General features: G+C 37.0%; 8 protein-coding genes, 2 long non-coding RNA genes and 1 pseudogene across 40 annotated transcripts; 7 read left to right on the top strand and 4 right to left on the bottom strand.

Moving 5' to 3' along the window:
* The first annotated feature begins 22,125 nt into the window (after positions 1-22,125).
* On the top strand, positions 22,126-24,700 carry LOC126919826 (uncharacterized). The gene is made up of 3 exons (XR_007711779.1): positions 22,126-22,529; positions 23,950-24,439; positions 24,517-24,700. It is a non-coding gene; the product is annotated as an uncharacterized LOC126919826 (long non-coding RNA).
* Positions 24,701-26,965: 2,265 nt separating this feature from the next.
* On the bottom strand, positions 26,966-34,159 carry LOC126919687 (BTB/POZ domain-containing protein KCTD16). Its single transcript, XM_050729178.1, has one exon. The coding sequence runs from the start codon at positions 33,631-33,633 to the stop codon at positions 32,881-32,883; it is 753 nt and encodes a 250-aa protein (XP_050585135.1). The 5' UTR covers positions 33,634-34,159; the 3' UTR covers positions 26,966-32,880.
* A 921-nt stretch (positions 34,160-35,080) lies between these two features.
* Positions 35,081-38,992, top strand: LOC126919684 (mucolipin-3-like). 2 transcript variants are annotated; one of them, XM_050729173.1, is made up of 4 exons: positions 35,081-35,229; positions 35,325-35,596; positions 36,181-36,466; positions 36,589-38,992. In XM_050729173.1, exons 2-4 carry the CDS (start codon positions 35,454-35,456, stop codon positions 38,053-38,055), a joined length of 1,896 nt encoding a protein of 631 aa, XP_050585130.1. In that variant the 5' UTR covers positions 35,081-35,229; positions 35,325-35,453; the 3' UTR covers positions 38,056-38,992. The 2 variants fall into 2 exon arrangements, with proteins under 2 accessions (XP_050585130.1, XP_050585131.1); XM_050729174.1 differs by lacking the exons at positions 35,081-35,229; positions 35,325-35,596 and adding an exon at positions 35,662-35,934.
* A 94-nt stretch (positions 38,993-39,086) lies between these two features.
* Positions 39,087-42,698, top strand: LOC126919685 (kelch-like protein 5). The gene is made up of 9 exons (XM_050729175.1): positions 39,087-39,958; positions 40,122-40,283; positions 40,368-40,681; positions 40,769-40,864; positions 40,937-41,126; positions 41,188-41,575; positions 41,648-41,860; positions 41,970-42,141; positions 42,223-42,698. Exons 1-9 carry the CDS (start codon positions 39,730-39,732, stop codon positions 42,298-42,300), a joined length of 1,842 nt encoding a protein of 613 aa, XP_050585132.1. The 5' UTR covers positions 39,087-39,729; the 3' UTR covers positions 42,301-42,698.
* Positions 42,582-45,107, bottom strand: LOC126919686 (protein phosphatase methylesterase 1). The gene is made up of 9 exons (XM_050729177.1): positions 44,947-45,107; positions 44,623-44,871; positions 44,267-44,459; positions 44,096-44,205; positions 43,783-44,016; positions 43,481-43,546; positions 43,077-43,399; positions 42,868-43,000; positions 42,582-42,780 (listed from the first exon to the last, which is right to left on the bottom strand). Exons 2-9 carry the CDS (start codon positions 44,694-44,696, stop codon positions 42,762-42,764), a joined length of 1,152 nt encoding a protein of 383 aa, XP_050585134.1. The 5' UTR covers positions 44,697-44,871; positions 44,947-45,107; the 3' UTR covers positions 42,582-42,761.
* A 4,149-nt stretch (positions 45,108-49,256) lies between these two features.
* Positions 49,257-66,131, top strand: LOC126919682 (protein quiver). Of its 8 annotated transcripts, none has more exons than XM_050729170.1 (9): positions 49,263-49,553; positions 52,760-52,997; positions 53,497-53,620; positions 53,704-53,789; positions 56,396-56,451; positions 57,152-57,301; positions 60,703-60,750; positions 61,144-61,290; positions 61,912-66,131. In XM_050729170.1, the coding sequence occupies exons 6-9, from the start codon at positions 57,277-57,279 to the stop codon at positions 62,166-62,168; spliced, it is 477 nt and encodes a 158-aa protein (XP_050585127.1). In that variant the 5' UTR covers positions 49,263-49,553; positions 52,760-52,997; positions 53,497-53,620; positions 53,704-53,789; positions 56,396-56,451; positions 57,152-57,276; the 3' UTR covers positions 62,169-66,131. The 8 variants fall into 8 exon arrangements, with proteins under 8 accessions (XP_050585129.1, XP_050585128.1, XP_050585127.1 ...); XM_050729167.1 differs by having other exon boundaries at positions 49,263-49,584; positions 53,704-53,782; XM_050729165.1 differs by having other exon boundaries at positions 49,263-49,584.
* Positions 66,132-69,007: 2,876 nt separating this feature from the next.
* LOC126919824 (histidine decarboxylase) lies at positions 69,008-81,767 on the bottom strand. 8 transcript variants are annotated; one of them, XM_050729439.1, is made up of 16 exons: positions 77,840-78,052; positions 77,260-77,330; positions 75,872-76,158; positions 74,898-75,155; positions 74,480-74,623; positions 73,752-73,818; positions 73,157-73,319; positions 72,382-72,452; positions 72,260-72,279; positions 72,070-72,168; positions 71,474-71,694; positions 71,180-71,289; positions 70,175-70,345; positions 70,039-70,115; positions 69,851-69,956; positions 69,008-69,357 (listed from the first exon to the last, which is right to left on the bottom strand). In XM_050729439.1, the coding sequence occupies exons 2-16, from the start codon at positions 77,285-77,287 to the stop codon at positions 69,017-69,019; spliced, it is 2,163 nt and encodes a 720-aa protein (XP_050585396.1). In that variant the 5' UTR covers positions 77,288-77,330; positions 77,840-78,052; the 3' UTR covers positions 69,008-69,016. The 8 variants fall into 8 exon arrangements, with proteins under 8 accessions (XP_050585396.1, XP_050585394.1, XP_050585393.1 ...); XM_050729437.1 differs by lacking the exon at positions 69,008-69,357 and having other exon boundaries at positions 69,495-69,956; positions 70,039-70,061; positions 70,175-70,336; positions 71,162-71,289; positions 77,840-78,053; XM_050729436.1 differs by lacking the exon at positions 69,008-69,357 and having other exon boundaries at positions 69,498-69,956.
* Positions 81,768-94,365: 12,598 nt separating this feature from the next.
* Positions 94,366-231,381, top strand: LOC126919626 (probable nuclear hormone receptor HR3). Of its 10 annotated transcripts, XM_050729091.1 has the most exons (10): positions 149,328-150,405; positions 159,294-160,516; positions 207,183-207,410; positions 214,566-214,731; positions 216,225-216,451; positions 219,059-219,436; positions 220,821-221,093; positions 222,372-222,596; positions 223,391-223,729; positions 226,737-231,381. In XM_050729091.1, the coding sequence occupies exons 2-9, from the start codon at positions 160,393-160,395 to the stop codon at positions 223,648-223,650; spliced, it is 1,881 nt and encodes a 626-aa protein (XP_050585048.1). In that variant the 5' UTR covers positions 149,328-150,405; positions 159,294-160,392; the 3' UTR covers positions 223,651-223,729; positions 226,737-231,381. The 10 variants fall into 10 exon arrangements, with proteins under 10 accessions (XP_050585049.1, XP_050585046.1, XP_050585045.1 ...); XM_050729092.1 differs by lacking the exons at positions 149,328-150,405; positions 159,294-160,516 and adding an exon at positions 94,366-95,668; XM_050729089.1 differs by lacking the exons at positions 149,328-150,405; positions 159,294-160,516 and adding an exon at positions 112,602-116,541.
* On the bottom strand, positions 104,899-112,359 carry LOC126919630 (uncharacterized). Of its 6 annotated transcripts, none has more exons than XR_007711732.1 (4): positions 112,226-112,359; positions 110,643-110,676; positions 109,974-110,119; positions 104,899-109,875 (listed from the first exon to the last, which is right to left on the bottom strand). It is a non-coding gene; the product is annotated as an uncharacterized LOC126919630 (long non-coding RNA). The 6 variants fall into 6 exon arrangements; XR_007711731.1 differs by lacking the exon at positions 112,226-112,359 and having other exon boundaries at positions 104,899-105,715; positions 106,355-109,875; positions 110,643-110,698; XR_007711735.1 differs by lacking the exon at positions 112,226-112,359 and having other exon boundaries at positions 104,899-106,578; positions 108,850-109,875; positions 110,643-110,698.
* On the top strand, positions 200,107-202,328 carry LOC126919628 (uncharacterized; annotated as a pseudogene).
* Positions 231,382-232,298: 917 nt separating the features above from the next.
* Positions 232,299-233,763, top strand: LOC126919629 (dynactin subunit 6). 2 transcript variants are annotated; one of them, XM_050729099.1, is made up of 5 exons: positions 232,299-232,425; positions 232,618-232,788; positions 232,865-232,992; positions 233,108-233,205; positions 233,280-233,763. In XM_050729099.1, the coding sequence occupies exons 1-5, from the start codon at positions 232,397-232,399 to the stop codon at positions 233,379-233,381; spliced, it is 528 nt and encodes a 175-aa protein (XP_050585056.1). In that variant the 5' UTR covers positions 232,299-232,396; the 3' UTR covers positions 233,382-233,763. The 2 variants fall into 2 exon arrangements, with proteins under 2 accessions (XP_050585056.1, XP_050585055.1); XM_050729098.1 differs by having other exon boundaries at positions 233,063-233,205.
* The last annotated feature ends 2,943 nt before the right edge of the window (positions 233,764-236,706 follow it).

Genomic DNA, 236,706 nt, shown 5'->3' with positions numbered 1-236,706 from the left:
TCGAGCAGTCGCTTAAAACGACATGTACAGTAATCTTATATCTTGTCGATAACTGGAATTTTATTTAAGTACATAAGATAGAAACAATGTCGTAAAAAAATTACTCCATGACGTGTGTTAGAAAAATACCATTATCTTGTAAATAATTCTTTTTTGAAGAATTCCTTTATATCTCTACTTTTCTATAATTTAGATGACTCGTCTAATAAACCAACATCTATATATTAATTTTTTATAAATTAAATCATAAATTGATTTGTAAATAAAAAAATATAATTTTCTTGTAAAAAAAAAAATAACATTTTATGTAGAATTCTTTCACATCCTTTATATTTTATATAGATTATATATATTTTATAAATTAGGTCATAAATGAATTCATAAATAAATATCTAAGAGTTTATCTATATGATTCCTAACATACACTCTTTATTTATATGAATTTATAAGTTTTCTCTCTAAATCTGCATTATAATCCCTTTCCTCGCGAGATTCGTTAACGCAAGATTCTGCTGTGTAATGCAAAATATTCTCCTTTTACTCTGTCGTGGTTTCACCTTATTACCAACAACACCACACAATTTGCATAACATGTATGTAGTAACTTAATGGGTCTTAAAGTAAGAACAAGTAATGATGTTTTAGTTTAACAAGCAATACTCAATACAACGAACTGATTACAATATCGTCGTACGTCTTATTATCAGACTCGGTTCTCAACTTCCCGATTCATACTCTCCGGCACCTGCACTCACTCTCTCTGACTTCTCAACTCACACTCTGTCTCTAGCATCCCCTTGTCTTTTTTCGCCCCACCACGCATGTGTTCCGCGAACACCCGTGGCCAGGGTCACGTAGGCCTTTTCTACGAAACTATTCACTTGAAAGGACCGACGACACATTGATGGACCCGACGACGCCTCGGCTCTCGCGACATCGTTTATGGTTCGACCGATATCTTAGGCCTTTTTGTCCACGATACTACATGTATTTCAAAAAATAATTAAACGAGAATCACATGATGTTCTTTTTGATACTGAGATTAAGATAAAACAATCATATACATGCAATTGTTATTAGAAATGGATTCATGGTAGAAATGGATTCACGGCACAATTACAACGAAATACAAACGTCAGAGTTGAGGTTAAAGAAACGAAGGAAACCGTCTGATTCACGTAGCAAGAATCAACATCGCGATGCCAGTATCTTGATGTAGCCGCAATTTTTAAGCTATTTTTCTCCTCCTATAAAAGATTCTATCGCCCCGTTTTAAAGTACGCCTAATTTATGAGTTGAAGTTCTCTCAAACAAAAATGCTTTCGAGAATGGAAACGAAGCGATACATAAAAATATTTAAAACTGATTATTTACTCCCTAACATAAAAAAAACTGTCCAGTATTACATGAAATTTAAATAGTATTCTTATAAAAAGTAGCCATTAAATTTAATATTCAGGTCTAAAATTCGGTGAAAATGAAATATTCCAGTTCAAACTCTTTAAATTCTTTATCGATAATAACTCAACAGATGCTTCATTCAGTTAACGAATGAAACGTGGATTTTCATTCAACATTAACAGAGGAAAAAAGGCGTGCTTTAAAGAAAAGTACGTCAATTGAATCTCACGAATAGAAAGTCCGACCATACTTCATTTCATCATAACCGCAGCGAGTGAGCTTCCAGCATCCACGGGAGTAATTCGATGCTTTCGACGAAGATATACTTTGCTCATGGTGCTCGCGAAATTACGACACTCGACTAGCTCGTAACGCGAGTAATATGCACAAACTCGACAGCACGTGTACCTACAAGGGAGCGCAATATGTAGTATCTCTGCATTACGTTTCAGCAGAGTAGTTTCAGTTAGTCTCGAAAATCCAACGGGACATATGTCTGTGGGAAACATGAAATTAAGTTCTTGCTGGAATTTCAGGCTATAGAACATTATTAAGAACCGTGATCTTTTCTCATCTTACAGACATTATTCTCGGGAAGACACGAGGAGCTTAGTGGAAAAATAGTATCTGTGCAATTTTCTGTATAAGGACATAAATATAGGGAATAATAGATAACATGTGTATTTATTTAGACATTTATTGAAATATCTTAGATTCTTTAAAAGATAGTATATAGAGGATACTTAGATTGCTTGCAACATAGTTTATATAAATTATATAAAATATGCGTTATCCTACTAGTCTTGAAAGGTTTAAATTTAGTTATTTTACACAAACAACATTAATGTAGCTTTCACAGAAAGTGCTACTAAGAAACGTATTGTTCGTTGTTTGTTATCGAAATTTTCTTCCAGTAATCACAGCCTTGAAAATGGAAAACACACTAGACCTCTCAATATTTTATAAAATCAGAATAAGAACATTTTTTAAAAATTGTATTGAGAATATTGCATTTCTCAATGATATAGTACCTAAATTAGTAAATGTATTCTGATAAAAACCGAAAACATATTCATTTCAATCGATAAGATCGGATTTCTCTATTAAATTTTCAAGACTTACCAGGAATTTTTTTAGACTAAAGATTGCGTCACTTTTTCCTCTAAATCTAACATATGTTTTCTCTCGAGTTATTAATAACTAATTTTCACCACTTTTTACTATTTTATTTATCAAACAAAAATGTCTGTCTATATTGCATTTGCGCTATTCGAAATTGAGAAACGAAGTGTGATTTCCCTCGGGGAAAAATAGAGAAAAGGGGGAAAAGAAGAAGAAACTGGCGCACATTAGACTTTTCGACTGGATCAACAAGGGAAATTAGAGACGGAAAAATGTATGAGCGAAAGTCTTTGATTTCTCACACAGTTGCTGTTTAATGAACTAATTGAAATAATACTATTTTTTAGTTTTTTAAAGAGATACTCCACGTGAAACATGCAAACGTTTGCTCGTTTGGTCGCAAGCACCTCTGGTAACAAGTTTAGATGCTAGAATTAGTTATTGAAAGTTCGCGAGAGAGCAATTTGAAGTTTTCCAAACACCACTTGTGTTCCATCGTCAATTCCCAATTTAATATACGACACATGGAACAAAGTTATTGTTTTATTACTACTGTGTAATTTTGGAACAAATAAATCATAATTTTATTGATGCATTCGTTTGAAAATTCAGATGTTAAATTTACTAGAGAAATAGAAATTCCAACTAAAATGTCCCTATTATTCGAACTTGCAGTACTTTTACAATTCTATTTTCATTAAAGACTGACACAGACGAATTCAGAATGTCGTTAAGGAAGTACATTTACGATTTCCATCGGTATCAAAGATACAAAAAGCTAGATGCTTGCGATCAAAGTCGGTCTGCTTTTTATTCCCTGTTGTTCGTTCCGTTTACAAATAAACAGAAGGACTGTTCAGAGCCTTTCATGGATCGCCACGTCTTTGAGCTAAAGAGATGTTGACGTCAGAGTCGCTAGAAGTGAGACTCGAGCCGTATAATCTAGAAACCAGATACGAAGAGATATTATTTCCTGAAGGCTTTTTAGTCATTAAAGAAATAAACTGCACTTCTTTCAGCGTTTCAAAATGCAACGTGACGAAGTTCAGTTGGTTACAAATCTCGGGATATCGCACAAGAAACTATTGTATTATAAATTCACAAAGACATAACGCAAAGAAGTGTTAATAAAACAAACTATATAACGAGCTATATCCTGAAAAATAAAAATATCTAAAAAATAAATTAAAAATAAACAATGTTAAATAAAATAAGTAAAGTAAAACGAACAAAACAATATACAACAATTATAAATCTTTTTCACAGTAATTTATAATCACTATAAATATCTTATCATAATTTCACCTGGAAATTGACGTATCTACTTCTCATGTCGCGCATTTAGAATTTCGTTTTCATAGTTTACTCATACCGTTTTCTTTCATTAAATATTTCGCTCATTTCCTTAGAAGTCCGGTGGCCTGTCCCATTTTCGTGTCATTTGTCGACCGAATCATGATTTTCGTCTCATTGTCCAGTTGCTGCTCATGACACGTGCAAACGAATGAAATAACGAGCATATTCTTGACATCCGTCCGAAATATTTTGCAAAGGGGAATGCGAGTGACCTCGGTCAGACTCCGCATGCATCCCAGAACGCTTTGTGCGGTCGCTTGACTATGTATGTGTTCAACGTGCATCGGTATGCTGGAAATCCTGCGGAATTAAAGCTACGCTGACGAGCTTGCATTATCGCGCTAGCTAGTATTCTCTTCGATGAATGGGCGTTCGCTACTGTCTGGCCATGTTCAAAGCATTGTCAAGCTCGCGTTTAATCGTCTTGGGTGCTTGGCCAATGTTCAGTCTACTTTTCCATTGCATTATTATGTCATTTCTTTACTTCTTCAAATGCATCCTCTGAATTACTATAATGCCGTATAATAGGATAATTATTCCAGTCGCAAATGGATTGTAGCTTTTTCTTACCTGCTCACTTATTCTCTGGATTCACTGTTTCGTTTCCAAATACGATTTTTGTCAATTTTATACCGCAACAGTTTTTAAGATTCAGTAAAGTATTAAATTCGTATAAAATATGCACGTACCAATTTGTTTTGTTATTTTTTTTAAATGGATTAAGTAACTTATTTATCTCGCCATTTTAAAGCTTTTGGCCTTTTATAAAAGAATGTTGATATGTTTATCTTTATTTAATAATTACACGTAAGAAAAGATTTTCAAGTATTGAAACAATATATTTCAGTAATTTCAAATATCGTATATCTGTTAATTATTTCTTATACTTTGGAGAAATTCAATGCGTATAATACTCAAAACATATACATATATACATAATAACTATATACATAATACATATAACGAGACTAGATTCTGTCAGAATCGGTTCGAAGAGGCATTAACCGTTTTTTATATCCATTTTACTATAGTTTATCGAAATTACTATAGGGAAAACTCGAGATTTTCCAAGGTAAGCAATTCGTTACTTTGTTATCTTGTCTACGTTAAAATCTACACCACCATTATGTGTACTTATAAAGTCTCCGGACAAAAAGCACTGAAAGAATCAAAGCCTCTACTCTGAGCTTCTTTTCATCATCTTCCCTCAAGTTTTGTTTCCCCTCATCTTTTTTTGCCATTTAAAATTCTCGTTTACGTGGGCTGCTTTCTTTCTTTCAGCATACGAAAGCTGTCGCTTCAGCGACGTGGCTAATGACAAAAGACGACGAAAAGTTCTCGTTAGTGACTAGAACCAAATCGATACATGCTTCAGTCGACATTTCGATGGGAACTTCTATCGCAACGTGCAGAGCTATAACGCGGGGAGCAAAAAAGACGTCAGGGACTATTCGAGAATTTCATTAAATACTGGTAATGGTGCCGGGAATGCCTTATTTCTTCCCGTTACCACTTCCCATTGATTTTCCGACTATTTCCAGTTCGCTTTTTCCTCGACGGGTGCATTTTCGCGTTGAAATATGCGCAGCCATTGACGGGAGACTAATTTAGAAATGGCCGATAGGAAAAGAGCTTCGAAATCTTTTGAATAATATTCGAAGCTCTTTTCACGTAACGCTATCGCCTCGATATAGACATATTGTGGTAGAACCGTCGAAGTGAATCGAATTACGTACAGACTCTAGTAAGTAAAATTAGATCTTGCAAACTAAAACAGGCAAAGTAAAGGAAGCTTTGCAAAATTGTATAGATTTAGTGAAATATAAACTAAACCTCTGTGGTTTCTCTTCTCATATGAGACTTTCGTGTGAGTTTGCAATATGCGATGAAAATTAGATAACATGGAAATAACATGAAAAATTTATTACAGATTTAAATGCTGCGTATTAACGTAAAAGTTCGAATAAAAGACTTGAAGAAAATTATACTTTATCGGAAACAGAAATGTATCGATTGTATTTTTAAAATAAAAAGTAGTAGCATGCGCAGTAAAAGACAAACTATGAAATATTTCCCAATCAACGTGTGCCAGACACGCACGATATTTAAAGCGAGATGTCCGATAAGCAGTCGATCTTTTCATCACCGCGACGGACGTACCAGTATTCGCGTTTAAAGCTGCAAATAAATGTTCAATACCTTTTATCTTTGCACAATGCTATTGGGATTGTTGCTCAATGTGATTGCAACTCTGTGAAATTACTTCGAGAACGAGCCCGCTGTATATTCTGCATTCTCACGCCTTTCACAATCACGTCGATACACGAACGTTCTGTGCAAATGTATACCGTTACGCGGCGACCATATGTCTAATTGATAATTGATAACTTTTATAACGCTATGGTAATGGTTTCCAATATAGGTTATCGCTATATCATAAGCGCTTTATATTAATTTAACGTTAAATTCATGATTGAATTAAGTTGTTTATTCGTTGTTGAATTAGCTGTTATATATCGTAATATAATATTTCATTCTAAAAGTTTTAGTTTTTTTCTGAAGTATCTCGCAACATGGAGGTAGTAAGAAATGTTTATATCTTTCTCTAACATGAGATTAATGAATTAATGGGCAAGCTTTTCTTATCTATATCTACGTCATAACAATTTATTCCTAGGAATTTAATTGAAGACAAAGAGCAAAATAATAAAAAACAAATGAGCAGAATAACAACAAATGTAATTTTTCTTTATAGCAAAACACATAAAAATTTTAAAAGAATTATGACTTTCATTAGTAATTTAAACTATTCAAAATTCTCATAAATGCAGATTACGATTCTCTAGGTAGCCTGTAATAAGCAGTTATCCGCAGACGTTTTAACCCTAAATCTCCCTTCAGCGAGGGTAGAAAGCTGTCAAACGAGGAGAACTCTCATAGCGTCCTGTCAGAGAGATGCTCCAGGGTTTACGACGCATATTTTCGAGCCTACTTTATGCTCTGGCACGAAGTGCAGTTAAAATCGTTCGCCAGCCTCGAAGTCGACGTTCGCTAAATAACATCCACAAAATTTTGGTCTACTATCATGACAAAACTTCCACAAAGGCTATAAAGTTAAAAAACTATTGGATAAACCTTTCTGCTTTATATAGGGAAAATTCTGGAAAAATATTACGGAAATTACGTGGATATTGTTATCGAGTACGAACCGAAAAAGAACTTACGTGTGGAGAGGTATCTAAAACAAGACGAGCTCGTTTCATCGATTGCGAGTTCCAGTAACTTATAAAGATATACCTACCTCCAGATATTTTCATTCAGTGAAAACTTCCAAGAAACGAAAAATTACGAACGAAAATACTGTGAAAATAAAACATAGCCGTGAGAACAACTCTAGTGTTATTGGAAAGACGATATCCATCGACATAGTTTAGTCCATTAAGAGCCAATGTTAAGTTAATGCAATATTTAATTTTCGATTCTGTTCCAGCCAATTTACTTTATTAAATTCTATATTTCAACATTAAGGTTATTGAAAAGAAATTCCAAAGATTTTCTTAATATGTTTTTCATCGGTATTTCTCCTTATATCTAAATCTTAGTTAATTTCATTTCATAGAAGTCGAGGAAATTAAGTTAATACTTTTTCTTAAAACGTGGATGGTCTTCTGGAAAGTATGTATTATTCGAATAGGTTCGTCATATAAGAATAAAAACTCGAAATAAACAAGATTACTACTAATACCTATGGCAATAATACTAAATGAATAACAGAATTAACGATAGGTTTAATGTTAACATACATAACCGAGTTGATAATCTCAAACTTTTAGTCAGTATATTTAAATTAATTGACTTATATGTTATTTAAGTCAATCTTTCACTGAACTCGTATTGTCTTAATTACTACTATTAAATTGAACCAGCACGAGAATCGATTCTAATTTCATTTAAACTTCCATCTTAGATCCAATTCCTACTTACCTACCAATTCTGTTCAAGAGAAATGGATGGATTAAAATTAAACACGAGGGAAGGAACCGAAATGACAGTGAATCACGAGAAGTGTCGTGCTAATGGCACCACAAGTATATCGCAAAAGGCAACTGAAGGGATAATTGACGAACGACTCAGCTAAAATTTCAAGACGAGAGTGTCGCCTTGCAAGCACGCCAGTAATCTTCGGACAAATTCGTCAAAAACGAAGCTTCATCATGGACGTTGGCGGATGATAATGGAATCTGAGAGAGAGGGGGGGGAGACACCCGAGAATCTGAGACGAACGCGGTAAAGGAGGACAGGGACGCCGGAAGCAACAGAATCGTTGCTATCGGGAACACGAGCATGATAGGGAATACACACGATGAAAGAAAAGAAGAAACGTGAAGAACGCGTGGAACTCGTCCTCGTAAGAACCCTCAAGTCTATGAGACCGTGAGCTTCGCATTTCTAGGTACATCGTACGTTTATATTCCTTAAAATACGTCACTTTGCCCCGGCAATTAGAGAGAAGCATGCAAATGGCCCTTGCTAAAGCTTTCTGAATGACGTGGGGCGGAAAGTTCAAGGATACGAGGTCGGCGTGATACGAGGGCGAGCTCATTGTTTAGAACTGAAGTGTAAGAGATAATCAGCGGGACTAGGGCAAACGAACACTGTGAAACGCGTTAATGTTCTAAAGTTGATAGTACGTCGATAACGGTAGCTTCCGGAGGATTTATTTAATGCCAGAGAGTACCAAAGATAGGAAGTGGATTAGACGTTAATTATTGATCTTCTGGAAAGAAGAATGTTTCTTCATTTGATGATTAATTGAATAATTAAGAGGGTCGTGTTACGTCTATTAAGCTGAGAAATAATTCCTATGGTGAAAGTTGGGATTAAGTGATCTAATCGCACGTAATACAAGAAGGCTCAGAAAGAGCCTTAAAATCTCTTGATTATTAGATATCATATTCTATATGCGATGCTACGACGATATGCATATTCAGAAGCGATATTTGGAAACTACACTGATATCTTGGCGATTTATGATTTCCCACAAACGTATAAGCATCTACACTCTAATAATTATAGAACACTGCCCCAGTTTTGAAAATAAAATTCGTACCACCAAATCATAAATCGAAATCTCTTACACGAGTTATAGTTTAAGCACAAATAGCAGCGTAATCAAATAACATGATTACCATAAAATCAAGAAACGAATGTAGCCAACGATATACGGTATCGCTAATAATTTTAATGAATTTATCTAATCGACACTACAATCGAATCCCTTGTTAACGTATTTTTTTCCTCGCTATTGCACGGCTCGTTAACTCATTCTCGATTCTATCGATCTGATAAAAATGGTCGTTCGTACTTTGTGACTCCTGTCACAACTAGTCATTTCTTAGCCTCTCGGGTGGCATGTGCGTCCAATGCAAGAGAGCGATGCCTGCAGGTGGTCGTGTTCATCCATGCAAAATGTAAAGAAAGCCGCCGTTTGCATTATTTCACGTAACACTTGCTCCCGGGTTCTATGCCACGGAAACCAGGTTTCTCTTCTCTCTCTCTCTCTCTCTCTCTCTCTCTCTCTCTCTCTCTCTCTCTCTCTCTCTCTCTCTCTCTCTCTCTCTCTCTCTCTCTCTCTTTCTCTATCTTTTCCCTTTTTCCTGGAGCAGTCGACTGGTTCCAAGGGTCGTATGGTATAGGGCTGAAATACTTATTGCACCGTGACTCTGTGGCCGAACAAGTCAACCACGTTCTTGTCCACACACTAAATTGTCCCAGTGTCTGCGAAACGGGCCGAGAAATTTCGTAGTTATTCAGTAAACACGAAACAGGACAAGGGCAAATAGAACCAGAGGACTACGAGCCGTCAAACGCTATATTGCTTGGCTATAACTTGCATACTGTACACTCTACGATATAGCGAAATTTTAAATTAAAGTGATAAATCAAGCAACAAGTCGTGAAGCACGACTTACATAGAATTGCGTGCAATATTTCATGTTTTTGAACAAAAACTAAATCAATGATGAAGTAGAGTTTATTTTCACAGTAGAATTCACGTAGATTTATGTCAATTCATTCGGCAACATGTAATAACAAGTCAAGATCCGAAAGTAATACAGAAGATACTGTTATACCTAATATATTTAGTTATCTACATTATTATATATATTTACATATCTACTTTATTAAAGCACTATTCCAAGTTACCACTAAACTGTATCAAAGTTTTCTGGTCCCAATATGCTCCTTAAGAAAGCATACTATAATATTATAAAAACAATAATTAATGCAATTTGTTATTGTTTCGAACAAACTATTAAAAAAATATCTAGTTTCCTTTAGAAATAATAACTATGAATAATCTGGTTAATATAATTGATAATAATGTTTGTAGATTTGTTCATAGACCGGAATAGTCAACTGGTCTACTCAGTGTTAAGCACTGTCTACCCTGAAGACTGGTTTCTCCCTGACTTCCTCACAATGGGTTCTAATTAATTCCTACACCTTCGATTCCTACGAGCATTGAGTTGCTTGGACCTACCCTATGCTATCAAACTACTCTTCGGTCGACCAGCTGCTATGAACGGCGTCCGCCCTGTGGTCAGTCAGTGGTCGCATTTGCCAAAACTGTTCCTCACAATTACTTTGTCTATAGTGGATGACTCTGAGTGTTTCCTTTCGGTTTCAAATACTTCCGTGCGCAATGGTCATCGCAAATCAATGGTGAGAAATAATCCATTAAACCTTAAGGTTCTCGTTGATTCTTGTGATACACTCTACCATGATGAAATTGAGTCTTAAAAGGATCTCCATATTCGAGGGCAATTTTACGAGAAGAATGATTGTAGCAGTAATACAACCAAGCTTGCAGGAAAGACTACAATTCTGACAATACCAAGAGAATTATTGCATAAAATAACAAAAGTTAAATTTTAACAATAAAAAAGAATATCAAAAATAATTTTGGTAATATATAGAGATATCAAAGAGAGAAACGCAACGATAAACAAGTATTGAGAGAAAAGAATTTTCAACAATATAACGGATTACTCTCTCTCTCTCTCTCTCTCTCTCTCTCTCTCTCTCTCTCTCTCTCTCTCTCTCTCTCTCTCTCTCTCTCTTTCTCTCTCTCTCTCTCTCTCTCTCTCTGCAATAGAGAAAAGGTTCAAAGAAAACAATTCAAGGAATATAAAAAGAAACAGCATGAAAGAAATTAGCAATATATAAGCTTAGAACTTCCGAATGACTTGTTAATTTAGAAGATATTTCTACGATAATATTGTAATATTTTCAATCAAACGTTATCTTTTCAGCGATTGACCTTTTCCTTATCTTTCACGTTCAAATTCAAACTATCGATCTATTACTAACCACAGTTATTACTTTCTTCCAAGGATATAGGACTTCACTACCATTAAGAATCTCCTGCTTTGATGTTACCGCTATAGTTAATGTCCATCCACGTTACAAATACAAGATGTTAGAAAGAAATTTTTCAAAAGTATCAAAGAATCTTTGAAAGATCTTTTCCTATTCTACTTGATATTTAATAATTATAATAATACTGTTTCACCGACTTTGCACGCAAAGATAAATTTCTCAAGTATATGTGATACAATATCATTTATGTAGTATCGTGGACAAAAGGCCTAAGATATCTGCCGAATCGTAGACAATGTCGCGAGAGCCGCGGCATCGTCGGGTACATCAAGGTGTCGTCGGTCCTTTTTAAGTTTCGTGGAAAGGGCCCGCGTGACCCTGGCCACGCGCGTTTCGGGACACGTGTCTCGAACGACGGGAAAAGACAAAAGAGACGTTAAAGTCAGTATTAGTTGAGAAGCCGGAGAGAACGGATGCAAAAGGTGTGCAGAGTGTGAATTGAGAAGCGAGAGCGAGCGAGTGTAGAAGCCGAAGAGTGTGAATCGGGAAGTCGAAAGCCGCGTCTGAAAATAAGACGTACGACAGCATTGTAATTATTTCGTTGCTTCGAATATTATTAATTAAATCAAAACATCATTACTTGTCCTTTCCTCTAAGACCCATTAAGATACTACATTTATATTATTGTGCCACGGAACCATCTACATCGGAAAATATTCACGATGTTCTACCCACAACAATATGTAATCGTTGAAACGTCGGATAGCACACAATTGGCTACCATAAATCTTAAGGAATTTATTGAATTGCCTAATCGAAACCCATTGCGTTCGATGTGATCATCATGACTTCTACGTGACCGATAGAAATTCGTCGAGATTCTGTATTATTCATTCGTTCGTCGCGCGTTTCGAATCCTGGAAATCTCACTTTAATATTGAAGCTTCGTTAATAGCGTTTCTTACGCGAATGTTGATTGTTCCGGTTTATGGTTGACATATCGAGCAATTCAAAGAAAGAATAAAATATACAGTTGATCTAATTCATAATTATTAAACGGCGGATAAAAGTGAAGAATGATATTAACGAAAAAAAACACAACTAAAATAGTAAAAACTGATAAAATAAAATAAATATATAATCGCGCGCGAGATAACACATGACATTAGATTACTAAAAAAAAAATGAGTCATTTTAATGATAGAAGAACTATAAAATCAAACGAAGGGAAAATAAGTTTTTATAACTTAAATTTTATCATTTCTATAATTTATAATATTATAATGAATTGAAATGATTGAAAAGGTAATAGATAACTAAAGCTAATAGATAACTAAAGGTAATTCGTTAACTAGCGACTAATCTGCATCGATTATTCGTCAAATTTTACTGATAAAAATTCGAAAGTTCTGAAAAATAGTTGTTAACGCGATACCTAATTTGCTATCCGGTAATTTCAAGAAATTTGTTTAATCAAATAGATTAATTTCATCTATTAGAGCGCGTGTTTGAATGGTCAAATCTGTGTGCTTGACAGTTGATATGAAAATCAGAGATTGATGGAATGATTGAAGATTAATTGTCGAAAATTATCTTTGCGCCTTTTGATACATACTTTTGTGAGCGAGATATTGGTTATGGACTAAACATACATGCCAATTGATTGAATTTTACATCAAATCCCATCAAGTAGAACCACGACCCAAATTGTACGAAATTTTACAAATTTCATCCACGCAAATTTCACTGACCGCATATGTATGAGGCTGCTACGTGTTATGCAGATTCGATTAATAATTCGGGTCCGGGAAATTAGACAAGCCAGCGAAACAGAATATATTAGAAATCAATAATAAACAATGCTTAACAATAATGCTAGAAAGCATTGAAATAAAAATCATTCTTTTAAGAATTTATACATACGTCTATTTAGTATCTTAATGTGTCTTAGAGGAAGGACAAGTAAGGATGTTTTATTTGTTATCAAGGTGATATAGTTTATGTATTTAATAACGATAAATATAATGATAAAGAGTAACAGATTATTCAGTGATAAACAATATCAACATGTTCGTTGGACTTAGCGGCTTTATTTACCCGACCTCTCGACGTGTACTCTTAGAATCTTCAAAAAGGACTCCCCTTCTTAGATCATTTCTTGATCTTCTCAAGGAGACGACCCCCACTACGCTCGGATCACGCCACCATTTGCGCCTATGATCATATATGCCGGATTCTTTTGAAACAAGCTGCCGAAATCGACGTTTCTGGAAGTCGCTGCTGGGATGCACTCGTCGATACATTGTATGTCCCTCGTCGGGCAGACAAGGCGATCCACCTGCGACATTGTAGAGCCGCGAGCGACGGCCAGAAACGCGACCCATACTAAAACCTCGCAGCATAACAACGCGTACACCTCCCTCTTTTTTGATACTACATCTATGCGTTTTTGAATAATAAAATGCACTCTTATTGTTAAAGAACATTAATTTTGTACTTAATTATTAACTTTTTCCGAAGCAATATCTGCATTCAATGATAATTGAAAATTGAATAAAAAGTGAAATAAAAAGTCAATGAACGGAAAAATTGTTAAACAAAACAAACGATGAATTCATTCATAAAAATTTTATAGATATAGTTCATTCATATATCAAAGTATTTATATTTTCGCGCAACTCTTTTTGCAATGATACGAAATTCATATCTTGAACGAAAATTATCTTGGTAATAACAAGAGTCGAATGAAATGGAAAATAAGAAACGAGAATAATTTCAGGCAAAACACAGAGTATGATTTTCCGCTACGCAATCATGATTGACTTAACTCAGGAATCCTTGGACAATCCTGAAATAGGGTACTTACATTATAATTCAACCCTATAAATCACACCGACATGCCGATATTTTCAGACCTCCACTAAAGTATTACCTACTATTTTCATATATCCATTTTCGTTTCAAGTGGGAAGTGAACGCGAGGTAACAATTTAGCGGTAAGCACGTATCATATAATGGCACGGAAAAATATTTCTATCAAGTAGAGAGTACAAATAAAATAAATTTCGGATTCAATGGAAATTGTAAATGATAGTTCTTTACCTCAGAAAATTCAATACGCTTTTGTAACGAAACCTTTTTAAATCTAAGCAAACTGTTTTAAAGCTATAAATATTTGAAAATTTAGTTATGTATATAGTAGTCCTCTTAGATTTTATATTGTTTGTTAAATACGATACAAAGAGCAATTTTAACAGTTCCAATGCGAGTTCCAATCCTTATGCGGCCAGCGTTATGCAAATTACCGTCTCTGATGTTTCAAAAAAAGGCGCATATACGAAACACACAACAATCGAGATAAGAGATGAAAAAATCTAGCCTCCCTTTAGTTAAGCATCGCAAGCAGTATAGCGATATCGAAGTCTGTAAACGAGCCAGGAAAAAAGGAACAAAAGTTAACGAGATCAGTGATTTATAAAAGGGCTGATTCTAGAATATCACGAAAGAACAAACCGGAGCGTGATCGATCTTCGTCTCGTCCATACCAGATCCAACGTACAGGTTCCTTTCGTCGAACGATAAATAATAACCAGACTCTGATAGGTGGAAAACAAACGAAAGTGGTTCCTCCGGAGGCAGGAATAATGGAAGCTAGAAATCCTGGCTGGAAATAATTCGTGGCTATTGAATCGTAATATCGAGTCGAAAAATAAATTGGTTTCAGCCAGCCAATCTGAAATGGCACTGATTACCGAAAGGCGATCAAGCGGCTGGAAAGAGAATATATTAAGTAGACAGAGCCAATATGAAGCATCGGCGATGAACGAACATTGGATCGAGCGAATTGAACGAAAGGGACGTCGATGAAACTGTGGCCCCATTACGAGATTGCCCCGCGCCTCGTCGCTGTTAGAGACAGCCCGATATTTCTGATATCTCCATGGATCCACTCGATCTCCGTTGATCGGAAATCGATGAGCATTCAATCTCTTCTGCCATCCACTTCAACTTCGTTCGACTCTACACGCATTCGGATACTTTCGCCGATGCGTTTCACAGGAAATTGGTTCGCAACGGGGAGGCTCGCCGTAGCTTCGTCGAAAGGAATTATGACGCATTATCGGAACCAGTAGATGGTCAGTATGGTAATCCATCATTGTACTACGTTTCCGAAATAGGCTCGAACAACTCTTCAGCGTCGACGAATTATTGCACCATGGTCGATTTATGGCAAACCTGCGTGGGGTTACACGAATTTTAAAGCGCTTTCTTACTCATCGTTGTTAACTCTTCTATGCAGGGAAGATAAAATTTATCTAACGAATTTTATGTCTGATATAACAGGTTTAAGTATAATACTATAAAACTCCTATAATAAACAACTTAAGGTTCGAATACCTACTCCACAATGTTTGTATGTAATGTGTTCATCAAATAAGTATGAAAGTATATAACTGCGTTTCTAGTTTAATACAAGTCAAAATTAATTTTGCTGAAAGTACCTGCGTGTCTTTAAATGTTCCTTATATCAACATAAAAATTAAGAAGAAAATGCATTGTTTTATCGAAATACCAGTAAATTAAATTCAGTGCAGTTAGGAGAACTTATTTCAAAATTATTTAGATTGTTTAAATATTTAATATGAAATTGGATTAATGAAAGACAAATGTCTTCTGAACGCTTGGCCCCAAAGTGAAAACGTTCCTCAACACGCAAAACTTCTAACGACACGTTTCGCCTTGCAAGCATGGCTATTTAACGATCCTGAATTACTCTCGATAATGAAACTCGAAGCCATCATTATTTGTTGAATGGTTGTACTTTGAGCACCGACAAGTTCTTTCTCAACGTGCAATTCACTTTAATAACCCTCCTTTTCGTTTAACGTGCACCGTTTCTCGCAGTTTACGTTTCCTCGCGAACGAGAACTCCAACCATACAACTAGCCTTTCTGTTTGAACTTTATCTGATCATCGGAGGCGCAATCTGTATTTTAATTACTAGGCACTACGACCAATTGAAACTGTTTTGGCGTAAATAATAACAAGAAGAACTGGTATTTGAGCGTAATATTAGAATTCCAGCTATTGTAACAGATCGACCATGACTAATTTGAAACCGACATCGATTTTGACTTTACTTGACTCACTGAACCATCTCTATCTGACGGTGTACTGTTACGTAACATTCTGATGTAGATTTTCGATGGTTTACCATCAACAGCTCAGACCCATTAATTCACGCAACAAGGCCTCAAAACGAAATACATCAAACGTGACATTTTTACGCTTGAATTTATTGGCACTTGACTTCGTCATAGATCATTTTATGTTGGTCAGAAAGAATACATAGAACGATTCCGAAGATACTACGGGCATTTACGATCGCTTTCGTATCAAGTAATGTAGGTCAGCAAGAACAAATTCTTAATGGTCATAAAGCCGTGCGTTGTTTCGGTTTTATATGTTTCAGTCATGCAATATGCAGAATAGGATATACATAAAAACCGTAAATAATCAACACTGGTATAGATATGTATAAAACCATCCCCGATTAAGCTTGTATTACCTTGTTTTCGCTTTCTCTTTTACCTTTTTTTCCTCCTACCTCTCTCCATCTGTCTATCTGTGTGTCTGTCTGTCTCTCTCTCTCTCTCTCTCTCTCTCTCTCTCCCTTTCTCATTCTCTTCTCTCTCATTTTTTCATTTTTTTTCATGTGCAACGAACAACAGAGGCCAACAACGAGGACACAAATAACGCAAGGTTAGTCAGTCCTCTACATACACATACATTTCAAGGATTCTGCTGTGCAAGTCTCTCGCGAGCTTAACACATGGTTTTGTAACGTCCGTTTAAAGTCGACGAACACAGAGACACGTTGAGAAGGATAAAAGTTTCGTCTTGTCAACGATGGCGACGACACTTTCTTATTCGTTTTAAAGGGAACTACTGTTTTTAGGACTTGATCGTAGTTGGTGTTGAAAATAACGGAGAAAATTTCGTCTCGCTTCCTTGAGAAAACCTAAGAAGAATATTCACTGAACTGAAGATATTCAGCAAGTCACTTAAAATACGATACCTATTCTTATGGAGATTTCATGTAGGATGAAAGTCATTTTTTCAAAACCTCAACGATATAAAAATAGAAACAATGATGCCTACTTAACATAAAACATAAAACAAAGGCTGTTTCATTCACGATTAAACTTGGTTAAAAAAAGATGCCTCTTGACCCTTTTTTTTATCGATCTCTGCGTCGTTAAATATAGGATGACATTCACCATGAGATTAACTTTATGCAACAATTGCAAGTCGTTTATTTAAAGTATTTGCCCGGTGGTGAGTCGACGAGAAAGAAGCCAGTGCTCGTCCCCATGCCCACTGCTTCACCACCAAGGCAAATGAATTAATTTTCTTGATTGTCTGGCTAAAATATACCGTGCAACGATGCAACCTCGATGCTGAGGAAGCTTATTCCTGGGTCACGCCACGTTAACTGACATCCAAATAATTAAACGGAAGCCACAATGTAGATAGCCAGGACTAATCATGCCATGCAATGCATCATTGAATTGTAATGAGCAGTAACTTGAAGCGAATGTTCGGCAATGTGTATAAATATAAAATATTGACAGATGATTTCAAGAAAATTAAATTTTGATAATATGGATCGTTTTGATAATAAAATATATTGCTGTCACGTCTTTTAATAGATACTTGAGATCTATAATTTACTGGCTCTGTAAAAAACTAGTAAATGATGCTCCTAATTATTAATTCATCATTCATACGATTTTATCAAATCCAAATAATGTTACTAAAAATCGACTAAAGCGACGAATACTTATGAAAGGTAGTGTATATATTCGACATGAATTATTATGAAATCTTTCTCCACAATTCCCTGATTTTTAGTCCACGTCCCCGTCAAATCGGTACTATACACATAACCAGAAGTACGTGCTAACTCGGATCTGAATCGCACGCAGTGAACGTGTTAATATTATATTAATGCAAATAGAACTTCAACCTTTGGTATCGTACTTCTAAAGGTTTAAGGGTGGGAATACCTGCGTTTGGAATAGTAATAAGGAACTCGTAGCGTGTTAATTTCATATGCACATCCTGTATTTATATTCTCCGAGGATACTGAAAAAAGTCATAAAAAAAGAGAAAATGTAGTTTACGCTGGGAATATACATTTTCATGACGTCGCGTAAAGCATGATAATAAGGAATTCTGTTCGAGTCAAGAATGTATTTCGAGTCAAGAATGTATTTCGCGTCAATTTCGCTCGGACGCTTCTTTATTCATATCCCCGAAGGCACTAGAGCATGCTATGAAAACGAAGAAAGTGGTTTACACTTTGAATGGTATAGAGATGCCGCTGGAAATACACGTAGAGCTTAGTAATATACAACAGAGAAATTAAAAATTTATTTTGTCCACACGCTCGATTTTTCGTTTTGAATTAATCTCACAGGAAGCAACAGAGAATGCTTTTTAGCGCTGAAAAGCTATGAAAATAAGGCTATGAAAATCGTGCAAAAGAAATGCTCGTACTTTAGTATGCTAAACATAGGAATGCAATTTACTCGCGAAATTACTTCGAAAATTACTTGTTCTTTCATCGATCCGCATTTACCTTGATCGACTCATTTAATCTTACTTTTTCCTACGTTTACTTCGATGAAGATAGAAAACGTGAACCGTTCATTAAGAAAGACTTCTTTCACTTTTGTTCGAAATCTTACCATTAATTACTAGCGACCATTAAGTATGACTTAAAGAACATGATTAAATCGTACTGCTAAAAAACCTGTTAAGGAGACGAGCTTTATTTTTGTGCAAAAATCATCCTTGCGTGAGTCATTAGACGAAAGATCGTATCGTAGGATTGTAAAAATGCGAATAAATAGCGAGGCTTTCTCTATGCCATTAAATGTAGTTCAAGGACCGGTTCTACGCGCAAATGGATAAAAAGGGCTCAGAATTTTAAGCGAAATGTCGAAGCACATTTAAATGGGATAACGGTGTGAAAATCGATCAAACGAAGTCACGAGGCTTGCTCATTCTACCCAAGCACTTTGCTCGATCTTTAGCTACACTGGAAACGTTTCTACGCTAAATGGTCTCGTCACGAAGATTTGTGTTGAACGATAGAACGTACTACGTTTATTATTCATTTAGAGGATCCTCCCATTTGCACGCCCACCACGTGCTTCGAGAGGTAAACCGAGCATCCAGTAACTTCCTCTGATCGAAGTGATTCAACGCGCTTCATTTAATCCAATACAAAATTCGGGACGCTGCAGCACGCTATGAGCTTGATTTGACCGGTTACAATTTACTACGTGCTAATCTGTAGATTGCATGATAAGATAACGATTGCTGTTACGCTGTTAACCGAGTTGCCTCTTAACCAGAAACTTTCGTTATCACAAAATTTGAAGTAAATTTAAATTCATTTTTAATACAATTTATATCTTTAGCACAAATAGAACCACATGTAAAAAAATATAAAGAAATTACGTTAAAGAGATTGGGAATCTCTGCGAAATTTACTTTTCCTCTTTGACAGGTCAATTACCATTTACTGGTGATTCCTGGTACTGATTGAAAAGCCAAACGTTATAAAGTGATTTGTGTTATTTCCTTCTTAAAAACCTGTAACGTGCACATCGAGAAACATGTTTTATCACAGAAGTCAGAAAAGTATTTACGTAAAACGTAACAAATGTAACTTTTCATGTATTCATATTATACACCGATGCACAGCTGAAATAAAATCTCTTTTGACGTTTCAAAAGCTTAATAAAAGGAACTACATTCGTATTAATGAATTCGATATTTAATATCGTTGGAGCATATAGCTCGCTCATGACCGAGCCAGAGTTTAAAAGCGGATGGTTTTTAACAACTGCTTCATTGTTTATCAAGGCAATTTATGCACTCTCAATAACAAACTAGAAACAGCCAATATATCAAAACTTATCTACCCCTTTAAACAGAAACTTAACGAATCAATCTTCCCTGGAGAGCGGAGAACGCGAACGAAAGAAAAACATGATACATAGTAAACGCCTGCAGCAGCAAAGGAAGTTCTATTCAACTTTCAACGAACGAAAATCCTTGTACAATGTCGCTGATTATTTTCTTTGCCGAGATCCCCTAATTTTCATCCGTACAAACGTCCTGTGCTAGATTATTCGTAGCGGCCATGTAACTTCCATGGCATAACGGGGGGGGGGGGGGGGGGGGTTGAGAAGTTTTAATAAAAGTTGGATATTCACGCGAGGCCGAAGGCTTTTTCCGGGTCAGAAAATCCCGTGGAATTCCGGTCCACGTGGCACGTGATCGAACGGGACACTCTTTTCCTTTCAATCCCGGGTCAACAGAGCGCAGGATTACAGAAAAAGTCAACACATTGAGAAAGAGTAAATAATATGAGATTGAGCCAAGTGGTCGAACACAGCGCTCGAAAGGGTCGACGCGTTTAAATCGCGTCGCCAAAAATACATTTTTATTCGTGGCCGGCGCAGCGCGAAGATGGATCGAGCGCATTTTGTTATTCCATTGTGTTAGCCGGTCATCGTTGTGTCGACATTATTCTGTATCACGATACAACCTTTTCCGACCGATCGTATCGTGCAAACCGCTATAAAACCGTTACGTAACCGCTATAAAATAAATTACTAACCATTGTAGCAGCACGCACCTTTTCCCTGCTACGAATCCGTGATAACTCCTTAAAATAAATTTTGTCGACGAGTAATTTAACTCTAACCGTGCCTCGACCAACGAGGAATTAATTAATCTCGGCCAACCTGCTCGAAAATGATTAAAGGGTTATCTACTTCGAATGACTTTATTGCGCGGTAGTCAAGATAGCCAATTTTATCGAGAGTTCATTGAAGGATGATTGAAAACCGTGGTCAATATTTTAATTTATATTCACCGTGTAATATCAATTTATATCCGTTTTCACTGTTAAACAGTTTATGTTATACACGACTATTTAAACACGTAAAATTTTCATGATCTGTTTTATACATAACTACATAGGCATATCGGTTTCGTATTTTCTTCTGCGATAACAGCTCTAGATGTGCAGCTTTAATGATTTTGAAATACACAGCTGGGAACGATGAAATATTTACAAGAGTCAGATGAACGAAAAATAGGACGTTGCAAAATTGAAATCCGCTAAGGCAACCGGCGACGTGCAAAATTGCAATCTTGCTGGAAGATTTGATGTTCTAAATACCATTACACCGAAACGAAATTTATCGCGTCCTCTGTGAAATAGACGAGTTCTAAAATTCTACGGTATGTAGTTTCTGTTACAAATTTCATGACTGACGAACACGCTGCAGCGGGTAATTTCATTAATGTACTGTGATAAAAAGATGGAGATGAAGAGGAAGAAACAAAAGAGGAAAAACTCTCGCGTTAACCCTACAGGTAACAAATGGACGGAACTTGAAAGTATTTTCAGTGATAAATTAAGTTCCAGAAGGTCACTAAGCAAACTTAAAAGCCTCGAATATTTTTCTCTCGAATTTTCACGACTTGAATTTCGAGTAATAAAGGAAACGTCTTGCACGTCGTTAAAAGAAATGAAAATATGTAGAACGATCTCCTCGCCAATGGAAAACAAAAACTACGATAGAATTCATTGTAGAAATTAATGAAAACCCTGGTCGATATTACTAAATATAATGTTGTGACAAAGTTGTTAACTACACGAATCTAAACAAGAAAAAACGAAGTGGATATAGAAACGAAGTGTTCGCATCGCGATAAAACAAACGATTTCTTCCGTGCAATTGGGTCGACCAGAAAGAAAGATAAACTAAAAGGGGAAACAACAAAGAAATAGCGGAAGAAAGCGAGTCAAAGATAAAAGGTACACTCTAATTGATCACGTGATATTAACGAAATTAAGCAACCTTTTCTTACATAGCCGTGGCAAAAAAACTCCGTGGTAGATTCACACGGTCCTCTTTTTCCCTTCTACCTCGAACATCATCACTGTACATCATCCCTCGCGATCCACCCTCTTTTTTATCGTCTATCCATTCCTGATCAGACATATATACAGGGGCAAGGACTCGCAGGCTTTCATGTACTAGCCAACGAGGACGCCTGCGCGCTACTTTTATTGATCAAACTGAACGAACATTCAGTCTGATTCGAACCATCGAACCAGACGGATCCAGCAAACCGAAACACAATTACCTCTACAACAATACGCGTCAACCACTGTACGCCGTTCTTTTCTGTAGATTCGTGCACGCTTCATTCCCTACGACCTTCGTTTCCCAACGATCACCTTTGTCCTGTTTTTACGTGTCAAACGACGCTAATACCTGAGACGATTTCTCTTTGACCAAAAAAGATAAATAAATAACGCTATCAGCCTCCTACGAGAAAACGCAGTGTCAGTCGTAATTTTTTAGTTGCACCCGTTAACGAAGCGTCGGCATAGAGTATAATTATTGTAAAAGTAATTTACCATCGGTCACTCATACTGATCAATATTCAATTTCCCTGCCATATCATTCACAAATACTTGACTTGTGGAGCAAATAAAGCATTAACAAGGAAAAACGAGGGTGATATTAATTCGTTTTCGGCTGTAATACATCAAAGATGACTATCATGACGCTTAACTTGTTGAATCATAGCCCTGTTTTTAAGATAAAGATATTCATTTAATAGGAATTCGTAGGATTTCAAAAATTTTATTGTCTACTGATATTAAAAAAGTATTCAATTGATTTTTTATTAAAAAATAAATTCTGATGGAAATTCACCCATTTCTCTTAACTGAATATTAAACGTAAAGGGAGACGTGATGAGTTTTTCAAGTTGACAAAGGTACAGATCTCTTTAATTAAATAAAGCAAAAAATTGATAAATATGCCCTGTTTAGAAGTATGGGCACATTTGTTTGATTATAACGAATGAAGAAAAGTTATGTTTTACTAAATTTTATACATTTTATATTTGTGTATTAGATAGATAACCATTAAATATTTTACATAAAGGCATGAAATATTATGTAACTATAATTTTCTTTTATCTATACATATTCGTCTATGTATATCAAATATTTTATCTATACGTCCACTTCTATCATACATCGTGCTTTTATCATTGTATTGTATTACGTTTACAATCTTTGGACATCCCGCATATTAATTTATTTATAGTACCAAGTGTAATATTTGTCCATTGCCTTCTTAAAATTTTCCATAAATTTTTGTGAATTTGCAACACATGTATTTTAAACTTGACAATTTAGTCGATGCCAAAGCTTTTTTGCAGGATTTAAATAATAATTTCATTATTTCGATAAAAAGAACTCTTTCATGATTGTAATATGTAATTTCCACAGAATTTGCAGTGTGCTTTAATATTCGTAATTTCCTATCCAGAGCGAAATGTGATCGAGAATGTAAATGATCTACCTTTGCACGAGAATGTACCCATATCCTGAATTCACTTATGAACGATCAAAACTACATACATGTGAACAACACGTGTTGCGAGATAATAATTAACGCTGTTGAATTGATTACCCGATTCAAATACGTTGGCGTTATTTTACGCACGTACACTAAGTTGAAGGACGATGGTCATCGATATGATTATACGTAACCACGTCTATTTGGTGTGCAGCTGTATCGACGACATGGAAATTCTCACTTGTGTAATCGTCGTTGGAACCGCAGCGAGTAACCACGCCGTTATAATTATCGGATTCGATCGATGCACAGCTGGAGAAACAGCGTAGGATGGCATTGGAGATGCCAGGAGGATAATATAGAGTTGACCAAGGAAATTCGAGGTAATGAATCGGGGGATACCCGCAGAAATGGAATTTCAAATATTTCACTTCCAGCTGAGGTCGAGTATTCCACGATTTGTATAGAAGCGAAGGTAGGTCTTTCAGTGTGTGCCCTCAATGCAGATCCTCGATAAAATATTACTTAATTGACAGTTAGTAAAAAATTAATCGACCACACAATCAATGCATCAGTAAATACTATATCCACTTCGATTATATAACATTTTCAGGACCTTTGATGATCATACCGTTCAAGCTCCTGTAGGGAACTTCAGTCCCCTTCTATAACGATTTATTTATTTTCTATGTTATTCGTATAATGTACGGTAATGCTACTTTTCACGAAATTGGTAATTTGGGCTATATGCTATATCGATATAAAATCTTGTTTGTTATAGGCATCGAAGATATTGCACCTATAAATTTTATGGATCCGTTGTCGCCGGTGATTGCATGCCTGCTCCTATGTATACAATTTCCTGTGAATACATCGAATATACATAACTTAAATATTTGTCTTTCTTTATGACAAACTAGTTTGTATAAATTTTAGCGAATCACGATATAAAATCAATTCCTTTATCCGTTTTTTATTTAATTTATATCAATTTAATTTCACAAATTAAATTGATTTAAATTTTAATCACAAATTAAATTAATTTCACAATTTAATTTCACAAATAATCTTCCATACAATTTATTTATTCGCTGGCAACATTCATTATTTCACTCATCAAATGGCTTTATTCGATTACGAGTAAACAGAAAACCGAGCGAAAAGAAACAAAGGAATGAACTGGAAAACAATTTGTTGAATCATCCGTAAAGAACAGCGCGAACCTTATTAACCAGTTTAACACACGTGCCAGAATGAATTGCTTTTGTTTAACGCAACTGGTTGCAATCTCGAGTTGCAACGAGCTTGATTGCAAAACGGAAATATTCCGGAGTCAATTCGAGCAAATACAATACGACGCTAATGACCGTTGTAAAGGATCCTGGCTTCCGTGTCATTTATGTCGATGATATTTATTCCTGTACAACCGGTACAAGACTCATGAATGGAAACTAAGCAACAGATTGCTTTTCCCGTAGTTTGGAGCAACGGTTTCAGAAAGTCTATCCGTGGCTGTCGCGTTTCATTCAGACGTGCCAATCGAGTTTACATCCGACACCTTCAGGTGATGTTCGTTAACGTGCAATCTGCTCTTTCACAACGAACTCGTCCTCGCCACGCGAAGTATTTCACCCTCGCAACCCCTTGGAGAATGTTAGGATACGTGTCACCATTAACACCGTAGTGTCCGTTTTTACCAAGACAAACTATCACCACAGGGTATCTCTTCGTGGCAAAACTACCGATTGATGGAAAATGTATCGATTCCAGAAAAGCTCAAACTGGTTTGTACGTTTAACGCTCGTATTGTCGATATACAAACTTATTTTTATGATATTTCATCATCGATTTTTGCTTAATTTCGATAAATTGAAATCAGGCACTTGAAGCTTACGTAACAATTCATTAAAATATTCGCTACATACGTTACGTTCAATTGAGAGATAATTTACAATATGTGATCTCATATGTGCAACTATGGCATGGAATTACGAATATTCAATTCAGTAACGAAAATCATTTTAAAAAATTTGTATATGAAATTATATTTATATTCAAAAATAAATTCAATATTGTAATAAAGAGTTACGAAAGTTATCAAGCAGAGACAGAATGATTTATCGAAGCAAAGTTTAGATATTAGTAATTTAATGTACAGGCTAATAACGAAAGATTAGGATAATAGAGGAATCAGATAACATGGAGAAAGTTCTGAGATACACTCGAAACCCGGAGGCACTCTCGCGATTCAAGAATTTGCAATTATAATAGAAGCTTTTAAATGGAGACTGCGTCCTTTTAGAAATTAATTTTACCTTCCCTTGCATTGAAATTATCTTCGTTAAAGATAGTAGAAACTGAATAGTATCAGCTTTATTGTTATTTAGTTAGATTATTTCATTATAATGTTTCTGAGAAGATACTGATCATTTAACGCTTACGTAATTACACAATTCAGTAGTGTGTGTTACTACCGAAATTGAAACGCGACTCTTTTTTTAATTCTTGTTAATATAATACATGACAGAAACGATGTTCGATATTGTTCTAATCGAGAGTTCAATTAATCGTAGTCAGGATAACATTTTACTAGATCGAAAAACGATTAATTATATATTTCAATGGATTTGGACACGAATCTGCGCACGATCTGCATATCTGCATAAGATTGTTATCAAATGATAAATGATCTCAATTTCATTAAAGAAGATATACACAATGACGCACAAAGCTTGCTGAAAACTTCTAGCAACCTCTCATAAATTAATGAAATTTAAAAAAGCTGTATAATGCGCATAAAAGCTTTCTACGATGTTTAAGTACTTTAATGAATTATTGTATAGATTTATTCAATTTAAATTTATCATATTTATTTAATTTGTTATATTAATAGATCATATATTACTCACATTTTAACTTGAATTTCATGAAGTATTATTCTAATGATAGATTTGTAAATCAAAATTAAAATTAAGGTGGTAAATTAAAAAATCATTGAAATGAAAATAAATTCCAATAAATCACTGACAGTCCCTATCCTTCATTCCTACCCCATAATTCCCTACCAAATTGCTTCATGGTATACATATATGGAAGTAGTACAAACACCCCAGTGTTATCATCATCCACCTTATTCCGCAACCCGGCTTACATTAAATCCTCGAGAAACAAAAAAGGAAAACAAATGAAAGGAAGGGAGAGAAATCTCTAGGAAAAGTAATTCCACTCGGTCATCGTATTGTTCTTTTATTTTTTCTCTCTCGATTTATGTATATACATGTACAATGATTCAGTATCGCCACAGCGTAGCAATCGTCTTACATGCTACCTAAAACCTTTAAAAGGTCACATTTATGTTCGACGAACAAACGCGCAGTGAAAGTGAATTCTCGCGTAGGCGAACACATAGGCGGAAATAAGGAAAAAGCACGAGTATTTAACTTTCTACGCTGTTAAATCTGAAAACCACGTATAAAGTTCTCTAATACATCTCATGTAAATACGTCGATAAGATGGAACAAGAAGATCAATGAAGGACTTGATGGAAATGTATAAGGGCATTTTCCCATTTTGGAACTTTTAACCTTCCCAATATTCCCCCAAAACCGCCGTTTTTATTTGATAAGCCATAAATCTACACGTTCCATTTATAATACGATGTAGTGATTGAAGATTCTCGACTCGAAATACCTCGCGAGAAAAAAGTTTGACCGGTGGATCCCTCCGAAAGAAAATTCACGCGAATGATGTGATTTAGTTCACCACAGTGGAAGGATTCGAGGGATTTTGGCCACGTGCCCGTCAACAGCTTTCGCGTTTTAACGCGTTTGTTCGTCAAAGATGCACGCAACTCTCGTTCTGTATTTGCTGAATTCATTTCGATCAGAAAGGAAAGAGACCCTCGAACGAGACGCTCGAGTAAACACGCGCTAGAAATCGTGCCTGCCGCGGTGACTATTAAATCAATTATTCGTTCGATCGGTTTCTAAATTTGCTCGTCCGAGGCTCATTTCCTTTCACGGCAAACAGAATCGCGGTACGCCGCTTCTAATCTACGAATTAGGGCCCTCCTATCTCGTGGACTTTTTGATCGTTTCGAAGATCATGCTACGATATCCTCGATCGTCCATTCCTCGATCACAACGACTTCTATCTCTAGAATTGAAGCGGTTCGAACGAGATATCCAAAGTAACCGATACTGACGAGACACTTTAAGAACCAAAAATTTCAAACCTATCTCGACACGAAACGCCAGGTACATCAGAATTGGGAATGTGGCCTATTGGATTTGCGTGATTCGTGGAATTCTCTGCATAGTATCTGACCACTGACCTATTTCGAGTTCAACTTCGTACTTTTTTAGATTCTACATATCGATCACACATTCCTTTAAATGTAGGTGAATCTTTTACAGATTTCTGATAGGAACAGAATATTACGATAGACAATTAACCCTTTCACACTCGATGTCGCGTACAAACAACATTGCATTATAAAATTTTATCGTAGAATAAATGTGTTCATTTTTAGTGAAAAACGGTCCTACTTTTAATACACTATTTTTCTTAGAAAAAGATCGGAAATATATGTTTCTATTATCAATAATTGACAAACAGAAACATTTCTCTACGATCCAAAATCGGTCCTGAAAGGGTTAATTTATTGCAATGTATAGTTGTACAATAAAGTATCTCAAAAAAGTATCGCTAAGATATCTCTAATTAAACTACTATGCCTATTATCACTAACTCTAATAATAAATCGGATAGGAAGTCGATAATGATATGTCAAATTTTGAACATAGTTTCTACTTGATCCAACGCCACATTCGACTTCATCGATGCACCTGAATGTATATTATCTAACGCGCGAACGTTCCTCGTCGAATGAAATTAAAATACAAAAGGCGATCCTAGGAAGACGAACCCCATGATATCTAAAACCACGTTCGATGCATGCGTACCATTTCATCGATCACCATAGACATCCACGGTGGCTTTATGGCGTGCAACTGACATTTTACATTCGTACAGAGTGACGTGGCAAGCTTCATATTTTCACTTTCGCGATATAGCGAAGCTTGCTTTACACTTTACATCATCAGTTGTTTGTCAAATTCTAGCAATTCTCAACTCGATCATCCATGGCTTTGTGTCCTTTGACACGTCGACCATGTTATCAATGAACTGTGCAATCGTCAGAGCACAAAATATCGACTTTGCTCTTGCCGAATTTCAATGTTCCGGATGAAATACTCGCGTCTGGAACCAACCGGCTCGCGTCCCTGTTTTATGCATGCAACCGGACTTGCGGTATCAAGAACACCGAACAAAGTCGACGAAAGACGAGAAAAAAGAATGTCTTTACAAATCGAACGACTGAAGGTGCTATAAATACGCCGCGGAAATAGAAATCCGTTGGAATAAATACTTTCATTTCGATGGAGTAATCCATTATAAATAGATGATTATACAAATTCTTAAAACGATTTATGAGTAAAGAAAAAGAACAAAAAACAAATTTGTCTCATCCTCTAAATATTGTAACATATATTTTACTTCGAACTTTTTGTATGTTTTTAAATTTAAATCCGCAGTTTAAGGAGAAATCACGAATACAACTAAAGAAATGCAATTCAAATAGAGATTTGTCTTATCTTTTAAATATTACAACCAGTATTTTGATTTGGATATTTTTACATACTTCAATCATAAATGCACAAATTCACAGTCTAATGATAAATTAGGAATACAACTAGAGAAATGGGACTTAAATAGAGATTCTACTATGGATGTTTTTGGATGCTTAAATTCATAAATGTATAAACCTGCAGCCTAATCATAAATTGAGAACATTAAATTAAAGAAATGGGACTTAAATAGAGATTTGTTTTATCCTTTAAATATTACAACGAGCATTTTACTTTGGATATTTTTGCACAATTAAATACATAAATGCGTAACTCCACAACTTAATGATAAATTAAAAATCCAAGTAAAAAATAGAACTTCAACCAATATTTCTTTCACTACTTAAATGTTATAGGTAACAAATATCTCGTAAATTTTTTATACTTTTGCATATTAATGCATTCTATACATTTTTGCACGTTCAAATTTCCCATAAATGTATAGAAACATCTACAGTTTAATAATAATTTGAAACACGATTCTCATCGATTTCTATATTCTTTCCTTTTATACTGACGATGTTTAACTTGACAGCGAGATATTCAAATTCGCAATATCACGCTGCACCGTTACGTTCTACGTTATGCACTACTATTTTGCAAATCTATTCGCGTCGTCTGTGCGAATGTCCGCCGATATTCGCATCCGTGGTCGCGATCAGTAGATTTCAAGCAAACGCGATACGATGTCGTAAATAATTCTATTCCGAATCTAATAAAAACTAGTGTGCCGGCAGAAAGGAATCTTCGTTCGCGTGAGTTGAAGATAAGATTGTCTCGCTAAGGGAAAAACGGTCGCGCGGAAACCATATCAATTCGACTTGGACGCGTTCAGTTTGAAATAGAAAATAACGAAATACGTGAAATAGTCGGATCGAAAGAATTCTTACGGATCCACGCTGAATCTGAATATTTAAATTTTTTCAGGCGGAACCATTATGTTTAAACTTGATCACTGAGGAGCTAGAAGAATTTCAAAAAACAACTCTCTTATTCGATGAATCTATTTAGTCTTTCTAATCCTGCTACTGTTGTCACATTTATATGTCCTATATTCATACATATTCCATGGAAGAAACGATTTTTAATCTGTTTAGAGACAAAGTTAGAAACAGAAAAAAGATAATTATTTCTTAATTTTGCCAAAACGATAGTGTAATGTTAAATATGTAGTCATTGAGCATTCGTGAAAGAATTTCATATATAATAATGTTTATTACATCTTTTAAACTATGTACTCCAAGAAAATCTTTAGTATAAAATTGAAACAAGAAATCACATACATCAATAACGATTCTTTTATAGCTTTCTCAAACTTAAGAAACGTTTTAACCAGAGAAAAACACTATTGGGTCAAAAATGACGTAAAGAATATAACAGGGTTAAATCGTGTTTCGTTTAACAGAGATAGATATCTTTCAAAGTATTAACAAAATATCGTCAGCTTTTAAATAAAGCTCATTTACACAAAGGAGCAAGGAAAACTTATCTAAAAATCCAAGTCTCCTTTGTCCGCCGCGTTGCATTGTCGTCGACGGCAATTGCGTTTCGTTCGTTTTCCCGCTGGTAAATACGCAAAAGCCGGTTCGTTCCCTTCGAAAACTTTATCGTTCCCAAGTGTACGCGCTGCGAATTAATCGAATCATTTAAAATATCGAGCAACTCCCAATTAAGACGAGAAGAAATCGACCGAACTTCTGCACGGTCAGAAAATATCTACGTATCTTACTGCATTAAGTAAAATTACAACTATTTCCACCTAACGTGTCGTAAGAAATACGCCGAGCATACTACACGCAACACGACCAACGTCGAAAGCGAGTGTACTCCTGTGTTACTTGTCCTGCACAATTTCATGCACGCGAAAACGAAGACCAGTCGCATATAATCTTTAATTAGAGTCTAACGAAGAATCGTTTAAGAGAGGCGTTCGATATACACGCTATTCAAATCGCTCGACATGTGTTTAACAACGTGGTTGCCTTGTACGTAAGTACACACAATTTACGTTACACGATACGTACACACGAGGCTCGATCCAGTAACACAAGCAAACTGTCCAATATCAAGTCCAACCTCGAACAGTTGACCAGCATTGTTTGAAGCTAAATTTTGAATCCATCCTTCCCCGTTTCCTTTCAGCTCGTCGAGATTATAATAGTGCGAATTGATAGAGATGATTTCGTTATCGTATCATTTAGAAGAGAATCATTGGGCGTTACACCCTGTTAATCCTTGAATCCTAGATTCTTCGACAGCTTCGATAACCGTTTTAGAATAATTTCAATGTCGGGTTATTGATCGGTTTACGCTACTTGGTCTCATTAAATATTTCCTTTGGAGATCCTTCTCTTGTTGTGCATTGATGAAAAGATTGGGAGAAACACGTCGAATTCGTTGCACCTCGTTATGTTCTTCGAAACGTTCCGACGGACCTTCTCGAGTGATATAGAAAAGCGGAGAATATTTTCAACGAGTTTCTGATTATCAATACCAAACTTTGAATCATATTTTTCGAGGTAAAACTTTTTCGATTCAAACTGGAATAATATAGTATTCAACGAGTAAACGGTTAAGTGCGAAGAATGAACTGCAGATATGTGGCGAATACATTTGAATCTTGAAAAAGAAACGGAAAAAAGGATGAAGGGACTTCGCCTAAACTTTCTCCAGATCTGACGATCAAATATTGATTTTCCTCATCGTCCAACATCGTTCGTATCTCTCATTATAACGAAAGCTTTTTGTTTCGTAGGTTAATAAAATTTTCAAATTCTTCCTCAACAAGTAAAATGCTGAAACAAACTTCTAAAAACTTGATGATCCAATGTTACTCTCTACCCCCCCCTCTCTCTCTCTCTTTCTCTCTCTCTTTCTCTCCTTCCGTCATCTTCCAAGTCTCGTTGGTCTTTGTACTACCACCAATTACCGCAGAATTAAGCAAAGTGAATTCGGCTTTGTTTCACTTCCGAGGTACTTCGACCGACGTTCAACACCATGGTAAAGAACACGTGTTAGAAACAAGTTTGATAATTTCGACAAAGATCTCCACACCATTTGCAGGCGAATTTCACCCAAACATTGACAACGTTACGGCATCTCTTTCATCAATATTCTTTTCAAATTTGTTCGTGGAAGAAACAAGCGAAGAATATTTGAAAGAGGAATTCGTGACATTATCGTTCTAATATAGCTCGATGAATTTGAATAGTACATGCACAACGGTCGTATAACGACGAAAAAGTTCATCTACTCTTTACCCTACCGGTTGTTATCTCAGTTCGAAAAGGAAAATCTTCAAGAAGCCGATTGCTCTGTGCTTTTGTCGACGAAAAAATATTGGAGAATTCCACTTCGATGCTGGAACTGGATCTTCGTCGATCGCGTCACACCGACTATTCCCAACAGCACGCTCGTTTAGCTAATTCTGACCAAGGAAGAACAAAGTATGCTATTTACTCGCGGATGAAGACAAACTCGTTGTAATGATTCCAACGATTTTCCTCGGAATCCACTCCAGGCTTGAGCTGTTCCGAATTGCTGCCAGCTGTACCGGAACCGCAGCTACCGGCCAACTTAAAACCTTGCTCTTGAAGCATGTCGAAAGCTTGCTCAATGGAGCTGTGCTTCAGGAAGAACCTGGAGGTGTAACGATCCGTGGTACCGTGATCCGGATCACGGCTCTCGTTTAAAGTTTCTCCAAATACATCCCTGCAAAGAGTCACGCGGCCGCATACAAGGATCCTCGACAACTTCCGAAACTTCACATCCGCCAGACCTTCGCGACCGAACGCGAAACTTCCGCGATAACCGACGGTTATGTATCCGGATGCTTTCTTCCCGGAAGAGGTCAGAGAACCGGAAGACCTACCGTTCTCCAGAATGGCACGTTCCAAGCCGGGCAGACCATAAAAATTCGCTTCCTGTTTCAATCTTTCCTTCTCTCGAAACCCTTCTGGCAGGACTAATGCCTGATTGCGCAGGAAATCGAGGACATAACGGAACAGGACCCCATCGCGATCCAGGAAATACTTTCCCTTGGCATCTTTTTCTATCAGCGTTCTTCCCGAAAACAGAGTAGCCAAATAAGAATCGCTCTCTCGAGTGAGGGTGGTGAGAGCGGTGGTGTAAAATACACCACCCACGTTCAACTCCACCACGCTTGGCACGGCTTCCTGTTGCTGATCCGTTTGCTGTTGATCCCCCATGCTTCTGGACGCTTCTCTGATAGACTCGTCTCGCGTACAGTCGCACGGTGCGACTCGAGTCAGCAGCGAACGTATGCGTGAGAGCAACGAAGTGCAACGGGTGGTGGGATGTATAACGAGATGGCAATGACCAATAGGAAAAAAGAGAAACGATGTATATGCACTCGGAATCTCTGTGTTTATTCTCGATTGTGCAACGATACTGACTGCAACCCGTAAAACAAACACTTCTCGAAAGAGACCACACTGCACACAGCACCGTGAGAGATAGCGTGAACAGCAAGAACGGGCCGATATATCGGGTCAGTGACCGAGGACAGCTAAGGGTTGTGACGAGGTGGGCACACTCCAAGATAGATCTGACTCCGAAAGCGTGCTCCCCCGAAGCTGAGAACGAGAAAGACTGACGATGAGAGACTGCGCCTACGGTCGGTGGAGGAAAGTCAAGCTTAACTCGGCTCTGTCGCTGCGCTTCCTCTCCTAGGCACTTGGCGCGCGCGGCAGGACGCACCACTCGTATGTGTTGCGAAGCTTGATACGCTGGCGCAGAAGGTGCACCTACAACGCGCGCCGATCCTCGAACAGTGAAACGCGCGCACCACCCCCTTGTCATTCGATCACCGCACGCGGACCATCCACCGCGTGTTATCCTCCTAATGAAATCCTCTTTTTCCACTCGTGTCTCGATACCTGATTACATTAAAGTCTGTCGGCCTATCACGCTTTGAGATACCACTTCGTTGGCTACGAATTTCACTCACCAACGTATCATACTTCATTTTACTCATGAACAGTCAGCAACGTGAAATAGGAAATAAATACCGTTATCCACTTACCTTTACATATCACCTGTGGTTCTTCTCTACGTGCAACTGTACTCCAGTTTCCTCGGTTGGTTGGTAATTGATTGTATCATTTACATCGTACGTTGCTTTTTGTCACTCCTGCACTTGTCGCTGCACCGTTCCGAGGCTCCGCCATTCTTATTAACTAACCGAACAAATACGCGGGAAAATGCCTGTTCAATATCACCATTTTGTGGATCTAAATTTGATAAAATATAATCAATTGTAATTAATTTACTATGCGAACACGGGTTTTGCTATTATGTTTACATATGTAAATATTCATGACACAATTCTCGCATTCAATTACTCAGGTGGTTCATGAATAGATGCATAGTACATACTTACATAGAGCACGATAGGCCAAGACGGCTAAGCTATATAAATTTCAACTCTCGATATAGCTAAAAGGAGTTATCAGTAAACATTTGAAAATCTTGAAAACATTCTGCCGGCGTAGTTTTTATTCCTTCCACATAGCTGCACTTTGACATATTATAAAATCAGTGCATTCACACAGATAAATTTGAAAAAATGCGACGCTAAATATTTGTGATGAACACTTATTTTATCGTTGAACCATTAGCGCTCTCCCTACCACTTATCCCTACTTTCTGGTCAGCTGGTTTCATAAATGGCCGAAGTAGCGCGCTGATCAGTCAAACTCGATGCGTGATTTGGATGGCCTGCGATGGCCGCTGTTAGCGACGTGAAATTGTTACAATCGCCTTTCAGTGAGAATTATAAATCAGTATGTTACGAAGGCTATTTGTCCTATATTACGTTGAATAAGGTTCGACAAAAGAAACTATTGTCGCGTAATAATTCACTCGTGTTGCTGCATAGGTTAACGTATGTGAACAACTCGCTCTTCCATCGTCCGTCGGAAACTGGGACGACAATTCCGCGGGATAAATAACTTTTGGATCGAAAATTTGAGTTTAATCGTTGTGCCATATAACGATCCAAAAAAAAATGTCGGAGGGAAGAAAAAGGAACGTGAGAGAAGATTCCAGGGGTAATATTCTGAAGGACCATTCATGGAGTAACGGACCTGATAGCGAAGATGAGCAAGCTGGCGAAAATAAATTACTCAATGAAAACACAGTCAGTCCAAGGTTCGTAAATTTATCTCACTATTATCTCACTGTTAGATACGTCCTTGATGGTAATGATTATTCTGTTTCGTCCATCACCTCTCGTACGACACATCCTTCTTTGTTGTTTTTTGTTTTGTTCTTTGTTAACTGGTATATACAGTATACTATTTGTTAGCAATTATGCCCGATATCGTATCTTACAAATGCGTTATTGCACGACGTGTCATCATAGAAATATCTTTTGGAAAATTGTATTCAACGTACTAAACTTAGAAAATATAATAATATATAATATAAATATATAATAAGGACAAGATAAAAAGTATTCATTAAAAATGCTTCAGATAAGACAAGTTGTAAGTAGTTATAAACACTATTTGCTTTTAAATAATCTATTAATTAAATTCTTGGAATGATAAGTCAACAAATGTATTCTTTTATATTTTTTATGCATAAATAAAAATTATTGCTATTATCAATAACATAATCTAAAGACATCAGTTGCATTAAAACTATGGAATATAGAAGTGCCATTAAAATTACATTATAAATTATAAAATAGCTTACCTGTAATATTTGTTGGAAACATTTTTTGTTTATAGTCATCATCATTCACCTACAACGGATCCATTTACCTGTAAGACGACAATGTTTACTGAGGAAAAGATGCGTCGAAAATTGAAATTCTTCTTTATGAATCCTATCGAAAAATGGCAAGCAAAGCGTCGTTTCCCATATAAATTTATTGTGCAAGTTATTAAAATTCTGCTGGTCACAATACAATTATGTCTATTTGCACATAACAACTACATACATGTAAATTATACTTGGGATAATCGAGTAGCTTTCTCGCACCTATTTCTCAGAGGATGGGATACTTCTTTAGAGGTAACATATACTCAAAATGTAACTAACAAGTTGTTTCAGATATAGCATATACAACTAGTTACTGTCAATATATATTGAAAATATAAAAATTAATTATATTATTTCATTATTTTTATTTTCAGGTACCAGTTTATCCACCAGTGACAGGTCCTTTAGCAATTTATAAGCGAGATGATTTCTACAGTACAATTGATTACGCTTTAGATGGCTACTATAATCTTAGTAACGCAATTGGATCTTATTCATATACCGAAGAAGATAATTCGTTTAGTCCAGTTACTCTATGCTTATATCAATACAAAGAAGGTATTATATTTGGTTTTAATGAAAGTTATGTTTTTGATAAAGAAGTTATAGAAACTTGCATAAATATAACCCATCAGGTACATAATGAATTTAATATGTCAAAGCTCTTACTTGCTAAACAAAACATTAATGTCAATTTTTCAGCTCTTGTTAGAGCTTATTTAAAGTTTGCTTTAAAAACAGTTAATTTGAAGGCTGCTGGTCCAATGACACCACCTGATTGTTATCAATTTAATATTAAAATTGATTTTGATAATCGTGATTTCGATGGACAAATGTTACTTTCATTAGATGCTGAACCAAAGCGATTACAATGTAAAGGTGATACGCGTTATATAACGGATAATCGTATTGAATCAGCGCTAAGGACATTATTAAATTTACTTGTAATTTTAATTTGTACTGTATCTCTTGTGTTATGCTCAAGAGCTATATACAGAGCACAATTGTTAAAATTTGAAACTATGAATTTTTTCAAAAAAGCATATGGCAAATCGTTGAGTCTTGATGGAAGATTAGAATTTTTAAATTTGTGGTATGTCATGATTATTGTGAATGATCTTTTAATTATTATGGGTTCAGCTATAAAAGAGCAAATCGAACGAAAACAGTTTGGCAGTGATCATTGGAATATATGCAGCATATTTCTTGGTACAGGAAATTTACTTGTTTGGTTCGGTGTATTAAGATATCTCGGTTTCTTTAAAACATATAACGTTGTTATTTTAACATTGAAAAAAGCTGCTCCTAAGGTAGCACGATTTTTAATATGCGCAATCCTTATTTATGCTGGTTTCACTTTTTGTGGCTGGTTAATTTTAGGCCCGTACCATTTGAAATTCAGATCACTTGCTACAACTTCCGAATGTCTTTTCGCTCTCATTAACGGAGATGATATGTTTGCCACATTTTCTGCCACTTCATTTACCAAATCTCCGATTTTATGGTGGTATTCTAGAATGTATCTATACACGTTTATTTCGTTGTATATATATGTGGTTTTAAGTTTATTTATTTCTGTGATAATGGATGCTTATGACACGATCAAAATTTATTATCGCGATGGCTTTCCGAAAAATGATTTACAAACTTTTATTGCGGCGTGTACAGATGAAGCATCTAGTGGCCTTTATAGAGATGATTCTGAAAGTAGTGATTTATCGGAGCTTTTAGATCGCTTTTGTTGTTGTCGGAAAAGACCCTTTTACGGGTCATTCTCAGGATCAAGTACGGAATTCTCAACGAAATCGGAACAAACGTGTGGAGGAGCAATCTGTATATAGTGCATTAAAGCATAATAATGTCTTAGATAAATATTATGGCTCCATGGAAGATACTCGGTACTATAGTGACAATTTCATCATATAAAGTAATTTTTGTAAAATTACCGTGTCGTATTTTTTATTTTTGTTTTTTTGGACGCCGCAATAAAGTGCTACTAGTTTTATACTTTAGAAAGATATAAATGCTAATATTGATAATTAATGCTAGATATTAATAATGAGAAATGAATAATTCATTTTATCCCCATTTTTATTTATTTAAAATATTTTACTAAATGCATCTCAGTATTTAAAAATGAGATGTTGTTAATAGTAACAGCAATGATCTTTATCATTTATGTATACAAAGTATTAATGGACCAGAAATAACTGTAAAATATTGTTTTTATTGAGAGCTTTTGTAGTATATATAAATGTAATCCACCTCTTATTAAGGAGCATTTAAATATACAAACAAAACTGTAATATACTGAAGTCAGTTAAGTATGTAATGCACAATTTTATATATACGTGAATTTATAATTATTGTTTTCTAAAATAAACGGTTGAATGAAATTAATTCAAAATATAAATAATTATAAATAAGAACATGTTATCTATATTAATATTGTGATAGATTGTAGAATTGTGATAAAAACAGAATAACTAGCATATTGTTAAGTATTAATATGATGAGCCATTAAATTTGTAATTTACACATGTACATTACATGTACTTACACAATTTCAAGTGTTGTATCATTTTATACAACATGCGTTGTACATGATATCTTGGTATCTTTATATGATCTACATTGTAAATTTTACAAAATGAAATGTGTTTTTCTTAAGATGAATGTATAATAAATGTATAATGAATTCATAATGATATATTCAATATATAAATATATTTAAATTATACTACAAAATACAATAAAATTATAATTTTTTGAACACTCTATATCTTTCTTTATTTTCTCCTATGTTATGTTAACTAGGATTGAATAATATGAAATTATTCACATTTTCAATGAGTCATACAAATGCAATGTGTACTTTCAAATATTGTGCACACAGTAAAATATCGAAACTATATAACCTAGAATTGATGCATAACATTCATCTGAATCATTCACCTTATCAGAAACATTATTAGTGGCATGAAATACATATCAATTCATTAGTGTCAAGAAATTCAAAAGTTGATAAATTTGAATTTATAAATTAATACGTTAACATATTTTCTCAATATATGTTTTATTACAAAAAGAATGCTGTTGCTTCTAGCTTTCACGATAGTTTGTTCTCTAAAATATGAAATATGGTTTTAGTCATCCACAAATACGTAAATGTATAGTTTTATTGGAACTTTCACCATAAATAGCTCATTTATTGCAGTTTCAAAGAGTCATTGATTTTTTTGTCTCAATTCATCCTATATTGAACTCTGGTAAATGGAGTGCACTGACCCAAGAAACGAACAGAGCTGGTCACTGACCGTACCTAAACCGATTCACTGTTTACATCCAGTTTTAAATTTCGAACTGTCAAGGTGAAGCGTGGTGATCTGTTATTGTCAAGCTTGAGTGCATAAGAAGCATCGATCGCATGAAAATTAAAGAAATTCCACGAAATAAGTGCCTTGAGGAAATCAAACGTGCTCGTACAAAAGTAATTAAAATCATTTTCCACAAAAATGTCAAGAATAAGCCATACCGGAGCGGGATCGAACAAAGTCGAGCTTGAATTCCTGTTCTCAAACAAAGAAGGATCTGCTAGTGAACATAGTATCTCAAGCATGGTATCTAGTATTTCTGTATCACAAGATGAAAATTTTCGCGTGTCAAAGCACGCAGAAAATAGTTTTAAAGTTATGGAAAAATATTTACATGAACAACAATTGACAGATGTCATATTAATTGCAGGTAAGATTCCTTTGTCTTTAAATAATGTTTGTCTCTCAGCAATGAGTCATTTGATTCTGAATTGATACAAAGGATTTGTAATTATTTATTTGTGATTATAATATTATATATATATATATATAATATTATTATATATTATTATGCAGTATTATTCTTAATTCAGGAAAAAAACGTTTCCCTGCACATCGTTTAGTACTTAGTGCAAGTTCAGAATATTTTGCTGCCATGTTTACTAGTTCTCTGAGAGAATCTACACAAAATGAAGTTGAACTAACAGGTGTTGATGGGGATGCATTATGGACTTTAGTTTGTTATTGTTACACAGGTATAATAATTTGTATAAAAGGTTTTAAATAAATGTGAATAACTGTGAATATCGGAAAATTTAATTTTATGTTTTTGAACACAGGTTGCATAGAATTAAGAGAAGATAGTATAGAGACTCTTTTAGCAACAGCGTGTTTGCTACAATTGAATCCAGTTGTTAAGGCCTGTTGTCAATTTCTCAGGAAACAACTTCATCCAAGTAATTGCTTAGGGATAAGGATGTTTGCTGATACACAGGGTTGTTTAGATTTATTAGATCATGCCAATGCATATACAACTAAACATTTTATGGAAGTTACAAAAAATCAAGAATTTTTATTATTATCTGCCATTGAAGTTGCCAAACTTTTAGAATCTGAAGATCTGAATGTTCCTTCAGAAGAAATTATTTTTCATGTAAGATTTTATAATATCTATATATAGAAAGAATATTAAGAAATTTAATTTAATTTTCAATGATTATTTTTAATACTAATACTTTAGGCACTTATGACATGGTTAGAATATGATTCAGAAAGTAGACGAAAGGATGCAAGCAAGTTATTAAGCCTCGTGAAGTTGCCCCTATTGTCTCCTGCAGTAAGTTAAACACTTTTCCATATTTAAATAAATATTACAATATTAGTGTAAACTTAATATGTATTCATACAGTTTATAGCAGACAATATTGAAAGCAATGAAATGTTCAAAGATCAAAGATTGGCACAGGAATTAGTTATGGAAGCATTGAAATATCATCTTTTACCTGAACGTAGACCATTACTTCAGTCAGGACGTACAAAACCCAGGAAAGCCACAGTGGGTCATATGTTAGCTGTTGGAGGAATGGATGCTAATAAGGGTAAATGAATTGGCAAAATTGCAAAATGGATATTTAATTAGTTTACCATTATTTCTGTTAGGTGCTACTTCTATAGACGCATTTTCTTTACGTGATAATGCTTGGAAATCGATTGCTGCAATGAGTGGTAGAAGACTTCAATTTGGTGCTGTTGTCGTTGATAAAAAATTAATAGTTGCTGGTGGAAGGGATGGATTGAAAACATTAAATACAGTGGAATGTTTTGATTTTTCAACATCTACTTGGAGTACATTATCACCTATGAATATGCATAGGCATGGATTGGGGGTAGCTGTGTTAGGTGGACCTTTATATGCAGTTGGTGGTCATGATGGCTGGAGTTTCCTTGATACTGTAGAAAGATGGGATCCAGCTACACGCCAATGGAGTTCAGTTTCTGCTATGTCTATACAAAGATCTACAGTTGGTGTTGCTGTATTAAATGATAAGTGAGTTTCTAAATAATCTGGTATGTATTTGATCATATCGTTATATTATATACCCTACATGAATATGTTCAGATTATATGCTGTAGGTGGAAGGGATATCAGTTCATGTTTAAATACTGTAGAATGTTATGATCCCCACACAAATAAATGGACACCATGTGCACCAATGTCAAAACGACGAGGTGGTGTGGGTGTTGGTGTTGTAAACGGATGTCTTTATGCGTTAGGTGGTCATGATGCACCTTCTAGTAATCCTAATGCTAGCAGATTTGATTGTGTTGAAAGGTATATATATATATATATATGTATAAGGAATATAAAGAATTTAATATAATATAAAAAATAATGTACTTATAAGTATTAGTGATTAATACATAAATGTTATGATTATTAGATATGATCCTAAAACAGATACATGGACTATGGTAGCGCCAATGAGTGTGCCCAGAGATGCAGTTGGTGTTTGTGTGCTTGGTGATAGACTTATGGCTGTAGGGGGTTATGATGGTCAACAATATCTTACGCTTGTTGAAGCATATGACCCACATCTTAATGAATGGGAACCAGTGAGTATATGTTGAATATTATTCATCCGTAGAATGTTTAGGCATATCTCATAAATATTTATATTACTAAAATATTTTAAGGTTGCTCCCTTAAATGCTGGTCGTGCAGGAGTTCCGTGTGTTGTTATAAAAAACTTAACTAGTTTCGGATTTGATTAATAGTAAAATACTGCATGTGCACAACTACGAAATATTGAAAGCACATTGAAGTATTTTAATTGAAAATTTTAAATCGAAGGATGAATTTGTAAATGTTACTACATTATAAAAGTAGCATTATTTTGTCTATAAATGCATGTTCAACAGCATGGTATTTCAAAACAGATAATGTAACGTTTGTACTGTATTTGATACGTTTCGTGTACTATCGTCAATTTTTATATATTTATACCTACGTCTTTTGTATAAATATATTCAAATTTATTTTTAACAAATATATCTTTTATGTCGAACAAATTAATTTTTCTTGTCGAGAAAATGTTTTTATTTACACATGTATTCATATATATTTTGTGAACATATCTTTTTTAAATAAATAAAATGCTCATTTTAACTAATTCATTGAATTTTTTTCCACCATATTACTTGACAAAGGGTCCATTGTATCATTTCATACAATCCTAACAAGCAGGAAATGTTCTGGAACAAATACAAAATATAATAAATCCATATGAAAATGCATATTATAATATTACGTTTTGCTAATTGTTTATAAATTAAATTTACCGTGGGAAATCTGATACTGATTCAGCAAATTTATGTCTAACCATAAAAGTAGCAATTGCTTCTGCTACTTTATCTGGAACATCTTCATGTACCGCGTGTCCACAAGCTGGTAATACTTGCATTTGAAATTTACCTTATATATCAAGAAAATTTAGTTTTAATACATTTCATAAATATTCGATACAAATTTCAACGTTAATAAATTATACCTTGCATTTGACCAACAGTAAGTTCTCTGTCTAATCTATCAACGCCAGCTAGCAATAGTACCTTTGGAACTGGTACATTTAAGAATGCTGTTGATAAACCCTTAAACCATCCAAACCAATGTTGTTCAGTTCGGGATAGATCTATCCTCCAAACATATTTTTTAGTAGCAGTAGTACTAGTTGGAGCAGGTGGTGGTGGCATATTTACTGGTTCTTCTTCTTGAATAATATCCTCTCGCGAAATCGTAGGCTCTGAATTACACTCGCACGACGATTGTGATAATGAATCAATATCATGGGTGGCTAACTTATTAGTTTCAGTGCTATATCAATACAAATTGTAACATGAGAAACCAGTAAAAACACAACTGTGATACCTGAATATATTATGTATAGGTACTAACTTTGTTATTTGTCCAGGAACTGAAACCTTAGCTGATTGTATGTTACGGATTTGGCCACTTCGTACACTAAAATGTGGATAATTAGACATTCTTCTATAATCTCGTTTTTTATTATACAACACAAATATGTAATATACATTAAAGAAGTAAATAACATTTTAGTTTGTACAGGATCAGCCAAAAATGTACCTTCCTTCTGAAAAATTTGCTTAGAATAGCAAGTTTTGATAATTAATAAAAACTACATGAAAGACACACAAAGATTTAATCATTTTATGTTTATGAAGTTTAAAAATACTAACCACCATTCTATGGCTTGAGAAATAGAACCAAAACTGGATGGTCGAGATCTTAAAAAGCTTTGCATAGATGTTAATGCATCCATAGCTGTTCCCTCAACAACATCGATAACTCCTAATCCACACAAATTTGATATTAATGATGCAGCTCTAACAGCTACTGCACCACCCATACTATGGCCCACTAGGATTACAGGATCATTTTCTGTTGTTGCTTTCACAATTGCTGCAACATCCCTAGTAGACAGAAAAACCAATCAAAATGTAGATATATATATATAATTTATATTCGTAATTGACTAAAAATTTTACTCACTCTGCTAAAGTATCAGAAGATAAATCTTCTTCATTTGATGTTTGAGTATCTCCATGACCTCTGAGGTCAACTGCCATAACTTTGCATACTACCATAGTCATAAGTGATTTCTGAAACATATACAATATCCAAATTATTCTGTATTTTATACATTTAATAATTAATACCTACAGTGAATTCTGCCCATGTTAACGCACTGTAACCACCTCCATGTAACAATACTAATGTCGGACCCTCTGTACCCTTAGTATATATATGAAATGTGTCATTTCCTATTTTTACATCCTGAGAATGATCAAAATATGGGATCCATTGAACTGGGTCGTAATCTCTCTTACGTTGAAACCCTTTTGATTTGCTAACCCTGTTGATAATGAAAATTAAAATACACAAACTACAGTAACAATGAAATTTAAGATTTTCTATTAAATGCATGTTAGAAACTATTTTAAAGTGCTATTATGAGGAAATTAATTTTGATAAGATTTCATTTAACATCTCAAATTTACGTCAGTCAACAATCTAACCTAGAGCCAATTCCAAAATTGACACTTGATGGTGGTAATTTCGATTTCAGAATCGACTTTTGGAGGGAAGACATATTAATATTCAGTATATTCTAGCCCAGTATAATTCCTTTGTTTCTGTAGTAATACTGTTTGTAATCACAATTATGTTCAGTAGTTTTGTAGATACATCACAAACTGTATTATCGTTATTTTATTCACGATTAACGGAATGCTAAAACCCCTCTGACAGCTTTAGGTTGTTACTACCTGAAATCAGTATTTCTACATAGAGAGAGTGCCTCGATGAATTTATTGCTATCATACCGTCTCTTTCTTTCTTACCGATATTCTTGGGCAAAGTTATCTTGTGTCGATATACGTGTGTGTATGTACAGACGAAGTAAAGTCACAAACGAGGTAATATCATGGACTAAGAATAGAATAGACGTGACACGCAATGCTTTTTTGTGTACTACGTTTTGGGGGTCACCTGACCCCTTTACCATTTATGTGTCATACGACGTTATCGATTCAGCATAGTACTGGTTTCAATTAAAACTGCAGTCTTGTACGAAATTATAAATAAAATATAGAACAGGATATCCTATAACCACAACGAAGTATAGAACTCTATTCTCCTACAATATTTCAGAAAGCATTACACGCTATCAAAATAACAAATAATTTTACAATGATAGTTAAATGATTCAGATTGATAGTGTGTTTAATTAATTTCAAGTGAAATCGCAATTTAATATATCTGAAGCATAGAAATGAATTTTTTAATCTCTTCTATCTTCATCTTTGTATTCTCCGATTAATTATATATTATCAAGTAGTTTGACTTACAATCAGAAACTTGCAAGACAATTTATTGATAACTCAGGCAGACAAATTACGCTCAATGGAACAAGCAAAAGCCCAACGAAAAGAGCAAAAGTTCACAAAAATCTTACTTCCATGGATAAATATATAATATATCAATCAAGTATTCTGTTTTCGCAAATACATATACCAAAACTAAGGCTTAAAACAAACGACGCGACTTAAAATTAAAACTAAACAATAATGTTTAAAACTAACGATACAAACTAAAATTAAGACTTAGGTCTAAAACTAGACTAGGCTCTAAAACTAACAATAAGACTTAAAGCAAAGAATAAGTCGTTCATCTCACCATCCTTCGCCGTCCTTAGTCATCCAGTAATGAGGATTGAAATTAACTTAATCTAAATCTTAGAATTAAAACCTACTTAAATTAAAGTACACTAGATCGCAGCTCTATTGGCAGCCTTTCGTATCAAAGAGCGAAATTTAAAAAATGAAATTATAAATACTCTATTAAATTAATTGTTCTATTTAATAATATAATATTTAAAAGAATGGGGTAAAGGAGCTTTTAGCTTTTTGCTCTAAGTTAGACAACGTATTTTTGTAGAATAAGTGCGTACAGTGGACTTAGTCTAGATACATATGTTTATTTTAAAATTAATTAAAACAAAACACACACTGCCACGTCCTGCGCCACGCGCGATCCGTAGCTCGAAAGTAAAATTGATAATTTCTTTCAAATCGAGGTAATTTAAAACGTTTATTTGAAACCGTGTTTACAGTATTTGAAGTGAAAGGCAGTTAAAGCCGCTAAAGGCTATATCTTGCAAAAACTTATCTATGTTTTTATATTTATCTAATTATGTTTTTATAACGATATTAAGACAATTTAAGTTGTAAACAAAGTCGACAGTTGAACAAACGTTGGGGATCTTCCCAGACACCTTTAAAAGAAAGACCCCGACCTTTTTTCATCTCCGACAGATATAAACAAATGTAGCGACTCAGAGAAGTCAGTATATTAATTACCGTTTGTCTATCGAATATTATTAATTAAATACCGTTCGTCAAACGAATAATTATCATTGTCTATCGAAGAGTCAACATTTTGTTAACCGAAGAATCATCATTTTGTCAACCGAAGAATTTTATATCCGTCAGTCTGTCAGTCAATTGTTAATATCGAAATCGAGTAAGATTTGAATAAATCATTACATATTGTTAATTTACTTTCGAACAACTTTAATTCTTTCCCGTGCCAGTATTCCGCACATAGCAGATTAGCCGAAAGTGGAGCTTATTGCCAGTTGCATTAAACGTCAGTTAACGATATCGAACGCGGCAACTAAATAGAACGTAACACACACATCACACGATATTCTTGCGATATCCCACGGCGTCTTATGGCGGTGTTTATAATTTTCTAATTGTAAGGTATATTTAACTAAGCGTCCGCATACCACGGCATCTCACGATGAATTATTAGTCCAATCTAGATCATCAAAAGACTCTGAAAAGAATTTTGGATAATCTAGACTAAATTATAGGTTGCGTAGTTTGGTATCGTTTTTCAAAGATGAATTGATTGTCATAAAAATAATGTAAAAATTAATCTTTGGAAAACAGTATCAATTACCAGGTCTCATCACGAGGAGGTGATTAAATATATTTGTCAATAATTTGTACAACATTACACATAAATCTCAACATTCAAGCCGTTAACAAGGATATTGAATTCTGACTCTATTCCATGAGTCTGCCTAAAAAGATAGATATTTCGTAGTTCAAAATGCGCAACATTCATCTCTCAGGCAGCGCTTACATAAATCTTTATAAATTAGAAGGAAAGCACGCACCACAACATTTGTCTTCCACACAATGATCGTTACAAACATCATACAATAACTCGTAACCCTGATAGCATTCAGTATCAAAGATATATTTATCTAATCTGGAACTAATATCGAAAATTATTACTTATTGAAGAGTATACGGGTGTGATAGAACTCATGAGAGTTAAGCTAGTATGTTAATTCAAATAATTTTATAACTTATCACCGAAGGAACTAAACCATGTGACATACTAATTATAGCACGCATGAATGTATAACGAGATCCCGTTGCCTTCGATTTGATTACATTTGCTACCTCAAATCCATGAACACGTTTTGATTTTTTGACTTTTTTGGCACAAACACTCAATAGTTACACTTTGCATTGGTGTTGACTTTAAATGAAGTAGTTAAATGAAAAATTAATATTGCACTGAAATTTACAAAATAAAATTAAGTAGAAATAAAATACCATTTCAAAAATTTCGAAGATTTAATTAATATTAGAGTTAAAAATAAAATAAAGGTAAAATAAATCATTAATTTAATTGTTACGAATAAATAGTATTGTTTTAGATTAATAGTACAATTATTTTCAATTAACAGTATAATTGCTATAAATTAAGAGCATAATTATTTTTAATTGATGGTAAGATATAAATATAAAAAGATAAATGAAGATAGATGTATAAAGATATCAAGGACATAATTTATAAATTTTTTAATAAAAATAACAGATTTTATGTTCAGATAAATAAACTCAATGCCAAGAGGTTTATTTAATTAAGCACTACCTAAAGTTTTGCTTGAATGAATGGAGCGCATTTAAACCTATGGTTCAAACAGACTTTCAATCATCGCGTCGCGATATTTATAACGACGTTATAAATTGTAGCGGCGTAAGAGATACTCTGATTCTTTTCGAGATTGATATTCCAGAACGTAAGACAGAGCTCCATTTTTAATGTTACGTCTATTTTTTCCTTGGCCAATGAAGTAATTTTCTATCAGCCGGTAATTGATCATATAATTCCCTATTTTATTTATATATTAATACCGACAAGGTACAGAATAGATGTAACATTCATCGCTTTTTCGAAATTCACATTTTGACGATCACCTGACTCCGCCTACCATTTTCGTTTCGCATGTGACGTTATCGATTCAGTATAATAGTGATTTGAATTGAAACTAAATTTTTTCTATGAAATTAGAGATAAAGTATAGAAAAGAATATCTTGCAAATGAGGCATAGAATGTATTTCTTCAACTGTATTATGATATAATTAATTGGTATGATGATCTCGCACAGAACCTATTATATATTACATACTTAATGTTCTCCAACTGTAATGCATCCCGACTGCATAAACAACTGTTCATTTCTTAAACTATTAATTTAATATATGATTCTCTGATAATGATTCTCTCTAATGATTCTCATTACCTGAATATTAAAAATCAATTTTTACTTTGTGAATAATCCTTGTGATAATTAAGCTACAAAAATCGAAAATGATTTGACAAACATTTTCTCAACAATAAATTCTATGCTGATGATAAGTTCTATACTGATCAGTATAACGAATCGATAAATAATCTTCCTCGTTTGAGTAAACTAAAACTTTCAACAATGTATACATTCTTATTCAAATCAATTGAACAGAAATGTTTCACAAAACGAATATTTATATCACTAAAATACACATTTACGCAAATCAATCTATACAATTTATTTCTATTAATATTTGACTCAAAGCACTATAGCAAAGAACAAAACTCTATCTCTCGTTTAATGGAAGGATTCATATCCAAAGGATCCGAAAGTTCCTCATGACAATACGCATGCACGTGTTTGACGGAGATGAAACGCACGAAGCTTAGATTCTACGGCGCAAACGTGGCGTTCCCTCTCTGTTTTACAGTGTGGTTGCCGCAACACGAGCACGAGGCAACGACTGCTGACCCGTCTTATTGATCGACCTGGATCCGCACTTCGCTTCTATCCGATTGCGCGACTTGGGTGGCGCTTCGCGGACCGTGCCACGATGCTTCCCGACGCTCAAACGCGCTAGCGTAGTCGCAATCACTGCACCTGCTTACATCGCATCGTCCATCCCGTACGTGGAATCGTCCACCGCCATGCTGGTGATGCAGTGATCGTATAAATCACCGAGAAACACCGATTAATCGACAATAGTGACGGTGACCAAGCAACTCTTGGAAACTGGTGATCTCCGATTCCTAATCTTCTGTTCTTCGACGAGTTTCCGGTTTCGTTGTACGGTTGAGTATTCCAGATCTTCTTATGAGTTGTGTACGTATTGACGAGGGTATAAAACGTACAGTTTTAAGATTACTATCGAGAAATGTTCCTTCATGTTTGGCTTATTTGCGATTGCCTGTAAGGACAATTGATTCTCGTCAAAATACATAAAAATTCTTTATGTGAACGATTGAAATTTTTGTAGTGTCCGTAATGTATTACGTTAAGTTTGTGTAGAACCAGGAATACTGAAATTATGCACACGTTGTTTTGTTAGTCCATAGCTAGTGTTCTATTTCTTTATGCGATTTTAAATTAACATCAATTTGCGCGGCTTTAAGCTGTGCCTTTGCCCTCCACTCCGTTGCTCCCTCCTCCCTCTCCTCGACGTAATTGATTCGTTACTTTTTATTTGGACTCTTTGTTATCTAAAAGACGCTACTGAGATAATTGTTGCATCTCATAACGTTGAATTTAACGAAAACACGTCGCACTTCGTTTTTTACACACTTTCTTAGTCATATTTCTTTTTTGTTAAAATAAAACGCGTTTTCTTTCGTCCGTCAGTCGCCCAACACTTGACCGCGAGGGTAAGCGTTTGATCATTGCACGCGTTGTCTATTTAAATTGTCATTAATGAAAAAGATTCACAATGTTGCACTTCATGTTTTATGTACTGTTTAAATAACTGGATCAGCATGGCGGATTGTTATTATATATTTATATAAGGAAAATGTCACTTCGTTTTATATTATGAATTACAATTCAACCTTAATGCGGTGGTACTTTTACGCAGCAGACGTTGAAGCCTCTGAAAGTGATTGAAACCTATGAAAATCCAAGTTTACGGTTACGGTATGAAAACTACCAGGAAATATTGCGATGTTTACTTTCTCACTTCATGATCTAGACAACTTATCGCATTGTTTTGCTAATTGTTAGCTTTTTATTTCGAAAAACTATGAAAATCTTCTTTCGATTTTTGCAAATTGATCTCGATTTACATCGAAGAAAATACATCGTGACAAATTTTTACTAATTTCTAATTACTAATACCTTAAATATTGTATTATAAATATATCCTTAATATTAATTATTTAGCAAAACATCAAAATCAGTTTTTAGAGTTTGCTTTAAAGATTGATAAATTTCGTACAATTTAGAGCAATAAATGCTTAAAATTTAATCGTTGTCGATACAGTTGGGTCCAAGAGAAAGTTTATTGCTTCATTGTTTATTCATTTGATTGATTGTTTACTTGATTTTTTTAATACCAACACGTCAAGATTGTTAACATTGCACGTAATGAATTTATAGAAAGATTGGAAGATTCGATTCGTTCCATCATTGTTTTTTTTTTACGTAAAATATTTGCTGCGCACTATACTATGTGCATTGCATATTTTTTCATGAACATTTCCATTATGCATTCCATACATCAAACGGCCATTTCATTTGTTTTCATGCAAACATTATATGTGTGTAATATCAAGCCGTTTAACCGATCGCCGTATACATATATCGTTTGCTGATCAATTGCTTTGTCGCACACAGAGATTCGAAGCATTATATGAAATTCTATACCACTAGTGCGTTTAAGTTATGCAAATTTATACAGACGCAAAGCTTATTGATATACGAATACAAGCTACTTATCTTATTTCGCGTTTTAAATTACGTAAAAGCACGAGTATTTTTTCAAATAATCAATAACAATCTTTTTACGCAGATCTTTTCTATCAGACTATGAAATAAAATAGTAGTATTAATAAATAATAAATGGAATAAAAAAGGTATACAGTGTAATAATATTATTCTTTATTTAATTTCTTCAGAAACGAATCTCTTCAGGCAGTTATTAAAGGAAAAAATAATGAACTTTTATTTTTCTGAAAAAAATGATGTACATCGCTCCTTGTTAAATTAAAAAAATTGAAAATGACAAGAACGTTAACGGATCCTTTTTAAGAACCTTGCTCTTTTTACTAATAAAAACAAAATAGTATGTAGGAATACAAAATAGTATGCAATAGTATACATGAGTCATGTAACATGCTCACATCAAATAACTCGTAGACTATTTGTTGTATGAAAAAATGTTTTAAATAAAGCTTGTCCTGTTTCGAGTGGAACACTGGATTTGTTTAGGTGAAGGCATTTTCGAAATCTCAAGATGACCTCTACTTTTTTTTTATATTTTTTTTTATATTTAAATACATAAACGTAAAAATACTGTTTTATTGTTCTTTCCTTGTCTCCCTTACATTAAATTTGAAAAATTAAAGTGAAAATATCTTTTAAACTAATTATTTTTCGATCAAAGTACTCTAACACTTCTTTGTAGATAATTAAAAAACGCATCGAACGGTATATACAGAAATGTGTAGCTTCCTACAAGAAAACAAGGAGATTTCGGAAACAGCTGCACCTAAACAAATCTAATGGTCATCACATTTCGAAACAGAACAAAAACACTTTTTTACGCAGTAAACAACTTACTATTTATTTGAAGTGAGCATGTTACGTGACCTACGTTTGCATTGTTTGTATAATTACGTGTAACTTTATATGCAATGCCGCGATAAGATACGTGTATTTTTATCACACAATAATTTTCGTCGTATTTGTTAGAATCAACCTTCAATTAAAGAAACCTATTTTCATTTTCTCTACATTTGCCAGTATTTTTTAAGAAATGAATTAAAATAAGGTGTGCAAATAAGCAACCACTTGAATTGTAAAATCTTAGTGTCTAATAAAAGCGGTTTTCAACCATCTTATATATGTTTTATACTGCATTAATTTCGTCACACCATTGTAGTAACGATGGTAATAATAAATACTTTATAACTATTGACATTTGTTCAAATTATGTATTTCTTTTAATCTTGGTGCGCCGGTTACTGGTGGCCCCCACAGAAACACCAACAGGTTGAGTGCCGGTCACCGGTGAACCCTGTGGCATTTAACGTGTTAAATTTTACGTTCGTGCAACATTTTGAATATCTCGTTTAATCAAGATTACAGTTTTCCTTTTTATTTCGACGATTTACGCGTCGCGATATGCGCGCTTACAAATCTCCGATTTTCATCGTCCCTCGTTAAGCATTGACGATCGTTCGTTCTCAGACGATTCATTGGAAACGTCGAAACTTTTCGCTTGAAATTATTTCAGGATCGTTGGCCTATGATGATCAAGTACAGTGACGTAAGAAGAAGGTTGTAGTATTGTTCGATGTACGGACAAGAAGTATGGCAGGAAGATGAAACGACAACACCATGGCAGAAGATACGATGTATGCTGTGACAATTGTTTATCCTTGAGGCAGCGCGTCAAATTCATACATACGAAACTATAAAACGTCACGCATTCGTTTAGCGTGTGACAGTTTATAGTTGTCCTCCGAAAATTATTTTTTTGTACGTCACAAACGGCCAAAAATTTTCGTCAATATATCACAGAGGTAAAGCATATTGCTGGCTTATGAAATTTAAGTTGTATACCTTGTGGAGTTTTCCTAGTTTAACTGTTCTTAAATAGGTTTATATTTCTAGTGTCTGTTATAATTTCGTTTTGTAATATTTCGTGTTGTAATTTCGTTTTATAATATAATTCTGCCTTCCTTAGTTAAAAATTCTTACATTTACGATTTCAAAATCGATGAAAATTGAAGTTTAACTGCTTTCTTTGTACCATCTCTCACATTCTTTTTCATTATATTCAAACATTTAAATATTATTTCGCGACAGTTTCTATAGCATATAACAAATATCTCAATATTTTGAAAAATAAAAAAATATTAGATATAGAATATTTATAATAAAATATAGGATATTTTAGCTAAGAAGGGCAGAATTGTAGTATTTTAATTTTCATGTTTGCGTCCTAGAATATATAGAATTATTAGAAGCTTGCATAGAAAGTTGGGGAGACGCGAAACTTTGATGATAAATTGCTTACAGGATAATCAAGCTCGTTAAGCTTGCTATTTATTCATTCTGATATGGCTGGACTTGTTACAGCAAAACTCCAAAAAGCACTTGATTCCGTCACGTAATTTATCTTATTCTGCGTATCTTAGAGCAGGTACGAAGATTTGTCTTGTTTTCTAGGAATTTCTTTCTTGCTCTCTGATATAATAATATCTTCCTTATTGAACTGTGTTACAGACTGGGTGCATAATTCAATTAAAAGCAAGTCTCAAACAACATAGTCAATGCGGGAATAATAAAATCATGTTATGCAATAGTAATATGTAATGTGATATGATATTATTTGAGAGTAATTTATAATAATTTTTGTTTTATCAATCCGTGATTTTTAAAAATCCTGCATCGCCTGTTTTAGTTTCGTGCGATATTAACACTAAACCTACTAACACTTCACGTAAACCTATTTCTACCGTGTGCGGTCAAAATGACTGGTGATTAAAGAAGTAATAGTTTTTATGATTTAACTTATATAATGGTTAATTTATAACTAAATGTATATAAAATGATGAACTTTCATAAAGTTTCGTCCAAATTTACTTCTGTTTAATTTCAATTACAGATTTAAATAAAAAATTACACTTTTATTTATATAGAGATATATCTTATTCAACTTCGCTACATTTTTTACAAATTATTAACTGTACATTTGCCGCATACATATTTCCCGCATCTTAAACAAATTTTCGTAATTTTGTAACCTTTACAATTTCTTACTTGATAAGATTTTTGTAGTAATGAATCTAAACTTGTTGATAGTTTTATTGCATGGTTTTTTCATCGTTTATATCAATTTTGTGAATTCTCTATAAGTCGGCCCCATACTGTAGATAGCATTGCAAATTTATTAGTTCGTAAACGTTGGCTTCTTTCGCTCTTCTTATCAAATCGTATAAACCTCATAATTTCAGCAAAGTCATTCCTGCTCATTGTTTTCGGAAAAAATGCAAGTCTCCAAATTTTATTCCATAAATATGAAACATCTAAATTCTTTGCCTGATATGTATCTCGGGCATATAGCAGAGGAATAAATGCATCTAGTTTTGTTGCATCTAATTTCCTCTTAGTCCCCAATACTCTAAATGCTTCTTCCATACATGTAGTAACTTAATGGGTCTTTAGAGTAAGGATAAGTAATGATGTTTTAGTTTAACAAGCAATACTCAATACAACGAACTGATTACAATATCGTCGTACGTCTTATTGTCATACTCGGCTCTCAACTTCCCGATTCATACTCTTCGGCTCCTCCACTCACACTCTCTCCGGCTTCTGCACTCACTCTCTCTGACTTCTCAACTCACACTGTACGACTTCTAACTAACTAATACCCCATGGGCTAGCATCCCTTTGTCTTTTCTTAGCCGCACCACGCATGTGTTCCGCGAAGACCCGCGAAAGGCCTTCACGTAGGCCTTTTTTACGAAACTATTCATTTGAAGGACCGACGACACATTGATGGACCCGACGACGCCTCGGCTCTCGCGACATTGTTTATGGTTCGACCGATATCTTAGGCCTTTTATCCACGATACTACATACATTTTATTATATGATCCCTTACATGGTCTATTTGTCCTTTCATTATATGCCATTTAGCATATCCCTAAAAATATTATAAATTGATGTCCTGCCAGGTTTGGGACTTGCATCTATTTCTTTCCAAACTGTCCCATCCAGCCCAGTTTCGATACGTTGGTTCTCTACATCAGTCTCACTCTTTGCTGTCAACGATAATTTCTTTCCTTTTTGCTCTAGACGTGAACACTTATTTATAAATAATATTCAACTTTGATTCGGTTGTAAATAGCTTTTCATGTGTTTCCATGCCGTTTTCAGTTGCTGAAGTTTCTTGTTCATCGCATACTGAACAGTCTTCTTCTATGTCCGTTATTTCTTTTTTATAATTTTTTTTTTAAAGTCGTGACATTTTAGGGTAAATATTTATCACAGAATAATATCATGTACTTAGTACAAAATTATTGTCAAATTTGATATGCTTTACTTTTGCTTTTATAACAATTTTACACAAAACGCTCTGAGATGCTTCCTGTCTGAGTTTTAGAGATAACAAGGTTAAATGTCGGTTGATTGACTAATAAACTGAGATGTATTCTGGTCGAAAGGTCGAAAGATGTAATCTGGACGATAGCAAGTAAGAATATGCTCTGTGACGATGATATTTATAAGAAAATATTGATGAGTATTGGCCATTCTCCACCAACGATACTCGAGTGTGGAGTTGGGAAAAACCCGCTTTTCCCGTGTTTTATCGCAATGAATGATATAGTGATATAGCAATAAGTGATATCCTATGAAACTTCTCGACTTTCAAAATTTTTGTAACAATGGACTGTAGGGTTAGGATTATTATAGGCTTGAATTCATGTCTTGACAGCTGGTGGTCATCTTGATCGAAGGATGGATTATGATTTATGATAAAGTTACGAGCGTAACAGTTGTTATTATTTGTTATTACTGATTTTGTTTGTCATTTGACTTTGAAATAGCCTTTTCTTTGTACTGATTGCATTTATTTTAAGAGTAATTAAAATATTTTATCGGCCGGTCTAATTGACCGCCCGCGATAAGCAAGGTAGAATTTCCTCTTAGAAAAGAAAAGAGCAAACTAAAAGTAAATACCGAAAAATATATTGTATGCATGTTTTAGGAAAAGTTAGAAATTGTGAAGCGATATGATAACGTTTAAATATGGTTAAATTTGTGTAGAAGTTTGAAAGCGGTCAATTTGACCAGCACTGGTAGGTTTAGTGTTAAAAGTATTGTGCATGAGTACTCGGCTATGTTACTATGGAAGCTATTTATAATTATAAGTTAGATAAGGAAGATTTATTTATTTATTTTTTTATAGGTTAGCGGACTCAATTATTCTACTATCTGCTATTTTTCGCATGACATTACGCGAAGGTAAACACATACATAAATTCCCCATACGCATAACGTACTTACAAGCATACGAAAGATATCTGATAAAATATTAAGTAGCCAAGGTTACGAATTCGTAAAACGAGAATATGCAGTGCTTTCTTGGCTCAGTTACATACCGCATTGCTGCAAGATTGCAAGAAAAGCAGAATATATTGACCCAAATACTACTTACTTCTAATTACTAACATATGTCAGAGAATATTTTGATCCATATCTATTTGAAATATATATGTATATATATGTATGTATGTTTATTCTCAGGCTTATTATAAAACAACGGAATTAGTACATCAGTAATTGAGCTTATAATTCTTATTACTCTAGTATAATGAAATTGGATTAGTCACTATTTGCATATTAAAATTTTTATTCGAGATACATTTTCGTATGCACCAACTTAATAACTTGGCTTCTTTTTTTAGAACATCGTTTTCTATATCTTCTTGACACGGTTCACGTTTCATATTTCGAGGCCAAGCGACGTAATTATTAACTTAAAGTTTCCGTAATTTCACAACGCTGTGGAATCCATAGATCCATTCGAGATATCGATTTTCTAAATGCGGCGATTCTATTTCAGCTGTATTATGCTTTGTCCCTCGATTATTAGCGGCCACTAGTTAATGGTAAATAAGACTAATACCTGTCGAGATTTTGAAATTTGTCCCTTCTGTTCCAGTAAATTGTTTGACGGACGAATGCAATTCCGTGAATCGCGTCTGACCTGCATTCCTACTGTAGAAGTAAGCTTGTGACACGGTATGAAGCTGGATCGGAAGTAAGAAGAAACCATCGCCAAAAAACATGTCGCCGAATCACTTGATAGTGGGTGAGTTTTGCGAAAAAAATGTCTTGTTCTTTTTATTGTATAACCCCTTTTACCAGACGAAAGAAAGCTGAGATTATTTATGTTTTTAACCACGTTCTTCATTTATGGTATTTTTGTAAAAAAAATCCCAGACACGTTATGTAAACATACATACAAATTTAGAAACACGAAAACTTAGGCGCGGACTTAAGCGAAGATTTATTACGACTTGTTACATCATTTTCGTATAACTGTGTTGTTAAAGTTGTTTCAAATCTACATTTACTGTAATAACTGAATTCCCTGTTATAGTTATATCTCCTACAAATTGATTGTCTTTTTCGATTTTCTAAAGAGAATACTTTCTGTTCCACCTGTTGGTTGTACATTAACATTTGAAACGAACATGACATTCTAAATAACAGCATTTTGTAATTGCATAGTTGTTATATCGTAATGGAGATTGTATATTAATTGCACTGATTGCGATGCTAGTAAGTGTATCCTCGTTTAATTTATACAGCCTACAGCAAGAATAGTAGGTAGGTTATATTTCGTCTATAAATATAGTAATTGTGAAAATAACATTTATTGTTAATAAATTAACATTAATGTATATATAAACAATATTTTTCCTGATATTGGCTTCCTAAAAAATTTCATATTTTGTTTAATCATATCGAGGGCATGGATAAATTAAGGATAAATTAAATCGTAAAGAAACAAATATTAAAAAAGATGTATAAGCAGAACTATTTTAGCGCTTTAATACAATTCACTATTCTCCATCGCGGATTGTATTTATAATCTGATGAGTTCTTAGAACTCGGATCGAAGAAAGAAATAAAGGACAAACAAGAGAAAATTCGCAACCTATTCTTATACTGTGTTATTCATCGCTTTACACCGTTCGAAACTGCTAGAGCCTTTACTCCCTCGAAACGGTAACTGTGCCTGAATAGTTAAATACGAATGGAACGTGCTTTATCGATTGTTTTGGAGACAATCAAGCGCACTGCTCGGGGTGAGTGTGCAGACGACGAAAAGCAGAGGGAAAAGTAGCAACAGAAGCTTGTGATTAGTGTTGATAAAGGTGGACATACACGAATCCTAGTCGTCGATAAAAGTATCTTCCTTCTCAATTTCTTCCACTCCGATGAAGCACATGTCTATTTTCGTTACTATGATAAGATGTTCTCTGTTTCATTTAGTTCGAGAACGTCTCGTGGACGAAAATTGTCACATATATATGTCGGGTTCTCATTAGAGTTAGGGGCGTATAACGAATCTTCACGTGAATTGGCCGTTGTTGTTATGTACTATAGATGGTATTTACTGATACAAATGTGATTATTACAGAGTTTAACGAGTAATGGCGGCGATTGTATAATCGAGATGTCGATGACAATGAATTTAGGTTCGATAACGAATCCACGGTCAATGGGATGACGAATGCGATTTGATCCGCGATTCTGCTGTGACTTAACGTACTTGTCCACAGTACAAGTAGAACTTATCTGACTGAATGTTAGTCCAAGTGGAACTGCCCTTATATACTTCTCTCCGTACCTCTCTATACCCCGCGGGTCAATCTTTATTTTTAAGGAGAGCTATATAATTACTTCATACCTCTATTAGATACACGTCCCTCCCTTGACCGTGGCTACGTTCAGCGACCCGTTATGTCACTTCGAGCCCAAGCCCACTGTCACAAATCTCGGGCACCCATACTCGGATTAAATCACCAAAACAACTATTTCTCAGTTTTATTATTTAAGTACAGCTATAATAAAAAGTCGGGACTAAAGTATTGAGAACCTTCCAAACATTCCAAAAGAAAGGCCCCGATGTCCTTTCATCTCCGACATATATATATACATACATCTGTACATAAGAATTTATATTTTATCTCTGTGTAAGCAAATATATTCACTTCGTAAAAGTGAAGTATAAGTTTATACAGTAAAAGTTCAAACGAAGCATACTTCGTAGGCGAACTGGGTCATTCATGTTCAAGTGTAATTTCTTTTATGTTCTAAGGTTTTGAAAATATCTAAAAATAAAATATGTACTTGTTATTTGCTAATTGGGTCAAATAAAACTTTGAAGCTTTTTTCAATAAAAATACAAATTCAAATGAGAAGGATTTAAGTATCCGGTTTGTTTATGGAAAGTTAATAACAATCTTGCAATTCCTACATAAATTGGATATTATGAAATTTGAAAAATCCCATATAAACGTTTTATACATTTTATTAGGCATTACTAAATATGAAACTATTGTTTAAATAAGACATTGAGGAGTACTTTTATCGTCAACAATATATAGTGATTATGTTATTTCGTTTCATGTTTTTGTTTTCGTAGATATATGTATTGTACATAGGTTTATGTAAAAACGATATTCTAGAATTAATTAAACTAGTATTCACGCGTACGATCGCTGCCCCTGTGCACGAGGTACGTACCTGTTAATTCATAAGTTGGTAAAAAGCGATAAAAGTTTCGATGAATGGTCGTTACCGTTAATCACATATTTCCCATACATGCTACAACAAAGTCACCCTGCATAGTGGAAGGTATGGAACTAGAATGAAAAATACATTTCATCATTTGTATATTTTAACATTATTATAAAAAAACAATTTTCGAGTGACTTTTTTAAACTTAAACTCAAAAACAGAGAATACAATACGTGAGAGAACGTGTTCCTATCGTTGTTATTTTATAACACGAAGCGCCAAGAAAGTACTATAAGTATGTCGTAAACTATTAACCTATTCTATTTCTATGAGTATGGGTTGAGTTTAGCATTTCTAAACCAATGACCATATATTTCACATCGAAACCTATCTTGTAGTTATAATATTTGACAGGGAACAACATTAATCCAAAGAGCAGCATTGAAAAATTCATATCATGAATAGTACTTTACATCAACTATTAAAATTCTTATACTACCTCAATTGAAATTTCGTCTATCGAGATATCTAGATATTTTAATCATGTTTAAAATTACGTAACTGGGATCAAAATTTCATTAAGCAATTATCATCTAGTAGACGAACGATAGAAAACAAAAAGAAAGGACTAACAACCGAAAAATGTGAAATATCGCAAACGATATTATCAATTGTAAGAAAATTTAACTATTTGATATCGTTAATCGCGCAAATAATAAAATATTTAGATATCAAGATATTCTAATGTACTCGTAGTCACGAGTGAAATTAGAATGCAATCATGACGATATGTGTCGTTACAAATAGCGAAGGTAGTAGTAGTAGTAAGAACAATATAGTGGGTAGACCTAGCAGTGTGCACCCTTTTGTTACTGTTGTTCATGATTATCATTTCGTAGATACCCACAGTTAGTATTATCCTTTTCATTTTCTAAAGCAATGGCCAATGTTTCGTTTCAGCGGCAATTGTACTCGCGGTTGCCACCGTCTGTCGCGCGGAGTGCCAGAGTGAGTGATCAAACTAGCTTCACTTCAGTGTCCTTTTTGCCATCGTTATCTGTCAACGTTATTCCGCAAGGCTTCTTCTCTGAAGATTCATTCTCCCCACTATTTTTATTTCCTTCTTTTCTTTTTTCTTTAGAATTTAGTTGCATAAGATTGATATATAAATTAATTGTACGCTGTCCCTGCTCATCATTTGATTTCTGTTTAGTACATTTAGTTTGCGATTTTAACGTAATTTTTTCTTTACGGCTTCCTTTACAGTACTACTTCAAGGAAGTTGATTTTGTTAAATGTAATGATACCTATGCCGCTTAATATTTTACTATATTCATCTACATTCATTTCGAAGTTTGGAGATCAATGAATGGCGCGCTTTATTACAGTTATATTTTACAGCTCGTTCTATTTATTGCTACGAATGCGATTCATGGACGGATCTCAGATGCAAGGATCCTTTTAATTACACCGCACTTCCAAAGGATCAACCACCTCTCATGACTTGCCATGGCTGTTGCGTGAAAATGGTTCGCAACGCCAAGTCACGTAAGTATTTTCTTTTCACTTCTCCACTCTTTCCACTCTTTCCACTTTTGCGATAATTTTCTTTGTGTTTTTTATATTTTTCTCTATTTCATTTCTTTAAATGTTTTTTTCATATATCTTTTGTGAAAACAATTAAACCTTCTTCTCAATAAGAAAAGTAAAACAAATAGGAAGAAAAATTTCAAAATATTTGCAAAATAATTATCCAAGATTCCCTGTAAATACTAATAATCATTTCCCATGAAGCTTTAATAAGCAATATTGACATTATTATGTCTACGAGCCCGATATTTTTAACTAAAGGCGTTGGTTTGGAACAAGCAAGAGTTTCAAATAATCTATTTCGTAATTATACAACTCTAAGAAAATCTAAGCTTCTACACGCTTACACACGCTTCTATGATTCTCTTCTTTAAGCTTTCTTATTTTACGATATTATTTCCAATTATTCTAAAATCCTCCCAGGATAATTAATATATAATTTATAGATGTATATAATTATTTTTATATCAAAATAACATTTATTTCACAATTTAAAATTTGTAAATCACATTATATTTTGTTCGCATGTACAATTTCTAAATATATAATAATTATTCGTATTTTTTCGTCTGTTCGTAGCATATGAGAGCGTGAGGCGGACCTGCACCTCGCAACTACAAATAAATTTATTCATGGTGGACCACGTGTGCATGATGGAAAGTACCGGCACTGGTCACATGTGCTTCTGTGAGGAGGATATGTGCAATCATGTGTCCCCGACCTCGTGTTCGAATCCTACACTCCTGCTGATCCTCTTGACGATCCTTGTACTACGCTCGGTCATCTTAGGGGCCCCAGCTTGCTTTGTAGAACGTTGCAATCGTCACGACGTATAACACTGATTTATTCGATTCACCTGCCAGTGATTCCGATTATATCCTTCGTAGAATTAATTTTTAGTCAGCGACTTGAACTCTCGCCGAGACGAGCGGTTCTCACCAGTCACGTACCGGTTGGATAACACAGAACACGTTGTGTTTCTTTTCACGTTCGTACCAAACCAGAAAGGTAAGACACGAGCTGCGTGTTCCTTGAAAGAGAAGGGAATCGGTCGATCGTCGATTAATCGTGTCAGACCGTTTTAACCGTACATTTTAATTTTTGTGAATCAATTCATGAATCGAAAATCGACGATCCATATCTTCTCTTCAAAGAATTTTGCTCTCTCGCTCGTCCTGGTCCTTTCTTCGGCATAAGTCGTAACGAAATATCTCGATCGTGTTCTCTGTAGATAAATCATCCGATTCTCTGTCACTCTCGATTTTGCCACGCGCTCTTCCTCTTGATTCACAGCCCCTCTAAAATGTTTTCTGTACCTTTGCAATGGTATTTTTAACGACAATTTTAATTCGTTTCGAAGTGAAATTTATCTTATTGGAAGATAGTACGTGTTTTAAAAAAAATATGGATCTTTTCCAATTGATATAAACGGACAATTTATTATAAATTTTTTAGTTTGTTCGTATTATAAGTTTTAAGTAAATTAAACGGAGAATGATAAATCAAATTCGAGCTATCAGAAAATTGAGCCTGAAGCGAGTAAAAATTTAGACGCGTTCTTTAATTCAATGTATGTTCGGGTGATGTTTCTATTTGATCAATGAGATGGGAATCCTTTTCTGACGAAGTTTTGTTGCATGGAATCCAGAATTGATTGAGACCATCCCATTCTTGCAACTGTCAATCAGTTCTTTCGTTTTTTCTTCCAGTATTGATGTATCTTACAATTAGAACTTTTTGCTAGTTTTTTCCTGGTCATTGATCGTTACAAAGTCTTAAGCATCAAGTTTTCTAGCTCTCAAAGCATCTTAATGACCGAATCGAGCTGCTCCCGATACGTAAGAAATAGTATTCGTCATTATGTCGTGGTATTTTGGAATGTTTTTTCATTTTTAAAGTTTCCATTGGCTTGCCGTTTATCAATGTTCCATACCAAGTTCATCGTATATCTAAGCGAATGTGGATCACGAAACTTCAAAACTTTGAAACGTAGGTATACTGTCGTTGTTGTGTACAACGTTGTTCGATCATTGCAAGATCTTGGAGCTAATGTGTGTTCTAATTGTATTACCTTAAATACACATTTACCGCTTTCCCAAAGAAAATCTCCAAGTAACAGAGGATAATCGAGACACAGAGAGAAAGAGAAACACGATATACATTCATTATTTTAGCTCATAGAGGTCGACTGATGGACAATTTTCGTATTAACTCGTTACATGCTTTAACACCATATCAATGTTGAAAAGTAACTTTATAAATGATCATTGATTACGAGAACATTACCAAGATCATAATATATTGAAGATCCTTGGCACTTTCAGAAGATTTTGATCATAGATAATCAAATTTGAGATGTATAACTAGTTTCTCTTTGAACACTTTCGATCGCTATTCATCAATATCTATACACACACCTTTGACTCTTATCCAGTCGAACAAATCGTTTTTGTATATCACGTACGAACCATCAGCACCCTCAATCACTCTCTGTTTCTTGTTATACATTGTCGTAACGATTGTCGTACTTTTCCCCCGCTGTTCTACGTCTCTAACGACTTTTATACGTTTGCCTATTTGCCATTCTTTACAAGACACCGGTGTTTCGCGCATCATGCACCATAGGACAGTGGAACGAGAATGACCCATGGTACACGGAACTTAAAGTAGAGCAACGTTCAGGCCGCATGGTTTCGGCATGTCCATCTGTCAGCAACGTCATGAGAAAGCAACGACTACAGCCGGCAAGCATCGACAGCAGAATTTTCCAGTTCTACGTTTTCCGACTTGCTTGAGTCACGGGCGTGTGCTTTTTCAATTTCCAAACAAATTATTCTCTTTTACTTTTTCAATTATGCGTAACATAATAGAATATTACCAAAGGCTTTAACGTTATTTGATTAGGTTTCATTATAGAATGGATGGGGTCGGGATCGATTCATTAAAAATTTGATTGGAACTCGATTGAAATTTGCTATAGGATTAACAATGAATCATGTATAAGATTGATCGTTAAAAGGCACGCGCGCGTGGAATGTACCACAGTAGTACTAGTGAGTTCGACAATCACGTATTTAGCAGAAGTGTGTTCCACACGTAGAAAAGTGTGAATTCGAGTGCATGGATTGTAGCACTTTCATTAACAGTGAAAAGGCAAAGGAAACTTTACGGACGGCTTCTGGATGAAAGCTTTGCAGCCCGATTAAAATTGCGTATTACCATTCACGTTACGATCTCATCCCCTTTCCTCCGTCCCGCGATTATCGTATCGCCGTGCAGTAGCACCTTGCATGATACTTGCATGAATCTGTTGTTGTTAGAAATTTTTGCGAAAGACTAAAAATCCCGTAGTCGATGCTTCAACAGGTAACAGACTTTAAAATAAATGAAACAAATATATTCGTATACGTAGAATAAATTTTGTTCGAACTGTTTCAAAATTTTCCAACAACTATTATTTCAAATTATTCTACGTATTTATTATATATTATTTCAATTATTGCAATATTAAATACAGCATATTTTTACAATATCTGGGAAATAATAGAAGAAACAATTCAAGTACGAAAATTTCAAGTTAAAATTCTTATTCTAATCAATACGAAAGTCTGTTTCCAAAATGAGGCTCGGCTCAGTAACCCGAACACAGAACCTTCCATTCCGACGAATGCAACGCGAGGCTGATCGAATTAATTAAAAAGCACAACGTGCGCCTTCAGCTTCGATCGTGCCACGCCAATTACGCGCATCAGCGGCGTCTCGAGCGCTTTCAGGCTTTCGGAACTAATGTTCGATCGCGATCGATCGATTAGGCGACACGCAACGAGGAACTCGATCGACGAAAGCGACGTTGAACTCGCTCGAGAATACTCGTGAATCGAGCAGCTTTACGATCACGCAGTTTGTAAATCTTTTTCAGGGTATGGCTGGCACGGCCAAGTTGAACGCGCATGTCCTCACAGAGAGGCTCCCGGTGTGGAGCCTCTTGCCAAACAAGCTTCGGTGCTTGCGAGTGAAAGCGAGCTAACCGGTGTTTCTCTGGCAAGCCATGCGGCTCGTGTCGCGTCATTTGTTCATTGTCGCACGCGCGGCTGCGAGGCTATTTCTTCGAATCTTCTTTTTGTTCTTGCGTTTTTCTTCTGTCTGCCCCCTTTTTTTCAGTTTGTCATTGCGCGACCGATCCGATCAGCGTTTGCTGATTGCACCGCAACTCACCGAAGATCGAAGAGTAATTCGATTAATTTTATCAAGATTATTGTCAAGAACTAATGTACCTCTATATTTTTGGTAAGAAAAGTTTGAGATATCGAATTTTTTTGTATGTAGTTTTTTTTCATAGATCGATTTCATCGAAGATTTTATATGTAAAGAATGCGAGAGTATGTTTGATAAATGCAGCAGACAGGAGATTGGAGCTGCAATGACAACACTGACATCAGCATGTAACACGAAGCGAATCTACATTTTTAAGTTTGGCCTCGCAGCTGGAAAGAATCCACATAACGTTACCGATACAAATAATCATGCGAAGTAATGGCGGATGCGCTCAGGCGAATCTTAAACAGCTCGATCGAATACGAAGTGGATCCGACGTATTATATTTCGATCGAATCAATGGAATCTTTAACCGACTTATTTTGTCAAGTATTAAATGATGATATTAGATAAACTTCTAATGCAAATTTTAACGATGTTTCAGAACTTCGGACGTCAGAGATTCTTGTTCGTCTTGATCGAGGCTGTTTCTGTTTCGAAATAGAAAAACAAAAAAAAAAAAAAAAAATGAAAGAGAAAAGAAAGACACAGGATCGATAATTTCTTTGCTCGCCTGTTTACACGAAAGCTCATGTCTAAGTGCTTGCATAAGAATCGAGGAGATTATTATCGATGTACACTTTTGTCTCTGTTAAAGATAGATGTTTACGATTGCGCCGAGATGTCAACCTATGTATCGATATCCTCTAACACTTTTGTCTCGATGTTGATAAACATTGGGCATAAACTGAATGATGTATGATGATTATATATTTTACGATGCAAGTATCGAGAACCCTCCTCTGTTTCTATATGTATCGATGTGTATCGATTTGAATGATCGTTGCCCCGAGATGTTCATTTATTCTGACCTCTTGATTCTTCGTTGGTGTCAGTTACGTTGATTTTAAAACGATTGATAGAGTATATACGATGGCATGAGGCGATGTTTCGATAGCAAAGTAGCGTTCTCAATTATACTTTAGCACGTGATTTCGTTGTTCCCCGTTTAGCTCCATGAGGACATTATTTTCTTTCAACTTCATCGATCGTTGTCTTAGCGTCATATATTTCATGTGATTTCACGGTATTGTTAATTTGGACGACGTGTTCAAAGTGAAGAGATAAATATCTAGCTCGTAAGAAAATAAAATAGAGTATCAGGTGCTTTGTAGCTTTGTTTAATTATCGTATCGAATTTGCGTTATGAAACTATAATTGATATTAATTAGTTAATATTATTAACAGACGTTAACGAACAATGTTTTACGTAGATATATAGTTAATGATTAACCATTGCCTTGTATGCTTTCTTATCAGAGAATCTAACATTTATGCATTCTAAAGATTCGCTATATTATTTATTATATATTATCGGTATAGACCTTTACGAAAAGTGAAAGTAAAAATCGCTGGTGATAGAGTGAAATAATTTTTCTTCATGCACATATCGTTGCCTCCGTAGAATAATCACGTCTCGATAATGATGAAAAATTATCGTGTGCTGACTTTGAATAGTTGAACGCTGTTTAACGCTGTTTAACGTTCAACGTGATAGTAAAATGTCCAACGATACGTAATATTTAGCCGGTAAGTTCAGCGTGTCTTGTCAAAAGAGAGAAAAAGAGAGAGAGAGAGAGAGAGAGAACAGTTAACGAAGAATTATTTGCTCTAGAGTTTATTAACTTTGTTAATTTTTTACCAGACTAGTACGATAGTGGCATCGAACCGCGAAATAGCATTAAGCTAGTGCTTAGCTATAATCGAAACATATGACTATAGAAAACGCGGTCAGTATTTTAAAATCATGTAGTGTTAAGAAACGCATACTTTCGTACAAATAGCATGAATAAACGGATGTCGCGAAATATAAAATTTATGGGGGAAGAAAAGGAAAAGTTGAAGAAAAAATTGAAAATATTGCTAAAGAATTCGACCGTTATCGATTCTTCTTAATTGAAATACATCCTGACCAATATGGGATCTGTGGTATTAAATCTCGATGTAATCCAACGCATGAAGAGATCATAGAGAGACGTATAACATAGATATTTTCATGAATCTTTCATATAAATCCGGACACATAATGTTATTTATCAATGCGAACTCTTGAAAGGTTGAAAGAGGTATTTAAAAAAATGGTACGGTATATAAGATTGTTCCAGTTGTAGTTAAAGATGAGACGGTATATGATTGTTATAAACCAGAGTTATTGGACAAAAATTGTACAGAATTGAAGACAAGCAAAACCATGACAGATGGTTGTAAGGGCATATTGTAATTTAATGATTGTTAAAACGATTAGAGATGGTGTGTTGAAACACAGATTCTACGAGTACGTTATGCCCTCGAGATTTAATTGTTAGCACGATATGTAACAGAGTATCAGGTGCAAATGAACGATACTTTCTTGACATATCTCAATGAAAATATACATTTATGTGTACATATACTCTTCCTCTTCTCTTTATGTCGTTTGAAAAAAAAAAAAAAGGGAAACCGTGTTAATATATAATATCGAAGCGATATTTTCGTCATCTAAATCATTATTAACGATGAGAGAATTATAAAGTACGGAACTGTTAAAAAGAATTATGATTCACAATAGGCCGAATTGTGTTTGAGATATGTTTTTCCAGAGATTGGAAAACAAAACATAACCGTGGCCTAGATTGGTCAGATCTGTCATCGTTGTATTCAAATTCGCAATAAAATTTTTATGTCATTGGATTTGGTTTTTTAAATGTTTTCTTAGATCCTATTCCCTGCTCTTTTTTCGGATCAGGAACATTGGATCAGAATCGTTATGCTAGAATTTACAATAAAATTTATGCTGTTAAATTTTCTTTTCGCGTTGTTTCCTCGTTCCTTTTTCGAATTGCTTATTGCAATATACAGTACACGATATTTGCTTCAATTTTGCGTTTCAATGTTTAGCAGAAATTCATGGTAAATAATGATCTTCCAATCCCATCGAACATAATATATCATACATAACACAGAATATATCCACTGTTAAAAATACTACGAACGATCCCAAGAATTTAATAAATATTCACACATCCGTTTCTTTGATTTAAAATACACTCTTGACTTGCTCAAGACAAGAATTCTATCATTCTTGCAACTCTGTCGAGAGAAAATAAACCATAGTATTATAATATCCTTAAAATAACCCTAGTATAATATTCTAAATACACGATAAGAGTACATGTATAATATTCTTAAAAGAAACGGGGTAGGGAAGTTAATTAAATAGAGGGTAATTTTTAGACGGTAAATTCAGATTTAATATCGTAGCTGATTATGTACTTTCTCTTCAACAATTTGTCGCGAGGCCTGCGAGGCACCACGCTTAAATCTGAACAACATAGAATCCATCGACGACATCGAAGGAGTACACACAGTCGGGAACTGTCACAATATAACTCTATTCCTTCTTCATGTAATGGCCACATTTTCTGCATACAGCTGCGTCCCCCACGCTGCCTTCGTTTCCTTCATCAGGATTCTCATTGTGGCTCTGCATCGATGACAAATCGCCGCTATATGGACGATGACCGATCGCAGCTATTGTTTCACTTCTCGGCAGATTACTTTCGGCAGACATTATGGACGTTAGAGTATTCGAGCAGTCTTGAGAACCGATCTTTACCGAGCCATTCACGACGTAATTTGGGCGAGTATTAGAAATTTGTCTTCTTAACGATTTGTCTAAGTTTCCGGAAACTTCCGCCTCTTGTTGGTTGGTTGAACATTCACCAGGATTATCTGGTTATATAAAATAGGAAAATAGATTACCATTTGTTAGTGATGTATAAAGTTTGAATCTTCAAAGCTTTAAAGTTCGATCGATCTTGAAGGCAGCTTTTTTTAGAATTCATATCATATAAAACCCTAGCTATCGAAACTTTAAGTTTCAGTCCTCTTTGGATTCAGTAAGGGAATTAACAATAATTTTATGCTGTATTTTATTTACCTTCTGCAAAGAAGAACTGTAAATTTAAAATCATTGATTGATTCAACTCATTCATTTCTTTTCGTAATTAAGTTACCAACTTTTAAAAATGATTTTAGCTTATTTAGGACATTTCGAAACTATATGTCCATTTATCTTTTTGGTTTGTACTCGATATTCCGCATGTTCTTCAGATAACGAATATTAAAATATTCTTGGAATATCTTGGAATCATTCGTTATATGCAATTAAGAATTCTAATTCGAGTTTAATATTATTGTTGTTATTACTAATATTACTTGCCACTTTTGGATTGATTAGTGTTAGAGATTTCACTAGTTCCAAAATCTTCGTCCTCTTGCAATGGCAATTCCGACGCCATTTCTCTAGCTGGACGACAGCTAACGTATCCCTAAAATATGTAGCAATGCAAATATAAAAATATGCATCGATAATTTTAAAACACTGTAAAAGGTAAATTATATTACGCCTACCTGTACGAGATCCATGCGGGAATCTAAAGAGAATTGTTTTCCTGACATCAGTATTCCTCGAATTCGGCGCCGCATAGCTTAAAATTAAGGTATACTTTGCTTTTTCCTACTTTATTCGTTGTAATTTTTTATTTACCTGGACTATCTCTAGCTTCGAGTCGTAGTTGACCAAACGCTTTCGTGCATTCTTCGAATACATCCGCAGTATCGTATATTGCAGCGAAGCTGCCATTCACAATTTTTGGTGACATTGGAGAATTAGCCAACAACAAACTTGAACCGAAATTTTCATTCTTCTCTCGAGTATCTGAAAATTAAAAGTCTCGTTTATTGTTTACTCCAATTATCCCAGTAATTTTGATATTAATTTTAATATCTTTAAAGGATAAAAGCAGAATAAAAAATATAAAATCACAAGTATTGGTAACTCGTCTTACCTGAGCTTTCTGCATTCCAAAAATTATAGACATGCATTCGTATAAAAAAACGGGGGGAAAGAAAATCAAAACCAAGTGATTAGAAATAAAACTGTTTCTTATTATTTGGTGTAATTAAAAATACAAATTATTTGGTGTAATTTTGAGCAAAAAAGTATTGGCATATAAACAATGAAAATAAAACTCTAATAACGCTACACAAATAACATTCGCTACATAAATAATTAAAAAAAAAAGGTCACAAGAAAAGAATCATCTTGAATCTTTACAAATGAACAATCCTGTTGTATATGTATATTTATCTATAATATGATATACTGTTTAATATTCACTACTAACTGTATACGTTAATAATGTTAATCATATACTTCAGTAATAATCCCATACACCACCCGTTCCATAAACGTTCAATGGACTAGTAAAAATTAATTCTAGTAATACTTTTTTATTTAGTATACCTAAGATCTCTTTCTGTATAAAACTGGAATGATTTGGATTTTTACGAACAGAAAGAAAAAAAGAAAGCACGAAACTCCATCTATTTAGAAAATCTGAAACAGAATGTTTAATAAAGAACAAGCTTACGCTCGATGAGTGCTTGAGCGGCATACAAAATTTGCAAGCAATGTTTACCTCAATACTTTAAAAATTGCACGAAATTGTTTGTATAAAGTCAGTCGATCTACCGTTCGTTTCTGCGTTACCTGCAAGTGGAACTTTCGCTCGTACAGGAGAAGTTGTTGTATCTCCTAGAATTTCGTTCGCTGTATTTCGTATCTCGGCCCAGTCTCTTAAGATATCTTCATTGGTGGTGCTAAAATTATAATCAAAGCTCAACAAATCTTAACTCAGAATTATTTTTTCAAAAACAACGTTCTCTAACATTTTATTGTCATTTCGATAATTTGTTGATTCGCAGAATTTTTTACGAAACTCATTTTCTAAAAATCATTACCTGCCACAAACAAACAATGAATTTCTAATAAATGTTGACTTACTTAGTCGAAGTGACCGTAAAACGAATCACGTATTTCCCATGCAAAGCAGCTGGTACGCAATGAACACGGCCCCTCGAATTCATCTTTTTCAATAAACGTTCTGTTAAATTATTTTCTCCACGAAGACGAAACACTACAAGTCCCAGATGCCTTGTTGCTGGAATTTCGAAGCGCGCGTCTGCTAAAACGAGCGCTTCAAATTTTTGTGCCAATCTGACGCCCTGAAATTCGTATTAGAGCAAAATTATAGAGAAATAAATTTAACTTTAAACATTGCCTACGTAACAGAACGCATTTGTAATAAAATCCTGCTATGCAACTTCGTTGACCAATATTATTAAAGAACATAACATTAGTTAATATCTATAATCAATTTAAGTTAGAACATTGTCTTTTAGAGATAATAATGATCTGTGACTAGTTATATAAGAAATATAAAATATATTTTTTATATAAATATTAATAACGATACTGAATAATTTTCTTACGCAAAATCACAATTATCTAAGGATTTATGCGAAGAAAGGTCGCAGAAACATTTTTGTATATTGTACACGCAGCTTTTTAACACATAAGAAGTATGATGTAATAGAAACCTCGCGAATATGCTTCTGAAGACCGGTGATTCCGTAATTTCTAATGACGAACCACAATTTCAGCGCCCTAAATCTCTTTGACAATGGGATTTGCCAGTGCTAAAATTATAAACAAAGAATAACGCATGAATGTCGTGAATTAATTTCATCGGTAAAACTAACGCACTTATAGAATATATTGATTACTTGCCATGTAATCGATGGCAAGCCCTGCAAATAAATAAGATATTTTATTTAATCGAATATTTTAATCGACTGAATTCAAGAGGTTGTATTAAATGTGATAAAAAAGTTGTGTAGCTACATCGTTACCTGAGTTTTCATGCTTCAAATACAACGGATCCACGTTAAAGGTTCTGTGCAATGCTTGGCTACTTTTCACCCTAAAAGAATTATTTCCAATTAATTTTTTCAACCAATACACATCTTTGATTTATAGTTCCTTTACGAATTATATATTTTCTCAGAATTTTATTTATTTCAATTGTTCGCGATACAGCATATAAACATCACTTATTATATCGCAATTCATTTGATCGGTTCGGATTACTAATATTTAATCGGGTAGATTTACATATTTGTCGTTATTGAATTATAATTGAATGTACTTACTATCGAATATAACTATAATAGAAGAAACTTTACAAGAAATATTCCGGCGAAAGAATTGTTTCAATTGTGAAATATACATTGAAATGTACATTCAACCACGAGCAAGTTTTATAAAGCATTAAATTCTTGGCAGCAATTTTTCCTCGCGCTATCAACTTTAACAGGCTTTCAAATATCAATCTTAAAGATTGTGAATTATGTCGGGTTAGTCGAACGAGTCGACGGAAATTGCAGGAAGAATGAAAAAATCCATTCTGCATCCGCTGTTCAATCTATAAGCCATGAGAAAAGAGACAAAAGCCAATAATCATTCGGGGTTATGAATTTATCGGATCTATAATGATTTGCAGATTTACAAATTTCCTTTCTTATGTGCTTCTTTAAATTTGATATTCATTTTGTTTTTATTTCTATTAAGAACATGGAACGAATAATTGTCATCGAAGTAAAATTCAGATGTTTGTATATAACTCACCACATAGCAGTGCAATCAAAATGCACCATGAGCCATTTACTAGGATTAAATGCAATGGAATCGGCATATTCTATTCCTTGAAGCCAGCCGCGAAATTCAGGGCACACGAATGCACTGCCTGCGTAAGCTGCATCCACGTGCAACCAGAGTCCATTCTGTTCACCTACAATAAACCTAAATGTTGATGATGCGAATCGAACAGTGTTTAACTTCTTCTTGTACTTTAGCGAGTCTGACTCGATAAAGTACGGGAAGGGGTTAAATCACAAATGAAAATTAATTCACGAATTTACAGTTTCGGAACGTTTAATTTATGAATCAAACTGATCGAGATTATATTATAATAATAATTAACCTACTTTCGTAGGTGAACGTTTAGTTTATATATTTGAAGACTATAGAAAAAAATATCGTGAATCATATTGTTATTATCTTTTATAGAGAATCATTTTAAAATTCAATACGTTCTCAACCAATCTCGTATTACCAGAATTATCTGTCTATTTAATTTTGAAACAAAACACTATGTATCTTTTTAATGCGTATTGCACGAACGTTTAGTAACTTCATTTTCAACTCGATTTAGTTTACTTACACACAAGACCAACTTCTTTGAGATTATCGAAAGCACAGGCACCCGTTGTACCCAAAGTAGCGCAAACCTTGATAATGAAAAAAATATGTTAAACAAATTTGACTTTTAAATCGATTTATAATGTAGTATAGATTTTTATTTTATGTAGTTCTAAAAATCAGTTTGTCGATGAAACTTATTACGAATTTTAGTATCTTCTGAAATTTCCTGTTTGAATAGCTACAGCGCCGTAATAGAATCTACTTTCCCGTACATTGGGTTTACTGTATTGAAAAATGAAAGACTGTTTTGTGTCGATGTCCTTAGGGACCAACTAGGAGAGATACAATCCGCCTTGCTACGTCATGTCCACCTCATTCTCCAACTACTAACAAATCTGGGAAGCTTAATTGACGTCTCGATTATTTTCTACTGCAGTATCATTATTCACCTTCATAATGTTAATTGGAAACAAAGAGAACAAATATTTTCTCGTGAATCGCTTCTTAGTTTAATACGATATTATATAATATCCGTAGGTTTTTCCCAATGAGTTATTTATTGTATATATATATATATATGTTTTCTTAAAGAATATCACGTTGATCTACTCAGATTGAAGGAATCCCTAATTAAAATTATGTTCAAGTTGCTTGAGATAGATGTGTCAAAGATAGATATTAATTTTGAACCAAATTTTTATTTTTACCACCGAAATACTTTTCGTAAACATGAGCAACGATACTTACAAAAAAGGGAAGTAATCCCGCAGCTCTGTCGTGCGTTATTGCTTCGAGCAAAGCCTCTCCTCTCATACTCAGTTCATTGTCAGATTCGATGTACTTCATTCGAACTAATCCTATCAATCCAGCTTTTTCTACACTGGAATGAGCCTATATGACATTTACATCACAGAAAGTAAGATTTCTTTTACATCACGTCTTCAAATATTTAAAAGGCGATGATGACAGAATAACGTACAATGAAGGTAGAATGATGTTCAGTGATTAAAAAAAGAAAATAATGAGGCATAGATAAATACGTAATAATTATGAAATGGAAACCATTTGAGTTATAAGAATAAATTCACAAGAGAGTAAAGATGTTCAAAGTACTCTTAGGAAAATAAGTTCGTGTTAGGAAAAGATTTAAAACGAAAGTACGTACCTGGTCGGAGCAATACGCGACAAGACGCGAATTAATCTCAGCGGGCAAACGATCCGGTTCATTTTGTTGCACGTCTCTAATTGCTCGGGTTCTCGCTGCGAGTAAGCAAACGAGAGTGGCTTCGGATGCGGTTGTTTGTATCACGCCACCACCTCCGGATCCTCCAGGACAATGTAAGAATTTATCTGGCAGGCCAATCATTTTCCCGAGCCAATTCATTACGATTGTCTCGAGTTCTGTACACGCAGGACTCGAAGCCTTTTACGGTAGACGAACATAAAATACATTTTACAAAATACACTTTTTAAAGTATGCGAATAAATTTCACGATTAGAAAAATGGAAATATTGTACCTTGTATAGTTATATCATAATATATTGGAGTATGTTTATAATAATATATTCAGTTAAATTTCCAAATTTCTCGTATCGAAAGTTTTCAATTTGACATTTAAATTATTTGTAATTATTATTTATAGGAAGTTTAATAAACGTATAGACGACTAAAATATGTCATGCCCCAATAATTATACAATATGATATCCTTCAATGTGCTCAATTATTTTTTTAATACACACGTGGGATTCTGAAGAACACTGCATTCATAGACAACGTCAAGTTTCACAGGTACGAAACTAAATACAAGATCTTTTAGCAAGAACTGACAATGGGAGCTCATATTATCAGTACCAGACAAAACGTCGAATTTCAATACGGTAACTTCCGAACTTGGATTATGAGAAAGTTACTAATCCGAAACGAAGTTCATTATATACAGCCATCATGGAAGATCTTAATATAATCAATTTCAATGCTCTCTTTCCAGTACTTAACTCGTACTATTGAAAAGTGTTTCTAATATAATATCGTTAAATACATCACACATGACAGAAGTTTTAAGCCGAACAAGAGAAAGCATAATAAACTAAACCATTTCACTCTACACGTGTGCGATATTCACATTATTGTTCTTACCCAAGTAAATCCAAGACAATTGATTGCGTCGGCCAGCATATCGGCTAGCAGACTTGCAGGTGAATTAAGGGCTGGAAAATAGGCGTGCATATGTGGACTCTGCCAATGCGTTACTCCTGGCATGATGCACCTTTCGATGTCCGCGAATATATCCTCCCAAGGTTCGCCATTCACAGGTGCGGATGTAGGCAAAACGTTCCTCAGGTAACCGGGAGAAACCGCCGGGTAAACGCGTCGAGATCGAATATTCTCCAAATAATCGGCAATGTAATCCACCACTTCCTTTCCTAACAATTCAAAATCGCAACGAAGTCGATATAAAAATTGCTTTTTCAATATAAATTCATGGATTCAATGAAGTATCATTCGCGCGATATAGTTTGATATTCTTTCCTGCTTTTTTGGATTTAGATTAAATTTAAAGATTACATTCCTAAGATTTTTAGTTACTTGTTCGATGGATTTTAAACTTTATTACATTTCAAAGCGTTTTGTTACATTGCGAAAGTTCGATGACGACTACCTCTTGGGAAAATCAATTATTAAGCCCCGGAGGAAATCTCTAAACCGATTATCTTTAGTTTTCTTTATTTAGGGGACTCGATCTTAAGTATATTGGGAAAATACTTGTACAGACAAACCGGTTGTTCCGAATAACAGCTCTGTTTCTTTCCCAATTCGCTTCTCTGATGTACATTACGCTTCACGATAAAATTCGATTCGTGTTATTTAACGGTTTCTAAAAGTCGCAGGTCAATCAAGCTCCGACATACAAGCCTTAGCACTTCTTAAATGTTAAACGATTTATATATCGTGTAACTCTCTTCACAAGAAAAATCGGAAACGCCTTAAATTTGTAGAAAATTTAGAATCAAGTTGTGATATAGATTGCTATAAAAGTCAGTTGGCCTTTGAAACAATCAATAGATAACAAGAGAGACGAAGACAGCGAGATCGATTTTTCGTACGAAATTGGATTTAAGGAAAAGGGAAATCTCATACGGATGCCTTGCCTAGGATTCAGAGATTCAGATTGTAAAGGCGGAACCTAGCGTATTGGAAACAGTATCGAATCCATAAAGATCCCATAGACTTACTCTCCCCTACGGTGATTCCTCTTTATTGGTATCGTTTTAATGCTTAGAATCTTATTCGATCGTTCGTTGTAAGTTTCTCGTTTCACGCGTGAGTATTTGATCGTGTGATAAGAGTACGACGTGTGCAAATATTCCCAAGAACCATAAAATCTACATATAACGGTATATAACGGGCTATTATTTTATTACTATTACGTATACGCCACGAAGATTAAAATGAATTACTCGGTAAATACTTGGATATTTACTATTTTACGCGCATTAGAATGAAAGTAAATGTTTTTTACTCACCATGCTTGCGGTACTCCTCTAGATTCATATTATCTGCAACCAAATGAATCGACACACTATAATACACAACCCTGTAAAAGTAATGAATACAATAGAATCTTGATTATCCAAATTAATACTAACATACACATTCGAATAATCAAATTTCTCAGGTAATTCGAATAACTTTGTTTTCAAATAAGAGAAGATAATTTATTTTTTTAATTATCTTCTAAATACTCATATCGAACACGCAAGAATATTTTTCAATCAAACTGTAACCATTTCTCTCAATTTCAATTCTTGTTTGCTAATCTTTCTCACACAAAACCATCTCCAAATTTTTTATCGATCAATGTTCCGATAATTGATCATTAATCGGTGTTCTGATAAACGAGGATGTAATATATAATAGTACGTGAACGAAAGCAAAAGAAAATCACAATACATTTTTCTTTTGTTTTACATGGAATAAGCTATCGAACTATCATCACTATCAAGAATGGAATAACACTCGAATGGAAACAACACTCAAAGAGCACTAACGATTTTCACATAAAATATTTTATTGAGAAAGTAGTAAGAGGATCAACTCGCTCACCGTTGATTCTCACAACAGCCAAATCTCAAAATTTCGATGGCACCGTAACAGGCGCATGTGTCGACGTTTATAATTAATTGTTCACCCTGTTGGATAGCAATATCAAGGAACTTGCCACGCGTTTCGCGGAAGCTTAGCGCAACGGCGCAGCGGATTTGAACGAACGTGCCGACTAGATACGCTTAGTTGCCCTATGCGTGTTGACCTAGCATCGAATTTTAACGCTACGATAGGTACTCGCGAATGATTTGTACGGATTCATCATCGATCGCTTGTCACATGGGCCCAGAGCTTATTAGGCTAGTGTCACAAGGCTCCTCACGGCCTAGAACTAGATCGTATGCTTTCCTGGATTAAACTATCCGATGACTGACCTTCTCTTCGTATCTTCTCGATCGTGCAATCGTTCTCTTTTTCTTTTGAAACGAAATTTCGACTAATTCGCATATTTAATCGAATATTTTTCTTCTGATTACAGTAGTGTTGTGTAGTAATTCAATTAACACTACCAGAAGCACTAAATAGATCAAAATGATCAATTCGTAATTTTTTTAGATTTATAGAAAAGATTTTACAGGTTTAGATAAAAAAATGATTTAGTAGTTTGAAAATTTCATCGAATTTTTGTAAAATATATGAATGAAAACTTGTTTTTCTTCTTGCATGTTTCACATTTCACGCGTTTTTTCGTACAAGTATATTTTTCGTGCCAATTTGTTTGGTACACTCCTCGCTAAAAAGATAGCCCAGGTGTGCTATCTTTAATTTTTCAATGGCACGTATAAAGTTTTTCGTCTGTAACGTATAATATCAAAACATTATGAGCTCAGAATATGGGGTTCGTTGAAAATAATTAAAGATATTATTATGAGGTTTAGTGTGTAACACAAAAAAATTGTTTTATTTTAAAAACGAAATGATAGCACACTCTGTTAATATGTTTAGAAATTTCTCAGTAGTTCATGATCTATCAACGAGTAAAGATTACAGTACAATATTATATAAATTTGTAAGTATGGGGTGTGGAAAAAAATTAAACGCGTCTGAAAAAAAGCAAATTCTTGAACTAAAACAGCAAATAAGAAGAAGTCGTAAAGTAATACACAATTTCTTAAAAAATGTTGAAGATTATGGCAAGAAGAAATGTACTGGTCGGCCGTCATCGTTATCCGATCGTGATAAGTGATCAATTTTGCGTGTAGTTTCCAACCTGCAGTTAACACAAACAAAATTATTAACAAAAATATTAAGAGGCCAAAATTGAAAAAGAAACCTTCGTCAACAATGGAACATAAAGTATAACGTTTACACTTTGCAAAAGAAAGAGTGCATTGGAAAAAGAAATGGAGAAGGGTACTATTTGCAAACGAAAAAGGATTCAACTTGGACGGTGCTGATGGGTTCCAATATTATTTTCATAACATAAGAAAAGAGACAATTTCAGCAATTCGACTACAAATGGGAGGAGGTAGCGTGATAGTTTGAGCCGGCATCGGTTATTTATCGGCAAGACAAGTATCAAGTTCATCAATGGGAGAATGTATAGTGTCCGATACATAAATTTAATCAAAGAACAAATAAATAATCATGCAGAACACATTTCTGGACCTGATTACATCCTTCACCAAGATAATGCATCTGTACACACATCAAGATCGGTCCAATCATATTTTAATGAAAATAATATATCTATTTTACCGTGGCCTGCACGCTCTCTGGACCTTAATATTATTGAAAGTTGCTGGGCAGAACTTGTTCACGGCGTATACGCGAATGGAAAGCAGTATCAACACGTAGAAGAATTAATAAATGCAATTGTATGTGAATGGGACACGTTAAATCATAATTAGATCCAGAAACTATATAAATTGATCCCAAATCGTACAATAGAAGTAATAGAAAATAAAGGGGGATGTACCCATTATTAAATAAGTATATATGTTTGATAAATAATTGTACATGTACTATCATTTCGTTCTTAAAATAAAACAATTTTTTTGTTACACATTAAACCTCATAATATTTTTAATTATTTTCAACGAACCGCATATTCTAAGCTCATAATATTTTGATATTATACGTTACAGACGAAAAACTCTACACGCGTCATTGAGAAATTAAAGATAGCACACCTGGGCCAGGAGTGGCTTTTGGCAAGGAGTGTACAAGTTCTATATTTTTGTCGTTGGTATGGTTTTAATTTAATTCATAAAATCATGTCGCGCGAACAGACATTAAGGTGTTTCGAGTGAGTTTAAGTCAAGTGGACATATATTACTTAATCTTGTTTTGAGTAACAGGAGATTCCGCTCACGAATATCATGGAAATCCAGTGCTGTTTGTGTTTTCTAAGACGTAGACCGAGAAGTTTGGATGGCAGATTTGGCCGACTGGTCAAGTTAGCCAAATTTGCGTGCTTTAAACTTCACATTCATAAACTGTACAGTACCCGACAACAATTTGAACTGATAATGTGTATTCATATAAATTTTTCTAAATATTTAAATTAGTTCTTTTGTTTTCACTTCACCTAGACATTGACTCGAATATAATGAAATAATTCAAAAAATTAAGCTCGGCTCTGAATGACAAATATCTTTTAATTTTTCTCCTTAATAAGCAACCGATCGATAGCGCGTCTTTGCGATATTCTTTATTCAGACAGTCGACAATAGCATCACAGTTTTATGAGGATTTAGAGGAAGGAACGATCAAGGCGTTATCACCCACCGATTACAAACAAGAAAATAAAAGATCTCGGCCCATCCGGGTGCAAAATGGAAAATCGAACATCGGTAGTCACAAGGATCTCGAGCTTGAGCCAGAATGACGTTCGACGATATTAAAAGCTCGTCCCTCCACCGTTTCCGTTTCCGACTTTTGTAATTTCCCGTAGCTTTCAGTATTCGTGCGCGATTCGAAGGATTTATCAGTGATGCCGACTGCTTACGTATGATGCGAGCCACCGGTACTTGATACCGATTCGGAGTTTTTATCACGAACGAAGAATTAATCTGATGAAAACGAGTCCTGACCCTATCGATAACCAACTTGACCAACGAAAACCGTTTCATTAATACCGTTTCATTCATACACCTATCTGATACATTGAATTTATTAAAAACAATTTTAATATTGCGCCCTCAATACAATTATTTGAATCACTTAATCACTGAAATGTAATTGACGCAATTAAAGAGTGGATTCGTTGAAACATCGATTTAAAAGATAACAATTTATTCTTAATCATATTTAATATTTATTATCCCTGATTATTTAAGAGATAGAGTTGTTAAAAGTTGTTAATGTCAATAGAAATTATGAAAAATTATGAGTCAATACTTGAACGAATCACGTGTTATACAATGCAATCTTCAAACTTCAGAATTCTTTCAAATGATCTTCATCTTTCATATGCGAGAAAAGCACTGGAATAATTTTCGTAGAATGTACAAACTGGAATATGTCATGTTCTTGCACGAATACATACTTTGACATCTATGTAAGATATCTAATCAATTATTCGCTAAATTTCCTTTGAAATTTTTAAAATGTCGGGGGAATATTAGAACTCGAACCAAAATTCGAGTTTGCTTCGAAACTTCTTTTACCTATGAACTGCAATAGCTTACTAAAATTATTTCTGAAAGTTATCAAAAACTTCTTCAACGCAATGAACATATACAAAATCGAAACTTTAACATTATCACCTAATTTATATAAAAATCCTACCTTTTCTTCGAAGCTTCGACCACGGCGAGTAGGAGCAGCAAGATTCAGCACGATCGGAAGAGTTGCGAAAAGATGAACTTTTTGAACTTTGCTAGATAGCAATCACTTTGCAGACGACACGAAAAATGATTTTCCGTACCCCGAAAAACAGATATATTCACGGTTGAGGAGAATCGGTGGAATGCAAGTCGTTCAACAAGTGGCCGCTTTTATACAGAGACGCGCTAAGTATCAGTTGCTTTAGCGCAAGCGTAACCGAAGATCAAGACAGAACGAGGAACAATTTCTGTGACTAAGCTTTGCAACCTTAAGGGACTACCGATGAACGATTTTACGTTTCCACGCACAATCTCGATTAATTCTCTTGAATGCTCTTCATTTTCTTCCATTGTAACTTCTCTTCTTTCGTTGCATTTTTTTTGTGTTTCTAACATCTAGAAAATCTTACTGCTGTTTAATCATAATTACATTTGCGTTGGAATGCCGAGTTTTTAATTATTTTAGTTTATTTAAAATTTCTTGTTTATATTTTTAGCTTTTTAAGTTTTAAGTTCAAGTTTTAGTTATAAACGTATATAAAATCGTATCGAGAGTGTCATAACTTAGTATAGGGATGGTTTTAAAGACAGACGTGAATTAATGAACTGAATGAAAATATTAGAATCCTTTTACGTAAGTTCCATATCTTATCATGTCAATTTGACATTTTCATATGACGATCTCGCAAAAATGCAACTCGTGCAAACCTGTGTTTCCTGAAATTGTATTTTTTGAATTACATCATTATTAAAGCAGCGATATTATATAAAGTTTACAATATAGAAATAGGTTCGCTATAAAAGTTCATTGGCAGCATACAACATTATAGTTAATGAAAATCCAATTATGTAATAAAGAACGTATTATGATACGACAGAAAGAATAGAGAAATTGAAAAGTCTTCTGAAAAAGATCTTTCTTACTATTACGATGTAGTAAGTATTTCACAAGATCGTGAATACTCGTGATGAAATTATGTCTTTTAATACATTTGCTTACGTATTTGAACATTAGATTTATTAGAACATAAATTCATTTATTTATTTCGTAAAACCATCTGTTATCATAGTTTTGTATACGTGTATTACCCTTCTCGGAAGTATAAATAGAAAGCAGAACCATAAAAGATTACCAACTCGCTTAATCTTGGGACAACATGTTTAAAAATTTGAGCTAATTAATCGTGATTGCTTGATTGTGAAATTGTACCTTCATCTATCATAAGATGTAATTAACGCACATGTTATCAAAGTGCGAATTTGATAACATGATCGTTCAAATTTTCTAATTAATTTAAATAATATAAGCTTGGTTCACATACAATTGGTAAGTGATGGTTTGAATTTAGAGCAACGCAGATGTTGCATTTCTAAGTTATCAGCAGCTGATCAGGTAGGTTCTGCTTCTTATGAACTGCATTACCTTGCACTGTACACTTCCAGCACTGTTTGTTCATGTTTAAATTCTGTTTGTTGCCTACTGACGGCACCAAGCTCCACAAAATCTTTCAAATATCTATCACAAGATACTCTTCTAACAGCAAGGTTTATATCTCGACGTACTTTTCGAATTTGAATAATTTGAATTCAAATACAAATTCAAATTTTTATTTAAAATTAAATTTTCAATTTCAAATTCAAATTCAAATATCTAAACCTTTAAGCATTTAAATCTTAACAAACAAAAATTTCGGATTAAAATGATAAAATTCGAAATTGAATTCAATTTAATAAAGTCACTTCTATACTTTTTGCAAAAGTTTACTATTTTATTTACTAACTGTCCGAATGATTCAACGAAGAGAACATCTTTAAAAAAGCCCGAGCAAACAAATTGTTGTCGTGGCTGCGAAAACAACATGGACGAGCTAAAAAAATTCCTTAGAATAAATAAAAACGAATGGTACGCGTATTAAACCATATAGTGTATGAAAACATATATACTCGAGTATAGAACGTGTACGTATAGCTATATCTTTAGCCGAATTCTCCTGAGTGTGATCGTACTATGCGTGCAGGTGGGAGCATTAATCCTAAAATCACAGCGATTTTCCACGATCGCAGATAATACGCCAGTAATAACAGGTGTACACGCGTATCAAGCAGTACCCAAGCACCGTATCGAAACCCACAGTAATTACAAGATCGAAAACACCAATTAATCGTACATAGTGAATGCGTTGTTATACATCTTGGTTATACTAATTTGCACCGATTCATTGAAACTCCTTCGTTAAACGTATTAACATGTCTCGTCGTAATTTATTTGTACTTAGGGCTTCTGATTAATCTGTATCATAAGCATACAACTGAATCCAACCGCGATACTTGTTTAGTACATGTTGAATTGAACGTCAATCAAGCTTAAAGTACAAAGAAACAAGTGTTTTTCGGCGGCTATCGATATTAACGTCGAACATTTAAAATTTCGAGACGAGATACGGATTTATTTGAAATTAGTATTGGTATGTATTGCTAAATAGATAAATTAATATATTTGAAATTCATACAGAAAATGAATGGTTTTTAACGAATACGTATAAAGTTTAATCTGAAACGTATTGTTCTTCCAAATATAATAAAACAATTTGAAAATGTACTTTGTATTTTATGTACCACAAAGCCATGGGAAAATAACTTACAAAATTCGACTTTTTTTTACCTATTGCAGAAAAGGGTTACCGTAATATCTTGAGGCCCTTTTTATGGTTGTCACAATTTGATCGTGTTTTATTTGACGTTTACGTAAAATGCAAATTCTCTAACGTGTTCCTGCGCGTGTTCGTCGCATGAAAATAATGCGAATAACTGGACAAGCAATCAAATATTTCTTGGCTGTTCGATCGGTGCGAGTGAATTTTCGAACGCTGCCGCATACACTTTGATTGCCGAACTCCGGCTTGTTTATACGTAAACCTGTTATTTAACGTATATTGTTATACGTACTTACGCAGTGCAGGGCATTACCAGCAAGTGCAATGTACCGTTGATTGCCGTGGGCGTCGCAATTTCTCCTCGCCCCGTCTAGTAACACCGTATCCCGCACTGTTGGGATATTATTCCTGATCGATTCGAAGAATCGAACTCATCAATAACATCGGTCCATGTCCGAAATTATACGTTGCAACATTCTTCGCTGTGGTTTCCTCTTGATCGTTCTCGCATAGTTCGCTTTCTACACAGAATGCCTCGCTCCATCGAAATTTCCTCGATTTCCATTGACCTTTGCCACAAAGAGGGTGGTAGCTCGATATATTTCGAGTTTGAAAAAGCAACTCTGTGTATCGATTCGTTATTTGAGAAACTCGGTACATTTTTTCCCGACTGTACATTTTTTCTGAAGACAAGATAAATATGGGGAACGAATCGCTTCAAACGATATGTAACATTTGTGTTTATTTAAAGAATTCTACTATGAATTTTTAAATATGAGCATGTACAGCGACAGTGAATAACAGCTAAAAGCGGCACGATGCGATTCCTTGTGGAACGATGAGAAAAAATGTAGAATAAAATTTTTTGTTCCGGCTTGATTTTCGAGAAAATTGAGTTTGAAAAATTATTAAATATACTTGAACATGATTAATTCTGTACTGGTCAGGACTAAATAAGTGTGAAAATATGTCAAAAATGTAGAATAGCATTTTTCCATTTAAGGCTTCATTTTCAAGAAAATAGAGTTTGATAAATTTTGTAATTTATTTTTTTCGTAAACAGAGCGTCTTGTGAAAAAATGTTATTCTATATTTTTCTCTCATTCTTCCACGAGGAATCATGTCGTGTCTCCTTGCACATGATATTCGGCCGGATCCTGTATAGTAATGTTTTTAATATCTCAAAGTGTACAGATTTCTTTATTAAAGTGTAGCTTTGATCAGAGTTGTGTTAAATTAAAGACATTGACACTTTTACCACACTTCTTCTAAATTTATGAATTACGCAAATAATCTCGCCTGAATGAACTGTAATTTTATTCTCTTATTTTTAACACTGGTGTATAATGTGTGTGCATATTGATTTTTTATCCTCGTATAAATTTACACCAAAGGATAAAATAAGTTACAAAATAAGAGATAAACGAGGTTTAATAATTTATGATTACTACCTGCAATGAAATTGTAAAAAACGTTTTTTCAGGTTTAGTTGTTTACAGAATTCATATTTTTCATTTGACCTATATGTTTTGTATCGTTATTGGATGGAAATAAAAATTTCGCGAATAAATACTTTCCATTCTATCGATAAAAGTTTTGTGCGCATATACCGACTATCCGTGAAACTTAAACGATTTTCCAATCGTTGAATGCGTTTTACAGCTCCATTTACGCGAGGACGGATATAAATCAGAGATAGTAAGAGGAAACAAATAATCGTTCCGAGAGCCATTTAATACATAGCATCCTTACCATAAAATACCGGTTCTCCAGCTATTGGTCACGATGCATTACAGAAAGCAAAAAAAAAAAAAAGGAAAGAAAGAAGAAAAAAGATTTTGTTTCTTACGATCTTCGTGGACGAAATTATTCATTGCGTGCTGTTTGACAGCACGATTTATCAAAGTAGAGAGATATGTATGTCGTAAATAGATTTTTTATCTAACATTGTATATAAATATTTTAATGTTTATAACCGTAGTAAAACGATAAAAGATGTAATGGTGTCATAAAATGTCCAAAACAAATCTAAATATTCTAATGTTCAAGTTATACAATAAAACGTTATCAAAACCAATCGATGTTCTCGCAATTTACTAGATTTCATTAATTAAAATAAAAAATTGCAACCGATTATGCACAATTTTTTTTTCTAATAAGTAACAAAAACTCTGGGTACACATATATATACAGTAGTATTAACGACGAATTCATCATTTTACTTGGAATCGTCAACTTGCAAACTATGGAGGGATGCAACTCAATTCCGTGATCTCAAGGAGGGTTCGATGCGTCGTCGTCGTACTGATCTTCCTACGCTTGGATGTGTCTCGAGAAAAACGCGTGATTCATCGCGATCAAAGACCACGACGCACGACTCCGTGTCGCTAATAGAACAAAACATGTCCTCGATGTATTGACTGCTTTAATAGATAAGATTACTGGCCGTGAATACCGGTTCTTCGGAGTAGAGGCTATTGCTCGATAATACCAGTCGCCCGGTGTTTCATAGAAATTCAAAAGGAACGAGACGAGACACGAAAGAAAGGTAAAGAAAGGAAAATAAAAGGAAAAGAAAACGATTGCGCGCAGCTCTCTGTACGCGGGGATAGCCACGAATTACGACTGCCCGTGAACCTCGGTGAGGATGATTTTACGAACGGTGGGGATGCTGTACCGCTATGTGGCAGTGTTACATCGTCGATTTCCCCTACTACACACAACCATTGGAGTCCTCCTGTCCCTCTCTCTTACATCATCGGGATCCCTCTCCAACCCGCTCTCACAACGACAGCCTCTCTCGCAGTCGGGGGCACAACGGTTACGTTTTACCGTTGCAAGCCGTTCGTTTGCTTGCTCGCGCGCTATTCGTATAACCCGCGTCCGGTACCTCTATTCTATCGTACGCCCACACGCGTGATCGACCGCATACACTACTTGAATCCGAGAACCTTGATGCACAGATAGGGTAGCCACTAAAATAACCCCCATATTGCTCACTCCATTTGCCACATCTTTTACTTTTGTCCTTCTTCACTTTTGAGTTTTGTTTTACACGATTCTTATAATAGCAATATTTCATAAGTAGTCTGTGGATGTAAGTCAAATTGCTTGTAATTTAAATAATTTTCATGTGGACACGTGTCTTCTAAATTATTTTTAATATTCTTTCGTTTTCTCTTAAAATTTACATTCATTTTATAAATCTTATCGTAGGTTTCATATTTCTTAATTTTCATGTTTCGCCCTACATATTTCTTACAATAATTGATTAGTGGTTTTCTCTCTGCTTACAATCTTAAATAATTCCCAATTTATTTCAAGATAAATGTTATTCATTACTTTAACTTTTCCGATATAATTTCCAACAATTTTCAAGCTTTTATTCCCTACCATCGAATCCTCAATTTCCTTCTTTAATTGGAACTTCGAATTTCGTCGAGGAACGAGCGTTTCAATGCCGTTGGTTTTCTCAACTTTGCCAAAGTTCTTTCCATCGATGCATCACGGTTTGCTGGCTGTGAACTGCAACCGGTACTTTCATTCTGTTGCACGCCCACGTGCATCATCGATCGTAAACATGTAGGTACATAGAAGTGAGTTTAATGGAGTGGTCTCAGAGACCGTGGAGCTTTGAACGTATTAAAATTGGATTATAAACAATTGCGGGCCACGAACAGAGGCGCTTCCAGCGTAGGAAATCCTCATTTACGTTTTGATTTATCCGGTGGATTTGCATTTTACGGGATGGAAAAACCTGATAACTGTTGAACAGAAGGAAAAATTTGTATCCCGGTTCTTGTTGGGAAATAAGCTTGATAGAGCCACGGCTTCATTAACAATAATTCTTTCTGCTTTATTTATGAACTTTTATCGACTGGATAGCGAGAACGATAAAGGGAATCAGATGCGATCTCGATTATTCAAACGGGACTAATTGGAGTAACGGTGGTGCCACGAGTTATCATAACAAATGTACGATGCATTTCGAGGATGGTAATTAAATAGAATTATCGGTAATGAATTCAATTACGCACTTATCGTGTCAGTCAATTTCCATGTGCGACTCGAGCTCGCGTTAACGATTCCGTTCGCGTACGTGTGTCATCGAGGCGATGCTGATTGATTAATCCATTAATGAACACGTAATAAATATCACTGTAACTTCGCGTTTCTCAATGGCAATACCTGGACAAGGTAGTAGGAACAAAGAAACACGATTGCCTAAGATTGCGTTAACGTTGGAAGAATGGAAGTTTCGTTATTCTCAGGTAAATATATGTAGATGTATGTAAAAAGTAAATGGCGAGTATTTTTGTCCACATAGGGCTCTCTAACTCATCGATCATCAATCAGTGAAATTAAGCATTGTGGAGAGCATAAAGAGGACAATAGGTGAAGTACAACAATCGGCTGTGTTCACGGTATAACGCGGCAGAAACTCGAGATCGGAGTAAGATATCAAAAATATCTGTATGCGTTTAACAAACAATAGAGTGCTTATTTGAGCGACTCCTACGCCTCTGTACGACGACTTGTATACACGTATGTTAACGCACCTGGACACAACGGAGGTTAGATTTATTCGAGGAAAGATGAAGCCACGGGGGACTAGGACCACCGTTTCGTAGAAGCGAAGTCTCAGGGTCTTCGATACAGAATTTGCAAGATCAAGGACTAGTCTACACGGCAGCAGTTTTGAATAACGTCGATGATGCAATTCTTGAGCTACCAAGATCATGGCAAAACATTTCTCACGGGATGGGTATTTTGAAATTGAATGAATTCTTGTGAAGTCATTGTCTTGCTGATGCAAAATTATATTCTTGTTCGTAAGAAATCCTTATTTATAATTTATTACCATTGCGATTAAACCATTTATAACAGGTGAAATGTAAATTTTGTAAAGTCATTAGACTATAAAGAACCAATATACATACATTTAAATAATTCTAATAAGAATCTCATCAGTTACGTGTAATCAAGTTAAATGCTTTGCTCGTATATTGTGCATGAGATTACATTGATTAGACTTTTGCTGGATCGTTCGAAATTTTTTATCTAATTCAAATTCGTTCAATACGAATTAAATCAGGAAATTATAGTTGTTTATTATCTACCTCTATGCAAATCGCTTGTATAAACTTTTGTTACATGTTATGGATCGTTATCTCGCTGAAATTTAAGATATTTATTGATTAATTGCTTATCGTTGACTGAAAATCTCGATGAATTATCACTTTCAGTGTAAGGCCAGCAGATAGCTCAATATTTATGCAGAAGAATGAATAAGTTTCTCCCGTTTACAATCATGCTTACGAGGATATATTGCGCTCTAATGGAATACTTACGATATCCTCGTATATCGTGAATGAATCTTCGACCGTGTTACAGAATGTATTTACAACGAAATTATAGTGCAAATAACTAAAACTATGATATATCACGGCTGTAGTAATAGCAAGAGAATTAAAGCGCTAAAAGTATCATTTATCTTGCAGCTTGTTTCCTTCGTCTTGCGCGTTAAATCCCTCTTATTCCCATTTTACAATGGAACAATTACTGTGCATCTAAAACATCGTGAATCACTTCTTGGACACGCTCGACTTCATCTACACATTTCGATGATCAGGAAGCGTTTCTAATGATACGGTTCTGGATATTTGAAATGTGTCATACATTATACTTGATTTTCTACTCAACAAAATCAATTCCATCGCAATCCTAATCTGAAAGAAAACGGGCATTAACGCTAGAATTACTGGAAATTAGAATTATATTGCTTGAAAATTTTTCAATCGTTTACACGTCGATATTTTTTAGCATCTTTTTCCTTTACGCTATGTATCTTTTTCGCATACATATTTTTCATTTTAATACTACATTCAAAACTTCTTTGATAGAAATTTTATATTATAATAATCCTCGTTAGTTCTAATATTAATAAAATGAATAAATTTGCAATGAAAGGAAGTAGTACAGCCGAGTAACTTAATGCAAGATCTTCATATGTGAAATATTTGAAAAAGTACGTTCATGGGAATAAAGAAGGGATAAGAAGAAAGGAATGATTTTTCTTATTTTTAGCAGTGAAGGGGGTACGAAAATGGAAAAGAGCGTTGGTCAAAATCATATCCTTGTGATTATAACGCGGAAGATATTATTTACAGCGGGTGAATTATTCTCGTTTAAGTAGGCGAGCAAGAGGATCAAGCGACAAGAAGTCTGACCGAATTACAAACTGGAAGGATGAACACAAGAAACTATGTTTTTCACGGTGACCAAAATTCTGTTTCCAAGAAAATGATTCAACGGAAAGTTTCTCGGAACGAAGTGCGATCAAATTGCATTATCCTTGCCGGAGAACAAAAGCTAAAAGCTGAGAAAATTGGAAAATCGACAACGCAGCAGGGAACAATGGCTTTCGAAGGATTTCTTCGACATTTACGCAATTCTTTAAACCTAAGAGCGCGGTAAGAATAGGAAAGTAGCAATTACGTTGTGCTAGAACTTAGCTAGAATGTCTTTAAGCGGCAGGAAGTGAAACACGTCTCGTAGCACCGTTGAATAGAACGAAAATTTTACTTATTTACGCTAACGAGGAAGAGGAGAGACATGTAGAATATTTCGTGAATTTTTCAATCTGAATTGAAAGGAGTTTCGAAATAAGGATTGAAAAAGAATGTGATGGACCAATTCTCTGATAGAATATGGCGTATGTAAGATTGCAAGGAGTGATGATTTCTATATCAAAAAAAAAAAAGAAAGAACTAGGAATGATAAAATCATTCCTAGAGAAGAACGAGCCAATAGCTCGACGCCAGGTCGTCGTGATGAAGTTGTGCGTGGTTAAAATTGATCGTGGTTTCCGGCTTGTTTCCGGTAATATCTTCGATAGTAGCTAGTTCATCGTAGTGAAGATTGAAGATCGTTGACCGTATCTGAAGTTGACCATTGGCGTGTATCTTCCTATCTAACGACGATCAAAGTCAAAATTTTGTGACTAAAATTTCGACACATGCTATGAAAGGTTTTAAATCTATAAAGGCCAAAACTGGAAGTCTATTGGTGTCGTGATTATAGAGTAGAAACACCTCCGGATACATGTCAAAAAAAGAGATACAAATCTACAAATTACCGAAAAGAGTACGAAAAAAAAGTTCAGAAAACACGATTTCACCCACGTATTTTAAAATAATTTTTTACAAAATTACCATGAATGACAATAACTGGTGAATACATTCAGTTTCGAATTATCCGTTTCCACCGCGCCCGATAAATTTCAGCGAATACCTAACGGTGCTGCCTGTTTTAGAATCGTACTTCCATTCGGAACAGGGTATGTTGTACGATGTGATCAATCGTGTCCAATTGATTTTCTCGCGATATCTTTCTCGCGTAAAAGAGTTGCGCACGAACAACGAAAGAGGCGCAGCAAAGTCTTTTGCCCGATAATCGACGCGCGATTAGTGTTCGATTTTATTGGCCGACGATTTTGCCGAAAATCGCTGAGCACAACGTTCTATAACTAAATACTTGTAGCTCCCACTTTACGAGAGGCAGGCTAGCCTTGGGTTCGGCGCCAAAGACCGGCCCGAGGTCAATGACCAATGGAATATTCACGTTCGGCCGGCAGGTAGTCAGGCTTAGCCTCAGCGATTCCTCGACTCTTCAGATTATTGCAAATCTGCGGATTTGTTAAATATCTTTCCACGTGGCTGTCGATTCGATCGAATTCAGCTTTTAACAATGCAACGTACCAGACTTTGATGTGTATCGATATTAATACGAACTTCCGGGATATACTCGCTTCCGGGATATCGGTATACCCTTTTCGACCATTCAGACGTCTTAGTATCGATGGTTCAATTGAATAGATATTAAGATTGAATCGATAGATGGGTTAGAGAAATATTATTTTAGATGTAATTTCTGGAGAAGTGAATTGTTTCCATAGGCTATAGCACATTCACTGCTGATCGAAATATTCGTGGTCTTCATAGTATTAGTAGTAATAAATAATTCTCGTATAAAATATATTACTACTTTATAACAGTAGAGCTATCGGAATCGTTAGAACCCACAATACATAATTTGTCTTTGATACAAGTTTTGTATCATGGTCGTTGATAGCTTTGATGCTAAAAATTCTTTAAAAAATTCGTGATATTAAATTGCATGTATTTACTAAAATACTGTAAAACTATATTCCGATTTGAACTCACGACGTACGCAATGGGATTAATTATATTTTTTTACTTTTAGAAATTTAGGTAATATTAGAAAAGTTTTGTAATCCTATGAGAATTTATTATAAACATTATGAATATCTTTAGAGATTTCTTAAATCTTAACCGCTTCAAGTTGAAAATTTCCACTGATTAAGACTTTAAAATCCGGCTAAAGAAATCGCTTCCAGGCTTAATACGAAATTAATAAGTAGGCATGAATATCGTTAAAAACAAAGCCGTGAATTAGTGGGAGCAACGATGAGGCAAAATAATAAAGCAGAAAAAACAACGAGTACGGTTTATATAGGTGTATGTATATGGCGGCGGAGTAACGTACGGCTTATTTAGATTAAAATCTGCGTGTCTCGTTCCATCTTTTTTCGCAGTGCATGATTTTGATACCGCTAAGATTCTTCACGCGGCTAATTGGCATTACGCGAACAATTCATTAGAGGGAGCGATGCACGCTCGGAATTAGTCGGTAATCAGCGTGGCCTTCTTTAGAATCGGATAGTTGTTTTGCAATAACTGTACTGCCGAGGCGTTGACTCGAAAAATCCATCGCGGTTAGGCCTTTGAATTTTAATTCCACCGCGGAATCATTAACTCTGCTCGAAGCTTAATTAACTGGCCAGCAGCGGAATTGATAGTACACTGTAAAACGAAAGAGGCTCCAAACTGAAAACAGACTTCGCAATGGCTAAACGAGCAGAGGTAATACCATTTCTATACTGACCAACTATGGAAAAAGGTAGTAAACGCGAAAAAGTATTGAACAAGTTTTCTTGTAGCTATGAACAGTTGGAAAAATTTCATGATCTTATTTACTATAACAAAACCAATAAAATGTAATCTTTCGTTAAAAAGAATCAGTAATATATTTACTATCTTTAGACACAAACTCGTAGTAAGTAAAGTAAATTGTAAAAGCTTATCTTAATCTGTTACAACATAATTGTTTTATAATTGAATAACACAGTAACATTTGCTATCATCCATGAAAAGGAAAATTTTTATCTACACAAAGCATACGTAATATTTATTTAAATTTTACTTCTAAGATTAATTTTGTATCATTTTATTCCAGTAAAAATAGCCACAGCACACACATATATATATAGAAAGAGAGAGATAGAGAGAGACTTTCGTAACTGTTCATCGCCCGATTTAAAATTTAATGTTTTATCGATTCGAATTCGGAAGCACGCGATCCTAATGCCAGCGATCTAAGAATGATCCCCCATGGTGCTGATGACGCTACTGAAAAACCGCTTCACCGATATCGCCGGCGACGTCGACGCGTTCCCTTTTCAAAGAGCGACATTCGCGGTCGGTGCGAGCAAACCATCAAGAAACGAGGGTTACGGTGCAGAGAGTCGCGGATAAAACGGGCAACCCGACGACGCCAGAGGGGGGGGGGGGAGAAAGGGAGGAATGCGAAGAGGGTGCCGTACGAGGCGAATAACGGTGAACGGTGCAGCCGAGTGACGAGCCCATCGCGGAAGAAAGCTGTGTGTATCGTGAAGAAACACACAGAGCATCGAGGAGCTCGGTGATAAATAAAAACCGGACGAAAGAGACACAGAAGGAAGACGACGTCGTGGCACAAGAAGAAGGAGAAGAAGAAGAAGAACAAAAAGTAGTAGCCGAAGAAGAAACTGACTGTGACTCTCTCGAAGAGGGGATGAAGAGAGACGACGATACCACTATGCGAAGAGGTTCCGTCGCGGTATAGCTCTTGGTAGGGGTACGAGAGAAGGTGGTGGAGGCGGAAGAGTCGACTACGGAACGGTGGAGGGGAGGGGGTTGGTGGTAGTGGTAAGGGTACGAGGCACCGTGCGAGCACCTGTGGATCTCCGCGCCACGGTAGAGTCACTCACCGGCTACCACCACCGGACCACCGCCGAACCTTGGTTCACAGATAGAGGACAAAACGGAACACGGCCACTCGTGGCTCGCGAACTCGGAGAAACCGTCGAATATTACCATTGGGAAGGAAAAAATCTTTCAGTACCGATTACGTCATACAGTTTGACCATCTTGGATCTCGTTCTATCATTGCATCTGACGGAAAAGGATCATACCTTAGATTTTTGGAAGAAGATATATACAAGAACATATAAGAGTACATCTGAGAAAGGAACAAAGTAATATAGAGCGTGTTTCCTGTTAATGAAGCGGTGTCTGGGGATTTCTTGGTATGTGGAGCTACTGTCAACTATCCTGGTTGATTTTTCACGACCATTGTTCCGGTTGATAACAACGGCAATCCTGCTGTAATCTTCGTTGTCTGGATAATAGTCTGTCTTACCTGGATTCGCTACGCGTCGTTGACAGCACCAGCTACCATTTACCGTTCAACACAGATCGTAATTCTGTGGTCAACTCATAGCAAGTTTTTGGTACCATTGTCGAAGCCGCCGCCGCCATTGTTGTTGGTGACCAGTTGCATCCGCGAAGGGCGACGACGACCACGACAACGGTTACCGACGGTTTCCTTTGTTCCTGATTAAGGAGATGAAGGACGAGAAATCTTCGAATCCTGTTATTTGAAAGGTTTCGTTATCTGGATATTTGTATCTCTATCAAGGTGGTTTGTTCGATACATCAGTGCAAAAGTTTTGAATCGAAGTGTACGATTGAAGATTAAAACCCATCTTGTCAAACTGTTGGATCTTCTACAACATCTTTCGCGGTTCAAACTTATCTTCTCGTAACTTGCAGGAAGATCGAGCAGTGTGAAGTAATCTCATTAAAATTCGTATCGTATGAAGCAGAGAGAGAAAACGTGGTACAAATAAATTTGGACGTATGAATATAAAAAGAAACGTTGAGATCGCCGATCGATGGACAAGGATTTGTGGTGAGCGTGTTTGACACTTGCAATAGCCACGGATGTGTGAAAATAACAGCGATTGGCGTCGTAATGCGTTGGAAGCTCATCGTCTGACATTAAGTAACGCAAGGTGAATGAAGACGCATCGCGGTGAGGGTGTAAGGGTGCTATTTGATTCAGTGTCGAAAACAGAGAAACACGAGGTTTGGTTGATTAGATTGTGATTGATCAATTTAGTGCAAAATAGTGGGCAAAACGGATCGATCTGTGAATCGGAGATATATCGTTTTGGATATCAGGATATGTGAACTCGGACAAGATGCCTAGCACCATAAGAGGTGAGTCAACGAACAAAATTTGGCACCCTGCTTTTCAGAAATGTCAATTTTCTTTTTCTTCTTCTGTGACTTTATTTTTCTTCGCTTCTAGTAGCAGTAGTTAATTATCATTACAATCGAATTGCATTTATTGGGACGAAATTTTGATTAAATTGAAATTTTAACTAAACTCCTAAATCTACTTATCTGAAGTTAAGTTCTGATTATTTGAAAAATCATAGATAATGGGAAGAATTACCGAACTCCTATCATACGACCGAACCAGTTATGTGAACTGTTGGTTCCCCTACTATAATATTTTAGATAAATAGAATCCCACCATATTATTATACATATCGTGCACATAATCACACACGAGCCAGACGCGTTTTCTCTGATTTTTTTTCTTTGACACAAATTGATACAACACCTTCGATTTAATTCCGATTACTCCGATACTCGATTTCGTCAGTGTGTCTAAAAAAAGAACGATCGATCTTTATTCCGTACGGTTTAGATCGAAATGTTCGTCACGCGGCACGAGTAGCAAATGCATTTGCACGGGGTAACAGTACGCGGTGTTGTGGCCACGATGGCAGGGTCACTCGAGGTCAGTAACACACTGACGATTAGACGTGAATCCAACTTGCCTACCTGTACTTTCGAATAAATCTACTTACCTATGATCAATTACACATTCAATTATCTAATATCATTCTCTAACTATAGATATTTTTAAACAAATTGTTCAAACTTACAAACAAATCAATTTCCTACTATTTTTTAATTCATAAAGTATATCGTTTATTAGCTGACTACACAGAAACTGAATAAAATGAAATTGTTCACATCAATATATTCACATCAATTTATCAAAAATATGGAAGAAGTTTGATCGAAATTGCAAATGAATGTGACGTTTTAAGGAAGAGCAAAGCTGCAGCTTAGGCGGAGTATTGACCGAAGAAATAAATATATTTGTGGAAGCTAACAGTACGCGGAGTTACGGTCGTGATAGCAGGGTCACTCGAGGTCAGTAACACACTGACAACGAACACAGGTCAGTCAGCGAGGTACTTCTGGTTCCTAGACGTGTAGTTATCATCTCATATTCCTTTCCTATATCTTCTACCTTCATCGCCTTCTGCTTTTGAAGATTCTCTTTGATTTCAAGATTCTTATCATCGCTGTAATTTTCTTATCAATCTCAATTCGTCGATAACCCAACGACAACGTCGTTACACGCAATACATAGCATGGTGCATTTCAAGAACGATTTGCATTTCCTAGCCTCGATCACTGTCTCAAAGCTATAAAAAGAAAAGGGAGCCAAGGGAAATTGAAAGTTGGCAGAATTTTCTGAAATCAATTACCACGCGATTACCTTGAAAGTTAGGAGCAAACTCGCAAGTTTCCTCGAAGGATAAGCAGCGAGGACACAGCGAAGTTGAAAAATTAAATCGCCAGGATCGACGTAGACGGCTGTACGAATTATTCAACGACCTTCGTGAACGCGTAACCGCGAGATCATCGACCTTTCCGATCGATCGGAGCAAACCAAGGAAGTATACAGCGAGTGCCAAGTGTGACCACGAATTTTTAAAACCCAGCGCATCTCGCGAAATCCCTATTATCGTGAAATCTATCTGGCAAAATAGAAGAAATGAGACAGAGTGTCTCTAGAGGGAAATAGAGAGAAAGAGACAGCTGTAAAGTACATAGTAGGGGATAAAGAATAAGAAAAAGAGAGGCACAGAGATAGAAAGAGAAAGAGGAACTGTGGCGAATGGAACGAGGGAAGGGGGAAAAGCAGGTAGGAAAGCGAGATACTCTTCCTGTGACAGGTGGCAAAGACCTTGGTAAACGTAAGGGCATTGCGATCGATTACCTAACCGGACGGTCGGCAGTGGATTTTAGTTTGTGACGCGAGCTTCGGACCTCAGGAGCCGGCGCCCACTGTCGTTTTTCGAACTAAGCGTCGACGGGGCTTGCCACTTGGGACACGAACAAAAGCTAAGGTCGTTGAACCTGGCGTATACACGCACGGCATAACACACGGGCCCGGTTCACGCACACCGGCCTTCTGTATGCTTCCTCTACATACACGCATTCGTTGGCTCTCTCACGGGCCACCAGGTACTTTCGTGGTACCCGCGATGGTACGGCCGGTCAAGTCCGGATTCCGGTGACTAAAGTGCCTTTGCCTGCCGCATCATTTACATAAACGCGGACCTGACGAACTGCTGGTACCTCGATAACGTTGCTCGCCTTCGTGTGATTCTCGTTTCCGTATTACACGAAAATTTTTCGTGGTCTAAGTTACGAGATAAGAGGTGGTTGTACCTATCGTTTAATAGGCGATGCTTGTTAAGTGGAAGTTCACCTTTATACACATTCGTTGTTCTTCATGCATATGTTACGTCTTAGGTTCTAAATGATGAAAAAAGTATAGGTGAAAGAAGTAGTCATTTTAAAGTACACGCAGAGTATAGATGCTCATAGTATAAATGCTAGATATACTGATCAGTTTTATAAATTACAATATAGAGAATGATGATGATACCGCAAACATTAGCAACTAATTGGTATTTTATATAGTTCTCGCAATTTTATGCTTGCCGTGATGGCCATAGCAAATCGTATGTAGTAATCATTAATGTCCGGAAAATTCATTACTGAAAGGGTTAACGACAGAAGTTTCCCCAGTTATTTAAGATGCGAAGATAAACTTGCACATGTTGGGTGCTATTATTTCTTCTTTGCCGGCGGAATGGGTCACGTAGAAACTCTGTTACGTGGGATACGGCTTTATGAATTCTCGTAAGACATTACGCAAGATACGTGAGTGAGCCTACCGTGGTTCTTGACTTTGGGACCATCAATGGTATTCACGTACGCTGGTTACACATGTCGATAGCTAGGCGGTTACCTCGAACGTGAACGAACTCATTTACGTAGACGTGAGTTACATCGGTTGTGGCGTGTTTCACTAGTAGGTAGGTCGTCTGGAGTGCAACAATCTGAATTCCGAATCCCGTAGGAGCCCTGTCACAGCCGCCTTTTTCTTGCAATTTTAACCTTTTCAGTGGACAGCAATTTTTGAAAATTAAGCTTTTAGTGTGATGAGAACTTTTCTTTGTACATATGTATTTGATTAGGTGATTTATATGCAATAATATTACTAAATTATTTTAAGTAACAGTAACTATTTATTTACTAATGGATTTGCAAAATACCATTTTTTCTCAAAAGTATAAGAAAAATACTATAATGTAATGCCTCCAAGAAACAGTAATAACAATTAAATGTATAATAGATGATCGTATATCTACAAGCATCTCTGTTTGTACTGCATTTTGCTTGAATAGGTTCAACTGTACATTTGTGTATGTCTATATTGTGCATCCAGTTGAAACGTTTAATTTTATCGAGTGAAGCTCACTAAATCTACCACCATCGGTCAATTTGACCGTCTTATGACTTTTGTACAACTTTTACATATTTAAACATTATCTCATCGGCATCAAACTATACAGCTTTCCTTAAAATACGCATAATATATATTTTTCAGTATTTACTTCTCGTTTTACTTTTTTTCAAGAAATATATGTAACCTGTTTTTTTATAGTATTTATTGGCCAGAATTTGTGTATTACATATGTGTATTTTCCATAATAAACGATGAATTCGGTTGTGAGGTAGTTCAGGCAAAAGTACCGATACATGATGGTACGACATAGTCATGCAATATTACATTTTTTTAGGTTTACACTTGTAACTTAAATTTAAGTCGCTGTAGAGCGGTGCTTGTGTACGATATTGTTTTTTTTCTTTCCATCTCTGTCCTGAAAACCTGATCGCAAAAACAGAACAGTTATATGTAACCTGCCCCATCTGTTATATACAATCAGTATAAAAGAAAAGCTATCTCAATGTGGCATGACCAACTCAAAAGAAATAACCAAATGGTAAGAAAATACGGTATCAAGTCGAAATCTTGTAAGTGGCCCTTCCAGGTGTTTTTCAATATTCTAGACCTAGCAAAAATAAATGCCTGGGTTTTGTATAAAGCTACACCAGGGAAAAAATGTCAAGGCAGGAATTTTTATTCCAGTTAGTTAGAGAAGAAAATGTACCAAAAATATCAACAAATACAAGTTTGGACTCATATATATGAAAATGTATATAATTGTCAAGTAATATATTGATCGACCACGGTAGGAATAGGTATACAATAAGTATCGGTAGGTTTAGTGAAAATAATTTCTTTGTTTATATTCTTTTCCTTTGCTTTTAAATAAATTCGCGTTTACAGTTTATGTTTTGTCTTCGTAATGTACATGCTTGAAACAAGTGTAAAGATTACAAAGCTATATGTGGTTCAATTATTTGTTGCTTAAACGGTCTGCATCTCCAAATCGCATCGATTATAAATTTAACCAGTTGTCGTTCTTATGCAAATACAAGTTTGTAAAAATAAGCCTGGTTTGACGTGACCGCCTTGGACAAAAAAGTATTTGAAAGAAATCAATTGTGTCGATGAACAAACAGGAAGGCAGATAGTAGGCAATGAACCAAAGTTGGTATAAGTCGATGGGTGGCTCTACCCAAATTACGTTTCAAGGTACCGTTATGACAGAGCCATGATCGAAGCGACCGTTCGTAAATGTCTTACATCGAATTTTAACTGTCCCCACCCTCTCTTGATCATGCATACAATGGTGTTATCGACGTCGATGACGAAATCATCACGATACTTTCAATCAACATTTTCTTAACTTCCACCCAGCTAAAATTAAAATTACTGTTCCTCAAAATAAATATCACGGAAAGACGTGTAACTGTAATTTTTCGATAAAACTTTTCTCACTGGTAGAGTTCGAAGAAGCTGAAACTATTGATATCTTGTCTTGGAGATCGATACTTGATAGTTTATTTAAATGTTCATTTAGAATTATCTTCTCAGTCTTATACTTGTATTTTGAGATGAGACATTAGATTATACCTTTCCTCCTCAATACAAATATCGTTAAAAAAATTTTTCCGAGACATTCTATTTAAACGATTTTTCACATTTTCTGAAATACACACAGCAATCTTTCCATATCTTCTTTGTAACTAATTTACAGATCTATATTATCCTCAGGAGTTCTTGATAGTAATATTATCTGGATCCTTTGTATTTTAATCCCACAGAGTCCAAGTTCGTAATTCTAATTCCTCATAGTAACAGCGCTCAACTGTCTCAAGAATATCGTATGTATTCGTTCAGCCCGAGCAACGGTTGAAAAAGTCGAGTTCGAGAGAGGGCTAATATCTCGATATACAATCTTACTGTGGAAACAAAGACATCTGACTTCTCGCGCGAGGGCATTCCACGGTGAGGAGACAAAGATCTGAAGCTTGCTGACGCGAGCTCGTTCCATGGCTCGATGCAAAATGCCGCGCGCGAACGCGAGCTCGATCATCTTGCGCAGCCAACGGTAATTTCGGTTCCGTGTCAGCGTAAAACGATCCACGCGATGAGCCCAATCAGGAAAATCGTGAGTCATAGCGGATTCCGAAACTCGGAATTGCATTCGGGGATGTTGCTTCAATCTATACGTTACACATATACCTATACTGTTTAGTATATAGGTATATGTTTAATTGATATGTACTTATATACTGTTACTTATAAATATTCAAATATTTTATATTTATAATATAATATTTTATATATTTAAATATTCATATATTTTGATATATTTTATATATATCATATATTTTGATAGATTCGTAGAAATAGTGTTTGATTCTTCAAATGTGCAATCTTCCTTATTATATATTTTGGAACTTAAATCAGTAGAGTTTTTCAAACAACAAGATGTTTATAAATCTTTAACGATTATAAATGCCAATTTTATTATCATATATTATCTCCTAGAGATCAATTTCATTGTGTCATAATTTTCTACTACACATAGTTATAATGATCATCAAGAATAAAATTATTATAGATTCTTTCATTCGTTAATTAAAATATATTGTATCAAACACAGACAATTGTCCAAATAGAGATTTTTAATCAATAAATATATTGCAATCGCTTTGGGAGGCAAAGTTAAGAAAAGTTAAGACAAGTTGACGTTCCTGTCAAGCGTTTAAATGTTAACTTATTTTTCGAGGAGTTTGTTCATTATAACGATTACCATAATTCTTCCTACACATCCTTTAATTCCACGAAAAAATATTACGTCCAACAATCAATCAATCCCTAATCAATGACAAATATACGTTTATATATCCATACACATGATACATCGAGACGATCGTTTTTAACACGCATACAACCGCATCCGCGTGCGTCTACGCAAGTAAACGTGACTCTCCGTTTGCCTACCTATCTACCTACCTACCTACCTACCTACCTATCTCGAAACTCGGTTTGCTCCTTCGTTCTCCAGTCATTGAACTCGAGGCTCGTTCAACCCACCAGCTGTTTCTTATTACTCCCCCTCTGTTCTCTTCCTACTCCCCCTACAGATACTCCCCACTGTTCTCTTCCTGGCCGTGGACCATGCCTCTTCCGACACCTCTAAGTCTTAGAAGTCTCTCTATACTACTCTCGATACCGGGCTGGCCGAGTGAAGGTAATGTAGTAGGGTCTTTTCAAGGTTCTCCTTGAATATCGATTCGGTTAAGCGAGAGCGGAAAGAAAGGTCGAGTTTAGGTTCAACGATCTAGCCGAGCTTGATCGATGCTAAACGTTCGTTTCCTTAATCTGAAGATCCTTTCTTCCAGGCTTAAAACAGAAATTCAATTAGGAGTTTAGTTCATTTAGTCTATGTTTGTTTTTATTTTTTGTTTATGTTATCAGATTGTGTTTTTTTTTTCATTGTATCATTTTTTTCATTCTATCATTCACGTTATCGTCGGTGTACATTAAATTTTTGTTTAATTGTAGCATAAGATCAAAACGTCCACGAGGATTCGTACTGTAGCGTCGAAACGTTGTTCAGAATCTGGTTCATTTAATTTATTATTGACATAGAAAAATCTGGGTTATTGGTTGGAAATTTTCACATGGTAAATAAAATTTTTAATGAATATTGGCATATGTGCGTATGTTTAATTTTTGTTTAATTCAATGGCGCATACACAAAATACAAAAATACGATGGTTGGTTACTTTAATATAATAAATGTTATTTTAAAAACATCGAAATTGAAAAATATTTTCAAATATTCTCTGTCGTATCCCATACTGATAAATATATTTTAAATAAACGAAACAGAAAGGTAAAAAGGCAATTATCTTTTTTTGGTCATAATTAAATTTGTCTTAAAAGGATGGATAAAATACTTCAAAGGGCAGTTTATTGTAGCACGTTTGAAATATGAACATAAAAGAGTGGATGACGAATATTTCACATTCCTTCGTTTTTCTCTTTTAATACAAGGATTGCGTTTTGTCATGCGATAGTCATACTTCGGTCGTGATTCACCTGACAAAAATAATCCGCTTACTCGAAGATTAACGCGGGTTTTTGAACTTGAGAGCAAGGGAAAGGTTTAACACAGGTTCAACGATCTAAACATGTGATGGTCGTCGACTAGTTGAAGGACTGAGATCACCATGTAAGATCGCTACGTAAAATGCTAAAGATTATTCTTACGAAGCTCGTTGTTACGAACAAATACAATTGTCGCCTCAATTATCCCCGGCTTGTTTAACTATTTTAACTGTGAAATAAGTCATCCGTTGCTTTCTGCCGTTGGCAGTTTAGAGAACTCTTCCGCTCTAGCCTATTCCTCTATGGCTTTAAATCATCCCGGTTTTAACTATGCGGGACACACTATTATATGCATTTAATCTTGATCGTAGCTCACTTACGACGAGTCGACGCGTTTTCAAGGTTTTCGTTTGGTATTAATTCAACTTCTTGAATCTCTCCGAGGAGAGAAGATCGTGTGGGAGTTCGTTGAACCGAACCGTGTGTATACACTGTATACGTGTATGTTGGCAACAGTCGGGTGAAGTTTCCAGAATTTATTTCCTATCCTAGGGTAAACATTCCGTAACAAAATTATTGGCAGGGCGATGAAGTAAGATTTTTTTCGATGCAAATATGATTCGCAGTCAGAATGCCGGAAGATGGGATTGACAATTTTCCAGGCGAAAATCTTGGCCAGGACTTGTTCGTAAATTCAAGTCCACTCGTGTCAGCTTGCCAAGCGCGTTGAAAACTCTCGACAGTTTTAAGAAGTTTCATCAAATACCTGTTTAAATCTTCGTCTTTCACGCAGATTCTGCATCATTGAATTTCATACCACGAGGTTCGTAGGTGATGAAAAATTCTCATTTTTCCACTGTCGTTCCTCTTTTCCTGTAAAAGCACGCATGTGTGTGTCTTTGAAATATCACTTGAACAGGAATCAGCAGACGCTGGAACGTTTTCTAATTCAAAATTGATGCAACTTAATTGCGCATCAACGAGGTAACGCGCGTAATCGAGAACAAGTCCGATTTCACCGGATCTGTTTACGCGTTAACGCACAAGATTCTTCGGTGTGTTCCAAACCATCGCAAACCTTTAATCAACATATCTGAACTAGTCCAGTTGGTTAAAATAAATTACTCCATTTTTTGCCGAAATAATCACATTTCATTAATAACAACGCGCATATGTTTTTCCCTTTGAGAATAATTATACAAGTACTTCGAAGATTTTAATTACACATTAAATACACTTCTTTGATAATCTTGATAGATGGAAATGTATTATAATATGTCTATTTTGATAAAAGTCGAGTTGCCTCGAAAAATTTCTTTGCCATTTTTATCATTTTATGCAATAAGTCCTGCCATAACAGTTTGTTCAAGCAAATTATACGTTATATCCTATTATTCGATTAAGATTTAAGACCACGGCAGAGAAATATGAGATAAATCGAGCTTTCTGTGTTTTATAGGAGAACAATTTTAAAACTAAACAGGATACTACCAACTAATCCCGTCTTGTAATTAGTTTTTGAGATGAACTACTGCTACGTTTCTTCAACTTCTTGAATATTTCAAAAAGATGTTTAAAACATTCGATTGTCATAATATAAGTATTAATTATATAATAGGTCTACACAACACGTCGTGGATTTGTGCCTTCCTAATCATGTTCCTATTTGAATAAATGGCAGAACTAATTTTATCAAAAGCATCTTTCCATTAATTGCATTTTTCCAATAATTGTAGCAGGTTCGATAATTCCAGTGTTACAAAGTTTATATATATATTTATTATTAATATATAAAATTTACATATATATTCCAGTGTTACATAACAAGTCGCTTCCGCCTTTCAAGTATATTGTACTGAAATACTTCGTTGCAACGACGAAGTAACATAAAAATCAGGAAGTAGACAAAAACGAACTTATCGCGTTTATCCCGTGTGGTCTTCAATCGATCTGCACGATCGTTTCGCGAACTTCAATATGTGTGTATGCTTTTTTCTCCAATTTAATCGACTTCACGAGCGAAGTATTGAACGGGCCACCAAAAGAGTGAGGCGATCGCGAGCGAGCAAACGAGCGGATCGTCGCTTCGTGTCGGCAGGTATTCGATAGCACCGCAAGGGTCGTCGACCGCAGGTGCTACACGCTCGTTCGCTCGCTCGTTCGGCTTGTTCGTCCTCGCCAGGGCCGAAACTCACAGCCCGCTGCCCTCTCTATCTCTCACGTTCGTAAAAAAATTTACAGTCACGTTGGCTTTTTCTACGCGCGTTGTTCCACTATCCGTAGCTTGCCGATAATGCCCGCCGTAATTGGATAGGAATTCGGCGTTTAGTTCTTGGAATTCCCGCTACGAAAGCAAGAGTTAACTCTTCGTTAGAATTTGGAAGCGGTTACGATTAGCTTATCTCACGGTTCAGTGAGAAAAAAGTGCTTCGTAGATTTTTCTTTTAATTCCATATCACAAACGTGATAGATATTCGTTGAAATAGGGATTCTTCAAAGATAGTACTGTGAACGATTGAAGTTGAATATCGTCGTGTGTGTAGGTTCTTCCTTCATTTTACTGCGCAGACTCTCTGGAAAAATTATGTTTTTAACGTTATTTACATTATTGAGAGAAAAAATGACTATACATATATATATGAACAGTTAGTTACAAAAGGTGTTTGTAAAACATCAAACTTCTTTTCAAATTTACTGTATTCTATATATATATAAGAAGATTAATTAAGAGCTACTTTAAGGACAATATAACGTACAACTTGAAATAACAAGGCTAAAAAGATACAATCTTTTCTCCTTACGTGTTACATATTTTGCCGGGGAAAATATTACTGTTACGTGAGTAACAGTAAATAAATATTTCATATACACATCATTTATACACTGTACGAAAACTTTGAAGAATGATTGTATATATCTGATCATAGAGGTGTATAAACGATTTCTTCCGCGAATGAAAGAGTCAAATGTTAGTTAACAACAAATCGATATATTCGAGATTAAAATGAATGTCTTCGGTATCGGTAAGCAACTTCTTCAGTAACGTGAAACAGAAAGACAGGAGTTGAATCTGCGCTTTGTCCATCGAAACCGGTCGCGTTTCATGAAATACGTTTATAAATGGCAATGTAAACGAACAAAAGCGAGTGTCCACGGACTGTAGTCTAGCATTGAAAGACCGCCGAAAGGAGCGGGAACTTTTGAACAAGTACCTGGTTCTCAAGCCGATTCACCTCGACGAAGCTCGACCGCAGGACAATGACCTTTGAGCCACCACGTGGCGAGTGATGTCTCTTCCCCGTCAAACCACCTTACCTGCCTGATTTAAAGCAACCACCCGGCCGTGAACCTTTGAGTCTTCCTAGGGCCTCCACCTTTTCCCTTCGTCTTATTTACCATCCACGCTCTTCCTGGTCTTACCGGTATTTGTGCTTACCTGCGAGTAGACAAGACTGATCGACACGCTCGACTTGCGAACGTCGTAGTAGTACACGTAAGAATAGAATTGTTGCGTTTAGGATAGACAGGGTAAGCGTGAAAAAAGGGGACTGGGTTAAGAGGGCGATGACATAAGTAGGTTATCTGTCATTGGACTTCAAGTTACAGAATTCTTGTATTTCCCTAAAGATGCGAAAAATAGGTTAATGAAAATATAGACTGCTATTTTATTATTAGGTTATATATGAAGTGTTCAATCTTTGACGATTTATGCTTCATAAGAATTTATATTAAATTCTATAAATTAAATTCTACAGTGGTTATAAAAAACGTTCTCGCATCATTTATTATAGCGTTTACATATTAATTAGGTTCAAGCATATTAAATTTAGGTATCATTTAGTATTTTCATTTCACATTACCAGAATTTGTTACTATGAAAATGAAGTGTGTAAAATCTGATAAAAAAGAAGGATACTTGCAAATGCTTTTTGTATCCATTGTATATGAAAAAGAAAATTCTTAATATTCAAATGATATGCGATAACCATCAGTGATGTATGTACAAAGATACAAATATTCGCCGATAAAAATAGAAGTTTTAGAAGATGGATGGAAAATAGAATACGTCATATGCTATAATCTAACATAATTTGGATTCAAGTGGAGTATATTTTCTTAGAGTTCAATGGCCTTTCTCGAAATAAAATAGATCCAGAATTTTTTCGTGGAAAATATAAACACGACTCCAGAAATATGAGGTAATATTTTTAAAGACGAAAGGTCAGCGTTCCTTTTATAAGAATGACGAAGGAGGAGGTGCAAGTTCAGCGACTTCATCTGCACTTTGCACTTCCGTATTGTGTACCAAGCTAAACGTTCCATTAACACGTGTCATCGACACGAAAATCCAATGAACATTTGCATCGGCGCGATATCAAACCGGATGGATGATGAACGATCCATGCTCACGTACATCCTTCTGTCTCCAATTGCATTGTTGCAGACGTTTATTTTATATCGCTTATTTCGTGCGTAAGCATTTTTTATATTTGAGCTTACGTTTTGTTGGGATACGTGAGATACATATCGAAAATTGTATCTCATCGAACTTCAGATTAGTAATGTTACAATCTAAAGATTTTCAATAAAAATTAGAAAAATTCAAACTAAATAAAAATCAGCTTCTTAAAAAGCATACGCAATATCGTCCATCGTTTCGAAAAATATTGTTTGATTCATGTATTTATGAACTTTTAATTAGATATGTATATCACACCTGTTCTTCATATAAATGGTTTTCTGCAATAAAATAGTTAATCATTCTTTACCGGTAGTAGAAAGAAAGAAACGAAAAAGCAAAAAGAAGAAATTCGAACATTAAGAGGTTAATTATATTCTCTGAAATTATCTAATGGCGCTACATATTTCGGAAGCGAGGTAGCTTGTAATTATCAAATTAATAGGAAATTATGTAACACGCTCATGGAAGAAAGCTTAGTTTGATTAATCACTCTGTCAGACACGGTTAGACACCCTGAAGAAGGTCCATGGGCTTTGAGTATCAACCTCTTGATCCCGTCTATTCCCTATCGTTTTCTCCATCTCCATCGGCAAGGTTGACGATCCTTGGGAGAAAAGATTATTAAGCACGGTCGCGTTACGTGGACCTTCGGTAAATGGCCGTGGTTCGTGCAGCAAGGTGCACTGACCGCAGATAGAAACACGTGGACGCAGACCGTGTCGGTGACGGAGGTTCCGTGGAAGAGAAGGAAAACGAGGGAGGGGAGTTTCGAAGGGCTGATGATTTCACGTGAAGACTCAGCAGTCATCGTAAGTACTTACGTGACGAAATAAACGTCGGCTCTTACGAAATCTCCGACGAATACGTGACGCATCTTTTACCAGTTTCGTCGAAAGAAATGAAACTTCTTTTGGAGATGTTTTCATCAGCTTTTCGTTACATCGTGAAAATTCTATTTATTTACATCGATAAATAGAGATATGATAAAGTAAATATTTCACAATATCAACGTATAGAAGGTATCAGGTAAAAGAATGTTTGTTAAAAATACTACAGAATTACAAGAAATGAGAGTAAAATTAAAGTTTGCAAGTATGAGAGTTCGTATAAAAGTGACATATTGTCTCGTTTAGCATGGCTAGATTTGTTTGACCGAAGAGATCAACTGAAGATCATTTAGCCCATTTCGCACATAAAAATTTATAAGCAATTTCTACAGACACGTAATTATAACTTCACACATACGTCTCTTATTTTAGAAACATTTCAGCGTGGAACAGCTGCATAATCACTTTCGATTCCCGCATGCTACCTCCCAAACTGCCTGGAACCACCGTTCTGTTGTAATTTTGTTAATTGAGACTATTTTGCAGCCATTAAAAAACTCCGATTCCACTTGGTCTGGCAATATAGGATTATTTTTTAAGCCTGAAAAACTCAACAAATCTAGAAAACTGCATCTCGAAAAACAGAGAATCTCGCATTTATTTCAAAATTATTAAAAGGATCTATTCAAAGTTACTACTTAATTCTTCCATTCTCAATCCATTTAACGATCATAAATTGTAATTTTTCAAGTAAATTATTTATTCCATTTCGGTTATTAACCATTTTAACGTTTAGAAACGTGGAGAAACTGTTTACAAATGATATAAGGTTGATCTATAATTCTATAATTAATTTAATAATATTCTACTTCATAATTAAGGACCTCAAAATATACAAATAAAACAATAAATAAAAAACATGAGAGTCTTTGAATAGAGTACAATTCGGAGAAATTTATATTCCCAGTAACTCGTCTTATGGTTAATAGGTTAAAAGCAACAAAAAAGTAAAAAGAAAAAAGAAAAAAGAACGATTTGAAGGGCTAAGGAAACATTGCACCGACGAATTTCCAAGAACAGGCGGCACTCAGTGTGCGCATCCCGAGGACAGAGTTTCCGTTTCCTTCTCTCCCTTCTAGTCGGTATCCTTTTTCTCCTAATCATGCGGCTTCTAGTGACGTAACAGCAAGGTCTTACGGTATCTCCGGCAACGGGCCTACATTACGTGAGTATCCCTACACGCGATCCGCACGTACGTACTTACGTGTATACCCGCGTAGAAGATCCGCTACACGTTGTTTGACTCGAGCCAGCCGAGAACTTCTCCCCCTTTCATCGTATGTCCTCTCTCTTCTTCTTTTTTTTTCGTTCTTTTTTTTCTCCACTCCTTCGACGTTTCTCTCTGGTCCGTGTTTCGCTTCGTGTAGCTCATTGAAGCGGGATTCTAAAAACGATTAACGGTTCAAACCGTTCTCTCTTGATTTTCGATCGTTATTTCAATGCATGCCCGATTGTTCCTTAATTGTATGCAACGTTTTCTACCTTGTTTCAAAGCTGACTCTTCGCGTCTCATTCAACGAAGGATCGTTGAACGATGACTAACCGTTTCCTCCGTGATTGCCCATCGTGTACGAATAAATTAGTACCGGGTCGACGTAATGAGAAAATCTTGGTCGCACAAAGGATTCCTAAAAGGATGTTCCGACTGTACAGAGAATATATTTATCGACTAGCTACGGTTTAGATTTTCTGAATCAGGCCTCGGAAAATTCAATTCGCTTTAACTAGAACGTATAACGTACCGCGCAAAATAACGAGAAGAAGAAGGAGAATGTTGGGAAATAGAGTTCATTGTGCCCCGTAAATAACTAAGTCTTTTACACCAGATCGCGTAGTCTTCAAAACAATATCGCATTTTATGTTATGTATCATTAGATACGAACATAAGGATCGTGTTTCTATATCAAATTACTTACGTAGGACTTAAAGAAAGAGAGAGAGAGAGAGTGGAAAATGTAGTTCATCGTACTTCGCGAAAGTCAAAATTCTTTAGTTAATAATAGGGATAGGCACAATAATTAGGGGGCAAATGATATTAAGAAATTACGAGGTACTCTGTATTCCATAAACGGTTCTTAAAATTCTCTAAAATTCATTAAATATGATATTTATGACGCATAAAATTGATTTTTGGAAATTTAATTTACTCACACTGCTAGCTTGTAACTTGTGATTTATCAAATTTCTCCAACAACTGCTAGCTTGTAACTTGTAATTTATCAAATTTCTCCAACAACGAGGTTCCAATCGTTGAATCGCACATGCAAAAAAGATAAGATGGTTTTCAAAAACATTATCAAATTCGTGACGTCATAAGATATGAATTTAGTACTAGGTCTACCAAAGTATAGTTTATTATTTTTCACGGAAATTTCGCATATTTATAACAATGCAAGCTTTGGAGATTTGAATAATACTTTTATAGAAAAACATGGATAAAACTTTATCTTCTTCGTAAAATTTCAATTTCAATTTCTTTGATACAAACTTTACACTTTAGTTGTCAATGATCCAGGTGTTAAGAATTGTGTTCCAATATCTATACGATGTATGAAGGGAACGTGTGAATTAAAGATTCGCTCGGTTCCCTCGAATTCCATGCGAGCCGATGGATAAGTTCTACTCAAAGAATTCGTCATCTCGTCTAGGGTCATCGACGCGGTTGTTTTCCCTTGTTCTCCGATCGGTATGCGCGGGTGCTTGGTCGCGATGCCGACAGGTGAGTAGAAACAGACGTATATACACATGTACATGTATACGTATGTAAGATACAGTTAGGAGTACCGTTCTGAAAATGCAGCGGCTCGTGTCGAGCCCGAAGAGAGCGAGGAGAGTGTTCGGTGTAGTCTTCGCTTGTACTCGGTTCGAGCGGCGCTTTAACTCAAACGGACACGACGAGAGGCGGGGATCCAGTCGAAAGGTGTATAACGGTAGCGATAAATTCAATGGCACGGAGACGATGAAACACGGAATATGAGCGTCGTTGCACGCGCGTTACGTGCAAATAATTGTAACCGATAATAAAACTGCCGTCGACACGAATTTCAGTTACGACGTTACGATCGATGGCTTCCGATGGAAATTACTTTCAAGAAATTCCATCGTGAAAGAAAAAACGAATGCAATGCTTTCTATTAAGAATTTACAGTGGCTAATATTTTATCATTTTTAGGATTTGAAGTAACATTTTTATTATTGTTACGCGTTATTCTCGCTCTAATGAACGAATGACATTGATTAATAGTCTCGTTAGGTTCCTAAATTAATTTTCTGTCGTGATCATAGTAATCAAGGCGTGACATTGACTAATACTTTTTTTTAGGATTTGAAGCAAGCTTCTGTCACTGTCATACTGATCGTGGTACGACTCTGATGGAACATTTTTAAAAATTTGAAGTAGTTTCTCTATTGTTTCACCCATCGTTACGTTGATCGAGATATGACATTAGCCAGAACTGTCGTTAGGATTAGAAGTAGGTTCTCTATCGTCGTCGCGCGTATTTTTCCATTCGTTTAGCGAAACGTGCGAACTGAGCAACCTGTAACACCACCACCAGAACATCGAATCAATCCGAATGGAACGAAAAAACACACACGAGGCCAGGACAAATATATTATCGTAGAGGCAATCTCACCTTAAAGGGACACGACCCTTCGTATCGACAGACAACCCGTTTCTTTTCAACTCTCTCGTCGAATTTCGTTTTATACCCGTAAAATTACTAGAAACCAACCTCGCCACTCGAAGAACGAAGAATATCGAACAGAATTCCTCAAAATTAACTTAGATTATCTTCATAAATGGAAGGAACGATACGAGATACGAGTGTAACTTTATCGCCTCGAAGACGGAAGAGTCTATCTGACCGAAGAATACAAGCTGGTAACGGATCGAACGAATACTAGCCAGAGCGCGCAGTGGTGGCGCGTGCGCGTCTCATCCCTGAATCGTGTTGAACCAATGAAACTCTCCCTCTTACACAGGCCTCGGAGATAGAACATTTCGATATATTTCGGGTAATTTCTATCAGCGATGTGACCCCATAGAAATCGTCGCGAAACACGGGAAGAAAGTGTGAGACGTTGGTACATTAGAGCGGTGGCCGGATCAGTTGACGAGGGATGTTGACAAGAGGGATAATCAGTTACGAGGGAAATGGATATATGAATCAGTGTTATCCGGGCGGGGTGGTAGTGAACGGTGGCTCAACACTGGCTGCCATCTGCTGACGGTCGCTTTAAGCTCGAGCCACTGGTTCCCCGTGAAGTGCATAGCCGAAACGAGACGTTCAGCTCTGAAACGACATCACCACGAGCTTTTTTTCGAAACATCCGAGGGTGATTCCGTTCGTGACGCGATCTACGCGCGACAGCTGCGACGTGGGTTCTCTTACAAGTGTTGTTTTCGTGGTACCGTGTTGTGTTCCTGCCAGAATCGAGGGGACGAACGGTCACGTACCAGCGAGCCAGGATGACGGAGACGACAATGACGTAAAGCCCACGAGGCCAAGTGGATCCGACTGGCGGTCTGACTCGTTCTCTGTGTACGAGTGTCGTGATCCTTGGCCAAAATTCATCTCGGAGCAGAGCTTGACACTAAATCTATCGTGTGATATTAAAAATTATGGAAATTAGGTGGATCGTAAGTCGTGGTACCTTCATCGAGATTCGAGAGATTGGACAATGATTAAAGAAACATCGCTCAAGCATGCGATGATCCTTCGCAGTGCTCCCTCGTGTGAATACTTGAAGCTTGCAAAACGTCGTCTAGTCGATGACTGAACTTTCGTCGCATTTTACAGCTGAGACTGATATCGTCTATCGTGTTATCGTGTTCCTCAAAGAACTATTGAAATTACGTGATATTATAGTACTTGTTGAAATAACGATAATTGGTGGTTTGCTCCGTGGGACGTTAGTCCGATGAAGGAAATCGATCGAAGAGTGGACGATCGGGACGAGGCGAAATGTGAAGGAACAGGAAACGCGAACGCGGGTATCAAATTGTTTCGCTACGTTGCACGACGTCATGTTGAACGACGAAGCTGGTTGTTAACGGAATATCGACCGAAGACCGTAGCTACCGAATTAGTCGTGGCGAAGGTCGCACATAAACGCGTGCACCTCGTTCCTTGAGATTTGGATCAGCAACCCCAAAAAAGTGTTAAGGGCGCCTCCAAACTTCAACCTTTGTCAAACATACAGACAATTATCAACCGACACAGCCCTCAACAAGCCATTAGTTCTGTAAGTTACGAGAAAACAGACCTGACAGTCGTTCGTGCAAAGTGCTTTTTTTATTCGGGAAAAATTCGTGAGTCAACGTCGTTAATTGTGTCTTATCCCTGCCAGTGACGCGTATATATCTTTAAGAAGATTAGAAAACTCATGACGCACGGGTCTGCAATTAGTGCGTCCAGATTAACGAGCAGAAACATTGAAACCGAAAGTGCGAACTGGATGAAACTCCCTCGAAGAACAGTTCTCTGAACGAGACCTACTGACCTATCGACTCGTTGCCCCACCTTGTTTCTGCCGCCACATTTCTTTTTCCTTTTTTTTACTGTTGCTGTTACTACTAGATATCGAATCGACTAGGTAAATTGACGCATCAGAGGACACCGACCGGTGGAGGAAGTGGGCATTAGAAGACAGGAGGGCGACGTAGCTGCGCGTACGAACGCGCGGGTGAATCGAAGAGAGTCGTTCTTTGAACGAGACCCACTGACCTATCGACTCGCCGTTCCACTCCTACTACCCTAGCCGTCTTTCTTTCCTCGCCACCCTATTTCAGCTTTTCTCCCCTGCGTTTGTTGGCGTGCCGCGTCGGGGTATTCGTAATTCCATTTCGTGTTTCCCCTGACAGGGGTAACGTTCGAGGATACGAAAGGGTCGATATCAACACGGTACACATACATATGTACACAACGCAAATACGTAAATACACGTACATAACGTATATAAGGACAAACGAGTGCCTAAGTATTTTCAATCGGTACTTCTGACTGATCGTTCTAGGTGTAAAAATTTCCAGACTCTCTATTCCCTTTGCCTTTTTCTATCTTTCCTGTATTCGTTACTCCGCTTTGGAGATTTTTTACTTCTTTTTTTTTAACATTTATCGCCGACGTTACCGTGTTCAGGGTATATTATTATTAATCTCGATCGTTTTTCGCGGTTCTTTAGTTTCATTGGATCGTCTAGTAGATCGAGTCAAGTAACTGAATTAAGATATCGTTGATACAAGGTGAAGAGTGCCTAAATTTTATGCCTTTCTCGATTGACTGATTATTGATACGTGGATCGTGGACACGTAACGCAATCGTTGTTACAATCCTTGTGTCTTGTTCTCAAATTTATCTCGCGTACCTTAATTGTTTCAACTTCCTTTCCCTTCGTCTTTATCGTGAAAGAAGATCGACGTCGATCTCTTTCATTACAAAGTAACGAAGGTCGACAACGTTTTGCGATCGATACGATAAACAGTGCCTCGAGATTATTCTCTTCTCTCGACTGATCGACGAAGAAACATATACATTGTTGTATCTTATAAGCTTTCTTGATTTTTCGCGATTTTTCGCTTGTTACTCCCTTGGGTGTGCCCGAAATTCCTAGTTTTTCACCTTGTTCCCTTTCATTTTCAAAAGGGGACTGAAGATATAGCTCGAAGACGAAACTTTATCTAAGTGACTGACAAAAATCGACGACTGATCGAAGAGAAAAAAAAGAAACTCTTTCAACGGCGAACGATATTCGTACATACTTTCGACTCGAATTTCATCGTCTTTCTCGAAATTTTTATGAAGTTTTATTTATCGTGATTAAAAGACTCCCCTTCTTACTCATCTCATCGTCCAGGGAACGAATCGTGATCAACAAGCACAGAATGATAATGATCGACTATACACGAGAAAAGTACACGAAGGTCGGTAAAAATTGATCGTATACCGATTATCTTTCCATGTCTTGCATCCTCGATACACCATCGATCTCGTTAACGTATCAGCCGCCATTGATTCGATCGCACGAATGCGACCACGGGAAGAATTAACGCATACCGTTGACTAGCTTGCCAAACTAATCGAATCGTCGAACTTTTGCCGGGTCGACAGTACGATCGATCGAACGGTACACAGGGGCAGTCCTTGACAGTGCATCTTTAATCTCGTTCGCGGAAGAGATGGCATCTGAATCGCGATTCGAAGCCGTCGTAATGTCCTCTGATGTCAAACGGGATTGCGTGGCAACCGTCGAGGAATTTTCTCCTTATAAGAGCGTAATGTGCTGGTTCAGGCCGTTGACAACGATAGCCTGATCGTAAAACGAGGGAGGCAAGACTGAAAGAGAGGGAAAGTCTATCAGCAATAAACCAGGATAAGAGAGGAGAAGGTACCAGAGGCAGCACACGAACGGACGCGTTGTTAAAAGGTCTATCGAGATAACATGAATAAAAGATATATGTAAAAAAAAAGTACTATCTTGTAACGTGTAAAGAGAAAACTACAAAAAACGATATATGTATATATATACATCTATGATCGAAAAGTGTGAAGAAATTCGTTAATCGAGCAGAAGCGGCGAGCTGTGCGCAGGTACGAGTCAGGGTAACAATTTTCCACCTGCGGAGCGAGATAGAAACGTGCCTGATCCAATACGTTCAGCATCTACTCGCCTCGTCGCATCGAATCGCCGAGCTTCGGAGCGAAAACGGGAACAGTGTGACAGTCGATCACGTTCGAATCACGTTTTTCTCTTCTCGAACGCCAGAAAAATGTCGCGACTGTCGTTAATGGAAGTTTAAAGAGCAACTGTATGCGAAAAAGAGGGAAAAAAGTCGCAACGCGAATCGAAGAAAGGAGGAACGTAAGGAAAAAAAAAGAAAAAGATAAAATGGCGGAAAGCGCGGCAAGTCCGGGTTCCGTGCAGGTAGCTGCGAATAGTCCGCAGCAACAACAGCAACAGTCGCAACCACAGCAACAAACTCAACAAAATCAACAACCACCGGATATAAGCAGCTCGCAGTTGGCGTCTCCACCGATCACGGGCACAGGTACGAATAGGAAACGATCGAGATCTTCCGGTAGGGTTATATTTAAGATCTATAGGCATCTCAATTTAAATTGCTTTTATTCGATTAGAGGCATTAGGGATACTTTTAACGCCTGCTTCGTGTGATTGTCATCTCTCTAGAATCTTTTTCGTAAAGAAAGCAGGATGTAATATTGATGTAATATTAACACCGAGCGTTGAATGTTACTTTACGTCTGTTTTAATTAAATTTTTTATTAACGAATTGTTAAGAAGGATAATGATCCTCGTCAATGGACGAGGGAGTAGATAGAAACTTGGCGATCATTTGCAAGTTGAATGGGTTCAGCGAGTCAAATACATACTACTTTGTGTCTTGATCGTCTCTGTTTTCTTAAAGTCAAACTGATGCCATGTGGAGGTTTCTCTAAGTGAAGAAGCTTGCAGGTTTCTTGATATCGTGTATTGATTAAATGAATCGATTAAATGGCAACTATAAAGCATTGATTACAAAATATAGGTGAAAGTTTCAGATATTCGAGAATGCTCCGACTGTAACGCGATAATATCTACGTAGAAGGTCCCTTACATGGCGCATCGCCAAACTAAACCGGATCAATGTCGAACACGTAATGTTTCCTGGGGAATGCTTTGAACTCCTGCGTCGCATTTTAATTAACGAAATTAATTTTGGCTCGGTTAAATGATCGTGAAGTAATTACTGAATCAATTGATTCAGATGTACGAAGAGGCTCGAGACAGTTTCTCGATCATATTACGTAAATTTTCATAAAAGAAATTCAATTTGGCAAATTTGTAATTAAAAGTATGCTCGGGAATTACGTAACTCTGCGTCCTTGCTTATTCGATCAGTCGGCTTTTGTTGCTAAACTGTAACGCACGAAGTTGTCGTATCTTTAAATTAAAATAAAACCAGATAATATTCACTTCAAAGAATTTGTACTATTGAGATGGTTTCAGCTGTAGACAGAAGTTACACAATTTGTCACATTAAAAAGTTCGTGCATAGTAAAAATGTTACTTCTACATGGATATTTTATCCTTTATTATCTTCACTGATATTTATTCAGTGTCTTGAATATAATTAGTATGTACATTGTATTGTATCATTCACGCATATATTTTTTACAAGTATAAAATAATCACTATAAGAGATATCTATAAATAAATGTTCTTCTATTTGAAGATTCTCTTATATAAAACTATCAGATTCCTCTATTAGTTCAGATACTGAATCAGCTTCGTTATAATTATTTCTTTAGATATATTCAGCAACTATCAGGTGCTAAATATACACATTAGAAAGATTTGTGCTTGGACCTACTCCGCTTCCTGACATAAATCACAACTGCGTCATTTTTCTATTAACGAAATCATCGATCCATCTTCGACCCAATCAGATGATAAACATCTCAGGCAAACAGTCCGTCTGTCTGTACACGGAAACGTAACACAAAAATGTAACCTGTCTGGCAAATATCCATATCGGTGATGCCATCACAAGGTGAACATTTTGCGATAACTAATAACGAACTACGCCAGTCTGAATCGTTCTTTAGTTCGCATAGCCGAATGCTGTTCACGCAGCCAAAGCCACTCCTCACGGGATCAGGAACGTTCAGAATCCGCTATTACCATATCGAATGGCCAAGTCAGCGTCGAAACTTCTATCAAACCATTAGATTTCATCTACGATCAACGGTATATTGGCTTACGGGCCAAAATTAAACTATCGAATAATGGCAGCCACTCAAAGAAAGATGGATGGTGTTCATTGATAAAATTTATAATTTAAAGAAATATTTTAATACTGAAATTTTTATAACAAGAAGATGAATCGCAAATATTAATTCCCTCTATTTAGGAAGAGAGAAAAATTCTGATACAAATATTTGTTGCCATATTTTGCAAAAGGAATTCTTCCGTTTTTAAATTCTTGTTTTTTATGAACACAGTTAAAAAATGCAGTCTGAACAGGCATTTGTCCCTTGAATATTATAACGAATACATTACATTGCCTTGTATATGCCTTGTATAAATATCCGTGCACATTTAAATTCTCCATAAATGCTTCAATATCCATAATTGCGACTTCGCCATATCCTGGCCCCATCGTATTATACAAGTACCTCAATTGAACATGTTAAACTTCCATATCTTCCTCAATGTAATAACGTCCAAATTCCAAGCACCAAAGTAAAAGAAGAAAGCGTCCGTTAATACAAAAAGACTGTTGATACGAGAGGGGCAAGGTCCACGTGGCAGTGGGTATAAATCAAAGTTGAGTTAGCTACAGAGAGGAAAGAGATGGTCGAGGTCGGTTGTTCGCTTTGGCCGCGTAATGAAGGGCCATTACTCGTCGCGGGTTGTACAGCGAGACGGAGCGGCCCGATATGCCGGCGCTTTTCGTGCACGCTTCTCATCCCATGGCGGGGAGAGAAAGGGGCAGAGAATGGCTAGCGGCGGGAAGGAGAGAGCGCGAGTCGCGTTAGCGGATCTGTCGGTCGAGTAACGGAACGCTTTCGAGTACCGCTAGCACCGGCTCTGACGCGGTTACCGGACACCGTTACTTCGGTGATCCGCGAGTACCCACCACGTGCTGTCTCACCGTTCTCTTTGAAACACGCGGCTCGTTCGAGTAGAAGGAAAACGTTTGCCCCGGGACGAAGCGGCGCGAATTCGTCGAACCGTGGAAAAATTGCGATCCCTCTGCCGGCAGGATTTGCTACTGATTTACAATTGATATACGGTTGCTCCTTTTTCTTTATATCTTAGCAGACGTTGTCGCCGGCATCGACTTCTTCTCCCGCGAACCAGCCAGTTCCGTCTACATTAGCTTGATTCATTGTTACGGCTTATGGGTAACCGCTGTTGCCGCGGTGCAGTATCGCGCACGATATCGCCGTTTGTTTTTACGCTTTACGTTTCCATCGAGCATCGCTGGAACTTTACAACGGTGAATCGAGGGGTCGCGGAAAGTCTGGAGGAAGAATTAGTGGAATTATATTGAAAGTTAGATACAGTGAGGGATGATTTTGAAACTTAAGGCGTATTGCAATATATTTTTACTTATTTAGTCACTTGCGTGTCTCTTTTTCATGCTAGTCTTGTTTATGTAGTTTGTTATTTTTTTATGTAAATGTAACTTTTGAATCTAGTAATAATATACAGAAATGTTAACATATCTTATATCAATTTGCATTATATACCTTAATTAACAAGTATCGGTAATCAATGAGCATTATCGTGCGAAGGAAAAGATAAAAATCACCCCTCCAAAATTACATGAGGTAATCCAAACAGTTATGAGTCATCTAATCGTCATTGCACTAAATAGGAGTTAAAACATATGAATTGTATTTGGAACCAAAACTGTGATATGAAGTAATGAAAGGAACCTTAGGCAACGCTCCAGAACTTGCTCAACATATATGTAGCTCAGTTATATTGTTCTTATTGGTTTACTAAACTACTGTGGAAGCGAGCAGGTTAATTTGAAAAGGACATTCCACAGTAATAAAAATAAAACAGTCTTTTATCAATGTCAACGTGCAAGCGAAGCATATTAACACTCCAAAAATACCAACCAATCAGGAATATATTCGTACAATCATAAATTATTGTCCATTGTCTTCCTGCCAGTCAACCCAATCGCTGACACGAAATATTACTTAACAGTACTGTGGTAGCGCGTCGACGGATCTGTTATCGTAACACGCCGGTCGTTCAATGGCGAATACATTGAGACTCGGTTCGGCAAGATAATGGAACCGGTTGTGGCGAAGGTGCGCGGAGGTAGCCGCAAGCGGGTGCTAGAATCACAGTTAACCGGGCAATTTTTTAACCGCCTTATTATTACGATATTACGATGACTGCTGCGCGCAGACGAAGCTTTCGCGCGTTAAAAGCGCCGTTTTAATCGCCTTCGTCCCGGACCGCGGCGAAGCGCGCGGCGTCATGCACGCGTATTACGCATAACGGAAAAAGGAAGACTTCGAATGAATCGATGCTCACGCGAACAGCCATTTCTCAAGGTACATCTCGCGCCGGGTCTAGAGGTTAGGAGGCCAGGCACTTTGCCGTTTGTAGCTCATGTCCGGTACCATGGGAAACTTTACGAGGCAATATTTGTTGTAATATTCCCTGTTCATTAACCATTCATAGGCGTTTAGAGGCGTATTCTTCGTCGATTATAATATTTGCCTTACGCCGAATCCACGCGAGCACGCCTTGTTAGCGGTATGTACCGTTGCATTAACGACCCATCGCTCATTTATTTTTACACTCGCACATTCCATCCTTGCGTTCACTCTGGCTTCCGAAGGTTTCATCCTCGATTTAATACGAATTTTGTAGGTCCTCCTGACTTTTATTATTGTTGTTTGATGAAAAACAAAGTGTATTTTTTCATCCCTTTGTGATTCTCCGGAAAACCGGAGACGTTTCCGTGGAGAATATTTTTTCTACGACAATTCGTTTCTAGAATTATTTTTACCGTTATTCTGACGGAAGTCAAATAGCGATATTCAACGTTATTCATTTTCCAGAATCGAAAACATCTATTTTTCGATCGGAGAGGTATTCGCAAATGTTACTAGGTCAACGATTTTGTTGCTTACTGCTGATACTCACCAATCGTGCTCGAATATCGTTTAACAAGGTAATTAATCCTCGTCCGCGATCACGAATAATTATCTAACATGTGTCGCGTTTAATTGTCACGGCTCGATTATTGTCGTTATGTAAAGCGTGCGACTTTGTTTCACTTAACTTGTCATTTAACTTGTCTTGCCGTAGGTTAAGGTCTTTCTGCGTTTTTGCAGAGTTTATCTTTATTGTTAAGCGTTCTTACGTTGGGCTACCTGTTCATGTATCATGCTGAAATAACGAGGCACATCTCTAGGATCTACAGGTTACGAGGTCAGGCACTTTGCTATTTACCGCACGTGTTCCGTACATACCATCGATATACGATAATCGGCCGGCTTGATGTTTTGTGCTTTGCACGTTTTTCTAAGCGTTCTGCTTAGGAATTATGCCTGGACTGTTTTGAACATACTTTATATCGATTCCTTATTTCATTACTTAACTATGTTATTTTAGTAATGAAATTTTGTAATCAAAGTATGAATCATTTTTATTGATATATCTTTCTTGATCGTGATTTCGCTAAATTTATCGATTCATGCTCTTGCCATTTCGATGACAGTTTCGACAAATTTATATTTGTATAAAAAAATTTATATTGCGCCTTAAAAATGTAAAACGTTGTTGCTTTAAACATCATTGAAGGATTGATAGAAGAGTGTTTTTTTAATAAAACTATGCATAAACGAAAATCGTTATTGAATGTTGCAAAATTGTAAAATGCAACCTAATATATTCATTTATCAAAATCGATCGAAATATCGTGTGTTTTAAACATTCTTTATAGCGAAAGAAAGGGAATACCGGTGTCTGTTGTTCTCAAATTTTAAAATCTCATCGTTCCAAAGGTCGAATTAACATCAATTTGTGTGGTTTAGCGTCATTATCGCTGGGTCGATAAACGCCTCCGCGAGATGGCTTTCAAATTGGAAGGATGAAAGGAGATTCCACGGATATTCCCAAACATCTTGTACTTTTTACACCGTAAAAAGTAATTTCTGCAAGGCAAAAACACAGTGCAAATAAAATGCAACCAAAGAAAAAGAATATTTCTCTTCATTAACCCCTTCGCAAAGAACGAAGTAAACATCGGAACAGTTATTTTCGTGTTTTCATGAATCACGCGAAAATAATCATCGTCGCTTCTATAAATACGATCTAACAACGTGAACAAATTTAGATCTTGCACATTAAGTTTCCTTTTCATCTGGAATCTTGCGATACGATTAATAATTGCGAGACAAAGATTCTGTTCGTCGAGCGAAAAGGTTGAGGACGATGAACGAAATTGTTGCTGTGAACTGTTTAATGTCGCCCGTTATTACGTTACGATCACATCATACACGTGTACCTAGTGCACCGGTTTTACGGAAAAGGGAAACTTCGAAGTAACGCGTTCAGGTATTAATCACACTTGTATATATCTGTTAGGTCTGAGGGTTACGGGGTCAGGCAGTTTGCCATTAACCGTTCGTGTCGGCCACACACTAAGCAAATGTACGTTATATATTCCGCCGATGTTTGTCCGTTTATCAATTTCTAGCATCTATTACACACAGTGTTAAAGGGTATAATAGAATTAATACACACAGTCGTCGCATTCATCGTGTGAATTTTTGGTAGGATTCCCCTAAATATTCTCTTTTTCGACCACTGTTGGACGATGCGGTCAATTTCAGAGAGATTTTAAATGGCCGATATTTGTTTCGTAAAGAAGAAATCCCTGATTGTACGGAATTATTTGTTGAAACGAAGCAATTAGTATTTTTAGAGGTAACTGTGCTATGGAAGTTGAACGATCAATAAAAGTCTAGTGGATGATATCGAATATGCAATACATTTTAATCCAGGAAACTTTATCTTTAGAATTTTTTATGGCTCGGTTACTGAGCGACGCATTGAATTATTTGTATGGTGTATTTATTTTTCAAAGTTTGTGCTATTGATAATCAAAATTAAATTAACGAATGAGACTGTTATGTATAATTCAACGAAATTTCGTTTATTGTATTTATTGAAGAAAATTACGCGGATCAAAGAAATTCGATTTTCCCGAAGTTTGAACTACAAAAACGTTGCTGAACCGAAGTTCGACGACAAGGAGATATTTCCAAGTTATACTTTATATCAAGGGTTAGTTCATAATGTCTCGCGATTTCCTTCGGGACACATCAAACGAGCGGGCAAGTAGTACGTCGAGCAATTCAAGCCTAGTTTGGTAAATAGACGTAAACAGATGGAAGCCGCCAAGGGGAAAGGAAATTCTGGCAAAGTAGAGTGCACTTTCGTGTATCAGACCTGTTTACAGTTCAGTTACATTCAATCGAGCGGTCTACTCTGAAAGAGCTTCTTTGCATATAAATTTCTTTTTTCTTTTCGCTACATTTATCTCATGCAGGAATTCGTAATCATACCCAGTCTCAATTTTCGTTATAGTTGTAAAATTGAAAGAAATAGTTATAAAATTATGACACGCGAGGAAACAGTTTTAAATTTAGAATTTTTAATGGAGAAAAAGTAATTAAAAACCTGGTACCGTGTTGTTCACGAGCGCAATAAACGACGTAACACGACAGAATATTCCATTAAGCGTTGAACTCTCATCAGCATCGAAAATACATGGTGTGTAAATGAATCGTGCCTCGAATGGCTCTTCAGAGAAAATATATGAAGACCGCAGGGAAGCAATATGATAAAGTCCATTTTTGTTAATTTTCCGATTTTCACATCATTTTTGGCTAAACATAATTTTTTAACGAAATTGGAAAAGAGGAACAATTTATAACTCTGCAGAGGTTTATAATCTCTCAAAAAATAATACCTATTTTTTAAGTTTTCACAGTGTATTGAATTTTAAAATTTCTTTCTAGTAAAAAAAAAAGAGAGACAGAAAAACAAAAAGAGCAAAAAACAGATACATCACGCTTTTTCCGTATTTTCTTTTGCAACTACCAACAACATTCCACAAAAAGGACACTAATAAAAACGAGACTACAAACATGGCAAAAACGAGCACCCAGTTTTTATTGTAAACGTGTCCACACAAAAATTACGGTCATTAAATTCCCATTGTTGCATGAATCACGTCACTCGCATAAACACAGAACCATACAACCGCTAAACCGCTCACCCTAGTAAAGGAAGCTTGTGTGAAACAGTGAAATGCGTAACATTTAAAAAAAGCGAAAGGATAAAGATTTCTGTTGAAGGAGAGACGAGGGAGTAATTCACACCCTTAACAATCTAATTCCCTTCTTACGGCCGTCAGGTTTGCGCACGAGACTCGTCTCGTTAACGAGCTTACAGAACGATGTAGGGTAAAAGTGCGTCCGACAGCGAAGCCCCGCTTCGAAACGCGACCGTGGCACGGTTTGGCCTCCTGTGGCGCGCTTAAAACCGACTGATACCTTGCATTCTAGTTATATGATGAAATTCCTTGTGCCGACGTCACCACTTCCTCCCCTTTTTCCCGAGCATACCGTGCTGCTTCCCCATTTATAAAACGAACCGCCTCTCACCAACTGAAAGCTTTTTTATACGCGCGTCGCAGGAATGCCGGGACGTTGAATGGCTCAGGAATATTGCGAACGACGAATAACCGCGGCAAAGGGCACTTTGCGTTTCGTGCATTTGGGCTTCGCCATTATGGTACCGGTGCAATTCTCTGCTACCTCGCTGGTGGGCTTTTGCTCGTTGTCGATTATCGCTGGAACCGTTTTATTTGTTTTCCGGCCATCGTAATTTGGAGAGTGGTGTTTGCATAATACGGATTTGGGTTAGGTTTGGTTAGAGGGTTGGTTAGATAGGGTGCTAGATTTTAGTTAGTATTGGTAATGAAACTGTAACTTGGCATCGTCGCTCTTGAAGGTTTGGTTGATAGTTACAAATACAGATTCTACTTACGTATTCGTTTATACATAATACATAAATAACAATGTATTCGTTAAATGTACTATAATTTCTTCATTTTACTATACTTGTTGTCGTAGTACTTTATAGTATTTGTATAAAACATGACATAAGTAAAAAGTAGGCGAATTATTATCACTAATGAAAAAGAAAAGGGAGTAGCAAGAAAATTCTTTTAGATAGAAGATCAAGCTAAGCCAGGTGTAATAAATTGTCAATAATCAGCAGATATTAAAACAAACTTCCTTTCAAAGAAACCTTCCTTAGTATAACAAACATTTATTTAAAGTCGTTCGTATATTTACATTCAAATATTTTCCTAGTACCAACTGCCGTTTCAATTACCGTTTATTACTGCACAGTTTCGTTCAAGGCGACGCTTTACCTTCAACCTAGCCACAATATTGGAACCCTTCCAAATTATTCTAGCAATTTGCAATTTTTTGATTTCGTTTGAAGCACCATTTAATTGCATCTCTGATCCTATCCCGTGAAATGAAATTTCGGAAACTCATACTGGACAGCTTGTCTGAAGTGGTCGCACACCTTGATCGTACAGCACTGGCCTCGCCCACCACTCTTTCAGATTTTCAGAGTTAGAGACCGCTCCCACCGAGAATCGCTCGTCCTTTTTCCCTCTTGCATGCCGGTTATCCTCGTTCTCGCGCATCATGTACACGTATTACGTAGCGCGGCAGTAGGCCAAGAGTTCGATGGCCTGCAGCCTTGCAAGGCCGGTCGCCGCAATGGTACTGAATACCACGTCAGATGACGCTGCTGACGCCACGATCATCGTGGACCAATCTTACGAAGCCAACTGGCACTTAGAGAACGGTCGTTGTATCGACCGGGACCGCTGATAACTGTGAGGGAGTTATCGTCGATGTTCAACTTTACCGACTAAGCTGGCTCCAAGTGCGGCGCCATAGTCAGCCACCTTGTTCGAATATTTCATTGGTGGATATGGGAATCACCGATTCGGATACCATGTTTCAAATTCGCGCTTTTTCCATAATAAGAATGTACTTAGCGATTTTCGTTTAATTTCCTTCATTTTTAAGATTTTTATGAATTGGAAATATACTCGTGATCGAATAAGGAATTTCAAGTTAAGTTTGTATTATTGAATTGTGTAAATTTGCAGGTGTCAAGTTCGTTTCTGTAGAAATGTATCTCATATTTTCTTTCCAATGTTTTATGTTTGCATTTCAATAAAGAGAGATATTCGTTAATTGAAAGATATTCAAATTGAAGAGATTCCGGGAGGAATGGTTAATGGTTCGTTGGAACAAGTTGAACGCCTATGGTTGGAAGACAGTTACGCCTTTGGTGTATCGTAAACTAAGTATTGTGACTTTCCCTCGATCGTTTACTCGGAGTATAAAACGCCTTATACGCTCAAGGACTCCCGAGTGGTTAACGATCCGAGACCTATTTTCCATTGGCTTATAAATCAGGGCAAAGTCCGATTAAACTCGTATCGAGCACGCCTATTTTGAGTTTAACGATTTTTATTAGAAGCGTAACGGACTGTCCGCATTTAGCTCCTTTTCAATTCCATTTTCCTGAATGATAAATTTCCTTGGGCTCAACGCTGATGCGGGTTGCCGTGACTGCACAGAACATTCAATCGATCCAATGATTATTCAATAAATTAAAGATCCTATGCAACTGCGAATTAAAAATTCATTCACTCGATATTATCGAGTATATGCAATCTATCCCCATGTTTTCGCTTGTATCTTTCTTGCCACTTATATCGGTGGTTTTTCCGCTTAAAATATGAAATAAAAATTAAACTGAAATTTTCTAAAATCGATGACAAAAGGAAGCATAGACAAACATTTTTAACGTTTATTTAAACTTACGCTAATTGACGTGTATTTGTTCCCATACGATTATACATACACACACTTCTACGTGCAATTATATTAACAAAGGGTGCTAAAATATCCGAATGGTCCAGTTATGAGAGTAATCATCCACCAAATCACTTGTCTTCGAATCTCAGCCAAGCAATCAACCTTCTACGTTTTCCCCTCCCTAAAAAGAGAAAAATAAAAAGAAAGAAATTCTCGGGATGAACCTGGAGAGATGTTCATCGAAATGGTCTCTCTCCGTCCGATTCCGGTGAATCGTTGGAGCGGGATTGTTGGCTCTCGCCGGCGTACCGAAGCGAAACGGCCGAGCGACGGTTGCAAGACGAAACTTCCGATTGCGACAGGCCTATTGCCGACAACAATCGCTCCTTACGTTAGGAGCGTGCACGGTCTCTCGGCCAGCCGAACAAACGCAAAGAAACGAGAAGGCCTCGCGATGCACGTTGATAGTTGCATGACGGTGCCTTTTAAAAAACTTCGTTTCACATCAACCGAGACGGGAACGGCTCACGGCACCGCGGCTCTCGGCTCACGACGGTGCGCTGCCTTTTTCTTGTAAAAGACCGAGCTTCCGTTTTGTTCTTTGCTCAAGGTACGGGGCTAAGGGGGTTGTAAATGAGCGCGTAATAATAGCTCGAAGCTGTATTTGCGACGTGCGACCAAGTCTTTTCTTCGCACGAACGGGAACAGCAATGAAAGGAACGTTTCGACGGGAAAACGATGTTCGATGGGAATGATCGGTCCGCGAATACGCGCGCCTACTGAGCTTCGATTTTTCACTCGAAGGGTGGGCGAAGGATGCGCGTGAACTCACGTTGACGAGCTCGTTTGATCGAGATTGAAATCTACTGGATTGAATGTCTACTATATTTTATGTTGCGTGGGTTGCTGTGATCTAGCATGGATTTTTCGTTTGAGTCGTTCGATATTTTGAGTACAAAAAGGAATAAAAAATTATGAAAAATTGTTGACATTTGTTGGTACATGATTATGATGTATTTCGCAGTATTCTTTTATGTTACGAATTTTTCTTTATAATAATAATTTTTGTAATTTTGTAACCATTATGGAACAGAATTTATTTGATAAATGTGATGAATATACTGTCGAGGTGGACAATGTGGACATATTACATTCAATGTGACACGGAGTAGAGTTTGTTTATGGTATTACGTCATTCATAACTATTATAGTTATCATATCATTATGGAATTATGATATCATATTATCAGAGGTTGTTACTGTATTATATGAAGTTTAAATTGCAAAATTCGAGACGTAAAGTTCCAAAATAGAATTTGAAACAATTTTCGTTACATTTGTTCAAAATTTGTCCATATATCTCTCTATTTAAATACAAAAAGTTGAAAACTTCTTATCGTTGAATTATAATAAGCAACTGATAATTTTAATAAATGACTGAGAGAAGTAATTAGCATTGTTGAAGTAAGAAAATGCTGTTTACCTTGAAAAATAGATAAATTTTCTTCATTTAAGGCTCGCTGGCTCGTTCACTTGTAAGCTACGAACTCTCGAACCACCCTTTCCTTGCATATATCACAGTGAAAGCGTAAAATTTAGTAAAGGTATATGCTGACGTTTCAATGTATGCATTTACGTGACAGTTTAGCGAAAGTGTCGAGAAGAATATAAGTGTCTACTATTTTTAGTAAATGTATTCATTTAGTAGACAATGAAATTGGTATGTGCATACATTAACTAGTAAGTAATTGACTATATATTTACCGAATTAATATCCCTTAATTGCTACGATAAAATATAAGTTTTGCAGCATTCCAATAAAGAAATTAAGAATAAAAGTCATCATAAAATAAATACAAGAATTTCTATTTCAAATTAGACATATCAAAATAAATATACATATTTAGGAATTGTATGTAATAATTGCACAAAAAATGTTTCCCTCGCTGGATTAATATAAAAATTGAATCGGTTAATTATGTTATTCTAAAAAATTGCCTTAGCCTCAAATTTGTATATGATTCTTATTACCGTTATTATCTTATGTTTCAGTATATAAAAATTTAAAAACGTTGACAAGATTCTGTTATATTCTCAGACTACATTTGATTTGTAAACCCATCCCCAAACCAAGACTATCTTTAGCATTATGTATGTAATTAGAAAATGAGAAGGCCGCACCCCATTGAAGATTAGTATCGCATGTTATTCGCGAACGAACATTGTAACAATACTTACATAGATATCATTTAATATCATTTAGGGTACTCTACGATCATATCGTAGCAGTTAAAAGATATAAACGCCTATTCACTATGATGTACATGTATCAAATTCGAATCGCAACTAACTAATCTAAATCTCACTGTGTCATTACCCATAATTGTAGCAGCGATTCAATTTAAAAAAAACGTCATAATACTAATCGTTATCATTTTTTATTTTTCAGGTAAGTTTCTTGTCCCTGTTTCACGTGCTTACATGAGAGTTTTCGAGAACCGTTTGGTGAGTACCTTCACGGAATTAACGAAATAGCACCGATACATCTCGTTAAAGTTTCCCGTAAGGCCGCGTGGTGTCATCGATGCTTTGCGTTGTAGCCCACACAGAGAAAAATGTATAATTCAGCGGAGCGGATAAACACGGTGTTACCTGTGATCGGAGTCACCTGGTAGTCCGGTCACGAATTTATTTCACAACTACATAACTTTCCTAACGCTTGGAACAGAGTAGCAAAACGAGGATTGCGATCTCGGGATTTGTTTGGAGTCCAAACATGCATACAATAGCGGTTGCTTCGTTAACGTCCGACAAAACGAAGTAATACATTTTTCTCGCTGTGAAAATCTCGTTCTATTCGTGACAATGAATCCACGTGAATTACCAGTGCGCCCTGTTGCTGATATTATAACCCAGATTCTATGTGAAAAAATAAGTTGAAAGTTTTTCTTCTTGTATGCTAATATTTGTACCTACGTTTGTGCTTATAATATTGGACAACGGAGAACTTGTAGTAAAGCTGGGTACCGATGTATCATCAATTTTATTATTTTTGAAATTGTTGAGAATTTTTATCATTACCCAATACATATATATAAACATAATTAACGCGGTTAATTGTACTTAATATTTAAAGTCAGCTCTTCGTAAAAAAGAACTTTGTATAAAACTTTTTTATGTTTTTGATTTATATATGTAGAATCACCTTTTTTACCTCTTTACGAAATACTCTGTATAGTCGATATAAATAATTTCGACCTTTGACCCTTATGAAATGAAAATTAATAACCATACATAATATGCCATAAAACTTAACACCGATATCAGCGGATATATTAGCTGTAAAAAAAAAACTGAAAAAAGTACCGCCCAGCTACCTTCAGTATCAGCTTCAATAAAAAGCAAGAAGGTACGTGATGTAAACGTATCTTGCAAGTTACGAAATCCAAGTACAAAGTCCACAGTACTGCTACGCGAGCCAAGAAAGAAAGACGAAAAGAACATAGATCTCGCCAACAAGAAAACACAATACAACGACTTACTACGTGACTAAAAACTATAGAGCAAAAAAGAAGAAACTAGAAGGTGAAAGAGTTAGAAACAGAATGGTTTCGCGATGTTTAACAACTGCGAAGAGGAAAATTTGAAATTTTGCATGAAGTCGCGTTCGACGACGCGTATTGCATGAGAGCGCACGCACACGTGCAACCAATGCGCCGCGCGGTATACTCTCACTGTCCTCGGGGACGTTGCTCGAGGACGAGGATAAATTTTCCTCTTCGCGCCGATATCAATGATTTCCCCTCCTCGCGGTGCAACGAGCGACCAGCAAGAAGCGGCGGTCTTTGCGTTCGCGAGCGTTACAGGTTCGTGTTCGCGAATCGTTAAACTGTTATATAATGCTCTCTCAAATTGTTCACTGGAACGCTGTGTATTTTCTGCAAGTAGCGTTTGAGCCGCCGCGCCGCCACATTGAGGACGATTTAGGTGTGCAAATTTTTTTGTTAAAAGAAGTGTTTACTGATTTCTTTTTAATTCTTTTTGTAGTAAGAACGTAACACGTATTTCTAAATCTTTTTAGAATTTTAGTAAATGATTATGAATATAGGGCGTGGGTTGAGTATAATGTTGGAAGCTGGAGATATGAATCTCATTTTTTTTTTTTTTTTTTTGCGTACAATGGACTTTCCTATGACAGCTCTAGGGTAACAGGCCTAATCCTGATCCTAATCCTAACAGTAATAGAATCATTTTTGTTTTTAATTAGTTATTTGGATAACTCTGACCAAAGTTAATAACATTTATTATAACGTGTACTTCCTTTTTTATGATATCTTTGTTTATAATTCTTTTCTGAAATACTCTGTTTTATTCTGCAGTTCTTTTTCTTATTTTAATTCAAGTATTATAAAGAAGAATTTGTTTCTCGATAAACTTCTTAATTAGTGTCAACATCAATTATCAAGTAAATTAGTTACTTTATCAGATAGACGATGTGATAACAACCTTTATTAGATAAATTTATGTACTTAATAATAGTTATAAAACTCATATCGTCGAAAAAGAAACGATCTTTTAATATAATAAAATTAATTGTTACGCGTATGACGCTCGTTATTATATCACGTATTAAGCGTGAACGAGGCGGTTTGACCGATCAGTAACGAATATTCATTCGAATTCGTTCAACTTAATTCCTTTTACGGCCGTTGAAATGTCGCGTGTAGCGCGTTCGCGCGTTCTGCGAATAATTCCCTCTTGGTTCTCACGCTGAACGGTTGTTTGTATTCGGAAATTGAAACTGACGAATGAAAACGGTTTTTCTGTTTCGATTACTTATTTGTTTATTTAATGGAGCTTTTCAATTTTTGTTTCGTATTTTCTGAAATAATAAGTAATATTACAGAATGCATAACAATGTAAATGTTCATCTTTTTCTTAACAGAAATATTAATAAAAATTTCTTCTATTTCTCTAAAAGTTCAAGAAAAATCTTTTAAACTACACACGAACCACAATAGGAAAAAAATTGTTTGACGAAGAAATTGATTAAATCGTTTAATTGTTTCATTAGTTTTAAACACTCTTAGTTAATATCCATGCATTTATGAAACCTTTAAGCCTCCTTTCAATACGATATAAATTTGTTGCAATGAAATAAGTCTTCACATTATGTTCCGCTATCAAAATTACAAAAACTCTATAACATTGTTCAAGTAAGTTATAATTAAGATACATTTTTTTATACGCGTTTGCTACGACTTCATTCCATTACCGATTAATACCAACGCATTTTTTATGCGAAGTATGACACTGCGCGATTTGTCAATCTTTCTACAAAATTTATATTACTTATTGCAAAGTTCAGCCTTCCTCTATATAAATGCACAATTCATAGACACATTTTATACAACTGAAAGGACGATAGACAAAACGATTCGGATGAACGTCGAATGATTAATAGATGTAATCGAATTTAACGAGGTGTAAAATATCGTGATATCGGAACGAAATTAATCCCGTTAGCACGGCACTTGGTATCATTGAACGTCTTGCGAAAATCCCCTCTGTATTCGTGCGCGATAAATCATCGTAATTTCGTGTTTTACGGCGGGCCGTTTCGCGTCGCCGCATTACGACGACTGGAGGCTGCGCGCGCAAATCAAAAGACATTACGTTGTCAATTGTAACTTATGTTAAATTATAAGCATCGCACGACGACGGTTTACACGCACTGGAGGCTTTGCCTGCGGGCGTAAAGGCAACACGCGGAGAAAGATCAAGGAACGATAAAATGCAAGTACGCTGTATTAAAGATTTGCGCAACGATCACTGATCGTGCCATATAAGGTCGGCAAAAAATCTCGAGACTGTGTGTTAGATCGTAAAAAAACGAAATTTACAACGTGTAACGTTGAACGTACCGTTTGTTTGTTTATTACTTTTCTTTCATATCGTGAGAATTTTTATTGTACTCCGTCCGAAAAGAGAAAAGCGGGAGCTGTAAGCTGAATAAAACCATAATTATATAACGAATCATTTTATGAATGCTATATCATTTATTATAGAAATGTACCTAATTAATAATAACACAAGAAACATATGGAAATTAATTCTTAAACAAAGTTCGTTCTACACTCTGCATACATGTATTTCATAACATTTTATCGCGGACTACTACTTACTAAAGTACTTTTAAAACATTTACGAATTAGAAGAAGTGACAAACAAATACAATAAAAAGTATATATAAAGATACGATCCTACGTAACGCTACATGGAAATATTGCCTGAAAATATGATTCATTGGCATTGTGACATCACTATCGTAGAATATCTAAAATTTTTGCACAATACCCAACCAAAATACATTCACATTCTAATTTCATAATCACTCAATATTTTTACGCATTCCTGACATTAAAAACTCTTAATTAATCATCCATAATAAACAGATAGACTAAACTTTCATCTCTACAGTATTTCAGATCGTAAAACATCGAATAATGTTGTTGAATAGAAGCGAAAAGAGAAGCGAAAAGCGAAGTTCGCAGAATTTCGTGTCTATTTATGGAACATGTACACTATAATGACTAACGCGTAGACGCGTGCAGTTACGAATAGCTCAATTAGATCGTTCTACATTGTACAGCCGGGCGTAGTAGAGGAATCGCGTACGCACTGTGAACGTTATACACAGTGTACGTGAACACGAGGCGTAGCCCGAGGTCTGCAACGGGTCTTTCGCGGGGCAAAAAATTCCTGGAAAAAATAAGGTGCAATCGCTCCGTGTGGCGAGCTAAATATTTTACGCAACGAGGGCACGGATAACTGTGATCAGCATAATTAGTTTCACGGGTTGCGTTGGCTACGCGGCGCGTTGCCTCGTTGCATGCTTGTAAAAAGTCAATCCGAGAAAGGAACATTATCATAAATCGCTATCGGGATACGTTAGGTTGTGAAACAAGCACGGAAGGGGCAAGTTCACCGAGTCGTTAGACGATGTAAAAATAGAATAATATCAGGACCTCTTCAGTAAACAGAAGGGGAAAGAAAGAAAACGATGTTCGCGTATATTCCATTCGTAGTTCCCTTCCATCAAGCGCAGATGGACTTGGTTGTCAAAGGAATATCGATTTGTTCGAGTTTAACGGTAAACAGAGTTCTAATGCTCGTATTTGGTGTATCAAGGAATGCAGGAGAGTTCCAAGTCCGATGTTGGCCGGCGAAATCGACACACTCGAATTCGGTAACAAACCCCCGTATGTTTGAATTCGATATCGAGCAGAATCGATTCATTCAAATTCGAAGGCAAACAAATTCGCTAGAGAGCGAGACGGATGCACTTAAAGCTCGGCATGAAAAAAAAATCGATGGGGTCGAATCGAGGAACAAACGAGACAACCCATTTGTTCGATTCGCGCGAATCCGATTAAACTATATTTTTCGAGTAATTTTCAAAAGACTCGAAGATTTAAAATACGTGATTGCGTTTATTTAGAATATGTCTATTATATACACATAGATACTTTCACAAATACAGGCGAATAATGTGACATTGAATGTAATTAATATCACTTTTGTGCGACAGCATTGAATAAAATATTCGCCTTCTCCATTAACTCATCAAAATAAATGGTTCTGGATTCTTTGCACCTACAATTACTAAAAATATTCAAGAGCTTCTGAAAACGTTAATACCGAGTTTTATTGAAATGAGAGCTGGGAACACGTATTATACGTACCTGTATACTTTCGTCGTTTTGCTTTAATTAAAATTAGTTAGGTGTGATATGTTTATGTATGAATTATAGATTATTAACTCTAGTGTTAATATTCGACATTGACTTTCACGCCTGCAATATACACTTATGTTCACAGCCTGTCCTTTAGTAGTCGGTATTTCCTGGTTAAAAGTTTCAAAAGTGTCTTTTTGAAAAATGAGTTATACATGTTATTGGCTTCCTAATAATCTTCACCATAATCTTGATCAATGCGAGATTCAACGATATATATAGTTATAACAATACATCGCAACTTATTTTTACCGCTGTTACAATCTGGCAAATATCTCGTATGCGCCTTCTAAATATCTCAATGTCCCGTTTAATGTATCGAAATTACTGAATGTCCAAGATCAAATTATATCTCGAAGATCTGAAGTAAATGATGTCAATTACATTCTGAACATCTCTAATAATAATTTTATTGATGCCAATTTAAGAACGTTTAGAACCTTAGAAGATAAGATCTATTAATATAATAGATCATCCTACAGGAAAGACAGAGATAATATTCAAAATAAAAATATTTAATGAAAAGTACTACAAGAAAATGAGGTGTTATCTCATATTATAGGTGCTGCTCTACAATCTGAAAGATTTATGTTATGTTATGAATTTATAAGCATTTATGAATATAAACTATATCGCACATATCTTAATATTTGAAAGCACGAATATTTTTCTATTAAAATTCAACGTTGCTCATACAGTTGTCAGACGAAATATGTTATCACTTGTATCGTGCGCCTTTAAACTCTTTTTGATTATTTTTATCTTACATATCATGAATATGCGACGTATAAATCTTTAAAAACGATATCATAATAGCTATACGCGTTAACATTATGTTAACCATGAAGCATCTTACAAGCGTAAAGACTTGAAATAGAAAGTCGTAGGTCAAATCAGCCAAATTTCAAAATAGCCGAAAACCCATTTCAAAACTGGCTATTGTGTACAATCTATCTCGTGTGTACAAGTATTAGCCGTCGAATAAATTACAACGCACCGAATAAGAATGGAGTAATCGATTCGCAGAGGATACTCACTCGCGGGTTCGCCGATGGCGGTCATAGCGGCGGTTGTAACGACGCGACGCAACGGTGGAGAACGGAGAAGGCGCGAGAATGCGAAGGGAGAAAACCATCTGTCAAGTTAGTAGTCGCTTTCCCCGCCTGGGGCAGCCAAATCGTTTCCGGGCCCGGACCCGGGCCTACAGCCTCGTCGCCTCTTTTCTTCTTCGTCTTCTTCCTTCTTTTTTCTCCCCACTTCTTTTCTTCATCGGTGTAGTTTCTGTTCGTTTCACGTTACTCTCGCTTTGGCCGTATGCCGAACCTGGTCGATGCGAGTTCATTGGTTGCGCAACTCGCCAAAACCAGCATCTCGCCCCACGTGCTCGCTTCGCTTGAGTTTGATACTTTCGCATGGCAGTGGAGTCTTGTTCTGTTGTATGGAGAACCGGTACTGTGTTCCATGATGAAGTTAACACTGGAAATACGGATCTTTGAGGTATACTTAAATGTTAAAGTATCATAATGGAAATAAATGTATAATAATAGACAATAGACAATAAACAACGAGAGAAATAGATAGATCATAAATAATAATAAATAAAAAATAATAAATTTCTACCTCTATTAAGGTCTATATTATTTTTCCCTAAGGTTTCTGTATCTATTTAGTAATTGTACAATAGGAAGAAAATTGTCATCATCAAACATTTAAAACTGCACAATATTAATCCTTTTTTGCCATGTTTTAGTTTTATATTATTAAATAATGTGCTAAATGTAATATAAAGTATTTGAACAATTTTGTTTTTTAATAAGTATGAGATAGATATATAAAATTCGTTCGACGCTTAACATCCTAATGAGAATAAAGACAATAAAATATCAGAGAGGTAAAATCCTAGATAATACAATAGATTCTGGTTTCAATTTTTTGCTATAAGAATCGTAGCTATTTTCTTTCCTTCTTCTACTACACAATGTAGTAGTCAAGATTTGATTTCGTATATTTAGAATAAAATAGAGATGTTATTTTTGCACGAGAAAATATTATTCACAATGCTGTATTTTACACTTCCATCGTATCTCATAAATTGGTATTACCTACAATTACTGAAAACATTTCTGGGAACTATTGAATTAAACAAGAAAACGAAGGGTTGATCTTATTGTGCTTGTCTTTCTCGAGACAAACCGAGTCCAAGAAAGAGAGCCACGTTACGTGAGGAAGATTACATAATTGTTAATATCTTTTATTCGCAGGTACGAACGTACAACAACCGATTATATGATAATTGCATGTTGTCCAATTGGACGTCAATAAGGAGTTGCGTCGCAATTACGCGAAATAATATCTTGCTCGTGAGACTAAATTTTGCCGCGATGAGTTTCGAGCTCACGCGATCTTTAACAGCTTGCGAATGAAATCGATTTTATACAGAAGTAAACAAAATTAACCGTGCACCTGCTGCGTATGATCCTCAACTCTGACCATTCGAGTTAAAACTAATCAAATCTACATCGTCTCTTGAACCAATTTATCATTCTTTATTCAACGTATATCATCATCCAGTTAACAAAATAGCATCGAAAACCCAGGAAGAAAAGGTCCTCTTTAGAAACCAACGAAATTAAAAAAACCTCTTTTTAGCTTTGTATCTTCTCTCGGTGCATCTGCGTGTCCCGAAACCAGCGGCCACCCTTAAATGGAACGAGCCGCGTGCTTTTCACTTTGTAACCGCCTTCATCACGGCGGAAATCTGCGTTTCAGCGAGGCCCAAAAGCGCATGAAACAGAAGAACCTGGACGAGGGAAGGGCAACAGTCGAATTCTCGTCTCTGGTGCAGGTCGCGATGCATATATCGAGTGGACGACGTTTTAGCATCGACGACGATCTCCGAGTGAGACCAGCAGCAGAAGCGGCGACGGTAAAAGAGAAAGAGAAAGAGAAAAGGGTGGATAAGAGAGGGATGGCTAGAAGGTGGGAGGAAAAGGGAAAGAAAGAGAGAGACCCAGATTTCATTTTCGTTGATGAGCTTGGCATCGGTCCAACTCGACTAAATATATACTCCCTTTCTCTTCCTCTCTTTCTCTCTCTCGCGCTCCTACCCCTCTTCCCACCACTTCCATCCCGGCCCGTACCCTTTTCTTTTTCATTTTCGTCGGGTTCTATGCAACCAGAAACTCGGTAGATCCGCGAGCGAATTTCTGCGACTTGAACCGTGCAAAATTATCTGTAATATTAATCCGATAATATTAAAATCATGATGTTTGTATATCCGTGAGACATAACCGGACATAATCTGTCAAAGAATTAAGTGGTTCGGTTACATGTTTAGGTATTAGAAAATGATAGAAAATGATCAAAATCTGTGTAGATCTACCTAAATATTAGTAAGGTATCATTCTATAAATACCAGGAAATTGTAGAAATATAATTACTCATAAAATAAAAATTGGAAAGGATTTATATTAGATGAAATTAAGTGTAAAGTTAAAAATGAATACATGGGATGGAGAAATTCAAGCGGAAATAGGATATTCTATGCAGAAGATAAAAGTCGCTATTGATATAATATTAATATCCAGAAGTCTGTTAACAATAACAATTTTCACTAGTAGAAAACGTAAATTGAGAATAATATTATGATTAAAGTGACTAATTTTACTTTTACGTATGACTACGTAAATGCGTTTATGTGATTAATATTTCATCATCGAACCCTTAAATTTATTGTTATTCACATCTGAAACGTACAAATTCTCGTAACACGTTCGCAGAAAACTAAAATTCCCGAAATTCCCAAATCGTGTAACAGAATAGATGCGAGGTCGGAGAAATCGTTCGACGTCCGAAGATTAGACACCATAAACCAAATCACCAAAACGAGAAAGCTAAAGGAAGGTAGAACACTCAGACAACAACTAAAGAAAAAATAGTCAAAAAAAAAAAGAAAATACACAATGGATAGCCCAAAGACGGGTTGATTCTGTTGACGAGCGTGAATTGAACAGGCCTCGAGAAAAACGACAGTCAATGCGTGCGATCGAACCCGCGTTCGTCGCAATTTAATTTATGACTGTGCTCGTTGTAAATTTCACCTCGCATCTTGTTACAGTGCCGAAACCGTGCAATGAACCCGCCTGTTCCAACGAGAAAGCTGCCTACGACAATGTCTCGATTCATTTCGCTGCGAGCAGGTACCGCTGTCTGCAAATGGCAATGAATTTCAAAGCGGCGCGGCGGGGAATAGCGGGCGGAGACTTTCGTTTATGGTCCCCTATAGAGGGGAAAATCTCGTCAACCGCCCTACTTAATTAAAGAAACAGGTAAATCCAGCATCGGTAAATGGCAACCGATACGACCGCAACGTTGTTGCTATATGTATGTTGCTGGTAAAGGAATTTGGAAATGGTTTTTCTTTATTAGGGTGATCTACCACGTTTTCTTTAACTTTGAAATTCACAGATAGTTTCTTTAAAACCCACAATGATTATATACAATAATTTCCAAGTGTTCCGGTGCGTGTTCTTAACGACCCATTAGGTTCATTATTCGAGATTTATAAAAATTATAATTTATGTTATTGTACCACAGTTATAATCTTATAAGCATATTACAAATATTTCTCCGCATTATATCAGTTTCCATTGTAACGGTCGGTGCACATATTACGACAATCAAGCAGGTGAGGACTATATTGGTGAAATTTTCAGATTCCCAAAAAAATCGCGATGAAGTCATCGAGTTTGGTGATACGTCGCTTTCACGAGCAAGCCGATTACGCGATCGCGCCGTGTCCCTGCCGCGAAAACAATCCGGATCTTTGTGAGTGGAACGTCGATTGAAATCGTATAAAATATTTTTTCTCTCTTAATTGGACATTGTACGATGGCATTGTTGCGCGATCGTGACCTCTAAAGAACGCGTTAATTGTCTCTCTTTCTCTAGCTCCACTCCGAACGAAACCTCCAAAGATAATACATTAAAACCATCCTTGAAGTAATATATAAAATTCTACTCCAAAAGAAACAACTTTCAGGATCCATAAAAGTTTCACGAAAGTTTCATAAAGCTGATGCATACAGTTTCTCGTGGAGAAAGTAATTCCTGCGAAGACGCAGCTGCTTGAAAAAATTCGATTGTCGCGTACGCGGATCGATTGTCATTCGACGAAGGCTTCAGCCGCGGGAAACGTAATAAAATTTTCGAGAAAACTCTGGTTCGAATGTCGTTTTGGTGAAAACGTCGCGCGAACGACGGGGAGCGATTGCGCGATCTTTCGCCGGCAATTCTACGAGCGGAGCTGCTCGTTTTCGGGTGACGACGGGAATTTCAATGGGCAGAGTTATATATCGGCGGGTGACGCGGCTAACGGTACATCCCTGCACGCTTTCAATGGTCTACCAACCTACCTACCTATCTACCTACGTACCTATATATCGCTCATAGCGCCTAGGCCCGCATCGATCGCGCCTATATGCATAACGCGTACATACATACATACCTATCGATCGCTTCGTTTCGTCGCTCTCGTCATCTCTCTCGTAGCAACCCCTCTCTCGCTGTCTCTTCGTCTTCTTCTGCTCTTCACCGGTAGTGCCATGCCGTCAGGCTTGTTTTCTCGAACGAGAGAAGGCGGAAAGTACGCTCTCCGGCTCTCTTTTTCTCCGCCTCCAACCTAGTCCAAGCCTTTGGCAACGCGAGACTTCTTTACCTCTCGATCATACTTTCGGCTCCTTTTTTCCCTTTCCGTTAATTTTTCGTCATTTTTCTTCTCCTCCTCCACCTCTTCTTCCTCGTCTTACTCTCTTTCGTTTCGTTTTCTTTTCTCCTCGCAGCCTAGCTTTGACTAAACCCTTGACTGGTTACCGAGTAAACCACGAGAGACGAAGAACGAGAAAGGAGCTTCTCCGTTTGTCGAAATTGGGAAATCCTCCACAGCCGCTTCGAAAGAGCTCTAATTGTTCCGTCGGATTTTTTCGAAGTCGATCATATCGAGACTTTCGACTATATTTCAGTTGATTGAAAGGGGCGTTACTCTTTGTGCGAGCTGAGAGTCGTTCCCTCGCGATCCTCGTGACAGCTTGCTGCCTCCTTTGTCGACCGTGTCTTTTTGTATTCCGATTGTATCCGTAGCTTGTATCGTATTCGACGATTATGGATATGTTTCTAAGATTTCTCTTTTTAACGTTCTCAACTTGCTTCTTTCCTTTTCTTCCCAATTTTCATATTTCTCGAGGGAGTCTGTGAAACGAAGTTCCCTATGAAAATTTCTGGTCTTCCATTTGCTTAATTGATTCACGACGAGTGTACAGATCCATTAGCCGGCTGATAGCTTTTCCGTGGACAGTCAGGAACGTTGAAGATACGGGTCATTGACAGTGACTGCGTGTGAATAACTGTAATCCGCCGTTTCACCGTACACGGTAGAACCGGTAAACAGAATACACATGCCAGCGTCTCCAACCAAATTCGTTATCCACGGGAGCACTAGACGACGAGAGTAGGAGGAGGAATTAAGCAAGCACGACGGGAGATGGAACTTTCTAACCATTTTATATAGACCGAATCGACGTTATCGTTGCTGATAATCGTCACCTTCTGACAGACTGATCAACGCCGGATTTCGGATGTTTACCTACCCCTTTGATATCTCTGGTCTATGCTCTTGTATTGCTTTCATATCATCTCATAAATTTCGGATTATCTCTCAATAAAAGATAATAAACTGTTTTATAAGGATATTAGTTTTTTCACTGAACCATCGAGAATATTGATCTTCACGCTTTATGATTTTGCCGACGACATAACACTTTCAATATCTGATAATTTGAACGACTATTTGATCGTTCCGTATCTTCTTGAATATGACTGCCTGTTTAACAAGTAAGCTGTATTTATCGATTGCTAGTGTAGTAAAGTTTCAGTCAAACGAAACATATTGTTCCCACTGCAAATTTCACTGGTCGTTCCTTTATAATAAACCCGCCATGCTCTTGTTAACAAACAATTAATAGGAAACGGTCAGAATTATACGGTTACGTTGTATTATAATATATATGCATAGATAGTATATAAATCACCCATTCGTTAACCATATCCAACATTAAATTAATGTAGCAGGAATTTAGATAGAGCAAACTAAACCATTTTTAGATAATAATTAATATATCCGCGATCTCGTTACTTTTTACACAAGCTTGAAAATCAATTTAACTTCGTCATGTTTTTGATTAAATAATGAAAGAAATATTTAATGGTATTAGAAATGAAGCAACTCTTATCGTATTTCAATTATTAGCGACAGTTTTATAATTACATCACCCCAGAACTTAGAATTCTCAAATAATTCCGAAGAATAAAATCCCGCTATTCCATTACACCGTACCTAAATACATACAGGATATAGATATATTCTTTCTTTTCGAACGGTAAACCCAGCTCTCGAATAGCATACACGCTATAGATTATAAAGACAAGTGGTTCAGGAGTACAATAAACGCATCTCCTCTTCCGTTTCCCGCGTGGCGGCCGCTGCAGCGGAAACCTTCTCTTGTTATTGAAAAATCATACGAAAAGCGATACGTCGTTCCGTGCGGGTGCGATGACTCGATTAGAGGATATTCCTTTATTTTTTTTTTTTTTTTTTTATAATACTTTCCTCCCTTCACCGAGTTCTCATTCATTCACGACGAGCACCTTTGCCTACGATGTCGATCGTGTAGGTAACCTTGTTAGTTCACTGAGTCTCTTTGCCTTCGCTGTACATAATAATAGGAGTCCTTTTCTGGTTCGGTATTCGATCGCTATAGATCAATCGATCTTCCCACGTACCTGTACGGAAATCTCTGTATAATGTGCAAAACGACAATGAGATCGACAGGAGGGTGGACGACCTAACGGTACGATATCGTGTGTCGGTCCGTTCGCGGTGATCGAACAATTTGTACGATTTCAATTTTTATAGTATACTGGGCTGATTGTGTTACACTCCGCATGTGATGGACAGACCAATTTTTTATACACTTTATTTTATTGAGTTTTCTACACGGTACAGTTTTTAACATTGTGGCTATGGAATTTCATGTAGGTATTTATTTTTTATAATATTATTTTCTCTTCCATCTAGATCTTCCAATTTTATGACATTCAGAGAACTTGAAGTATTTTTACTACTATTTTATTTTTTTTATTTTTTTATTTCAGCACAAACTTCAATGGAATAATATTTAGTTAGCTTTAAAATGAAAATATAAAATCTTTTAAGAAGATTTAATTTATCCAAAATTCATGCAAAGCTAGTTTCTTAATTGTTAGATCGCAATTAACTTTCCACTAGACGAATATCAAGTCGAGAATAAGGTAAAAAAGAAATATATGTATACAAATTAATGGAAAGAAAATTTCGCGGATACGTGTATGTTCTACAAGCATGACGAGAAATAAAGAAGTGAAATATGCTTTTAAAGCGCGGTCGGGGGACAGAGAGTGGAGTCAAAGCAAGAGAGTCGAGGAGTAAAACGTAAAACGCGAAGAATAAGAGCTAGAGGTAAAAGACTTAAAAGAGCTAAAGAGTTCATAAGAAATAAAGTGCAAGAAGAGAATATAGACTCGGGAGTTTCGGTCGTGTCGCGATATACCTCGAGTATAGTTTTAAATTGGACACTTTTATTAAGAAAATTCTGTAGGAAAATAAAAAATACAATTCACGAGTTCATAAGACATCTTGGATTCAATATTTAACCCTTAACTTCGGCTCCGAGTGTACTTTACTTAATTGTATGATAAATTTCGTTTCCTTGAATCTTCCGGTATGATTTAACGTGTTTAAATAACATCTTTTATCGCTTAAGAAGTTACAACGTTCGTGCAACAGCGGCATATAATGTTGTAATAGAATCTCGTCCATATCTTGGAGGAAAATTAAACGCGTTCGAATGATCTATTACGGCGATAATGTTCGTGGGACAATGAAGAATGTAATATCTACAAGCTGCTTGCTGTCACGGTTACTTTCCATTATTATGAAGTTCCACTGGAGTGATGGACACTATGCAATATCTCGAGCTCCACGCCCTTGCACGTTTTCCGCTACAGATGTCACATGATACGGGACATCAGGTCCGAAATAACACTGAATTTATAGCGGTACTGTCCATCATCGTGTGCCGCTGTTTGGAGCTTGTTTATTGCACACGAAGTGCATTTATGCTTTTAATAAAAACATTTTCATAGCGAAAAACCATGTCGGAAATTCAAGAGCTGTGGCTGTGCTACATTTATATTGTTATCGGTTTTGTACACTTGCCACTAGTATACTGTTATTAAAAGTTGTGCTTGGAGCAGAGAATGTCACAGAAAAAAAGATGATTTTCGCGGAAAATCCAATAAAATGTTTGTAGAATAAATAAGATAGATGAAAAGTAAAATACAACAATCTGAATATTCGTTTGTGCGTTGCAAAAAAAGAAAAATATTATACTATGATCAAACAAATTTATCAATTTCGACGATTAAAACGGTAAATCCTTGTTCAGATTAGCCAAGTTGCTTTTTTTTAAGCTACCTGTGTCAAGTAATTTCAATTTAAGCTTGCGTATATATAAGTCAAGTTATCTGTATCTTGAGGCAAAACAAGAAAACTAACTTCAACGAACGGATATCTAAAGTGACGCCAAAGAAGCTGATACTTTGTTGGAATAATAAATGTAGTTTATTTTAAATGAACACGTACTTTCATTAGTTTGTAACTCGGATTGTACACAATTCACAATAAATTCAAATTGTGCTTCGTGTTCCAAGAAATAGTTGAAAGGACGTCAACTTCACTCGAAAACTGGTAAAATTCAAATCTAGTAAACGACAGTAACGAGCAGTTTGAGTTCAAGCAACTTTCACTACGAAAATATTTGATATCATTTAACCACTTTCTACTCTTAGTGTTAACAAGTGCAAAAAATAAATCGAATAAAAGATCCGAGAACGTGAGATCTGTTAAAACCCTAAAACTTCAACTTTCCCTAGATCACCGTATATCTTCCGCTTCACCTGCCTCGATGTAACGATATTTGACACTTGCCGTTCAATGGCTGGCACACCTGGAACGAAACAAAGAAGAAACCCAACAAACGCAATCGGGCAAAGAGCCGAAGATTTAAGAAAACGAAAGAAAAAAACCGAGAAAGAACCGCGAAGATCCTGTTTTACTTGCTTCCTTTTATTCGAAGGCTTCAGTATTCACGCAGTGCCACGTGAATCTTTCATCGTTGAACATACGAAGAAACAGGTACCGTTCCGCGTAATGTTCCACGGGCGTAAAAGAACGACTGGTTCACCGCTCCTTTGCATTCTCGTCGGTGTGGTTGCACGCCCGGTTCCGCGTTCGCGAGTTAATTCAGATCGTGCGGCCGAACAACAGCCGGGCTTCTTTGTATTCGACGCAGCCTCTGGACTCCTGATTAGGGTTAACGGTGGTAGCCAGTCGATGGGTGTACCTTCCTTGTCGTGTATACATAACGCCTATAGGCGTCATCCCTACCGATCGATCCCTCGTGAGATCGATCGTCTCGTGGCAAGTGCGTGCGCCGCTCGTGGAACATGCCTCTCGTTCGTCACAGGAAAATCGGAGAACTTTCCGCGAAAGCCCTCAAAAATTTAAATGAATACCTTATCAAGAGGGTAAAAAGATGAAAGTAGGAAGTTGGGATGGGAGTTGTCGCTTGGCAATCACCTGCTTGGTATTTCGGATCAACGTCCGCTGTGGGAGGATGAAAATGAAATGTCAATGGGGATGGTTCTCGACTGAGGATGATTATGGTAATTAAATTCGTTATTGTATACATTTGAATCTAAACGAGTAATTTTTTGGTTGATCAAGCCTGTCTATAACGATGGAATGATGGAGTGATGAAAGAACGTTCGTTCGAGGTAAGTTTGATCCTAGGCTAATGTCTGTCTACGAACGACTGAAAAAACGTTGTAATTATGTCAGCAAATGATGTGGAAAGAAGCTGAAACGCGGTATACTCTTCTATGGTTATATTTACTGCGAGCCGTAGGACATTTGCATTTGTGGCTGAATACCCTGGGCTCTTCCACTTTCTACCGTCATTTTTCAGCTTTCTTTCTTTCGTATTAAAGAGCCAACGTCTCCATAAAAAAGGGGCGAGAAGAGGCAAGCACAAGAAAGAAAGAGAGGAAGATGATGCAAAAAAAGAATACGTCGGGAGCGTTTACATTCGTCCGAAGTTAACTTCATGCTAAATTATAATTCTGAAAAAGTACGGCCGAGGTATGTCCTCGTTGCATGCTACGCCAAGCAATTTTATTCGTTTCCTTTTTTTTCGCTCCTTCTTCCACTACTCTCCGCTCAACCTCCTATCTGCCTTTTTTTAGAGGGACGAACTTGTATAATATTCAAGCTGAACTTTCCTATTTATCGTACATTCGTCCATCATAATTGAGCCACTGCCTTCCCTTTTCGTTTTTCTCGGAGTTAACGGGGAGCAACTTCTTGCATCGCCGCCGGTAATTTGCGGAATCGGAAAGAAATTTCATTCTTTCATGGCCCTTCGATGTCAATAGAAACTTTATGAAAATTCAATTTTCCTCCGATCTTGCGATTCTTCTTTGTTAGAATAAAAAGGATAGATCCGTTAAAAGTCTTTAAATATTATTTCTTTAAGAAGATCCCTTAAAGACACGATATCAATCAATCTGATTTAAGTTGCAAAGTTTTATCGGCTCGATGCAAAACGAATAATGAGAATACGAGGAGGGTGCGAGTCCCCTTTGTTATAAGAAACAGGATAGATCCATTGAGACAAATTCAACGTCTTTCTTAAAGACACGATATTTAGAATGCAATTAAGAAGATGTTATTTAAAGAAAGGTACGCTTCATATTTTAATTATAAGGAGTACTTTGCTTCGAATAGTTTGTACATTTTTGTACATTTAAATTTATAATATATATAAATATATAAATATTCGCAACCTAATGCCAATTATCAATTATCAAATCTGTTTTGTTTAAGTTAGAAAGTTTTATCTATTCGATGCAAAACAAATAATGGTAACCTAAAGTAGATATAATTATTCTCTATTCTTAAAAAGGTTTAATGTACCGGTTAAAGAGTTAATGCCAGTCAATCTGATTTAAACCGAAAAGTTTTATCGGTTCGTTGCAAAATAAATAGTGGTAACCTAAAGAGGGTGAGTGACCTACCCGAACGTGACCCTGTTTCCCTGAGTTTCTCTCCTTTCCACTTCTTTTTTCTCTATACGCTATAGCACGATCTCGTGGAGGCTCTTTAGTTTCCTGTTCCTTTCCTCCCTTTTTAACGGTTTCTTCCTTTTACATGCGAGTTACCCTTCCCCTAGTCTATTCGTTTCCTGCGGAACGGGCCATTTTGTTTCGTTTTCCGTTTTGTCTGGAATTTCGCGAGCCCTCAGCCGCCTCTCTGCTCCCTTGAAAATTTGGTTTTCTTCTTTTATTAATATCAATGTTTCAGTATGCAAAAGCGAATCTTTCTTCTACCACTTTGGGGATGAGATTTTCCTCCTCGCCCCCGTAAAGTGGCGCGTTCCTTCCCAATGAATGGTTGATTCTGTGTGACGAGTAAGTTTCGCGAGCGAAAACCAGAGGGAGAACTTTTTTACTTTGACCAGGACGAGTGGCGACGCTTTCAGTGGAGATTCAATGACGTGGTAAAACGAGGATGCTTTTCAACTGTATAAAATTTCACATGAACGTAAATATTTCACCTTCAACGCAGAAATGGAGTGCAGAAATGCTACGCGTAATAAAGTTTATTGTTAAATAGTAATAGTTGATTTTAAAACGTTTGATGTATCAAGATAATAAGAATGGAAGCACGAAATAGTTCAATGTGAATTTATTCAACGTATTATATTTCATAACATACAAAATGTTAATTATTTAGTATGGGTTGTTCATACATTTATACTAATATATGATGTATAAAATATAATTCATTCTATGCAATGTAATGTATAATACATTTCAGTTAGATAATAACATACAATGTTACACTTTCATAATTCTCCTTGCTTTTTGTAAGTGCCTGGTGTTTGATTCTTAAGTTATTCACTGTTCTCTCCTTATTTTTCACTCTTCGATATGCGCTTCTCCTATTGTACAAGTTTCCGCACTCGTATATTCTTCTCGATCTGCTTACGACGTTACTCCACTTGTTTCCCTTTAAACGTGCCACCTCTTTCTAAAGCTTCTTCCGTGTTGGATCTATTCCGGAAGAATTTTTTATAGGATAAGCTGCGATATTCTTCAGCGTCAGTAATCCGTCCCTTCTTATTTTATTAACGCCTACGAAAGAAGTAAAGAAATTTTTCTTTATATTTTTTCAGTATTGCGACTTCCACCGTGAGCTTCTCCCGTTGCATTCCTCTCTAAGACTTCGCAATGTTCAAGGGTAATAAATTAAACGCTCTCCGTAAGAGCAAATTAATTTCCTTCCGGAAATCCCTAGGAACGAGAGAAGTTCCGGCTCTGCAGCGACGACAGCTTCCTAGCTCGTGACATCACCCTGATGATGAAAACGTAATGAGCGCGAACTATTGTCAGAAAAAAAAGACGAAGAAATAAGAGAGACCAGCCTATCTCAACCTGCTTCTCCCCTTTGAGAATCTTCCCTTTCTTTTGTGACCGCATGGTACTTTATATTTACGGGCACGACGAAATGCATCTCGTTTCTTCGTACACTCTGTCGATGCTCCCCTCGTTCACCCCCTTCTTTTGAAGCTCTTTTGAACTCCTAAGTATCCACACTTCCATTGTACCTCTGTCCCTATTCCACTCTCTCCGTTTTCACTTTCTCTTCCTCCGCCCTCAAACCCGAAAAAACAAAAAAAGAGAAAGATTCTTAAAACCGCCTGCATTAGACGAAAAAGTTCATTTCAAATGGAGTTGGCGAAACCGCATCTTCAACCCCCGGATGTGGTGACGCGCGGCGATTTTCACAAAGGACGGCTGCGCTATCACGCTTTCTCTTCTCTCGCGCTACGCAGACCTCGAAAACTCCGGCGATCACATGGAGGAAAAAGCAGGCCAGGGGGACGACCTACGCCAACCCTTTCCTGTTTACAACAATCACTCGACTCACGAGTGTTGTGTCCGCGACCGGTCAGGAACCACCCTCCACGCCTCTACCGTGTATTTTTTTCCACCGTTTCAACCCCCTCGGTCTGTCTTAAGGACAGATAGCCGCATACACACAGAGTTCCTCAGTTAGTTCGCCCCTCCGGCACTCTGCTGGATCTGCTCGCCTTGCTAACTCTCTCTTTTCTCGTCTCTCTTTCTCTCACCCTCCTCGTCCCTTTCGATTCTCCCTCCTCCCTCCACGTAATCTCCCTATCGCGTCCCACCACCCCACTCCCGTACCCTCTCTGTCGTGCCCTCCTCACTGCCTCGCTGCGCTCACGCTTTCCCTCTCTTTCTCTCTCGCTCCCTTCGTAGTCAGTCGGAGGGAGAGACACACTAGGACCGAGCGAGAGGGCGATAGTGTCACGGTGGGGCTGGCTCTCTCCGGTCTTGCGCGGCGCGCACCAGTCAACCCGGAGCCACGGTAGCGCAAGTACTGTGTTCGTCACGTTCAAGGGACAGTTACATCAGAAACGGCACGGCTCTTTTACCGGTCTTTAAATAACGTTCGTGTGCAAAGTGTGAGTTTCGCGTTGCGACCGATGTAACGACACGCGGCTAGATCGTCCCGATCGTTGGAGAACGTGTAACGGGCAGTTTTTTTTACATATGCAGTAATATTGTACGATCGAATCGAGTGCTTTAAATCATCGTGCCTACGCATGTATACACATGCATACATAGATATAGTAGAGATTATTGGATTGGAAAAAAATAAAGAATCTTATATATACATATAAATGTATATGTATATATAAAAATAATCTAACACAAAGGGAAAAAGGGTAAGGGGGTTGAAGATCCGCGAGTGGTGAGTGACAGGGGATATACGTACGTTGGACGACAGTAAGGGGGTTCAAGCGGAAATCGGCCGCGGATCGTGGAGAACCGATGGCACGCGAGACTACGGAGTCATCCCCTTTATCGGCTCGGTTCGATCGCGCTCTCAGCGATCCTCGTGCGTGGAAAGTCGCAGGGATGGGGTCGTGACTGTCCGTGAGTGTCAGTCGACGCCCCGGTCGCAACACGACGACCGTCGACAGTCGGTCAGAGGGAAGAAAGATCGTTGGCGGATCCTCTTTGAAAGCATAACGAACGATTTAGCCCCGTTATCGGACACACTGGGATTCGCCGCGAGTGGCGGCTGGCAAGAGGGGGAAAAAAAAGATATCGACGTTTCTCGACGCGGAGAGTGCTCTCACCCTCTCGCGTGGCGAACGTTCCTCAGCGAGAAGCGTGTGCAGCTACAGCCGTGTGTGCACCGTGGTCCCCGGTATCCATGGCCGGTTCACCAGTGAAAGTGAACGATGCGTCGAGACCACCGGCCTCGACACACACGCAGCTATTGTGACAGGGTTACATTTCTGTGATAAGGGAGGATCGCTATCGCTAACCTGGTGATTTTTGGATCGACCAAAGGTATCGTGCACTCCCTGGTTGACGTCTCGGAGGGCAACTTACGTAGAAGTGGTGGGTTTCACGATTTTACGTGTTTATTGTATATCAACTCGTCGTTTCGCTCGGTTCTGATATAATCGTGATAGGCGGACTCATATTATTTTGTACCTTGTCGTATTAAATCTGATTTTCCCGACCTAGTATATAGGATAAACGTAAGGGGAGGTTCGTGTTTCGTTCGGAAATTTTTCGTGGTATTTGGGGCACGGCGATCGAGATGCAAGTGACGTTTTCGATCGTATTTTTAGCATCGATTACATTCACCAGCTAACGATCGGAGAAGCTCTCGATAGTCGTGCTTGCGTGTCGACATTGCAAGATCTCTACCGTTTCCACTTGTTTACCGTGCCATTTGTCAGCTTCTACTGATTGAGTTCCTCCGTTTCGAAAGAAACCACGATTTAAATTGAAAACTCTCCCTTTTTTAGCATTTTCCATTCGACCTTTCCTTCCTCATTCCTTTTCTCAATTCTTTTCCTTTTCTCTTTTTATACCTCATTTAATACGAATTTTATTTATTTTCTCCCGAACGCTCGACGCTCCTTTCATGCGACTGTGAATGTTCCCCTGTTTTCTCGTCCTATCTTTCTCTGGCTCGCGATGTGCCTCCTCGTTCGCAAGTGTTTCGCTCTTTCTCGCTCTTCGCCGCTGTCTTTCCCTTCCCCCGTCCCGCCTACACTCCCATTTACCTCCCGGTTATGGATATTATTAAGTAATACCTACGTTGCGCGCGCGGCGATACGCTTGCGGCCGATCGGCTGTGTGCGTGCGTGCATGCGTGCGCGCGACGCCGCTGCGTGCAGTGTACTTACTTACTCGCGCGTATGCATGCGCGTTAGCATCGCACGCAGGCGAACGGGAAAGCGCGGGTTCTCATCTCGATTTTCGTCACTGACACGCACCAAGTTGCGCGCAATACACGCTACCTTTCCTTTTGTTTTGCGCGCCCCGAATAAGATCTTTGGGGACGGAAGTACCGTTAACAGAAGTCGAAACAGCTGCACTATGAATTTTCCTCTCTGGACTAGTTTCCAGGACCAGTTTTCAGAAACTGAGGACTTTAGGATTTTTCGAAAACCCGTCAGTGTATTTGATAATGATACTCCTAAATATTATGGTTAAGATGATTCATTGATTATTTCGTATTGATTTATGCTGGTTTTTAGGGATTTTTGGGAGTGACAGGTTTTAAAGGTTTTGGAAGACTCGTCAGGGTGTTTTGAGATAATATCCTTGAATATTGTCATTACGATAATCTATTGATTATGTAAAGAAATTGAGAACATTTGAAAGAATTTAAATATTAAATATAATAATATTTATATTATAAATATTAAATATTTCAAAATATGTTATTGGATATAAAGTATTTTGGTTTCCTTCTTTAGTTCACGTTTCATCGTTGTCTAACTTGTCTGTTTTTAACTGTTGTTAACTGGAATCGTTTTTCTATAACTACGAAATTAGAAACAAATAAAGATATATAATAATAAGATTTTATTTTATTAAGTATGTTAATTTTACTCTTTGCAAATGTAAATGCGATGTAATTTATTCGTAACAGAAATGACATGACACGTTGAAAAATACTGTGTCTCTAAATAGAGAAATCATTATGTCCGAATGATTAGGTATTTGAGTTAACTCGTCTTTCCATGTAAAAGATCTTCTAATGTAAGTTACAACAAATTATGTTCGTATAATTGAGCGTAAAGCATAGTGATTTTCTTCTATCTTTCTGCGATTCTTAAAGAATTTTGTTGCGTGAATTATAAAAAATAAAGTATAATAAAAAATAATTATGGTAGAATGACTCAAAGTTGCGAATTTATTCGCAAATGTCTGAAGATAATTGAGCGTAAAACATTGTGGTTCTCTTTCTCTGGTCTCTATCAGTGTTTTTAAGTGGCATTTGGTGGTTTCTTAAACGTCTCTATTGTATGTTTTACAAGAAATTACGTCCGTTTAGATATTGTTAAAATAGAATGATCTAAAATTAGAAAACTGTGCAAGTAATTGAAGATCTACAATTCAACACAGTTAAAAATAATCGCAGTTTTTTCCTTGTATTACATTTCGTCAATGTTCAATCTAACGATTTTTAAAAAAATGTATAATATAAGTCGTTAAAAAATTATTAATCTCGAATGACAAAAAATATCTATGAATATAAAAATGGTTAAAAATCGGGAATAACAAATATGAAGAAACAAGATGATAAATAATAATAGATTCTAATGACACAGATTATGCATTAGGAATAATTTTTAAAAACTGGGTTTAACATTTATAGATAATATCGTATAAGTGGCACTGATTATTCTTAATTACATTTCGTAACGTTAAAATACTGGATGTGTAACATTCTTGCCTATCAACTGGCCGAGTAGAAAATTAAATCGCAATCATAATCAAAATAGTTTCCTAAGGTGTTTTTAATTGGATTATTGGACGTCAGCCGCTTTCTCGTTTCTAATAAATATTGGTGGCACACTTGTTACGCAGGTTGATGTCGTTGACTTCTGAATGAAAGTCCTCGATAAAATGCCACGTGCATCGGAGTAATTAAGAAAGCATAATTCTCGAGCACATTAGAGTCGTGGATACTCGTAATTTCTTATCTCTAACGATGTCCCCATGATGCAAGCGGAAATACCTATGTGCCGCAATATGAAACGGGAAAAGTTGTTTGCGACTGTAGCACAATCGAAACTCTCGTTAATGTATGCCTTTCGTGATCATCGGCTCGAAATAATCTCAATTGGACTGTCACTTTCGAATAAAACTTAACAGTTACATCTGTCGTTATTCATCTTCAATGAGATTTATTGAATTAATGAAGAATTCGCTAAAATTTCTTCCTCGTGACAGGAACTATTCTGTTTACATTAGTAAGTTCTACTCATGTGAAAGCGTTTGCTATAAAATAAGGTATAATTAGGTGTATTAAAATTCTACGATTATAATAATTTATATATTTTCTACTAAAAAAGGAAGAAAGAAACAATCTTAAGAAGATTGCGGAGGTACACTGCTATTTCCAACCACTTCTTCCAAATTGCCTGTAATTATCTTCCAATACGAGCAATTAAAGTATTAAACTTTTGAAAGCAGTATTCGAGTTAGAGTTCGAGTGCGTAGCAACTTTTATGTCAGTTCTGATTCTTCGAAACGTAATCATAAATCTGCGGATCATTATCTGTGTTTAATTTTGCATAAGTATAACAATCAGAAAGTCGTCAGTGATATGTAACGTGTTCAGATATTCAGAGATTGATTTGTTAACTCGGTTTTGATTATCGTGATTAAATGAAAAATTTATCAATCAGATTGTTGCCTGCATTTATTGCCTTGACGGCAATAAAATTCCCTTCAGGTGTTCGGCAAACTACATGGGATCATAAATCACTAGTCAGATTGTCGAGTCTACTATTCATCCGAATGAGTACGTACTACTACCTGCACCCCCGTTCATTAGTATTAGGACACCTACTAATCTCGTAATAATTGACCTAAATTACTAAGAAAAGGATTAATCGATTTTAAAAATTCTGTATTGATGCTAGATGATGATTGAAGGGATCTAGTAAAAATATGTACAAATTACTTGCAGCTGTGAGTTATGAACAGATAATGAATTAAAAATTATTCTGTTGGTCCTTATATGATACTGATCTTTAATAACTTTCCAGATTTAGTTCATCTTTCGTAAGAGTCCTAACATCTACGAATATCTATGAATCGACAGTATGTCATTTTTTCCAGTATAGAAGTATATAAATTTCATTTAAGATTTATTTATCAACATATAACGTAGGCAATAGAACTTTCATTTGCGTAATTTCGTTCGTATATTCATCAAGTTTTCTAACAAACAACGCTTCAGTCAATCAACTAATATCTCATACATACCACATACTCGTATCACCTGTTCAGCGATCTCAATTGAAGTATCACCTTGGAAAGTCGTTATCCATCTTAGCTGGTGAAACGCAATGACAAAACTCGTGCGTTTGTACACGGTGCAGTGTGTATAAGCGAATCACCTGCGTCCCTCGGTGTGTCGGACAGAACAGCAGCAGCAGCAGCAGTGGCAGCGATGCCGTAATAACGCCGGCACGCTCGTGCCAGAACCAAAGTATACGCTCGGTGTACACGACCTAAATAAGATGCGATGCCCCCCGGGGCGAAAGTAATTCACAGACACACGCGTGCACCGGGGATACAGACGTATAGCGGCCGGGCTCGGGCTATAGTTTACGAAGTGCCGCAGGAACGCGTCGACCGCTTTAGCATAGCTTCGACCCGCGTTTTTCAATTTCTGCACGCGGTGCGTCGCGGATCCTCGTGTCACGTGGAACGCGTAAAATTGACAAGAGAAAGACTTCGGATATCAGCCTATACGTTTGTTTCAGTCGTGATGATGCTTGGTGTAGACGAGAAACATGATTTTATTACGATTTCGCCCTATTTGATTTGATACGTCAATATTCTTAATAGCGAGACTGCATGATTTTATGTATTATACAGAATAACTAAAGCGTATGAGAGATACCAAAATGGGAAAATATATAATGCAGGAGAAAAACAAACTTTTATCTATATATTTTACAAAGACAGATAATTAAAGTTCTAAAAATTCAATTAGAGATTTATAAAATTTTTAGAGAAGTTACGAGTTGGTTATTTTGATCACTCTGGAAGTCTTAAAATTAAAAATATAAAGATGACGATTTGCATAGTCATCAATGCTAAATCACGACACCGTATGGGTAATTTATACTGGAATTTAGAAGTAGGAAGCTAATTTTCGTCTTGCTAACCCAAACCTGACCTAAATCTCAGCCAAATTTAACTCAAACCTAATAGCAGGTTTCACGATCGTGTGCATTAATTAAAAATATATCAATTTATCGAATAGTCCAGTGAAACGACGACGTATCGTTGCCTTAGGTCCTCCATTCGATCATTTTAATGTTTTCACGTTGTCTCTTTTCGATGTTTCTAACGTTTTCACGTTATCGGTTCCATCATTCTCGTAACGTGTTATTTGTAAAGTTTTGAGCAGCAATGTTTATTCATCTGTCCAAGAAGCAGCGCACAGGAATGTAGAAAAAAATTTCGATGCTGCGCAATTTTACAATTTCATACGTTTAGTGATACAATGCGCACAAATCCGGCTATTGGAAATATAATACAACTATGGAAAATATAAAGTACTCGAATTGCATAGTATTACTGCCGTAGAATCAGAACATCGCATCATTCGTCTGCATCAGAGCTAACGAAGATCGACCAGGAGTTTACACATTGTCACGCGGCAAGCGTGCTAACCGCGCAATAATGGATGCATAGATGAATTGGAGGATCGTTAACCGGCGATGGACGTCGAGATGGCGTTATCGCCGGTATGGCGAGTACACCCGTGTTCGATGTTTCGTTGGTTATGTCGCTTTAATTTGGATTTGGAGGATGTTTCGGAATAGAATAATAGTTACACTTTCGATATGCTTTAAGAAAGAATTTTGCATTGTAGAAAGATTGAACTTGCTCTATATTCATTATTTCCTGGATAACTATATATTGTTTTACAAAGTTTCATTACAGATTATTTGTATTACATATTAAGTCGTGTATTAATCGTATTACGAATTAACGTGTGAATACGTTTTTGATTTCTTTATAAAAATGTTGAATGAATTTACAGACGTTAGAAATACATCTACTAAATTGTATAGGAAATTCAATATTTATCAAGAAAATGAAGGCTTTATATTGCCGTCTATCAATCGTTATAAGTATATTTAAAAAAAAAAGGTTTTTTAAAGGAAACCAACTCTCATAAGTCGAAAAATGTATTATCTCTAAAGAATTCCATGCTACATGACCATGTAGTGCACACCGAAAAAAAACGAAAACGTCGGATGTCCGATAGCTGGTGTAGAGATATATTCATAAAAAAAAAACCGCGAACCGGCGCGCATCGAGTCGCGAAAGGGGTTAACGGTTCATTATCACCCCATTTCATCGGTAGAGGCGCAGCACACCGGCACGGAACTCGAGCCACACCGGTGGAAAGACCGTATACAGGAGGGATAGAGTGGTGTATAGATGTATATCAGCGTGTGTAGAGTTACGTATATATACCGTATAAACGTGCATGTTCGACGGGACGCGTGGCGAACGAGGAGGCCCGCTAGCCGCGGAGAATAGAGCGAGAAAAGAGGGAAGAAGACCGTGTGTAGAGGAGAGGGAAAGAAGGAACGAGGAGTGCATCGAGGCAACGAGTCAGTGGGCTAGTGGGGCCGACAGAATGTAGCCCGTACTACGGTACACCATCTCCCTCTTTATCTCTCCCTCGTTCCTTCCGCTCTTCCTTTCTTCCTTCTTTCCCATCGTGTGCCTACTCTCTTTCTCTATAGGCCTATCTCTTTCTGTTCCGCGTACCAGGCTATACACCGTCTCATCTTTTTCTCCTCTCTACTCGTTCTCCGCTGCAAACCATATATAATAGCGGGTTCGCTATTCGTCTCGGTGTGTAGGTCGTGGTTGCAACCATGCAACGGGGTTCTCTGCGCCCGTATGTCTATGTATGAGTATTCACACTTATACACATGAAAACACTTGCAGAACAGTGCACGGACGAAATTACTATAGCAACGTCGATCGTGGTACATACAGATACATATATGGTGTTTTTTGCGCGATTATACAATGATAGGAGTGCGTGCAGTATCTACGGATTAGCGTAGCGACGTGTTTACCGGTGCACTAAATATAGCAGCGATACGGTTCATTAGAGTACTCCGGTGTGCACTCCGGACCGCCGTATATTTACGTATACATATGTAGGCGCGTATATAAGGGAGTCGCGATTTTTTCGCGCGCGCTTTCGTCGCAGTTATTGCGTAACACCGTTGGCGTGTACACCGGCCGCCACGTCACACACGTGCACATCCCTGTTGGACTACAAATCACGGTGACACAGTTCATTACACGGGTGCAGTGTGTCGTCGTCTATGTACATGCATGTAGTTATGTATACATACTAACCTTACCGAGCGCAACGTAAATGACGAACACCTTGCATGTACACGATTCTCTTCTCCCTTCTCCTGATGTACATGCTCTCTTCATACAGGTGTACACAAAAAACCACACGTACATATACAGATACACGTTCCTCTCTCTGGCATACACCTTGTGCACATTTATTCTCGTCACATGCACGTGTTATACGTGCACGCAGGGACATACGCAGGGACATACTTACACGAAGAGGTACGTATGTAGCGAGTAGAGTCGCGAATGTAGGCACATCGCATCGCCGCGACGATGCTTCCTTCCACGGTGAATCTCAACCTGCCCTAGAGAGGCACTGTAAAGCGGCATGAAAGCACGGAATAGGCCGCTGGTGGATGTGCTCCCGTCCGCGTCATTGTGTGTATATCTATACGCGCTTGTGGATAGGTATATAGGCGGGTGGGTGGGTAGGCAAGGCAAGGCAGGCTCGGCTGGTGGTCGCTTGGTTGCGAGGTTCGCTCGATAGCAAAGTGCGGTTCCCCTCGACACGGGCTCTAGTACTTGCAACGCGGCAGGATTAAAGGGGAACAGCCCGTGTACGGAAATGCACGATCGATGTGCACATGTCTGAATTTTCGTGTCAAGTCGTGACCGATCGACCACGTTCTGAGGTTACGCGACGCCCTGCTTCATCCCCCGATGACGAGCAATTCTATTCTTTAGTTCTCACTACGAACTTTCGACAAGTTTTGTTCTTCTCTCTGAAGGAATTTGGTGATCTGGTGATGAGTTCTCTATTCTTTTGCCGTGGAAATCTTGTAAGGAATTCTTCGTTCTTCTTCTAGGATACATATTTGGTTGTTTCTCGATGATGTGGAATTTCGTGCTTCTTTCCAGAATTTTGATGAAACTCTCGACCGAAGCATTGGAATTTGTTATGTAATATGAGAGATATAAATATGTACGATAGCTGCAAATGTTCATTTCAAGTCAATTCTTCTTTCGACATTTTCTAAGAAATTTTCTTTTTCTGGGCGTTAGGCTGTTTTCGATGAAGAAGAATTTTGATTAACTTCTCGATTGAGGCGTCAGGCTAATTTAAAGTATACGAGCAGCGGTTTTGTTGCTTTCTTTTCTTGCTTTCACTGTACGCCGAGCATGTTTTGTCGTAACGGGATGCAACGTGTTAATTAAATTCGCGATTTAACGGTGTCGGGCAATCGTGTGACAAGTGCACGGAGCATATGTGTGTAGACGAATACGTCAACGTACCGAACACGATACCCGTCTCGAAACACGTGCGTGTCGCTTCTGGTTTATCCGATCCTCTTACACCTCTCACTTCTCTTCTTGCGTGACTCTCTTTTTACATCTTGTACACGTGGCTCGTGTAATTGTTGTCTTTCCTTATGTTCTATATCACAATTACTCTTTCGTTTAATCTCTTTGTTATGCTTTCGTTGCGTGCGCAGAATACTTCGTAGACGAGATAAGTCGTCGGTGGAGCAAGTCGTTTTACTTAAAACAAATGAAATATAATTTCATCCATTTCCGTTACACGCGTCCCTAAATAAAAATGCGATATAAACCCTAAATGGATCTGTAGATCCAAAACATCAATTACTATCTTTATTCGAAAGTTTAATTCGTAACTTCTCTGTATCCAGCTGAATCCGAAGTATCTTCACCTTGCTAACCTTCTCACAACCCTAATACTCAAACCTTTCATCTCCTTCTTTAATCCTCGAATTTCCTTAAAAAAAACCTCGCATCCTTGATAAAACTTGCATATTCTCGAATTCCCCAAAAAATGTCGAACAGTACCGAGCGAAACGATAATCAATGAGGGGCAAAGATGCTGACGAAACTGTTTGCAGATCAACGATCTACGAACGTGAGACGCCCGTGGCGCCATGTCACTCGAGGTACTGGCAACGAAAGCGACGACGAAAGCAAGGGACACGATCGTAACGTCGACGATCACGACCAGTCGGCTCGGTGTGCTTCAACTTCGCGGCGATTAAGGCTGGTCGGCAAGTCGGCGGGACGTTCATTAGCCAAGGTGCTGACGATACTAATAACAGTAGAAAGGTGATACGCGGTAAACCGTGTCACGCAGTGGTGTAGGGCGAGTCGGGGTGGCGTGGAGGAGGCGGAAGAGGAGGTGGAGACGGAAGTGGACGATGACGATGGACGCGGTGTTAACGCAATACCGGTGAAAAAGAGGGAGAGGACGCGTCGCCGTTCGTACGCTTAAAATCGGTTCACGGTACCGGCAGTGATACATCTATATATATCTATATATATATATATATATCTATATATATACATATATATACATATACATATAATAACAGTGTATCGATAAGGGAGAAAAAATAAAGGAGAGAAAAAGGGAGAAAAGAAACGGGTTTCAGTGCCGTTTGTAAACTGCGTAAATAAAATCGAGCTTAGTAAATAATCGGTAAGGAAGTAGAAAAAAAAAGAGAAGAGAAGTGTTACCAAGAGATAGTTTTGTTAACGATCATCGATTCGACAATATTTAACGTGAAGCAATCGAGGAACCGGTAAAATATTGTAAAAATAACATTTAATTGTATAGAATCGAAAAGTCGCAAACGAAACGAAGGTACAACCGTACGAAGTGAAATTCGTATTAAAGTTCTGAGTAACGATCCTTAGCTGTAACGATAAACGTGGTGGTGCATAGTACAACGTTACCATAATATAGAATAATCAAGGAACGATAGTTAACTACAATATAGAGAAGATATTCGAGTGACACGTGGGCCACGAGATACATAGTATTCTGTGCGTACACCTCGAAAGATATCCGTCTCGCTCGACGAAGACGTCCTTTCGGGTGGCGTCGCGGAGTGCCGCAGCGGATGTTACGCCGGGCTTGTAAAGGGCGCCGGGTGATCTACGGGAGTAGCAGCCTGGAAGTGACTAAAGGCCATCACCACGGCGTTCAACATGTTCGAGATGTGGAGCGCGGTGAGTTCCAAGTTGGAACACTCCGCGACCTCCTCGGGCTCGCCGTTACCTCTGACCTCGCACGCACCGCAGACGCCTCATACCTCGTCCGGGAGCATAAAAGGTAACGAAAAAGCTCCGTTACGATCTACCTCTGTGTGTGTGTGTGTGTGTGTATGTGCGTGTATAAGCGTGTATGCGTGTATGTTTTATAGAAACGTACCGTTCCCACGTCGATTGTATACGATCTTAAGGAAAAAGAATCACGCGTACGTACGGGCCGGTTCGTGATGGCCTAACGTGAATTTTCTAATTCCACTCGTGTCGGAGAACCGTTGTACGGGGTCCACGGAATTGTCGAGTTTACATAACGTCCTTTTGAGAATAATGCGCTTCGTGCCTACTAGTACTTCAGTTGCTTGCCACTGTGTACAGGACAGTAGGTGTGTGTGCTTTTTTTGTTTCTATGCGAGAACAGTTACTTCGTGGAATCAAGGAGTACATTGCTCGTGGTACTGTTTCATATGACTCGAGATAAGGCAACGAGTAAATATTTCTTTTCTTTTTGACGTTTGAATGATATATGGTTGGCGTGGAATTTTATAGGAAATTCTACGTACTAAAATTCTAGTTTAACTTGAGTAAATCGAAAATTTATGAGTTTGTATGTAATTCGAATGTAAGCGTTTAACTTCTAATAAGCGTAGGAATATTTCGATACATTGTCCAACTTTAGCTCCTTGAAAATACATGGTAAACTCGACTTATGTAATGCACTTATCACACGCTCAAAGTTCGCGTACCTACAGAATTTGCAGTTACGCGAGTGGGAGGGTTTCGTTGATTCGGCGCGCGTCTGACCGTTCACTTCGCACGTGGGTTTCGTTCGCAGTACATTAGGCGGTTCGTCGTCAGACGCGCGCGCCCGAAAATCCGTACTTGGCCGGAACGAGGAGACGCCGCGTTAACGATAGCATCAACTCGATGGGTGAATTTTACTCGCTAACATAAACGTTTTAAAACAAGAAAAATATAGAAGAGAAGAGAGAAAAGGATTGTACAAGAGAGAAAAAAGGATAGAATATTCTTAATTCGTATTCCGTGGTGGATGTCGTCGTTTGCATCGCGTGAATCCCATTCAGGGCACTTTCATAATTTCAATACGAACGCAGCGCGAAAGTTCTACGGTGAAATTTCCAATGTGGCTCCAACGGTGAAACATTGAAACGTCGTTTTACATTATTTACACGGTGCTTTTGTAGCGAATTAATTTCATTACGCGACTCGCATTCGTTCAACGAAGTTACGTCACCGGGGAACCATTCGTAAAATTTTGGTTTCGAATTTCGCGCGGCGGCAAACGCAGAACAGTGCACCACCGCGGAACATTTCGACTTTAATAGCTGATAAACGGCTACTAAATTGTCTCGTAAACGCGGTACACGTTCGTCACCGTCGATTATTCGATCCCGTTATCGCGCAAGATTGCTGGAATTGATCTCAAACATTGGCTACGTGATTGATGTAGCTTCCGAAATGATCGGCCAACTAGATAACGTCGATACGTCTGCGTAAATATGTATCGATTCACGGGCGTGTGCTCACGGCAAACGATCGTTAGCCAAAGGTTTGCGGTGAACGACGATTTTGGTGAATAACGTGCAACCGTCAAACATATCGGTTCCAATGATCTTAGGAGTAATTGAGTTTCGGTTAGAGTACAGAATAAAATGGGTCAATGAGTTTGTTACGTACATTTCATTCGGTAAATTATCTTTATTCATTAATTTTTAAAAAATGGGAATTGAAATTATAATTGAAGTGTAATAATGAAAAAAAAAAGAACAAGTGCACTTTGCTAACCTCTGTTAGTACTTATCGGTAGATTATAGATATTTATGTATTCATAGAAAATTTATATATATATATATATAAATTTAGTATATAGAATACACTTAGAATAGTATATAGTATATAGAAGTATATAGAATACACTTAATTAACAAGATTGTAAGAAAAATTTAAAATAAAATACACGTTACTTCTTCGTTGAAATATGAGTTGGCATAAACATCCGCATGCAAACTAGCAATTCCACGTTTCAGATATTGTGATAGATTAGTGTAGGTTAAGAAATGTATTTTTAAAATAGAATAACTAGCTTGGATTTTTCGGGAATTGGGTTTATTTAAATACCTTCTCTGAGAACAGCTTGAGTGTAACGGGGTTGTCATAAAATGTTCTGAAATTTTTTTACATTAAGCTTCATTGGTGAAAATACCCCAGACAGAGAAAGAAAGAAAAGGAAATCGTTTAGAAACCGGCAGCAAGGATACCTCGAAAGGTTTCAAAACTGCTTTTACGATGTGAACCGCGCGCCGTACCGAATACAAATACCCGCTGGAAAGCACAGATTCGCCAAGCGTGTCACACTGTAATACACGAGTTCCTTTTTAAAAATCATTCCTAAAAATGGTTTCAAATTATGATCTATCTCCCTTCTCGTTTTTATGTCCCCATTGAAACGAAAAAAGTCAAATATTCTCTCAACTTTGAATCGTATAAAATTTTCAAAATTTCTAGAAACTCAAATGATTGTAATAGATTTCTAAAAAATTCCTGCTTGTATTTGACACTAGAACTATTTACTACCGAAGTATAAAAGTCATATCAAAAAGGAAGAATAAAAGAATAGAAATGTAAAGGGAAAAATTTTTATCCGTGTACTTTCTTAAAAATAATTCAAACTGTCAAAAATGTACCGTTACAAAATTTCTGTGGGATATTCAAACAATAGAATTCTATAAAATTTCTATGAGATATTAAAGAAGCAGGATTTTAGAAAATATGGAAATATACGAATTCCATAAAATCTCTGTAAGAATTAAGAAAAAGAGAATTTTACAAAATATCGAAATAAAAAAATTCTGAAAACATTGTTAAAAAGTAAAATAAAAGAATTTTACACAATCTCTAAAATAAACTGATAAATCGATCGGATTGATCGTTCTGATATTTCTGCTATTAACGACGACTTTTACTCGACCAATCATGCTCAAGTTACAAACATTGCAACACGCGGAGAAGTATTTCCGCGTTGGCCATGGAGCGCGAACTCGTAGCGCCGTGATCGATAATCAAACTTCGAGGCGTGAACGATCAAAGCTCATAGCTCGAGCCTTGTGTTCGAACTACGGAACTTCATCAATTCGAGGACGTTGAAGACACTGAACAGTGAGAGGGAAAGAGAAAGATAGAAGAGAGTACGTGTATCTTGGCTACAAGTTTCACAGAAATCGTTTCACAGGAGTATGACGGCGCATTTTCCACGAAGTCCGGGGAAAACGCACGTTCGGTTCGAAATAGCCAAAGGACGGGGACGGTTTCAAAAGCAACTGGACGATGTCGCGAGAGTCATAGCTGTCCCGAATACGAATACACGATCGAAACGCGGCGAGTAAATTATGCAAAGCGAAAGTACCCACGTAAGAGCGGGTTGCGCAAAAGCTTCGTAAGAAGAACGACCGTAACGTCGGCTGGTAATGTCGTCCTGCCTTCGCGTTGTCGAGAAAACAAATTTCGCGGCGACAGCCACCGCTGCTCCTTCTACATTCGCCGATTACGCCGCCCCGAGTTTTGAACTTCGCCTGTTATCTTGATTCGTCTACGTCTATTCACGTTCTTGACGTGACGTACGTGAGTGATGGTTCACTTGAGCAGTGGATGAATCTACGTGAAAAAATAAGTTGAGAATATGCAATAACATTTTCTCATATGATGTTTCACTTTTGAGAAAATTGACTTTGAGAATTTGTCGCATACGCGTGAAATCAACTAATTGAGCTGATAACTGTCTAATTAAATAGGAATCGACATTTTTTAATTTTAAGAAATAAGTCGAGACTGTAAAATAAAATCGTGTGATGTAAAACCTCTTTTTTGGAAAAATTTAATTTGAAAATTTGTCGGATATTTATGCACTTGGCTAATTCTCGGTTAAACGTGTTCAAACCTTATTTTCTTAAATGAAACTTTAGACAAAATATATCGAGTTCTATATTCTTTACTTTTCTTCGCATGTAGATTAACTCCTTATTAATTCATTGTTATTCGGCTTAAAATTCTCCAACTTCACAGTAAAGTGGTCAAAAAAGTACTAGTACATACCCTTATCTTGCAATGAAACGTTTTTCAATCAGTCTCTATATACATTTCATTTTCACTGTATCAAATTTTTGCAATCATATAAAAGTACTATTAAGTGATATGAAATTTAATATATCTAAATCTAATTAATTTATATGTAAATGCTATAATAAATACAATGACACACCAATACTTTTTCTAATCATAAATATCATACTGTGTCGATTAACAACCAGCTCGTACAAAAAGATTGTACTCCGTATCTCTGATATATTTTTTCATATAGAGTTATTCCCCATGTTCGACTGTACCAATGTTGGGATTCCTTGTATTTCCCTTCGATAAAATTTGCTCCACCTGCTGGCTGATCTTGTTATCCTGGAAGAAGTTCCTTACAAGATGAATGTAAGACATGTGGCAGATAAAGAAGGATATTATTGGCAAACATAAACAGAGATGTAGTGTACCCGTACACGCATGGTATTTCGGGTCAAAGCGTTTACAGATATTTAAAAGTAAACTAAGTTCAATAAAATTTCACGATATTGGAGTAATAATAGTGCGCTGGATGAAAATTGCTGTTATAAATTTTAATCTCGGCAATGTAACCGTGTTACAAAGCGTTTAACGTTTAAAATATACCATTTTTGAAATAATTATACTGCGTTCTTTTAATAATCGAAGAAGGTATCTCGTGTATTTAACGTGTAATTTATATAATACGTATATAAAGGCTTTTATGATATAGGATAACTTGATAAGTGAAAAACTTCATAAACTCGAACGATATATTTTTTATAATAATAGTTAATGTCATCTGCAATCTCGTTCTTGAAACTTGGTCCATTTTTCCGAGTTTCTCAGAAACGTGAAACTGTTTTTAATGGTATTGATCATGATTTTAACTTCAAACAAAAGGTTAAAGGAAAATTGGAACGCTGATTTATAAAGATAACTTCTTAAAAATTTACGACGAAAATTTTGATCTAAAATAACGATGTCCTACTAAAGCTTATTATACACGAATTTACCTTATATAAATATTTACGACGTTAATTATGTAGCTACAAATTATCCACAGCTTGAAATTATTGGGGACACTTGATGTCCTCTAGCATTCAAAATTTATGAGGTCGTTGGTAGATCGAAACACGTTATGGACAAATTTCAAATATTGTAAATCCAATTTTGATATTTTCGACGTACCAGCATCAGAGAGTAGGTAATCAATCTCTTATTTGATCAACGACAAAATTTGGATTCTAATTGACAATTGCCCATTTCGCGTTTTTATTTTATATAAACTAGATGAAATAATCTTTGTCAAAAATTTTAGATAGCTGTTACTATCGAATAATATTGTATGTAAATCGAGAAACGATCACGCCGAAAGGACAGACGAACAATTGTGCATCGATTTCGCAACAGGGCAACCTTTGACCCGAGCAATAATTTCATGGTATTAGTCAGATCTTTGACGGTTAATAAAATCAAATAATTGCGCACTTTCTGCGTGTCGTTCGATTCGCGAGCTACAACCGATAACGATAGCCACGATGATTTCAGCCTCTTCTCTCATTGCGAAGGAGACGTCTAATAACGATGGCTTATTAACGAAACGTAGTGAACGTTTCGGGAACGATGTTCAGGAAATTAAGTAATTTCGTTCGACGAAGAAATAAATTGCGTTGTTTCGCAAGCGGCTCTTCGCAGAGATACCATTATATATCGTCGCTATTACTTGTGACAGTAATTGTCTATCTTGCATCGCCTATCGATTGTGTTCATGGAACAAAGATGTATAAAATTTTAAACAGTTTTTTTTTTACTAGAAAGATAAATAAAATTAGAAAACAATGACCCTAATCGTTAAATTTCCTAATTCAATTAATCGTTTGATGCTAAATTAACACGATGGTAAAAGGTTCAATGTAATGAAAAAATAAATAGTGTAATAAAATAGATAAATTGGCAAATATTTTTATTGAAATTTACAAGATAGAATTTATATACAGACACATACTTAAATAACATGATGAATGAGGATCGACGATTTGAATAAAAGTACAATATTTTTCGATCATTCTAAGCTATACACAGCAAATATAACGTCGACGCAAAGAGAAAGAATATTCAGGAGGACACTTTAACCTAATTTAGGAAAATCCATAGACAACTCGAGCGGAATAATGATTCAAAGCATCGAACTATTAAAATCTTGTTGTAGGACAAAGAAAAGGTCGAGTTCAAAAACCAAATGTTACGTATTTTTAATATCAGACGAAATGATCAACCCTTCCTTTTGTAATATTAAGAAAAAATTAAGAACAAAATTTAATTCTTTAGAGAATTATTCTTTCAACATTCTTGAATGAACAAATACGTTGTCGACTTTGTCATCTACGAGTTTCCTTGTATATTTTTCGCGAGTGAAAGCCAAAGCAGCCACGTGAGTTTGTCAGTGAACGGTGTTGAATCAGGGCAATCCTTCGTCCTCTCTTGGTCGCCGTATTTTCAAAGCCGTCGAACGGGTTCGAAGGTTGTCGTTACGAAATCGATCCACATCTATCGTTTTGTCGTGATCGCTACCCGATTCATACTTATCGCGCTGTTATGATCGCGTGGTTACCGTCCGGTTACTGTCGAACTTTCTACCAAACTAGCTAACGGAGCAAGTTTCGACCTAAATGACGATGATTACAAGGATTTTGGATCGTTCTACTATGGCTATGAGAGTCTTAATTCTAGATTATTACACTATATCTAAGCACGCAATCATTTTATTTCTCTAGTGTTTGAGATTTATTAAATACCAAATATTTACAGTTTATTTATTGAAATGATGCCATATCGTAATTTAACATTATGCAATTATTTCTTCGTAAGATTAAGTTTCATTTTTTTCATTTTAGTAATTCAATAATTTCAATTTAGTAGTTCATTAGAATCATATATTTGGAGAGATTTCGTATTTTTCCACTAGAAATATATCGCATTTAACTCCTACAAATAAATGAAAGTTATCATTTTTGTTCGCTTTAATTCGACTGTATAGAACTGTAGGATTAAATACAATTTATGCAGCTTCAATGATATAGGTCCAATCGCATTAGTCACGGATGGTCTTATTAACGAGCGTCTGCTTTCGACTTTGAGTCATACTCGTCTAATATTTGTCTCGATGATTCTGAAATAATTGCCATGTAATCATTCACGTGGTCAAGAAAGTCGATATGCAGTGCCCCTTGTCGGTGCACGTATGCCACTAGTCATTCAAAGATCATCGACCTTATAGACGTCGTGATACGATAAGATTATAGTAATAGGTACGACTACTGTAAGTAGGTAAACGTTCCAGTCTTTACACGATAGAGACTCTATTGCGGGGCTATTTTCAGAAAAATATGATACGTTACGATAGCTTGAAACATGTTAGATGAACTAGGTCTGAACAAATTCTATTTAAAATAAATTTTATTTTGAAAAAGTAAGTACAATTCGAAGCAGTGAATCATTATTATTTCAGAAATATATATAGTTCACGATAAATTACTTCCAAATAATTTTCTATTTCTTTTGTCAAATAATTATAGATTTTAAATATTGTATTTTGGATACGTTCGAGTCATAAATAATATAGCTGAATTGTAATAGTATACTTGTGACTATTGTGTAACGTAAAAACATTTGCTCTCAGAATTATCTTAATTTCAATCGCACTTGACTAGTAGATATTAGGACTTGTCTATATGTGTTTACATTGGCGAAATTAATCATTCTGACGCCATTAATAATAATGACATAATAAAATTAAAAAAATTACGTCGATGATGTTTATTCAAATGTGAAATGTCAAATAAAATAAAAGATTATTTGATTCGATGAACAAATTCGGTACGATAAGAACAAAGAGTATACGAAAATAAATAAATCTATAAATTCAAAGCAGGATAAATGTTGCGAAAAAATTATTTATTTTAGTTTTGATTACGAGCAAAAATGGTTGTTAACTCTCATCAACGGAGTTGTTTGAAATATTATATCACATTAAATTACAAATCCACAATTAATGGGGATTATATTATTACGTTCACTTGCACGGAGCACGCTTCAAGAACGACGATTTAGGTCAATTTTGCGTGTAATAAAGTTCCAAAATAATTTCTCTTGATGGTACGTAATATCATGCAATGGACTCGCGTTGAAACCCGGGCATCCCGTTTGCAATTAAAACGTAACACAGAAAAGTGGCACAAGAAAGCAATAGCTTAAACGCGGTACAATATCGCAGATATGAGGGAATAATTCGTCGCGACGCCGCAAGGAAACATTATTTAAATTTCTGGCAATTCATTGTTCGCGCGGCCGATGTTTTTCGCCTGGGAATATGGAATGAGCAAGCTCGAGTTGCGTTAAAGGTAGCTTTACAGCAACGGAAAAAGAGAGGACGAATAAGAAAAAGGAAAAGTACAACCAGAGTCCATATAAAAACGCAACTGAGAGAAAGAAAAATATCTATACACGTAGAACACCGTGAAATTCGTATAGAACATTTTGCCATGGTTAATCATCTCTTAGTGATTTATAAGAGAAGACTGAAACGTCTTCGTGAAGACGGACCATTAAAACAAACGCGCCACAGGCCGGAGATCCGTTCAACGACGCCGCTTAAAGAGATATTAATTATTCGACTTCTAAGCCCTTCATTATTCACATAACTGGAACTCCGGGCGCGCGCCAGCCGGAACACGAGCTCGAAACAGAAAGAAAGAACGAACGAACGAAAGAATCGTGGCGAACGGGTGGTAGGGATAGCGAGAGCGGAAGAAAAAGGGGGTAGGGGTGGTCGAAGAAAAGAAAGAGGAACACCTACCCTTTGAAATGACCACGCTATAGGTGTGCACAGAACGAACCACGGAGGAAGAAAGAATCAGAAAGTTGGAAGCGCCGAAAGGGAGACGGGGAAAGAAAGAGGCAGAGAGCGCAATAGGAAACGGTCGAACGAAGAACTGTGAACGTGCGAGTGGAAGGAAGAAAGAGATAGATGGAATGAGAAAGATGCGAAAAGAAAGAGTCAGTAGGAAGATACCAAGCGAGGTAGGGGCTGAAGTATCAGCGTTGCGAGGGTTGGGCCGCGAAGCTGCTGGTTCTAGTGCTGCTGCAGCTGCAGCTGCAGTTGCAGAAGGGTGAGGCGCGGTAGAGGACAGGAGGAGAAACGGAAGCGTGGGTTCCCAGATCGATAGCCGCGCGCCCGTGCAACCGAAGCTCACCTCGCGTCGCCAACTACGACGACGATGTTGTCGTCGTTCTCGACGTCGTGGTCGTAGTCATAGTCATAGCCGTAGTCAGCGTGGTCGTGGTCGGTGGCGTCGTCATCGTTGACGTATGCTACGCCGTTCCGCGGCGCAGACGTCGATACGGCTCGCACGTGCAACATTTTCTCATCGTTCGAAAGTACGAGCTTTGTCGTAGAAACGACGGACAATGGTCGAGCTTCTTCCTTCTTTCCTCGTTTCTTTCTTTTTCTCTTTTTTTTTTTTTGCTTTTTCACGTTTTCTTTTCTTTTTGTTCGTATCCGTCTCCAGCGTTTCTGCTATTTCTTTCTCTTCATTCTTTGTTTTTCTTTTTTTCGTTTGTCTTTCTCTCTCATTCTCTCTCTCTCTCCCTTGTTGCCTTTTAATGGACGTGCGTTGTTCACTCGATGCGACTTTAACGACTCGAGAATTTCAGGTGGAGTGGACGTTTCATGGAGAATGCAGAAGCAGATTGATGCGAAGACGGGTAGATACCGAATTATGCTCATTATGTACTTTTTCGTTCCAATGCATTTTTAACCTTCGAAGAAAAGTGAAATTATTAACTATAGAACGTCGGCTAAATCGATGAGTGGGATTTTTCCTATTCGATTATTCCGTTCCGTGGATTCGCTTGGAATCGATCTCGCGGATTCATTGTCTTCTGGAGTAACGCAGCGACTTACATGTACACGGATGTTGTTTGTTTCGTAACAGATAAAAACCGATTGAGCGACGAGGCGTGTATAAACGACGGAGATAATTGAACGCTGAAACGAATGGGAATAGATGATTCGACAAATCGAGACACGAAGACGTAATAGGACGTTGATATCACACAATGAGTATTTATAAATATCCTCGGCCCGATATCAAATATTTACCACTTTGTTGAACATTTTGAGAAAAAATATTAACATACTGTGGCTACATTATATCACGTTTAATGTACCATAACGAATTATGCGGTGTATAATGCAATTACATCGAAATATTATGATATCGGCTAAGATATTCGCGGTAACTGACGCTTTATATAATAATTTTATTCAAATAATTTTGCAATCCCGGAATCGATGATTCCAATGGTTTATAAATTTCCATATAACGATTACTCTGGTAGCATGTATATTAATATATATATATATATATAGAAACATCGAAATAGCGTAATATCGGGCAACATGTTATAATTAATGAATTGTATAATGCAAGTACATTATTCTGGAGATTCCTCAAATTTTTATACAATTACTCTAGTAACGTATAATCAGAAATTTATGAATTATTCTCAATCGCGTTTTATATTCTTCAATCTTTCATCCGTTCACCGCATATTATTCTAACGGATTATGTGCATAACCGTATCTTGATTAATTTATTCCATCTCTTCAGCATAAATTCACCAAAATGTCTGCAATTCGTACTATCTAAAATGCACAGACATTAACGAATGTCCTATCCATATTCACGAATGCACAAACACACTAATCGCATCTTCAACATTTAATTCTGGTCCCTGATTCATTTTCCATCCGATCGTATTGCTCTTCTTAAATTAATAACGTAAATATAATGAGAGTTTCTAGATTACGAAAAATTTAATAATTACGTTTCAATTTTTATTAAGAGCGCTTTAAAACTTACATTTTGAATTATCAAATTATGTTGATTTAAAAATTTCTATCATATATTATTTAATTATATTTTAATATGTTATATTATATACTTTTCGCTGCAAAGGATAAAAACTATCCAGTTTTTCTACCCATAGTTTCTTAACTTATATTACTTTCTATCAGAAGCAATCCGTTCATCAAATCAAATGGCCAAATGTCTTTCAGATATTCTACATAAATTCGCCAAGTACCTTGCGTTCAACGTTCTCAAATTCTCCCTAACTTTTACCTTCTCACCCTTGTATATTGTTATTATAGAAATTTCTATAGAAATGTGAAGCTAGTGACCACGAATTCCATGTCGATGTTTTCCAAGGCACGCATTCCCGATGAATGCCGAACGGTACCTACACTCGGAACGGCACGTACAGGAAAGCTCGATACTGCCATTAACCATAGGTCAAGCGATATTTGCCACGGATATGGGAATCGGTGAAAAACAAGCGGCGGCACCTTTCGACGAATAGGAAATTGCAAGGATACGATGTGTACGCGGCTGGCTGACGGGAACGGCGCTGAATCTCCTTAAAGCGAGATATCTCGATATCGTGAAACCCATTGTCGGGCCAACACGGTGTGCTTCCACTTACGATCACGTTTCTAACCTTTGCACCTCAAGATCATCTGTACCGTGAACGATATCAGCTCGTACGCGTACGTTTATGGTAAACGTTATATAGACGAAGAACAAAAAACGCATATTATTAGTAAAAGATATGAAATTACTGATTTTGTTATTAATTCAGAATTAATGCTATATTATTGGTAATCTCCTTAGTTTGCAATTTTTTATATTAACGATAATGGTCATTTTATTTATGTAGATAATTTTTTTTCTAGATTTTTGATTAAAGAGTTTCCTAAGCCGGCAAAATTTTAAGCTAACATTTTCATAAATTTTTGGGATCTACGGATCACGCAGTGATTTAAAATTTTTAGTCAATTGTACATAGAACGTGAATCGTTGGATTGTTTTTTTATCGCTTGGCTAATTATCGATCGAAGATTCTCTAACGGAACATGGTGTGAAATTACAAAGTAGCCAGAAGGGATCGTGATAAGGAAGTAATCGCGAGTTTCATGGGAAAGAAAGTCCCGTTTCTGTTTCTTTCGTTCGATTGTGGGAATATGAAGAAGAATGTCGAGGGGAATGATGTTTGCCGCTTTTGAATCATTATCGTTAGATATTATAATTTAAATGGCTAAGCCTATAAGGAGAGCTTGCATAAGGTCCTGTACTTACTCGTATATTGTAATTAACTTACATTATTTATTGTACTTAGTTACTGTACGTTTAAACTTCTAGATTTATAAATGATAAATTATTAGATCAATAATAAAAACTTGAGCTTTATAGGAATCTCCAGTAACACAAAAAAATTTAAACAATTTTTCCATAGTTCATTTCCCAGAACTCAGTTGACAACTTTAATGCAACCACTTTCCCCATTATTATCTTATACCTTAAATACAGATAATAACGCTTTACTGTCACCTCTTGTAAGTCGATCTAACACAAACATGTACTCGGTTGAACCATTTAAATTCTATATCGTAGACCCTTCCTTCGGTATGCGCTAATGTGTATGTTTTAACAGGTGAGTCACAAAAAGTAGAGTATCACGTGGCCCGTGGCGATACATTCGGAATGAAATAACAATCGAGCCGCATTATCACGGGGGAAAGTTCAATATTTAAGCGTGACAGGAAGACACTGATAGGAAGGAAGATTATCGACCGCCGATTCCCGGTTGGGCCATTGCTATGTTGCGATCCGATGTAGGGCAGCATCGCAAAAACGGCACTCTTGGCTCGTCACCACACGTTACCAATTTAGATGTGTCCATTTGAACGCGTCTTTGTACGCGCGTGGAGTCGTTAGACTCATTAGCGAGCTGCGAGCTAAGGTGTATCGAGTATAAGGTGTTCGATTCCATCCACTAAGGAGCTGCAAAATTATTTTCTTAGATCCATTCTCGACTTGTTTGAAGGATACAGCACAATATCTCATACGTTTTGTGGGCGTACAATCTTCAAAAAGTATTTGTAGCTGTCTGATTTAGTATTTGATGGTATTTAATCCTGCTGTGGTACTCGAATCTTTTATGTGTTAACGAGCTTCAACGAAGAAAAAAAAACAATTTTTAATGTTTTAAGAATGTTTCGAATTTCAGAAGATTTTCAGAAGTAGAAAAATACGATTCGTTTTCTACCAAATAATGCGATTTTATTGCCATTTTTATAACTTTGCTTTAATAGTTTTGATAGTTTCAAGATATTAAGAATTATGCACTTTGTATTATTATCTGTCTATTATTAGCTTTCTTTTTTTGTGTTGTAATTTTATTCGTAATATATATAATAAACTATTCAGTCCCAATACTTTTATTCTTTTTACAGGGCCTGATTAAAAAGATATAATTTTGCCAATCAAATTGGAGTTAACAATAAAATCTCAGATTTTTCCATTTTGTTTTAAAGAAAGCTATCGATGAACGAGTATTTTCGTGATAAAAGGGCATCGTTCAGTAATCGATCGATCAGTAAAACGTTGTCGTTAACTGGTTCGCACGAAACGCGATCTCAGTATCCAAAGGCCACGATTCTCACAGGCAGGCGCGAAAAACTAGCTTAACCGCGTTCCACGTCGCGTTCACCACGAATTACAAATTCGCGCTTGTTCCGAGCGATTAATTGCACTCGAATGCTTCTCAAATTGTCTGCTCGCATTTTCCATCTGTATATCTCTCGCCTCTCCTCTCATTTTTCCTTTGAAATATCATGTTTCGCGAAATCCCTCCCAGCTTAAAGAAAAGAGGGAAAGAATAATAAAAGACAGACGTATCACGTCTAAACTGGAAAAATGGGTTGGTGGACCGCGGTAGTAGTGACGGGACGTAAATGTGAGCCAGAAACGCGAGTATAGAATCCTCGGGAAAGTCGCATTGTACCGATTTGCAGGAGAAAAAATTCACGACAGCACTGCGAGAGCAGGTGTCACGTCAGAAGGTAAAACGGAGAACAGGGACGAAGAATTGAATAGACGGAGAAAGAGAATCAGATGCAGTATTATGCAACCAGAGCTATAGCATTACATACACGTAGTATATAACGTTTTCGACTGCTCTTTTCTCTCTTTTCTTTGTATCTTGTTTTCTTCTGACCGTTGTAAACGTAACAATGTTCGTCATGTTAAATACTTCGAGCAGTTTTTATCACACAACAACATTTAGCAAACTTGTCAAACCTGACTTTAGTCAGTAAACGTAACTTTAGTCAGTTCGAATTCATCGATCGATAGCAATTAATGGGCGAATTTTTATGATTCTGTGTGTACTAAATCGTTTTCGTTGGAAAGTTTGCGATTTGGGAGATTTTTTTTAATCAAAAGAAAGCGTAGAGAAATTATTTCGTTATGACGAAGAGTAGGTTGGAGGCAATTCGTAATGATCATTCATGAACTTGTTGTATATACTGTAATATTTCATAACGGTCTGTATATCTTTGAAAATGACCGAATGTGGTAAAGACAAAGGAGCGAGAACATTGTGAGCTCGAGACGAACGATAAGATTGCGTAAGGCGAGTCCGACGGCTATGACTACGACTTGACTCTTGGTATGACGTGATCACCATACAACCATGATCATTAAGGTCTGCAGCGTTCCGACACGAATTGTAAAGTTAGAATAATGCTTCGTGGCGTTACTCTAACGGTTTCCCGGTATTTTTAGCGGTGTCGTCCTAAAACTGTGGGAAAAGATGGACAATATGATCAAGCTTCTATACAAATGACAAATAGCATGTTTATCTCGAATGCGTCGCAGGGATAATTTTATAATAATAATCCGATAAGCATGTTATATATATATATCGATATCGTAACTGAGTTAAAACAGTGTAACACCGTCAAGCTTTTAATAAATATCGCGGAAATCCTCTTCATGGTATCTATGTTTGTTTATCGATGTTTAAAGAGACAAGATTGTGATAGCGCAGTCGCTTTCGATCAAATTACCTCTGCATCGCTTATATCATATCGTTCATATACTTAGTCGTTTAAAAATTCTTGAAAGAAACAAAAAATGTTATAAAGTGTTCTTGAAGCTATTCGTCGAAATTATTAACTTTTATCTATTCCTTGAATCAATTTACATTATGATAGAATCAGTTTTACATTTTCCATAAAAAATTTTGATTTTTCATCTTTTCATTAATATTGATTTCTAATCTGCTAACCAGAGATGACTAATTCGCCTTCGAGTTAACTCTTCATTTGGACTATCAATCTCTCGAACAAAATAATTTCTTTATTCAAAAATTCTCTATCTTCCAACCTAACATCTTACTCCTCCTAAAAATAAGTTGTATCATATTTATATTTACAAGGACTGAAACGAATCCAACTAAGATGGTCTTTGTCAATTTTTAATTTCAAAACCACAGAATTTCTTCCGTTTCAACAAATCAAGACCCACTCACAATCGGAATCAGCGATATAATTTTTCAAAAAAAAAGAAAGAAAAAAATAGAACATCATCGAAACTTATCAGTATCTTCTTTAAAGCCCCTTCGTCGCAATATGTTCCCCAAACTCGTGAAAATTACCCCCTCCATTGCTTCGCGACCATTCGTCGGCGTTACGTAACGAAACAATTATATCGTACGTACGTCAGCGTTGCGTATAATTAAAGTTCGATTAAGCCCGTTACTCTTTCCTCGAAAGCCGCCAGACGCGAAACGGAAAAAGGACGAGAGAGGAAAGAAGAGAAAAGGAGAAAAGAGAAAAGGGGAAAAAGCGCGCCACGGGAAAGTTTCTGCAAGTCCATCGGTTGGTGTAGAGTAGCGTGGCGAGAAGTTGGGCTGGGCAGGGCAGGGCAGGGTGCAGGAATCGATCGTCGTGTTTACCCGGCGGCCGCGTCGCAACGCTGCGGGTTTCGTCGCGACGCGCGATTTCGCGCTCGAGTACGCGAACTTCGCGTTTTCGCGGTTCTCGTCTCGCGCCGCGACTAGAAAAAGAGAGAGGGTCGCTACGTTTTACGTAATTGCATCCTGTGTGAGTATGACAGTTGGATCTCGTGTAAACAAGCGTTCTCCACCGGTTGGTACGCAATGCCGGACCGTAGGAAAACTTGGGGCGCGAACGCACGATTTCCCGCGGGTGTCCGCATGCCGCCGCGACGAAAATGCGTGTGACGTAATCGTGTCATGCAGATTTTGCTCCGCGTCGCCAGTCGCCTCGCGAACTATGAACCGCTATGAATCTTCTCTTTATGCTAAATTCCCTCGATAGTCGTAACGTTGCTGGATAATTTGTAGATTTATAACAGAAGATGGAGGACTCGTGTTTTATTTTTGTTTATGATTATATGAATTTTAGAGATGCTTACTGCGATGTGCAATTGCCATCAGTGGTCATAATTTTACGAAAATTGTAAAATGACCAGGAAGGGAACTTTATATCACGTATTATTTGATGACGAAGGTGTAAGGATATACATAATATGCTTCCAATATTTATATACATATTTTATAAAATACTGGAAATATGATATTCCTTATAATATTTAATGAACTTGCTTGAATTTCACTTCTTTAGTTACATTGTAAACGCATAAAGAATGCACGGAATACATATAATATACAGCAATATGTAAAATATTCAGAGTATAATATTCATTGTAATATTTAGTAAATGAATCTTTGTTGAGATTCCATATTTTTTAGTTACTGTGTGAAGATGCAATTCACAGAATAAATATAATATATGAGGATATATAAAACGTCCAAAGCACAGCACGTCTTATAAATATTTAATGTGCGAAACACATTTTCGCTTACATTTCCTTAGTTGTGTTCGTAAAATTCAGTTCTATCCATTTCTTTCGTTATATTCATAAAAATATGAATTTGTGTAAAGATTCATAGTTTAATTATTATATAAAAAATTCTTCTTTCCGTGAATCATTGATAATTACTCTGTCTGACTACTGTGGTCCTATATCACTGCTAGATGTAGTGTTGCGGTCATAAAAAGAATGTAACATTATGTCCAGTAACTATTAATATGTTCATTTTAATGAATACTAACAAATATTTAATTGATTGATTCATCAAGGGCTTGGAAACTTACAGATAAAATTTTTATACAAACTTGCTACAATTCACATATATACCTACTTTGTGCTGTTCATGCAAAGCTAACAAAGCATTAAGTTCATTAGAGGTGAGCAATGACGGTATGTTGTTGCAGAACGTTCTCGACAAATTAATTAATTATCATACATAGCAAAGATAAAACACCGTAATAATTAGATGTAATTAGTAGGTCGAAGTTGAAAACTTGTCAATGAATGTTATTCTACGTAGTATGAAAATATCTGGTCAAAGATGCTTTGTTCGTATTTGAGTGAAACACTATGTATTTTATTGTCAATCTTTTCTTACATACATAACGTTTTGTATAATTTAATCTAAGATACGAGTATCAAGTAGGAGAAATTTCTTTAATTTTGTAATCACGCGCTATTTGTACTGCATATCTATATTATGTTAATGAAATAGAATTTATTTCTCGAATACTTCACGTGAAGCATGAGCGTATTAATATTAATACTCTCTGTTCGAAAGGAATTCCTTCGATTCTTCGATCATACGCGTCCCAGTTACGCGACATAATAAAACTATGCGAATCAAACTCTCATAGGGCTTAAATACTCCCTTAATGTCTGTGCTTCTATTTTTTCGCATTGTTTGCGCTTCTTTTCACGCGTATATTACGTTCTATAGAAAAGTACTCGAAATTAATTTTTATTTGATTTACTTATTTTATAGGAGAACTTTAAAAAGTAAAACATTTAGCAAAATTATAACACGTGAAAGCTACAATATTTAGCAAGAAAAACGTTCTCTGATCGCTAAAAAAACGTGAAGGTCGGAACGCAATCTGTGATTTATCGAGAATTAGACGTTCAAGGAAGGAGGCGTTGCGTTCACTCAATTTCAGCAATACTTTTAACGCGGCAATAAAATCGAGGAAACGATCAACCAACACAGGAGAAGCACGTTGTATCTAGGATTCAATGAGTTACGTCCGCACAAATCACGCTCGTATGACATCAGCAGTTTTTAATCGTTAATAAATGAATTAAGACAAAATGAATGAAACGTCAAATTTTATAGATGTTTGTCAAAAATATGCATTTGCAACATTGATACTCCTTAGACAATGTGGAGATGTCAAACGAATATACATAAATTTTATTCTTTATGAAAAGTAAACTTCAATCGGTAAGTTAAAACAAAAACTGATTTCGTAATATGGTCTATTTATAAAATACTTTATAGAATAAAAATGATTTAAACTATTCGAAGTTACCAGAAAAGATGCTTACACGCGTGGTCATTTATTTATCATGCTTATACAGGAAATCTTTGCTTCTAAAATATCTCGTAGACGATAATCGATAGGGATTAGAAAATTTTCGATAGCTAATCCTCTTCAGATTGAACGTAAGTAAATTCGCTTCCAGTCAACGTTGAGTCATTTTAGCCTCGCAAGTTGATGCAAAATTTTCCTAGTATATTCAGCAAAATTCGCAGCATATTACACAGTAGACGAAGTACAAATAAAAAATTCAACTATTTTCTCTAAACCAACGAATTACGAATTTTCACAAATTTATGAAATATAATAGAATCGTTTTATTTCGATAGAAAATTTATAATACGGTTATAATACACATTTTTACTTTAAACGCGATATTTATTGAAATAATTTCATAATAAGCTCTTCGACATATAATACAATTTAGTTTTCCCTGTAATGTACAGGATTGATACGTGTCAACTTCGTTTCTTGATCACAACGTTACATTCTTATTTATCCCTATACTAAATGCTAAGTATGTATTCACGAAGTAAGTGGCCGGGGACTTATGAATAGTAGCATACATAAGTACATTTATTCCCAATGGTTACTGGCTAGATGAGCGACTACGCTTTACATCGACTAACAATACCGACAACCGTGTCGTCGATCTCCAATAGCGCGGCGGCGGCGGACCAATAAAAAGAGCGTGCTTTCATGATAATGCGCGGCATGACGCAAAGTTTCCCGCTGCATTCACGGTGTTCCGTCTCCTTAAAGCGGCTCTCGTTGTTTTGCACGAACCTCGTTAAATCATGCTGCCAAGGTAACCCTAGACGTGGAAACTCACGGCTACTGACGTGCTCATACTTCGTCGCACTGGCACTTTCGATCTTCACCATCATAACTTACAAGTAAAGTCCTTTATATCACTTTCAGATGTACAATAGAATTCAATCGCAGAACAAATAGTTCATATAATTGGATATCATATAATAAGAATTCATTAGTTCTCCCTACAATCTATAATTTTACGTTCGTATAATAAGAGTTCAGATATAAATAGATTCAGCCATGTATTTAATCAGACACTGACAAAAATTTCGCTCGAATAAATGAAGTTCATATAACAAGATATCTTGTTTTCACGATAGCTATTTCATTAAAATTTCGTTAAAATTCATTAAAACGTGTTCTATTAACATAGCTTTCCAGTGCAAAATTTTAGCGATGCTTCAATCTTTATTGTAGTTTCAATGCAATATATTTGATAATGAAAAATATGTACGTGATTGTGTAGTTCGGTCGTCTAGAATAGAACTAAGCAGCTTTTCATTGGAAAAAATGTCGCTGGCACAAGGTTTTAGTGGATACTCAGGTGTGTCGATCCGAAGATGCGAACCGCGCGACGTTCGAGACCAGAAACATAAATAATCCTAGACAGGGACTCTTGGTGTAGGATGCTAGTCGACCGAGTTGCCTAGGAGAGTAGTAGGAGAATAGGCGAGAAGCAGGAGAAAAAAAAAAAGATCGAGGAAATCGTTGGAACGTTCAGGCAGCAACGTTCGCGGCATCGTGTTTCCTCAATTAAGTCTGGGCAAGGGAAAAGGGAAGCTCGCGTTCGCGGTGGATCGTATCGATCGACGTATCCTCCGCAAGCGGCGAAACGCGTGCTCGCGACCGGTTATTTTTACCGTAATTCGCGGCGGACGTGAAATTTAAAACGCAGTTGGGAGATGCGCGAGCGTGTCTTGGATGCGCCACGCGTCTTTCGAACGCGCGATTTTAGAAAATGAGAAAGTTATTTCGATAAACAAACTTATACACACGTGAATTACACGTTGATATACTTTTTTTATTCAACGAACAGTGTTATTCAACGAAATAATTTCCGTTGAATTCTACCGTATGACGAGAAAAAGAATGAGGGACGGAAAGAACGAAGAATCGGCGGCGAAATCGCGCGGACAGAAGCGGCGAGTGAGAACCGCTGCGCGAGCAGCCTTGGCTGAAGTTGTCGAACCCGCGACCCAGTTACACGCTCGTACCAACACAACCGCGTATCTCACCCACACCTCTCGGAGGTGCATGCACTGTGCAGTGCACGCCGATGCGCGCACAATTCCCCTTCTCTTCTCACCCTTCGTCATCCACTTCGTCCCTCCACCCTTCTCGCCTTCCCTCTCTTTCACTCTTTTGCACCCTATTCACCCATCTTTTTCTCGACCCTCTTCTTTCCTCTATCCTACGTTGGTCTCCCTGATTCCCTCTTTCTCCACGTTTTCTCCGTCTTCCTCCCTGCATTTTCTCTCCCTTGCCGTTCCCCATCTCCCTTCCTTTCTGCTACTCCTCCGTCTCTCCGTACTCTCCTCTCGTAGCTTCTTACCGTTTTCTATGCCTCCTTCTTCCACTAACACGATGCTTTTAACTCTCTCTCATGAGTCTACCGGTCTTCGTTCGACTAGATGACTCCGTCTCTGTCGTGACACGGGGTTCTCTCTGTATCACTCGCTGTTCCACTCCCACTACTGTTCAGCAGCCCCTCTTCGAGTTCACGCCGCAGCACCGGCATACGCATGTACGTATCGTCATCGTCGCGCACTTTCCTCGACTTTCGTCGTCGTCTTCGCCTTCGATGCACAGAGGAGCACGGAATTGCGCGGCTTCACGCGCTCCCGCTAATCTTTTTGATACTCTCCGTCAGTCCCAGGCGTGCGTTCAACGATTCAGGTATTTACTTGAATCGTTGATTATCTAATCGTCCTTTTTGTTTCTCCTTTTTCTATCTTTTCTTATTTGGATAGAATGCTAGTGGATTTGAAAGTAGATCCATAAAGTGGGCAAGAAGTAAAAAGGTTCTGTAAAAAGAAGTTATTTTGAAACGAAGACCAGCGGTGCGACAACCTATTAAACAGAATTCCGGAAGCCCATAAATCTAAATAGAATTGCATTAAACATTAATAATAGTACATAAATACATAATTTAGTATGATATAGATATACCTATTATAAACGTTACTTTTAAAATATACATAAATAAGCATAATCTTCATTTAAATATTGTGTTCATTATCAGATTTATCGAACTCAAATAGCAAGATTATTAATAATAAATAATGAATAATTTTAAGCAAAGACGCTCGGAAAAGGCATTGACGGTCAAATATTCAAGCATCATTGGACAATAATATCCTAACAAATTCTTTAAACAATTAACCACCATCGATGAACCTAAAATAAACCCTTCTGCCACGGTTAGCAGGTACAAAGCGATTCTGCCACCGTTCAAATAATTACCTCCAGTAGAAAGTAAAGCAAACTTCTCTCGCGTATTCAATGATTACAAAACTGCGCTTCGCTGTGCATGCAAACGAAGCCAGAGATCGCGGGATGAAAGCAACCGGCGAAGAAAGAGCAAGCTTTTTTTAACTCACAGTCACCCTGTTCCGCGATTCTTCGCCGAAGACGCGCTCATAAAACATCACCACAAACCAGTGATTCGTCACGCTGCAACGTTATCGTTGCACCCATTCCCCTTTACGTAACCCAATCGCCACGAATCATCCACGTCGTACTATTGCAAACTGTCACCTCGTTCATCTAGTCGAGATGCAAATTATACTCAAGAGGCGATATTCCGATCGTAACGCGATAGCATCGGGTTATCCTCTTTTGCGGGCATTTATCAGTTTCTTACATTGTAACTAGCCTGTCGTGACGATATAATGCCCGTAAGCGTGTACACGTCGTCATTGTCCGCTTTCCACTCGACTTTCCTCGATGTATCATCGTCGAGGTCTCGTCTCAGATGGTTAGCTACGCTCGAGCGTCGCGGAAACCGGAGCGTTATTAAAAGTACAAACAATGCTCGCCTCTTCCGCGAACGTTTGCATGCGACAACTTTGTGATTTCGAAGAATCAAGGGCTTCAAAATACACTCGAATTTTTTACCCCCTACTGCTTTCTCTATTTCTTTTCTTTTTCTCTGTTGGAAATGAGATGATGTTCAAAATACACGTAATAGTAAAGTTCACGTCCATGAGTCACAAACTTTCTGAAATATGTTCGAATATCGTGAGCGGTTGGATTTGAATTTCAAAGATATCAAAGATACACAGTATCGAGTGATATCAAGAGGCGAGGAGAGGGAGCATGGACGCATGCACGTATATACAAGGGCCGACCGATGCAGGTCAGTCGGTCAGAGCTGAAATTTTCAAGATAAACAGAGGCGGTGATTGCTTTTTTCAAAATTCATATCGCAATCCATTTTCACGTAAATGTCAAACACCACGCGATCTTTCGAACGTTGGCTCGTAGCCCTTTTAAGAAACCCTTAGGTTCTTCTCATCTTTAAAAATTTCGAATATACAGATACTAAATATTCGGACTATAAGCTAAATTTCTCGTTCCTTTTTCTTCTTCCTTTTTCTTGAACATTCATCTAAATCCAGAAGATCTTCGTATTCTCACGACTTGCATCACAATCTTTGGCCGATTGTTTCTATTTCTACTCGAATCACTTCGGCTGTTCTTCGTTTTTTGACTCGCGTCTACTACTTTGTGTATCCGTAGCTTCTGTTCTAAAAATTTCTATGTCTACGCCCGGCGCGGCAAGTTTCGTCGTGTTGACGTATTAACGAGACGGAAAAACTAACCGGGGAAACACGTAGACGCGTTGAAAACACCGGGTAAACATCGCGTGCAAGAAGTGCGCTCGTCCAGTAATCCTTTCATCAAACGTGCAAAACGACGCGGCGCATCGGGACCACGCTTTTTGCCGGCTCTTTCTGAACCAGGTATTTCGTAGCTTTTAATGAGTTTTACAATTTCACGTTTCCGCGTTCCCTATGCACGCCTTGGAAATGACACGATATAAAATCCAACGGGAAGGGAGATTTGGTACCGTGATAATAAAGCTCTGCGAGCAACTGCGGATTTGCGGTTTTGAAGATTTCGAAGAAATTTAAAAAAAGAGTTCAGAAATTGGATGTAATATAAAATAGTTGTTGAGAATGTAAAAATAGGTGAATTGGTATTAACATCGCTTTGCTGCGTGCTTGATGCATATGAAATAGCTAATTTTGCAAATATGCAAATAATGGCAGAATTTAATGTTACAATTTCCAATGTTACAATTTATAATATATGTAGATATGGATAATGATATTTTATGATAGGTGTTATTTCGCTGATAAAATTCGTAAATATATAAAAAGATGATAGTTAGAAAATATAAGTCAATAAGTCGTTTTATGTACATATAACATCGTAAAATTATAGACTGACATATTTGACACTATTTTCCGACGTCGGACAACGTCGTGAAACTTCCGGATATGAAAACTACATAGCTACTATACGATTGACCCGTTGTCGTTCCTCCGCCGTGATTACTAAGTCCGTGCGAGTTATTTTGAGATAATCAATAGAAGCACCTTTGTTCTCACCCCGTAGAAGTCGGACATTTACCCGATTCATTCGAGTTATTTCTCGTTTGCGAAACAACTCGATCGATTTCCGTCGTTACGAAAATCTTCGTTCTTCAATCTACCAAACTTATTAATATATCTTCCATAAATACTATCCAACGTAAATTATCATTTCGTTTCTATGTTACTTAAAATTCGGGATAAAATACATGCATTTGTGGAAATTGGAAAATCGGTTCATAATGATGTTTCATGATTAATTATTGGAAACGATATCAGCGTTCATAAAGTTACGAGGTATTTAATTATCGAAGATGTTCTCGTATAGTATATAATGTAGCGCCGAAATATAACGAAATGCATTAGTTTTCGCTCGTGTAATCGTATTAATGGCCCGTGTACATTAATGTGAGATATTAGATTTTTCAGTGAATATAGACTACCATATACGAACACGCGTGGATCAATATCTAATATTAGACTGATAACTTTATGCTCGTCAACGTACGATACTTTTCTCGTCTCAAATATACATTTTCAGTCGTGATAATTATTTTCAGAATTTTTCTATATTTGAATAATATATCGAAAATTCTAGAGAAAGAAAGAGCGTAAAAGTAGCCAGTGATATAAGTAGCTTTCTGACAGGCACCACCAATAAAATAATTGTTTAGTTTCTACTTTTACTATCACATTCCGCGCTTAAAATATCACGTGGTGCTTGGACGATCGCTAGGCGATATAATAAAACGGACAAAAGCAAACATCGCTTCATACACTGTTTTTTTTTCTTTTTCTTTTTTTATCGTCAAAACTCTATAATCCCCTTATACGAGTAGCTCGAATTTTTTCAATTCTTGATCTAATCGTATATATAAATCTATTTTTAAAAAACACAATTTTAAAAATATTACGTTGCTATATAGAGAACTTTCTTGTCATCGTGTAACAGAGAACGTAAAACCTATACTGCTAAATTTGTTACGGAATAATATCAGATTAAACTCATTCAAACTTCGACATAGCAAACAAAAAAGATAATTAAGATTACTGATATATTTAAATTACAAAATTTCACGATGAAGCGTCTGTGTTGTGACAGTGGATGGAAAGAAGTTTCCACGCGAAAAACAATAAACGTGCAGGATACACCTTGCGAAAGTTCACAAGCGAATCGTAAGCGCGCCATTACGCAATTCAATATCGATACCACTGCGAATATATCGGGACTGGTGCGTTCGGAGCACGTTCATACTTCCCAAGGAAAAGGAACGTATCGCAACGATAAAATCGAAGGAAACGTTAATACGTGCTCCTTTCTTTTTTCTCTCCACTTTTTCGCCTTCCATTCCTTTTTTTTCTTTTTGCCCGTTTCTTTTTGTTCTCGCACAATGCGGCGCAATGATTCGCATGAAATAAAGCGTGAGAGCACGACGAGAGCGAAGCGTAGGCGGATTAGGCATGTTGATATGTGAGAATCGACTAGTCGTAGGCGAACGATCGGCGTAACGTTGATTGCAATTTTACATGGGAACCTCATAATGCCTGTGTTCGTCTGTGTGCTCGCCAACAGATAATCCTGCAACTTTATGATACCCGAATGACGTTGTCGTGTTTCACGGGCGCGCAACGTATCACTTTGTATTCCGTTTCAAAGCTTTACTACGATTACGAGATCTGAATTTTTCCAAACGTTTATTGTAAATTGATATATAATGATTCGTGACAGTATACTTACCATAAAAAATTTTTATGAATGTATTCTGCGTGTTGTATTAAACTTCTTGAAATTTCATTAGCACTGTAATGGGATATGACTACCGTGATTATATTCGTAAAATTTGGAATCATTCTGCAAATGTATATGCGTCACAGGATTTACTACAAACATCATTTGTGGCATGGAGTAATCGGTACATATCATGGAGTGTTCTTAAATATGCAATTAGTGCCGGAGATAGAATTACTAAACTTTGTGGCTTCAAATACTTTGATGATCTCTGTAAAATGTATATTTACAATAAATATCTTGCAACTTCCATGTGCATTTTCAGTTTTATATTAAATTTTGCCGATATAAGTATGATAGTGTGAATCAAATTACAATGCTAATAAAATTTTGGAATGTTTTGTGTAAAACATACAATAAATGTTCATAGAGAGATACTTTTGTAAACTACTGTACACAGGTAATCGATAAATTATCGCAATTTAGATCTCAGGACGATGGTGGTAATGAAAAGATCCTTGTGTTACATGATTTACAGATATAAAGCACACAGAGAAAAAGTTAAGCTTAGAACAGCAAATGTCCGATAGCTCGTTCAACGTTTAACTGGATTTAATGAATTAGGCAGAAGGTGCTAATAGTTGGATGATAAATTGTAGCCAACTTGTATTTCTTCTTTATCTGGATACGAGCAGTGTGATTTCTTAATCTGGTCGTTAGGAATGGTAGATAAGGGCATCTTAATTATTCTGCCTGGTTTTCCAGCATACAGGCCAGTAATAAATTGCATAATAGCAAGCATGGTGATTCGTTTTCTTACGTTAGAACGTATATTTTACCTGAGAAGGACTAATAAAGTAGTGCGTTTAATAGACGCATTGCGTGTGCTGGCTTTCCTCTTGCTATTGCATAAATCTTATGGTTATGCGATGTGATATTCGCAGCCCAATTTCGATCAACGATTCCAAGTTTTATTCGTAATTTCTACTAGTTGGCTTACTTTATAAATACACCCGTTTATCTGCCAGCTTAAGTGTTATTTAAGTTGTTAAAACAAATATCAATTTATTATGTATATATCGAGGTATTTTTTAATTTTCCTATTTATAATAACTGCCTTCGAAAAATAATTTCAAATTAGAGAATATAATCTAGCTTTAATTACATTAACAATTAATTATGCTCCTCCACTGGAAGTAGACATCGAAATGCCTATCGATTATTTATATCGAAATATTCGCAATACTAGCAATTTAGTATATATTGCTTCCTCGCAATATTATCGATCAGTAAATTAACTCTGTTTTTGTTTGTAATTAACGAGCATTTGGATTATTGAAGTTTCATTTAACCTCGGATCAAGCCAGGAACTCTGCTTTTCTACGGTGTTTTATTTCAGTTCCAGAACTACAACCTCAATCAATGACATTAGTCACAATTATTGACTAATTTATTTTATAAAGTAGTCATCAGTAGGTATAATGAGCCACTGCACAACCGACAGAATGTTTTATTCTGCAAGACTACGTCCCATTATAATTTATGGAGATAAATGAGACTTCTAACACGAATCAAATACGAAGAAACTGCAAAAGGAATGCGTTAAGATTACATATCAAACGAGTTACTTTATCCAAAACCGAAAATATCCCGTTCTTTCCAAACAATAATTATCTACGACAATATCAACAAAATTTCCAACGTCCTCAATCTAAACTATCCAACTCCACAAACATTTAACTCTATAACACTAATTTCTAATCTATTGTCAACATTATAGATGCCGATCATCTACTCACTGCTATTATCTTTAACTTGTATCACACTTGTATCACAATATCTTTTTCCTAGATACTTAAAAACATATCTTCCTTGTTAAATAATAACCGCAAATATCATGTAGGACCTATTCAGGTACGTTCGAACGATTCCAATAAAAATACTTTCGATCGAATGAATCTCAATTCCTTCGAAATGAATCACCTATCTTGGTCATCATCATCATCAAGAACAACAACAATAACATCGTCTGGGCGACACGGTTCGCCGCGGAGAATCCCAAACAGCCCGGCAATTCGCTCGAGTTGGCTGGCTTTCGTTGGTAGGATCCATCGCCAGGAAAAGTCTTCGTGGAAACTCGGCCCGCTATAAATATGTGCGCGTTCGATGAATCGACCGCGTGTGCCGCGCTGTTCCAAACAGTTTGCGCGCGGTTGTTGCGTACGCCTGGTCGCGCGCCGAATGCGAAATCGCTATGAGGAGACGCACGCATGCACGCACGCAACCATGCACGATCATCTCGCGAACGGTCGAAACGTTGGCTGCGGGCCGCGTCGCGTTGCTTTCGTGTAAATCTCGCGATTAACGAGCGAGCAAGCGCGAGAGGCGGAAGCGCAAGCCGCGTTCCGATGAAAATGGACTCGCGCTCTTGTAGATGAGCACGGCAACGTCCCAGACGGTTGCAAACCCGACGAAACGCGTTTTCTGCATCACACGCTACTAAATGAAAATTTAGTTGGAAGAAGGTGGTCGCTAAGAGTAGGATAATAGTACATGACGTGGAACTTTGAAGTAGGGGTTTTCGAGTGAAATGGGGGCGAAATTAAGGAGGAAAGCTAGAGGAGATGCAAAGTTACGGAGGTAATAGCGTTTGTATTCATTTTTGAAGGACTCTGAATGAAATTTCTATCAATTTTGTAGATCAGGTTTAAGTGCATTTTTTGCCCGTACGTAATAACGTAATATTTTTCATACTTGAATTATTGAGCTTAACGAATTTTTAATGTAAAATTTAATAAGCAGAATCTTAGTCGAATTCCGTATTAGATAAATTTCTGGTGGAGCTACTGCGCATATTATAATTTTAGTTAATTTTGCATAGAGGATTTGAAATTATATGCATAAGGAATTATATGCCGGATAGAAGTTTCACTTCATACGAAAGTGGACAAAAATGACTTCTAGGGAAGAAGCTGTTTTGTACATTTTTAGGAGAACGAAGATAAGAGGGAGTTCCAGGGAGAACGGAAGATCCTTTACAGTCAAAGTTTTGATATCTCTTGAAAGACCGTTCGGCGGTAAAGTTTAAGCGGAGATTTAGAAAAATTTATAGTCGTAGTTTCAAATACTGACTCTTGCGATACATTTCTGGAGCACAAAGTTATTTCTCGACTACACTCGCCCAGTGAATTTCGCACGGCGATTTTATTGAACCTATATTTCGTCGGGAGTTTGCTGACGTACGTATGTCGAATCCTTTAATATCTTCTATCTATAACCACTTAGTGAAAAAGACAGTTTACAGCAAGAAAAACAATAAACATTTACGAAATCATTATTAGTAACGTTTAAGAGAAAATATGTATAAAATAATGTATACATACATATGTATAGTATATGTATCTACATTTAAAACTAAATACAAAATTTTCATGTTGCGTACATTTAACCTAATGTAATAGAATGACGAATTTAAAATAAATAATGTAGGAAATTATTATTTCCGTAGCATCAAAACTTTAACTTTTTATAAATAATAAATATCAACAATGGGATTATATATTACGTCAAGTAAGATATAAAATTTACATGTAGGTAGCATTATATCTTATGATTATCTCGAATATAGAAAAATATGTCATAAATCGCCACTAATTATACACTTAGTCATAGTTATTAACCAAAATTAACATTTTCGTTTGACTTTAACCAACCAGCCCCCGTATATTAAATAAATAATCGTATCAGATATTATCGAACAAAATTAGCAACATACCATTCTTCGTTGCGAAACAAATCTGTAATTTTGTTGAAACGACGCTCATAAATATGCAAGATCGCACGTAACACGTGTCAAAAACGGCGGCGCTGAATATCATCATCTGAAATCGTGTGGATCGAATGTTACGAAGAAAACGAATAAACCGACTCCGTATGTAAATGCAAAACAGAAATTGATTCCTCCTTCGTTGGCTTGCATTTCGAATGGTGACATTTCGATGCGCCAGTGCATCCGCGTTCGACGAACGCCACACGTGAATATGCACTCGTCTGATAGTCTGATGCATCGTACTACAATCTGTCGGTCGTCGATGGTCGTGTGCTCGACCGATAAGATCGTCATCGGGCTTTTCGAGTTTAACGATCGGAGCATGGGGCAATTAAACGAGCAGGCAAGATACGTCGTTGTATCTCGGATCGGTTCCGCTGATCGAGAACCCCCGTTTCAGGTAGCAGAGACACCGTTCGACAGTTAATCGATTAATCGACCGATTCGCTCGGCCAATTAACCGTTTCGATCGTGTAGGAACGTGTAGACGAGTATCGGCGAGACGATTAATCAACTTTTTTGGCCGATTATCGTTGCCAGTCATGTTTTCTGATAATTAAACCAAGAGGAAGCAGGATCGCGTAACGAGGATTCTTGATTCGGACAGCTTCTGGCGATTCTTCTAGCAGACATTAGAAGTACGCACGAACCATCGACGCGAGCCAGTAAGAACAGGCGTCAGACTAGTAAGTGGATTAGAACAAAAGTGCCGACTAACGTTTTAAATAATGAATTTTTTATGATCAGTCGATTGTCAGCTGATCGATCAGTGCTGTTAATGGATTGCTCCGGTCAATTTAAACATGCGCGGCTTTCATCGTGACAGGTAACGTTTAACTAAGAGACAGTTACCAGGATGTCAGGACGAATACACGAAAAATGGGGGTACGAAATGGTGAACTTGGTATCTTCGTAAGTCTTTCACAACGTTCGAATGTAGGTTCTTCGTATCGGAGAGAACATAATTTATGAGAGAAAAAGAAGGCACGATTAAAACGAAGGGAATCCTCCAAGCATCCCCCATTGTCACAAGTGTGTACAGACACGTATCGACTGTTGGGACGATGTATATTCAGTGTATGACACGCGGTCATGCAGATGCGGGCGAGCTTTCTAAATTTCACTGCAAGCATTCCGGAAAACGAGTGACGCGTGCCGGTCTTTCGTCAAATCGAATAAAGGCTATTGTACGCGTCGGCCGCGCGCAGACTAAAAATAAACGGAACTAAATGACGAGCGCGTTTTACTGGCGCGATGTAAATCGTCGTGGTTGCGCCAGTTCCCGACAAAGACGTTTCAATTGCGCGACAAGTTCGACGCAACTTCCTGCCGAACTAACCGACTTCAATAAGCTTTTATCGTTGCAAAAACTAAAGTCGAAAAAGAAAGAAGGAAAAAAAAAGAGAAAAAAGCCATCAATTGCTCTCTGTTCGTGTCGAATACTTTTATTACGCCCGGCTCGTTAGTTTACCGCTGAAGCGCTGTACCAAAAAAGAAAAGAGAGGAAGAAAGAAAGATAGGAGGACCAAGTGAGGAAAGAAGGCTGAAGGATGGTCGGCTCTTCAGAGCCACTCGAAAGCTAAAGTCTCCTCCGTGCCGTTTCCTTGGGGACGAAATGAACTTCATTACGGATATTCTTCAAACGGGATCCCCGGAAAAAGGAACGACAAGGCTGAAAGGAATTAATTTCTTCAGTTGCAACTGGCTGGCTCTCTTTCTCTTTCTCTTTCTCCTTCTCTCTCTTAACGAACGGGACTCGCGTTTGGTGAACGTGAGAGAGTGCCGCATTAAAATCAATATGCCGTAACTTTAAATGACGGGCATCGACTGCGAAGTGAAAAGCGACCATACAACACCAGACATGTCTGAAAAAAAGAGGAAAGGGGTGAACGAAAGATAATATCGACTGATTAAGGTGTCGTTAGGCGCGAAACGTAATCGAAACTGGCGATTAATAACTCCACCCGACGGTTGCTAACAATTATTGGACGCGGTCATTAATATTGTTAACCATACGCGATATCGCGACGGTGTTCAAGGTGCTGCGACTCCTTTCGACATTCTCTCGTACGTAGGTGCGAGCACCGTGCAAATTATACACTATTGGAAGAAATACCTCGCATATGCGAGCCTACTCTCCTACGAATCGTTTCAGTCAGATATAACAACTAGATAAACACGAAACGACGCAGAGAAACGAGTTTCTTGTTAATTACACGTTCTAATTTTGTCTTTTCTGAAGATCGATAGCGTTATAGTAAAATATTAAAACAGAATATGAGAATTTTTTCCTTAAATTTCAGCAAATTTATTTTATACTGTATATTTATTATTCTCTTTTAATAAGGTCATCAATTTTCATTTGATAATAAGATCGTGAAGATCGTGAAGAAACGAGATATAAGCTCTCGTAAAAATATTATGTCGATTCTTTTGACGGCAAAACAGCATTGACACCCGGACATGAGCAAAAAGGTAGTGGAATTCAGACGAGTGGTAGTCACAAGTGAGCAACGCTTCAGTGAGTCAGTTTCAAGTACAGACACATCGTACGTGCCTTTTCATATTTCAGAGATCCTCTCGGACCCTCCAATTTTCCTCGAATCACGAGTGCTACCGGCTACCGAATTTTTTTAAATTATCGCTACACACGTCCTTCTCAAATTCTTTTTTTTTTTTACGTCGGGCGTTATCTAATTATGAAATGTAAATTCATAACTTTTTTCCCAATTTATTTTCGTTCAAATAACCCTGACATTTTCTTTTTCAACCCCTCTTTCTCCATTTACATAAAACGGAAGAACATTCGAATTAATGTTGCTCCAACCAACAACGCAATTTTCTAACTAAAATCATTTCTTTGGTTAACCGGTTTGTAGAACTGATACCAGACAATCAAACCCTCATTTTATCAGCGTAACCTCTACGAACTCCCCCGAATCCTCTGCGACTCACCTCTAACCTAACTCAAACACTAAAGCACGTATATTCTAATTAACAACCGACTTCCCATCTGTTCAATTTTCATCAAATTAACACCCATCATCATTGCTTTCGTCATCATCGAAACCATCCAATTCTCGCGAGATACTCAACAGAGAGTCGGTGCAAAGGAGAAGCGCATCGATAAATCGCCAAGGGAGAGGAAGAGTGAGCGAGAGCACCAGTAAGAGACGGAAAGGTGTGTGTGTGTATGAAACAGAGAGAGGTAGAAGAGAAAGAGAGAGAGAGCGCACGAATGGCGCGAACAGCGCGCGAGTGGTGGCGAGTGCCGCGAGTAGAAGCGATGTGGGTCAACCGCGAGGCGACCGCGAGAGGCCCCGAGGGTCGCCGAGAATCGGCGAGAACGGCCGAGCGGCAATCACGTTGCGCGCATCTGGGTCACCGGCGTACTGGCGCATGCGCAGTTCCCTCCCTCGGTCGTTCACCGTTGACCAAGTTACTAACCTTCCGACACCCGGTCGCCAGTTAGCTTCTCGTATTGACCGCTGGAAAAACGTTGACTTTTCTCGCATGAGAAACCCGTTGGAGCTTTTCGTTGGCTCGATCAGAAGCACAAGGGAAGCCGCGACCGACCAGAGAACGGTGAGCGGTGGCTAAAATGTCTCAAAACATGGTGCTTGAACGTTTAATCTACCGTACAGACAACCCGGTAATAGACGTCAACTCGCGATCGAATCGACGCCGTGAGATATAACACGGCCATTAGTTGTCGTTTCATACTATAATCCTTACAGGATAAACGCACTGTCGATAGACCCGCGCGTGTCCACGTTCGTAAAATCGAAGCGCTAACATGAACAGATAACATCGTCTGGAGGGACGAAAGGTAAATGGCATCGGGAAGAACGCGACCGCGCTTCGCGTTTATACAACCCGACTCTTTTTTCAAGCGTTCGAGTTTTCGGATAATAGATGTCGCTGGAAGATACGGTCTCTTACCGGCATGCATCGTTGCCGTACCACAAAATATTCCAGCGATCGATTTTCGCAGCCAAAACTAAAAAATGCTGTGGGGCTCTACTCGAGATTTCCACGAGTATCGACGAAAGCCTCACCGACTAACAACACGCGCCATGGTCTGCTGACGAATGAAAATGTATCGAACGATCCGGAGAGCGTGACTCGGAGGGACGCGAATCGCGTCGTTGTTAAAGTCGACCGACGAGCAGAGATGCAAATCAGTCCCGTATTCGCGGCCGGTGCACCGACGTAGCATAGCCTGATACGATAAATTCGTGCGCGTAACGGACCACAATTTATCCGCGACATACGCGTCCGCAGCAGAGACTGTGTGCGACGAAAATACATAATGAATGACCACGAGAAACGGAAGACAATGTTGAACCGGTTGAATCGACTGATGCGTTTCCGAGCTATTCGCGTCCGGCCCGGCCCAAATTCAAAAATCTTTTCGAGCGATTTTGGCACCGGTCGACACCGTCGATCGACCGCCGCGCCACGCCGCGCCATGTCCATGCCGGCATCGCAGTGTCGCAAGCGTTGCCACATCTGAATTCGCTTAAGGAAACTGTAACGGTCATTCTTGTCTGTGCGACCGTGCGAGACTCCTTCGCAGTTGCGCACTGCGTGGCCCCAAGGGCCGTTTGCATCTCTCGTTCTCGCGTTAAATTATTACGTAATCCATGAGATCGGTCACTCTCGCGGATCACACCGGTTGCCTTTTATCGCGTTACATTTTGCCCCGTGCAGCCATGGAGACTACATAGGCGTAGTCATAGTATCGAATCGAAACTTTAATATCTATAAATAACTATCGGTAAATCGAAAAATCGGTTATGTTAGGCATGTTCATCTCGGTAATATTCACGTTGCGTGGGATTCTGCGGGCTATGTATTAGTCAGTACCTTATTCCCAAAGATCATCACGCTATATTTTGTCCCGCGTATATTTAGGCAGCAATGCATGGGTGTAGGCGATGGAAACAGATCGGTGACTCGAATAAACTGTGTGTTCGTTATCTTGCCAGTAGATGAAAACGGCGTTCGATTCGAATTCCACGAAATTGCAGCGTACGGGTAAAATTGGTAGCTGTAGCTCTCTATTATCTTATCGGTCCCAAACTTTTCTCGCGTCGACTCGAACGTATTCGGTATCATCTTCATTCGACGACAAACCTCAGCTATTCTAGTGAAAAATTTTGCGAAGTTTCTTTTTCTTCGGCGACGTTGCGGTAACCCGAACGTCAAACAACATGTTGTCTCTGTGCGAGATAACAAACGATAGGGAACGTTTTATCGGTAACCTCGATAGAATCTGGACGATGCAGCCGAACGGGACGCAATCGCATGTCAATCCTAATCGTAACGCCCCGCCGCGCGACGCAAAATGCACAGTCTATTCGCGGGCGTTTCCGCGAATGTGTGGTGTGTCAACGACGCCGACAGGCCGTAGAAAGAAGAGAAATATTAAAAGCGTGCGGAACGCTTGCACTCGTTCATAAGAATCTACCTCCATGCTGATTATTCTATAGCCTGACCTACATTCATTCCGAGATTCACGCCACTCGCAACTGCCGACGACAAACGCGTGAGCTCGCTTCAGCGACTGCACGCAACGTCTGCTGTCTGCTACGCGGATATAGAGAACTAAGAAGGAAGTAATAAAAATGGAGAAAATATTTGGATAAACTGAGACCAGCCATGCTCTCGTTTCTAATAAACGGAGGTACACGACAATGACTCAATGCGGTTGAAAAGACCATACGAAATTTTAAACTCTCCCAATGGTGCAGGTGTATCACCGTACCGGTCGACCTGCCAGATGAAACGATTCTAATTGTGGTGCATACACAGTGCACTAAAGTTTACCGCGTCATCCTTAGATCGGTGTTGAATTCAGCCACGGCTTATGTAATACTGTTGTTGTTTGGAGCGACTTAAGGGAGTATCTCTAACAATAAGGGTAGTCTCTTTTGGAGCAACTCGAATAAAACAGCATTTTTTTATATCGATGATTAGAATATATTGAAGAATGTCTTATAGGTTGTTTCTCATGATAGATGAATATATATTTATTGATTATTTTGGAAATTGAAGAAATAGAAAAATAGGTGAAAGTATATGAACCGAAATCACTTTTTCTTAAAAGCTAGAATTTCATTTATAGAAAATGAGTAAGCAGTTTCAGATTAAATCAGTCTATTAAACAGCGGATATGTGGTCTGTAAAATGGTCATATAATGCACGGTTTCTCATCTCAGAAGTATCAAAGTATACGAATTTTATCTATAATTTATCGAATAAAAAGTAGGAAATAGTTCATGTATTAAACGTACTTAAAATATTATTCAATAACATGGAAATTGTAATAGCACTTTCAAAAATAAATATAGACATGAAACATTAAATTACGCAATTCCTATAAAATTTTGAGATTGTCCAAAACAACACGCAAACACCACTCAAGTATCAGCATCTTGTTACTGGAGGCGATTGGTCCTCTAACAGAGTGTATCGGAGAAGACAGCGCGAATTAACGCTGTCACTCGGTTGCTTCCTTGCTGCGATGTCTGACATCATTTAACAGGGCCGCGAGGGGACAACAAACTTCGCAGCAAGTTCCTAAGTGTCATGGAAATAAACATCAACTTCGACCGAGTAATTTGCGCCAAGTCTCTGCGCTTAACGGAGTTACGACCGATCGAAGCTGTTTCGACATCCGCACTGGTTGTACCTCACATCTCCCGTGGAAACACGCCTTGCGATACATGTTTCTAAGCCACATACAGTTCTGATTCACCTGGTGTAAATTTACCCGACAGCTGATCGGCGGCGTGACCACGATTGGCTCTCGCGGCTCATCGTTCGCGATTCCGAGTTCATCATGGTAAGCCTGGATCAAGCCGATTTTTCGCCATTTATGGCGCAGTCTTCGACCTCGAGATATACATAAAGAGGCATCAAGCGAAACATGCGGTATGTTCTTCTTCCATTTTTCTTCCACTACCTCGTCGAATATAATGCCGAATTGGCGAATAGTGGCGCGTACGCAAAGGCAAAGGGAACGAAACTGAAACAGGTTTGCATTGTAAAGTGGCTCTGGAGGTACCTGTTATGTAACTTAAGGTCTCTCAACAGGAACATTTCAGAAGATCAAATTTTTCTAGAGATTTTCAACCTTATTTCATGAAAAAAAAAACATACCTAATGATGTTAGAAATATTTATATTATCAGCAAATTTATTAGCAAAGATGTATATGTGTGTGGAACTCAATAATAAATCAAGCAGGTGCTTAGTAAAAGGGACTGGTATCGATCAGTAAGTGTGAAGAAAACCAAACACTGATCCGAATTTGCAAATTACATAACATGGAAGAGAATCGATTAGTATCGTTCGTCGTGCAGCAGCCCGATGGCAGAAAAAGTGTATCGAGAGGGAACTCGTACCTCATATCGTCGCGTATGTACATATAGTTATACACAGGGAAAGTGGCTGAACGTTGGGCGTCAGATGCGTGCACGCATCTCAGCTTCCCTTGTGTGTGCATTGTGCATACGTGCATTCTGAGGCATGTACGGCTCGTTATCGACGAGGGCCGCTTATCGGCTCCAGCTATCTGGCCATTTCATCGTGTAAATTCCAAGCGTGGTAACGACGACGTCGCCGGTGCCCAGTCGAGGCGCTGGAACGGCGCAAAGAGACATATCGCCGGGGCGATTATTTATTTGCGAAACGTATTTATAGAGTATTACGCGGCGCAGGTTGGCAACCTCGTGCACGGTTATGCAATAAATGAGAGAAGGAGCGAAAGGGACACGGGAGAGGGGGAGGACGAACGAGGGAACGGCTTGAAGTGAGAGGAGGCGATGCCTGCTGCCGCGGGGGCAGAGACAATAATACGTGGTGGAGTGAGAGGGGGTGGAACTGGAGGGAAAGAGAGAGAGACTGTTTGTGAAGGACGAGGATGGAAAATAAAGTTGCACAGGGTGGGGATGAGTCGTAGTAGTGGGGAGTGCCGTGCGCGTGTCCGAGAGAAAGAACGAACTTCAGAAAGAGTTATTTGATGATAAGGGCGAGTTAGGGGAAGTCAGGGTTGAGAAAGAAGTATAAGAGGGTAGGAGGGTGAAAGGGAACATGATGTGTGCATGCAAGGAGGATTTAAGGGGAAACGCTATAAGGAAAGAGGCAATAACTTGAAAATTCATATTGGGACAGAGGGCCAAATGGAGTATTCGAGAGATGAGGTTTCTGGAAAACGTATGTATGCATGTTTAGGTGGGGGAGAGAGATGGCGAGGAAAAGATGAAACAACGTTTCGTGATGATACTATTAATGTGAGTCTTAAGGATATTAAAAAAATGTTGGTTTCTTCGCTTTGTATAAATCATTGTTGTTGGATACAGATGAAGTAGTATGCAAAATGATTTAGTATTGTGTACCATGTCGAACATAGATAGTTTATGCTTGAACTTCGAATCACTGCTTACATTACAACAGATGGGATCGAGAATGAAAAATGCAATAGCGCGTGAAAAAGGACTGACTGTTGAATCAAAATACTTTCAATGGGCAGCGGTGCACGTTGCATTAAGTGCATTATGCTCGGCACAAAAATGAAAGTGACCTTGGCACAAATGCCTAAAGCGTACACCGATCGTGGAATCGCATTAACACTGAATATAAATTAAAACTGATTGTTACGCACCGTGTAGCAATCCCGTGGCGGCCGATATGCAATAGTTCGATTGAAAAAGAAATTGTGAAATATGAGAACTTGGAGTTCGCCGATTAAGTCTTGCATTCCGCCCATGCAACCGTAGAGAAGTTTCTCGTGCGAATATCAAATCAAGGTTATCTAATGCTTGTGGTACAGAAATTTTTCCCTCTTTCTTACATATTTTTCTACATTCACATAAACAAAAAGTAGTTTATATGTAATGCTTCGTCTGGTATCTGCAATTTTTGCTTTCATGGCAAATGAAATAAAAATTTCTGAAAAAAGAAACTGAAAAAAGAAAAAAAATTTTGTGTGGATACGATACTTGAGACATGTCATAATGACGTCCATAAAGCTTCCTCTAATTTATAAGAGGTAAAGATATATCCATAAAAGTAACGTACCTCCATTTTTATTGAATCATAGTGTCCATAAAACGCCGGTGCCACGCTCGTTAGTTTAAAATCTGGTCGTAAAATACGGTTGGTATCGGGCGGAATCTCTAAATCCATTATTCCCGTTCCAAAATCCTGCTAACCGGTGGTGCGTTCGCGGTCGTGGCTACACCGCGTCGCTCCACGACTACTCAACCTTAGGTTAAAGTCGTAAACGGCGGGAGTAAACGGAAAACCATCGTGGTTCTTTAATTAGTCGCGGCGGTCGTAGCAGCGGCGACAGTTCTCGTCCCCAAAGACAAACTTTCCGAGGCGGCAATTTCCGAGCATCGTCGAGGGAAACACGATACGCACGTGTATTTAGGAGTCGGTGTGTCCTTAACGAGCTGCGCTAATAAAGTTAACGTGCTGTGCCACACGGGACGAGATCGGAAAGCCCGCCTTCCTCGCTCGTGTTCCTCGTCGTGCGTTTCCGTGAGCGTTCGGAGTTGCGCAGTCGACGATCGTAGCGTAGTTTGGTTTGTCGGCGCAGCTCGGCCGTACTCGGTAGTAGTCGTGTTGCGCGGGTGGTGGGAGGGCAGCACGAAACATTAGGGTGGGGAGAGCGAAGGGTGAGGCACTCGGCCATCATCGGCGGAGGCGCGCACAGTTCAGTGACCTGACGCAGCGTCATTCGGCGGTGGGGAAGCGCGGGGAGTTCTGACATATTGTGAGATGCCAACTCGCTAACGCCGGTCCCCGAAAAACACCTCTCTCTCTCTCTCTCTCTCTCTCTTTCTCTCTCTCTCTCTCTCTCTCTCTCTCTCTCTTTCTCTCTCACACACGTTCCTTTCTAATGTTCTTTCTCTTTTCCTCTTTTTCACTTTAACCCCCCTTTTTCTGTTTCCGTCTTTTTTTATCACCATCTCCCCTCTATCTATCTGGCTTTACTTCTTTTATGCTTTTTTTCCCTCGGTTACTCCCGCTCTACCCCCTCTCCTACCATTTTTTTCTATCTCTCTTGTTATATCTCTCTCCCCCTACTTTTCTTTGTTTCTTCCTCTCCGCCCCCTGCGGCTCGCTCGTTTTTCCATCTTTGTCAGTTCCATTATCTCTTTCCTTTGTTCATCTCCTTTCTCCGCCAGTGACTCGGGTAGCCCGTACAGCGAGGTTCATCAAACCCCCGAAATATTCTAATGCGACAGTCGCACAGTGTTTCCGCGAGTTTTCCCCGCTGGGCCCGAGTAGGAAGCGTGGTGGCCGCGCTACATCAGATAACGAACGCGTACCGCGTGTTGGTTTTGCCACTTTTGCCGCCCGAATCGGACGGTCGATTGGATTGTGGTGACGTGCGGTGTACGCGTTGGTACGCGAGACTCCCGAAATTACCGCGGAGGAAGGAAACGTGGAGGCATCGTGACTACGTGTGCGCGCGTGTACATGAGTACACGTGTGCGTGCGTGCTTGCGTGCGGGCGCGTGCATGCGTGCGTGCCAGTGGTCCCGCTCGGTCGAAGAGTACGTTCGCCTCCGTCGTTTCTCCGCTCGCGTTACACCAGCATTTTCCTCGTTCGGCCCTCTTCCTTTCTTTCTTCGCACTCTCCATTCTCCTTTCTCCCCTTTTTCTGTCTCCCGTTGCCATTGCTCCAACAGCACTCTACTCGCCACCTCTGCTCGAGTGCTCCATGCGCGATCGAAGACGTTGCGGTTCTTCGCGTTTCGAAATACCACGAGATACACGAAATTCGGCGTGTTTTCATGGTCGGCCTTCGGTCGAACACAACGCCAGACAATGAAGAAGAGAACGACGATGGTGTCGTCGATGTGTTACCGGGACAAGCTGGCTCCGCCGTTCGACGTTGCATTCCGTGTGCGTGCGTGTTAAGTGCAGCCAACAAAGTGATCATCGTGGCTGGAAAGGCTCCAGGTGGAAAACGCGCGACCTCCTCCTGTCTGTGTACGCGTTTCCCGTGGTGTGTGCTCATAGTGCGTACGTGAGTGCGTGAATGCGCGCGTTCAGTCGTCCGTGTACACATTACGTACACACCTCTCTCTGTACGTGTACAGTGTACACATTACGTTTTACATGCGGCGCTTGCGCGGCACCTAGCGACGTTTCGCGCCTACTCGCGGTGTGGGAGTTTCTGCCGCGGTGGAACGATCGGCTATTTGTGAACGATTCACGCGTCGCTTCTTTGGGACACGGTGTGCTCCGAAAATGATCGAGAACCGTCCTGGCGCGTTAGGGAATCTCCTTCTCGAGCGGAAGACGCCCGGCATGACGTGTCCGTTCGACATACGACGACGGTAAATGGAGTCGAAAGATTGACAGAACTGTCGTGTGACTAGGTAACGCGAGGAAGATACTCCGCCGCCGATATTCATCGACGTCGTTGAACGATAGATGTCAGCGAGATAGCGATATGTTGATTACGCGCCACGCTCTGTCACAACTAGATATTACAACTCGGCTAAAGTTGGCCGGCGTGTCGACACGTTGCTGATTTGCTTACTTGCTTGCTTGCGTGAGCACGACTCTAAAGCTCGTTCCTTGTTTCACTTTGTCGTACTGTAAGTTTCTCTCGATTGGTATTCCACGCCGTTCCATCGGTAACCAAAGCCACTTATGCGTTCCCAATTTTCACGCTGTCGAGCTGCGAGTTCACGTCTACCTGTAATAGTCGGAACCTTTGACCACTTTCTACTCGATTCTGTGCAAAACAGAAGCGGATTTCATTCGTCCGATGATCCGACTGTAGGTAGCATAAGAGGCAAAGTGAAATATGGATCTAGTGTCTCCTCGGTATCGTTGAATATTCGCCGAATTTCTCTTTTCGTCGATTCGATTCACACTCTAAAGAAAGCACGCTTACATAAGGATAAAAATACATGATTCTCTCGTGTGTCGTCGGAAGCAGCTAATAGCTTCCAGCAATCGTAAATAAGAGATCGTTGCAATATGTGGCTGACGCGTTACTATGTAACCGAGAAACCGTGTTTATGCTTGGAGTCATTAATTTTCCTCTGATTGTTTGAAGCATCGTCGATGCAATTTTGATACTCAATCGCTGTCTATTAGACGAATTGTACACAAAATTACGCAAAATCTCGTGGCTGCTCAATATTCTAGTTCGCTGATAAATTAATCGTTATCTCGAAACAACGAATATCGAACTTATTGATTTGATTTGGTAAACGTCAGGTTGCCTTACAATTAGATTTCACTGCAAATTGTAACTGCTGTTTCGAACTATCTCAAGTCAGAAACCTTTAATATCTCTACCGGTGATAGACGTTCGTAATAGTCTTTTCAAATAAAAGACATTTTATTTATTTCGATCGTCTCTTTTTTACCTCGCGTCGTAAAAGTTTGATGACGCCTATTTCTCCGTCTGCCACTTTAATTCTCTATAACATCTGATTTAGTAATAATATACTCTATATTTATTTATACTTTAACCTATATTTTTCAGGGCACGCATTTCTTTCCCCACATTTACCTTTTTTTCTTCTTAAATTATGGCGAATAAAATCAGTTTAGGATTGAAACAGGAGGAAATGATTCGAATTTCATTATTCACGGACATATTAGCAACGTTGCGTATGCTGACCATCGTCCTAAAATCTTCAACTAGAACCGCTCGAGAAGGAGCTTACTTGACGGTCGGGCTTAAGTTTCGAGTGTTCTGGATGCAACACGCTCACTCTACTATTTGTCTCTTTCTATTTACTCTGTTCTTTGTTCCTGTCCCTGTCTGGAAAATCTTAGATTAGCCACTCGAACGAACTCACGGAGTTACGTGATTAACTGGTTTCGACTTAATCGGCACCGTAGCTAATGATATCTTTCGCCGTCCAGCTCTATTTATTTATCCCTGTGCGTAGTATCATTCAGAGCATCGAAAGTACATATGTACATATTTCGAACCAAGTGGAGACTCCATACGGAACAATGTGACTGGATGGCTTTGATTACGAGAATGAGAAAAACTTAATAAGATTCCTTTTCATTCACATCGTTTCTACGACCTCTTCTTCGCCCTAAGTTGTTTTCCTTCCTCTGTAATTGGAATTTCATTGGAATTCATAGATATAAGTACGTTTTCACAAGTCTTCTCTCCTTAGCTAAAATATCATATATAGAATTTTTCACTTTTCAAGATACGTTGAAATATTTTAAGTTCCTCGTGGTTTAAAATAAAGTTATACGAGACGAATAAAGATGGAACAAAGAGAATGTTAAAACTTCAGTTTCCTTCAATTTTTCAATAGATGGAACGTTTTAACTAAAGAGGACAAAAATAAGCTACCTAATTCTAGAGGAAGTCAGTAATTCCAAAAAAGTGTAAAACGAATTTCTTTGTGTTATTCTGCTTTCCTCCATAGTTGTTCATATAAGAACTTGCTCTAGCCACCACAATATGATGTTCGTAAAATACGATTTCTGAACGATTTCGATGACTCCGTTAATAATATAGTAAACATATCGTGATCTGTCGTGGCGGTCAGATCGAACGATATCGTGCTCGATCCAGTAATTCTCTCTACAAACAAGTGGAAAAGTCTGGAGGACGTCACTGATTCTATTCGCGAATCGTTCCATGGTATATACACGTCCGATCGTTTCAAGATCTGGACAAGTTCCAGCCGTCCTCACGAAATCGAACGTCAAGCGTCGAGCTCTGTTTCCGCGATCTGGCAAACACAGAATACACTCTGCTTCCGTTGGTCCATTCCACACGCGTATTTACCGTGATTCGTATGCACATGTAGGAACATGTATGCATATCTAAGGGGAAAGGCTAAAGTTGCCGAGGCCTGGCCGGACAAAGCTATAACCACGGCACAAAGTGGCTTCGATTTCGGGAGTTCCGGGGTATATAGTAAGCGCTGTGCACTCTCCTCGAGGCAACGGCATGACGCACATCAAAGATGCGAGCGTGCCGGGTGACTGTACTCTGGGTTCATCGTTCTCGGTTATGTAATGTTCGACCGTATGGTGCAAGCGCCTCGACGCTACTCGTGGCGCTAGAGTTGTTGGACGAGAGAAGCACGATATACAGACACGAGCCGCTTCGAATCCTCCTCGCTCCAATACAGTAGCCAGCAGCTTGTACGAATGATGCACCAACACACGTGCATGTGTGTACATTCGCGTGCGCGTTTTCATATACATAAATACACGTATATGTATATATAGTATATGCCTACATACATAGATATGTAAGTACATATACGCATATATTCATACATACTTACATGCATATATACATAGGTACATTCGTGCACATATACATACATGCATACATATGTACATACACATCCTACATATAGTATATTTACCTATACTTACATCCATGCATAACATATATGTATATATTGGTGCATATATACATTCATACATATATACACAAACACATTCACATACAATGTATACATGTATGCATGCATATACATATGTACGTATACATATATAATATACAAAGCATGTGAACACCGATCCTCTTTTCTCTCTTTCTTCGGTAGTCTCGTTGGTTCTCTTCTTCTTCCTACTCTAGCACACCCTCTTTCTTCTGTCTCGCTTTTGTCTGAGGCGCCCTCGCAGCACACGATATAGACGCTGCATTACCGAGCTGAGAACGAAAATAGAGGGCAACGGGAGCCACTGCAGCAGCCGCATTTCTACTTTTTCCCTCCGTTCCATCGCGTCTACTTTCCCGGTTCCGACTTCGTTTCCACGCGTTATCCAACTTTTTCAATCGTTTTCGCCCGCAAGAGGCGAACGAAGGCTGTAGGCTGGATGATTTTGATTGGTATCGCGTGGTAGATCGTTCGTTCGTGTGCGAAGGAGAAGCAAGCGTGTGGTGATCAATGAGGTTTAAGCCCAAGACGGGAAATTGTCGCGCGCATTCCATGTTCGATGGCGCGTTCGAAATCGCGACCCATAAGCTGCGATTGATTTAGGGGTTGCTTCGCACAGAGATCGGGATGTATTCTTGGTCAAAATCCAGGTTAGAAAGCGTATAAATAGACATGACTGGAAATTGTTCCGTGGAATATTGGAACGCAAATTTTCGCCGCCTCGTTCATTCCCAACATCCCTTTATTCGTTTTCGTCGCCTTTCCGATATTGTTACGAACAATAATTCCACGATTTCAGCAGAGGGCTGTAAGACGAATATAAGAGTTCGAAGACTATTTTCGTTTTGCAGCATTTTAAGGAAAGTATCTGGTTAGCACGTGAATTACATTCAAGAAGCTACATTCTCTCGGTGATTGTGCTCATGCAGCTCCATCGATCGAGCTAGAATCGATTATGTGTCAGCACAAATTTTTTTCGACAAACGATCCTCTTTAGACTGCCGAAGAAAAATTCTTCGTGTCTCCGTGGGACATCCTATCCCGCCCTCTTTGCAGGGTACAGCGTGAAACGTGTTCGGAATAGAATACTCACAGTGTTCTGTTCCATATACCACCTCACAATCGATGGGACGACATCTTGAGTCAGTTCGATGACTAAGTTGTGCAGACTGTTCACGATTATTTTTCGCTGTGGAAAGTTGTCACAAGTTGGTAGGACGATAGCGGCAGTTATATGATGTGAACTGTAACGCGTGAAAGATGGATGGTTAAAAGGATTGTGAAAATTGAGCGAAATACCACCGTAATATGTGTTCATATGTAAGGGTTGTTGGTGGATTTTAAATGAAACACCCTAGTGTGAAACGTAAATGGAGGGAAGTCTCTCAACATTCGGTGGGCCAAGTTGGGGGGCGGACAGTACGAGTCCTCAACCGCCAGAAACGACGAGAACCAGGGTATCAGTGCAAACTCCCAGTCCAGAAAATAACCTTTTGGACGATCCAGTTAGACTTCAAGTTAATTCTATACGAGGTACTCTAAACTATGGCAAATTTTAATACTTCGAACTCTGTCCCATCTTCAAATATAGAAGTATATTAATACAATTTAATTGATACATTAAATTTACATTCTAAATAGAATGGGAAAATGATATTACATATTTCGTAGAACATTACACAAAATATTCTTCTCGATTAAAGCAGCTCCTATTTTTTTTTAAAACAGCAAGAAACATCTCGTTAAAATAATTTTATTATCTTATATCTGAGAACATACAACTATGACATATGGATATTTTTTTCGTCTTATCGCAATTATTTACGTGATAGAGGAAACAGGATTTTAACACGAAACTTTAGTTACGTTTTTCTCGTCGACACAAGACAAAGATATCTTTTAGAGGCGATTTTTAAGATTTGATGGGAGTGCATCCGGGATAAGGAGTTGCAATTTGTAGAAACACTTGTACATGAAAGGCGTCTTTCTGCCTGACATGGTATTCGCGGTGCAAAGTGGCTGTGTTTCTTTCTAGCTTTGATTTCCTAACAGAAACGCCGGCCACGTTTATCCTCCGTTTTATCGCGACACATTAAAGTGATAGGAAATCTCCGATGTGACTCCCTGGTAGATAGCTTACGATACATTTAAACGGTTTGCCGCGGTTGCATCGCTACAGAATCCGCCGTGTAGTATTGTCTCCCAATCGAAAGGTTATCCATAAATATACTATGCGAGAACGACCGATGGTGTGATGAACTTCGACGAGCCAGGAATAAAGTGGCAACATATAAAACGTCAGACGTTTCAGTCCTTCCTCTTTGATACACTTTATCAAGAAATGATGAAAGAGTAAATAAGTGTCTTGAACTGAACATTGGACGGTATTCTGGGTTTAAGTAGTAAACAATTAACAATGAATTGCATGCAGAAATAGGAATTAGGAGAAAGGAGAAATGAAACTAGGTCGAATAATAAATTCATTCATGTTTTCTTAAATGAGCACAAGAGTGAAATAAAATCTGTATAAATAACATATGACAAAGTATTCTACAATCAATAATCATCAATTATTTGAATCTTACAATTATAGCTTATAAATGTTGATTTAAATTTCATATTGGGGCGACTCAGAAATCAATTCGAGCATTGATATACATAGCAATTCGAGATTAAGATACGAAAAGTTTCTTTACCTAAGAAACAAAATTTTGCGAAAATAATCTCAAATCGATATCAATTAATCTACCAGATGAAAAACTTAATGTAACCGGACTTTATATGTAACATGCAATGACTGAATCTTTAATTAGTTACTCTTTGATTATTGTATCAGTCTTCGATTGACACGTGGTGTTACAGACAATTTAACATTTTCCTTTGTTTATTGCTTTCAGCCCAGATCGAAATAATCCCGTGCAAGGTGTGTGGCGACAAGAGCAGCGGCGTTCATTATGGCGTGATCACCTGCGAGGGCTGCAAAGGCTTCTTCAGGCGGTCTCAGTCGTCGGTCGTCAACTATCAATGTCCGCGGAACAAGAATTGCGTGGTCGACCGTGTAAACAGAAACCGGTGCCAGTACTGTCGGTTGCAAAAGTGCCTACGCCTCGGCATGTCTAGAGATGGTGAGTGCATATCGTTGGTTGGAGCCTCTGTTTTCTCGGAGAACCTCAAGGTTGTCACGGACTCGCGTTAGTTTACGTTAGCATCTCTAACGAACAACGTAACGACTGCTACTTAGAAAACGATGTCACTCTCTTGGAAATTTATCCGTGGATATATTTCCATCGAATGTAAACGCTTATAGTAAAACTAACAGAAACTGGTATCGTTTGTTGTTTGTTAATATTTTGGTGCCATAAAAGAAGATAATGATAAACCAAGTTTTATGTTCCCAGCAGAGAAACAACCTTTTTTCAAATTTAATATTCTTTCAATCAATTCTTGCTTCTTTATTTGATTTTCAAATTTTATACGTATTTTTCCTGTCCTCGTGAATATTGCAAAAATATTGATTGTCCCAACACTAGGTATGCTATTGTTTTTTTTTTTTTTTTTTTTATAAAAGTTTATTAGACTTTTGGACTTAACAGGTTATTCAACTATGCAATATTTGAGTTTATTTATTTATGTTATATTCCTTTTAGATGTCAATATAAAACTCAGTAAACCAACAGAAATAACATTATCATATTTTTCCCGCTCTTGATTTATATTCGGTTTCTAATGCATTTTAGATAGTTATGATGAATTGTCCGATTTTTATTATCTACGGCTAGGGAAGGAAAGAAAGGAATTGATAAACAAATGAACTATACGATAATGCTTATGTATAAGTGTCACGTTAGAAGTTCCAGCAACGATCCAACAAATCATGAGCGTCGATATGGAAATGGAATTTCTTTGTTTCGAGCGCTATCAACGAGTTTAATTACGCGACACGTGAACGTGTACGTTCTACGATATACACTCATATGTGCATTCTGCTCTACCGAATATAACAGAATGGTCAATTACAAAATGAAATTTATATCACGATTATACGATTCAATATATTATTTTTTTTTATCCCTTTCGATGTCACGATTCATATTTATAAAAGCAGCTAACGTGCGGTGTGTATTTGTTCGGCTTTTATAATACCACATTGCATCGATTTATACTCTGAATACGCGTACGCGTCCTATAAAAGTGATCGACGTTTGCATATAAACGCTTATACACAATGTCGACAAAAAAGAAACTTAAAAGTTGTCAAATTAAAAAACAACTTTGTGTTTCAATAACGTAAATTGCCGCGTATTATTCCCAAAACGATGTTCTCTATAGAACGTTATAGCAAAATTTTCAACAAAAGCTAATTCACGGGATACGAATGTCACAATGGACGGATTGATGCAAATGTATGTGTTTGAAAACGTTTCAGAGTGGCAACATTTTGTCAGTTTTATTGGTTTTGATCAATTCGAAATTTTGCGAATTTACGTTGAAGCGCATTACCATGGCGACGTCACTCATAAACATTCAACAGAGAGAAAAAGAGAGAGAGAGAGAGAGAGAGGAGAAAGAGAGAGAGAAAGAACTCGTCAAATCAGATACACGGGGATAGCAGCGGCCACGCGTGCCTCTCGGGGTGTACGACCCTTTATCGGAGGCTGTCCAGCCCCCTCTCGACCCGAGCCTCCGCCACGTCTCAACACCCCCGCACGATTCTCTCTCTCTCGCTCTTTCGCTCTCCTCTCGGTGCAGCTAGGCCTCTTACCACGTTGCTCCACCTTATCGGACCCTGAGTACTTACTTACACGAGATGTCTTGGACACGTTTAACGACATTCACGCGCAAGCGTTCAGGTCTGTGCTCCGACGATGTGGTGGCAGGTAGCTTTTTAGATTTCCACGTGGTTGAATGTCGGTTTTATCGGAGAAATCTTATGAATTTGACAAAGATTGGAAGAATGCAATTGAAATGATAGAATAGATACAATTTTTTGTGGAAAATAAATTAATTTCAGGTATTTCTTCGATTTCAGGAATCTGTCTTTTTATCGCGAAGCATTAACTTAAACTATGTCTTTCAATTAGACATTCCTTTGAATTAGATATTCTTTTGAGATAAAGAAAATATTTCGTTATATTCTGCATATACAGTGGTAAGGAAGGAAAGTTTAAAATTACTACACTATAGATATTAGTAATTTTTTATCATATTGATGACAGTCATCTATTTCGAAGTATATTATATTTATTCACTGCTCGTGTCAAATGTAATTTTGCTTCGTACCTCCTATCTTTCAATCTTTCTTTCGCCTATCACTGTAGAAACATAGCGTGGAAAACAGTTAAACTTTATTCTAGTTTGTTACTCGATATATTTTAAAATTTTGTATAAATCTCTATAATGAAGGATAATTTGTACCAGAAGATACAAATTCAATATTATATCTCGCCGTTCAACTTGTAATTCTTGTATTTTTAATAACTTGAAATGCAATTTCATGTATTCGTGCAAATCTGACACGCTGTACGATATTTGATGAATTGGTCATCATGTAAAGAATTGAAAGAATCCTAATCTCTTTAAAAAAATTGTCATCATAACGACATAAACGTATAATTATTGTTAAAAAAAGGATCATCTTTTTTTGAATCTCCACGCTATGTCGAAGCACGTCTACGTGTGTTGAAGTGTTTCATAGAGGTTGTTTCGACAGTTCGTTTTTGCGAGTGCTCATAAAGTTTTTTAATGAATACTCTCCGAGTTTCCAGGTTTCTGCCGTTAGATAAAAAGCCACGTTCGATAAAGTAGCAGTCGAAAAGCAGGACATTGCGGTCGCGTCTGAATGGAATCGCAGCTGTTTTTGATATGAAAGAACGGACTTTGCTGCCGATCTAATTGTTCATCTTATATTTTCACAATTTAAAATTAACATATTTCGCTGCAGTCCTTAAAATCAATAAAAAAATTGTTTGTAAAAATTCTCTATATTGCAAACGATGAGAAAGGAATTAAATAGGAATATTTCGAGATTTAAATAAGATTAAATTGTGAGGTAGAAAGAACGAGTTTGGAAATATTATCCTAATCGTGCAAGTTGGTTCTTCGATAATAATCAACCGTCTCACCAATCATCGTTTGCAAATGCTTGATAAGGATCCAATCGGTCTTCATCTCTTCTGTACGCCATGCTGCTCATTCAAAGAACATCCTCCCTTAGTCGACAGATTAAAATAGCATTTATCGAGTAGCCGATTCAAAATATCTGCATTTTTTGTTAATCAACCATTCACCTTTGCCAACGAGATTCATAAATATTCTTGAATATTTTAGAATAAGATCCTATTATCGTGAACTTTGACTTCTTGAAAAATTTATGCTCTTAATCTCTTATGACTAATGAAGTAGATAGCTGAAAGAAATGGAATTTCAAGAAATTTTGGACATCCTCTAGCTTTATATTTCATAGCATTTTTTAATGAATTTTCTTAAAATCTATTTTAGAAGTATTTGTGGAATTATAGTAAAATGAAAGAGGAGAGGAGGAAGAATAAGGAAAAAGAGGAAGAAGGTGTATTTATAGTGAACTCATCTATCACATTCTCTAGCAGGTCTTAGACCTTAGAAGAAATAGGGCCTGTAGGTCCTAGTGGAATTTAGGTTAAAGGCAGCATTTCTATAAAAAGGACCATTAAATGAGGATTTTTAAGAATTCTGTAGAAATAGCATTGCAGATATATTCAAACTCTTTCGATCGCTAATATATTAATTACATTTCCAAGAATTCCACAACTCTTTTCCCAAATCAATCCCAAATTCTTCATCCTCAAACCCAGCATTCCCGACACATCAACTTTTCAGACTGCCTACCCTGTCCCCCTCTCCCAACAGGCTGTCAAAACCAAAACGTCGAATACCTCACGACCGAACTCTCCGCCGTGAGGTCATTGACGTCCCATTCGTTGAATCCTCACCGCGAGGTGTATTGGTCGCGCGTCGCACACCCCTGGACACGCTGGAATCCCTTAAATGGCTTGATATGCCATCCGAAAGAAGAACATCTCGAGCAACGAGAACAAATCCTCCCCGATGTACATAGATCCGGCATGATAATCGCGTTGCTTCTCACAAGCCGGCGTCCGGGAGTATTTGCGTCGGTTGATAAGGAGCCAGTCTTCTTGTCCTCGTCTCGTTGCAGTATGCGCTCTCATATACGCTCAGAGGAGAGTGCATCGTGTGCTACCGGTGACGCGCGCGCGCGCGGGCGCATACTCTTCCTGTTGTCATCTTTCTCTCCCTCCCTTTCTGCCAGTGTTGTCACGCTCTTTCCCTCTGTCGTTGCCTCCTCGTTGCTTCATCAGAATCCCCAGTCTGCTTTCTCGGTCGCTCGTTTGCCGCGTTCGGTCGATCACCCTCCGCTTCTGCCTCTCCGTCGTCCGGCTAGAGCTTCTCTCTCTCGTTTTCCTCCGCGGGCGATCCCGATAGCGGTTTCAGCTGGCAGCTGACGTCTCGCGACTTGTGTCTCTCTCTCTCTTTCCCCTTTTTCACGCGTCTCGTTCACCAACGGGTCGCATTTCTCTCTCGCGCGTAACCAACAACCCCGTCCCCGAGAGCGGGACGGTACCAAACTAATGTGTGTGTACACGCGCGCGCCTGAATGTGTACGTCAAGTCATGCGTATGCGGTCGCACAACCGACCGCTCGAGATTCGTCGTGAGTGCATCGAAATGCGTTTTAGAGAGGACGGACGGAAGCACCGCTCCTCCCCCTCCTTCTTCTTTTTCTAACGCTAGACTTCGGTTTTTCGGATGTCAATGCGAAGAGTCGGGGAGAGGATTTGATTGATGCATTGAAATCTTGATTTGAGTTTGTGTCTTTTTTCGGTTAAATTGTATTACCGATATGGTTGTCTGTTTTTTATGTGTTTTGCTAGAGCAAGTTTGGGTATGTTGTTATCGTAGAGTAGGAGAAAGAAACGTCGATAATATCAATAGAATAGTAGTTGAATACGTGTATGTTTATAGGATGTACAATGCCGTGGTTTGGATGATGACTAGGAATAGGTAATATTAGTAGCTACGGGCTGTTTTTGGACGACGACTATGTTAGCGTATCTATAGACCGATCCATGGATTATGATTAGAGCTGGTATTAGAAACGAAAGAACTAATGTAATATACAGAATTTGATAATGTAAGAGGAATGAATTTTCGTTATTACCTGGATCATTGATTTATAAGGGAGGTTGGTGAGATTTTATTGTTAAGAGTTAAGAAGTTTATGTAATATTAATTATATCAATCTGTTCAGCCAAGAAGGTTTACGTAATACTAATCGAAAAAGTTACTTGCTAGAGATCTATCTGATTCTTTTTTATGAATTCAAATAAAGTTGGTTCATAAGATCTTGGAGTCAAATCACTCATAGGACACTTACAATTGGACCTATTTTTAACACTTTGAAATCCCAGTATGAGAGTAACGAAAGCACTCAGCTAAGTAGATGGGGATCGTTAAAACGAACCACACTGTACTTTTAAAATGTCGTATATCAGGTCAATTATAGCTCTCGATTCCTTACAAATTTTATGCAAGTTATTTTATACAAAATTTTATGCGAATTTATGCAACGATCTTTGCTAAGTGAACGAAAAATAAAAATCATGAAATTAAATTTAATTTTGAATAAACATAATTGGCGATTTTGTAATGTTTATCTATGATCTTACTTGTCTTATTTCATCACAAATCGAAGCTAAGATCACATAGACAAAAATTTGTTCTGAAGGAAGATCAATTTTAACAACGAAAATAATTCCTTTGAAATAATTAATCTTATAAATTAAGCTCTGAATAAATATAATTGGTATCAAATGTTCTTTCCGAATTTACTATTTCCTATTTCATTCGAATCAAAAACTAAATCATACAGTCTGATAGAGATCAATTTTACCAACAAAAGTAACTTCATCGCAAGTAACTTCCTCTAATCAATTATACCAATCTTATCAATTTATGTCGAAATAAACAAGATTCAAAACTTCGTTACCAATCGTATTTCTCGGCTCTCCTCGTCTCGTTTCATGCGAATCGAAGCCCTAAATCACACGGATTCAAATTTCGCCGGAAGGAAGATCAATTTTCGAAGCAATCAGAAGCCGCGGCAACAATAGCTCATTTGAAAAGAGGCGCGTCTCGTCTGAACTCGCGAATGAACTTGAGAAACTGAAGAACACGGAAGAAAAAGGAAGACGAACGATTCAGGTTCTAGCGGTTGTTGAACGCTTCACGTGACGTAGCGTATCGCGCGCGCTCTTCTGTCATAGTGTTCGTGGTGCAGTGACGTCACTGGGATGGGTGGGTGCATCTGAGCCGGCGATAACGACGAAGAAGTCCGAGAGATGCAAAGAACTTCCGCGTTCTTCGAATCAGAACGTTTCTTTGTAGCGTTGTTCAGCGACCACTTTATAAACAGGATTATATACATGTATATAAGTGCTTCGTCGATCTTTAATCTTTATTAAAGTTGTTTCTTCCGAAGTTTGATCGAATCGAGACTAGTCAATTAACCCGTGTATACAATTATCAAGTTACACTACGAGATACAGCGATCGAAATACATACAATATTTAAGAAGATGATCATCGATCCAAAATTGGTAATTTTCGTTGATGTAATATATGTTTAGCTTTGGTATGACGTCGTTGAAGAGAAATTACTGATTACAGATTTGTAATGAGGGAAAGAAGTTACAGCCTGGAATTAGGATTGATGGAGTAGTGATAGAAGCGCGTTTCTTTTTTAAATATAAGATAAGCTTTGTAGTTATCAAGGGACTGTTGATATTTTCCAAGTATTTATGAATTTAATAATGAGCCGTAATGTTTGAAAGGCTTTTCTATTTACTTATTTTTCTTTATAACATCGTACTTGAATGATACTTAGGTATTTATATTTTTACAATTTTATGTACTACACAATCTATCTAAAATATGACGATTTGCTCTCGTACACAAAACTTTAATCGTAGGGCATTGAAATTTAAGTTTAGCCAGTTTTCCAAACTAAGGATATCATCACTTGTATCATTTCTTCTCTGCGCCTCTTGATTTTTAGTAGTTAATTGAGGACATCGACTATTTAATTAAGAATGAAGCACTCTAAAAATTTAAGTGATTCTCTTGCTAACTAGTTGTTATATGAGTTTGATAGGGGACAAGTTTAAATTTAGATTTTGCGGTAAACGTCGAAAGGTACTGCAACGAAGTGATATGATTCATGTTGCAGCCGTTAAATTCGGGCGCATGTCGAAGAAGCAAAGGGAGAAGGTCGAGGACGAAGTTAGGTTCCACAAGGCACAAATGAGAGCGGCCTCTGAGACAGCGCCCGATAGCAGTGTGTTTGAACATCAGACCCCAAGCAGTTCGGATCAGCATCACCCTTTCAATGGCGGGTAAGTTAGTCTAAAGTAATTTCACGTCAGATATAAATGATCGTGAAATGTCATTAATAATTGTAAGAAATAAATGTAAATTTATCTTGCCATTTTATTGATTGAGTCTTATATATTCTACATATTATATGATATATATTAGAAGCTTCAGAAGGTTAATGAAAATACTAGCACTCTGATTATTCTGAACAACCTAACGAAATTGATAATAGCAGTATTATAGGTGTACAAGAACTGTAATATAGTCTACAAGGAAATTAATTACGATTTTATGGATATTATACTCGTATTTCTCTGAAAACATCACATTTCACGTACATTGTTGATTCAAGCTTCATTTGATACGTTAGTCATACTAAGATAATATTGAACTTCTAATACAACATTGCGCCAGATAACAAAGACTCGATCGCATGTTAATTAAACTGTGAGATATTTAAATGGCAAAAAAAAAAAACGCAAAACGTAAAGCGAAAAATATAATACGATTGATCTACTTATGTGACTAATAATAAGTGACATCAGACATAACATAACTAAACTAATCAGACGTAACTTTAACTTCATAGCTTCTAATAATGCTGTAGTCTCAAAGAAGTTCTGTTTTGTATTGTTGGTGCAAATTTTTCTTTACTGTCATGTCAGTATAAAAAAAGCAGATAAGATAAGTAAATTCAAAACATCAGCTGCGTTTCCAAATCAGATATATCGATCAGTGTATTCAATTAAACAAAAGATACATACCGCTAATTGAACAATTATCTTTCAACAATTAACGTGATAGATAGATATGCGCAATGATAGATTTCATAAACATACAATAACACAATTACAACGCAAAACATACACACGATTACCTAACACCGGGACTCCTTTTTATGCAATCCAAGTACATTAGTCAATACCAATCAGGCTTAATTTTATACGCGTATCGCGAACACAACATAATCGTAATTTAATCGTCAAATATATAGACTTATTCAAAAGTATGAGAACGTTTATTAATTTTAATGATAGAATTATTATTTCGCATTCTACACACGATATCTAATGAATTATTTATTACATATGCACTCCAATGTTAACAAAAATGAAGTACATAAGACTTGTTAATAGTTTCATAATTTATCGAAATGTACATTACAACTGAACAAGCGTCCTCGTATCTTTCAACGAGGTTATACAGTATGCTTATTATACTAATATTCTAGGCTCAAATAAATACTATATATTAAGATTTTTTCATCATGCACGCATATCTATCTCATTTTTCTCTTTCTTAAAGATATAAAACAGAAATAATACATTATATTTATTCTCCTTAAAAATCATGAAATGAATTGAAAGTAAAAGTGAAAATAAAAACGTATAGTATCGGAATTTTATTCCGCATAAAGGTCTACAACGAAACGACACTTCAGCATATCAGTCTCGAAGCTTTCGATGAGAGAGGAAGTGCACGTTCTCATCCTCGTTTCAATTTGCTGTCGCAGGTACACGTATGGCGGTAGTGAATACGCTTCTCCCGGCCCCGGCACGGGTGGGTCGGGTTATTACAATCATCAAGCGATGACGAACTACGAGCTTAGCGCCGACTACGTCGACAGCACGACGACCTACGATCCACGACCGACGCAGACGCAGGTCGCGGACACTGTCGCCCCTGATACGCCCTCCGCTGTCACCGCGACTGGGGTACTTCCCAGCGTGGTCACCACCGGTGAGTACTCTCCTCTAAAATCCTTTCAATCTAGTCCATCTTTTTTTCGAAAAAAAAAAAAAAAAAAAAAAAAACGAAAACAAACGTTGGGGTCGCTTCTAATCTGTCTCTTTTTCATTATCTCTCGATAAACATTGAAAAAAGTTTGGTTTAACGTATGAAGGTTTATTTAATAGTGTACTTTTTGAAAGGGTGAAATTGTAAGTTAATGTAAATCCAAGTTTAATATTATGTAAGAAATTGAGATGTCTAGTGTTATACCTTGTGTTTAAAACTACTGAGAGATTTGAAATGCTTATATTGGATCGCCCGGAAAGTTCGTTTCGATTTTTAAGGAATTTGGTCGACCTGAAAGATCATATTGAAAAGTTTATCGCTAAAAAATCTGAGAGCTTCTGGAAAGATGGATTATTCAAGTTGCGTGAAAGATGCAGAAAGGTTGTAGAACAAAATGGCACCTATATAATATAATAAATGTATATCGAATCAAAATGTAAATCGGGACGAACTTTCTGAGCGACCAAATATTTATCGAAGTAAAGATCATCCTGTGATTAATGATTAAATAGCGGATATTTATGCAAATTCATAGTTTTATAAAGATAATTTGAAAAGGAATATACTTTACTTTGTAGACTTTTTATTTTTTACATATTATTCGCAAAAAAGTTTACACTCTGTCAATAATTGGTCAAAAACAAAGTTACAACACTCGATGTTTGAATTTCTTATATTATCGTTGGTCGAAGTCCTGCTTTCTGCTTGCTTTCAATCTGTCCGTTTCAATAGAAGTTCCTCCATGCTTTGGTTATTTTCGAACGTACAGCGAAACGAAATGCCGTTTATTGTTTACGATTCGATACAATTTTATTTTCAAACTTGTTCAAAAAGCTAGTCAAATTTATTCAGGATAACAAGACTTTTCAACTAGTCTAGTTTATTAAATGTAAAAATTTGATAGTTAACCTTTAAATATGAATAACGCCTTTTTCCATTCCAAGTCCTCAAATTTACGAGAAACAATCCACTAGTTTTACATATTTAGATGAAAGATCTATAAAGTTGCTTAAACATTGCGATAATTTATTCTCAGAGTTACGATACGACGTACAGCAGTCTACGAATCTCTCGCGATGTATATTTTCAATTTTGATCGAATGCAACGTGAATCTGGCCGAGTAGCAGACATAGCTGAATCCGAGCCAAGCCGGGAGTTTATAGTTCCATTGAAGTTTATTGTTAACGAAAGAGAGGTAACAAGATGTCAATCGATGAACAAGCAACGCCAAGTAGTACTAGTCTCTTTCAGTAGCACGCGGCTGATACAATTACTGTGTTTATCACTGCCAGTTGACTGCACGATGCATTCGGTGAATAATGTTGATATTGGTGGCTACGAAGTAACGCTACAATCATAAAGATACGATTGATTTGCCGTTTGAAAAGCGCGATGATGTTGCAACAAAATGTAACATCTTTGTAAATGTTTAAAAAGTTATTCCCATAAACGCATGTAGCTCGTCATTTTGTACAATATAATATCCCCTTTAATTGGTAATTCTACTGAAATTACCGAGCCAGCCAAAATGAGTTTTTGATGATATTAATGTTTACTTCTATTGAAACGGAAACATGATTACATGCAGTGGCTATAAAAACTATTTGCACACTTACGTTTTCTTTTAACAAAGCGCTCTTTTTATTAGGTTTTATATACATATCATTTTTAGCATCCTTTTAGTATCCTTTTTTAGTCGTATAAAACTACTACTATGTGATACGAAATTTCATATATTTTGACTTAATTAATTAGTATGCTATAACAATTAAATATAATAGCGTGCAAATACTTTTTGTAGCTATTGTGTATCTATTTTTGTAACGTGTATTACATGTTTAGGCATATATTAAAGATTAGCAAATCTAGTGTTAATAACGAATTCTTTTATATTTCACTGTTAACTTTCTCAATCTTGATTATTCGAACTAATAATAACACACGCTATTTGAATAATTTAATTCCTCTGAATAAAATGAATAATTAAATAGAACTAAACCTTCTTACTCATTTCTTACTGTTGTATATATTTTTTCTTATTTCACAAGGTACCACCCTTACAATTTCCCAATTGATGTTCTGATAATCGAGATTCTACTATAGATACATTCACTAACACACGTAGTCAGGAAGCGACAATCTCCAAATTCCCTACCTACCATCCAAAAAAAGCAGGATCGATCGCAACCGCATTCCATCCTTGAAAGGTCTTCGCCGTCCGTTCCATCCTAGACATCCTCTACCGAATCTCGTCTCATCTCTATAAGCTAACAAACCTCATCTCAATTTCTATTCGATCCAAAACTCGAGGACTTGCTATACTTAACCCTTGAGTAGCGTAATTTCTCTTGTCATTGGGGAAAAAAAAAAAAAAAAAAAAAAAATAGAGAAGGAAAGAGTCGCAAAGAAAAAGAATAGAACGTAACAGGAAAAATAAGAGTAACAGACGGAAAGAGAGAAATAAAGGAGAACGGGAAGTAGTAGTAGGGAGAAAAAAATAAGCAAGCGAGATACAGAGACCGAATGAACTTTGACTTTTCGCGTACCAGGGAAGTCGCTGTCTGCCTCGACGACCGGAAGCAGCACGGGGGGTAGTGGTGGAGGTAGTAGCGGCGGCGGAGGCGGTGGAGGCGGTGGTGGCGGTGGTAACGGTGGTGGATCCGGTGGTGGTGGTTCGGGTGGTGGAGGGAGCGGTTCTGGCACCGGCGGTGGTGCGGCTGCCGGTGGCGGTGGTGGTGCCGGTTCCCTAAGCGGGGGTGGGATCGTTGCTGTGAAGCAAGAGACCACCGTCGAACTGGCCAGCTTGGGCCACGGCTCGTACACGATGGTCGACTCGACGACCTTTCTGAGCAGTCAGCAACAAAGGGTCAGCAATCCATCCGAGGACGACGAAGTGCCGAGTCTGCCCAGTATGTCCCATGCGAGATGTGAGGTTACGTTTGTGTCCCTTTGCATGGGCATGCGTCGCGCTTTTTCTTCCGTTCGCGTTTTATTTTTCCTTCTATTTTACGTTTTCATTCTTGTATTCTCTTTTTTCTGTTTTGCGTCGTCAATTGAATCGATCGGTAGTTGTCGTGTTTCTTTTTCGTGTTGTCGCCGACGAGAGAGTACGTTTTTCTGTGTTTAGAGGGGAGGGTGTAGGGTTGAGGTGAGAAAATTAATGAATATACGGAGAGGATAAATTTATATAGTGGAGTATTTCAGTATTGAAAATGTAAATGGGTATTGTTAGGAATTAAGCATAGATTTATGTGGAATTTAATTTTTGTAGCTGTGTAATAAGCTTCACATATGGTATTTATATAATATATTTTTAAGAGCGGTACTTGTATATACAAATATATTATTCCGTTGTATAAACTACTCAGGACTTATTTTTGAACTATTGAAATGTATTGAAAATTATGAAAAATTTTCTCTGTATTAATTATTAGTAATAGAAGCGCGTTACCTTTCCTGGTGTTTTTTCGATGGAGAAATAATCATTAAAATCTATGATCAGCTATGTCGAAAGCAAATACATTGTTCGTTTGGTTATTTAATAGCTGTAATTGTAAATTTGATTTTTTTAACAACTCGAGTACGTCAAATATTTATCCTATTTAATCTACAAGTTACATTGGAAACTTATTTAAAGAAGTAACAAGATGTATTTGATCAGTGTTCCCAAAGTTATAGACAACAGTGTAAGAGTTGAGTGGCTGAGAGTAGGTAATTTAAATTGTTGAGGGGAGGAATTGAATGAAAGGGTTTGAATTTCACCGTGGCGATTCTTCGAAGCAAAGGGGAGGTCGTTTAAAGTTCTCCGTCTTGAAAGCTGCAGTGAAATGGCTCTGGTAACTGTAGCGATAATGTAGTTTGAAAGTACTGTAATTATGGAGATCTACAACGAACTCGACCATAGATTTCGCTGGTCCATATTGGCTTACGTGAACTTAACCTGGAAAACGTGCTCTCCCATATCGAATCGTTGCATTCTAACATGTGAAAGATAGCAACAAATGCATAAATAGCAAAAACTAACCGCAGTGTTTTTACTTTTTAACCATCTATCGCTTATACATATACATATTTGATTCATGCTATACATATTCAAAAATTTATAATATTTCTCTCTGTGTTATATTTGTTAATGATTCATGCAACACGTGTTCAAAAATTTACAATTTTTCTCTCTATGTAATATCTCTTAACGTATAGTCGTTTTAATAAGTAGAATGGAACTGTTAAATATTTATTTTCTTGATATTTTTATTAATATAATCGTTGAAGAGTGAGATTTCAACCCGACATCCTGATGGATTTTCGTAGATCCGGCACAGATCAGCGAGTTGCTCTCAAAAACGATAGCGGATGCACACGCAAGAACGTGTCTGCTGTCGACGGAACAGATCCAGGAGTCTTTCCGGAAGCCGCACGACCTCTCCAGATTGATCTACTACAAGAACATGGCGCACGAGCAGCTTTGGCTCGAGTGTGCCCAAAAACTAACCACCGTTATCCAGCAGATCATCGAGTTCGCCAAGATGGTTCCTGGATTCATGAAGCTCTCGCAGGACGACCAGATTGTTCTACTAAAGGCTGGTGAGTAATTTGAATTTATATTCGTAATCAGACTATATTAAAATAGAGAAATAGAAAAAAGCAGTTTAGAGTTACAGTAATAAATTGCGGCGGATTTTATTCAATTGTGAATCATAAAATGGTATATAGAACGATGTAAATATTGCTCGAGTTAAATAAATACTGGCGTAGTCCCACGTCTTATCTTGGAAGAAAGAAAAACCGTAACGGGCGTGTAAGATAAAAGTCTAATCCCACGCACGCAATCATTCACCAGTGTAACTAAAGTTTCAATTTTTAAGGTTATTTAAATTACTATAAATAGAATAGCACTCGATAAATAAAACTTGAATATATCGAGGAACATAGGAGAAGAGGTAGTTAAATTCAATAGAACTTGAATAACTAACTGTGTCAATATTAAACTTATAAATTTTTAATAGGAAAGTTAAGACCCTATGAAGTAAAATTTATCTTATTGAAAGATTACCTTGTTAAAGATAAACACTATTTAACGATTAGCTGTTAACACAGAATAAATTTAAATTATTGTATAATCAATTTTTTAAAAGCTTATAATTAACCGTAAAATTTGTGGAGGATTAGTGGAGGATAGATAGTGCGAAATAACGAGAACGAAATATTGCTGTCGCAGTCCGTCAAATATATTTGGAATAAATAAATAAATAATTTTACAGCCGTACACGTGAGTCGTTAGTACTAAATATAAATCACGAAATAAATACTCGTTATTGTTCGTCGCGTAACTCGATAAATACTCGGAGATACTCTGTAGATACACTTTGATACTCGTTGATACTCGTTAATACTCGTTCGATATTAAATCGCTCGCGATCGCGCCGTTTATTATACTGGTCGGGGGAGAACCGGAAAATTCGAATTTGTCTACATTTGACGGTTGCACGTAGCGGCGACATTGTTTTGCCCGGAGTTTATTTTGTTCTTACATTATTTGTAACCTGACGGTCTTGATACTCCGAGGCAAAACAACAACATGATTTGAATTGTCCTCTGACTCATGCGTCGCTACAAATTTATATTTTGACATAAAAGTAAATTTTGTAAAGAGTTATTATTAAATACTTGTAGAATACTCATTAACTACTTGTAAGCTGTATATATATTATAAGAAAATATTTGTCATTATTCTAATAAAAAAATTTAATTAAATACTGTTATCAAAATATTTTATAAACATTGTCTTATATACATTTAGTTGAATACATTTATGTATGTTAATTTTCTCAATTAATTAACTGCTGCTCATGACGTTTCCAGGTTCCTTCGAGTTGGCTGTGCTACGTATGAGCAGGTACCTCGATCTCCAGCAGAACTGTGTCCTCTACGGTGACACTATGTTACCACAGGATGCGTTTTACACGACGGACACGGCGGAAATGAAACTTGTTTCTTGCGTGTTTGAGTTAGCCAGGAGTATTGCCGAATTGAAGCTTACGGAAACAGAGCTGGCTCTTTACAGTGCAGCGGTTCTTCTTAGTCCCGGTTAGTGAAGTTCTCAACCCTATATTATTACTTTAGAATGCATTTCTTCTCCTTTCAATCACATAAACCTAAAACAATATTATCACTCGTTACTAATTAAAGGTATTGTTATAGTTACGTATTCATCTAGCAATACAATATATCATAGAATTATTTTACATGAAAGAAAAAACACGAAGAATAGCAGTAGCGCCTCATTAAGCAGAATAAATGCAATTATAACCTTTGATATCTTTTGCTTCTTGGAGTCAAAAGGATTGGCTTCCTAGTCAAGTACTTTTGATGGTCATCGATTCAGTAGCTACAGAGTGGATGGTATTAAAATTCTCTTAACTAGTTAGCGTCAGAGTTCTACAGTAAAATCTAAATTCGACTTAAGAAAGATACAAACTAAAAATAATGCCATTAATTGAAGCGATTAAAAAAGTTGCTACCTATTTAAAGCACATACGTGGCACTCTAAATGTCACGATATCAAGTTCCTCTCATCCCTTTGTCCCTGATTCATTCTCCAAAATTATCCAGGAACTCGGCCCCCCAATTATCCCCAGGCAGCTTAATTCGTCCCATTTCGTCACGACGCTCCTCCACAAAATTAATCGCCGCTTATAAATACTCGTTCGACGGAAGTATCTCGTTCCTCTCTCCCTTCCGTCTTCCCAATAACCGTCCCTGCATGCTACTCCTTCTCAACAGCCGACAACCTCCACGAAAGGAATTGAATCCCGCTAAACATCCCCGCGGAGGCGAGGGTCGGAATGGCCAGAAATAAACAGGTCCAAAAATAATTTCAGATCGGCCGGGACTGAAAGGGCTCGCGGAAATCACGAGACTGTCACAGGCGGTGATCAGGGCGCTCAGGTCGGAGCTGGATCGTAACCACGTGTCGCCCATAAAGGGCGACGTGACGGTGTGCGACGCGATCCTCGCGAAAATCCCACAGCTCCGGGAGATTTCTTTGTTGCACATGGACGCTCTGGCTAAGTTCAAACGGTCGCAGCCGCATCTCGAGTTCCCGGCCCTTCACAAAGAGCTTTTCAGCGTCGACAGCTGAACGATCGACGCGGCGCAGGGCGTCCCGACGTTGACGAACAAAGCGGTACGCGAGTAGCGCCGGGCCTTGCTCTGTCAAGGTGAGTTTCACCGTCCGGAAATGAATGAACACAGAGAAAAAGAAACGAATAACATTTTTGGGGAGGACACGACGAAGCGGGCAACCGCATATCAACGACGACGTTACTGCGAGATTGGGCGTTGAAGCTACCTAGGAAGTGTCGCTCTGATAACCGCCCAGAGGCGCGTTCTTTTTGGAGGCCGAGCGCTTACGCGAAGAGTCGAAGGGTTAAAAGAACTTAGTGCGAGTAATGAGATACCGTCAATTGTCGTTCTTCTTTTCCATACTTCGTTCTTTTCCATAGTTCGTTCAAAAGCAGGACACAAGTTTTCGCATATGATTTGAGTCTACTGGATATTACGAAGAAAATAATTATCTTTTCTTCTTCTTTTCTTTTCTCTTCCTTCTTTTTTTAATCATGCTATATACTCGCGTTTGCTTTCACAGCTTTAAATGAGAATGCTTAAATAAATAAGGAAATGGATAGTGTTATGTAGATAGATTTAATTTATGAAAAAGTTCATTATATTTAATTCCCGCTCGTGTAGAACCTTTGTAATTTAATTAAGCGACCAGAGACATCGTTGTGTGCTTAAGTACAAAAGGATTTATGTTATAAAAAGATTTATTTTCGCTCGTGACTTGCACGATCTTCTTTCAAGCCCTCCGATTCAACCAATGAGAGTTAAGATCCTCGAATCGAGTCGTAGACACGAGCGAATTGCGATTCGAAGTCGAACAAGTGGTTGTTAGGCCACATACAGCTTTGTACATAAATTCTCCTTTTTGGTCTCGTTCCTATTGACGAAAATGTATAACGATGATAGAGCATGACCATTTCGTAACCGAGATAATAGAATATCTTTAATCTTATCTGTAAGACCTGCGCAACCCGATTTCACGATTGCCCAAACAACCAACTTCGTTTACAGCTCGTTATGCTTCGGATCTTGAATTTTACACGCAAAGCGTAGCCTGGCTTTAAAAAGTCGGCGATTTCGAGCGGGAAACAAGTAACTGTGGTTAGCTTGCGGTCATTGTAAGTTTCTTCGTTAATTTTCTATACTTTTATTCGTCGTTATAAATAAGGAGAAGGAGAGAAAGAGGGAGAAAAGAAAACGGACACGTAACTTGTATTTTTTTGGTCAGAAACTGCGTAGTATCGTTTACGATTATTATTATTATATTATAATTATAACTATTATTATTACTGTTACTGTTACTATTACTACCATTATTATTATTATGTTTATTAACATTTCTTTTTATTTTATTTTTATCATCTTCCCCTCGTTTCGTTTTTTAAAAGCTCTCGTTTTGTTTATTCCTTTTTCGACGTGTACAAACTACCGTAGAATAATTCGCGCTAAGCCCCCTTCTTCCTTTCTTTTTTCCTTTTATCTGTTTCGATGGTTCTCCTTTTTTTTATCTGCTCCGCAAACATTAATTAATCGTACTTGTTAAGTGAAAGTTACCTTGGCGTTTCTGAAAGAAAAATACAGGGTTCGCGACGAAAAACGAGCGTTCGACCAGGTAAAACGATGGGAAACACGGACGTACAGAGTCTACCGGGTTTTTCTACGCGTCTCTTTGAGCACGCGTTCTGGGTTCCTCTCGAAGTTATAACTCGCGACGCTAACTAACTTATTCTCAGCTTGTCAGGTTCTCACATGGAACGTTAAACGTTACTTTTTTTCTTTATTTTTTTTTTTTTTTTTTTTTTTTTTAGCTGTTATTATATAAATCGACAGGTTATTGTGTAAAGTAAACGAATTTTGAATTATACACGTTTAAACGTCTCATCCTGGGATGATTTTGTAAGAAATAATAAAGTATTATAAGCGACTTAATCGTTACGTGATGTGCTTTTTCTAACCTATGAAAGTTTGTAATTATGATATAAATATAAGAATCGTTTTCGTCACGCGTTTTGTTCGCGTTCAGGAGTAATTTAATTACTCTTCATCGTAGGTTCATTCTAAAATCGATACGGATATGATGCGTATAACGATAACCACGACGCTAACATTACGTCCTCTGCGTTTGTACATATTGTATAAATTAATCGCGTGAGATGATCGAAATGATCTGCCGTGTCTTTTAGTTTGTTTCTTCTGGTGTTTGCAAAGGGTTTCTGAAAACCCGGTAGGCTTCTAGTGATCGACAAATCAATCACGGAATTCGAGCTTTCTCAGAGCGCGAGTCGAAAGTTACTTGTTTCTGATCTACAGTGATCCTTCCTAGGGAGCGTTGAGTCGGGACACGATGGCATGCAAAAACGAACTCAGGATCGTAGGAGGAACAGCGTGAATGGAAAGCGTAGGGAAAAGGGCGTGTCGAGGCAATCAGAACGAATAGATGACAGCAAAAAAACAACATTCAAAACAGATTTCAATAATTTTTACGAAAAGAAGAAATAAATTTTAAACGAAATTAATTAATTAATAATACTATATTATTGTATTAGTATTGTACTTTCTAAATTTTAATCAATTATGTAATTCTTGCGAATGGAATTAGACACTGCGATAAAAATGTTAGGAAAAGAAATTTAATTGTTAAAATTCTTCGTCCAAGATGAATAGACCATTTGTTTTCACGAATTACACTTTATTTCAAAATTTCTTCCAGATGTATGTTTTCTGTCCTTAAAAGAGGAGAAACTCCAGTGACTTGAAATAACTAATTCAATTTGGATAGAGAATATTAATCATTCAAAGCCATAAAAAATATCTTGTAAAATGTCCAGCGGAGAGAAGGTTCGTCCCGCTCGGTCTGACCATGGCGGGACGCATCTACTTGCGTTCTTTTAGCCTCGATAGGTAGGAGTCGCCGTGTCGGAAGCTGGCGCCACGAAAAGGGAAAAAGGACAAGAAAACACACACACACACACATTCATGAAATTAAAAAAAAGAAACACTTGGACCCGTCTTTATCGACTGAATAGTTCTATACTCGCGGTGCTTACGACAGGGAGCAAAAAGGTACAAGCGTTTAACCGTATATTCGTCTCCTTTCTGTTGCAGATTATTTCCTTCGTAATGAACGTATTGGGCCTTAAATAAACATAACATTGTTATATATAAAGTATACATAAAAAGCAACATAAAGTATATATGAAAGATATATAGAAGTATATATATATACATACATATATATATATACACACAGATATAAAATATATTATATATAGCGAGAGAAAGTGTACGAAGCGTGCGAGTTTGTGACAGGAAGAGTGTGTTACGATTACGTGCGTGTGGGAGAGAGCGAGACGAAAAATACGTGCGAATGGAGTGAATGAAAGAGAAAGAGAGCCGGAGACGACAAGGAATTTAAAAAGAAAATTAAGAATTGCAGTAACAGAAAACGAGAGAAAGAAGTGTGTGAGAAAGATAGCTGCGTGATAATAGAATTAACGAGAGAGAGAACTGAGAAATATCGGTTGTTATGATGATACATACATAAAGAAGTATATATATTGTATTAATTAAAATAAAGTAAAAAAAGTGGTTAATTAAGGGCCCCGCCAGGACGGTCCACGGACGACATATATAACAATATATACATATACCTATATTACGGGGGACTGGCGTGTACTAAAGAATGTTGGTCGGGTCGTCGCTCGCGACATAGAAACTGAATACATTTAAATAAACGCAAACGGTGCAAAAGTAAAGAATTACCCGAACGAAATAGCGTCGACGAAGGGTATCGGCGTTGTGTTCAGCTGGAGATCGCATCGATGTTACGAGGAGTTGTCAACGCTATATAAAACAAAATAAATGAAAGGAATGAAGGAAATGGAATGTATGAACGAAAAATGAAATAAGGGAAAACGTCGACGCGATGTCTAACTGGCCACGCTGTTCAACTCCCGCGTTAGTGGTTCGCATAGTTCCCTCTGAGCTACTTTAGACTCTATATATGTATAAACACACACGCATATATATACAATAAATATATATACATATTAAAAAGGGTGAAAAATGAGCACATTCCGGCGGCACGACCAAGATTCGACGGTCCCTGTGCTTAAAGAGAAGATTTAAGAAAAAGAAAAAAAAGAGGTGAAACGCGAGAATGAAAATATTTAAAAAGGAGTGCTAGAGAGACATATATATATATATATATGTATACATGTATATATGTATATACAATATATACATATATATATATAAAGATAAAATAAAGAAAAGAATGGAACTTTTGTCCCTGGACCGGCCTGGCCGGCTCACGGACGCAACACGTGGATATAAAAATGAAAAAAAAAGTACGAGAAACACAGGCACACGGATACATACACACGATATACACACACCTGCAGCGAGACTAAAAAGAATACGACTAAAATGGAACACTTTTACATACACGATGCCTGCGCGAGCGCGTAGATAGAGATTAATCGAGGTAACATTATGTGCGCATTATAAACATTTTGGTACTGTACGGCACTGTATGACGCATCTCTTTATACGTAAACACGTACTTCTTAACTAAATAATAATCCATCGCCGCGGTGAAGCCTCTCGAAGCGTTTTTACGCACCGTTACCGGCTTTCCTCGCTTTCGTCGGCCGGACGATACTGGCTGGTCATCTATCGTGTCACGAACGAGCGCGCGTCAATTCGATTTCCGTGAGGTCCGAACGAATGACTGCTTTTTGCATTCTTTGAATTGTGTTGTAATCATAGGATCATTTTCAGAGCGATAATTTTAAATATTAGAACAATCTCTTGAACAAATTCGATATTTGAAGAAAATTTAATAAAAATGATTTGTTTAGTGAATTTTAAGTTTCTATGAATTTGAATATTATACTATTTAATTTGAAATGGAAAAGATCAGTTACACATTATAGTTTCGTTAATAATTGGATAATAATGTGATACAACTGATTATACGAAATTTAGTATATATATTACAGGGATTTGTTGTATTCGGTTATTACAAGCCATTTGCGTAATTCCATTCGAGATTGTTTGCGCTTGTTGTGCCGTGTACTCCACTTTCTTTCTCAAAATATTTCTAGCTAGACAAAGACTACTTTAGGTATTTGCTACTAAATGTCAACAATGTAATATCTTCAATACAATAATCACGTATGTAAGTTTAATAGAACTTCCAGAAATAGCAATTACAAATTTCATGAGTAACACGAAACAACGGTGTAAACAAATAAATCTGCTTCACCATTTAAAAACTCCAAATAGGAACCCCTAGTCAATTTTTATGTTAAAAAAACGTTATTCTAAATCTTCTAACAAAAAAAGGAGAAAAGGCAAGAAAATAATAGAAACGGTGATAAAAATAGGATCGTACATGAATCTCCATTCCTTTCGTTGCTTTGATTAAAAATAAGAAACAAAAGAAATCTTTTAAAGTCCGTTATCACAAACGAATATGAATTATCAGCGAAACACGGACTTCTCAACGAGAAATATTACGGAAATCGCGTTGGCTCGGTGCTCGACGCATGGACTGTAAATGGATCGTGAAGAGACACTTCGTGGATTCAATATCAATGTGATGACGATCAACGACCAATAGGTTTTTTCTTTTTCGAGAGACGTCGTTTGTTGCGGCCGCACGTTTCACTTCGCTGTTAAATCCGTTTTTTGTACGCGATCAACGATTCCGGTTAAAGACACACACATTAGCTCGTTAGTTAGGTATTATTAAACATAGAGCCGGCCGTTTCTATCGCAGAAAGGGAACGGTTGGGTCGTCGATGAGATGTTATTGTTGGCGATTATCGTTAGACGCTTTAAGGAAAACGCGACAACAATCGGGTGACTCGATGATTTTTTCAAATCGAGGATGATGTCGGTCCTGTATTCTCGACTTTCTATTTATGGCTCGAAAAAATTCTAGCCCCGTTATAAAAAGAAGCCATGCTCCAAGATCGTGTACCCCGTGAGTTAGTTGCGGTTGCGACGTTCTTCGTGATTCGATCCACCTGCAATCCGTCAGATTGTGACTGTCGTTGATTGAGCAGAGGATGTTGTATAGTTGAATAAATTGTAGTCTTGATCTTCTTAATCTCTGAATGAAAGCCGCGAATTCTTATTAGAATTAAATACTCGAAATCACTGAATAATATATAATGAATAATAGGATACTTCGTTAGTTGAAAATTTTAAAGTCTGATTCGATCGAAAGATGAATAAATTCCTCGCTAAATTCTTCGCAATATGAATATTTACATATCTGACTGTTTTTTAAACATCGTTGATAAATATCTTTCAAACTTCGCGTTCGTCGTGATATTAGATAAAGACAAATGACGATGAGTGACTGTCCGTTATTCAACTATATTATTTCTTCTGCGTGTATTCCAAACGCCAGCTCTCGAGAACGTCGAATTAGCCGAGTTTTTAAGCCGCTAAGTTGGAGTTTCGTAGCGCATCGGGAGCGTCGATACTTTACAGTTATAAAGTGTCCCACATTTTTAGCGCAGCTTAGCAGACCGCGTAGCGTGACCGTAGTTGATAGATTTAAACAGAGTTTATAGATAAGTTTTCTTCACCGTAAAGTATCGTCCGCGTCTCGTAACAAAATCCCCTTCAATTTATTGTAATTTAGCGTGACGCTTAATCCCTCAAGTGGCGGCTATGACTGCCCGAATCATCGTTCGTCGAACGAGATAATCGAGTGCATTTTTTGTATTCGCGAAGATAAAAAAAAGAAAGAAAAGAAAAGAAAAAGAAATGGACAACTCATGTCATGTTACATTAACGTTTCTATAGTTCACAGCGTTCACTACTTAATTATATCGTCGAAAGGACGCGCTGCTTAAGGGATTATTCGGTTTTTAATCATCATTTCGTATACTTCGACCGAGTTGAGCGACGTGTCGAGTGCAGACAAAAAAGGAGGTGTAACGAAAGAACGAAATAATAAAGTAAAAGTAAACGTAGCGACGATTGTTTGAAAATGGAAGAGGGAAACGTGGTATTCTCAGACGAGACATCGCTTATTGAGACGTCGGAGACGCGAGAGTTATAGCTAGTCGTGAAGAATGAGGGAAGAAAAACAAAGGTGAGAAAAGATAAGGAGAGAAAGGAAGCGAGAGAATGAAGATTAAACGTAAGTTATAGGGTGTTAAGGAGAAAAATAGAAAAAGGCAAGAATGAAAGAAAGAGGAAGAACAAGAAACAAAACAAATTGAAAAGGAAGAAGGCTCGACGATAGCGATGGCGAATCCGTCACGGTGCGCCGACTGACACGTTTTCGGACGGTTTAAATATACTTGTAGCGAAATTAAGAAATGCATATTATTCTGCCGATTAACGAGTAAGTGCGTAGAATTCGTTTAACTGTAGATAAAGAAAAACACGTACACAGTCACGTACGCGCGAGTGCAAGATACATTACCACCTGTAATCGTTCACCCACGACCACCAAACCCACCCATATATACACAGCGTACAAAACATACAGGTACTGCATAACATGAAACAAACAAACAAACACACACACATACGACTACATACATGCATACACAAGCGCAAATACACGTACACAAAACAGTTACATTACTTAGACATCGGAGATAACCGAAGTACGATTTAAGAGACAAAATAATAAAACAAAAAGATCACAAAAACGAAACGAATGGAGGAGAGAAAGTGAGAAAGCGAGAAAGAGAGAGAGAGAGAGAGAGAGAGAGAGCGAGAGAGAAAAGAAGAATTAAAGAAAAAAATTAATGCAAAACACACACACACAAAGGCGCAACACGTACACGCGCACGCACGTTGCAATTAGACGTTATTATCGCAATTTGGAGTTAAATTTTATAATATATAATATATAAAAATATATATAATATATATAAATAAAAGTTGACGGATAATATAGAGTTATATTAAATATCGATTAAAAAAAAAGAAAAAACGAGTGAAAGAGTTATGTTTTTTAGGGTGGTGCGGCTCACGCGCTATCGATTCACCTTTTTCACCTTAATCCCCACCTCCTTAACTTTCTTAATCCTTTTAACATTTCCTCTCACGGTTCCTTTCAAGGTAGTCTTGTTCCCAATTACGCTCTATCTTCCTACGGATTCTGCTTTCTCTTCCATTACTCCAGTACGCATTATTATTCTTTTTTCATTTACAACATAAATTATAAAACGAAAGGATGATGGAATAAAATATGTATATGGATCAGATAGGTACTATAATAATTTTTCATATTTTATTACATCTTCAGTTTTGTTGATTTTAATTTTTGTATGTTTTAGAACCTATTTATTAGTTTCATTTCTTAACTGAATTTTTAATTAGTATGTATGTAAAAATTAAAACCTAGAAAAGGATTCAAAATGTGTTATTTTACATAAATAGCACTTGTAACTACATATATTTATAAAATTTAAATGACAATTCAATTATTCTACACCTATGTGGAATTCTTTCGAACTTGTTCTATTATTCTACAAAATATTTTCAATGTTTTAATACCGGATTTAATAAAATAAGATCATCGATATTATTAATAAATTTTCTGTATATTTCATAAGGAAGAAGAAAAGTGAATTAAATATTTTGTACATCACATAGATATTTTTTAATGTTAATATGAATTTATTGTGAGTTGAAGCTGCTTCAAGAAATCCGCGGCGACTAATTCTTCGAAATCACCAAGGAGGGCGTGTTAAGCGTATGGTGACAGAGTGACAGACGCTAAAATGAATACATTTGGCAGTCGTCGTACAAAGTGAGAGAATTTATAAATTTAGTTTAAGATACTTTTATTTTACTAACTTCTCATTATTCGTTTATCACAAAAAATTTGAAAAGGATTCAATGTATTTATTGAAATTAAAATATTCATCTTTATCTTTTTGAGGTTAAGTCTGTTATGTGTGTAATTACTAAAATATAAAACAGAAACATAATTTTTCTATAGCGTAAAAATAGCAGTAGGAGCTTTAGTATGCGAGGAAAGTATTTTAAAAGGGGATATCACTATTGGACCAAAAACTATAATTCATCCAAGAGCAAGTATCATTGCAGAAGCTGGTCCAATTATAATAGGTGAAGGGAACATTATAGAAGAAATGGCGATCATAACAAATAGGTAATTTTAATTTCAAACATTTCGTTGCCCTTTCTTACTTATTATTTGACTAAAACATTTAATTATGTTATTATAGGTTACCACCAGATACTCCTGAACCAACAACAATCCCGGTACAAATAATAGGCAATTATAATGTATTTGAAACTGATTGTACTTGTGAAGCATTTAAAGTTGGAGATCATAATATTTTAGAAAGCAAAGGTTACTATATTGTAATTAGGAACTTATTTATTTCTGATGCATCTTATTATAATTTTATCTTTATTTATAGCACATGTTGGTCGTGAGGTTGAACTGACCAATGGTTGTATTATAGGAACGTCGTGTACATTGACAGAAGCAGATACAATACCAGAAAATACAATAATTTATGGTAATGAATGCCAACGTAGAGAAATGCACGATAAACCATATGTGAGTTCCTCTTGAATTTGGAGTTACATTATAGGTAATATTTTGTTGTTTTATAATTTTATTATTTATTTCAGCCTCCAATAAGTCAAATAGAATTTTTGTTAAAAATTTTACCAACTTACCATCACATTCGTAAACCTAATGTAAAACCAACAAAAATTGAAGGGGGGCTATAATAAACTACATACATTCTTAGGTAAAATATTTGCGATATAGTGATTTAAAAATGCAACAGATATTTATATATTTAATGTTAATTCTAAAAACTAAGAGTGCATTATAATTACGTTTCTGTTTTCTAATTGTATTTATACATTCTGCACTATAAAAGTATTATTATTATATGTATAATAAATAATGAGTAGTTTCACATGTGATGTACAATACATCAGCATATAGCCCTTATGAGTTATTTGAAACAAGAATGAATATAGTATGCATAATAGCATCTTGTGAATAATTTTTTAATATAGATTTATTTTCAAATATTTAAAAATGAACCTACAGAATATTTTGATAACACTTTGAAGTATTAAATAAAATATGCTTCTTATGTAAGATTTTATGGTTTACTGTAACATCATAGAAAACCTATATCTATTCAGTGTTCTTGTCGCATATTAGGATATAAGAATAGTACTACTATATCATATTATATTCACTATGCTTTTTAATCAATGAATCGACTATGTGTACACTGTAGAGTGAGGTGTATGTGTATATCCTAGTAATAAATTTAATTTCCTGCTGTGCCAACAGATGGCAGAACTATCATCTATTTTGAAATCAGTTCTCAAATTTGGCGAAAAAACTTGTTTTATAAAAAACTTACAAATTTTATTATATCCTAATTAGATTATTTATTTATTATTTATTATTACGTATCGGATTTGAATAAACTTGCGGTTTTACAGTTTTTAATATTTACACTTTTAACAACAAAGTGCAAAATATGAAATATGTTCTATAATATAAATATATATATAAATATATGTTAACAAAATACACATATAATTTATTTATTTATTATATAAAATACATGTATATAAATAATTCTATCTACATAGAATTTTTATAATTGAGCATTTTATAAGAATATTTCCATCCTTTATTAAGCTCCAACAATTAATTAATTGTTCATATAAGTCGCAAGATCTGTAAATAAAAATATATTTCTTATTATTCATTGGAGCTTAGGAACCTGGACGAAATTTCACGATATCAGTGAGTCCGTGCGCGTCGGCGATGCGACAAGTTAATATAACTTGATGTTTCTCCTTCTCGACGTTCTTCTCCGGGCGAACTCTCCGGAGAATCGCGGCGGCACAATACTAAACGCTACACCTATGAATATGAATTAGCGTCTCGTCGAGGGGGTTGGATGCGAACCATTTACCGTTTCCGTCAGCTTAGCCGCGTACCACAGTGGCTCTCAATGCGAGGCTTATTTAAGCAACAAATGTGCGAGTCATGTTACTACATAGTTTGTCCGAATTAACTCATTAATCATCTGTAGACGAAATTTTATTTTGTTTATACTACATAATGTTCAAGTATGCTTCTGAATGATAACAGAAATAATATTCAATTTTTACTCAATTTTATCTATACAGTACAACATAAAATTTTGTTATGTTTGGATTATTTTAGTTACATTTAACAATTCCTAATAAAATTTCACGATAAGTAATTGTACTACTAAATTTTCTAGTTTATGTGAAAAAACGTTTTATACGAAATTCTGTGTAAAATAAATTTTATATAAAAATTGAATATTATTGAAATAAAAAAATAAATTTAATATGTTTTATTATGTAACAAATAGAACAACAATTTTTCTGAAGGAATATATGAAGAGGAAACGCAGTTAAGAGCGTAGCGGTCGCGAGTGCCGCTTTATTTTAATGATCGCTCTTCGCAACCCTCTTGAACGCAACTCTTGTCGCGGAAAGTGGTGACCCGAGAGAGCTGTCATATTTTGACGTCCGCAGCGGGCGTTCTAGGCTAGAAGGGGGAGACGAGAAGAAAAGAGATTATTTTTCGTCGCGCTGGGAGAAGCCAGAAATCAGTACGACGGCACAACCAAGGGAAAGTCCCTAATGGCGTAACAACCACAGATTCGTGCAAGGTTTTCTTATCCCTATTAGAGCGAATTCGTTATTGATACATTTTTAGCGGATGATTTTTGTGTGAATTGAAAAGAGACTTCATTCTTTAGTCGTTAATTTGAAAATACTTCAAACGAGATCTAGAACATAACAAATTTTGGATTACGATACTCTTGAAATGTTTCTTCAACTTCAAACTTACTACTAATACGTGTTACTTTTTACAGCACTGTAATATTTTACAACATTATACTACATCAATTATACGGGCTGCAGTATCTTCATAAAGAAATTTTTACGCAAAAGTAGTTATCCAGAAACAGTAAACTAATTCCACAAAATTAATTTATACAAACAATTTTCTTATAAACAAAATTTTATTTTTGTAGCATATAATTCTAATTTATAAAGGCAATTACAGTAGTTATGGAAAAAGATCATTTTTAGATTTATAACAGGAATTACTCTTGCTTAATAATCGGGTCTAATGGATGGAATACGAAAAGAACTACAACTGCAACTGCAATTGCGATATAAAACAACGAAAATCACGAAGAGCACAAAATGAATTCAGCACCAAATGGAACTCCAACCGCACTAAAATCATCCGCCAATAATTCAGGGAATAGTTATCGTTGGACGATTTGTGCTAGCGATAGACGGTCCCTAGAGAACGTTTCACGATGATCCACGTTTCGTCCATCAACAGTGGCGGCGATCGTGAACGCGTCAAACAACTCTCGGCGCCCTCACTCTTGCGCTTAAATTGACGTCCGCGGACAACACGGGAGAACCGCTTTGTCGAGCGGCGAACAAGAGTGACGAGCGTTGCGAATGCACGACTCGCTTAACATTTCCATTGTGAACGCAAACGAAGACTAGAGGGCGAAAAATGTCATGTACGTCGACGGGATCCCGCGTAGAATTAATTCGATATCGCCGCGGTTTGACAGAGATTTCCCGTAATTACTGGGGAAACGTTAATCCATTGCGAATTAAGTCTCTGCTTGTTTTATAGTTAAATAAAATAAGGGTTCTCATGATTAAATAGACATCGTATGAAATAACACTAGAATGAATAAACTTATAACTCAATCTAATAAAATTTATCCATGAAATTTATACGAGGAGTTAATCAGAAATGTAAGAAATGACTCGACCTCCATATCATTCTAAATATCTTATACGACCGAAATCTTCGCAAATCATCTGTCCGGTATTGAAACGTGGATGGATCGTTTAGGTCCATTTAGCGATGAAATCGTCGCATGTCGAGAGATCCATGTCGATACCGTGTACACGATGTCGTCGAGAGCGATCCCGCCGCGCGGTCAGCCGAGAGGCGACGAGATAAACGATTCAATCGTGACAATGAATAATACTGGAGCGACGG

This window comes from Bombus affinis, chromosome 8 (assembly GCF_024516045.1).
Source record: "Bombus affinis isolate iyBomAffi1 chromosome 8, iyBomAffi1.2, whole genome shotgun sequence".
In the NCBI taxonomy this organism is placed as follows: domain Eukaryota; kingdom Metazoa; phylum Arthropoda; class Insecta; order Hymenoptera; family Apidae; genus Bombus; species Bombus affinis.
This window is presented reverse-complemented; position numbering and strand designations above follow the sequence as displayed.

Excerpts from the sequence above, each read along its gene's own strand:
- LOC126919687 (XM_050729178.1), bottom strand. The coding sequence starts at position 33,633 with ATGGGGGATCAACAGCAAACGGATCAGCAACAGGAAGCCGTGCCAAGC.
- LOC126919684 (XM_050729173.1), top strand. The coding sequence starts at position 35,454 with ATGTCGGAGGGAAGAAAAAGGAACGTGAGAGAAGATTCCAGGGGTAAT. Across the intron at positions 35,597-36,180 it reads GAAAACACAGTCAGTCCAAG|TCATCATCATTCACCTACAA; the intron begins GTTCGTAAATTT and ends TTTTGTTTATAG. Across the intron at positions 36,467-36,588 it reads GATGGGATACTTCTTTAGAG|GTACCAGTTTATCCACCAGT; the intron begins GTAACATATACT and ends TTTTATTTTCAG.
- LOC126919685 (XM_050729175.1), top strand. The coding sequence starts at position 39,730 with ATGTCAAGAATAAGCCATACCGGAGCGGGATCGAACAAAGTCGAGCTT. Across the intron at positions 40,284-40,367 it reads AGTTTGTTATTGTTACACAG|GTTGCATAGAATTAAGAGAA; the intron begins GTATAATAATTT and ends TTTTGAACACAG. Across the intron at positions 41,127-41,187 it reads AGGAATGGATGCTAATAAGG|GTGCTACTTCTATAGACGCA; the intron begins GTAAATGAATTG and ends TATTTCTGTTAG.
- LOC126919686 (XM_050729177.1), bottom strand. The coding sequence starts at position 44,696 with ATGTCTTCCCTCCAAAAGTCGATTCTGAAATCGAAATTACCACCATCA. Across the intron at positions 44,460-44,622 it reads AATTTTGGAATTGGCTCTAG|GGTTAGCAAATCAAAAGGGT; the intron begins GTTAGATTGTTG and ends CATTATCAACAG. Across the intron at positions 43,001-43,076 it reads TACTGTTGGTCAAATGCAAG|GTAAATTTCAAATGCAAGTA; the intron begins GTATAATTTATT and ends TTGATATATAAG.
- LOC126919682 (XM_050729171.1), top strand. The coding sequence starts at position 57,277 with ATGTCGCCGAATCACTTGATAGTGG. Across the intron at positions 57,302-60,702 it reads GCCGAATCACTTGATAGTGG|CGGCAATTGTACTCGCGGTT; the intron begins GTGAGTTTTGCG and ends GTTTCGTTTCAG. Across the intron at positions 61,291-61,911 it reads GGTTCGCAACGCCAAGTCAC|CATATGAGAGCGTGAGGCGG; the intron begins GTAAGTATTTTC and ends GTCTGTTCGTAG.
- LOC126919824 (XM_050729439.1), bottom strand. The coding sequence starts at position 77,287 with ATGAATCTAGAGGAGTACCGCAAGCATG. Across the intron at positions 73,819-74,479 it reads CGGGATTACTTCCCTTTTTT|GTTTGCGCTACTTTGGGTAC; the intron begins GTAAGTATCGTT and ends TTCATTATCAAG. Across the intron at positions 71,695-72,069 it reads TTCAGAAGCATATTCGCGAG|GGCGTCAGATTGGCACAAAA; the intron begins GTTTCTATTACA and ends TACGAATTTCAG.
- LOC126919626 (XM_050729087.1), top strand. The coding sequence starts at position 116,304 with ATGCGAAAAAGAGGGAAAAAAGTCGCAACGCGAATCGAAGAAAGGAGG. Across the intron at positions 214,732-216,224 it reads CATCACCCTTTCAATGGCGG|GTACACGTATGGCGGTAGTG; the intron begins GTAAGTTAGTCT and ends TTGCTGTCGCAG. Across the intron at positions 219,437-220,820 it reads CAGTATGTCCCATGCGAGAT|ATCCGGCACAGATCAGCGAG; the intron begins GTGAGGTTACGT and ends GGATTTTCGTAG.
- LOC126919629 (XM_050729098.1), top strand. The coding sequence starts at position 232,397 with ATGAATACATTTGGCAGTCGTCGTACAAA. Across the intron at positions 232,789-232,864 it reads ATGGCGATCATAACAAATAG|GTTACCACCAGATACTCCTG; the intron begins GTAATTTTAATT and ends ATGTTATTATAG. Across the intron at positions 233,206-233,279 it reads AAATGCACGATAAACCATAT|CCTCCAATAAGTCAAATAGA; the intron begins GTGAGTTCCTCT and ends TATTTATTTCAG.